At 37.6% G+C, this 280,821-nt stretch overlaps 14 protein-coding genes and 1 gene segment (V, D, J or C); 7 read left to right on the top strand and 8 right to left on the bottom strand.

Moving 5' to 3' along the window:
- Nucleotides 1-5,983: 5,983 nt before the first annotated feature.
- On the bottom strand, nucleotides 5,984-14,607 carry LOC113119226 (cyclin-dependent kinase 5 activator 1). Its single transcript, XM_026288527.1, has 2 exons — nucleotides 14,173-14,607; nucleotides 5,984-12,976 (listed from the first exon to the last, which is right to left on the bottom strand). Exon 2 carries the CDS (start codon nucleotides 12,848-12,850, stop codon nucleotides 11,891-11,893), a length of 960 nt encoding a protein of 319 aa, XP_026144312.1. The 5' UTR covers nucleotides 12,851-12,976; nucleotides 14,173-14,607; the 3' UTR covers nucleotides 5,984-11,890.
- A 2,003-nt stretch (nucleotides 14,608-16,610) lies between these two features.
- thbs3b (thrombospondin 3b) lies at nucleotides 16,611-27,581 on the bottom strand. 5 transcript variants are annotated; one of them, XM_026288525.1, is made up of 23 exons: nucleotides 27,204-27,575; nucleotides 25,528-25,734; nucleotides 25,166-25,419; nucleotides 23,984-24,086; nucleotides 23,239-23,265; nucleotides 23,062-23,144; nucleotides 22,806-22,857; nucleotides 22,573-22,721; nucleotides 21,714-21,851; nucleotides 21,555-21,629; nucleotides 21,282-21,434; nucleotides 20,976-21,086; nucleotides 20,565-20,672; nucleotides 20,240-20,399; nucleotides 20,038-20,156; nucleotides 19,337-19,389; nucleotides 18,934-19,127; nucleotides 18,477-18,655; nucleotides 18,326-18,374; nucleotides 18,018-18,214; nucleotides 17,197-17,369; nucleotides 16,935-17,074; nucleotides 16,611-16,829 (listed from the first exon to the last, which is right to left on the bottom strand). In XM_026288525.1, the coding sequence occupies exons 1-23, from the start codon at nucleotides 27,283-27,285 to the stop codon at nucleotides 16,774-16,776; spliced, it is 2,862 nt and encodes a 953-aa protein (XP_026144310.1). In that variant the 5' UTR covers nucleotides 27,286-27,575; the 3' UTR covers nucleotides 16,611-16,773. The 5 variants fall into 5 exon arrangements, with proteins under 5 accessions (XP_026144310.1, XP_026144308.1, XP_026144307.1 ...); XM_026288523.1 differs by having other exon boundaries at nucleotides 22,573-22,857; nucleotides 23,239-23,262; nucleotides 27,204-27,581; XM_026288522.1 differs by having other exon boundaries at nucleotides 22,573-22,857; nucleotides 27,204-27,580.
- A 2,443-nt stretch (nucleotides 27,582-30,024) lies between these two features.
- mtx1b (metaxin 1b) lies at nucleotides 30,025-39,259 on the bottom strand. Its single transcript, XM_026288521.1, has 8 exons — nucleotides 39,113-39,259; nucleotides 35,925-35,994; nucleotides 35,576-35,655; nucleotides 34,850-34,942; nucleotides 33,489-33,671; nucleotides 32,109-32,185; nucleotides 31,850-32,007; nucleotides 30,025-30,592 (listed from the first exon to the last, which is right to left on the bottom strand). The coding sequence occupies exons 1-8, from the start codon at nucleotides 39,191-39,193 to the stop codon at nucleotides 30,381-30,383; spliced, it is 954 nt and encodes a 317-aa protein (XP_026144306.1). The 5' UTR covers nucleotides 39,194-39,259; the 3' UTR covers nucleotides 30,025-30,380.
- Nucleotides 39,260-42,828: 3,569 nt separating this feature from the next.
- LOC113119223 (thioredoxin-interacting protein-like) lies at nucleotides 42,829-46,120 on the top strand. The gene is made up of 6 exons (XM_026288520.1): nucleotides 42,829-43,257; nucleotides 43,489-43,564; nucleotides 43,652-43,799; nucleotides 44,063-44,422; nucleotides 44,514-44,828; nucleotides 44,916-46,120. Exons 1-6 carry the CDS (start codon nucleotides 43,002-43,004, stop codon nucleotides 44,961-44,963), a joined length of 1,203 nt encoding a protein of 400 aa, XP_026144305.1. The 5' UTR covers nucleotides 42,829-43,001; the 3' UTR covers nucleotides 44,964-46,120.
- Nucleotides 46,121-69,899: 23,779 nt separating this feature from the next.
- polr3gla (RNA polymerase III subunit GL a) lies at nucleotides 69,900-72,819 on the bottom strand. Its single transcript, XM_026288518.1, has 8 exons — nucleotides 72,628-72,819; nucleotides 72,388-72,512; nucleotides 71,575-71,704; nucleotides 71,336-71,404; nucleotides 71,175-71,231; nucleotides 70,987-71,063; nucleotides 70,772-70,897; nucleotides 69,900-70,524 (listed from the first exon to the last, which is right to left on the bottom strand). The coding sequence occupies exons 2-8, from the start codon at nucleotides 72,502-72,504 to the stop codon at nucleotides 70,438-70,440; spliced, it is 663 nt and encodes a 220-aa protein (XP_026144303.1). The 5' UTR covers nucleotides 72,505-72,512; nucleotides 72,628-72,819; the 3' UTR covers nucleotides 69,900-70,437.
- Nucleotides 72,820-74,704: 1,885 nt separating this feature from the next.
- On the top strand, nucleotides 74,705-82,825 carry LOC113119221 (mucin-1-like). Its single transcript, XM_026288517.1, has 8 exons — nucleotides 74,705-75,219; nucleotides 76,499-76,680; nucleotides 76,836-76,909; nucleotides 78,260-78,402; nucleotides 78,637-78,776; nucleotides 78,868-79,014; nucleotides 80,261-80,348; nucleotides 81,314-82,825. Exons 1-7 carry the CDS (start codon nucleotides 75,156-75,158, stop codon nucleotides 80,321-80,323), a joined length of 813 nt encoding a protein of 270 aa, XP_026144302.1. The 5' UTR covers nucleotides 74,705-75,155; the 3' UTR covers nucleotides 80,324-80,348; nucleotides 81,314-82,825.
- Nucleotides 82,826-86,457: 3,632 nt separating this feature from the next.
- Nucleotides 86,458-97,574, bottom strand: LOC113119220 (high affinity immunoglobulin epsilon receptor subunit beta-like). 3 transcript variants are annotated; one of them, XM_026288516.1, is made up of 9 exons: nucleotides 97,380-97,574; nucleotides 96,064-96,186; nucleotides 95,621-95,737; nucleotides 95,465-95,521; nucleotides 94,063-94,200; nucleotides 92,445-92,495; nucleotides 91,780-91,893; nucleotides 89,102-89,167; nucleotides 86,458-88,933 (listed from the first exon to the last, which is right to left on the bottom strand). In XM_026288516.1, the coding sequence occupies exons 2-9, from the start codon at nucleotides 96,157-96,159 to the stop codon at nucleotides 88,799-88,801; spliced, it is 774 nt and encodes a 257-aa protein (XP_026144301.1). In that variant the 5' UTR covers nucleotides 96,160-96,186; nucleotides 97,380-97,574; the 3' UTR covers nucleotides 86,458-88,798. The 3 variants fall into 3 exon arrangements, with proteins under 3 accessions (XP_026144301.1, XP_026144299.1, XP_026144300.1); XM_026288514.1 differs by lacking the exon at nucleotides 97,380-97,574 and adding an exon at nucleotides 97,239-97,349; XM_026288515.1 differs by lacking the exons at nucleotides 92,445-92,495; nucleotides 97,380-97,574 and adding an exon at nucleotides 97,239-97,350.
- Nucleotides 97,575-98,706: 1,132 nt separating this feature from the next.
- Nucleotides 98,707-129,871, bottom strand: LOC113119219 (semaphorin-4A-like). Of its 4 annotated transcripts, none has more exons than XM_026288512.1 (16): nucleotides 129,600-129,871; nucleotides 128,187-128,290; nucleotides 120,923-121,150; nucleotides 108,179-108,339; nucleotides 107,558-107,617; nucleotides 107,338-107,436; nucleotides 106,363-106,468; nucleotides 104,816-104,938; nucleotides 104,557-104,684; nucleotides 104,246-104,427; nucleotides 103,994-104,138; nucleotides 103,433-103,622; nucleotides 103,231-103,346; nucleotides 102,855-103,015; nucleotides 102,623-102,711; nucleotides 98,707-101,208 (listed from the first exon to the last, which is right to left on the bottom strand). In XM_026288512.1, the coding sequence occupies exons 3-16, from the start codon at nucleotides 121,014-121,016 to the stop codon at nucleotides 100,355-100,357; spliced, it is 2,508 nt and encodes an 835-aa protein (XP_026144297.1). In that variant the 5' UTR covers nucleotides 121,017-121,150; nucleotides 128,187-128,290; nucleotides 129,600-129,871; the 3' UTR covers nucleotides 98,707-100,354. The 4 variants fall into 4 exon arrangements, with proteins under 4 accessions (XP_026144297.1, XP_026144296.1, XP_026144298.1 ...); XM_026288511.1 differs by having other exon boundaries at nucleotides 129,604-129,871; XM_026288513.1 differs by lacking the exon at nucleotides 128,187-128,290.
- Nucleotides 129,872-136,412: 6,541 nt separating this feature from the next.
- Nucleotides 136,413-143,235, top strand: LOC113119217 (uncharacterized). The gene is made up of 8 exons (XM_026288506.1): nucleotides 136,413-136,704; nucleotides 138,837-138,979; nucleotides 139,151-139,468; nucleotides 139,558-139,857; nucleotides 140,135-140,236; nucleotides 140,804-140,831; nucleotides 140,914-140,951; nucleotides 141,083-143,235. Exons 2-8 carry the CDS (start codon nucleotides 138,922-138,924, stop codon nucleotides 141,154-141,156), a joined length of 918 nt encoding a protein of 305 aa, XP_026144291.1. The 5' UTR covers nucleotides 136,413-136,704; nucleotides 138,837-138,921; the 3' UTR covers nucleotides 141,157-143,235.
- Nucleotides 143,236-146,233: 2,998 nt separating this feature from the next.
- Nucleotides 146,234-149,756, top strand: LOC113119218 (uncharacterized). The gene is made up of 6 exons (XM_026288507.1): nucleotides 146,234-146,407; nucleotides 146,516-146,833; nucleotides 146,924-147,223; nucleotides 147,895-147,987; nucleotides 148,507-148,547; nucleotides 148,776-149,756. The coding sequence occupies exons 1-6, from the start codon at nucleotides 146,359-146,361 to the stop codon at nucleotides 148,830-148,832; spliced, it is 858 nt and encodes a 285-aa protein (XP_026144292.1). The 5' UTR covers nucleotides 146,234-146,358; the 3' UTR covers nucleotides 148,833-149,756.
- Nucleotides 149,757-156,174: 6,418 nt separating this feature from the next.
- LOC113120256 (Ig heavy chain C region-like) lies at nucleotides 156,175-157,543 on the bottom strand. The segment is given in 4 exon segments: nucleotides 156,175-156,351; nucleotides 156,546-156,851; nucleotides 157,018-157,335; nucleotides 157,474-157,543. Coding segments are annotated over 4 exon segments (780 nt in total).
- A 7,199-nt stretch (nucleotides 157,544-164,742) lies between these two features.
- LOC113120255 (uncharacterized) lies at nucleotides 164,743-167,526 on the bottom strand. The gene is made up of 3 exons (XM_026290170.1): nucleotides 166,781-167,526; nucleotides 165,558-165,851; nucleotides 164,743-165,174 (listed from the first exon to the last, which is right to left on the bottom strand). The coding sequence occupies exons 1-3, from the start codon at nucleotides 167,052-167,054 to the stop codon at nucleotides 165,044-165,046; spliced, it is 699 nt and encodes a 232-aa protein (XP_026145955.1). The 5' UTR covers nucleotides 167,055-167,526; the 3' UTR covers nucleotides 164,743-165,043.
- A 3,217-nt stretch (nucleotides 167,527-170,743) lies between these two features.
- On the top strand, nucleotides 170,744-174,782 carry LOC113119215 (protein S100-A14). Its single transcript, XM_026288505.1, has 3 exons — nucleotides 170,744-171,058; nucleotides 172,619-172,750; nucleotides 174,057-174,782. The coding sequence occupies exons 1-3, from the start codon at nucleotides 171,047-171,049 to the stop codon at nucleotides 174,213-174,215; spliced, it is 303 nt and encodes a 100-aa protein (XP_026144290.1). The 5' UTR covers nucleotides 170,744-171,046; the 3' UTR covers nucleotides 174,216-174,782.
- A 45,689-nt stretch (nucleotides 174,783-220,471) lies between these two features.
- LOC113119210 (perforin-1-like) lies at nucleotides 220,472-222,758 on the top strand. Its single transcript, XM_026288500.1, has 3 exons — nucleotides 220,472-220,544; nucleotides 220,811-221,328; nucleotides 221,457-222,758. The coding sequence occupies exons 1-3, from the start codon at nucleotides 220,506-220,508 to the stop codon at nucleotides 222,652-222,654; spliced, it is 1,755 nt and encodes a 584-aa protein (XP_026144285.1). The 5' UTR covers nucleotides 220,472-220,505; the 3' UTR covers nucleotides 222,655-222,758.
- A 40,747-nt stretch (nucleotides 222,759-263,505) lies between these two features.
- Nucleotides 263,506-265,501, top strand: LOC113119211 (perforin-1-like). The gene is made up of 2 exons (XM_026288501.1): nucleotides 263,506-264,020; nucleotides 264,153-265,501. The coding sequence occupies exons 1-2, from the start codon at nucleotides 263,506-263,508 to the stop codon at nucleotides 265,357-265,359; spliced, it is 1,722 nt and encodes a 573-aa protein (XP_026144286.1). The 3' UTR covers nucleotides 265,360-265,501.
- Nucleotides 265,502-280,821: the final 15,320 nt, after the last annotated feature.

The following is a 280,821-nucleotide window of genomic DNA, read 5'->3' as shown; positions in this document are numbered from 1 at the left end:
CAGAAATACATTGTATTGTTCAAAATCATCTGAACAATATCTGTCTTTTGTTTTTACATTATTGAAAAAATAAAAACTATAATAAAATAGCACAATAGGGCAACAGTCTCTTCCAAATCTCTGTGTGCTGTTGGCTATCATACACAGCAGGTCACATGTAGCAGATAACTGCAGTTGGGAGGGTGTCGCATTCATGTTCACTTTGACTGAACAAGCCATTAGGACAAATGTTGACTTATCAGGAGCTGCACGGCAACACGGAAACATTTTACTGCATTTTCACATGAAGAGGGCAGTGCTCATTTATTTTAATGCCACCTCAGCTAATGTGTGCAAATTACTGGTTAACACAAAAGCAAAGAACGGGAGTACATACTACACTGATCAAAATTATAAACACAACACTTTTGTTTTTGCCCCCATTTTTCATGAACTGAACTCAAAGATTTAAGACTTTTTCTATGTACACAAAAGGCCTACTTCTCTAAAATATTGTTCACAAATCTGTCTAAATCTGTGTTAGTGAGCACTTCTCCTTTGCCCAAGATAATCCATCCACCTCAGAGGTGTGACATATCAAGATGCTGATTAGACAGGGATCCGAAAACCAGTCTGGTGTGACCACCATTTGCCTCACGCAGTGCTACACATCTCCTTCACATAGAATTTATCAGGTTGTTGATTGTGGCCTGTGGAATGTTGATTCACTCCTCTTCAATGGCTGCTGGACATTGGCAGGAGCTGGAACATGCTGTTTTATACGCCAATCCAGAGCATCCCAAACATGCCCAATGGGTGACATGTTCGGTGAGTATACTGGCCATGCAAGAACTGGGATGTTTTCAGCTTCCAGGAATTGTGTACAGATCCTTGCAACATAGGGTCGTGCATTATCATACTGCAACATGAGGTGACGGTCGTGGATGAATGGCACAACAATAGGCCTCAGGATCTCGTCACAGTATCTCTGTGCATTAACAAATGCCATCCATAAAATGCACCTGTGTTTATTGTCCACAATATACACCTCCCCATACTATAACCCAACCAATTTTGCACTTTTGTCACAGTTTTGCAGCAAGTCTGGGCACACTTGACTGCATGTTTCACATGAACCTAAAAACCTTTTGATCTAAAGACATATAATGTGTTGTCTTCATGTGGCAGACCCTATGCCTTCATTATCTGCTGAACAAAGTGAAAAATGAGAGACACATACATTTAATTAAAACAGTTTAGATTTGTTTATGAGTTATGCGTGGATTCGCATGCATAATGTGATCTATGCATGCACATTTTTTTGAGTAACTGATAAATCTGATAGATGCACTGATCAGTTATTCACAATAAGATTAGGAATGTCTATTCAAAAAGCTAACCGTCTATTTTGGTTTCACATTGACATGAAAATAATGTGTTTTTTAGAACGTCTTTGGGTTTAAAATTAATATGAAAAGTACTTCTCTAGTTTCTCACCTTCTGCGTTTTGTGAAAATACATAGAGTCATCATTTTCTTTCACAGCATCAAGTGCTCAAGCAAAACTTAAAACAAAACACAAAGACGTGTTAACAGATGCCTAGCAAAAGAGTATTGTCTGTTTAGAGGCCTCAGGGACTGTAAAAAGCTGGAAGATTTATCTGAGGGCGGGTCAAAAGTAAGATCAAAAGATGCAGAGTGTCCAGGCATCTATAGACCATCGCACAAAAGATGACACTGACATGGTATGACAGGGAGATTTGTGTCAGTAAAGGCAAAAGCAACCATCTGCACCAATTCCTTATTCCCTGTTTCAATTCCACCTCAGTCCTGTTCACATCACCACCCCCTCCTCTGCTGAGTCCTTTATGAACCCAGACAGAGCCATAAGCCTGTGTCCTGATCTCCCATTTGATGACCAGAGGAAGCAGGGTAATTTAGAAAACACAAACAACATTTCACAAAACCTAAAACCCATAAATAGAGTTCTCACAAAGCATTTTAGAATTATGCACACCCTCTAAAGTATCAGGAGTGACAACAGCATTTAAATACAGTAGTGAATCCTCTAATTACAGTCTAGTGAACAAAATTTGATTGACACCATGGTAACCATAGCAACGATTTGGTACCTTACATGTTTGGTATTCGCCATTTTGGAACTAAAATAATATTACAATAACTGCAGGCATGTTTCTTGCCTTTCATCAGAATCCACATCAAAAAAATTCATTCGTAACCTAGACGTTCCCTTTCAGTCGGTCACGTTCTACGTTACATCAGAAAGAGACTGACGAATGGGGTCCCTTACAAAACGCCACATGGCTGTCTTCCAGTGATCCGTGTGAGTAATAGCACCCTGTCGTGAGGCCAACACGAGTGAGGGCCTATAGCTGACACAGAATACACTGGGTATCATATTCCAGCTGGATGTATGCTAGCTGGCTGCCTGCTCGTAGGAGGACTTACAAAAGCAGGTAACAACCGAGAGGTTGTGATACACATGAACTATGAGGTACCAGCCCGCAAGGAGGAAGCTTCAATGACAGAGCTGGCAAGGTGCTTGCCAAGGGAAAGACACACACTACAAAGAGACTTCCTGTGGAAATACACATGTGGGATTGCCCAGAAAAGGGAAATCACAACACATGGAGGCACCTAGTCCCACACAGGGCTGACCGATAGGGCGTGCGCGCAAGTGCTGGACATCAACAGTGCTGGAGGAACCCAGGGTTCTTAACTGAGGAACTCACCTAAGGGGAATAGCACACCCATCCAGTCCGTGGAGTGAATGGCACAGCAAGTGGATTGACACCGAGCAGGTCCTTACTGGCCCGAAGAGGCGAGTACCCGGGAGGACATGGACACTACATGGAGATTATAAAATCTTGCAAATGTGTAAGGTGTCGCCCAGCTCACAGCTCTACAGATGTCTGTTAGCGAGCACAGCATGTGCCAGCGCCCAGGAGGAGATTACACTCCTAGTTGAGTGAGCTCTCACCCCTTGGAGGCATGGCAGGTCTTGAGCCTGATAAGCCAGGACAATAGCATCCACCATCCAGTAGGATAACCTCTGTTTGGAGACAGCCTTTCCCCTCTGCTAACCTCCGTAAAAAACAAAGAGCTGGTCTGAGGTCCTGGGTCTGCCTCCTCCAGGGACAACGCTTGCAAGTTCACCACCTGATCTCTAAAAGGAGTAGGGCACATACCCAGGCCGGGGTCTCAAAATAATGTGAGAGTTGGTTGGCCCGATTTCCAGGCACGCTTCGTCAACTGAAAATGCCTGCAGGTCCCCAACCTTTTTAACTGAAGCCAAAGACATCAGAAGCGCAGTTTTCAATGATAAAAACTTTAGCTCTACTGAGAGCAAGGGTTCAAAGGGAGCTCTTTGCAGTGCCAATAGAACCACTGTGAGGTCAAAATAGGGAATTTGCTGAGGGCAAGGCAGATTGAGCCTCCTGGCCCCTCTCAGGAACCTGATGATCTGATCAGATCATGCTTCCCAAGAGACTTACCATCAACAGTGTCCCAAATCAGCTGAACCGACTGGGGGTGAAGTCTCCATTAACCGGGGCGAGACTGCTGCCATGAGAGCTTGTCGGCTGCACGATTGAGCCTGCCCAGATGTGAATGGTACTAAGCAACCTCAGGTGCAAATTCCACAAGAGGAGATGGTGAGCAAATTGCGACATGCGGCGGGAGCGCAGACCGCAGTAACAGTTGATGTACACTACGGTCGCAATGTTGTCCGTACAGACCAGAACGTGCTTGTACTTCAGCAGGGCCCTGTTACTGCTAGCAACTCAAGGCAATTGACATGCCACTGAAGTCGGGGGCCTGTCCAGGAACCTGACACAGCTTGTCCGTTGCACATGGCACCCCAGCCCATGGCTGAATTATTTGTTGACACCACAACATGTCTGGACACTGATTCTAGGGGAACGCCAGCCCATACAAAAGAGAGATCCAACCGCGGGACTCAGTCGTCAAGCCAGTGCTGAAGTGGTCTCATATGGAGCAACCTGAGCAGTATGACTGCCACTGCGGATGCCATATGCCCAATGAGCCTCTGAAAGAGTTTCAGTGGAACTGCTCTCTTGCCCTCGAATTGTCCTTTAAATTGCAATTAAGCAGTGACTGCGCACGCTCGTTTCTTAAGCTGCGCGAACATGACAACTGAGTCTATTTCCATACCGAGAAAAGAGATCCTCTGCACAGGGGAGAGTTTGCTCTTTTCCCAGTTGACCCGAAGACCAAGACGGGCGAGGTGTCTGAGCACCAGATCCCTGTGCTCGCACATCCACGCTCGAGAGTTAGTCGAGGTAGTTGAGGATTTAATATTTAAATTTAATATCTAGTTCCCTCGATTTGCTAAATCATGCGCACGATTTAGCAAATCGAGGAAACGCAATGGTAAATTGAGGGAACCCAATAGTAATCGTGTGCACGTTTTAGTACATTGACGGAATGAATTAATAAAACGTGCGCACAATTTATTCATTTTTTCTTGCATGTCATGTGCGGGGCTCCGTACATACATATGTTTTTTGTTGGATTCTGTTTTGTTCAAATTCAAAATACCTCTTATTCTCAGAAGTGATGTAATAATTCTTAAATTACAAATACTTGATTACTTGAATTATTTTAATTTCATTACACTGATTCTTCTGGTATGTTAGGATCTTTATGAAAATAAAGCAATTAAATACATGGCCTTGTCTGTTTTGTGACCACCATAGACAAAGTTCTTATTAGTTATTAGTGCTGTAACCTCAACTTTGAATTGTGAATGCTTTTATTTGTTTAAAAATCAAGCACATAACTCATATATAATACTCATGAGTTAGAAATGGCTACATTAAAAAAGAGAGTCAAGTTAAAAGCCAAGTAGAACAAGACTCATGATTTGAGGATTACATCATGTGTGTATTGGAGTTTAATATTCAGAATCAGGGGTTTGTTCAAATGCACTACTCTGAATAAGCAGTAATAGACTGGACTAATGCTGCACTATGATGCTGTCCAGACACTTTCAGTCCCATCAGAAGGCAGTGGGCGACTCCAGCTTCACAGAAGTGAATATGTGAAGGAGTGGCTGATTGCTGCAAGACGTGATTTGATTTAGAACAGCTCTCTGTGACACTGGGCCAGCTGTGCTCCTGTGAACGGAGGGCGTTTCATTCTCAGACGAGATTTACGGCAGCACACGCTCACTGCACAGACGGCTGGGCTGGGCTCTGTATATCATATGTAGCAGGAGCACAATAGTAGTGGGTATCTCGCACATGCTGAGGACAGTGAAGTTAAAGACACAATAAACAAACCCAACAGGTGCACTGAATTGCGTTAATGTACCAACCAAAACAAGAGAAATGCTCATGTTCAAGCAAACTCTGTAAACATCAACAATGTCATCAAAATAAAATTACATTTTGCATGATGAAAACAGGGCATATATATGTTTATTTCATTAGTTAGTTAATGTTGTGACGTTTTCAGACGTTTTCATTAAAACCCTAGATTCTCATTACCACATTTATTTATTCATTTATTTATTTATCTATCTGTCTGTCTGTCTGTCTATATTTATTACTATAATAAAATTATTTTGTTATTTATTTGGTTATAGTGATTTATTTATATATAGAAGTAATTTAAATAAGCATACATTAATAAATATAAGCTATGCCAAGCTGTAAATATGCAAGCTATAAACACTATACAGATACGTTAGCCTTAATGTATAACATTTTATCTACTATTTAATATTTATAATTTATTATTTTAATATAATTATTTTTTTCACATGATGTGGTAATCAGAAAACTTTATTTTAATAACAATAATGTTCAAATAAGTTTTAAAAGTCCTAAAAATGGCTTAATATTCCTTTTACAAAATACAGTTTCTTTTGATAATTTTAATGATGAATCTTTATTTCATCAAAAAATAAATTAAAAATAAGATTAAAAAAAACATCTATTCAGTAACAAAGCACAGACATAATTTAAATACTTTATTAAATAATTATAATCAAACTAAAAAAGGAATTTCCACCTTCAAAAGTCACATTTACTTTTTTTTATATTTAAATGTTTCAAGTTTTGCTAACAACAACAGCATCACTATGTGAGCTACAATATATGCATGTGTATTATTTACTTCCAGAGGGAAAAGCTCAAAACTCCCCGAACCATGTTGTGCGCACAAGAGAACATGTGGTTTCAGAAGCTACACCAAGGCTGATGGTGATTTAAGAAGGAGAGATCAGGAGCCACAAGACCACAGTCGAGAGAGGTTTTGTGCCCAATTAATAAGCTCAGTCCAAAATAATCCAGATTGGCTTGCTCTCTGAAAGGCCTCCACCAAAGGCCTATGTGGCACAGCATATTGTTCATAAAGCTGATAAGAAAGTAGAAAAGAACTGGTGTCTAGTAAAACCTGAATACCATTTGTGCTGAATTAGAGTTATCATCTATCTGACAAATTGACTTATCTTAGTTTTTTCAGTGTTAAATGTCTCAAATTCAGGTTTAAGAGTTTGTTTGAACCTTCTTATAACACTGAATTTAATTTTGGTTTAACTAAATGCTGACCAATGGCAGAGTGTTTTGGAGATCCAGTTTGAAAATATTTGCAATTTCACAGGTGCAGATTGGTGCAGAAATCAAACACAACAGCTTTAAACGGTGTATGATGCCTTAACACTATCAAAACTCGGTTTTCATAAACACCGGTATTCAGAGCAAAGGTACCCAGTATAATTGCCAAAGTGCACAGAAGAAGCTGTCACTGAAACGTCAAAAACCACAATGCATTCAAACAGAAGTCTGAAATTATTCTAGATTTCCAGAACCAGGGATGAGCTGATAGAAACTTTTTCAGTACAAATAATAATAATAATTACAGTTAAAATGAAAACACAAACAAAACATTCTGGAATTTCCTTTTAACCTTAAACTGAAATACCAACTGGGAAAAAAAATATATATATACTATCAAGTTGACATGTACACCACAACAGTAGCAATTCCTGAACGATATACATGCATTTTTTTTTCAGTCATTTCACATTGATACAAGCAACTTATTTACATCACACTGGATATGTTTCTGAATCCAGACGCTACATGGCGTTCCTTTCGTATTCTACATACATTTAGCAGCATTTAAAACATTGATACATCTTAGTAGCTGTAACTCATAGAGTAACGCCAACTTGCAGTCTACAATAGAGTCTACTTAACATCCAGATCCTGAGTGTCCATCTTCATGCTGTAATGTCTTCATTTAGACTTGAACATCACATGCCAGTCACATGTCTTTTCGTTGGAAAATCCATAGGGATTTGAGGTCCCTGTGTGCTTGTTTTGTCAACATAAAAAAATCTCCACGTACAGCAATCGATCAAGCATTTGAGGTGTAACAAGGACATTTGTGCAAGCGCATCCTTCAAAGGTGTTTCGAGGTCCAGCTGATTGACCGGCAACAGAAGAAATGATCAGAAGAGTATCATCGATGGGAGTGGAGAATGGCTCATGATGAGTTGTGATTATTCTAGCCTGAGAAAATCAACGTCTCTATAATCAATCCCTTTCTGAGTCATGGCTTTCCTTAGTTTGCTGTCTTGGATTTAGGTGTGTGTCTTTGTTACCAAAGCAATATTCAATACATTAAGGGAGACAGTTTATATCCAGATCAAGGCACAAATGTTTCACATCTGAAATATTTATCACCATTCATCACAAAGTTCAGAGCAAGTATGGAACCTAGAATACTTGGTGCCTTCAAAATGTATGTTTATGAAATAAGCTCATGAATGCCACTACAATGTCATAATCATGAGTTTAAACCCTTGCTTTCTGAGTAGAAGCTGTGTCAATGTGTCAATGTCATTTATAATCTGTTTACAATTTAGTTTGTATGCATTTTGTATAAATTGATGGGGATTTGTGATAAAGCCGACAAGTTTCACACCTTCCCGTCATTTACATTGTCAGGAAGTAAAAAACAAGAAAATCGGCCAATGAAACACAACTTCATTCAAACTAAAATCGCTTGAATGTACAACATGTCATAATCACGATTTATAAACTCATAAATAGGAAGTTCCCATATGACTTGAAGGCAGCAGATATTCCAGAGAAATCCCACAGCTTCAGTGCACATGGGTGAGAAACAATGGAGGAACAGTTTGAGCAGCAGTGCACAATGGCGAGCCAGCCAGGAGGTACACACAGAAACACAGCAGGCTAGTTTACGTCGCACAAGACCACTGCTAAAGCTGCGCACACTGGCTATGCAACAACAGCACTCTGTCAGCGCTCTCTGTACACAAGGGCAAACTAAATCACTTTAACCGAGGCGAGGAAAACAAGTGATGTGTTTGTGAAAGGCGAGAGGGATGGGGGAATCACAGTGGACCAGGAGGGATATGTACACCCTATAGTATGCCAGTAGCCTGTCTGTGGCCACAAGTTCCTGTAAATAACATCCTCCCCTGAGGCTGAAATGGAAACGACTAGAGGCTGAAATGGAGATCTGTAGACACACCGACTCTCTTTATAGGTACTTCCTTTATGCCACTGTCTTTCCTGCTGTTTATCAAGGTAAAATAACTGAGTACAAATCAACCCATGCTTTGGTCAGAAATTAAACTGCTGCAAATTGAGAACAACTCATGGTAAAAGTGTTTGAGATCATATTTCTAATTGTGTTACTGATGTCTGTATCTTCCTGCATTACACAATTCAAATATGCTAAAGATCCCATAAAAGATTTAGACAATTGCAATTTTATTCTTTGTTTTGACATATCATGTTGAAACAGGAAGTTGGGGCAGTACATATCAAAGGGCTTGTTCTTTTTTTCTTTTTTTAATGGGGATGGCATTTGGTTTAAATCATAACTTTCTATTGCTGGTTGGGAAAAATAGAAAGTGAGTCATCAATATAATTTTTTTTTTTTTTTTTTTTTTGGTGGGGGGGAGCTGGATTTTAAAGTTGTATATTTGTTAAAATATATTTTGTCAGTTTATTAGAAACATTAGCATATAAATTCTTCAAACCTTAATTTTTTTATATTATATTATATTATATTATATTATATTATATTAATAAATAATAAAAAAACACATGAACCAAAAGCCATTCCAATTTGGATTTCATGGGGTCACTATCGACGTCAAAAGAAGTACACTTTATCATACTAAATTAAACTGTATACCAATATATATTTAAATACATGAGTTCGTAAATGCTTGTCAGCAGATTTTGCATTCCATTTACACTAACCATAATGCAAATTATATTGACAAGGTTATGAACATTTTATTTTATATATTTAAATTTAAATGTATATTTGTAATTTACACATTTGTGATGATGGAGTTGCAATTTAGTAAATTTACAATATTTTAACTTTAAATGTAATATTAAATAGACTACAGTTAGTTTAACTTATATTTAAAATCAAGTACTTTCCATGTGCTTTAGTATGTTAGTCAAACATGAAAAATAAGTGTACTTCAACACACAAAACACAATAAAAGTTAAGCATGATTAAAACGTTACTCGAAACTATTACAAAGTGGAACTTTTAAACATATACTTAAGTATATAAGGACACATAAGTACACTTAAGTGCCATTTTTATATGGTTTAAATGTTAAAAACATACTTTTAAGATTTGAATCACACTACATGTGCACATTCAATACAATTAAACACTTCTTTTTCACAAGGGTACTTGCTTTTAAAATAAGTGAAACCTTGTTTTTTTTCCTTCAATCCCTCACAGTTATTAATATAAAAATACATATTAGGCAAGTTCTTGTTTAAAGTTCACAGTTCTGTTTTCCTGTGTTTGTTATGTAACATCTGCGTTACGCATAGTCAGGACACAAGATGTGCCTTTTCTGCTTCTTTCAGCAAGAGAAATCTCATCTGATCTGAATGGCATTTGGTTATTGTGGCATTTTCAGCTCACTTTACTAAATTGCTGGCAAGGATCAAAAGCTGATTATCGCTTCAGTGTTGAAGAAGGTGCATGCATATGCACATGCATATCTGCGCATTTGCAATAACTAGTCTGAAAATGTATGTGTAGTTACAGATAATTTAAGCAAGCATGTGTGCTCATATACGAGAGTGTGTGTGGGCTGAAGTATGTGTTTAAAGTCGGCTTTTGCTGGGGAGCTGGAGTATGGCGCCCTATGGACCTGCCTTAAAACGCCACAATAAGATTAACGAGTGCTTGCTGTGCCACATGCTGCTGCTGTCCCTGCTCTTCTGTCTGAGCGCTGACACCTGAAACCCTGACCCAGAGAAGAGCGCATCTGTTGTATCTGCATGTGCTGCATCCGTGACTGACAGTATGCGTGTTTTATCTATTACTCGCGTTATCATTTCTGCAAGAGGCGGAGCAGGTTTTAATAGATGATTACATACTACAAACTTGGGAGCAATGTGTGCCGATAAAGTGCACAATATAACCAGCTGTGTTTTAGGAAAGATCAATTTTGGTTGACTTTAAGGGACATAAATATGACATTTATGTCAAATATGACTGAGTAACACGTAAACTGTGATATGAGAGCAATAAGATAATCAGGCCTCTTGGTTCATTTCCATCACACTCTAAAGGGAAAGGATGCAATCTTATAGACGGAAATATGACACATATTTTCAATGACACTATATTGTTATACAGACACCAAAATATGGCCAACATGTATAAGCCATTCAACCTAGAGCTGGATAGCAAGCAGAAGCATTGAGACCACTTGTGTGTGTGTGACACTAATCTGTTAATCTTGTTAATGCCATTGCAGCTGGTGCCCCAACGTCCAACACATGAAATAAAGGAAGGACAACATGATAACCAACAGCTGTTGATGTTCACTGTTTGTTGCCCATCACACACATGCACTCTCACTAAAATGCTCTTTGTCGGATGGTTTCTGTTGCAGTTTCTCTCCCACTAGATGTCAAAATGGTAGAGGAACTGAAATATTTAGTAAGGGAATCATAACTACTTTTGAAAAACAGTAGGTTGACAACAGAGTAAATACTAAACTTCTATGCAGATGGACAAGTTCTCCCTTCCTTTTGATGTTTATCCCTAAATTATGAATATATAAAAATTTTAAGATAGAGGAATTGAATGATAAAAGAAAAAAGTTGGAAATGCCCATTTTGAAAAAAAAAATACTTCCAAAAAGAGGGTTTTTGTAGTGACACTATAGAAGAATAATTTTGGGTTCAACCACGAGTTCAACAAAAAACCTTTTAGCGAACAGCTTAAAACTAAGAACCTTTTTTCTTAGTATGAAGAAATATTTTTTTTAATCCGAAGAACCTTTAGCCAGAAGGGAGTTTTTGCAGAAAAAACATTTTTTGTTGCTCAAACAACCTTTCAGCAAACAGTTCCTTAAAGAAACATTATTCTTTAGTATGAAGAACATTTTAAAAATCTAAAGAAGCTTACTTAACAATAAAGAACGTTTTGTGGAATGGAAAGATTCCATGGAAGTTAAAGGTTATTCATGGAATCATCAATACCCATAAAGAACATTTTAGGATCGTATTTTATGTTTCTGTATCTAAAAGCTCACTATACTTTCTTCTCCTGCATCACAGATGCTCATCAGCATGATTCTTAACTAACCACCAAAAAGACTGTGTAGTTCAACAGTTAGACCAGCACCAAACCAACATACACCTGGATATCCTCACAGGTCTGTGCAGGTCTTTTCACCAGGAATATGTTTCTTCTGTTTCTTGAAGAATGGTCAGTCGAAACAAGACTCATAATGTTAAGTGACAAGGCATGTGGGGGGCCAGAATCATGGAATGAATGTGCTAGATGTTGACAGCGTCACATTTACAGAGACAATCCGCCTCGTCCTCATTTCACTGATCCAGAACTCTAGCGTAGTCCTGCAAAGCGCAGCCTCCTTCGCTCTTCAGATCAGCGAAGACCTGCGTGAAGAAATGCGGGTCTGCGTTGATGCGCAGCATCTTGGCACTGGTGATGTCGATAATGGCCAGGCAACGGTCCCAGAATGCCTCTTTAGCCGCCTCCACCAGGAAGGGCTTGAGCGGGTACGAGATCTCGTTCCCCATGTAGGAGTACGACAGGTACAGGCAGGTAAGGAGAATTGCTTGGAGCTCATGCTCTGAAGACACCACGTCGCCATCCACCACGTCGCGACACAGCATGTACACAAACACCACATTGGCCGGCGTCACGAAGGCCTGGTCCTGCCAGCCCTGGAGCAAGAGTGAGCGGTCCACAGCGCGGAGCCACAAGACCGGATCGGCCGGGGAAAGGTGCTTGAGTCGATAGCAGCGGCCACACAGAAACTCACCCAGGCAGCGGAGCAGCTCGCTGGTCGAGGCCTGGACGATCACACGCTTGGGTGAGGAGGTGCACGTGGGCGCGATCTTCTTAACAGAGGAAATCTGCTGCGGTTTGCCGTATCCCACACCCAGCCCTACACCTAGGCCCAGACCCGCTGGACCATCATAGCTAGTGAGGTTGGCGCAGGAGAGAGACTTCTTCACATTTTCACGGTTGAGGTGCAAGACTGGATCCTTCTGGTAGATGTTATTGTTGTTGAGAGGAGCCCCGCCGGCCCCTTGACCTCCAGGATAGGCTTTTTTGGACTCGCCCCGCTTCTTGGTGGAGGCCACCAGGCGTTTCCAGGTGAGAGCGGGGAGGAAGATGGAGTGGCCACGTTTGTGGTTGGTGTCTTTTTGAGTGTTCAGCGAGCGGCTGCTCAGGCTCGGGTAATGGCTTAGAGAACCGGGCCGGTTGTCATAATAACCGGGTTTTCGAGGACCCGGGGAGAGGGACAGTATGGTACCCATGAGTCCACTGAGGTGCTGAAGACACCAGCTGTGTGGGTTAATGTGGCTCAGAAATAAAGTGCTTGTGCCTCACTGTTGGGAATCTAGAAGGTCAAGACTGGGCTGATGAGGGGCACGGATGAGTTCCTGGGAAGATTATATGTAAAGCATTATAATAAATAAATGACGACTTTAAATGATCTAGTAAACGATCATTAACGAACCATAACCATTTTACATAACCATAACCATTTTTTACAGTATTGTGAATCTATTTTAATGCCAGTTAATAAAAACATAATTGTTCCCTATTAGTTCATCTTAGCTTAGCTCCATTAAACAATATTAAAAGATTAAACTTTTAGATTTTAACAAAGCAGTACATTTTTTAATTAACAATAACTAAATTTAATATAAATGTTACAGAAGTATTTTTCCTTTTTAGTTCATGTTCACTATGCAGTTACCTAATGTTAACAAATGGAACCTTAAAATTATGTTTAAATGTAGACATTTAGAATCTTAAAGAAATGTCATTCTTGATACTTGTCCTTGATCTCCTCTGTGTTTTTATAACAGTTTACAGTAAAGTAATATTTGAGTTTTTTGAATGAATCAATCTTGAGATCAATCAGTTAATTCAGTGACCAGTTCTGAATGATTTGTTCACTAATCTAACGGATCCGTTCGACTCACTGATGACTCTCTGATCAAGTGGTAGCAAGAACAGCTCACTGAAGGTGAAAATTATCATTATATAATGACTTACATTTCTATCAGTTCTATCAAGTTGTATTATAAAATATATTTGTTAATGTTTGCTACTATATCATTTTTTGGTGTTTTAGTGTCAGTTTTGAATCCTGAAATCCTGGGAGTCCACATTCACTTTTTTTTTTTTTTTTAACTGCACATTCCTAAAATTTCTCCACATAAGAAAAGCATACGGTTTGGAGCAACCTGAGAGTGATAAACCAAATACTATGAAAAAATACTATCTTCACACTGAAATTGTGTCATTTGTAATGACATTTGCAATAAATTGTAACCCTGGACCACAAAACCAGTCATAAGTCACACGAGTATATTTGTAGCAATAGCCAACAATACAATGTATGGGTCAAAATTATCCTTAGGATATTAAGTGAAGATCATGTTCCATGAACATATTAAGTAAATTTCCTATTGTAAATATGTCAAAACTTAAGAATGTAATCTTAACGACTTTAAAGGAGATTTTCCTCAATATTTAGATTTTTATTTTTATTTTTATAATTACTGTAGCTACTCTTTGGGTTACCATGGTGGGACTTGTTTCCAATGAGGGGAGTGTTTTTGCTCACCTGTTCGTCCCGCACATCACACGCGCGCGCGCACTGCATTAATGTCTGCATTAAATCCTTCCAAAAACAGAATTCGCATAAGCGCATCCACTTCCTTGTGTTCAACAGCGGATCACTTCTCTGTATCTGCACGAGTTACAAACAAAGTCCTTGATGTCGTTCCTGTTTAAACACGGCCATCGTCCAGAAATGCTGCTCGTGAAGTGTCCTCATTTGCACGGGAGGATTTACACCAGATCAAACTTTCATGGCAGTGCAGTTCCGTTCCTCATGGTCCGCTTTATGCATATTGAACAAACGAGCATGTTTGGGCTAGTTCAAGAAAACCCGTCAAAAATAGTATATATGTATATATATATATAGGCTATGCACAGACGCACTTGAACACACAAGTCTCTAGCCTGTGTGCTGACAGCGAGAGGAGATTGTGCTCTGGTCCTCTGTGCTGCACATCACACTGTGTTCAGCTCAAGCTCCTCCTCAAGACATGTGACGTACTGCTAATCTCATCCTATTCCCTGCATACTCCAGCTCTGTACACAAACATCAGTAATACGTAATAATAATACATATTTCTTGAGTAGCAAACCAGCAAATTCAAATTATTTCTCAAGGATCATGTCACTATGAAGTCTGAAGTAGGCCTGTTTATTTCAAATTACAAAACAATTCTTTTTAATATTGTATTTTTGATTAAATAAATGCAGCGGAGTTAATCTGATCACACTAGCACCAGAACTGTTATTGATTTTCAAAATGGCTCAGCAAATGCAACAAGAAAAGAGTGATTTGGACGCATATGAGAGTGATGTTTTTGACGTAGTGAACATTTTCACCATTTAGGAAAGCAGTAATGCTGCGTGGTGGCAGACAGCACACATGCTCCCCTTCAGTGTAATAAGGATTTATGACCTGGGGATCAACACATAGAAATGAATATTTGTGCATGGGTGTTAAAAACTGAAATGTGCGATTTGCAATGATAAAGGGGCTGTGAATGAACCTGTCTCTCAACTGTCTTTTTTGGAACCAAAGTTCATGCTTAATTTCACCTCCTGATGGTGATGATAGACAGGATGGAAGGGAGACAAGAACACAAGTGAAGCTTGCATGCTGTCTCTATATTTTAAACAATACAACTTTTGTTGAAAAGAATTGTGGTTAAATTGATTAAATATGCACTTTTATTGTACTCCAGAGTCAATGATGTTCAGGGGGCCCGGAAACCATAGTGGCACCCCCGATGGTGGATATAAATAGTGACAGACTCTGCGATTTCGCAATCAGTTGTACGGTGCCCTCTAGTGATCAAATTCCAGAAGTCTAAAGATCTATAGGCTGTGACTTGGATTTGAACTGGCTGGAGTCAGGCATTGCTCTCTCTGCTCTGCAGAATGAGACAAATTACAGCTAACATCTTATAGCATGAGCTTCTTATTATTGAAACTGTTTGAGAAATCATTGAAGTTTATGTTCCTGAAAATCTGAAGTTTCAGGTTCAGGTTTCAGGTTCCCCTCGGTTTGAAATGTCCTTTTTTTGTTCTTCTGTTTTTGGCCCTTGCTCTTTGTCCAGTCATTTGGATTTCTTTCTCTTGGCAAATATGTGAAAGAAAAAGATTTCACCATTTAAAAAACCAATACAACAGAACTTGTATTTTCCATGGCACATAATTCTAGGGTGAATTAGTGCAGTAGACGCATCTTATTTGGTAATACGTTTATTTTGAAATCGGGAATACACTCATTTAGATGAGCTTCTATCACTGTGATTTATGCATTTGAAGCCTGTTTGAACAAAAGTTAAAGAGCGTGAATGAGTTAGAGAGGATATTAAAATGTCATTTTATCACCAAGGCCACTGTAGTATGTGTATTGCTATTGTAATGCCTCAGAATAATATAATAATAGGAAACACATAAGTAATATGAAACTTCATTTTTAGGAATGCTAGTACTGAATAATTATTTATGTATGAGACAACCTAGATGCTTATTTATTTGAATCATTTAGACGACAGTCTCAAAATAGCCAAAACGTGCTCTCCCACTTTTCGTTGAAATTGTATTTCATCATAGTCATACATACATACATAAACAGAAAAAAGAAACATTACATCCCTAACATTAACCTTATTATTTCTCTGGGGTCTCATTCTATTTTAGTTTGTTGTGGCTCTTAATAATCCCATACCATGTCTAACCACCAAATTGTTTGTGTCTGGATAAATACACCTGTTTTGCGTTATGCTAAACGCCCTTATTTATTTTCTTCAGTAAACATTTGTGCCACACTGCAGCTAATATGTAGTAAAGCACTGTCCATGGTACTGAAATGACCAAAACAACCTCACAATCATAGTTTCTTTAGATGAAAGAGGCCCTGGATGAGAAAACTATGAGACAATTGCTCAATTACTGAATCAAGACAACACGACTGTGCACATTTTACATGGTCAAATGTCTATGGACACTTTTTTATTAACATATTTGCAAATACTCTTCAGAATTTCAAAAGATAACAAAAATTATGAATCGTTATCTCATCCTAGCTCTCTGAACACACATATACATAAACACAAAGCTTCTTGAGATGAGGGGACGCTTATGTCCTCACATTCATCTGCTTCTGGTACAGCATGAAGTCATCTGGAATAGAATCTGTGCAATATACAAAAAGTGAGACACTCAAACACTGTATTAAACTGCATGTTCAAACAGCTGGCCCTCAGATGCTCAGAATGCATCCCTAATCATGCTGCTTACCATTGCATCTATAGCCGAGATTAGACCATATGACGTTCTCCTGAGAGAAGCAGAAGACGCCCAGCCGCCCTCCTCTCATAGTTGTGTCTATCAGGACTCCTGAATCTGCCACTAGGGCTGTACCTTCATACAATCTTAATCTACACCACAGATATAGAGAATCCGGTCAAACTCTACAAAATATTTCCAAGGTTTAGTGGTAACAGATATGCAGTAGTTGTTTTGACGGTTTCTTTAAGATTCATATTAGATTAGCTCTCACCGTATGTAGCCCACCTGTGGGCGGTGAGTGAGGTGCCAGCGATAGGACGTTCTGTCCTTCCAACCCACATTCCTCGGGTCCTTCCAGAGCAAAGTAACTTCCCCCGGTGTGTCTCCTGTGTGCCACAGGGCATTACGCAGATACTCACCAGGACCTGTCCGAGACTTCACTGCCTGGAAGAGTGAGGTAAGAAGAGAGTGTTAGTAAAACTTTTAAACATGAATATATACAAGTATACGCTACTTTTACATACTACACTTTTAGAAGGAGCAATATTTGTTTTTAAGGGGAATTAATACTTTCGTTCATCAAGGATGCTGAATAAATTAATAAAATGTGACAGTTAGGATTTTAAAATATTTTACATCAAAGAACCCCCCCCCCCCCCCCAAAAAAAAATGATCACGGTTTCCACAACAATATGAAGCAGCACAACTAGTTTCAACATTGATACTAACAATAAGAAATGTTTCTTGAACAGCAAACCAGCATATTTGAATGATTTCTGAAGGATCATGAGACATTGAAGACTGGATGCTGAATATTCAACTTTGATCACAGGAATAAATGACATCTTAAATACACTATGTCTTAATAGCATTTTCTTTTTCTCTAAGTTCCTGTCTCAAATTCTTAAAAATGTAGCACTTTTGACATTTCTGCAATCCAATGATTTATTTATCTGCCACAATGATATACTTTCCTTGCTTAGCTTTTCTCAGCATGTATTCACATTTAACTGAGATTACACTGCATATCATGTGCATAGTTCGATTACATATTTTAAACAATTTTAAGGTGTATTTTGCGTTTCCTCTCACCTTAAGCTGCAGTCCAGGCTGAGCTGAGGCTTTGAATGGTAAATTCTGCCAGTACGTCTGTTCTGTCTGTTTCCACATCACCACATAGAAGCTGGAAGAGTCCTGATAGCCAAAGATGAACCCCACGTAGTCATCATCAGTTGCTGTGTTCACATGGATTGTTCCCTCAAAATCAACACCATTAAATGCTGTGTAGCCTGAATAAAGAATAAAGAGGTTAATACAGCTGTTGAGACACAGAGCCATATATATCAACCTGAAATGTAAAAATCACAAAAGTCTCTATGAAAATGTGTTTGCATACGTACCCACAGCCAAACCAGGGTCACTGTTCATGGTCTGCACAATCTCCATTCCCTAAAAAAAAAACAGAAAAGCAGTTTTACAATACTTCACAGACTTTGTCAACAATGTGCACAACAGTGAAGTAAAATTTCAGAGACTGGCTTTAATGATCACCTTATTCAGTACCACCCAGCTGGGGTCGATCTGAGCATCTCCTTCCGGGTCGAGAATGACTGTCTGAAATGCCCTGAAATCTGTCATAGTGACCTCTGCACTTTCAGGGCATGCATCCAACAAGTCAGTCACCTTATCATTGTCAAAGTCTGTCTCACACATGTCACCAACCCCATTAGCTGATGAGAGATAAGATACAAAAAACAAACATGTTCATTTCTATTGGATCAGTAAGACATATACTGGTTACTGCATGCATACTTTTTTTTTTAATGAAAAGAATGATAAGCATGCATTATGTATTTTCCATATATCATCTCAGATTTTAAAAGCTTTCATTCGTTTTAATAAAATTTAGTTTGTTAACTCCAGTAATACTTAATTAACTCCAGAAGTCAGAGATACTTTTCGCAGTATGCTAGTATGCTTTTCCAAAATGCAGAATTAAGCAACAGACCATCAGTATCTTTTTGACTGGGGTTGGGAACAAGTCTGCAGTTATCTGGGCCAGGAGGAAGGATATCTGGAATCCCATCATTGTCATCATCATCATCACACTCGTCCCCAATGCCATCATTATCTGAGTCCAGCTGAGAACTGTTGGCTATTTCAGGGCAATTATCCCGTGTGTCCTGATATCCATCACCATCCCTACACACAGAGAATCATTTTCACTAGAGCTTTAAAGAATGTATGGCAAGCGGATTTTGCTGAGTAATGAATCTCACCACAGAAAGAACATTGAAACTGACATACAGCAAAAGCAAACTAACTTAAATCAAGTATAGCACTCTGAGAACAGTAAAAATCATTATACCTGTTCTTGGGTAAAATAAATATTTCTTTACATAGGTACTTACATGTCCTTGTTTGTATCACATACATCTCCCACCAAATCATTGTCCATATCTGACTGCAAAAACAGCAAAATATGGAAATTAATTATTGGATTTGAAAAGCAGGGTGGTGGGAGTACCTCTCCCTTTGACTTCACTGACTCAAGTGCCACTACTTATTCAAAATCCAACCAACTTTATTTTATTTATCCTTTATGTGCCTTTTAATAATAATTATGGAAGAAATGTTGTTCTTGGTACATATTACTTTATGTCATTTAAGTTCTCACCTCCTGTTAGCTGAAAAATAGCAGCTAACCCCAACATGAACTACTGCATCAGTAGTTATAAAATCAAACATTTCTGAACTAGTTTTGGGTCAATCATGAATGATTTGTCTTGAGAAATATGATCAAAGTTTGTTTGAGTAGATGACAACATCTAGATTATTGGGGTGCCACAAGGTTTAGTGCTAGGACCGCTGCTTTTCTCAGTATACACAACCTTACATTGCACTTTTTCATAAAAGCTTCTTCTACAATGACTCCTACGCTGATGACATAGTTTAACATCATTCCAAACTGATAACCCCACTACTTCAGCATGTATCTCTTCCTGCCTTTTTTAAACATCTCAACCTACATGATGGACCTTCTGCTTTGTCCTTAGAGGCACCCCTTTTCCCTTCCCTTTCCTTAAGCGTTAAGCAGTTCTCTTTTTCTAACCTGCAATGGATCGTTGACCTCAGGACAGCTGTCACATGCATCTCCCACACCATCTGCATCTCGGTCTGTCTGCATGGGGTTGGGTATCTTAGGACAGTTATCCAACACATTTGGGATGCCTGTAAAAAAAAAAGTGGTGAAAACAGATGATTAGGTACAATGCTGTAAAACCACAGAACAGATGAAAGTAAATGGGACTGACCATCTCCATCAATATCATTGTCACAGATGTCTCCCTTGCCATTGCCATCAGTATCAAGCTGATCTCCATTGGGAACGTTGGGGCAGTTATCACAAGCATCACCGTAGGAGTCTGTGTCAGAGTTCTGCTGGTCCTTATTGGGCACCAGGCGACAGTTGTCCTGCAAAATTAAAATAGCTACTGCTTAAGAATGTGTCAAATGAGGAACTTATTTCTAAATACATTTTAAAAAGACATTTTGAAGGACATCAGGCCAAGTGGAAACAGTTTGGTATCCCGTGATTGTTCTAATATTTTTACAATTCTTCGCAACTTGATCAGAAACCTGAACATTTTTAATTCCATCTCCATCTGCATCCTCGTCACATTGATCACCAATCCCATCTCTATCTGTGTCCTCTTGCCCAGAGTTTGGGGTATTTGCACAGTTGTCCTGCACAGGGATATTAAATGTATTATTGATATTTAAGGGATATTAAATTTGATATGCATATTATACCAACATTGTTAAGAAATCACAACAGAAATTAAATTATATGTGTTTTGCTGAAGGAAGTCTGTCATCAGTAAAGCAATTCATTGGACAAAATTCGATTCACATTCATGTTGCTTTTTCAACGCATAAAATCTACTTACAATCCTATTTAACAGGTGCTTTTTGGATTGTTATTATGCTGCAACATGTAATTTATTCTTAGTGAATCCCCTCCTAAAATCCCTGTGAAATGTAAAGTACCGCTCTGCAGTGTTTGTCGTTGTCAATGCATGGAAGAGGCCCATCAGGGTAACCATCAATGTCCGAGTCCGGACCACAGATGTTTCCATTACCTGCCCACCCAACGTTACACTGCAAGATACACAATGGAGAGCCATTATCAGCCATTTGGACATTTTGGGGATATTCTTTTTTTTATCTTTTTTAAAAGAAGCAGATAAGTAATGCAAAACATTACAGAATGTGTTGTCTCACTTAAGAGCTGCATGTACTTGTAGACAAATGAAAGATTTCGGATTCAACATTTCCAAGCTTTTCGATTCTTACCACACAGAAAATGTCACTGTTGCGGCCCATTACACAGTGTGCATTCACATCACACGGGTTATAGCCCAGAGTTTCACATGTCCTCCTTGCAAAACAGCCTGCAGTCTGATTACCCACAAATCCAGCTTTACACTGGCCACACTTGAACGATCCCTATGAAAAGAGAGCAGTGAGTTCGGTAGTAGTAGATTCACGTTTCATCACTTAAGGCTGCTCTGCTTGACTTGCTGATTCTAGTCCTTCTTAATGTATATGCAAATCCAGTTTACTCACCGCTGTATTTATACAGACTGAGTTGGGCACACAGGCACCAGAGTGCTCAGCGCACTCATCAATATCGACACATTCCTGAAAAAAAAAAACATTCACACAGTAAAAACCTATTCAATTAGGTGTATAATTCTGTTGTAACTGAACTCGGATACTTTTTACCTGCTTGTGGCTCTTGGCAAAGTCGAAACCAACCCCCTTGAGTGTTGGACCGGTGAATCCTACGGGACAGGACTCACAGGTGAAGCCTTTAGCTGTGTTCACACACAACTCTGCAGAGAAACAGGGCTGAGCAGTACACTAGCACAAACAGAGATATTGAGAGAGAAAAGAAAAGTGAATTTTTTTTGGTTTTGAATTGTAATGAATGTGCACTTGAAGTGTATTTCAAATCTTAAGAGTACATTAAAAATGTACTTAGATGATATGGTATTAATAAAATAAAAAGCCACTTACAAAGCACTTACAGAGAGGACACTTTTCTGTTTCTTAATTAACACACCTAAAAGTGCACTTTGTAATAATGTCAAATTAATTTTTACATTAAAATACATTTAAAATGTTTACTGAGGCACATGTTAAGTACTTGGTTATAACTTGTTCAGTATTACATTAAAAGTTAATATATTTTAAATTAACTAAAATAAAATGTACTTAATTTTTCCAAATGTGTAATTACTAACATTTAAATATATAATATACAATTTTCAATAGAAATTACTTTAAAGCATTTTTCAGTACATTCAGCAGTAGACTATGCCCATATTTCAAAGAAAATAGAAGTAATTATGAAATTACATATAAAGATGTATTTAAGTCCTATTTAAGAGGGTCAAAACTGAATTTAATATAATGTAACAGTATAATTTAATTGCAATTAACAGGCAATACGGTGTTGAAACACACACTTAATTTGCAAACAAGTATACTATACTGTCCACTAATTCTGTAAAAAATACTCTTTTTAAAAGTACTTTTTCACAGTTGCATGACTCAGGTAATAAAATGAATAATAATAAACCTCATCAATGTCCTGGCAGTGCGTTCCGTTTCCAGTCATGCCCTCCGGACAGGGACCACACTGATATCCTGGGTACATCGAGCTCTCCATGCAGCTCACAGCGTTATAGCAGGGGTTCGGATGACATCGAGACTGAGGCTCGTGGAATCCTGATAAACACAGAGAGAGAGATATATCACAACAACATTCAGACAGGTTTATCAAAACATGGTCTGCCAGCTCCAATCCCTTACCACACACTTGACATTCAAGAATGGTGTTTCTGATGAGAGACATCTCTTTTGTCTGAAAACACATCAAAGTAGAAAGTATGCAATTTGATTGAAACGCAATGTCCCAACAAAAGAAGTATGTAATAAAAAATACTATAGTTAACAACTATAGTTAAGTGATTCAAGAGAAGTATTCCTGTGAGCCACATATTCTCATATTCAGTTATAGGGCTGATGCAGACATCTAAGCCTGTTCGTATATTCATTTATTCCTAACCTGTTCTCTGATGTCCTCTCTCAGCTCTCCCATGATCTGGTTAAAGATGATCAGCTGTCCGATCAGAGCTTTGGTGTGATCACCTGGCCATATGAGAGGAGAAAAGCATTACAGGCATGAAAATAATTCAGCTGTAATAAGACATTCACATATGATCGAATCTTTGTTGATATTTACCGAGGATGGCATTAATGTCACTGCCTACTGAAAAGAAACAACAGTCACATTTTATCGAAAGTTTCTAGTTCAGAAACAAAGAAATATATTTATACTTCTGATCAAATGTTTGGGGTCGGTAAGATTTCTTTGAATGTTTTTGAAAGAAGCCTTTCACGTTCATGTTCAAGCTGGCATTTATTTTATCAAAAATACAGTAAAAACTGCTTTATTTTAAAATATTTCTACAATTTGAAAAAGCTGTTTTCTATGTGAATATAATGTAAAATGTAATTTATTTCTGTTTTGCTAAAGTCGAATTTTCAGCTCCAGTGTCACATGATCTTTCAGAAATCATTCTAATACGATTATCTGCTACTCAATAAAACATCATGCTTATTATGAATGTTAAAAGTTTAAAAAGAACATTATTTCTTTGAAATTGAAATATTTTGAACATAATAATTATTTTTACCAATTTTAAAGCATCCTTAATTAATAAAAGTATTTAAAAAATCGTACTGACCCCAAAATTTTGAACTTATTTTGTTTTTGTTTACATTTATCAACATTTTTCCTCATTTTCAAAATGTAAGAATCGTTTGTGGGAATAATATCTGTGGTTTTCCTGCATTGCCACAAGAGGGCAGTATGATGACATGACACTGTTTCGAGTGGACTATTATACTGAGCAGAATGTATTTTTAAATGCATTGTTTGGAAAAACATTGCAAGTTCTCCTGATAGCTGTCAGAATAGTGCTTACCTGCATTATTTACAGCTGAATCTCCTTGAAATGGACAGTCAATGAGAAGACCAGCTGTAGCCAGAGAACCTCCGAGAGCTAGTTTAACAGACTCTACTGAACCCTAAAATATATATACATATATGAAACATACAAGCACATTTACATGCTTCCTCACCCCTCTTCTTACACACTGCTTAATGCACTGACCTTCACATAGGCAAATTGACAGCTATCATTTAAACAGAGCAGAGTCAGGTGATGCCAAATCAGACATGCATGGTCTGTTACAACAACAGTTGTGCTAAACACATTTACTAGGATGTCTGGACAACTTTGCATATGTATATTGAAGACAACGCTGATTAGATATTTACATATCTCTATGCAAGGTTGTGAGTGGTGGCAAAGGGAAATGGATTTGATTTAAAAGAGTCCCCCTCTGAGTTTCTATGATATTTTGGTTTATATGGCGTGATATTGCTCTCTCTATTTAAGTCTATGAGACTTTTCTAACCAGTTTTATTGTCTGCCAGCTCAAATAATGAACTCACTTAAAAAGCACAATTTGAAATATAATTTACGAGGCGTGCAGTTACTGTAAAGCAATAGTTCGCCAACAAATAAAAATTCTGCCATTTACTAACCATCGTGCTGTTTCCAACCCCACTTTTTATCCATATTCAAAATAAAAAGTAAGATATTTTTAATAATTTGATAATTCTTAATGTCCATCCAACTGAAATTCCAGATAACCAAAATTGTCACACATGAAAAAAAGTACAAGAATATATTTTAGCGTACAGCATAATCGACGTAAAGCGTAATCCATATTAATAGCTTCTGAAGATGTATGAATAATAGTCTAAATTAGATCAGTTCTTTGAATAAAATAATCTCTTTAGATTTGGATCAAATTGCTACATTTTTATGGATTATGTTAACAATGTCTTTATAATATCAATGAACATTTTAAGTTTTAGTTGTGTGGACTTTCAATGGAAAGACAGAAATCTTCTTGAGGTTTCACAAAACATATCTTCATTCGTGTTTTTCGAAAAGATGAACAAAGTCTTGTAGGTTTCGAACATAATGTATCATGACACAAATGATCTCTTTAAATTTGCTGCACAGTTACTTTGACTCACATTGACTGCATGACAAAAAAAAAAAGATCATTAATTGTTGAGCTAAATAAATCACCTGCATCCTGGCGTAAGACTTCTGTCCGGTGCGAACATCCACAGATTCGGTCTTTGACGGAAGCCCTGCAAGTGAAGGGAGGCCCTGAGCAGAGTCCACCAGACGGCAGTTCACATAAAGCTCTAGGCTGATGTGACTGCGTCTCAGTCCACTCATTCTGAGGATAAGTGATTGGCTGCGTCCCTCAGCGAGGACAGGGTTTTGTAAATTGACAGCATGAGCTTTTCCATCAGAGCGCAAGTATCGCACCAGTACTGAGGAGAGAGAGGAGAAGTGATCTTTCCAGAGACATGAATCATAAACAAATGTTGACTTATCGAGCATCTAATGACATTCAGGGAGATGTTTGCAGAAGAGCTTACATTTGTTGATCTTGCCTACAGCAGCAATCTCCAGGTATTTCTTGTTGTCCTCTTTATGGTAGAGGCCGAACAAAACGCCGCCGAGTTTGGGTGGCAGCATGAAGGAGGAGGTGAGGTACAGATCTCCGACCGTCTGCAGAGCTCCAGACAGATCCTCTATAGCTGCAGCTGTCTGACGTGCATCATGGAGCTCCAGGACATTAATCACTGGAAGAAGGAGCTCAGGTTTTAAGGCTAAATCAATCACATGCACAGTAAGATAGAGGTAAGAGGGAAGAGAAACCTTTGGAGAAAGTGTTTTGGAAACAGACTTAAATGTTAATTAGCATATTCAGATTAGGAGATTTTATATGTAATAGTCTATTATTTTTTTCAAGTAACTAGTAAAGTAACACATTACTTTTTAATCTAGAAGAAAATATGAGTTACTTTTTCGAAGAAGTACTTTGTTTTCCCGTTTATTGGCTAACAGCTGTCCTGTCCCCATGCTGAGAGAAATCAGGAGGAAGTGAACAATGCAAACTCAGACTGACACAAACCTGCCATAACTAAACATGTTAAATAACACAAAGATCCTTTATGCATTGAATCCCATTTGTCTTTGCTTCAGACCTTCGAGTATCTAATAGTAATACATGAATAAGCAAAAAGTTTGGTTTTAAGACTTTACACAAACATAACATTTGTATTTCACTTTTTTTTATTGCTGAAGAGTGTTGAACATTCTTCTCTTGCGTCCTATTATTATAAAACATAACAAGGTGATTTTTGGCTTCTAAACTCTACAGAGTTGTTCACTTTTAAGCAAGTGACCTTTTTCAAGTTACGGGAAATAATAATTCGAAAAATATTTTATTTGATTATAGGCCTATTATATTCATGCAGCGATGCATTTTAGTATATTGTTAAATTTCAAATTCTTTGTTCGGAAACCTTTGACTGTTTGGGATAACTTCGGGGGATTCTGTTGGTGAAACATGGGGTCTTCTTGTGTAATTTCATGTTCTTAGTATTTATGACTTACAAGCTTCCCATAAACTGGAAAATATGTAGCTTCGTTACTTTTACAGTCCACGCCACAAACTAAACTCAAGCTGCTCTATCCCTCCAGATAAAGGACATTTAACCTAGCCCTTTATTTCTTGTCCCTATCTCTACTGATAGGCTTTATGCAAAGCTTGTTAATGGATAAATATTATATTAATATTTTTTAAATAAATATGTCTCTATATAAACGAAATTCTGTCAATTATTTCCATTTTCTTTTATTATATATAGCATTTTACATGTATATGCACTTTCATCCGAGGAAAAATGTGCAATAAAGAAATTAATCAGATAACAAACGCCCATTCCTACAATAAATGTCTGTATGGATAACAGCATGTTATTGTCTCATGGTTTGGGCGCATTGTCGAGCACCGACTGGGTCGATGGGGGAAGCATGAGACAATAAAGGACAATTTGGGTTAGGATTTAACGGTTTAACAGCACAACAACTAACCTGATGACCCCTTTGTCACCAAGAATGTGAGAGCAATGAATTTAGTCTACTCCATCACTTAACTGCCACAATGAACTTAAGAAATGCATCGTCACAGTCTAATGAAAACATTCAAATCATGTTCCATTTTAATAAGTAGCCTACTGTATAATTAAAAACAAAAGGCCTATACCTTTAAATTCCGACGATTTGGAGAAGTGTCCAAACGCAACACACAGGACAAGCAGATTTGGCACAATGTTCCTCAGCTCCATCCTCTTGAACCAAGTGCAGCAGATACTGTTTAATAACCCGATTAGAATATAATCCAGTTACATTCCCGTTTCCCAAAGACGCGCACAGCTTCCAAGAGCCTCATAACATCGCGTAACCCCGCTGGGTGTCTGTGACCTGAACGGCCCGGGGTTCAGAGTGTCTGGAGGCTCCTCCGAGGCTCTGCAGCGCTCCACACTTTCTGTCCTAAATGAGAAACAGAAGTCGAGCTGCAGAGACCGCAGGGGAGAGATAAAGAGCCCTGTCAATCAACCTCCAACTATTTACTGCGGCTCTCTCCCGCTGCGCCCTCATACCGCACTGAGATCCTCTCAGATTGAATTTCACCGCACTAATGAAAATATCTCTCAACGTTTTGGTTTTTGTGATTAAAAATAAATCTACTGACTTTGGGTTTTGTGAATGAAGCATTTGGACTACGCCCAGAGTACAAAATAAAGCTATGAGAAAGTCCTTGAGACAATTCGCTTGTCATACTTGCCCTATTAATTAACTATTTATAACGTGCTTCCTTGCTTGTGTTTTAAATTGGTAAATGACATTGAACTTATCTTAATATTTTGTCTAGCCTATGTTTTGTAGCGTCTGGTAAACGCTTACTGTTTGGCGCCAAAAAGACACGCTTTGACTTACTTTTTTTTTTTTTTTTAATTAGATTAATCTAACTGAACAGAAAAGCTAAATAAATTAGCTTTCCACTGATGTATGGTTTTGGGGTAGGACAACATAAGGCTGAGATATATTTTTTGATTGATTTTAAAATGATTTAATTTAACTTTTTAATGATATAATTAAACCCCCTTCAGTTCCTTCACAAACCCCAAGTTGGGAAACTATGACCTAATGTATTGTTTAATGCACTTAATGTTGTTAATAACAACAAATGGAACATATTTCCCCAATTTCTTTCTTATATCAATACAGTACAATATTTAAAACAATGTGATAAATGAGTTAGGTCAAAAGCAATCTAATTATATTACCTAAAATGTATAATAGTTACTAACTACAATTGTTTTCATGTAATTTGGAATCAGTAATGGATTAAGATTTGTCTACCCTGCTCTGGTGGTTAGCCGTCAATTAAAACGTTGTAGTATTTTAACAGGGATGTTTCTAGCTAGGAGGCCCAATGCAATAAACTGTACACATGGCCCAGAAAACCTAGCAACTGTATTTTAAGACCCTTTTTTTTCAGGATGGGGCAGAGACAAGTGTGTGTACATTCTTGACTTGACATATGTGGAAATGTCTAATTGTAATTAAATGCTGTATGAAAATATTTTCCTATCAGGCACCACAAGTCTAGTTCATCACATTAACTAACATCCACAAGCCAGAAAGTCACCAAATAGCCTACCTTTAACCACTTTTATCATCTCAAACCTATGAAACATGCTCTTTTGGGTGTTCTCTTTCTGTAAAACACATGCCACTTAGTTTTAGATTCAGCGTGACTTCATAATCATGATAAAAATAGTTTAGTAACATCTTCGCCATTGATTGGTTCAACCAAACTGAGAGTAACCTTGGTTGACCCATGAGTCTTTCTACACAGACGTTACATACAAAACACAGAAATCTCCACACTCAGAATGCAGAAGCAGCATAATCGGAAGAAGTCTACCAGAAAGAAATTTTTATCAAGATACATCCCAAGATTGTCGACCAATAATAAAGTTAAACACACGCAAGCTGTGTAAACAATTCTCTTATCCTCTGATATTGAACACACTGATGACCCGATTCTTCTTCGTAATGCTGAAAGAATGCAGAAAAAGACTTCAAACCGAGTACTTGGTTGTTATAACTGTTAAATACTGCTATGGTACAGTCACGCTGACTCCTTTTTATTATTTATCGACTAGCAAAATACAGAAGATGAACAGCATGTACCAAACCAAACATTGCGCAATACATGTGGAATCCCGTCATGATTTAACGGTTGCGCGACTGACAGTAAAAGTTGTTTTGAGGAAAGCTCTTTGAGAAGGTTCAACCCCAGTAAGAGATCCTTTAGGGCAGCTCTGGCCTCAGAGAATGGACGACCCCAGTGTGCCTTGGGTTTCCAGCGAGAGACTACAGCAGTATAAGCCACAGACTCGGACTTAACTGCAATGTTTGGCATGAAATAATAGAGTTCTTCTCAGGGGAGCTTTAAAATCTGTCTGATTTATGAGTCTTTGAGTCTTGAGTGGTCAGAGAGCTCATAGATGGTTGGTTTAAGATAAGAAGTCTGACAGGTTTACTCTGCGTGACTTCTGCAATGCGCTGGAAACGTTAATAGAGCTTGACAGCATGTTTAGTCTGCAGGACTGAATATCAGGTCACTGCACCAAATTAATATAATATTTACAGTTTGTCTAAAAGTGATAAAGTGCAATGGTGCAGCTGGTAATGTTTCTTCTGTATTCCTAGTTTTCAGCCTAAGTTTCCCATTGGTTTTACTACAAATAAAACCAAAAAACATGTTTGTTTTTTTGTATACCTACGATAAACTCAGATTAGCCATGGTTTTGCTATACTAACCATGATTTAAATATATAAAACTGAGGTTATACAAAAAGTAATATGGCTAAAAAACATGGCTACTACACTTTTACTAAAATAAAACTATGGTTCATTTTCATAAAGGCCGTGATGATGTATATACAGTATGATGTATACGAGCATGGATTGCTATGTGAAAACTAGTACTGTTAAAATAAAGCAAAGACCAGTTTTCTCATTTTAGTGTTTGTCGTTTTAATATGGAAGATAAATGTTACCCAGTTTACTTCAATGCTGACCAGAAGATAAAACATTTAAACTGTGATGATACACCTTTAAATGACCTGGAAAAATGACTGATCACAACTATTATAGTAACAATTATATTAACAATTATTAAAAGCACCATTATAGGCTCGCTTGAGGCTACAGCGAGTGAGTGGTTCTGTTGTAGCGCACAAATGCATGATGGGAGATTATAAAGAACTGAGGTAATGGTGTGTGCAGCTTCACTCTGAATGGCAGGTGAGTGATAGTGTGCACTTGTTGTCCCCTGTTGTCTCCCATCCCATGTTTTCTTCTTTATTTAGTCCTCATCTTCTTCATCTCCATCATCATGACCTGAGTTCTTCAGCTGTGGCCGCTCACGCTTGATCGAGACGATCCCGGTGAGGATGGCGTAACCCAGCATGGCTCCCACAGCGAACAGAACGGACAGCACCTGGTTACGCCGCTTGTGGGGCTCGTTGTCCAAGTCGCTGCTATCAGGCTGAGCATGAGTCTTGCGACCTGGTGCCTCTGAAAAAACAGAGAAGGTACATTTAATTTTGGTTCGTTTCAGGGAAAAGGTTTAGGGTTAGTTGAGTCCACTTTAAATGAACCAAGCTCAGACCAAAAAGTTTACAGAATGAAAGGAACCCTGTTATCTTTGCGTTCCCATTATACCAGGTCCAAAAATAAGATTCAGATATGATTTGTTACTTTTGTTTTACTTTCCATTCACAACAATGTTTTTTTTTTTTAGAACCATATTAAATTAAATGATCAATACTGTTAATTATAATAAACTAGTATTTAACAAAAATATAATCCATTTTTATTTTAGGTTTTGCATAAAGTTTTGTATCATTTATATTATATTCATAATATTTACTACTTCTAATACTACTACTAATAATAATACAAATATAAAATTATGACCTTAATTTAATAAGTTTAATTGATTATTATTGTAAAAAAAAAACTTGTATTAAAATATATTTGTATTATCATATTTATTAGAAGATATTATTATATAATTAGAAGAATATGAAGGTAGAAGAAAAACTTATTAAATTATAGCTAAGTTTAATTAAAGTAATATTACTTGTAATATTTATACTACTAGTGCTACTAATACTCCTATTATTTTATCATTGTTAATTGAATAAAACTTATCAAATTAATATTAATAGTAATATTAATAATGCATTAAATAAAGTCAATTATTTCTTATTTATCATTATATTATATTCATAATATTCATACAACAACTACTACTAATAATAATAATCATATTATTACTATTATTATGACTAGCCATGATCAGTTAAATTGTTGTCGTTGTAATTTCTTGGTATTACTATTTGTATTATATTCATCATATTTATACTTCTGCTACTACTACTACTACTACTACTAATAATAATAATAATAACAACACTAACATCAACAATAACAATAATACTTTTTATTAATAATATTACTATTAATATTATTTTAAACTAACCTTTATATACACACTTAAACTTTATTATTATTATTATTTCTAATATTATTATTGTTTTTAAATATTATTATTATTATTATTATTAATTAATTATTATTTTTAATTAACCAAATTATATTAAATAAAAATTAAGTTTAGTTTTTTTTTATCATATGTATTATATTAATATTATACTTTATATATTAATATATATATATATATATATATATATATATTAATAATAATATATTACTACTTCTACTACTAAAAATACTAGAGCCAAATGTTTTTAATGTGACGATCTGCACCTCGTGCATCGGAGGGGAAGTAGAGTGCCAGGATGTTGGTGCAGTACTGCTGCAGGTTGTTCAGAGAGGTGAGGTGCTGCTGGAGCTTTCCATTGGGCAGTTTGATCTTCAACAGAGGAGCCAGGTGTGCAAACACATACGCGTCCAGCGATGACGGACTGCGAGCACAGGAAACCTCACAGTCACAGATGCGCATGATTTCACACACTAACACATACATACACAGATTACAAAATAACACACAACTGGTGTTGCTTACGAGTCTCCGAAGAAGAACTTCTGTGACCCCAGTCTCTGTGATAGGAGGGTCATACATTCAAAAGCATCACGATAAAGCTACAAAGCAGAAACACAAACCCAAAAATTACATCTAATTTTCCAACACAAAACAACAATCTATCATAACTGCTGGCAGTATTTGTAAAAAGGAAATGTATATCTGTCTTCGCTCATAACTGTCTCTTCCTCTAAACCCACACAAAGCAGTGATAACACAAAAGACATCTGACCCAATTCTTTCTCTGTTGTGTAAACATATGACGGAGATCCAGCAGAACCATCCAGAAGTGTCTTTGAAACAAATGTAGACCACCAACAGACTATTAAAAACAGAGACTACATATGGAAATGGCCTTTCCAATTTGTTTTCATTGTTTGAATGTAACAGCTTTTGTTGAAATATACCAAAATAATCTACTGATGACAAGTTTGGATAAGCTAATAATGGGATACTGTTACAAATAATGTGCCGTTTCTTTCACAGACGGACTGTTTTGCTTCATAAGACCTCAATATGTCCTCAGTAGTTACAGGTATTCATTTTGTCTTGCCTGTAGTTGCTTTTTTTAACTCTCAAAGTGACAGTAGCCATTGCCTCGCATTTTATGAATCGCTATGGATCACCGTTTCAGCTAAAAATTGTCTTTACTGTTCTACTGGAGAAAAAAAAAGGTCACCTACAGTAGAGGTGTGCAATATTTATCTATAGTTTGAGTTACGAAAGCTAAAAATATCCCTGTATGGGTCTTTTGTTTTTTATAGTTATAAAGGTAAGCAATATCACAGAATCAAGAGTGCCGTGATTGTGTGTGTTGCATTGATTTTATACAACAGTTCAACTATAACTAGAAATTAATATTGACTGAGTTACATTATGGACACAAAATTGGCTGCTTTTTCTGTTTCGCCAATGAAAATGAGAACTGTTTTCATATATAGGGCGCACCGGATTATAAAGTTTTGTGTTATGCATCCACTAGATGCTGCTGTGCTAAAGGGAATGTCCACATTTTGACAGAGCGCCTTGATCCATATAGAAGACGCTCCGGATTAAAAGGCACACGTAAGGTCGTTTTTTTTAGAAAATTAAAGGCTTTCAATGGTCTACTCATAAAGTCTGTCACTTGCTTCATTTCTAAATGAATCGGCCGTTTTGAACAAATCATTTGAATGAATGAATCACTAAAGGCAGGGACTTGTCGCCACCTACTGGAGGCATTTATTTATTCATGAAATGTCTAAACCAGTTAAGTAAGGTACCACCACAAAAACACACTCAGCACATGTTTTTTTTTTTTTTTATGTACAGCAAATTTTCATTTTTTGGGTGAACGACTGAACTAAAACCTTCCGCTCTCACCTCTTTCTCCAGCTGTTCGCCGGGCTCCAGGACTGGGTCTCCCCTCACGAGCCTCAACTTCTCCAGCTGCTGGCAATGCATGCGGTTGGGCAGCAGGAAGTTGAGAGGGAAGGAGATGTTTTCTGCATACCAGCGCCGTGTAACATCCACATAGTTTTTAGAGTCTATCCACAGTGTGTAGATCTACACAAAAACAAGAGTTCAGAAACATATGGGTTTCTAAGAACTCCACTAAGACTGATAATGCCTCTGTTTTGCAGGTTAAAAGAGGAAAACGGGCTGTGCGACCGATGTCCTCAGGTGGACAGTGAAAGATCAAACATCATCTTTTGACTGTCATCATGCAGAGTCCAGCTCAAGGAAAAAAGAGCTTTGCAAGGAGCCATATGAACTGTAAAATTTTAAAAGGTGTGTGTATATTGGATACAGTATTAAGCCTATAAATATCTATTATTCAGTCAGAGGTACACTATTTGAACAAAACTACTGTGTATTACACCAACAAGGACATTGCATTCTAATTACACAGACATCTCTATGGATTTGATTCTTGCGTTTGCGGTTATAACAGCTTCCACTCTTCTGGCAAGGCTTTTCTCAAGGTTTTGGAGCATTTCTGTAGTCACTTTTGCTTGTTGATCCAGTAGAGTCTCTGTTCCAGTTCATCTCAAAAGTGTTTGATGGGCTTGAGGTCAGGTTTCTGTGTGGGCCAGAGAAGGTCTTCCACATCCAGCTCATCCAACCATGTCTTTACGGACCTGGATTTGAACACCGGGGCACTGTTACCACAGAGTTGAAATCAAGTTGGAAGTTGGAAGGGGCATATCCCAGACCCTAAAAACAAAGCCTGCTACCATTATCCCTCCTCCACCAAACTTTACACAGTGCAATCAGTCTGGTAACATTCTCCTGGCATCTGATAAACTCAGACTTGCATCAGACTGCCAAACAGTGAAGCGTGATTCATCCTTCCACAGAACAGGTTTCCAGGTTTTTTCTGCGTGCTTCACTCCCCTCAATCTGATCTTTGCATTGTTCTTGGTGAGGCTTGCATGCATCTGCTTGCCCACGAAAGCCCATTTCATGAAACTCCACGAAACTAGACTTATTGCAAAGGTGGCATCCCATAACAGAACCATGCTTGAATTCACTGAGCTCTATAGGGACGTGTTCCCCAAAAGCATCATGAGCCAACTTAAATATCTGAAGTCATTTTACTTTAAATTACTGTAAATTCCTGATTCAAGAACTAGAAATAATACTAGAAAACAAGACAAAATTACCAAGGAAGAAAATCATTTTTGCAGTGTATAAGAGGTGTGTCCCATATACAAGTGATGTATTTTATAAACGCTCCTCACCAGTGCAGGCAGCAGTTTCTCCTCCAGCAGAGAGACGAAGGCGAGCGTATCTGCGCCCTCCTTCGCTGATAGGTCATAGTCTGCATTGTACTTCTGAAACACGAGAGATAGTATTTAATGGCACTCATCACATTTCCACTGAATTGTACTATATTGTTAATCTACTGGAAAAGCAGCGACTAACAATCAAAGCAGCAGCTGCAGTATGACAACAGCTGTTAATCTAACCATGATGTGTTTATACATTTCTGGATGTCAAAGCCAAAATCCCTCTTAAGGATTAAATGGACACAACGACGGAAGATTTCAAGCAATAAAATCAGTCAATTTCTCTCTTAGTTCAGCACTAACAAGCTATAAAAGGTCATTTACCCACCGCCAGAAGCTGTGGGAAACCGCTCTCCCTACAACTAAAACAACTTCCATCACCAACAAAGTCACGAGGAATCGGAATTATTTTCTTCATTAAATAATACAAAAGTGACATAACCTGACAGGTACTCTTTTAAAAGGCACATTTGTCTCTCGGCGTATAATTTAAGTTAACTTTCTACATCATACGCGTTCGGTCTTTAAAAATGTGGCAGACTTTTCCATTAGGAATCATTTTACTGAGATCCCTGGATGAGGTGACTATTATTATTATTAGCATACAAATGTAATCAGCAGTGTAGAAAAATGGTTAAAACCAAAGCATGTCAGCGTGCTGGAGAGGGAGGTGTTCACCTGTTTCCTGAGATGAATGATGATCTTACTGGGTTGAGAGATGCTTCCTTCTTCCCTGGTCTTCAGAGCGGGCAGAGTCCCTTTCGGAGGAGAAAACATCTTGAGAACAATTCAACACACTCTCTTAAGCACAAGTGTATTCAATTCTCAAAGGGTTCTAGAAGTCAGTGGATGCTTGAGCCATTAACCGATGACCTTTTGAACTCTGACTCGAGCTGAAAGAGGGTGTAATGACCAGTCTAAGGTTCCCTGGTGCAGCAGTCATTCAGTCTTCGGCAGTAGCTCACTTTAACAGCTTCATGCATCAGATGAGCAGTGAATCCTGACCCGATTCTGCAGGGGAACTCACCTGTAGGGCTTCTCCATGGGTTGGTGATCTTGTGAACTTTAAGAGGAGCACCAGCAAACTTGGCATAGGCCTAAGAGAACAGAAACACAGAGAAAACAAAAGATTAACTCATTCATGCCAAGCTACAAATTAAAGAGCAACCAAGTGCAACAGTTGATTTCTGAGAGTAAAATCATTATTTTATTATACTATTCAAGTACAGTTAAAAACTATTCATAAATTTAAACACTATTTTCTTTTAAAATGCGCTCCATTAATAGGTTTAATTTTTGTATTTGTTTTATTTGAAAAATCATATTTTTAGTGTATATGAACCATTTGGAAATAATCAGGACCCAGCCTTTTTTTTTTTTTTTTGACTTTTTTTTTACAAGCTGTATTGAAATTGAAGTCATTGTGCATCAATGTTATTTTAGTATCACTGACAATATTCTAGCATTTATTTATTTTATTTTTCCTATTTTATTTTAGAATTTTCGTAAAAGTTGTATTAATTATTCATTTTGTGCACTTTTATTAGTTTTTATGTCTAGATAAATGTTTTTTTTCTGATGTAGCTTTAGTTATTTTCTGTAAAAATTAACATTTTTGCTTCGACAACTAGCTGCCTTTTTCTGTTACAATGTTCTAAACAATTAAATAATGTGCATTAAAATAAGTCATATAAATAAATCATGTCTTGAAATGAGTGTGTGTGTGTGTGTGTGTGTAAAAAAGGATAATCTGAGCATTGCTACACTGCTATATTGAGACATCGAGGGGCTCAATGGTTAAGTCACTAATTGTGCCGTCCAAAAATGTGCTGAGTTGAGTTAGTGTCTGGGAGGGTCTCAAGTTTGCCTCCGGGGGAATTTAATCCTGGACTCACTCCAAGCCCTGTTAGTAAACAACAGTTTCCAGTCAGCTGCATTAACTTGAGCATGGAGACGTCAATCATCTCTCACACTCACAGAGGAGTTTACGCAAGTCACATCTCTGAGCGATGACAAAGCTGGAGGAGGGAGAATCTGATCAGACCTGAGATAGCATCTAACTTCCAGCCGGTCTCGACGGCACCATTACAGAAGATCAAACGCTCTCTACATTCCAGTGTGGTCTGCGGTTTCTGGTTTCTGACTGCCGTGCTGAGAAGGCATTTAGCAGGAAAAGAATTCATCATCGTTTATCTTTCCTCTGTTTATGTAAAACTGAGAGAGCACAAGAGTAATAGCACGTCTGGAACAGAAATAAATCATGCATCCCGAAATTAAAGATGACATGGAACAATAAAGAACCGAAACCAGTAATAAAACAGACATAAACACAAGATGGTTAAGGTTGAGATGCAGGGCTTGATCTGGTAACCTGAAAAGGGCTTTAGAAAGAGTCTGGCTGCAGTTAAAGTAATGCTCACCTCGTTCAGTAAAGCCCACTGGCTTCATCTGCTACTGCTCTGAAACCTACAGACCATCTTAGAAAAACATGAATGAAGGTTTTATGTAACAGTCTGGCAAACTGTATTCAGCACCAGTTTTGTGACCGCACTGCATTAGTGAAATTACCTGATTTAATTCCCTGGTTAGAAGTGAAAACTAGATCTAGAATCTAGGTAGTTCTAACGTTACGCCAGCCGTTAAAATTAGACCACAGAATGATTCAATAACAGCAGGATGAGTGCATGGCCATTTATGATGAAAAGAAGTTTGAATTCAGTCATTCATCCTGAGGTTTCGTTTTCCTTCCCGTCACTGTCTGGAAACCTGAGAAGCTCTGGGTTACTGTTTGTTTGGACCTGGGCACTGCAGGACCCTTCACTCGCTCCCAGCACACGCAGACCGCTGGCTGTTTAGACAGCTGTGTGGGATGAGCAGACAACCCTGTCTTTCTCTACCATCACCCACACTACTAAGACGGGTGATAATAGACACACATGGCCTCTGCACACTAGTATTGATCAAATTAAAAATAGGAGTTTTATATTAGATGTGAACACTCATCATCTCGATTATTAAGGGGGTAGAGGGTCAGTGTAACTATAAGAAGTTTGCTTGTGCCATCCTTAAAACAGTAGTTCATCTGTTATTGTTGTTTCATCTGAACAGATTTTGAGAAATTTTGCATTATTTCACTTGCTCACCAGTGGACCCTCTGCAGTGAATGGGTGCCGTCAGAATGAGAGTCCAAATAGTTTTGTTTTTGTTTTGTTTTTAAGAAACAAATCCACCTCTAAGATGTTTTCAACTTCTTAGCCATCACTTTTCGCCAAAATATGAGTCCATAATCCATAATAATGCCTTCTCCAGTGGAAAATGCATCAAAATCCACCATTATATCGGTTTAGAACTGTTTTCACCTGTAAACATTGATTACTTTTTCACTGCAGAAAGCAATTTAGAGAACTCAAGAGAGAGGATTAGTATTTTAGTCTAAAGTTTAGATCATCTTGATGGATTTGTTCATGACAAACATGCAGTTTTTCAGGTTAACAGCTGTTCAGTTGCTTTGTTACAATCTATATTATTAAGAGCACTGTATAAAAAAAAAGGTGACTTGACTTGACAACTGATGGACTGAAGTGGATTACTTGTAGATTACTGTGATGTTTTTATGAGCTGTTTGGACTCTCATTCTGACGGCACCCATTCACTGCAGAGCATCCATCAGTGAGCATAATCTTAAGGATATCAGTCATTCGCAATAAAAATGACAAATAACTTCACAGTATTGTACATTTGAAGGTCGCACAAATGCAAATGATTGATCATATAATTTCTACTTTTTAATTTAAAATATATTATGAAATAAGAGTTCCATTGTTATATATTTTAACAAATTAAATATTATATATTTTAAACAATTAAATATTAGAAAATGTAAAAGTCTATATTATTACTAGTGACTGGAATAACACACACATATAGCAGTGTATCTGACCTAGTGTCATTCATTCATTTATCATCATTAAAGCTGCTGTTATTGCTGTAACCCATCCACTGAACCAATAAATCAATCAATCTATCGAATAAGAGTTTAAATCATGAGCGCATGCAGACTCGTGTGATTCTGAGCCGTCAGTCGCGCGCTGGAAGTCACCTCCCATCTCTGACCACCGACACACAACTACAACACAATTAACGCGAATCCCGAAAAACACACCACACAGACCAAACTACCGCGATAGACATCCAGCCGGCGAGTTTCTCTCTTACCAGCACCGTTAAACAGTCCACATCTACTGAAGGTAATCCATAATCGCCTTTCCAACAGAACAACTCCAAGGGGGCCGCCATATTTGAGAGACTTTTACGTGAATTTTCACCCGGAAGTACTGCGCTCTGTGGTTGCTACTAGTAACTGTCAGTTGTGTTGTTGTTGACTGTCTACTGAGAGCGTTCCCACTCAAGTCTTATTGTACCGAATTTTCCACTGGGGGCGATCGCCATGAGTGCAAAATGAATGGGAGTCTATGGGGCTAGACGGCTAAATGGGTCCCTTTCACCCGATTGCCGTTGACAAATCTCAGATCTGATTGTAGGTTTCGCAAGTTCAACATGGCTTATAGGTCGAAAGTTGAATGAACGAGTACTTATGTCCTTTCGATTTCTTACAGATTGTGTTGTTGTTGCCCATAACACGCTAGCATTCTGCTAATGACTGTGAATGTGTATGACGTCTTTGACATTTTAAAATACTTTTTAAAGCAAATAAGTGACTCTAAAAAATCTAACACCCAGCAATGTGTAATTTATTTGCATCTCCTTTCGAATACAACATTCAAATTACTAGACAAAAAATTATATCTTGAGAAAAGTGGATTTTGAGGGGTATACCGCCATTGACCTCCATTCATTCTGCATTCGTCCTGTGAGCGCCCTCATATGGAATCAGAGTGGAACTGCAACCAGTTCAGAAGCCGGAAGTGTAGAGAGTGAAACTTCTCGCCATATTAGACATTCTCTGCTATGGTCTTGACGACTGATCTATAATAGATAATAATATAATATAATAACAGTTGGATAATGACAATAAAGATATTCATTCATTCATTAAACGGCAATATAACACATAAATAAGAAGACGACGACGAAGAAAAAGAAAGCTGAAATAAAACGAAGTCAATGTTTTAATCTATTCAGAAATATTTGTATTTATTGATCAATTAATCAAATTGGTTTAATAAATAAAACTTTAAAAATGAAATAGTATAGGCTAGTCGTCTTATAGTACATCTCAAAGTCATTTAAATCGCACACAAGCAGTTTATATCACAATTTAAGTGATATGATATAGTAATATAGTAGCAGAATTATCTTTCACAGGTGTGAGAAGGAACAACGGACTTTCTAAGAAAATTGCTGCCTCTTACTGTTAGACTTAAAGAAGTCCTCCCCAAAAAAACCTTCTCAGTCATTATTATCATATGTGTCATGTACTTACGTTTAACATTTAGATGCCACAGGAGGTCAGATTCAGTCAAAGTGTCAGGGTGTCATTCAAGGCTTACAGTCCCAAAAAGAAATTACACATGACTTGATTTTTTTTATTTTTATTATTCAACGCGATATTTTAAAATAATTATATATACCTGTTTCATTCAATTTAATGAAATAAAATAAAATGTTTTTAAAATATAAGATATAAACTGATTTTTTTCCCCTTTCATAGTCGCAGTTGCGTTGATGTGCTGTTCGCGGATGTGACCAGCAGAAGGCGCCAGTGTCACAGTCAGCCGTTCATCTTTCGTCCAGTCGGTGGCGCTGTTGATCTCTGTTCGCGTTATTTTTGACGAGCCTGGTCTTTAATTGTTCACAAATTATCATCAGATTCACATCACTCACATTCATGTTAAATGGTCTCTTGTTTGAAGAGTTATACTCGCCAGTAAACAGTTCTTGTGTGGAGCAGAAACACTTTCCCCTGATATGATCTTTGTCAGAGTGAGCCAGAGAGGCATGCATTTTTTTCCCACAGCCTAAAAGAGCCATCTGGAGATGGTCGTAAAATAAATTATTATTTATTATTATTATTACATATTTATTGTGTAGACTGTTTAAGGTCCACTCAATAGCACAATATGAGTTTAGATACATTGTTCCTTGTGTTTTAGTATGATTTATTTGTGGGATTATGTTGCTCGTATATATACATATTTAGTTGAGTGTGTATCTGTGTGTGTGTGTGTTATCCCCTATTTTTTTATTAGATGCTATGTTTGCTTTTGTTAAGGTAAGGCTTGAGTCTACACATGAAATTAAAACTTAAACCAGATGCAACTATAAACCTGCGTTACTGTAGACAGACTGATAAGATATTGACAAAGTTTACTCAAGTGCAAATACACATTCTGGAGAAAAGGAGAAAAAAAAAGAATATTCGATATGCATTATTTGAGAAATAACTTAAAATAAAAAAAATAAAAATGGTTGTATTATTCTTGAAATATTAGATGGATTCAGAGCAATGCAAGTGTTTCTGGAGATCCGGACACCAAAAAAGACTATTCATATTCATATTTACATATTTTCCTTTTGTCATCCACATTTTTTATTATTATTCACAACAGTTTAGAGAAGCATATCTCCAGAAGTAAGTTTGTACAAGAGTAATAGTTCACACAAAATAACAATGCTGTCATAATTTCCCATCGGTTATTCCCAATATTATAGAAGTCAATGGTTATAAACAACTGTTTGGTCACACACATTCTTCAAAATATCTTCTATGTTCTCCAGAAGAACATGAGAGAGAGTCGATCATAACAGCACTTTCATTTTCTCTTTAAAGGCCACACGATGATAAAGATGTGTTCATATCATATCTCTATAGTATCAAATACCAGAATCCCCAAAATAACAAAAACACACTTTGCAAAAAGAGACCCAGCCACATGATTGTAAAGCGCTCTGGGTGTTCACCAATACACAGTGAAGCTCTATAGAAATACATAATTCACAAGTTCACTGTTATCCCACCAGTAACACTAATTTACTCATTCGATGACCTAACACAACAAAAATAATGTGTAGCAAAAATTTTGGTCATATCTTTATGTTGACATGATTTTAATTTTGAATTTTCAATTTCCTAAAGGTGCAAACAGGAATTAAACTGCTTTGTTTGTGTCACAATTGTGACAAATGTGAAGCTGTACATATTTAATTGAGACCCATTACTTTTTTTTCTTTTTACATATTTGAAGGAAGTGCACTAAAAAATCAGTAAGCTTTTTAAATGAAAGCATTGTTCGGTAAATTATCGTTTGGAAATGTAAACTTATATTTCATAGTGACACACTTCAGCAAAAGATAGAAATAACTGACTTAAACACATTTTTAGCTGGTGACTGAATATACTAGTGCTATAATAATTTTGGTCACGACGTGTATAGTGTGCGTTCCCGAGTTCAGCACCGATCTTGTAAACACAGTCAAGTGTGTCTCTTATTAGTCGGCGGATGTTGTTAACCCAGTTTGTTTCTTTTTATAAAGTCTGTGGTTTGTACAAGCAAACGCTCGAGTCTCCTACGGGGGAACACCGCCTCAGCTGTGCACGTAGCACACAACTGAAGTTTTCTGTTGAACTGGGTCTCTAAACTGTTGGGCATGCCTTCGCAACATCCCGCTCCAGACTTCATCAGCGGAACCACTACTCCCTCTTCAGCGCCTCCTCCCTTCTTCTTCTGCTTCTTCCTGCAGCAGCTGTGCACTCGCTCGGCGCTCTCAGCCACGAGGTGTGCACGCGTCGCTTCTGGCCGCTGATTGGCTGGTGGTGCCACGAACTGCGAATTTCGACCAATGGGAGCGCTGTGCATGCGCTGAGCCATGCTGTGCATACCGCTTCCACATGAACAGCTGAAATGGTAAACAAGCCTAGTGAGTCACTAAGCGTCGGGGTATAAAACCCTAGCCTAGCCCACCGTGCTCAAATCTCACAAACTGACCATGCGATAGACGGGTCTGTGAATTTACATATAAAGCACTGGTTTAGCTTCATTTCATACCAGGTCAAGCTTTTTTAGTTACTAAGTATCAGTTTGAATTAACTTTTAGACGCGTATCTTCATTTCGCTGCGGCTTTGGGAGTTTATCAAACAACACGATGGTGGCGATGACAAAAAGAGTCAAGGTCTTCGAGATCGTCTTCAGCGACCCATCCAAGAGCTTTTACTGCAGTGGAGATAAAGTGTCGGGGAAGATCCTGGTGGAGGTGTTGGAGGTGACCAGGGTGACGGCTGTGAAGGTCCTGGGCGTCGGATGCGCTAAAGTGGAGTACGCTAAAGGCAAACAGAGATGCCGTGAAGAGATCGACTATCTGAAGTATGAAGACCTTGTCCACCTGGATGACCATCCAGCAGGTGAGTTTAAACTGTATAAGCGTGTATTTAGAACTGTTAGGTGGGTTTGTTGAGATGGTGCTGATGCTGGAATGCGAAGAAGGAGTTCTAGTTTAAAAACATCTCAGATAAAGGTGTTAACTGATAGTTAAGTCATTTCGGGAGGTTCCTTTTTTAAAATGGGTTTTTATCATTTGTTTGTGTCATGATCTCTTAGAGCTCTTCTAAACTTGTATGTTTATCTTCTCACAGACACCGATGGCTCGGTCATCCTCCGTCCTGGAAACAAGTACGAATACACCTTTGGCTTTGAGCTTCCTCAACAAGGGTGAGCATTCCTGTTGACAAATTCCTGGCATGCATCTCCTTCCAAGTCATTTGTTGGTAGTTTAATACAAGTGTTATTTCTCAACAGACAACTGGTGTCTTCTTACAAGGGCAAGTTTGGGTTCGTGCAATACTTCGTGAAGGCTGTGATGGAAAGCCCCGCTCTGCCCGTCCTGGAGTGCAGGAAGCACTTCGAGGTTGAGGAGCCCTTGGATGTCAACACCCCAGACTTGCTGGTGAGTTCCTCATATCGCTAATTCACTTGAGCTGTAGGCCACAAATCATGTCTTCTGATTGGGCTTCTCATTGGTGACTCATTGAACATCACCTGTATTGTTCTACACTTGGAGCTGAGGCATAGCAACTTTGCTTTTACTGTTTGAAATGGTTTAGAACCCACATTGAGCTTTGGGGTTTGGTGAATGCGCACTTTGGTCGTTTCTTGTGCATTCATTAGCAATTAACTATATCCTCATCATTTCTGTTTTCCGTCCAACAGTCGCCTACTGGAGGCATGAAGGAGAAGAAGGTCACCTGCATGTTCATCCCAGACGGCCAGGTTTCTCTGAACGCCAAAATCGACAGGCGTGGCTTCTGCGAGGGTGAAGAGATCTGCATCGATGCCAAATTTGAGAACACCTGCTCTCGCATCGTGGTACCCAAAGCGGCCATCATCGCCAAGCACACCTACCAGGCCAACGGCCGCACCAAGCTCTTCAGGCAAAAACTCTCCTCAGTACGTGGCAACCACATCATCTCCGGCATGTGCGACGCCTGGCAGGGCAAGAGCATCCGTGTGCCCAAGATCAAGCCCTCCATATTGGGTTGCAACATCATCCGGGTGGAATATGCGCTGATGGTGAGTGCTGCCTTTCACAATTACTCTAGTATCATAGTGTTGCATCTACAAACTATTAGATGTTTACTTACAGCTCTTTTGTTTTCTACAGATTTACATGCACATCCCGGGCAGTGATAAGTTGGTTCTGGAGCTGCCTTTGGTCATTGGGACGGTACCCTACAATGGTTTTGGTAGCCGCACCAACAGCATGAGCAGCCAGGATGGTTCTGTCAGCAATGCATCGAATAGTTGGGTGTCCCTGCGGATGCCGTCGTCTGCTCCACCAAGCTACTGCGACATTACACGTGACTGCAGCCTGGACCAACCGCTGACGCCTCTGTTGGATGACTATGATGGCGGAGACAGTCCCATCTTCATGAATGCACCCCAATTCCAGTTCCCTCCACTCCCTGAGTATTCTGAGGTGAGTGTGAACTATATCCGTATGGTGTATGCTGATCACTGTATATCAGTAGAAATTCAATCTAATTTTTGTTCTTCTGTCGTTCAGGTGGAGGAGGAATACAACGGGAACGCCCGCATGCTTCCTGTCTGCTGAACAAAGCTGGCAGAGCACTAGAACTGAACTGTTGCCCGTCATAAAAGGGTGACTTTTCCACTCTGAGCACTCCAGGGTTTCAGCATGCGGATCGGAGCTGATTTGACAAGTGTCGTATGGATGTGTGGAAGTGAAGATCGAGCGGAGGTTTTGGGGCCCGGGTGGCCCCTCTGCAGGATGAGCTAGTCGAAGTTCAGAGGAAGAAGGAGTGAAGTTTGAGCTCTCTTGTGCTTGCATTGCTGACAGCCATCTTATATCATGCATCAGTCAAGTTAAACGTGTTTCTGTCATATTATTGATGCTGTTTCCGGACCTTAAAAAGAGGGCGCTCGGGCTGTTTGGCGTGCTGTATTTCATTGTGTTTGAGCTTCTCTTTCTTGAGATTACTGCTGAGGCGCAAACTGATTGTGTCACACTATAGCCATTTAAGCACACGCAGACTTTCCCAAATGGTGGTCACATACTTTCCAGTAATCCCCAATATAAAATTCATTAGCATTTAGCTCATTTTTTTCTGTGGGGATGGAAGATTTCATTTGTACAAACATTCAATACATTTGTTTGATTTTTATGTTGGCTAATGTGCTGTCCAGATATATATTATTCTAAGTTACTGAAATCTAAAGAAGAAATGTAGTATATTGAGTTACAAGGGAAAATCATGCAGTTTGAGTGTACGTAATGTTACCAGTGTTTTGTTTTTCATTCGAATGCACTTTTTATGGATGCAAGTTGCTGTATAACTACACGCAGGGCGATTTCCTATGTTTTCAATTTGTTTTCTCTTGTCTTCCAAAATTGTTAATTGAGGGATCAAGCATTGCACGTGACACTTAAGACCCATTACTGTGTTCCAAACCTTGTCCTGACAAAGGGCTCCACCGACGTTGCTTCTTCCACTGGGGACTTAAACATTAAGCCAAAAAGAACTCAATACTTCAAGTGCCAAAATTGGGGTCTGTTTGGACCACGTTCGTTTGCGAGACCAAAGCTGCACTGTGTGTGGACATATCCTAAAGACGTTTTGATGAACATTTCACATGTGGAGCTCTTCCTGAACATTGTGACTGTTGTTTTGTTTCTTATAGAATGTAAGATGACTGTTACTGCGAAGTATCATTTTGTATCTAAATTAAAGTGTTTTTTATGAGAATTCATTTTCATTGCATTTTTATGAATCACTATTGGGATTTTGATCAAGTGTTACAGTCTTCGGACATTACTCATACCTCAAATTATGCAACTTACGTCTAAGCAATCAGACTTACACCTTCTCTCATAAAATGAGCAACACATTCCCATATTCATTTGTTGAAGATATATTGGGCCAGTACATCCAAATATCCATTTGGCATTGGTGACAAGTTTTGCTCATGCAAGGATGCTCATATTTTCTTTTAAAATAATTCACAAATCTATTCAATACAGTAAGATCCGACTGTCAGATGGAGAGGAGTATAGCTAACGCATAACAAAACCATTTAAAAGTTCTCTTTTTCCGATACAACATGGTTGGAAAATCCATGGTTTCACAGGTTAAGTGTTTATTTTCAGTCATCGGCTACAGATAAGATTTAAAAGTGGAAACTGGAGACCAAAAGTGAGCTGCGAATCACTGCAAGATAAACAGACATGGATGTTCATATTTGCTGAAGACAAACACATTGATCTGTTCACTGGCAATGAAAAAAAGCTCTGTCAATAAATCCAGGTTTGTTGTTAGGTGTCAGTGTCCTGTTACTGGTAAAACAGATCTGGATTATCTTTTGGTCCAAATCTGAGAAATTTTCAATTTGATTCCAAACAGACATCCTATTCAAATGAATCTTAATTGCTCTTTTCCACTTTAGCAGTTTTCCCAACAGTAGAGTTGGATAGGGGTCAAGTCATTGACGTCATTTTTGGTCTGCTCACTTTCTTGTGCGCATGAAGTGTCTGTTGAGACGTGCTCTTCTCCTGCAGAGAAGTTACTGATAAAGAGCAAAACTGTTTATCTTGTCCAAAGCACTTGTTTCGTGAGCCCCTCTCTCTTCACTCGGTCTTGCCCTCGCATTCAAGCTCAGAAAAACCATCACATACTGCACAGTGTTTATGATTAGCCAAGAGAAAACTATTGTCTAGACACGGTTAGACTCACAAACCCAGTGTTTCTTGTGTTTTGGTTAAATCCAGAATGCACACAATGGCGTGTTTTTCTCCAGATTGTGTAACTGACGAAACTTACATGTGCTTGTGTGATGTGGAATCTTTAATTTTTTTTTTAAATTGCATAAAATAATCTTGTAAATTGTAGTTTTTTATGACAGAGTGAATGTCCCCAATAGACTTTTCACAGAAGTGTATTAGGAGCTGGTGTTCTTTAATAGAAAAATACAATGAGGAAGAAAGACTTTTTTTGAAGACTTTTGGGAACAAATCGATTATGGTTTTCTTGTTGGTTAAGTTAGATAATGTGGGGAAACCAGAATGATGTTCAAAACACATCAACGACCTATAATATAAGAAGATATCTAGGTAACACTTTACAATAAGGTTCCATTAGTTAATGTTAGTTAACTACTTTCGTTAACATGAACTAAGCAAGAACAATCCTTCTACAGCATTTATAAGTCTTAGTTCATGTTAATTTCAACATTTACTAATGCATTATTTAAATCAAAAGTTGTGCTTGTTAACATTAGTTAATGCACTGTGAATTACCATGAACTAACAATGAATAACTATATTTTCATTAACTAACATTAACGAAGATGAATAAATACAGTAATAAATGTATTATTCATTGTTTGTTCATGTTAATTAATACATTAACTAACATTAACTAATGGAACCTTATTCTAAAGTGTTACCGATATCTATGATATGTGACCCTGGACCACAAAACCAGTTTATCGATTTTTCCTTTATGCCAAAAATCATTAGGATATTAAGTAAAGATCATTTTTCATGAAGATATTTTGTAAATGTTATAGTGTAAATATATCAAAACAATTTTTGATTAGTAAAATGCACTGCTAAGGACTTCATTTGGTCAAAAAAAAAAATTAGCACCCTCAGATTCCAGATTTTTTAAATAGCTGTATCTCAGCCAAATATTGTCCTATCCTAACAAAAGTCACATATGTAAATTTCTGATATCAGAAGTCAGAGTCAAGAGCCTAAAATTGGTTTAGTGTTTTATTGTACATAGTGTTTATGTGGCCTTTTAGTTTATAACCTGCAAGTGTACATTCAATACAAATATGCTGCACTTTCAAAAAGATGAATTGTTTGATGACTATAATCTAGTTCAGTGAGAATATTTAGACAGACAGGTCAGACAGTCTCGACCTCTGGCTTCAAACTTATATTTTCTTGACCACTGAGAGGAAACAAGCCCTTTCTTGCCTTTTAAAGCAAATCCAGCATGTTCATATCCTGAAATCTGTAAATACAAAACGTATTGGTGTTGCATGGAAATTTTATGTATGGTTTATTTATTTATTTATTTTTTTAGATTAACATTATCAGCATGTATGATTGAATTTTACTTTCAAACTGAAAGTAAATAGAAAAAGTTTAATGAAACTGTTGTGCCATAACCCAATTTCAGTACAGGATTACAGGTGTGCTTACTATATGGAATAATATATTACACACTGCCTAAGGCGTACAGTTTAACTAGACATGTCAAAACACTACAACAACACTGGGATTCAGCCTAAGGTTATAGAAATCACAAGGGGACACAGTGTCAATTACAACTCACTTTGGGCTCAAGCTGTAGCAATAATAAACTTTTCTTTTCTTTTTTTTCTTTTCTTTTTTTGACAGAAGAAAAAGAAGAAGAAGAAGAAGAAAAGGGGAAAACACTGTTTAGTTTGATATATTTTTAAAATCAAAATGATCTGTTAAAATTATTTATTGCATGTTGAACTGACATAAAAACTACCATTGACGAAGGTTAATAAATGCTATGCTCATTAGTAGTTCATAGTAGTTAAAGCATTAATTAATGTCAACAAATGAGACCTTACTGTAAAGTGTTTATTCTCCGTGTATATATATATGATTTATTTATTTATTTGTATTCCATAAATGTAAATTAAATTATTACTATTATGCAATAATAATATTATTAATATTTATCATTATTATTATTATTATTATTATTATTTTAATTTATTTAGAACTGATTATATGCATAAATTGTATAAAATACATTTCAGAGAAACCTGACCACACTCCTTTGGCTCTATCTTGGGTAGATAAGGGCCTTTAGCACCTCAGGAACCTTTTCATAGTAGCACAGGGAGTAGGTGTGATTTTAGTACCAGACTGTCTTTTTCCAGAACCAAATTAGCTCCTACTCCGGAGCAGGGTCTAACCAGCACAACTGGTCCTAACCGTGACGTAAGAACACATTGATTGGCCAGATGCGATCGAATAAAACACAGTGTAACATACTGTAAACAAACTTATTATGATGAACAGTGATAAATATACGGATGCTGAAGTGCAGGCACTTGGGTCCCACTTTATATTAGGTGGCCTTAACTACTATGTACTTACATAAAAAAAATAAGTACAATGTACTTATTGTGTTCATATTGTATTGTAAAACACTTTTGCTGCTATTGAGGTGGGATAGGGGTAAGGTTAGGGACAGGGTTGGAGGTATGGGTAAGTTTAAGGGTGGGTTAAGGTGTAAAGTATGGGTCAACAGTGTAATTATAAATGTAAATACAGAAATTAAATACAGATGTAATTACATGTCGTTTTTTTTTTTAAATATAAGTACAATGTAAAAACATGTATGTACACAATAAGGACATTGTACTAAATTATTAATTAAAATGTAAGTACATAGTAGTTAAGGCCACTTAATATAAAGTGGGTCCGGCACTTGTAGCAAATGTACACTGTAAAAATTTTAAAGCTACAGTTAAAACCTGTTAACTGGTTAAATGACACTCCCAGAATTCCCTGCATGACACTTCACACGTATCGTATTAGTTTTTTTTTTACAAGTTGTGTACATTAGGATTTTATCTAGCATCTTATGTTGTTAAATGAGTTTTTATTGCTTTGATTCATCATGTGACAAAACAGATATTAGTACTTCAATATGTTTGTTTAATAACATTACATAATTTAATGAAATACAGTATTTTATTGTGAATTAAGTTAAGTCTGTAAAATCTAAAATGTTGCTACTATACTTTTTACGGTGAAATTCTGGCAAACACAGCTGCCAGTATTTTACTGTAAATGTAAAGGTTTTTATTTTACAGTGTAGCACTGATAGTTGTTCGATGGAGATTCTTAATCCTCCTTTCTGTTCTTTCAATCGCTTTATTTATACATCCATATTCCATGTCCATTATTGTGATTTGTGAAACCCATGAGACACAACAAAAACACAGCTCTGATCACAGCGTCCTCCATCCTCCTGTTGCTGTCAACTGGTTTACACCACGTCCTACACATGCAACAGATGCAACCCTTTAAATGGTGCTGGGAAATAGTTTGCGCAAAATTGTCCCAGTACTTTAGTACTGTTAGTTGTGGAACTAAAGCGGTGTGAAAGGCCCTATTTGATGTTCTTTAGTCAGGAGGAGTAAACCTCATCGATATCCACATGGAGGGACCTTCTCCTGTGTCATGGTCAATTCTTGAAAATCAGGCAATCTGTGATGATTTGTTAATCAACTGGATGTTTTTTTCTGACTTTATGACTGTCAAATGAGCTGCAGATTCAAGGAACTATCTTTGTCATGAAAACTAATCATCTTGAATGTTTTGTAAACACACATTCTCCCTCCATTAATTTTCTTTTTTTTTTTTTACCAACGTCACTGTTGCTTCATGAATTTCCCATCATGGACATGCTATTCATGGAGCCATTAAGCCAAAACGAGCATGGAAACTAGTTCAGCCCTTCCTCAAAACGCCAAGGCCAGCACACAAACAACCTACACACACACACAAGTAATAAATCATGCAAATTGTTGAGAAGAGGTTTACGTGATTGGATTTATGGTTTTCACGTGGAGAACAGGGAATGGGCTCAAGTGATTGATTAATAACCACCCATAACACACCTAAAGCATCAAGGCACCTAAAACATCTTAATAACTGCATGGCTTGGCAAGATTGTGCCACTGTGTCAGTGAGTTTGCATGAGCAGGCATCACTCAAATTAAAATGGATCATAAAGCCATAGTGTGATTGCAACCTCAAAATTACTCGATTCTGTCCATCATGAGAAACCAGAGCAATTGCCATTTCTAAAAACAGGAAGTCGCATGCCTCAAAAGCTCTTTTCCTGTGACCTTTCCCCTTATACTTAATGCCTCTTAGCCAGTCCTTAATCTGCCATTTACAGATGAGTGGAAAAATCAAGATGAGGCCAAGTCATTCCTTTCACAGTCCTGCAACAGCACCGCACTTGACTTTATGTCTTCCCTTATTAGTACACAATCTCTTCAATCATTTCATGCAAAGCACTTCCATTAATGTAGATATATATAGCCAATGTTGTATGTGTTTGTTTTTCAGTGCCAAACGGCATCCCTATTTGAACCTGTTTGCACTTGTTCAAAGTTTCAACAGAGAGCTCAAAAACTAATTGTGCAATGAACAGCTCACAAGATTCGTCAGATATTGTTCAGTACGTCTTGCTGATACAGCATGGGTACAATGTTTGTTTCGTTTGTTTCCGTCATTAGTCTCTGAGTCATCCCAGTCAGTCGGCACAAGTGCTGTTTGTGTGTTCTCTCTATATTGATGATTTTTCTCATTGTGGCAGAACCTCTTTTCATCCACGGCCTGAAACTCTGTGTTTTTCCTGTCTCTATAAAGCCAGACTTCCTGAAAAGCCCAGGGCCTTTATATATATATATATATATATATATATATATAGGATGGTGTCTAATGGCAGGAGCATAAAATGTGGCATTGCGTTTTTCTGTCAGAGAATTTGTAGTGAGATTTTGTGCTTTGTAATTTTGATCATTTACATAAATCTGTATTATTCACTAAAGGATTGGGGAAATCGACATTTTATGGTGCCCTTTAACATTAGTGTTTTTTTTTTCATTAGATTATCAGGCAATTTGTCCCTACTCATCACAATTAGATTTTAACGATTCGTGATTTTTACATTTGTTCATTTCAAAATGTGCTTTTTTTGTGTCTAGTCAAACAACGTGATTATTACGTACAACATTAAAAGGCCTGTAAGGTGTCTATTTAGAAAAAAAAAAAGACAAAAAAAAAAATCTTCCATAAGAATAAAGCAACAACATATCTGATGTAGAGGCAGATGCCCAGCGGTAGCCTCTTATCTCTGGGTATCTCTGTCTTGATGTCACATTATGTAAGGTTGGCATCAAGCCATGTGGAGCAAAGGTGCATCTCAATTGTCCCACTGTAATGGAAACTCGTCTCTTATTCCAGTTTAGTAATGGTACATCGGCTGTTGCTTTTCTTCTGCCTACTTGTCTGGCTCCTCATCTATTTTGTTTGGGAACCTCTTCATACAAGCATGTGATACACATCATCTGAGCGGCAAATACCACTGACCTTGCGTGTGAATACATTCTGCCACAATTTCACTGTAAGGCAGACCATCACAAAAACATGTCCCGGTCACATAAAGACAGTACAACTAAAACTATCATTAAAATGCCAATTTCTCTCACAAAATTTACCATACCGCCCCTTTATGAGCACAGTGGAGCAGTCATGATATTTACACTCTTCACTTTTTGTCACTATAGGTCTATGTTGTTGCATTTTCTTTTCTGTGTCGCAGGGAAAAAATACTACAGTTCACCCCCCAAAACAAATTAGATTTCTGTTATGTAAAATACTTGTATACTTGATTGGAGGCAACTTACCTGACTAGTTTTACTGCGGTTGGTTCTTTTAGGATCACTGAAGGTGAAACATATCAAGTTCAGTGAGTGTTTAACCTGTTTCTGCAGCTCAGCTGGTCGAGCATGACACTAAACTGAAGTTCATGGATTCTGTCCCCAGGAAAACACAAAAACACACACGTACACAGTCAGTTTAGATGTATGCTTTAAAATGCACTGTAACATGTTTGAATAAATTAATTTGGTAAAAGCATAACGCAACATGTTTGAAACTACCTAACGTGTTAAAAACACATTTACATGCTTTTTTTAATTGTGCATTTAATATGCAAGCTTAGGATATTTAAAGAGTTATTATGAGTTAAGGTTTTAAACTATTGCTATACAAGTAATGAAGGTAACACTTTAGTATAGGGACCGATTCTCAATATTAACTAGGTGCTTATTAGCATGCCTATTAATAACATTGCCTGTTTAGTAGTATTTATAAAGCACATATTCTGCATGAACATATTCTACATCCCTAACCAATACATAAACATAAACAGGAAAAGGAGTTTACTGAGGCAAAGGTCGTAGTTAATGGTTTGTTGATGGCAAGAATCGGACCTTAGTGTGATTGAAATGAGAGGTAACTAGCTGTATTTATTAAAGTCTTTCTAAATCCTGTCCACAAGTGCTGTGGTTTTTAACTAGAATTGGTATTATTTGCTTAGCAAAGTGGTGGACCTATGATGTCACTTTGCTAAGCAGAAACCCAGAAGTGAGTTAGCATTTTAGCACTTCTGGTTACATCTGTGTCAATGTTTTTTAGCGGGAATTTGGTTAAATCCCCTAAAATAATTATGTTCACACAAGCTCAAGATACTTTCGCGATTTATTCTACGACATAAAACACCAGTTGCAACCCACTCGTGATTTTTAAAAACTGTTCCGCTTCTTTAAAAAGACAGTTGCTAACAAGTTGCTAAATGGGACTACATGCGCCGTCTGAGACATTAAACGTCATCACGCTGAGCAGTTTATCAATTTACAGTATTTTCTGATCGTAGTATAATTTATAGTACAGTTCATTGTAGAATGTAGGTAGAGATACGTTTTGAATTAAAATATTCATATTAATCAAGGATTTATTAACTTTTAATGCACCTTATTTTGAAATGTACAGAAATACATGCTTTCTAATGTCCATAGTTATGATTATTTCATTGATTCACTATACTATTTATAACTAATTTAATGTCTCTTTTCAGTTTTAGTTTATCTTTTTCCAGTTTATATGGAAAGATTCATGTAGCGTGGATTAAAAATTCATCCACAGAGTAAATCAAAGGGATGGCTGGTACATTAGTTTTTCAGTGCATTCAAATTTTCAGAGATGAAACCTGCTTGAGAAAGTTTAGCTCCTAAAATGGACTAATACTGATTTAATTTTAGTCATACAGTTCTGATTAAAGCCTCTTTTTTAGACTAATGAATTTGTCTAATAATTAGATGAAGAGATGATAGAGCATTCAATTTCAAATCATTAAATTACATCTGTAGCTTCATCTTAATACCTTCTTTTCATAGTAGGCTATTTGCAGTTTCACCGTGTGCTTGTGCGTCACATGTAACGTCACACTCCTGAAAGAGCGTCCTCTTACCTGAGCTTCTGACTAAACCTGACCACTGTGTTCATAATTCATCACCAGTAAGTGTGAACTGGAACTAAATATGCAAGTAGAGAGCGACCAGCCATGTGCAGACTAACTAATGAGTAAATGAATGCTTGAGCCCTCCATCAGGAAGAAATTCATCAGCATTGCTAAATGAGAACCACTCAGTACAGAACTAAAGGAAATGGGTAGTTTCTCTGAAACAATAAAAACGTTATTACATTAGTCATTCTTAAATTGATAATAATATCAGAGGAGGTAATCTTATATTCACTGAGCTAGTTTAAAGACGGTTAAAGAAAACTGAGAATGTGGTGGTTACCATCATATTCTATTCACTATACCATTTACTCCACATAGAATATGGAGTTTTCATCGTATATTTTGTATCTCTTAGACCTCAGTTTTATGTTTTTGAAAAGTGGTTTAATGTGGAACAGGTAATTGTAATAAAGTTATCCAGACCAAACGTTCACAGGTATTTGGGAAAGAAGGGAGAATTTGATTAGTTGTTGTCATTTGGTGAATTATGTTGTCCAAATGGTAAATTAAGAACTGAAAAATCTTTCCTTAAACAATCAGTGTTCGTTTCGGCAGCCTAGCTAGGCCAAATATGGCTTTCCCTGCAGATTCCTGACTCTGGTATGCTTGAACCCTGGCCTTACTTGGCAGAATCACAGGCAGAAAATAAAACTAACTACACAGTTCAAATGAAAGAACGGTTTTGAGAAACAGTTTTAGTGGCAGCTCAATATGCGCTATCAGGCACACTTTCAGTTTCATCTTCTGGCTCCAGTCTGTCTCAGTGGATGACAGAACTTGAGTGGGAACTCTTAGTAGTCTTCAAAGGCAACTCATTTTCACTTTACGCTTGGTGTGAACAAAAAGTCCCTCTCTGTTTAACAATGTAAGTATTCAACTTTAAAATCCCCACAACATGGTAAGCTCTCAATGCAACTTTCTTGGCGTGCTGCCTAGCATAACTGTGCCTTCCTTTGATTGTCTGAAACACGTAATCAAGCGTATTCTCATTGGTTGAGCCCAGTGTTCAGCTGGTTTTCATTCACCTGATGCATGCTCATGACTCCCTTCACTTCTCTTCCTTCTTTCTCTTTTGGTTTCTCTCACACCACCCTTTTTTTTCCATTTGGTTACCTGTTTGTTCTATTAAACAGAGTAGCACAGTTAGGTCAGATTTTAACATGAATCTCGTTCTAAAGAACGAATCCCTTGGAAGGAATATTCTGCCTTTTTCAACACAATTATGTGTGAGAAAATGATAACAGTTACAGAGCTTTATATATATATATATATATATATATATATATATATATATATATATATATATATATATATATATATATATATATATATATGTGTGTGTATATATATATATATATATATATATATATATATATATATATATGTATATATACATATATACACATATATACACATATATATACACACACACATATATATATATATATATATATATATATATATATATATATACACACACACATATATATATATATATATATATATATATATATATATATATATATATATATATATATATACACACATATATATACACACATATATATATTTATATATATACACACACACACACATATATATATATATATATATATATATATATATATATATATATATATATATTGGCAAGAAAGTGTATATATCTTTGCGATGTGGTTATCCTGATAGTTCTCGTCTATTACTGGGTAATAGAAACTTGAGGATTATTGCCTTGCCAGAATGAAATTTAAAATAAATCAATTCAAACATATTAAATTAATTAATTAAAATACAATATATTAATTGAAAGTATTATATATAATATTATTATTATTATTATTATTATTCCTGGCATGCCATAATTCCAGAAATGTACAGAGCAGGCATAATTTATGAGGCCACACTTCTGACCTTAGCACATTTGGAAAACCCCACAGATTCAACTAAATGTTCCATTTCCCCGCTAGCATACTTTCGGTGTTCTGCCAAATGTCAGTTTTTTTCCCCCCGCCCACGTCATCCTTCCCTGGCCTGAGGCTGAGAACAGTACTTCCTCAACATTTATGTACACTCATACAGTCACAACAGCAGCCTAATGTCTCTGGCTTCTGATTGGTGGCTGGCTCTGATCACGCTCCGTCTGATTGGCTGGATGCTCTGAGCATGCTGTGATCACGCTGTGAGTGTGTGGCATCTCCTGTCTGACTCTGGCCTGTTGTGTGTACAACGCGGGTGTCAGCCTTTTAAGGAGCCATGGCACTATCTTATAGACATAAACATGGGAAGATTATTTTTCTTTCTTTCTTTTAGTTAGAACATAATATTTAAAATGGTAAAAACATTTCCCGGTTTTGCTGTATTTTCGATCTAATAAATGCAGCCTTGGTGAGCAGACGAGACTTCTTTTTTAAAAACATCTTACAGACTCCAAACTAATGAACGGAAGTGTTTGTGTGTTCTAAGTTTTATATCTGTAGCTTTGTGTTTTATACAGTATAAAGTCTTAAAAAGTATTTCAGTTATTTGTGTTAAAACCAACAGCTACCTTAAGAACTTATTAAATGTTTTAAATGGGGAAGTGAAGGTCACGTTACTTGTTGTTAAATATAAATAGCTGTCTCAACACATTCAGGAACAGAGAACTGAAACAAAGGCATAGAAACGGATAAAGGACAGGGAAATGGGTATTTGTCCAGATCAGCAGTTAGTGCTATTACTTTGCAAAACACTGTATGCTGACAAAAGACATTGTATCCTAACATACTTGTTACATAAAACCTACTAAAGTTCCATAAAAGTCACAAAAAATGTACAAAATGTTATGAACAGCTAGACAAACTTTGACGTCTGCACAGAAGCTCATTATTACATCATTGCAGGCCATCCACTGACACAATGAGCCAGAATACATGTGTGAAATGATCAAAACAACTGCAGAAATGAACATGTTTTGTGATTGCATACATGTGTTGCTGTGCAGAAGTGAGACACACTCCTCCCATGAGATCGGAATGTTCTGTTTACCGTCAGTCAAGCAACAACACTTTGAGAAAGAGGAAATATCAGCTTTTCAGGTAACCTTGACCTGTGCATGGAGATACAGCCATGCACCGTAACAGAAACAGCATCGGTGCATGAAGGTAGACATCGAAGTGAGCCCATAATACTAGTTTATGTATAAAGTTTAAAATGGAACAGTAGCAGTTTTTTATTATTGCTATTTGATTGAAAGTAACTAACAATTCCAAAGACAGTCATCTTTGAAAATATAGATGAGGGATTCCAAGCTGAAGGTTTGTGATTTAGAACCTTTGTGATGGAACCGCAGGGAGTTTGTGGAATTTTGATAGAAAGCCATTGTTCTTTAAATTAAATAACACAAAAAAAACACACAAGCAAAGCATTACAAAGAACACTAGTCTTCACTTAGGAAAATCAGCAAAAAAAAAATATACATATGAAAATGACAAGAAGTTACAGTAAATACATGTATAATCTTATAAATCATCACTGAATAATATATATATATATTTATATATATTACTTTATACTTGTCTAAAAGTTTTGGAAAAAAATAAAGAAAATCCGACTATAGTTTGGCTCACACAGCCTTGTTCAGGTGCATCCTGGGACACTTTTAAACATCACCAAAGTTATGATATGTAATTTCTTTCAGTGTATCTTGGTCAGGTCAGGACGTTAGGGTGTTTAATATCCCATGGCCTGCATCTGTCACGAGCCACAGGGATTCAGCAGATGCTGGGGAAGTCCTTGGCACAGAATATGTGGCTGAAGTCAGCAACGGTGAGAGCAAGTGATATCACATAACTCTCCAGTTTCTGGGTCACTCTGCCTATGACTAGAGAACTACCTTTCTATTAATTGCACATGATCGTATCCAGAAAGGATCCGGAGTGTAGAAACAGTCACATCATGTCCCTGTTTTCCCTGTGATTCACTAACATGGCTCCACTCTTAAAGAAACAGTTCACACACAAAAATGAAAATTTGCTGAAACTGTAATCATCCTCAGGTCATCCAAGATGTAGATCAGTTTGTTTCGTCACTGGAACAGCTTTTGAGAAATGTAGCATTACATCACTTGCTCACCAATGGATCCTCTGCAGTGAATGGGTGCCGTCAGAATGAGTCCAAACAGCTGATAAAAACATCACAATGATCCACAAGTATCCACACCACTCCAGTCCAACAATTAACATCTTGTTCAGCAAAAATGTGCATGTTCGTAATAAAATGTTTTTGCTTCTGGCTAAAATATGGGTTCGCTATTTAAAATATTACTTTCCCTAGTGAAAAAGTTGTTTGGCCTTTGTCAATACACATTGACAGAAATATGCATTGATCAAGCACCGTTTACAAGCCAAAAGAGTCCAAAACACTCCTAAACTAATATAATAATGTGAGATGACAACAGGAGATGGACTTTTTCACTGGAAGAAGCGTTATTATAGATTATGTCCAGAAAAAAAAAACAGTTTGAAATTAAGATGACTTAAGGATGAATTGGTTTCTTACAAACATGCAGATTTTCACTTTCGCAAGACATTAATTGTGGAGTGGTGTGGTGTGGATTATTGTCATGGTTTTATCAGCTGTTTGGACTCTCATTCTGACGGCACCCATTCGCTAAAGAGGATACATTGGTGAACAGGTAATGTAATGCTACATTTCTCCAAATCTGTTCCGGTGAAAAAACAAACTTGGATGGCCTGAGTCTGAAAACATTTCCAGCAAATTTTCATTCTTTATAACATTGTGTCAAAACAGATCTGAGACCCATATCTGGGAAACAATGCACCAGTTTAGAAACCTTGTCATTGGGTATCTGCATTCATTTCTATAATTTAAAGACATAAATCAGTGATGTTCAAGTCAGGTCAAAAGTCCAACAGTCACCTCTGCTGCTGAATAAGCTGTGACTCAGTCCTTCAAGCCAATATTAGAAACAGCAAAAACAAGTGCCAGCACTTGTGGCTTTATTTAGGTGATACCTCACGAACTGACGAGCTGCTGACAAGCCCTGGTGTGAGGACACTGTCATGATATATCACAACCCTAACTGTCAGCAAGAACTAAGCTGACAGTGACACAACGAGGAAGTGAAAGCACTGAAACATTTGCTTTTTACTGAATGTGTTGATATGTTTGGCACTGTTATTATAGGCAGTGTGTCATTTTCTCCTGGAGTCAGCATGTACATATGTCAACATTTCAGCAGTGCAGCTTTAATTAGGATTGTTGAAGGACAATGACATGAGTGAGAAAGCCAGAGATAATGTGCTGCGTAAAGCCCTTGATTACTTCTATCCTGGTGCTTGTTTAGTCTAAAGTCTGCTGATTCCCCTTCAGTGCCCTAATCAGAGAGCTCGACGCAAACAATCACCACATCTCCCTGCCTTCACATGGTTTCCCCTAAGTAATATTATTGTTGTGCTTTTCGAACATGAGAATTTGGAGATATGAGAGTCGTGCTGCACAACTGTCATGTCACGAGTCTGATACTGCGATCAGGGATCATTAGAAGTGACTGCATGCAGGGTACATTACACTATGGGTCACAACTGTTTCTACCTCATCTTAGATATATTTCAGTTCATCATAAATGCTTGTCAGTACATTCAGCAGTACACTTTAACTATATATATATATATAAACAAAATAAGTCATGAAATTACATATAAAGGTTTAGGTTGCACTTTATTTTACAGTACGTGTACTAACATGTACTTATAGTGTACTTACAGTGTATTTATCTAAGAAAGTTCTGGTAACACAAGGTAACTACATGGTGTAGGGTTAGGTTTAGGGGTAGGATCAGGGTTAGTGCCTAGTTATTACATAGTTATTGTAATTACTATAATAAGTACATTGTATGTACATAAGGAACAGGACTGTAAAATAAAGTGCTACCAAGGTTTACTTAAGTCCTACTTAAGATTAATTACTGCATACTTGTTAAAGGCAACCCTTTAGTATAGGGACCAGTTCTCACTATTAACAATTATGCCTATTATTAAGATATTGGCTGTTTATTAGTAGTTTATTCTACATCCCTAATCCTATCCAAGACCAAACATTAACAACTACCTTACTAACTTTTAATAAGTAGCAATGTCGTAGTTAATTGGTTGTTAATAGCAAGAATTGAAACTTAAAATAAAGTGTGTCATTATTAAATGAATATAATACTTAATAATCCCCTGCAATTAAATCTCCAGAAATATTATATTTAAATAACACTTAAATTCATTCTTTCAAAGTATAACATGTCTATAATGGGTACTTTCTTTTTAAATAAGAGATGCTCCATATGGGAATTCAGTGAAATAGTGAATCATTTGGTAAATATGAGTTCATAGTACAAAAAGTGCAGGACAAGTTATGCACTAAGGTTCAATACTTAGGATTGGGGACTTCTCAAATATATCTTATTGCTCGTTATTAGTGGTGCTTTACAAAGTTTCTGTGACTAATTGATATGTCATGACTTTCAGTCAGTACTAAATTGCATGTTAACACTGCCAACAAGTAATGAAGAAGGAATGCTGGCAGAGCTTTACTCACGCTGGGACTGTTTATTGCTTTACTTCAGTTTCATTAACTGGACTGTTTATTGCAGTAACAAGAATATTGTGTCACAGAACAGAATCAATATCAGACCCCAACTGAGGAGGAAGTGAGAGCTGTTAACTAAGCAAACGGAGGAAGCACATTGCAGTACTTCACCTTCCCTCCGAACACAATAGAAGGGCTGATCCTGGACCTGAAGAAGCAGGAAAAGGGTGGCGCTGACTCAGCTCTCCCATGGGAGTCAGGAGTTACAGCTGCTTACGGAGAATCAGCAAATACATGTAGATAAGCGATTGCTACAAAAACATACAACGTTTGTGGTTTGGTGGAGTCCTTGGAATGTAGGTTTACTTGTTTCTAGTAAAGTCAATTCAGATGATCACTGTGGTAATGAAATGAAGCAGCACATGACTAACATGTGATCAGAGTCAGAGTTAGAACAAGGGAGGATTTCATAGCTGAGAAAGCTTTGCAAAACCTGTCACACACAACTGTATTTAATGTCACTTGTAGCGCCAACTATGTGTACTTAAAGAGACACTTTCATATAGGTTCTACATTTTACAAAGTGCACTTCATAATGTTAAATAAAAAATATAACTTTAACGTGCATTTTACGTATTTATTTATCTATTTATTTCTTTATTGTTGTGCTTTAAAGCAGTGCATGTATTTTGATGTGTCAACTAATAAAAAAAGTACTTGATTAAAAGTGAAACTGAAATGCAGTGGTTGACTGGTTGATACTAGCTCATTTGGAGCAGGAGGCGGTTCAGCACTGAGATGCCATTTTTGCTCACATGAAAGAGCTTAGGTTAAGGCTAAAGTTCAAGAAAAGTATGTTTTGTCCTGTACTGAGAACCACTCATCTGGGCTTGGTGTGGGACTGGACCAGGATGCAGGCACGTCTGTCTCCTGCTCAAATCAAGTCGATCATCACTGCTGTTGTCAGAGTAAGAGTAAGAGAAGGCCGGTAACTCACTGTAAAGCAGTTTCAAAACCTGCTGGGTCTGAGAGACTTAGGTCTCTGCAGAACAAAAGTGGGCGTTTATCACCATGTGGGTGTTTTGAAACTGCTGGGTGTTTCTGAATCATGCAGTCTAAGTGATCCACCTTACCCAACCCCACCCCTAAACCTAACGTCACTATTACATCAACCAATCAGGTCTCATAGTGTAAAAACACCTTGATCTCGTAACTCCCATTACTTTCCTGCAGAGACCTATAGTTGGGGGTCTGATGCCAGCTGTGTCAAATGAGATATGTTTGGGCCTGCTGTAATGTGACGTAGTGTGATGTGAACTTTGGGCCTGCTGTGCATGAGACCCCTAGTGGTGGCTCAAGACTAAGGAATTCGTGCTTCCTGTTTACTATGTCACTCAGCTTATGATGTCTCGCCCATCCATTACACATGTGATTTTAGAGCATGGTCACGCTGAACATGTTCTTATAGCATTTTGACACAGCATCTCATTCTCTTGAGGAACTATGGTTACATGCGTAACCTAGAGACATTATCCCTGTGAGCTGCTGTAGAATGTTGGCCGCCCCATTGAGTAAATATATTTACTCAATTCTTAGTGTAGCGGCTCAAAAGCGTTCGTCGAAGTCAAAATACTTTGAAATTGCAGATCAAATCGTAGAAGGCTTTCTTCTGTAATTTCACGTCTAAGAAAATTTTGCAAGCTTTTTTGCAAAACTTGCAGCTTCATTACCAATGTGTAATTACAAATACATTTAAGTATATGACATACAAGTTGCAATAGAAATTGCATTAAGTAATGAATTATTCATTATCATTAAAATATTTTAATTATATTTATGGTGCTAGTCAGTGCATTCAAAAGTACATTTTAACCGACATAAATACATTTACATTTAGTCATTTTGCAGACACTTTTATCCAAAGTGACATACTATTGGGGAATACTTAAAGCAATTCTTATTACAGAAGTAAACAGACACAGGAAGTGCTTGTAATACCAAGTTTTGGGCATTGTTTAAATAAGCACAAGCTAGAAAGAGAAGGAATAAATAAAGGTGAAGGTTTTTTATGATGAAGTCAAGTAGCTTAGAGAGAGATTAGTTTTCAGCTGTCATTTGAAAATTGCCAGAGATTCAGCATTCAGGATTGGGGTGGGAACATCATTCCACCAGCCAGGATTGGTGAAGGAGAATGTTCTGGAAAGTGATTTTGAGCCTCTCTGTGATGGTACCATGAAGCGTTTCTCAATAGCAGATCTCAGACTTCTGGAGGGGATACTGAGCCTGTAGCTGTTCTATAAGCAAGCATCAAAGCATGTCTTGAACTTGATGTGAGCCGCAACCGGAAGCCAGTTCAAGGAGAAAAAGAGAGGTGTAACATGGGCTCTTTTGGGCTTGTTGAAGATCAGTTGTGCCACTGCATTCTGAATCATTTGTAGAGTTTTGATTGATGGAAATCCAGCCAGAAGAGCACTGCAGTAGTCCAGCCTAGAAATGACAAGGTCCTGGACAAGAAGTTGTGCAGCATGCTCCATTAGAAAGGACCTTTCTGATGTTGTGCAATGCAAAATCGAGCAGTCTTTGCAGCGTGGTCTTTGGTCAGTTGGTCATCAAAGGTTAAACAAAGATCTCTGACCAAAGTAGATGAGGAAATTGTAGAAGAACCTAGCTGGATGTTTAAATCATGCTGTAGAGTGGGGTGGCAGCGAAGACAAGAAGCTCAGTCTTTGCCAGGTTGGGCTGTAGGTGATATTCTTTCATCCATGGTGACATATCTGCCAGACAGCCTGAGATCCGTCAAGCTACCATTGGATCATCTGGTTGAAATGAGAGATAGAGCTGTGTGTAATCAGCATAGCAATGGTAGGAGAGGCCATGTGACTGTATGAAGGGACCCAGTGATGTAGTGTATACGGAGAAGAGTATGGGTCCAAGAACTGATCCCTGAGGAACCACAGTGACCAGTTGATGTGCTTTGGATACCTCCCCTCCCCAGGCCACACTGAAAGACCTATCAGTAAGATAGGATTCAAACCAGTGAAGTGGAATCCCTGTGATGCCCAGTGATGAGAGGGTGGACAGAAGGATCTGATGACTGAGAGTGTCAAAACACTAGATAGATCCAGCAGAGAAAAGAGCACCTGCTTGGAGGAGGTGAGAGGGGATTGGGTCTAGAGGGAATGTTGTAGGATGGCTGAGGAGGAGAAGTTTTGATATTTCTGCCTCAGTGAAGGGACAGAAGGCGAGGATGGGAGTTTTAGAAGTGGGTGTGGTTGGTTTGAAGTCAGTCCTGTGTGTGGAGGGGTGAGAATTGATTACTAATTGTTCTGGTTTTGTCTGTGATGAATGTGGCAAAATCATCAGAGGTTACATTAATCATATGTATATATGATTAAAATAGATTAGTATGCAAAACAGAAGAGTTCGATTCCCACCTTTCACTACTCACACCCTTGCATAACAACCCAGATTTCCCCCCGGGGATGAATAATGGCCTTATACATTTGAAAGACAAAGGGATACATGTCATAGGAGATATGATGGAGAATAAACAGCTTCAATAAGACCCTCTTTTTGTTTTACCACCAAATACGCAGCTACATAACAAAAAATCTCAGAGTCTATTCAAATAGTTTCTGCGTATCCCCAATTGAGGAACAATTAAATAAACTTACATCATCTCGATCTGCATCCAAAATGTTCTATTCTATTTTAATAAGAGCAAACACAGACAACTCAGATAAAACCAGGGTGTTATGGGAAAAGCACTTTGGTGAAGAAAGTCAGACAACTGATTGGGAGGCTGTATGTGAGATGCCCTCTGCAATAAATGTAAAAGACTATAAGGAACCCTCTTCCACTGCTTCTGGAGCTGTTCAACAATAAAACAATTCTGGATGGGCGTCCTAAGGGAACTTGAAAGCATATTTCGCTGTTCATTACAATTGGGACCAAAGACATTTTTGGGGGGTATTTTTTTTGCTTGGTATGAGTCAGGAACTCCTGTCCAAATTCCAAGGGGCCCACCTTCTTCAAATCCTACTCCACTGTGCCCACAAATGCATACTTGTTTGTTGGATAACAGACCAAGCCCCATCAATGGCACAGTGGATTTACACAGCCAAAGGCCTTATTCCATGTGAAGCTTTTTCAACAGCATTAAAAGATAAACCTTTTAAATTTTATAAAATATGGGGCCCCTTCTACACTTATCTTGGGGCGGGAGAGACACATCTCAGTGCGCACGATTTACTAATTTGTTCCCTCACTGTACTAAAACATTTACTATTACTAAACGATTAATAAACGATTACTATTGCGTTCCCTCGATAACTATAGCGTTCCCTTGATTTGCTAAATTGTGTGCACGATTTATAAATCGAGTGTGTTTAAACCATGTCAATGTCAAAAGCTTTTTTTTTTTTTTTTTTAAAAGGGGAAAAAAAGAATGCATACTCCTAATGCAACACAAGTATGCAGTGCATTTTTATTGTTACCCACACAGCGTACATAAACATAAACTATTTTCTTCTACAGTAAAAATTATATTATTTTGAATCTAGCTGAACAAAATCTGCAGCATGCTTCTCTCTTTAGTCTTTACAGGGTCAAATTCAGGCCAGATGTAACAACAGACAAGGAGATCTGATCTTGTCAATTACCATAAAGTACATTTAAAGTATATTAAAGTACGTTAAAGTTTAATCTGAGCACAAGCCTGTGCAGACGTTCACACTGCTGTAAGAGGCCCGTTTCCCAGGCCTTTCTCTTTCTCACCACAGCAGAATCCTCTCTCTTAGTTTAGCGAACAGGATTGACGCAGCACAGCATGATGGCCTAAATCTGCTCATCCTGACCTCATTCTGGCGTTCTGCCAAGAAGCTGACTGCGTGTAATACCTTGAAGTTCACCAGACGTGGCCTTGGGCCGAGAACGTCAGGTGATGACAAGAGTGACAAAGCAAACATCCAAGCGACTAATCATTTTACCTCACTTCCCTTTTCAACAAGGACATTTTTACATCATTTTAAAGACATTTTAATTTTCACATCAAAAGATTTTGGTGGTGTCGCCATAATTTACATTCATGAAAATGAGCAGCAACAATGATGCGCCGACAACCAATGGGAGCGCAGACAGTTCTGCCAACACAAATCCTTCAATTATACACCTATGATAACAAAGAGGTTACAACGGTGTTACAGTGCCGCCCTGGGAACTTGATCAAGGTTTGGTGGCAATCTGTCATGTTGAAATGAGTAACGCTGTGGAGTGAACTGGGAGTTAATGCAGGGCAGGTCACATATATGTGGGGTTTGTTATCTTTAGCATTAGCATTTAGCTTGATACTGACCTACAGAACATGTTGTTTGAGTTCACTTCACTTTTATGTTCATCCTGCTTGTCATTTTTGACGTTCAAAGCACTGGTTTTATGGACCACATGAATATCAGTCAGCATCTGGTTGGTTGACCTCGGGTAAGTGAGATGAACACAGCAAAAATGACGTGTTCAAATGTGAAAGGCATACGTTTTGTGGATGTACACCGTGTTCTCTCTGTCTCACCACAAAAGCACACTGAGTACACAGCAGCGCTTCTGCGGAGGAGGAAGTCCCACAATCACACGTACATGTTCACACATTTTGTCAAAAAGCAGTTTCACATATATTTACGTAATCATAGCCAAGAAAAATAATTGAGTACCATGAGTCTTACAAATGGAGAAACTCTACAACTAAAAGCTAACAGTAAGGCCGCAAAAAGTGTCAGCCAAACATTAGTTTCATACATTTCATTGATAAAAAGATGAGGGCTATATTTAATGAAAGCATTATAATACACATTTAATGGCATAGACATTATGTAAAAGTTTGAACATTGAAAACAACCAACCCATGCTAAGCTTAACGATATAAAGCCTACTATTTCAGGCAAAGGTCTCTAAATTATTAACAGAATTGAAACTTTACTGTTGTACACAATGAACTACAGGCTTTCTTTTGTCTGACTGATAATTCATACTTAACAAAAAAAGTAAAATGCGTTTTAGCATAACTGTCATGGTTCATGTGTCTTTTTTTCTTTCTGTGAAATCTTTACAGATTTTAGAAAGTAAATGCAAGAATATCTTTTAGATTAAGTTATTAATAAGTTATTAATATTTGGAGATAAACACTTACTGGACTGAAGGAAGAACACTTACTGAAATTTTGTTTTGTGTAACTAAAGAGATTTAATTATAAAATTAAGCATATAAAAATATTACAGTACAAGCTATGATAAATTCATTTTACTCTTTGCCCATATTAATATTAGCATATGCACTGAATTATATATTTTGCATGTTTGCAAAATTCTCATTATCATACATGTTTGCATATGCAAAAAAAAAAGAAGAAAATTTTTTTTTAAAAAGATTTTGTCCAAAAAACAAAAAGATCACAGTACCAGTACAGTAAAATGGTTTATGTTTAGTGTGCATTTATCACCTCCAGGCATTTATCTTTGCTATAAGCAGTGCTCCCTACTGTTTATTCAACACAGTCACATGCTGGTACAAAGGCATTCAATAAGTAAACCAGATCTCCCACGTCTCTAGACTGGTGTTAGTTTATGTCTCAGTTGTGCTTTAGGTCACAGCACAGAGAAGCGTGGGTGTTTGTGCAGGCGACTCGTCTAAATATGTTTCAGTTTGTTATACTTCCCACCCCTGTCCTCCACGGCGTGTGACATACATTAAATAACATGTTTTTCTCAGGCCTTGACGGAAACTGCTGCATTAATATTCTGCACGCTGTAACTGTGTGTAGGGCCAATGTACGTGATGCAATGCATGCACAGTCTATAAGAGCTACAGAGGTCGGTACATGGAAAAAAAAGGATCTGTTTGAGTCAGAGGTTTCAAACAAACGCATGTGCCTTAGTTTCTATGATTTTAACCCCATGCAGCATGTCAGCCGTTTTCTTCTTCATTTCACTCCACTGATTTAACACTTACTTTGTGAAACCTCAAACCTCAAAGACCATCACTATACACACATTCCACTTTTTTCTTCATTTTCCCTTGACAAGTGTCTGATTGATGTAAGTGTGTACAGGTGCATCTCAATAAATTTGAATTTCATGGAAAAGTTTATTTCAGTAATTCAACTCAAACTGTAAAACTTGTGTAATAAATTAAATGCACGTAGACTGAAGTATTACTAAAAGTAATTGTAATTGTGATGATTTTGGCTCACATATAACACAATCTTGACAAATTAGAATATAGTGACATGCCAATCAACTCAAAACACCTGCAAAGGTTTCCTGAGGCTTAAAATGGTCTCACAGTTTGGCTCACTTGGCTACACAATCATGGGGAAGACTGCAGATCTGACACCCTTCACAAAGAGGGTAAGCCACAAACATTCATTGCCAAAGAAACTGGCTGTTCACAAAGTGCTGTATCCAAGCATGTTAACAGAAAGTTGAGTGGAAGGAAAAAGTGTGGAAGAAAGCCTTACGAGGATTGTCAAGCAATGTCAATTCAAGAATTTGAGTGAACGTAACAAGGAATGGACTGAGGCTGGGGTCAAGGCATCAAGAGTCACCACACACAGATGTGCCGAAGAATTTGATGAACCACAGACAACCTCAGAGGCATCTTACCTGGGCTAAGAGAAGAAGAACTGGACAGTTGCCCAGTGGTCCAAAGTCCTCTTTTCAGATGAGAGCAAGTTTTGTAATTCATTTGGTCTTAAGAGTCTGGAGGAAGTTGCTTGTCCAGTGTTAAGTCTGTGATGATTTGGGGTGCAATGTCATCTGCTGGTGTTGGTCCATTGTATTTTTCTTTTTAAAATCAAAGTCACTGCATCTGTTTACCAAGAAATCTTGGAGCACTTCATGCTTCCTTCAGCTGACCAGCTTTTTGAAGATGCTGATTTCATTTTCCAGCATGATTTTGCTCCTGCCAAAAGCACCAAAAGTTGGTTAAATGACCATGGTGTCGGTGTGCTTGACTGTCCAGCAAACTCACCAGACCTGAACCACAGTGAGAATCTGTGAGGTATTATCAAGAGGACGTTGAGAAACAAGAGACCAAACAAAGCAGATTGGCTGAAGGCCACTGTCAAAGAAACCTGGGCTTCCAGACCACCTCAGCAGTGCCACAAACTGATCACCTGCATGCCACGCTGAATTGAGACAGTAATTAAAGCGAAAGGAGCCCCTACCAAGTATTGAGTACATGTACAGTAAATGAACATACTTTTCAGAAGGAGAACAATTTACTTTTTTTTTTTTTTTTTGGTCTTATGAAGTATTCTAATTTATTGAGATGCACCTGCATACATGAATCAGATTTTTATTATTATTCCATTACTAGACTGACTGATATTGCACATTTCCTTTTTCTTGTCATTACTTATAGTAATGTGTATAGTATAGCACGTGAACACAGTCATGCCAATAAAGTACTTCAAAATGATTGGATATGAATTAAGCTTATTGTTAGAGGGGAGCTGATATCTTTATAACAAAACTTTTAGCTTGGCAAAATGCTGCTGCACAAACAGCATAAATCTGTCACTGAGGAATGCTCCAGTACAATAAAATCAAATGAATACCACTGCACTCTTTAGCATGCATTTCAAATGATAAAACAAAAGGGCTTAGAGACAAATATTTCATAAAATAGCATAAAAAAGATGTAACAAGTTGACGTTTTGTAAAGTCCAGCATGTGCAGTTCTGAACTCAAAGCACTAAAGCTTATGCTACTTTGATATTACTTTGTGAAATCATGCGTGGACTGTAAAAGCGTTTTAACCATGTGATTTATTGTAAAAGCTCATTGTAGTTATAGTTCATACACTGCAGATAAACATTGCCACCTGCCGGCTGTCTGATGATACAACTCCAGCTCACATTAAAATTGTGACACACACACACACACACACACACACACACACAGCTTAAAACAGATGGAGTCACACTTTTGCATCTGTAATTCACAATTCAAGGCATTATCAGGTGTAAACATGAGATGCATTAAAATACAGTAAAAACGGTCTGTAGTTTCCTCCCCTGTCTGACAAAAATGAATAACGGCTTCTGTGCACTGCCTTTTTAAACAGCTTTCCAATCACTGTAATAACACAAATCTTTGGGTTACATCCCAGCACTGTTGGAATAGCAGCAGAATCTGTATCGATCATGATCTGTTTATGTGAAGCAGCTTAGAAATCAGTCACAATCAGATTCAGTGCCACATGAATTAAGACGCTCCTTCCTGAAATATATACTTTCACTCAGACATCTTCCCTGACTTTAAATAAAGCGTCTCTTAAAACACATTAGTAGACAGCCTCATCCATATTGTCATCACTGTCTGCTCCGAAATCCTCTCCGTTGTCAAAGTAAGACATGATGTAGTCCGTCTCCTGAAACACAGCACACACGTTCTGCTGTTAAACCAGCTTTGATAAGTTGATATTTAGAAATGACATTTCAGCCATCACACTTGATTTGCTCTGAAGAACACAGACGGAGATATTTTGTAATAAGGCTAAGACACTTTGTCCATGTAGCCAAAAACTAACACAGATTTCCTTTCGTGTTCGAGAAAGACATATATTACATACACATGACAACACCACAGAGACTGTATGTTATCTATTAAATTCTTACATCTTCAATCTCCTCTTCGTCGTACTCTTCATCCGCATCCGGCTCCTCCTCCTCCTCATTCTGTTTCTTCTTCTCTTCATCCTCCTCTTCCTCAGAATGCTGCTCTTCTTCTCTTTTCTCAAGCGTCTAAATGCCATTCAGACGATATTAACATTAGTAATGTGCTGCATACACAATAAACAGCAAGAACACTGTTTGTTTCCTGTGACTTGTACCTCTAGTTTTTGGAGAACCTCTTCTTTACCAGCAGCTACTTTTGGTTTTCGTGTGAGTTGTGGCTTGGCACCTATGACTTAAAACGGAGCAGACGTATTGAAAAACACGGTTTACTTATATTATATCATGCATTAGAATTAATATCAAGACTGTGGAGCAACACACATAAAAACACAGTCTCTTTCACCTGTTTTCCGTGGCTTCCGTACTTTAATGCAAAGCTCTTTTGGCATTCGGCTCCAGTCTGGAATGAAATTGAATATTTGGGGGGGGCAAAAACTTGCTTTTTAAAGCATTTGAATATAAAACTATTCGGCTGTAGCGCAAAAACTAAAGAATAGTACTCACCTGGGCTCCATTCAATGCAGTTGTTCTTCGGCTCTCCGTTTTGATATTTATCAGAGTAACGCGCCACATCTAAAAAAAGAAAACAATACAAACCTGATCTTCAACAATCAATGCAGTCGACAGTTCAAATGCAAATCAAGAGACTGCAGGACCTCGTTCTCTAAGTCAAGCTGCATCTTCAGAACTGGCCACTCTTTATACACCAGTGTATCAGCACACGTTGCCTCGCCCCGTCTTACCTGTCTTTGTCCTGGCTGCCTTTATGTGGAACGGCAGGTTCTTGCTGGAGGCTCTCAGCTCCTGCTTCAGAGCGAGCATGTAGTCCACCTCTTCTCCTGCGTGCAGGGGCACTGGCCTAAACTGCATAGGCTGAATGAACAATAATATGATTATTTATATTAAATAATATTAAATCATCATTGTTAGAAAGACAGTCATAAAGGTAAATGAAAATAAAATAATTATATAAAAAGTTATTTAAGTTATTCTACAAATAATAAATAAGAAAAGAGTTTAATAATAAAAAAATATGAAAACTTCAATTAAAAAAATATATAAAATAAAAATCATTACTCCCAAACGCAAAAAAGAAGCAAAAACAGCTTGTGTTTAAAAAAAGAAAGAAAGTCATACAAGTAGATGGCCAAAATAACATAGACTAAAGGAAAAAGAGTATAAAATATAAATTTTAAAGTAAAAAAAGTAATTAGATATCAATGTAAGTACATTAAATAATTAATTTTTTACTGCCAAACGCAAAAAGGAACAAAACAACATACACCAAATATATATTTTTTTTAAAAAGAAAGAAAGGAAAAACAAGCTTTTAAGATGTAAATAATAATCAGAAATAAAATGATAATAAAAAATAAAAAAACGTTACATACAGCAAACCCCATGCAATATGTTTTGGACAGTTAAAAAAAGTATTCTCAGAATAATCCGGTTTTATAAACCAATAATAAGACATTAATAGCACCACATCTGTGTAATAACAACCTATGAAGTTACACTACCATGTAAAGACACTGGGTTTGTGATTGAACACTTACAGGGAAGAGTGGAGAGGGTGTGTGTGCAGTAGAGGGTAAGGAGTCCCCTCTCCCAAACCCCAGCGCGTCCACACTGAAGGAGAACTGAGTGCGTCCTCGACCTCTGCTGCCTGCCATCACTGCACCTGGACAATCATCACATGACTGAGACCACATCACCAAACTGGAGATACCACATCCACAGCCACGGAGGACATTACTTAAAGCATTCATTGTTAGATCAGTCACTAAACGGCTTACCTCAAAATGTGTCTCGTGTTCAGTGGATCGCATTCATAGAGTGGTCCTTCCGAAACAGCCTCTTATGAGTCCAATAAACACGCGCACAGGTCACCAGCAGCCTGCTGAGAGTGAGGCCACGTGCACCCGAACACGTGGTAGTTGTGTTTACATCCGGCACGTGTGCACATGTCTTCCGCCTCAGATAAAAGTCCAGACAGAAACACTGCTCGCTACGAAGTTCCTATTACAAATTATCGTTATTACGAGGTTATTAACGATTGTTAATAGGATTCAAAATTAAGATTTATCTTTGGATGCAGCAGATAAAACATCCCTACATGAGCTGAAATAAGTAAATGATGGGAAAATGAGAATATCTGATCTGTTACTGTAAGATACTCCTTCCGTGTGATTCCAGGGCTGCGCGTCATCGGGGGGCGGGGTCTAGCGTTAATATAATAAGAGTCTTTTTAACTGAGACATATAGATATACTATGCTGAATATCAAATGTAAATAATATATAAATAACCGTTATCCCATTTTAAAGCTGTTGCCACAAGAAGATTTTCCCCAATTGCTCAACACTGATCAGGATGCGCCAATAAGATTACAATATAAAACTATTATAACAGTTAAAAGAATAACTTAAGCATTTTTATAAAGATTGTGCGGATTTTTATGAAAAAGTCCAGTATTAATCCTGAAAAATGTAAGGGTCATAATAGATTTAAACGATTGCAAAGTCTTGAGATTTGAAGATTTTCTGAGTATCACGCGCCCCCTGAAGGAGAAGAACTATACATGTGCTAGATTGCAAAAGGGTGATCATTTTAGATATATCTAGAGATTATTTTCTTTATTATTTTGTAATTATTATTAACAGTTATTCAGCAACATATTTAACAAACCCAAAACATATATGAGTTAAGTTCAAAAGTTCACTCAATTCATGTGTTTAACTCAAAACAACTCTGAGAATATTTACTAAAATAAACTGTACCACATATTAGAAATGTGACTTGAACATGTTATAACAAATAGGTGAACCAAAAGACTTAATAAAAGGAACAATTAATATATGGTAAAAAAAAAAAAAAAAAAAAAAATCCTGTCTATATTTACTCTAAACACTAAACACATTTTTTGAGAACTTAAAAATAATAATAATAAAATAATGCCTTCAATTTCATGCTTCCCCTTCAATCCTTTCCCCCCATAAGGTTTATCTGAAGTAACAAATAATACAAGTGCCATCACAATAATATTTGTTTATTTAGTTAACAAACAAGAAAATCTTAATGTGCTTACTATAGTAATAAGAAAGTCCTCCTTTGTAGCCACCAGTGTCATACTGTACTGGCCAAACTGTTTGGTGTCCCTTTAATTAAAGACCATTATTATTCTCTCAAAGTGAAAACAAAGAAGCGTGAAGAGCCACTTCACCCTAATGTGTTTCCAGCAGGTGACACGATTGTGCTTTTTTTGCACACCTTTTGTTAGCTGTGTGGGATAAATGTATTTTGCCTATTGCTTAAGTCAAATATTAGTGTGGACACCTGAGTCACAGAATGTAATTTCAGCCTGACACAAGAGTAATATTTAACCAATGAACCATTGAATAAAAAAAAGACAATTAAATAACCATTAAACATCATTAATCAAACCATGTGCAGTTGAGATTGCAAAGAATTCAGTTCATTTAAACCACACACACACACACACACACACACACACACACACACACACACACACACACACACACACAGTTTATTAAGTACATCTAATTAAAATAAAATAAAATTTGCAGTTACACTATTTTAAGGTGTCCTTGTTACAGTGTAAATATATATTTAAGTGCTGAGTAATATTAATAAGATACACATACATGTATATGGTTAGGCTTAAGATTAGGTTTTGTCTTAGGTTTACTTGCATTTAATCATGCATAATTTATTGTTATTATAATAATAAGTAAATGCAGCACATGACAAGGACACCTTAACTACAGTAACCGTCATACACAAATTCTCATGTCTCCCAACCAGATTTTTTATTATGCCAGATTGTGATCATAAGGAGGTCATCAAAATCCCTGAAAAGTAGTTTCTCATTGTTGGAAGGGTGTTTGCATGGCACCACATCCTGTGCAGTGAGGTGAGCTGTGCCCCTCTGGTGAGTCAGTCACATTAACCCTGGTTAAACACAGTGAGCACGCAGCGTTTGACGTAAGCACATGTCACAGCAGTGCAGAGCGAGCAGGACAAACAGAACGGCTTTGACAGCAGTCCACAGGTCTCAGTGGAAAACAATAGAAAAAGAGGGTATTGGGTTAAACAAAAGAGTGAGTATGATTCAACATCCGTTACTAAGCCCCGCCTCCATCCACGACTGATTGACAGCTGACATTGTGTCTCTGGATGAAAGCTGTGCGAATAAAGGCTCCCGCTTCAGTTACCATCAGTACCTCTCTAAAGACCGTCACAGAAGCTCTTCAGCCAGAGGAACACCTCTCAGTCAATTCAGTTCCCATTTCTCTTTCTTCAGCATGAGGCACATCACATTATACTACACTGGGGCTGCATTCCTCTTCTTGCTGTTCTCTGCAACAGGTAACTTATGACTTTTGCATTTAATCAAACACCTTGAGGATGTCACTATAGAAATTACAAACTGAGTTCATATGAACAAACTGTTTTGATAACTCACGCTCTCTTTTTGTTATTTCATTCAGTAACTCATAATCGTGTAGAAATGCATATTAGTTTAATGGTTGAAACATTCAGATCTGTTCTTTTTTGTTAATGATAAAGTAGGCTATATGATTTACTTGGATAAAAACAATAAATTAATCAAGAACTCAAATCTAGAAAAAAGTAAGAGAAGAAATGTGCTAAAATAGCAACACTTTACAAAAAGGGGCCATTTGTTCACATAAACTAACAATACAAATACTTCTAAAGCATTCAGTCATCTTACTTAATTTAGATTTTTTATCTTGAACATTTATGGTCCATTATTAATTAATGTTTGTTAATAGTACTGAGCTAACATGAACTAACAATAAACAGTGGTATTTATATTAACTTACGTTTACAAATATGAATAAATACTGTAACAAATACATTTTGTAACAGATTCACTGTAACAAATAAATTGTTAGTTAATGTTAATGCATTAAATATAGTTAAGCAATGGAACCTTATTGTAAAGTGTTTTGTGTGCTAGCAAAGTTGGAAAATCAATAATGTGTGTATTATAAAATAACAAGATTTTTTTGAATGAAAAAAAAAACTGATAGTATATAACATTATAAGCTATTTGTATTTACAAAATGTCTGATATCAATGCATTTTAGACTTATAAATACTTATAAATAAATAAATAAATAAAATTCAGCATTATACTGTGGATACTGTTTTTTTATTAAATTTGAAACTAGTGCCAGTAGTCTTGAATAGTAAAAAAAAACTCCTTTTAAAGAAAACAATTTTAATTTAGATGTCAAAGGTCATGATCTGACATTGACATGAGCTGAATATGGGGAAAATGTCCAAAAAATGTCCTCATAAGGTCAAATTATATTAGTATCCATGTGCACTCTCAGAAAAAAGGTACAAAAGCTGTCACTGGGGCAGTACCTTTTCAAAAGGAACACTTTTGTACCTTTCTTGTACTAATAAGTAACCTTTAGGTATTTATATGTATCTTTAAGGTACCAACATGGACCCTTTAGGTACAAAGGTGTGCCTTTACAAAAGATACCGCACCAGTGACAGCTTTTGTAATTTTTTTTCTGACAGCGGGGATATTGGTCCCTGGAATGTAGGGAACGCCAGGACACACACACACACACACACACAGCAATGAATAATCATTTAATGTTTCCAGGTGCTGAGCCCTACACTATTGTAAGGATTTTGGAGGGCCTCCAGGCAGAGCCCCAGACCTCCCCTTCACCCCTGAACTCATTCTCCCTCTGCATGGAGATCAAGAACCGCGTCTTCAGCGACGCTCTCCTCAACTCAACCTCACAGCAGTACAAGCAGATGTATGCTGAGGTCGCTGGAGTTGTAAGTGTTTCCAGAGATTAATGAATGAAGTAATGTCAGGGCCAGTTTTACTGAATAGAGCAGACATTTAACACATAACACCAGCATCAACATACTCAACAGATGTAAGTTGTTGAACCTACGAGAGATCATGTGAACATGTTTCATTTCCACAGCTGGACATCGCCTTTAACTGCTCTGACTGTGACACAAGAGACACCTACAGAGGAGTGACAAACATACAGTTCAGGTCAGTCTCATCTCATTCTTCTGTGAATTAGTCCTAAATGACTGTAGAAATGAATAATAATCAGTTGTGATGGAGAAGTGCACTTAGTCAGTACTAAACACACTTATAATATAATGTTAATAATGTTAAGATGAATCATGTTAGGATAATATAATGTTATTGAAATAAAAGCTCATTTAAGTATTGTTAGAGTTTCTTAACACACTTAAGTAGCCTTTTTGTTTTTTTAAATAGCACACTTTGTAAAACAAATTAAAATTGTACTTTAAAGAAAACACATGTAAAGTATACTTACTAAAACACATGTAAAGTATACTTACTAAAACACATGTAAAGTGTACTTACTAAAACACATGTAAAGTATACTTACTAAAACACATGTAAAGTATACTTACTAAAACACATGTAAAGTATACTTACTAAAACACATGTAAAGTATACAAAGTATACTTACTAAAACACATGTAAAGTGTACTTACTAAAACACATGTAAAGTATACTTACTAAAACACATGTAAAGTATACTTACTAAAACACATGTAAAGTGTACTTACTAAAACACATGTAAAGTATACTTACTAAAACACATGTAAAGTATACTTACTAAAACACATGTAAAGTGTACTTACTAAAACACATGTAAAGTGTACTTACTAAAACACATGTAAAGTGTACTTACTAAAACACATGTAAAGTATACTTACTAAAACACATGTAAAGTGTACTTACTAAAACACATGTAAAGTATACTTACTAAAACACATGTAAAGTATACTTACTAAAACACATGTAAAGTGTACTTACTAAAACACATGTAAAGTATACTTACTAAAACACATGTAAAGTATACTTACTAAAACACATGTAAAGTGTACTTACTAAAACACATGTAAAGTATACTTACTAAAACACATATAAAGTATACTTGATAAAAATTTTAACTGTAGTGCGTTGTTTTATGTAAAATGTAAGTGAATATATTTTATATTTAGCTACTAAATTGTAGCTTCATCATTACAAATGTGTAATTACAAAAATATTTTTAAATACATGAGGTTTTTAATAGAAATTATATTAAAGTATTACCATAGTTTAGTTTACTATAAAGCCTCGTCAGTATTCAACAACTTTATCTCAAAGGCAACAGAAATTATTTTTAAATTATATGTAAAGAAATACTTAAGCCCTACTTGAGTTGGTCAAAAAAGCTCAGAATTCACTCCAAAAAGATATACTATTAAACAAAATTTCAATATTAAGTACTTTTTTTAAAGCATGCTTAAGTGTACTGAAGTGTTACTGCATTAAATATTTCAATCAATCAACTTTTTTTTTCTCATTTGATTACAGTAACGGGTCTGTGATCGCAAACTGTACCATCCAGTTCCAGACTATTTTCATCAACCATGTTATGCTCAAGCATTTGTTCCTGAGGGCCATAGATAATAAGACTTTCGTCAACGGTCTTGCAGTCAACAGACAGTACACAGCTGGTGAGTATTCATCATCAGACTCATGAATGTGTGAATTTGCTCCAAATTATGTAAATTTGAAAGATATTGGCCACACCAACATTCAACAAACACAGGTACAGCATGGGGAAGTTTAGTAGTTCAACACACTTAGGTTTATGTCTTGTAAGACATAAGACACCTGCTTCATGGTGTTTGGAAACCTAATGGTTTTTTACATAAATGAATTATAAAATGTATATATTTTTCATGCAGAAATAGTCGCACCTGCCTGGCTTTTTTCAAAGTCAACCACTTTTGCAGAATCTAGTGCTGAGGGTCTTCCTGGGTGGGCCATTGCATTGCTAGTGCTAGCATGCATCATCATACTGCTTATGTTCCTCGTCTTACTACTGGTAAACACTTTACATTTACAATTTACAAACAAAGAGAAAAATGGTCAACACTCCAATGTGATATTATCTAATCTCATTTCCATCTCTCCAGTTATGCTTTTGGTGCTGTAGGAGAAAAGCTAAAAAGGAAGAAACACAAACCATTGCTCCGTATGAGAGAACGTCTTACAAAGAACATCTTTCTGATCCCACATATCTGTCACACACACCTGAGAAGAGGCCCAACTACCAGAGCATGGTGAGAACGACTTCATTTCCTATGACTGTGACATAAATTGAACTAAAGACCTACCGAGAAATACCATTTCATTTCATTTTATTTCACATCAGCATTGTGATTTAGATGATCAAACATGAATTAATGGACCCTGTTCACAGTCACTGATGATGCTTTTCCATAGTAATTAACATTGTAAACATAGCAATGCTTTTTATATGTTCATTTTAGACTTAATATTAAGAAATGTGCATTTTGCACAAGAAGTACTCCAATTAAAGTTATGCTTTTAATTTTAATATCAGTAAGTCTTGCATTAATTGTCAGTAAATACATGAATACACTGTAAATTATTGTGATTTTAACCGTGAAAATGCTACAATACAAACCTGTTAAATGGTTAAAGGTAAGTTCCTGTAAACTTTACAAGGAAAAACCGTGAACTGACATTCCCAGAATTATTTGCGTTACATTTCAAATTTTGTTTGAATCTGGTGTTTTTTTTTCTTTGAAATAACAGTTTTTCTTATTTTTTTTCTCATCTGTTATGTTTATTAGAGATGTATGTTACATATTATGTTGTTACATTAATGTTTATTGCACATTTCAGTTTAATGTGTCTCACCATGATGGTCTTTAGTTCTTGTGTTTAGTGCAATGTATGTTATTTTTATTTGGTGTTTATCAGTGTATTACAATGATAAAAAACAGATTTCAGTACTTCAATAGGTTGGTATATTAACATTATATCAGTTAATGATATTATGGTATTTAACTGTAAATTTAAAATTTAAAATTTAAAATTTAAAATTTAAAATTTAAAATTTAAAATTTAAAATTTAAAATTTAAAATTTTAATATTTACATTTAAAATTTAAATTTTAAATGTAAATATTAAAATTTTACATTTTAAATTTTAAATTTTTAAATGTAAATATTTAAATGTAAATATTTAAATTTTAAAAGTTAAAAACATAAAATCTAAAATGTTGCCATATTTTTACGGTAGAATTCCGTAAAAAATTATATATATATATATATATATATATATATATATATATATATATATATATATATATATATATTTTTTTTTTTACAGTGTCAGTTTGAACTATAGTATGAACTTAATGTATTTTTAATATTTTACTCTTTTACTAAGGTATTCAATAACTTAATTGTGTAGATCTTATTTATCCATTATACATATTAGATGTTTTTTAATGATTCTGTTATCAGACGTGATCTCTGATAAATGTTTCTTCTACAGGGAGAACCAGAAGCACAACATGACAACCGAGCCGGGATCTACATGATGAATCCTCAGAGATGAAAACCACAACACTGCTATAAGAGAGGTAGAAATAAACCCTGTATCAATGAACACTTCTACAGATAACCATTATAGGTGTCCATAATTATATGTTTATTATATGGGCATCTATAGACATAATGCCTGCATTTATCAACAAAATAAGAATTATAATTGTAATGAATATTTCCTGAAGCTGACCTCAGAAACCAAGGTATAGGACTGACAGGTTTGTCTATGATGGAGGCTTACAGGTGAATGTGTTGTTGCTGGTGGAGCAGATCTATTCAACATGAACAAAGAAACACCAGTGACACAGTCAGATTAAATTCATAAACTGGGTTAGATAACATGAGGTGAAGCCCTTCATTCAGTGAAGGGTTTACCATCGTGACCACAATGCTTGCTCAATATGGCAACACAAACATGGGATTTACATTTCATAAACCTAACATTGAATTAGGATTCAACACAATACGTTTGGTTCTTTCACACACGATTAATGCGCTGTCAGATATAAATGGAAATGATTTATAGCTATCGCTGGGAAAGGCTTTATGCCGGTCCTTGCTTTAAACTCTGTTTACTAATGAGTTTTTTAACTGTTTGAAATTATTTAGCTTTGAATTAAAAAATCCTACTGATTCTGAAACAATTATGATTTCTAATATTATGTGGCTGCCAGCTATTTGAGCGGTAAATACATCCATCAATGTTCTCCTAATTGGTGTAAATGAATGAATAAAACTGAATGAGTCAGATTTCATACCTGGGTGCATTTAAAGTTCAGGGAGTGGTTTAATCTATTAAAACTGAGTCTTCACGGGTCATTTACTGTGCAATATTTCATGTAGTTTACAATACAAAACTTACTACATGTGTAGGGTTTCTCTGACATGATAATCATCTGAAACTGAAAACTGTCAACACTGACAACTTTTCAGGAAAAGTGACACTGCACTTGTTGATATCTGTCTTGTACTAATATAAATGATATGATCTTTGTTTCAGAGGCGTGGAGGAACCCATGCTATGAAGGTCAGGATGGTAAAGTGGCTTCTCTCATAGAAGATGCTGTTTTTCTAAAAATGTGGACTTGTCAACATTACTATGTGTAATCTAAGTATTATACACAACTGGACTGAACTATTTCTGTGCTTTTTCTGAAGCACAAATATGGGCATTTGGGTCTGTGAACTTTTGCATCTCTTACTCTATTTCTGTTTTACTTTGCTCACGGCGCATACTCTTCAACAGTACGCAGATATGTTGTGCACGCTCTATATCACTTCATCATTAATAACCCGCACAAGAAATATGAGCATACATACCCAGTTCTGTCGTCAGTCATGCAATCTCCAAAAAGATGATTAAAGCTGCAAACTTTGCATGCAAGAACGTCGCTCAAATGCATGTACTAAAACATATTCTATAATTCGAGAATAACTGTGTATTTTTATTTGTAATTTAACGCATAGATAAATGTGAGCACAGTGCACTTATACTAGTATAAGTGTACTGTGTTCACATTTAATTGTGCATTAAATTACACATTTTACAAATCTAGTAGAATATATATGATAATGGAAATTGAAATGCATAAAATAACAAATTTTATATCCTGGCATTTATGTCTAATGTTGACTTCCATTTCCCCATCTTTCTTGCGTGTCTTATCCATTAGTATGCAATATTGGAGAGCAAGCATTTGGGAGTTTTGAGAAGTTGAATGAGCAATAAAGCTATAGTGGGCCCCTTTATAAAATACCTGGAGGTGGGGAATAATACAAAAATTGTCATATTCACTGAGTATGACTTGATCTAATTCACTATTATCTCAATTACAGCTTATTAGAAATTAATTGTACTTAGTTGTGTTTTTGGAAAGAAAACATTTCAGTACATTATAGTCAAACACATTTTTATATTGAAATAATGAAGATTTCTGTGCCACCCCAGACTGGTTGCTGGCCCCTCCCTGGCCACCCCGATGAAAACATCCTGGCTCCGCCACTGCATAAGACCGGGGCTAGTTGTCACATTCTATACTTCACTAAATAGGTTAGGTTTATATTTTCAAGAAAGCCTTTGAACATTTGCACTGTTTCAAAAATATTTCATTTAAAGTGTACTTTATTTTGATATTCAGTGGTGTGACTGAAATTTCAGACAGTAAAACAATTATAAAACAGAATAATTTTTTGACTGAAGGATTTGCATATGTGACATTTTGCCCCGGTCTCTTTTACTGTATATCGAAGGCTACTGTAGAAGAGTAGGTCTCCTAAATTGAAATATTTTATTTTTGATACTGCATGTGATGGGGTCTGGTGTCTCCAGATTACAAGTCTATCAATTCATAAATGCCTTTTGATTTGTCATTTGCATTTGTGTTAATTGTATGGTCATTTACACTTATTAATACACTTTCTGGGGGTAGAGCTGTTGTATTCGATGCACAATACTTCAGCAAAACAATATTGTACCAGGTACATTATAAATAAATAAACTGTATCCAATGTATACAACTGTGTGTGTGTGTGTGTGTGTGTGTTTTATTTATTTGTGTGTTTATTTTATTTTTTTAATATATTCTTGTTTGATGAATGGCTGTCCTCTTCTCAATTTAGTCATTTCATCTGAATATCAACGGTAATGGGATTTAGTCAGTTAAAACAGGTTAAGTGATCAAATTTTCTGTCTTTGGAATAATTTTTGGATTTATGGAGTAAAACACAGTTTTTTTTTTTTTTTTTTAAGTGAACAGATGAACCGAAGTACTTATTCCATTAATCACTGAATAATAAGAATAAAGTAAAAATCATTAATAAAGGAATTAGTTGATAGTTTATTAGCTTTTACTGAAGTCCTGTAAAATAGGCTGTATTTAAACAGTGCATTGTAAAAAATTTCTTGTTGTTTTTACAAAAACTTTTTGGCAGCTGTGGTTGCCAGAATAATTTTGTAAAAATACAGAAAAAACTGTAAACACATTTAAGTCAAAAACTGTTAATTTTACAATATAAAGCTGTAATTTACAAACAAGAAAATGTGAATATAAACCAGTAAATTCAACAACACACAAAATTAAATCTGTTTTGTACCTTGAAAATACTGACAACCACCATAATAATAAAGATGGTACTGTATAAGAGAAAGCCACATGAAGTATCAAAGCTCATCACAAGTAGCTTCACCACAAGCAGAAGTATATATTAACATATAGAAGGTGCACATTTATGGAAACACAAAACACCATCATGGTAACACACGTGATACTTAAATAATGCAAAAAACTTTCATTAAGCAACAGAAGATGTAACATAAAGCTCAAATGTACATAACTGATAACAAGAACTATTTAAAAACATGATTATTTAAACAAAATACTTTCAAACGTGGAGTGTCACGCAGGGAATTCTGGGAATATCAGTTTACAGTTTTAGACTGTAAATTATACATTGATTTGTTCTTTTTTTACTTCTAAAAGCTGTATAATTAACAGAATTTTACTGTAAATTTACATTAAATGCTTTGTTAGATCTTTTACAGTTTTTCCCTGTATATAGTACGGGAACTTACTGTTAACCTATTATCAGTTTTTTTCCGTAGCGTTTTTACAAAATTTTACAGTTAAAATTACACTTATTTTTTACAGTGTGAGTTTTTCATTCAGTGTCACTGTAATTCACACAATTATTATTTTTTAATTATGTCTTAGTAAAGGAATTGTTAATTTGCAGGAATGCATTTTTTTTTTACTTCAGATTGGGTCACGGAAAATGCTAAAATGTATTTAACAAACATAGAGAGAGAGAGAGAGAGAGAGCCATAGAATAAGTTTCTGTTACAGTTATCCTACAATTTAAAAGTAAAGGTCACTTTTTAATTTGTGGACCAATTCTCACTATAACTAATTATTAAGTATAAAAATTCCCTCAATAAACTCTTAATGAGCTACTTATTAATAATTAGGTCCCACTTTATATTAGGTGTCCTAAAACTATTGTATGTACTTACTTCAGAAAATATGTACATTGTACTTACTGTGTTTATATTGTGTTGTATAACAGTTTTGCTGCTATGGGTGTGGGATACAGGAGAGGTTAGAAGGTGTTTTGGGTAATGAGTTTATGAAGCAATCTCAGTTGCGTATGTCTCAATGTTTAAAGTTCGTCTGATGAATTCAAATACAATAAGTAATGATAAATCAAACTGAACCACAACACATCCCATAAACCTTGGGTTTCCATTAATATTCCCTCTTATCTATCTCTTATTCATACAGACAAAACAGTTCATGAAACCCCACAAGCATGAGACCGAACAACAATGGAAATGCATAAGCAAGAAAAATTATAGGAAATATAAAATATAGTGATAGAAAGCAGAAAGAAATCAACTGCAATCTCTGAAAAAAAAACCTGGATACACTGCTTTCAGCAGTTGTTTCATATACAGTGTATTTTATAACAAGTCAAATATTGTTTGTGTGATTTCCTGGCTGAAAGTCAGAGGTGCGGCGCCTTTTCTATCTTTAGTAACAGTTTTGCGTCACAAGGTGTTCAGAGAAAGTAAAGTCATTATTTGTGGATTATTAATCAGAGAGGATTTTAAACAGAGATGTTTATACAGTCTATTTATAAAACACTTATTGGATCAGGGAGTTGTTCATTTCCGATTCACACACTTGTGAAAAAGAAGTGTCCTTAATTTTAATAAATATACATTTCAAATTTTATAAGCACAGTATATATATATATATATATATATATATATATATATATATATATATATATATATATATATATATATATATATATATATATATATATATATATATATATATATATATATATATATATATATATATATATATGAAGAGTTCAGATGCAAAAACCTCTAAATGCCATCTGAAATTTTCATCTAAAATTAGGATTTTTATCGGGCTCATATATTTATATTCAGTTATTTCACTTTAATAGCCTGGAAAAGGACCTGCACATCACAATTAAAGTAAAATGACTCAACCTAAGCATAGGACCTTGATAAAAATCCTAATTTTAGATGAAAATTTCAGATGGCATTTAGAGGTTTTTGCATCTGAACTCTTCATATATATATATATATATATATATATATATATATATATATATATATATATATATATATATATATATATATATATATACTGTATATATACTGTTCATGCATATGATATAATAAAATGAGGGGCTACTAAAGTGTACATAAATAAAGCTTATTTTTATGTCTGATAACAGACTTTTAAAAAGTGCACTTTGTAATAATGGCAAATTCAAAGTTTTGCTTTACAGGATGTTTTAATTCCTCATTTTTTCTTTTTTTTATCATGGTTGAAAGTATTATTTTATGCAAAAAAAACAAAAACAAATATATATATATATATATATATATATATATATATATATATATATATATATATATATATATATATAAAAGTAACTATATTTTAAAGGTACTTCATTGCAAATGTGTAATTGCTAATATTTTAAATACATTACATACATTACAGAATTAATGACATTTAAGTATATTTTAGTTCATCATAACTCCACATCATGATTTTCTCCATGAGTGTTTTTTTTTTGTTTGTTTGTTTTTTTCATGACCAGATAATTTGAGTAAGATAAATCATGGCAACTATTAACACAACCCTACACAATCATAAGAAGAGAGTGAATAACAGTATTAAAAACTGAGATTCTATTACAACATTCACATTTTAAAGCAATAGTTCATCCCCTAAAAAATGATAATTTTTTTTTTTTTTTTTTTTTTTTTGAATTTGTTTCTTCATCTGAACAGATTTGGATAAATGCAGCATTACATCACTTGCTCTCCAATGGATCCTCTGCAGTGAATGGGTACCGTCAGAATAAGAATCCAAACCGCTTATTAAAAAAAAAAAACATCTCAATAATTTAAACAAACAATATTAACTTGCTAAAATTATCCTGTAAGACAAAAGTGTCAAATTAACAATAGAATATAATAGAAAATTTGCATGACAGCAGCATGAAAAACACCAATTTACTGCTATAAGATTCTTTTTATACACTAAAAAGTTGAAAATGTGAAATAAGAAATAATTACAACTCACATTGTTGGTGCATAAAAGTGGTTTAATAAGTCCATTCAGCACCTAAAATACACTGCACTCCAAACACTATGAGAATGTGCTACAATGTGAATAGTGGAAACTCACAGCAGCATGCTCAAAATCACAATTAAACAAGAAGTGACGTGTGCACAGGGCAGGAAATACACAGATGTTGTGTAAAAGAGGTACAGAAGTAAATAAACAGTTTAAGAGAAACAAAATACTTTGGTTTTTAGATCTCTAATAAAATGTTCCTTGGATTAGGACTGTATTGTACCAAATTCAGATCATTAAGAGATGCTAAACAATACAATCTGTGAGTCTGGTGAGTGAGTAACACACAACAATAATAACTCTTAGCTGAACTATTACAGTAAGCTTTGTGAAACAACAATGACAAGCAACCAAAGGGTTAAAGATGACACATAAAAGCTCTGTTCGAACTCTCTCCAATTAAACCTGGTTATCCTATCTCTCTCTCACTCATCTATTGATAATTGAAAGCATGGTTTCTCACACACAAAACCTCATCCTGCACTGAAATGTATTTATTTATTTAGATGAACTAGTGTACTAGCACCAATGACATTAATCAGGAATATACATCATATCTACAGGGAACTAACTCATGCCACTGTTTGATATTAACAGTGAACACAACATGTTTTCTCTCTAATGGGATGTAAGAGATCAAGCCCAACTTTTATGCATATTACTCTAAGATACTGGTACTATTTATTCATTCTCTTGTGAGCATGGAGATATATAGATATTGTGTTATCAGATTACACACATTACTAACACTCAAGAGGCCAAATGAACAGTGGGAATATTTTACATTATGTAACATATGTTAACATAAAGAGAATTTTGTTCGTCAGTAAGTTAGCTCAGTGGAAGTATTTATTATTGCAGATTCAATTAACATGATATTACCCGCACTATAGTTTGTTGGTTGTAGATGACAGCTGACAATCATTTAAAGCTGTTCTGCATTAAATGCATCCAACTATGCATGCTTGCATTGTTCACATACATTTTTTCTCCCTGCAAGACATGCAGCATTTACACCAATCATCCTATGATCTTTCTGCATTCGTTAATGTTATTTTTTTTTACCATGTACTTTATTCTGATAGACCCTGCAAAAACAGCAGAGTTTGCAAGGCAGCAAATTAATTGTCAAGCATCCCACGCACTTTGATCCCCCGCAACTAATTTAAATGATTTTTTTTTATTGCTACTACATAAAAGAGCCATTTTATAGAGACTGCACCTTGAATATTTCTAGATTTGTGCATTATTATAAAAAAAAAAAATCTATGACCTTTCCAGGCCTGGAAATCACAATGTTCAAATTCAACTCATTTTTTTTAACATTGGTTTGATTCAGTGCAAATAAAATGCTACACATTAGAGCTGTTTTGCCATTTCAAGCATCAATATACACTGCACAGTGTAATTGATTAATACATGCACAGCGTGAATGATTAAGTGCAAGGAAGAATGCAAGCATGCACCAATCACAATTCATTATTCAAACAGATGCAAGAAAGAAAACCAGTCATCATTCAATATGCAACTTAAATGACGACATCTGTGCTGTCAGTCAACGTTTAAGTTACTTTTTTAAGGATTAAAGTTGACAATAACAGATAAAACCAGCAAGGTGAAATTAGTGGTTCGGGTTAAATTAATTTGTTTCAAATTTAGGGTTAAGTTTTGACCCTGAATATTTGAAGACGATCAGTGTGCTTCTTTGCAAACACTGTAAGTCTTCAGCTGTCAGACAAGAAGAAACTCTGCAGGTAATACAATGTTAAAAATGAAAAATCACTCTGATGTCTTTTGAAACCCACAGCTTTTAAAAATGTTTCTTTAAAGGTGTGGAATACAAAACGCTTACATAATAGTAGGATGTCTAAATGTATCTTTTTTATAACATGAACAGGTGATCACAGAAGTCAAGCAATATTTGTAATGCATGACATAAATGTATGACTTCAAAAGACTTGAAATAGACCACAAGATATAGGAACCACTGTCGTTTTTCGCTTTTATGGAGATTTTTTGTCCTGGTCCCTATTCATTTTCATTGTATCAAAGAAAGTCAGGTTACATTCAAAGACACTTAAAAATAATGTGTAATCGAAAGTCATGGGTTTGGAACAACATGAGGGAGCAAAATGCATTTCTATTTTTGGATGAACCTTCTTTTTTAAGTATGATGATAATGGCCTATTTTACAAAACCCTATCATGTTGATTTCATACATCACTATAATTAAAAAACCCTTGCTGCTTAAATCTCACTCATCTCTACAATATACATACAGATTACATGAGCAGAAAGCATCAAACGTCTGTTAAAGAGTCAATGGGTGCCACTTGAGGCTCAGTGGGAGGGCTGGGGATTTCTTCTATCGGTTCAGATTTGGGTTCAGGTTCAAGCTTAGGCATTGGCTCCACCTCTGACACCATCACTTCCACCTGTACAGTTTGAATGAGAAGGAAAAAATTGATGTTTTATTGGAAGAACTAGCAGAGAGTTATATATGAGAAAGCAATGGATTGACTAGCTCTAACTTCACGTTACATGTTATCCAAAACCAAGCAAGGTTGAATGGCAACTGAAATCTAAAAGTGTTCCTGGTGTACCTGAGGTTGGCTAGGGGTGACGGCCTCGGGCTCAGATGGGGCAGCACGCTGTCTAAAGCTAGGAAGCTGTGGAAAAACATAGGGATCACTGTATTATAATAGTTCATCGTGAAGATTGTGAAGAGGAGATCACAAAATACAAACAAAAATATTTCTGAACACCACTCTAGTCATTTTAAATTATTTTTTTTTTTATCCAAAGCGACTTACAGTGCATTCAGGCTATCAATTTTCACCTATCATGTGTTCCCGGGGAATCGAACCCCCAACACTGCGCTTTATAAGGCAATGCTCTACCGATTGAACTACAGGAACACTTTTTATTTAAAAAAATTATTTATACTAGATTTATACAGATTTATACTAGAAGTTTATCAGATTTATTCCACTTATTATCATGTAATAAATACAATACAGGGTTGGAATCTAATGGGGGCAAAAATGGCACCAAAATGAACAAAAACACCCCTCAGATTTAACAAATGTGGCAAAAAACATGGCTGTGATTAAAGTGAAATGCAAATTACATGGAAAGTGTTGATTTCGGCATTACATTTAGCTCTACTTGTGTTGCATCAAATATTTAGTTGTACGTGTTGTTTTTCTGCAGTATTATTGCCAGTCACAGATGTTTACTAGTGCAAGAATGCCCAATCAAAACCACTTAGATTAAGTGCTTAAAATGAGTTTTGTTGAGTGTGCACATTCACCGACTGAATTATGAACTACTGTGAATACTGTCAGTGGACAATATGAGGATGCACGGTTTCTTTCCCTCTCAGGGAAATATGATTACATGTGTAACCCAAGACGTTCCCCTTCTAGGGAACTCATGCTGCATCCTCTAGCGGACACTATGAGGAAGCATGGTCTCTTTCACTCTCAGGGAAATATGGTTATATTCATAACCCAAGACGTTCCCCTTCTAGGGAACTCATGCTGAATCCTCTAGCGGACACTATGAGGATGCATGGTCTCTTTCACTCTCAGGGAAACATGGTTATATGCATAACCCAAGACATTCCCCTTCTAGGGAACTCACTCTGCGTCCTCTAGCAGACACTATGAGGATGGATGGTCTCTTTAAATCTCAGGGACCATGGTTACATGCATAACCGGAGACGTTCCCCTTTTAGGGAACTCACGCTGTGTCCTCTAGTGGACAATATGAGGATGCACACTTTCTTTCCGCTTTCAGAGAAACATGATTACATGTGTAACCCAAGATGTTCCCGTTCTAAGGAACTCACGCTGTGTCCTCTAGTGGACAATATGAGGATGCACAGTTTCATTCCCCTTTCAGAGAAACATGATTGCATGTGTAACCCAAGACATTCCCCTTCTAGGCAACTCACGCTGCATGCTATAGAGGACACTATTAGGATGCATGGTCTTTTTCCCTCTCAGGGAAACATGGTTACATGTGTAACCCAAGTTCCCCTTCTAGGGAGCTCACGCTGTGTCCTCTAGAGGACACTATGAGGATGCATGGTCTCATTCATTCTCAGGGAACCATGGTTATATGCGTAACCCAAGACGTTCTCCTTCTAGGGAACTCACTCTGCATCCTCTAGGGGACATAATGAGGATGCATGGTCTCTTTCCCTCCCTGGGAAACATGGTTACATGTGTAACCCAAGATGTTCCCCTTCTAGGGAACTCACTCTGCATCCTCTAGAGGACACTATGTGGATGCATGGTCTCATTCACTCTTAGAGAAACATGGTTTCATGTGTAACCCAAGATGTTCCCCTTCTAGGGAACTCACTTTGCGTCAGTATTAGGACAGTATGGCAGGGTCTCGTTTCCTTCCTGGGGAAACATTGTTACATGCATAACCCAAAACTTTTTAGCAAGAGTACATAACTCAAGCTACACTCTTAAAATAAAGGTACTGAAATGGGGTTATTGCAGTGATGCCACTGAAGAACACTTTCAGGTTTCCCAAAGAGCCTTTCAGTGAAATGTTCTAAAAATAACCTAATCCCAGTGCAAAAACAATATAAAGAGCTGCAGCTGTCAAGAACCTTTTGTGTAATATAAAGGTTCTATGGATGTTACTGGAATCATCAGTGCTAATAAATTAAGTTTATTTTAAGTTTAGTATATTTCCCACATTCATTCAGATAGGACTGGGTCTTAGATGCATGAAATCCAAGCTTTCCTGAGGCATTTCAAATATGGCTGATGAGTGAACAGACTGTCCTAGAAAGGGACTTTCTATAAAATGTATTACTAGTGTGAAAATCCATTTTATTTTTCATTTTATTCAAATGTGAAATCTTTATTATTTTATATGTAAAAACAAAATCTATAAATTATATTTATCCAACTTTAATAATCATTGTTAAAATATCAACAGCAATAACCAACTAATTCTGATTTTTTTTCAAAATTTTGTTCCTGTATTTACATTTTATAATTTATATACTTTGTGTAGGCTATTTGAAATATTAATTAAGCTCATATCATTATCCAACTATGTACATACCAATAAAATGTAATTGGTAACAATTGATAGTATTCTGATTGATTCTGATTCAACTATTTGACACAAACAAAGACAACACAGATACAATTATTAAAAAATAATTAAATTCTGACTCTGCCATACAATAACCAAAATCAACATACTCTCTCAACCCTACTATTTCATTGTGCATGTGTGTTTAACTGACCTGCACACCACCTTTAGCCAGAGCACTGAGTCCAAACAAGATGGTTACAATGCAGATCACCAACTCCACCACCAGAAACAGAACCAGCGTGGCCAAGAAGCCGTCGATCAAGAGCTGAGAGCAGCCGAAAGAGACAGAAAAACGTCAAAACAATCTAAGGCATAATAAAAGACACAACCATCAATGATGACATGCTTGTCCACATGTTTGTAATTTGCCAAAGAGATTTCCTCTTTTAGTAAGTTACAAACATGGACAAGCACATCACTAGGCTAAAGCAGATATTGTTAAAATATGAAAAAAGACTAGCAAGAATGACCATCTGAGTTTTCATACCACATCTTGAAAATAATTAAAGGTATGTTTTATTGTGAAACATTTTCAGATAACTGGCCCAAAGTGCAAAACTGACAAAATCTTTAAAATAACCCACACCCTGCTACCACATGCATTCACTCTCCTTCGAATATACACACAGCTTCTGGTCAATATATATAAAATCCTGAACTGTAGAGTGAATTCAGGCAAACTGAACCAATTTTTGTGATGCCAGTTTACCTGAATTAATACACTTTCAATTTACCTGTTTTTTTTCTTGCATTATCAACATATTATTAAGCACATTCATGTAAAGAAAGGCAAATGTGAAGGTAAGAATTACTTACTTTACAATTTCTCTCGACAGTATAAGTGCACTTCCTGTAACAATATTGTTGCTTTGGAAAAGCAGACACAAAAGACAAAATTATGTTGAATTTTTTAAATGCAGCTATAAAGGTCGCACTACATATACAAATGTAGCTGCAAGCACACCCAATTAGCCAATTTAGAAAAACTGTTACAGTTTTTTGGCTTCCTTGACAAACGACAATGCCCTCAAAAAGGTTTTGGACTTCTGAGATTGGAACAAGCCCCATTGGATATACAGTAGACATAATTGGACAGCTTATGTTAAATATGTTTTTTACTGAAATAAATTATTCACTTTTTTCCAGATACCTTTTTAGTTTTTAGTTAGTGTCAGATGAAGGACCAGGTTTACTAAACAGGGCAAACTAGCACGAGAGTGTAATCCCATAAAAGTGCCTAATGGGAGTGGGAGGTAAACTGACTGGCGCATACATTACTAAATGACCTTGCATTTTTCTTATATATTCTCTACGTTTTTAATGTTTTTAATGCCAAAAGAGTGTTAGTGCTGGTGCAAGCTGTTAGTAAATCTTGCCCAAAGAATGTTAATGTGGCTGGCCATCACTGGGATCAAAACATAGAAAAGAAAGCAATTACAAACATGAGCATCAGTCAAAAATGAACAGGAAAAAACCCACCAAAGAAATAACTTTAGACCAAGAAAACAGCAATATTCCATCTTATCAAGACCATTATGGACAATCATTTAATTTTACATTTTAGATTTAAAATAATTTGTAACATCTTTTCACTTTACTGTCCAAATACCTTGAAAGGGCACTGATTTTTTTTCATTCACTCCTTCACTGGAGAAAAAGTCTGTACCAAGTGCAAAGTGTCTGTATCCTTATGATTATTAATCTACTATGTTATTAATATGTTATAAGAAAAATGTAAAATTACAAAGAAGTAACAAATTAATAGGAGAGATGTGAAACTATCAATGTGATTATGCCAAAAACTCAATTGTGCAATAACAATTTAATAAAGTATAAGTTGCATATAGACAATCCCACATCAAATCAGAAGTCAGTACACCAAGTAACAATATCACCTTTCTTTTTCTTTTTTTATTCATTCCAACATAATCTTTCCATTCATTAAGCTCCTAAAAGATAAACAGAAGGTTTAATCAAATGGTAGGTATAATTTTAATGTAAGGTTTAAGCAAACCAAAATTGTACTATAAAACAGCTTCCAACTTTGAAAGCACTTTTTGAGCACAATTTGAAGATTCACTAAAATTCTTCATCTGTGTGAAGTATATGAACCTGACTTTTTGACAACCACACATTATTACTGAAACTTCTGAAGATGCTATGTTTTGCACTTCGGTACAGTCCTTTGAAAAGGCATCAAGGAAATTGCTTAAAGAAAAAAAACTGTAACAAGAAAGCTGATGTGGTCAGTTCATCACATCATCACCCGCTTACAGTGTTTTATCCTTCCCACTGCACCCAAAACTCACCCACATGCATTCATAATCAATATACTGCATGCATATATATCTACAGTTTAAATGTGCAAACCCATCTTCCCATAGTGCACGGTGCTCAGCGGTGCAGTGAGAGAGTAGCAGATGTGTGAGCTCACCACAGCGTAGATCTCCAGTCTCCTGCAGTGCTCACAGTGGTACGTGTCCTGACGGTACGGCAGGTGACGGGACAGCAGCCCAAGAACAGCAGTGGAGAACGCTGCACTGACCAGGTGAGACACCAGTGTGGCTTTCACCTTCACATGGTGGGACAGAAGTCACTGAGCAGCTCATATTACTGTCATTTGATAAAACACTGAAAAATGAAAGCCAATGCGGTACACTGAGAAGAAACATAAAAAATAATGCTAGTCAACAGTCTGGACACATGCATTTTATGATTAATAAGTAAAATTCATAAAATGAGAGCGGTTTTAGCTTTGTAACGGATCGAGGTGATCAGGATGTCTATGCAGTGTTGAATTTGTTTTTTCATTTCTTTTAGCGTGTATGTTGTTTGACATCGCAACGTGCTGATGAGTATCGCTCTTCGGTTAATAAAGAGGTAAGTCATTTTCAAGTCTATTTATCACATTGATGTCTGTCAAGTTGTAGTGCAACATAATTTTTGTGTTTTGTTCTCTATAGGCAGCAAAAACCTGAGATCTGCATTGGCCCTGTCAAGTCTGGAGAGTATTTTACCGTTTAATGAATTAAATTATAAAAGTTTTTAAATGGACTTCTGAGTGTTATAATAATCAGTAATATAACTGTGTGAATTTTTTTTTTGCATACAAGCCTTTATATTTCATTATTTTTTTAAGCATGTAACAGATTGTAGTTAATTATATGTTGTGTATATGTGAATATAAAAACTACCGTAATCAATTATACTGCATAGTAATTTACAGTATTTTAAAATACAGTGCAAAAACATGAACTGTATTTAATTTTACAGTATAAATATACTGTAAGTTATTATACAGTATGCTGTGAACTACTGTAGTCAGATTTACAGTAATATTACCGTGGAACAAATTACTGAAGCTTGCTGGCTATTTGTTGCCAGTAAGTTACTGTTGATTTTACGTAAACAATTTTACAGTGTATTTTTCTGCAGAACTAAATTCTATCAATGATGTATAAGCATAAGCATTAACTATCTGCTCCAAAAAAATAAAAATAAAAATAATAATAATAATAATACAACAACGAAACCAAACAACAACTTTTAAGAAAATCGTAACTTTGTAAAAATTTCAATCATTTATGCATAACATCAAACAATCACTATCTGCTCCAATACCAAAAGAAACAAAAGCAACTTTTAAGAAAAAGGAATAATTTGTATTTTCTACAAAACTAATTTCAATCAAATCCATAAGCATTTCAAAATAAGAGTAAGATAAATTTAGTCAAGACTCAAGAGTGTCCAAAATGTTGATTAGTAGTGAGGGTTCAGGCTGGGTAGGTGAGTTAGTATAGTTTCATTAACTCTGCAAACCTTGAACTTGTACTCACCCAGAACAGAGACGGGAACCGTCCAGCATGGATTAAAATGGATCCAGATACAAGCAACTGATAACAAGAGACTTCTTGAAGTTTGCAACATCCTTAGTAACACCTGGATTGATAACAGATTAAACACCCTGCTTTTCAACTTCCATTAGCACTTACCTGAACAACGATCACTACCACAACAATGACATCAGGAGAGAAGTGAACCTCTTCATAGAGCTGGAGAATGGTGATGCTCAGACACAAGCACAAGACTGCGATGATGATCTGAATGGACTGAAACAACAAAACAACAAACTCAGTGAATCAACTTAAAGATGCCAAACAGGCAATTTCAATAGTTTTATAACAGAAAAACCATTATACTTTTATTTGATGTCAATGATTCGGTTTTAAGAAATATGTTTTGACACTCTAAATACCTTCAAACATTTGCATAGTCAAATGATTACAAAGCCATTCATGCAATCATACTGAATGAAATGTGCAACACAGTGGTTTACAGTATGAGAAATAGCAGGAACTCTGGTGTATGGAAGATTTTCCTGTGCACTTTTTTCTGTATTTGGTATGAGATTTGTTGTCGTGAATGTGGCACTCACCCCCAGCGCTTTGGGCTCCACCTTCTGAAATGTCTTGACCTGCTTTGGCGTCAGGTTTCCTGCAGGGCGCAGGGGGCCCTGACTCTCAATGCCCATGCTGAAGTCAGTCAGTTTGAGGCCTGGCTGTGCTCAAATCAGAGAATCAGTGGGAGATAAGAAGCGTAAGAATAGCTGGTTTTTTTAAGAAGTACCTGAACTTAATAGGGAAACACTGAGAAATAAAAACGAAGACAGATAAGGACAAAAACATGGATGACTGAGCATTTAACACTCAAAAAGGTTACTCTCATGGTGTCATTTGTGCCTGAAAGCCTAATAAAAGGTTATTGATAAATAAATAAAAAATAGCATATTTTTTCCATGCTATCTCTGGTCCAGAGGTCCATCATACAACTAGACCGTATAGACATATTTTGAATAATTTAACTAGATTTGAATTGAAGTTTTTGTTTCCAATGAGTTCCATCCTACTTTTGTCAGTATAATGGAAGTCAATGGGAACTAAACTGTTTGGTTACCAACATTACATATAATATTTTGCATTCTGCAAAAAAAAAAAAAGAAAAAAAAAGAAAAAAAGAGAAAAAAAGAAAAGGTAATTTGGTGAAGAAAGTCATTAAGGTTTTGAATGATATGAGGGTTAATTAATGATGACAGAATGTTAATTTATGAATGGACTATCCTTTTAATATTTTGTAAAGATGCATCACATGACAAGATTATTTTATTTTATTTTTGTCAAAAAACAAGTAATGTATACTTCCAACACGGTCCAAACCCCATTCTAAACAGTATACATCCCTCTTTTCTCTCAGAAGCTTCTTCAGAGTGTGTCTAGACACCTTTTCAAATAAGCAGCTTCTCTGGCAGCTGCACACAGTATTGCATATTTCATCAGCACTGGACCAATTTAAAACTATACAAGAATAATGACATTTTAAGAGCGTGTCTTTACACATTTTTATCATATACAACCGTTTCCCATTTCGCATGTTCAACGGATGAGATATTAAATGGTTTCTTGGCCTCGAAGGCAAGAGGAGCAGCCAAAAATAGACGCAGGGCAAACCGTGCAGCCTCATCAGTCTCCTCACATCCGCAGTGTCCCGCACTATGACAGCATGCACCTTTATTTCTGAGCATTACTGCGCCACGGATAACGCAGAGCGACTCACCCCAGTGCTGTAATGAGCTTCCCAAATCCCAAATCCTAAAGACATGTAACCTTCAGCGCTATCAAATATAGGTGGGGCCGCGCGCGCGTTCGTGCTGTCCCAAATCGAGATTCCTTCAAACACAAGTGTGATGTCACTTACCTCTGCAGCTCCAACTAAACGCGTTGATTCTGCTTTTCTTTTTAAAAGGCGAAAGTGAAGCCTCCAGTTATTGCATCCGTGTTGCGGCTGAAGGGAAATAACTAGTTAACTGTGAGGTGTGTGACACGCGGCTCACGCGCAGCACCGCAGTGAGGAGGCAGATGAAGTGATGCGGCGCTATGGCAACTTCCAGCATCATCATCAACCAAGCGCGGGATATATGGATCACTTCTCTATCATATATATATATCAATTATTATTTTAATCAATTCCCGCAGTAGAACCACTGCAAGTGTGATATTGCTATTATTAAAGCAGTTACTGTAAAAATAAACAATTTAAGAAAAAATATGCGTTTCAGACAAAAATAACTAAGTTAGGTTGTTACTTTTTTGTTACACTTTTGATGAGAGACTAACCTTCAGTCTAAAAACTACTATTCTGAGGACAAGTCAATTCATTTACAGTGCTTGTCGAAAGATTAGAATTTCTTTATTTTATAAAAAAAAAAAAAAAAAAAAAAAAAAAAAAAAATTTGAAGAAAGTGTTTTATATGATCACCAAACCAGCAGTAGTCGGATTAAAATACAGTAAAACAATAATATTGTGAAATATTATTATAATTTAAAATAGCTGATTTGGATTTATTTTAAAATGTAATTTATTCCTGTGATGTAAAGCTGAATTTTCAGCATCATTACTAGTCTTCAGCGTCACGTTATTCTAATATTCTGATTTGTTGTTCAAGAAACAATTTTGATATTATTATTATCAATGATGAAAAATTGTGCTGCTTTACTTTTCTGTGGAAAAGTGCAGCATACTTTGATGAATCGAAAGATCACAGAACAGCATTTTCTTGAAATAGCCTAGAATTCTTTTGCAGCATTATACATTTCTTTACTGTCACGTTTGATTAAGTTTGCTGATCACAAGGTTTTTATTTTTATTTATGCTACACTACTATTCATAAGTTTGGAGTTAGGTTTAAAAAAGGGGACAAATGTATACCTGTATGTGTTCATGAAGGACAAAATTATAATATTGCAAATGTTTTCTATTAAAAAATGCTGTTCAGTGAACTTTGAATCAAAGAATCATGAACCCTTCCACAAAAATATGAAAGCAGCATAACACTATAATAACACTAATAACACTATTGCAGAATCATTATAAACAATTAAACAGAAGTCAAATTTAAGCAGTTAATAAGCATATTCGAATGATTTCTGAATGTTCATTGACGCTTAAAATGATGCTGAAACTTCGTCGTTTGCTGCCACCTAGTGGATTTATTGTCTTTATTTGAAAGAAAACTTTCCAACACTTTAAATCAGCATCTTTTATTTTCAAAACAGCCTGCATCATAGGCTATAAAAAAATAAACACAATCTTTCAAAAACAGTGACGTGCAGGAGAATGCATCTAGTCCTGTGCCAGGCTTCACATACTGGGCTTCGACTGGACTCCGTTATCCAACTACTCTCTCAGTCACTAGACAGAACAATTTCTCCGTCATTTGATTATAAAACACATTTGGCAGTATCACAATTTACAAGGGATTTCCCCAGAATGAAGACTTCAAATCAGTACCATTCAGTGACAAACCACAGGCTGGGAAAGAATAAAAAACAGGTGCAGGTGCAGGTCACTCCCAATTTAGTGGATGTAGCTACAATCAGCCCCAATATACTGCTGTGCAAACGCAAAACACAACTGCTATTTTTCTTTCATTACATTTAAACACAAAATCAAGTTTCTTTGACTATGATTTTTCTTGTAACAGCTTGGCTCAATGATCTCCCAGTGCTTCGAATATAAAAACAGAACAACATTCAACCCCAAAATCCTTTGAAGTCCTTTTCTCAATTCCAGGGTGAAGTGGTCAATACTGAACGAGGTAACCTAGCTACATAGTTCTGTAACAGTCCCAAAATAACACATATGACTATTATATTTATATTGAGATATTGTTACGCTGAAATATGGATGATAGAGAAACATCTACCCGTACCTGCACATTACTGATAAGCACAACTGTATGCATTACAAAATACTTATTTAAATTAAACCACTTGAAAAGCATCTCTGAAAGCTTCATTTTTTTTGCAGTCAAGAGATAATTCACCCAAAAATGAAGATTCGGATGTTTACTCACCTTCGTGTTATTCTAAACCTGTACCAAGATTCTCCAGTGGAACACAACAGAAGATATTTTATAAAAACAGTGAACCACAACGTTTCTATTCCCATTTCTGACATCAAGGTTTTTTTTTTTTTTTTAACAAAAGTCACAGGGAACCAAACTGTTTCCAACAATCTGAGGACGAATAAATATGAAAAATGTAATTTTTGGGTGAATAAAAAACAAACAAACAAAAAAAAAAACATAACATACCTTGTCTTAACATTCAAAAATTGCAAATAGATAAGAATAGGGAACAAAGGCAGAGACTAAATGCAGATCAGAATGGTAAATATAAAAGTCTCTGAAGTTGAAAGAAGCCGATGATCAGCCGTCTCTCTTGGGAAAACTTTATTATCTTTTAATTTTAAGGTCCATCAAAATTTGTACTGTAATATTCTTTTAAAAAGTGTATTTTAAACTGAGCTGACTTGAACAATTGATGTCAATTAAAACGGTCGAAGAGATCAATACAAATCTTAATCTGAGCATCTTGTATACATGTGATTTCAGAGAGGCATAAATCTGATACACTTTAGACTGAAACGAGCAGTTGTCACATAAATTACATAAATATGAACAAACTTGAAAAATGTACACTACTGTAGTACCAACAGTTGGAGATCTTTGAGTCTCAGAGCTCAAAAAAAAAAAGGTCCGATGTGCCGTTTTTACCAGTTTTTTCCTCTTTGGAAAGCGAAGCGGTTCAGCGACAGGGCTCGATGCAGCAGAAGCCCAGTTTGGCTCAGAAACAAAGTTTACAGTGAACCCAGAGAAGCAGACGGGTGTGTCAGATGGGTGTGTTGGGCAGGTGACCGTTTGAGCTGTTCAGCATGCTGTTGCTCGGCATGATGGGAGATGTGCCGTTATGTGCCTGACCGGCATGGGACTGTCCGTTCGGAGCTTGCCCGTTCCGCTTTTCCAACCGAGACGAGTGTCCTCTGAGAGACTCTCTCTCCTGGGGCGTCGCACTTCCGCCCTTCTCCGCGTCCCTGCGAGAGGAAGGAGTTTGCGGGACAGTCCTGCTATGACAAAAATGACCGAATCTGTGAAAAGCGATGGTTAGCAAGGCGCTGATGCACAGAGCTAACAGAACGGACACCACTACTAGCTCCTGAAAGTAGCTGGGCTTGTCCGTTAGCGGGTGGGTTTCACCAAGCTCGGTCTTTCGGGAGTCTTGCTTTTCCGTCCCAAGCGAGGGAGTAAAGCTCCTGCTGTGAGTGGAGGCGGCTGGTGAATCTTCGGGTGAGTCTGTAGGATCCACTTCTGCGTCTGGTTCAGTCCTGGGCTCTGTTGGTGTAGGTGTGATGAGTCTGGTAGTGAAGATGGAGGTTTTAATTCCCGCTTCGGTGGACGGGGTGCTGTGTGGGCGGTTCCGGGTGGCTGGTGGGACGGTGGGGCTGCTCTTCTGCTTGACGTGGTAGATGCCCAGTGTTTGGGTGTAGCCGTTCTCCTCAGACTGGCACAGGTAAGGTCCCAGGGTGGATGGGGTCGCCACGAAGCTGAGGCCGCCGTCGTCTGACTGAATGTAGATTTTGGGCGAGAGCTGGCTGTTGAGACGCTCCCAGTGGCGTTTGGCGAGGTGTGATGCTCCCGGACACTGCAGGTGCACTACTTCGTTTAGAGACACGGACACCACTTCACCTGGAGGAGACACGGTCGAGGAGGTCAGGGGTCAGGGGTCAGCATACACAACCACACCACCACAGCAACACAGGCATGCAGTTAAACCAGCACTTTGTTCAGCACATCAATAGGAACTAAAGGCTTTTTATTTTATAAATTTTCCAAAATAAAAGTCTGCACAGGAGGTGCTAATCTTTCTGAAAATATTTCAAGTTATTTTGGCAACTGTTACATCCCTGTTACCTTTACCTGAGACGTGACTAAACAGTATTAACATTTATAAGCACAACAGAATGGGCAACAAACAGTGTGGGGGGAAATGCATTTGAGTTATGAATCAGACTGCCTTCTTAAGTAACTAGTAAAGTAACATTACTTTTATGACAAAATATCAACTAAGTTTTTCCAAATGAGTAATGCCAGTCACTCTGTTTTCCCATTTATTCACCGACAGCTCTCCTGTCCCCATGTTTCAAGAAATCGGGAATAAGTGCAGAGACGCTTCCTTCAAACTGTGGATTATTCATTTCACTTTTGGTGCGAAAGGGCCTTTACAGTTGCCAAAAATATAACCTTTGGGTTCTTTCTTATTAAAAACAAATGAGCAAACCAAGCCCAGCTGACAAAAAGTAACGCACCAAATTACTTTCTATAAAAAGTGAGTTTTTAAATGGAGTACACAATTATTGTAATGCATTACTTTTAAAAGTAACTTCATATCTTCATTTATCTTAAATTATGCTATCACTCAGTATGGGCTGGCTAGTTTGGGACAAAATGTTTGTTTGCAGTTTCTGATACATTTTATTTACAATAATTGTTTTTTAAATAATTTTAACGGTTAAACACTATAAAATCTGCTTGAAAATTAAAATAATTCTTTGGATGTCACAAGGTCATGAAATTATTTTTTTTTAAATAAAGGAAAAATTATGAAGCAACAGGGTTCTGTTTCAAATGTGTGTTGTTGCAAAATATTACGGTTTTTGGTTATTACATTATTATTATTATTTATTTATTTTTATGAAGGTAATATTTAAACAGATTGTGCCAACAATTTTGCCATTTCTGTATGGTGTTAATGTTGTTGTTAATAACTGAATGCAGTATGGGAGGTGGGAAAGGTCACGTTTGTACAAAGTGCTACAAACAGTACTGAAAACACTCAAAAGATCTAGTAAAAAATTGACAAATAATAGTATGTCAGGAACTTCTACTGAACTAGCCAAGAATAAGATTGCAAATGCAATTAATTATGTGTCATATATGATTATTTTAATTATACATGATTAAAAACTATCACTATATAGTACATAGATTATTAACCATGAGACTTGTGGATCAGAAATCATTTATATATAGATGCCTAAACATTACATACTCCTATTTATTTTATTATATATTAAACATTATATGCATGAACTGCACTCACCTGAAAGGGTTCGGGACTGGGCTGAACGTGACCTGGGGGTCACATATGTGCACTGTGCTGACACATTTCCCCCATCTACATCCTGGACACTGTGAAGAGGAGAGAAAAAAGACATTAAAAACAGTTCTGAACGCACAGTGTTTTCTGATGTATCCTAATGAGTGCAAATGCTGAGATCTTAGGTATGAAATCTTATTTGGGTATGAATATGTTTGGCTGTGGTGATGCTTACAGATGGTCGTGAGTGTGTATGTCTGTGCAGAGCTTCATCACAGGGTCCCAGCCGCAGAAGGGGTCTCTGGCTAACACACACTCAGCACAGCTCCAGTAGTATGAACAGTTGGACATGGGCACTGAAATGACTCCCTCTGAAGAGCCTATCATCACTGCACCCTGGGACAGAGACAAACACTCACACTCAACTCTTCACACTCCTTCTTGCACAGTACCAGACGTTAACATTAGCACCAAAGGCACATAACCAAGGAACCTGATTTAATGTCTCGGAGTAAGATAATGTGAGTGCAGTGACTTTGTGATTGTGTCAGAGTCTGAAATGGATTAAATACAGACACACACACAGATGTTGTTCTCTGAAGTGATGGTACCTTTGAGACTGACAGTAGGAGGTTTTTGACCGCCTGAGGTTGATCAAACACTTGGATCTCCTCAATGATGTGTGCTCCGTTCTTCAAGAGCACAGCTTTGTGCAGGAAGCCCGACTCTACAGGGAACACAGTAAAGGTGATATAAGGGGAAAACACCCATGAGGGGATAACTCTAAGAAACAGTACAAAAAAAAGTATTTACCCGTGAGCAGGTAAAGCAGAGTGTAATCTCTGCCGCGTGCTCCACGGACTCTCTGAGCTGCGATGTTACTGTAGCTCTTATCAGGTGACACCAGTGTCAGGCCCTGAGTGACCGGTTGAACACTTTTATCAGCCAGGAAGTTGTCCTTAACAAAGCGCAGCGTGTTGTCCGACGCATTATGGAGGCCACACTGCAAAGATAAACAGCAGTGATTTGAACAGTTAGGTTTAAGTGCATAAGAAAACAGAGAATATCATGTTAATACAACATGAACAGTAATAATCTTTAAATCCTGACATCTTAAAATGTTTATTACTTTTTTTAATGTAATTTATTCCTGTGATGCAAAGACTGATTTTTCTGAATTATTTCTATATTACCTTCAGAAATCGTTCTAATAAGATAATTTGCTTTTATATCTGAAATACATTATAAAATGTCTTAGTGTCACTTTTGATCAATTGAATGCATCCTTGTTGAATAAATGTATTCATTTCTGACTTTTGAGCAGAATATAATATAAGATCGTAAGGGTCCTCTCTTGACACTCGTGACACTAACCTCTCCAGGACTGGCTATTTGCTCCTGTACCCGTGTGCTCCATTTTAAAGTGTCCCGATTCAGAACCTTGTAATGTCCAGTGAACACCTTTTTAATGTCTTTGAGGCTGAAAGCACACACGGCTGAGCGACCCAAGTTAACTTGCCTAAAAAAGAAAAAAGAAAAAGACATTTATAAAATAAATCCACACCCGTTTCAAATATGGAAAAAACAACATCTTTCAGGGTAATTATTTAAAGCATGTTTCCTCACCACTGAGAAGTGAAAATCCCATAGAACAGCGTTTCGTCCTCAGACGAGCCCTCTGGTGGTGAAAGGGTGACAATGTCCTGCAGGATGTTGTATGGCAGCTCTTGGCCAGCTTGACATAGCAGCTGAGCCTTGGCAAAGGTGGTCCAGCGTTTCTGCAGAGTACGCTGGCCTCCCACATCACTCTAAAAACAGATTAACACCTCCTTTAGAATTATATTTTAATAAAAACAATGAATCTTTCATTTGAACTTGATGACTGCAAACATGCTTGCAACAACAAGTTGAACAATACAATCTAAAACAATACTTACGGTGCAAACTTGGGCAATACGAGACACTGTTAACTTGTCAATGAAGTCATATTCTCTTCCAGTCTCACTGAAGAAGAAATAAACCTTCTCCTCACTGGGAACATATGTGGAGCGGATGAATGTAGGATCTGGAATAGTGTAGTGAATATAAAACCGTGTACGTTAGGAGTAGACAGTAAAGAAAAATCAGAACTAGTAAAATCTAACTCTCTTTGCCTTTGTGGCAGCATAAACACAAACTAAAAAAAACGTTTCTTACCTTCTAACCAGCCAAGCGTATCATCCAGTTTCACATCTACATGGCTGCCTTCGCTCAAGTGGCGTGAAATCACAGGCCGAGTTCCCCTGTAGTCTGCCACTGTTCCGGTGTACAGTTCTCCATCTGAAACACACAAAGAAACATTACATTGAGCTAAATCACATACAAACATCCTTCATTAATAATCTTAGTCACTAGAATCTAGCAAAATGTATTAACCATTTGTGGTTTTGAATATTCATATTTGCTAGATTTTGGATACTAATACACTTCCAGTCTCACATTTTTGCCTCACAAAGTCAGTGACAAACATCACTCACACACACACACGTTTCAAATTCCACATATCAAGGGTTTTAGGTAATATTAGGTCAAAATGTGTGGACATTTTGATAATCGGATCAACTGAGGTTCATGCATGGCTGTAGTTCTGTCTGATGGAGAGGTAAATGTGAAGTGAACCTTCTCAGACCTCATGTCTAGAGTCATATGTCGGCAATCCAAAGATAAGTAGATCAACACTAGGATTTAAGAGCAAGAGGATTAATGGTGTCTGTTCACTGGGGGAAATCTGCACCCCCCCCCCCCTCTCTCTCTTTCACTCTTCTCTTCTTTGTGGCAAGGCCTTTTTCACACCACACATAACTAACCTGTGAGAGCAGCATCAGCAAGACTGCAACACCTGGGTTGTGATGCACTACAACAGTGACACTTACACTTAATGACACTTACATTTTTCCTGTTGGTGGGTAGTTTCACTCTCCAATTCTGTACTAAAATTATTTAAATGTTAATTAAATTAAATTTGCTGTGGAATTTGTTGTGATTACCCAGCATGCATCATAAAGCCTGATTTTATTATTTAATTCTGAGGTGTTAAGTTGATGAAATGTCAAATCAAAAACACGTCAAGTATGGCGTTCCACAGGGCTCAGTATTTGGTCCTTTACTTTTCTCTCTGTATATGTTTCCCTTGGACAGAGATAATCAGGAAAAATGGCAATAGTTACCACTGTTACGTATGTAATACTCTGCATTATATTTTCAAACCTGAGCCAAGTTAACATATTATATTTGTGTATTCAAAGACTAGTAATTTCCATCTTTCCAAGACTGCCAAAAAAAGATATTTGTTATTGGACCAAAAATCCCTGAACATAAGACATTAGAATATAAACAAAGCTCCATTCATTTATAATGCAAGTCTATTGCATAAGTCTGTTGTATAAATATCTAATTCAGTTATGAAATTCTAGATGTCATTTAATAGATGATTCACAGGCAATCTGCTAGCAATAGCACTACACATCACAAGCTGATTGCTCTCTACTTATTCTGTAGCTTATATACAGCATATATAGTCTGCCAAAACCAAATACATTAACACGGTGATATCCAGTAACATGCTAAAACTGATAGAAATTTGTTTATAGTGATGTGTTTTCACAGGCTCAGCACTGAAACCTAACTTCCAGCAATGCTTCTCCTACACAACACTAACGCTGCTCATGTGAGCAGTGTGAATGCTGACTGAAACAGGCTCTTACCCACAGTTATGGCAGTGTTCCTCTGGTACGGGTCATAAGGACAGCGGCTTCTGCCTTCTTCTGGCTTACCACTGGGGCCTGTAGCCATGGATAATGTCTTCGAATTCTGTAGAGGTGAGCACATAAAGCATATGTGCATTAAAACACTGATCACAACCTGAATTAGACTAGGAGAAGGTTCACAACACATTTTCAGCACCACTGATCGTTCAGATTAGTTTTGAAGACACAATGAGAAAATTAAATCAAATCCTTCACAGGCTGTGGTGGTTTCATTCAGAAAGCATTCTATTCAGCATGCACATCTCCCACGAGACATGCACACACACAGATCTTCTTCCTCTCACACTCATGAAAGCACAGAATGAGGAACAGGCACTAAGACAGTGTTCGCATGACAGGATCGCAAAATGCTCTGTGGCATGTGAAGGACAGTTACGCAAGTTTCCAACTTGAAAGTGAACTGAAAACCACCTAAGTCGTAAAACTAATCAAATCTTACTTTAAAAAGTTGTGCAAGGGGACACTACGTGAACTTGGGCCCTAAGACAGTATAGCAGCCTTCCACTATCTCAAATAGATTGTTGCTATTTGCCCCCTATCGGCAAACACACAGAACTGATTTTTAAGTTCATCATTTTGAAATAAATAAATAAATAATGAATGCATCAAAACAATACTGCTTTTTTTTTTTTTTTTACTTCGTACTCAAAAGTCTTGATAAGAGCACATCATATGCGGTCTGGTGGTTGCATACAGTTTTGCCGCAAGTTTAAATATTTTTACACAATGGAAGCTCTAATGTAAATATGAAAATCCTGCATATAATTAGAACTCTATGCAGCTTTTGTACCCCTGGAAATGGAAATGCATGACTTTCGGTCTATCATTTGTTGCAAACCAAGAAAAGGTGGTTTAACAGGAGTAAACCAAGGACAAAAATAACAGTGGAAAGATGGACTCTGTCTGTCTTACGATGTAGATGCAGCGGGGGCTGAAGGCAAACGTTCCACAGGCGTACATGTGGGTGGAGTTCAGCACTTGCAAAACCCTCACGAAGTTATGACAATCCATCTGAGGGTGGAAAGAGGGTTCGGTTAAACACCAGCTAAAGAAGACCGATATTCCGTTAAGTTAAACATAAGGGTCAAAAAGGTCAGATCGTTTAGCAGTGAGAGCGGTTGGTTTCCCATACCTTCATTTTGCCTTTCATGGCACAGTCAGCGAGATCTTTCTCTGACGGAGACCAGTCCAGCTGAAATTTGGGTGTGAAAAATGGATAAGATTCATCACATGTGTCTATCAAAGCTGATATTTAGTTTTTTAAAATCTTATTAAAATGCTGCAAGAAAACATAAACATTAACTACACAATATATACATATACATAAGTGCAAACTCATATGCATATATTAAATCACTTTCATTTTCAGATAACACTGATTACTAAAAAACAAATAAGTTAACAAATAAAACTTGTATAATACATAATATATTTATTTCAGTGAGAAAAAAGCTAATATTTAGACAAAATTATTTTTAGCTTAATCTATTCAAGCGATAATGAAAATTTTTAAGTCACATGTACACGTACATGTGTTTTATTGTTAATATAAAATATTATATAAATTAAAACACAGGGTTTTTATGCAACACAAATAATAATAAGCTGTGAAAGCTGTTACTATATTGTAAAATAGGAGACCGCTTGAATGCTGCATTGACCAAACAGCATGTTTATGTTCAATCATGTTGGTTTCCATTACACTGATTTGGTTATTGGTTATAACCTAGTCCTAAATCAGAACACCACTGACCTTCTCCTTCATGGTCATTGCATCACTCTGACTGACGTCGATTGAAAGAACGGCATCACGAGCGCCGATGAATAAAGTGCCCTCGTCGCTGCTAAGCAACAGCGTGGTGGTGTTGTAAACATCAGGGTTTTTGAAGACATTGAGGGAGCGACCTGGACTACCTGTGACGCAGCAGAAAAGAAAATTAACTATTAAAGAGCAGAAACATAATTGGAAACAAAATGGCAAATTACAGTCTTATTGTATAGTTACCACTAATTACCAATGCAAGAGTTGTATTTCCCAGAATAACAAAAGATAAAATCATATTTAGTAATTGACAAAGACATTTAAGTGGATATTTGGGATCATTAAAGTGATTGTTCACCCAAAAAGTAAAATTCTGTCATTAATTACTCACCGTCACATCATTCCAAACCTGTAAGGCTTTCTTTCATCAATAATTTATAAAACTAAGGTTGTCACATGGACTATTTTAACAATGTCGTTACTAACTTTCTGGATCTTGAATGTAGTTGTTTTGTTGCGGTCTGAGCAGGGTCAGAAAGCTCTCGAATTTCATCAAAAAAATTTTAATTTGAGTTCTGAAGATCTTAAGGGTTTGGAACGACATGAGGGTGAGTAATTAATGACAGAGTTTTTGGGGGAGATATCCCTTTAAGATGTGGCGTTATTTTCATATTACATTAATGAGAGTTAAGCGATGGAGTGCATATGATGTGAATACTTTAACAATTAAAATATTTTTTTTTTTTTCCTATTTAACCATCCATCATAAAGCCTGATTTTTCCAAAAGCCATTATTATTTTATTCTGAGGTGTTAAGTTGATGAAATGTCAAATCAAAAATATGTCAAGTGTGGAGTTCCACAGGGCTCAGTATTTGGACCTTTACTTTTCTCTTTTCCCTTTAAGTTTCCCTTGGGCAGAGATAATCAGGAAACATGGCAATAGTTACCACTGTTTTTAACACTCTGCTTTATATTTTCAAACCTGAGCCAAGTTAACAGATTATATTTGTGCTTTCAAAGACTATTAATTTCCTTCTAAAACCCAGATAATTCTTCATCATGATGTGAACAAATCACAAGTGTACTGAGTTGAATCTCTAGTACTGCAGCTATGACTACAGGAGTCAATAACAGCAGTAGCACCATTACAGCATTGCAAGCAAAACAGCTATGTTTGGTACATATACAATGATTTTACTCCTGGATTAAGACATTTTCCCAAGCATATTAAATACCATTTGATGTAAACTATGACAAGAGTCACATGAAATTTGTCAAAACTGCTGGTTTCTTAAGAAGCAGCCATCAGATTCTCCTATGTACTATAAACAAACACTGAGCTGCTCAGCAGTAATGAGACACAGGAATCAAATCATTGACAGCAGGGGGCAGTCATGCCTCCACAGCATCAACTGATTATTAATCGTGGCAAAAGACAAAAACGCAGTTCTCATGATAATGACGCAATGCTTCGGTGAGAATTTGAGTCTGCAGGTTTTCTGATGAAGAGATTAGTTTATAAAGCACATATTACACAACTTGATGCGTCAATTACAAGCTGATGTTTACATTTCACGGTTTGAGGTTTGTGCTATGAGAAAGAATATTAGTGGTAGACTACTTATGAAATGTGAAAAAAAATAAATCTTGATTATGGTTTTGTTTCAGCATAGTTACTGTTTTGGATGCACCTAATCAATAATAATAATAAAACAATAATAATAATAATAATAAAAATCTTGCTTTAAACCTCAAGTTATAATTCAACAGGAAGTCTATCTCCCCAGATGAAAGTCAATTTCGTGAAGCGTGCAAAGACAACTACAACTTCCTGTTCATTCTTTATAGACAACAGTGTGTGAGTGTGTCATAAACGTATGGTGTACTTTTGCTTGACTTTTATTAGACTTACACTGCTGCAGTGGGTTTTTTTCCCCCAGGTGGCTGGTTCACCTCAAGTTTGATGTTTGTAAATTTAAATGTGGTTTGCACTGTTTTCTCGAGCCTCAAACCTGCCATAGCAGCCAATAACTGGTTTCTATAACGTGATCTTCCCCTGAAAACCACATCTCAGTTCAATCAGGTTCAGTCTAGACTAAGATAAGATGGCTAAAGCTGAAATGCCTCAGCAGACGTGTGACTGTAACCACATGCAAAAACAAGCATGCATGCAGGCAGTGATGCTATGGGTTGAACAAGAAGGATTGAAAAGTTTGATCGTGGAATTTGCTAAATTTTTTAGATTTTTGATAGAAGTCTCTTATATTAACCAAGGCTGCGTTTATTTGAAGAAAATACAGTAAATCAGTAATATTGTGAAATATTATTACCATTTAAGATAACTTTGAATATTTTTCTTCAGTGTCACATTATCTTTCAGAAATCATTCTAATATGCTGAAGTGATGCTCAAGAAACATTTCTCATCAATGTTGAACATCATTTGTGCTACTTTTTATATTTTTTCTCCAGATTCTTTGATGAATAGAACGTTTATTAAAATGTTCCTTGTGAAACATGTTTTCATGCAAAACAGTAACGCCAACTCTCAAGTTAGTTTCATTTGAACTGTTCACATGGAACTTTGTTCATATAGAAATCAAGATAATCATATGTTGTTAAGTAGACAAAATAAATACGCGGCGGTTCGTGAGGACGATGTACAGACCTCAGAATAAACAGCTATGTGTTATGTAATTCTCAAGAAGTGAAACTGTAAGCGGTTTAGTAAACAATGACAACCTAAATATCATATCTATAAATGATGTCTTAAAAGATAAGTGGGTAAAATCTACATCAACAAAAAAAAGTGACTGCTTCTCTGTTAGCATCCGTAAATATGTCAGCTCTTGAACAGGAAACGTGCTCGGGTCAAATATGAGCATAGTTCAATACCTAAACTGAAAACAAAAAACCACAGAGTTCGAGAGGAGAAAATAACCACTAACAGCTTTAGAAGATGTTGCTTTCCCATGTATTAATACATATGCGTTAAATTAATGAATAAATAACAAATGTAAAATTTGATTCCATCTTTTATGAAATGGCTGAAGAATGTTTTAATAAAATCTTATCCACATTTATATTATATTATCCACATATATACATATATTTTTATAATATTTATTCCTTAAATGTAACTTCAACTTTCAAGCTACACATCCATCTGAAAATACTGTACATATTATTAATGTAATTGGTCATTTCAATACATTTCACACCAATTAATTCTGATTTGATTAAAGGTCTGCTGTCTTCAGCAGCAAAAACTATAAAATAAATGGATCCAATAAACTCATTTCACTCACAAGCTGGGAAAGAAGGGGGGTGAAGTGGTGTTATGCAACTATTTCAGATCTGAAAAGCTCCTGCCAATGTTTGGAGAAACACACAGTGCTATCCGGGCCTTCGCAGAGCGGTCAGAAAAAGCGCCGACAGCAAGGATAGTGAGGTCATACAGGAAACAAGCAAGCTTATTAACTTCTAAGTCACATTAAAATCAACACATTCCTGCCCTAGCCGCAGCTCTTATTCTGCCGAGGACATGTGAACGCCTTCCCCGCTCGCTGTCGTGACCCTGAGATGAAAACCCTGGGCTCTGTGGGGAGGCTAATCCTAAAGCTGAGCTGCAGCATACCAGCTGTCTTCTCCAAACAGAGCTCGGAGCGAGGAGAAGAACGTCAGCACTGCTTGACCTCCTCCACCCAACCAGTATCCACACGACACATGACGACTTCTGTGGAACTGGAGCTCCACAGAAATCTCCTCAGAATCCACACCTCCTGACCCAGTGTCAAAAGCTTGATCAGCTTCACTGATTTTCAGGAAATGACAATCTGCTTTTATTACATTAGAAGGGTAATAAAAAAAGAGAGATACGGTCTTCTAAACTGTTTAATGTTCTTGTCGCAAAAGGGGGGAGAGGAAGAGGAATTTCTAAGAAAATCTTGGCTCAATGGCAGCACGTGATGGCGAATTACACTGAACTAAAGTCCTGTAATTCCTCGTATCAGCTGCTCTCTTGTTTGTAAGGGTTGTGAAGAAATGTGGATGTGACAGTCAGCACACGGCTGAGGAATGATGCAACTCCAGCATTCGCTCAGTGCAGACCAGTTCATTCATAATGACCCAAAACATTAAAACCTCCTTGACCCAGTTTAATGCAGAAGTACTTTGTCTTGACTCTTAAAAATGTCAATGTGACCAAGCAGAGGTTGCAGGATTGGAAGTGTGCTTGACTACCCACTGTGTCCGTATCTTTCTTATGCAAAACTTACTTTGTCTTTTAAGATACATTTATTTTACTATAAATTATTTGTTCAAGCTTTACCAAAAGTCCAACTTTTGCCATGGTAAACTCCTAATTTGTAGCTCATTAATAGTTAGTAAGGTAGTTGAGTTTAGGTATGGGGTCGGGTTCAGGGATCTAATAGTCATGCAGAATAGGACATTAGATTGTATTAATATACAGCCAATATGCTAGTAATATGTATGCTAATAAGATAGTGAGAATCGGTCACTAAACTAAATGTTACCAATTATTTTTAAACTTTCAGTTCAGAACTTTTAGATCACTTTCGTCACAATAAAAACAAAAAAGACCATTTATTACAAAAAAGTATTCAAAATGACTTCCACCAACATACAAAGAGAGCATGAAAAACACACACACAAAAAATAATAATAATAATTATCAGTTATAAATAACACGAATCTTCATCAAAAATGAATCCAATCTGAATTCAGATTCTAAAAGTGGCATATATGAACCCTAAACGTTGCAATTTAATTTCTGCTGATTATGTATGAGTTCAGAACCAAAGACACGGCGATGATTAAATCGGAGCTACATCAGCATTATCCTCATTTCTTGATGACTTATCTAAAAAGAAAGCTGGCATACGTCAGAAGAGGTTTTTTATTCCTCCACTGAACAGTTTGTTAGACATATACAGTTCCGTCCATAAGCATTGAAACAGTAAAGACAAAAAATTGCTTTCTCTGCTGTGGAGTCAAGACATTTGCAAATATGATTAAAAGATGAATGTGTGACAAAACTACAGAATGTGACATTTTATTATTAGGTCTTTCGACACATACATGTTTTACCAAATAAAAAGGACAGTTCATCCCACTATTTGATGTGAGCTTAAGTATTGGAACAGTTGATTTTAAGGCAGATGTGAAAGATTAAAAGCGAATATTTAGTTGCAGATTATTTGCTTCCTCATCTTCATCCTGGTTTGTGGGTTTCATCATCAAATGCAAGACTTGGAATGCAGAAGCAATGAATATAACTAACAAGACACATTCCCTGCTTTTAATATCTGAGGAATTAATGCATCAGGACACCGCTGAACACTTAGAAAGACCTGTGAGGCAACTGTTTCAATACTTAAACTCACATCAGATAGAGAGATGAAACGCTAAAAGTGCTGATCTTCTTAGCTGGTAAAACATCTTTGTGTTGAAACACATTGATATATAGTTTTGTCTCATATTGATCTTTTAATCATATTTACAGATTTCTTGACTCCGTAGCGAACAGAAGAATATTGTCTTTACTGTTCCAATACTTATGGAGGGCACTGTAAATATGACAAACCCACATAAGCATCTTTGTGAGACATTAAGAAGGCACTGCAAATGTGCCCAAGATATTGGCATGCTAATTTTTTTTCCCCTGTTGATCATATTATCAAATCTACACCACAACCTTCAATTAAATCAGAATTTTATTCGGATCGAAGGAAGAAAAAAAACACACACAAAGACTTTTTTACATCCAGTCGAGCCATTAATCGGTTTATAAACTGATTATCTGGGTGCACTTAAATGCAGCTACATGAACAAAATCTTACTTGTAATAAACACAGATAAATTCATAAATACAGAAAATAATGATATGCCCCCTTAAAATGTCAACAACCTATTGAAATTACTGATGCAAATATCCCTGAAATAATTTACAAATCATACTGCAAAAAATAAAAGAACACAAAAGGCATGTATTGAGGCAGGCTACTGCTTATTTGATCAAGTCTGGTGTTCATGTTTCTGCAGCTTCATCATCATCACATCAGACTCGATCACCTGTGTGAGTGTGATCTGACTCAGTCTTACACAGCTGTATCTGTACTGCTGGGAAACAATCTTCACACTCACGTCTGGTCATTTACATGACGAGTAAGCAAACACACACAGGTCAAATGACTGATCCTGAATCAACGAAACCGATCTATCTGCATGTCTAAGCAACTGTATACGCATCATTCAGTTGTTCAGATAAACAAGGAGAAGCTGTTTTGGACGGATCCGTGTGACTTCTGCCAGGTCAGCCTGATTCTGCCCTGCTTCCCCAGCTCAGACTGGCCTCCTCTGATCTAAAACTGTGGTTCAGAGAACAAGGGCCTCCATTCAATAAGAAGAAACTAAATAACCACTTTTAACTACATCAGCAAATTCATTTGATTACTTTCTTGTTTCTCAAAAGTAGGCAGTTTCAACTTCCTTGTCTGTGACCCAAATCTATTACTCAAAAAACACAGAGTATTATTTAACGTTAGCTGGTAAATTTATTTGTACCAAAGAAATTAAAATGCAGTATAAAATCAGTATAACAATGCTTATACTTTGTTTTATTGAATTTTATATTTTATTTTGCAATTATTATTCTTAAGACATTATTTAAGTAACTGATCATTTATATTTAGCAAGGATGCATTAAATTGTAACATTTAAAATGTGCTTTTATTCATCAAATGATCATTTAAAAATATATTTTTACGTAAAAATATTATGTAGCACACCTGAAATATTTCTTAAGCAGCAAATCATCATATAGAATGATTTCTGAAGATCATGTGACACTGAAGACTGCAGTAATGATGCTGAAAATACAGCTTTGATCACAGGAATAAATTACATTTTACAACATATTGCAATAGAAAACCATTATTTTGAATTGCAATAATATTTTATAATATTACTGTTTTAACTTTGTGCTTGATTAAATAAATGCAGCTTTAGTAAGCACTCCAATTCTTTGCATTGATACTGTAGCAACACTGTTTGTTAAGCAATCAAAGCAATAAAAACTCTGAACATATAATCGTTTAACTTCTATTCAAATGTGTCAAATCAATGACAGCAACTACAAGTTCCTAGATTTTATTAACCTGAGAGAAGGACCTTGTTTAAGTTAGTGTGAGGCACTGAGGCCACAGGAGAAATGAAACCTTAACTAGAAGTTTCAGAAATATATCCAGAGGCCATTTCAGGATGTCTGCATCACACTGAGGAGAAGGCAAGGTCTTTCATTCCTCGTACGTCCAATGCTTTCTAATCAGAGCAGTAAGTACGTTCTACATGGAACGATATTTATTGTAATGAGCTCTCTTAGGCTTTTTGCATGTTATCATTTCTTGTTAGTGAAAAACTAAAACAATGTCCAAGAGAAAGCTTTTTAATGTACTAACATTTGTAAACCAGTTGGATTTTAAAAGATACACAAATTATAAAAGTGGATAAACGTTTTGTGCAACATTTTGTGGACAATTTCTTAATAAAGACAATTACATTATTCATTTAGCAGACGCTTTTATACACAGCGTTTCTGCAGGATTTAAGCTCAATTAAGCTCAAATTTAAGACCTGACCACATAATGAGCGGTGTAGGGCAATGTCTATAGTACCATATAAAGTACCATAAAATTACTGTAAAAAGCATAATTTACAGGTCAGAAGTAAAACAAAAAAAGTTTTATAAAATGATAAACTTTACATTTCAGCCTTTAAAAGTCAAAAGTATTAATTATAATATTAATTTAAACAATTATGATCAATAAAATGTAATTATATCAATTAACATAAATTAGGGGTGTGCGATATTGATAAAAAAAAAAGTATTAAATATTCTGGGATTTTATTGATAACGATAATTAGATTCACATTTTGCTATTGAGTGTGTTATTGTGCCGATATCTTAAGGATTACCGTGGACAGCTGTTCATATTATGTGTGATCAGTTCACAGCAGTAGTATAAATGATGATGAATGGTTTTATGGGAATTTTTAACTTCAAGTCATTTTTTTCTAAAAGTGTGAGCCGTCTTTTAAGGCAGATTCTTGCATTTGGGTTGTTATTAGGCAAATTAAATCAGCTTCAACAGAATTTATCTTTGCAATGCAGAGGAAACACAGACGTTTACATTACATTTACATTTACACACTGTTTAATGCAGCTCAAAGGGACAAGGGATACCTTACCCTGCAGTTACAAATGCATGGATAATGTTTTGATATTTTAAACATAAAATATTGAAAACTGATGTTTGAAATTATTTAAAAAAAAGGGATACATTAAATGTGAAATTAAAACCACCTGTAAACAGCAGTAAGTCACTGTTAATAAGTGAGTCATAACGATTGAACGGAATCATTTAAATTAATTCCTTTGAGAACAAAACAGCGTCCTGTAGCTCAGAGACGCAAAACAGCTGTGTGGCTGTGTTTGAAATGATTTTTTTGTTGTTGGAGAAACAGAGCAAAAACAGGAAATATGGTGTTTAAATGTAAATTCTTAAAGGTGCTGTAGGTAACTTTTGTAAAAATATATTTTTTACATATTTATTAAACCTGTCATTATGTCCTGACAGTAGAATATGAGACAGATAATCTGTGAAAAAAGTCAAGCTCCTCTGGCTCCTCCCAGTGGTGCTATTGGGTTTGGTTTTGGGCTGGGTTATTGCAGAAATACATCGCTCCCGGTAAGAAACAACCAATCAGAGCTGCGGTCCGTAACTTTGTTTGTGTACAAAATGTAGAAAAATGTATATAATAAGCGAGTAAACCATGAATCCATTTTCCAAACCGTGTTTTTAGCTTGTCCTGAATCACTAGGGTGCACCTATAATAAGTGTTTATATTCAGACTATTTTAGATTGCTTCGGGGGTACCGCGGCGGAGTAACCCAGTACCTTTGTGATTCTTCATAGACATAAACAGAGAGAAGTAGTTCTGTTTATTAACCGCTAGAGCGTCAAAAGTTCCCTACCGCAGCTTTAATATTAACTACTTGTTTATTTTGTATAGGATCATGCTTGCTTTTGGAGTAAAAAAAAAATATATAATTATAAAAAGATAATTTTGACGACGATTTAAAATGTGAAAATATCGGGAATATTGAATATTTCAAAATTCAAGCATACTTTCCCAAAAGAACACACAAAACGTCCAAAAAGGAACATGTAGCTGCGGACTGCTCTACGTGCCTCTACTACAAGAGCTTTCATGATCGCAGTTGTAATACAAGAGTATAAATCCTCGAATCAGAGCTTCGCTGTTACAAGGATACATTTTCTGTCCGGTGTTTGCTTATTTTAAGCAATCTGGCAACCATGCGCACATACTTTCTCCTCACTGCTGAAGCGCCGCTGAAGATGATCTGAAAACACTAAGAAGCTGGAGTTTAGCATCTGATGAAAGCGTCGTTCAGCCGATCTGTGTTCTGTCATGAGGTCTCAACTGTATTGTTTGTAATTGTGATCGCTGAATAAATGCACTTACTCGACCGCTGATGTTTGAATAGAGAAACATAGACTATGGCCATTTGGAATTACTAATAGGCAATTTCACTGTTATATTTACCAGTTTTCATAAGATAGAATGAGAGAGTGCAAAAAGCTTTGGTATTGGTATATATATATATATATATATATATATATATATATATATATATATATATATAAAAGAAATAGCTATGTGCTTCGGCAACGAGTTCCCCATCTGAGAGGTTTTTTAGTGTCAGTAGGAACATAGTTTACAGCCACAGAGCTCCTCTTAAAACCACAGACAGTTGACAGACTTGTGTTCTTTGCTAAAAAGCTTTAAAAAAACGAAAAAAGCTAAAACGTTGACGAAGTACTTTCTGTACTTGTTTTGCACTGCTTCAGTTACATATAGGCCTACATGTGTTCATTTAATAAAAAGCAGTAAGTGATTTTTTTTAACGGCTTAAATTAGCTGTTTAATCGAAATTGTTTTTGTTGCTTTTTTTTTTTTTTTTTTATTGGCAAAGGTAAACCATGTTTTTTTTTATTATTATTTCAATGCAAACGCAAACATATTGAGATATATATCGGATATCGTAAAAATTTTGACCATATTGAGAAATATGTTTTTTATATATCGCCCAGCCCTACTCTTCATATAATATTAACTATATGAAATTGCATAAATATACACTTTCTGCACATACATTAATATTAAATTATGTGAATTAAAGGGGTCATATGATGTGATTTCAAGTTTTCCTGTCAGGGAGATGCTGTGTGTATCTAGGAGAAAGCAAAAGCACTTTATTTGGCCTTCTGAAAGCAGATGCATTCAGGAATCTTTAAGATCACTAACTTTAGCCTTTTCAAGTTTAATCATCACATTCAGCCATATCACAATTCTGGTCTTTCCCTCCCCAAGTTTAAGACCTCTTGAAATCATAATTAAGACTTTCTTGTACACTTTAAGACTTTTTAAGGCCTTAAATTTGATACAACTGAATTTAAGACTTTTTAAGACCCTGTGGAAAACCTGATCCAAAGTGTCTTACAAATGAGGACAACTGAAGCAATCAAAAAGAGCAATGATACGCAAGTGCTATAAAAAGTCTCAGTCAGCTTAAGTAATGACACTTAGTGAGGCTTTTTTACCATATAATAAATACAAAGAAAACCGATACAAATAGAAAAAGAATAGAGCAAGTTAGTGTTAGATGCCTTTTTTGCTTTTGTTAATTGTATAATAAGTGAAAAGAAAAGAGACTGAATACAAAATTATTAGAAACCCTACTGTTAGTTTTTTAGGCAAACAAGCAGTCAATGAATAGTGTGCGAGTCTATAAGGAGCACGGTTTCATATAAGAATAGAATTAGAATAAAGAGTGCTAGAGTTAGAAGGTCAAATAAAGACGGAAGAGATGTGTTTTAGACGTTTCTTGAAGATGGCTATTGCATTTTTTGTGAGCAGCTATTGGTAGCCAGTGCAAATTGATAAACAGAGGTGTGACGTGTATTCTTTTTGGCTCATTAAACATTAATCTTGCTGCCGCGTTCTGGATTAATTGTAAAGGTTTGATAGAATTGGCTGGAAGTCCTGCCGAGAGGGCATTGCAATAGTCCAGCCGGGACAGAACAAGAGCTTGAACAAGGAGTTGTGCAGCATGTTCCCAAAGAAAGGGCTTGATCTTCTTGATGTTGATAAATAATAATTTAATGGTCAATATTTTATATTACAAACTCATAATAATTAACTTGTTGCTCTAATGTTACTCCAAATGTAATGGACAATAATGATTAATATGACATTCTACATATAACTTGCACATTGTATATAGGTGAAACATAAAAATACTAGCCAGGTTTCTGCGGGTCTTGCTGGCATAATCACAGCTAAGCATCTCATCTAATCCAAGTCTTACTTTCAGTAAGCACCTGTCCCAGTCACTGCAGTGCACGGCTAAACCAAGTGCACCAGGGTCATTTTATAGCCTGCAGGCCATTATCAAGCTGTCTTCATTTCATTTGAAACAAGTTTCTGATATGAATATCAAAATGAAAATATCTAAAAATTAAAAGCAGTAACAATACTGACAGTGACACATTTAATTTTAAAATCATAGAGTACATATAAAAAAACTAAAGCTAGTATTCAGATAGCAAGAAATTAGAATATTGATTCAAAATATAGTATTTTATTATATTATTGTTTTTGTATATATTATTATAATTTGATTATGACACTAAGGCCCTTAAGTGAGTTCTAAAGAAATTGCAGCATGTTGACCTCACCATTTGGTGGTCCATGTTTTGAAAATATTAATACAGAATTAATTCAAAATGTTGGTACATTTAAAAAAATAAAATAAGTAAAAGATAAAATAAAATACTTATTTAGGCTGCAGTAAAAAAAAAAAAAAAGCTTCAAAACAATTTGAAAGAGGGTTGACACTGTTAATTAAAACTAATGCCTTAAAAATAGTTGAAACTACAATATAAATATTAGATAAAATCTATTTCAGTTAATTGGCAAGGCAAGGCAAGATATATATTTATTTTTCATTAAGCTGAAGTACTAAAATTACTAAAACTGAAGCAAAACAAAAAATGTAAGGTAAATATATATATATATAAATATATATATATAAATATAAAAAATACAAATATTTTAAAACAATGCTCATAATAAAAATATTCAAACCTAAATTAAAAGTCCATAAATTTATATAAAAAAGATAGTTAAATAAAATTAATAAATATTATGATCAAATGAAAAAGTAATAAAAATATACACATGTAGCAAATTCAAAATATGAATACATTCTATAAAAAGAAAATCAAAAGAAGATCAAAATGCATAATTCTAAAAGAACACTGATCCAAAGGTGTCACATTCATGTTATTAAAAGATACATTCAATGCTGATATGAGGATGTGAAGCATCCTAAGGGTATGTTTATGAGTGTTTAACTCAGGTGGCACAGAGGTCTTTAGGTCTTGTTAAACGCTGTACTTAAGAAAGTCACCTTCTGAACACCTTCAAAACAACAGCGGCTCACAAGATCCACAAGTCATTCAAATATCTAACAGCATTTAAAAAAAAATTAAATAATAATAATAATAATAATAGTTAATGACTAAATGATAGTTCAAAATCTTTAGAAGTTTGAAAATAAGCCTTACCCTTGGGAAAAGAGAGTCGGGGGAGGACACGAGAATGACAGCTGAGGACGGTCAGAAGAGACAGACAGGCGCAGAGTGTCACTGAATGCACCATCCTGAGAACAACAGATGAGCTGAAGCAAAGACCGGTCTATCTGTCGCTGTTGGGTTCTGCTTCTGTTCTTTCAGCACTTAGAAGCCCACAGGGACACCACTTCAAACAGCCAAAGCAGTCTGCCGTCATCTCATCTGAGCAGAAAAATAAAGAGCGGGTTAGAAATTAGTAGGCGATTCTTTTAAGTCTTCACTTCCTTCTCAAGTCGCTTCTTCCTCTTTCAGAAGTTCAAAGCTTAAGAAACAGTCAAGAGATTACATACATCAGCACATGACTGTCTTCATCCATGAGCAGGGCATGAAATAAGTTACTTTTAAACATTCATGCTATTGAAAAAGAGACTGACCACCATCCAGAGAAAGTCAGCGCAATGAGAAAATGTAAAATGACCATGAGCAGTGTAGAGCAGAGACATCGCAATATGCGAATATTTACATATCTATCCATGTTCACATTGTATAATAAAAACATTACAATAACTTTACAGTGGATGGGTTTCTTGCATCGGAGAGTGTGGAGCAGGAATTGGAAAACTCTGAGGTGAATGGTTTTCAGGATAAATCATGAATCACGTTTGATCTAATGACTGTCTGATGGAAATCCCTGTGAGGCAAGAACAGAAACATGGTGACTAGTGTCTTGTGCTCGTGGAAACCATATTTACTAAACACTTGTTGATGTGAAATGCACTCTTGACCATCACGCATTCATACAGGAACCAATGATCCGGATCAGTAGTTTATACAATAACACAATAACTTATTTCAGGAAAATCCTTTACATTCATTAAAAATAATTGAGTGTAACATTCCTTTTCTTTATCCTGGACACTTTTATTTGTCATTGACCCAGACAATAATAATAAATAAAAAAACTTTAGTAAAACAATGACTTGCATTAAGCTCACATGTGATGGGATTATATACGCTCACCTAAAGGATCATTAGTTACACCTGTTCAATTTCTCATTAAAGGAATTATCTAATCAACCAATCACAAGGCAGTTGCTTCAATGCATTTAGGGGTGTGGTCCTGGTCAAGACAATCTCTTGAACTCCAAACTGAATGTCAGAATGGGAAAGAAAGATGATTTAAGCAATTTTGAGCATGGCCAAAGTCCTTTTAGGCAAGTCGTTCCACTCGGCAGCCATCTTGGCAGCGCTTCCGGGCAGCTATTTCAGAATAACAAGACCAGGCTCCTATCTAAATGAACAGGCATAGAGTCAGAACTGCACTTTCACTGGTTACCGGGACATAAAAACTGCATGTATAGAAACAGCAGTAAAATATAATAAAAAAATAAAAAATAAAAAGAAAACGTTGGAAAATTTTGATGACTTTACCCCCAAAATAAGGTTAAAAATGCCTTTTTCCCCACAAGTTATACTTTTACTATGCATGCGCAAGGGTTCCAGAACTGTGCGCATGGTTTAGTGGAACCAGACGAAAGGCTTAAATATTTCCCGGTTCGACTGTTAAAAGCAGATGATTGGCTTTCCAGCGGGAGGGGTGGGACATGTGGATCAAACCGCCATCTTTGCTGTTACGGATTTTCCTTATATAGTTGTATTGAGGATTGAGGAAGTGGCATGTCTCTTATAAACCGTCTTTGGCGTGGCATGGTTGTTGGTGCCAAACGGGCCGGTCTGAGTATTTCACAATCTGCTCAGTTACACAGATTTTCACGCACAACCATTTCTAGGGTTTACAAAGAATGGTGTGAAAAGGGAAAAACATCCAGTATGCAGCAGTCCTGTGGGCGACAATGCCTTGTTGATGCTAGAGGTCAGAGGAGAATGGGCGACTGATTCAAGCTGATAGAAGAGCAACTTTGACTTAAATAACCACTCTTTACAACAGAGGTATGCAGCAATGCATTTGTGAAGCCACAACACACACAACCTTGAGGCGGATGTGCTACAACAGCAGAAGACCCCACCGGGTACCACTCATCTCCACTACAAACAGGAAAAAGAGGATACAATTTGGCGTAAACAGAATGAGAACATGGATCCATCATGCCTTGTTACCACTGTTCAGGCTGGTGGTGGTGTAATGGTGTGGGGGGTGTTTTCTTGGCACACTTTAGGCCCCTTAGTGCCAATTGGGCATTGTTTAAATGCCACGACCTACCTGAGCATTGTTTCTGACCATGTCCATCCCTTTATGACCACCATGTGCCCACCCTCTAATGGCTACTTCCAGCAGGACAATGCACCATGTCACAAAGCTCGAATCATTTCAAATTGGTTTCTTGAACATGACAATGAGTGCACTGTAATAAAATGGCCCCCACAGTCACCAGATCTCAACCCAATAGAGCATCTTTGGGATGTTGTGGAACGGGAGCTTCGTGCCCTGAATGAGTATCCCACAAATCTCCTTCAACTGCAAGATGCTATCCTATCAATATGGGCCAACATTTCTAAAGAATGCTTTCAGCACCTTGTTGAATCAATGCCACGTAGAATTAAGGAAGTTTTGAAGGCGAAAGGGGGTCAAACACAGTATTAGTATGGTGTTCCTAATAATCCTTTAGGTGAGTGTATATTAAACCTGATTTCTGAAGAAAACATATGCAGTGTTTACCAAAGTGATGCCAGGCATTTCTATGTGGTATTCTTTGTGTCTTTTATCATGTTGCTATGAGGTTATTCGGGTGTTTTGTTCAAGTCACGTCACCTTCATTTATAAAAGCACTTTAAATCAAGAGACTGTTTTGAAGCAGCTTCTTAGACATTACAGTAACTGAATCAGTAGCTGCGCTTGCATTACCCTTCACATTGCAAATTCTGATATTTCTTTCTTTAGGTCTTTAATGATGTTTAACTTTTTGTCTCTCTTTTTGGATCAGTGCTTTTTCAGGTTGGGTCATGTGATCTCCGAAAACATTATGTGATTTCGAAAATCAAGATTGCTCCCAGTTGCTTAAACGGTTATATACAGACAAGTTTATGTTGAGAAGACACGGGAGTTACAAAACTAGTCGATTATGTCTGTGAAGGTAAACAGCTGGGAAAGAAATGGTGTGTTTATATTAGATTTATGTGGCAGCCGCTCAATATACAGGAAATAAATCCCCTGCTCTCTAGTCTCCTCTGAGGAACCATTAGCATGCTTTACTGGAACTTCATTATGGCGTTAATAAAACTGGAACAGACTTAAGGTTGGTAAAATATCCCCTTTCTACATCACAGGGGGAACAAAATCAATTATTAATATCCAGCTACTGATTCATAATCCAGTGGAATCAATTCATTTGCTAGTGTATTTTAAACCACAGCTAAGCAAACCAAGAGTTGACGGCACCAAGAACCCACAACTGGTCTTTGTAATTTTCTGATTTCTAGATAGAGATCAGGTACGTCCAATGTACATTTAAAAAATATATAACATATATATATAATATTGTAATACGTATTAATATTTTTTTTAAAAATCCCCAACTTTTAGATTAAAGTCACAAGTCTGTACATGTAGTCTAACTTGAGTCACTTATATAATGACACACCCCTCCGGAACGATCTAAGGAATCATTCATGTGTGTGTAACAAATGACAAGTAACATTAAAAAAGATGAATACAAGCAGAGAGAATGGGCCTTTGCAGAAGTGAAGATCATCTTAGCAAGAGCCCTTCACTATTCTTGGGTGTTGCTAAACACTACATAGGTTTAAAATATACACAGCACATGCAACAAGATAATAAACGGTAACTTGTTTCGACTGAACAGCATGCACTTCTTACACACTACTCTGTCAGTCGTTACCAAAAAAACTCAAATTACTCATTCATCATTTGGGTAGTGTGTTGAGCAAAGATTTGATTTCCTTTTTCCTTTTATGCTGGCCAGTGGCATTAAACGGAACAGCCATATAAGTATTACACAATCATTAGTTCCCTAAAAGTTTGATCAAGAATTAGTCACCGGCGGTTTCAGTTAGTCACTTCCAACAGGATTCATGTCGCAGCAGCAGTTCATAAGAAAACATGACAGTAACAGACAGGGCTTTTAAAACTATTTGGTTGCAAAGGACCCAAAAACGTTGCGTGAGATCCCCTTCATAAAATGTAAAAAGTCCTGATATATTTTGAATATGTATAGTGTGTGAAAGAAATATTAAGCAAAATATTAGCATTTCCAAGAGAAATTGGCTTTTATGTTAGTCGCTATATTGGCGATAAAGCAAATTATTTAAATATTATCTAGAAAATGGTATGTACTTTGAAATCTGTTAACACAATGATTCTTCCTTTCAAATCTTAATGTGATGTATATAAAATGAAATATACAACTTTTAATGCAAATTTTAGCACTTTTCACATAGTTTATAGGAGTTTTACATGAAAATATCACACTATTACATATTATAATAGTATTAATAATTACAAACATATTTAATTCACCTCTATTTTTTTCTTCTATATTCTTCTATAAAACATCCAATCCAAAGTCTATTCTCTTTAAACAATAGCACATTAAAACCCTGATGCTATAAAGCAGACTAGATTTTCAACATAAGACTTTTCCAGTCTGATGGACATCTAAAACCAAAAGAAGTGCTGGATACTCCAAACTTTATCCACTGCATGACACTCAGCTGCCAGCAATTGGTCATATCTTGACTTCAATCATATGACAGCAGACGCTGAATGTTACAACAGAGTCATTCACATCTGATTAAGCATCACGGCACGTTGAGCCAGACAACAGTCCTGTGTGTGTAAACAGGTCTGATGAGTGCCTCGAAATCTACTGAAGAGTGTGAAATAACACAGACCGTCTAAAAAGAGATCTTGTGTGACGGCATTACAACGGAGCTCTGGGGTTTCCTGTCTTGACCAAAGAGGTTTATAATATTTGGAGAGATCTATCTGGTCAAATTCATCTCAACGGCTGTTGCTTGGTTGGCACATTCTGAAATTCGGCCAGTTTTGCCCAGTTTTCTTTTTTTAAACCAATCACCTGAGCCATAAAGTAACATGTCAATTCAAAATCATGAAATATTCATTTTCACCACTTCTTTTTATACATAAAGCACACTGTTAAAATTTGCTCACAATCGACTCACTAACATCTCTCTCTTTCTATATGGATCATTCTATGGATCGGTGTTTCTGCCATTGCGCACTCTTTCGAATTAACACACCCTTCCAATTCACGTATAATCAAAGACTCAGAGGTTCCCACTTGTAAAAAAACATTGCTGGGATTTCAGAATTACCATATTTCCAACTCCACCTGAAGGGCACCTTCACTTTGATTCGGTTTGTAAATTAACATATCTCTAAAATACCATTTTAAAAAGACAGTCCTGAAGATTGCTGTCAGAGTGCGCTTTAGCAAATCCCTTAAAATCTCTGTAATTGTCCATTCCTGGACAAGTCTCTGTAATTGGTTTACACACAGAGCCAGAAGCAGGATCAAACTAGTACAAAAATATCCACACCACAGTCAAATTAGGAACAGTCGTGACATACTTTTCTTCCCGCTAACAAAACAGAATTGTAGGAATGTCCTTAAACCAGTACATTTTCCAAGTTTGCTTTACTCCCTAACTTTAACCTCTGAATTTGCCAATAAATTACATAGAGCATATCTCTATAAATCTGACACGCTATTCTGTTGCCGTCTATAAACTCACAAGGCCTCGTTTTGAAACGCTCGAGCACCATTTGTAAGAAAATCGCACTGAAACAGAGGAAGCCACAGTCATTCTAATATAAAACACTAAAATATTGACTGAAGTCAGTAACGCATGCAAAAATGCCCTCAGCCACTTGGTAAATAATACACAAGCCTGCGTCAATGTTCGTGTCAGGACTGCTTGAGAGGTGACATCTCTAGTGTATTAAGTCACGCAAGCCTGATGGACACAACAAACATTACATATCAACCCGCATACTCCAGGCCTTTCACATCAACAGCTCATTTAACTGAGATCTAAGCCTATACAGAATCACACACAAGCCCTGTACAAGCACTATTTGATTCACAATGGAAGCGACACAGGGTCAAAGAGAGTCTAGAGATAAAACAACAGCTCATTTAACTGTGAGGGTTCCTCTTCTAGTTTACCGTAAGATCGTTTGACACTTTTCACATCCATATGCGTTTCCAAAAAAGAGATGTAAACTGCAGCCTCTCACCCATTACATGAAGATGTTGTTTCACATTTTGCAAGCTTCCCATACGTAGGTCCTTTTTAGGACAAGGTTTTGAGAACCACGGATGATGAATTGAAATCTTTGAAGTACAAAGAAAAAAAAGATATCCTTATATTATACTTTAGGAACTGTTGCACTATTTTACATTTAGAATTGACAGATCTATCCAATCGGGGACATTTTCCATTGGACATTTTTTCCAGGGAAATAAATATGAGAGGGGAAAACCAGCAATAATCAAAGCAGGTCTGACTGAGAATCTGACCTTTGAAGAAGAGGCTAAAAACCAGTGTCAGAAACATGATGAAGCTCAGACTTCTGAAGACTGGGGTCCCAAAGGGGATAAATGTTTCCCTTTACAACAGTTTGCACACCGACAGATGAAAGAAAGGTGAAAGAGAAAATTCGAACTGAAAGGAGGGAAAAGAAAACAATCTCAATATCTCCATTGCACACCATTGTATGAAGTTCATATTGATTATTAGCTTTTCATCAACTCTTGATTCTCAGTTTAGGAAACCCTGGATATAACCTGATTAATAAAAAAGTATGTACATAAGAAAATATGCAAGGAAAGTCTAGGTCCCATTTAATCAATAGGAAAATAATAAGCACATTTTATCTCCAATTTATTATTCTCATAACCTTAATGCATCCTCAAGTTTACTTTCACTGCTCCAGTTACTGTCACTTTTTATTCCCGTAACTGTAATACAGTCAATTTACTGAGAAAAAAAAAGCTTAGCCTATATAATGTTGAAATCGCATAGCATAACAACAAATAATACCATGACGTATCAATATATTTAAAAATACTGTTTGAATATGAAAACCTATACACAAAGAATATGAGTTTTTCTCCACATCACGACAATGAGAACTGAAGGGAAATGATGCATAACTGACATTGAGGATCCTGCCGCAGAGCAAAAACTATTAACGGGTTTAAAATAAAACAGCATGACAGGAAAAAACAGCCACTGGCATCGACAGAAGCCTTACGTGAAGATGAAGCGGAAAAACCTGCCTCCGGAAGAGCATTCAGTGATACCCTGAGGAAAAACCAGCGGTGGCATTTGCGTGCAAGCAGGTGACATGTAGCTGGTCTGTGGAGGAAAAGCAATGAGTCAGTGAAGGAGAAGAAACCTGCTCTCCCAGTGGAAGCTGTCGTTCCCATGTGCAGTTGCCATGACTACAGCTGATGTGATTATTACCATGATGCAGCAGTGATGTTATGAAGTGTGCTGCGGATGCACTATAGTCTAATGATAAAATAGTCATGTTAGAAAGACACATATTCATACATGCATTCAATTAACAAAATAGACAGTGATACTGTGCCATTCAGTCTCTGATGAGTTTAGAGCGAGGAATGAAGAAAGCAAGGAGTGAAGAAAGGGTCTAAAAACAACACAGGTGGCACAGTACAGGTGATGTGTGACTCTAGATAATATTCAGAGTGAGGACAGACTGTTTGATTTAATAGTAAATCTGATTAGTTTCACCGGATGACAAATACGCAGCCGGAGCTTCTTCAGAATTAACTTGAGAAACGACACTTTTCTGAATCATTTTGCAATGACTTTTACCAAACTGATCTCAAGATAGCGGACGCATGAACTCAGATCTCCTCAAGTTCACACAGTTCATCGCATAATAATAATCATAAACTTGATTATTCTCACTACATTACTGTTTTGTATTTTGTAAGCTTCTGTATTAAAATGATCGCTGACTGGTTATTCAGCACTGCCAGGTCAGGTATGTCCCATAGCAGTATAACTATAAACTGAATTGAAATAGTGAACAAAGAGCATTACTGCATGAACAAGAAACAATATGCATGAAAACATCAGCCAGAACCAGCTCCTGACACGTGGTGGTTTTATAAAGGAAATGTGAATTTATACAGAAGCTAGGCCTATGTATTTCAGAAACATACTTCATGTGCTCCTGCACCTTCATGATTTATCTACTGTCTAACGTTACAGGACCAGAATAATTGTTAGTTTGAGGCACAAAAACTGCAAACTAGACTCTGCAAGCGAGCACACGTTACAACATGACAAGAGACTGACAAACACATCCTACATGCACAGACATACAGAAAAACACGTGTTCTCACCTTGTTTTCAGGTTTTATTTATTTATGGTCAAAGTTTCTACGCTGTTAACTGAACACACACTCATTAACCCACCGCGGTCAATGTTTGTTTGACAAGTTTGCATTGCACAACCCAGCTCAGTCTGAAATTACTTGGATAACAGTCCACGCTCTCCACAAACACACTTTTCTATCAGTTACTGACCCACTACAGTACTTTTTGGATTTGCCAAATCTTTTGTTAAATACACAGAAGTGTCCGTTTGTTTCACTTCGTGAGGCAGTGCAACGATGTAACGCTAGTAACTTACTCACATCAGAAACGAGCTCCTCCGGGATCTGTTGTTATCCTGCGCTCCGGTGTTGTTATGATAGTCCTCCGTCTGTTTCTGAAACCCAATCAGACGCTATTACACGAAGAAATAGAAAATCTGAAGCACAGAGTTTGTGTTTTGGTGAGAGAGCGCTCTTTCTTTCAAACGTAGCTCGTCGTCATGTAAACGCACGTCTCTTTCTCTGTTGTGTCCACGCTGGTGGTAAGTAAAGGCTGTTTTGTCCACGAGAAGAGCGACAGGTCAGCGGTACTGCACCGCTACACTGAACACTGTACAACAGCGCCATCCAGCCGTCACACAGGGAACTACACATTAAAGGGATAGTTCACTCTCCAATTAAATTTTGAAACGTTTTAGCTTACCTCGAGGACATCCAACATGTAGGTTTCTTTGTTTCCTCAGTATTTCCCATTTTGATATTTTTAGGTCCAACCGTTCTTGTCTGTGACTCACATAATGGATGTCTATGGTCATTACCTCAAAGAGCATGCACAGAGGAGTCAAAATTAAACAATTCCCCATCGTAAGTACACATTGATGACCTAAGACACGAAACGAGCGGTTTGTGTAAGAAAACGAACAGTATTTATATCGTTTTTACCTCTTGTACACAACCACATCCAACTGATCTGAGTGCACGAGTGCTTCCTGATGTGACGTGCGCGCGCTCTGGCTTTAGTCTGCGCAAGCGCGGAAAGCGCCGGATGTGATCTCTCGCGCACGCACATCACTCATTGTTTACCACACGCTACGCCACCAATCTGCACTGTCTGAAATATAATGCAGTAATTGTAATTGATTAATTTGTTTATAATGCACCCTATAATAGTTGCGTTTATAATAAAAATACAAAACATTACTCACTCTATTGACAGCGTGCCATTGGGTCCCTTTGGCATTGGACGTCGCCTCCAGTTTATACGTGGCAAACTAAACACATCGTGCAAAACGCTGGGTCTCAACAGCGGAGAAAACTAAGGATCTTCAGTCAGGCAGGTGTGTGAGGCGATACTGTCAATGTCCTCATCGTCGTCTTGTAGTTGTTCCATTCGCGACAACATATGCTCTCCACTTCTGTTGGCATCTCACAACACTTGCTACTAAAACACCACCAATTTTGAAGAGATCTCTGTCTCTGAGGCTTGAAGACGTGCTGCTGCAGCGGATCGCTCCTGAGTACTTGGTCTGTGTATTCTGGTTCAAATAAATATGGTTGTGAAAAAAATTCAACGTTGTCTATGGATATATTGAAATCGTCTTCCATTGCAATTTCCTGTACGTCTAAATATGTTTAGATCTTCACAGTGAAAGGTAAAACTTCCGAAATCTGTGTAAACCATAGGCAGTAAGTGTAAACAATGAGTGATGTACACATGCGAGAGATGGCTTCCGGTGCTTTCCGCGCTTGCACAGACTAAAGCCAGAGCGCGTGCGCACGTCACATCAGGAAGCACTCGTGCACTCAGATCAGTTGGACGTGGTTGTGTACAAGAGGTAAAAACTATATAAATACTGTTCGTTTTCGTACACAAACCACTCTTTTCGTGTCTTAGGTCATCAATGTGTACTTACGATGGGGAATTGTTTAATTTTGACTCCTCTGTGCCTGCTCTTTGAGGTGGCGACCATAGACATCCATTATGTGAGTCACAGACAAGAACAGTTGGACCTAAAAATATCAAAATGGGAAATACAGAGGAAACAGAGAAACCTACATCTTGGATGTCCTTGAGGTAAGCTAAAAAATACCAAAATTTAATTTGAGAGTGAACTATCCCTTTAAATTCAAAAAAGAAATCTAAAAAATGTCTATATTTTAGTTTTTGGGAGACCCCAACAACATGTTGGCATGCATACAACTCCCAAACGATTTGCTCAACGATTAATTTTTCTAAACCCTTACTTTGCATGACGCTAGTCTGAGCTGATTGGTCTCATTTTCATGTCATCATGAGGCTGTGATGTCTGATAAAGCAGCGTTTGTGAACGCAGTGCTGCTTTGTGTACAGTGTTACCAGGGAAATCTCTGTTTTGACTGACACCCAATGGCAGAGAATTAATTATCATTTCCATTCAAACCAATACCAAAGACCAACACGTGGGCGGGCAATATACTAAAATTTCATGTTGATGTCAACACGAGACTGCTTGGGATTGGTTTTAAAAACGACTAATTTCTGTGATTCTGTGCTTTCTTTTGAGGGACAATGACTTTATACACGGTGCACTTTCAGATTTAAAACTTCAGAGGATAGTTTCATTCACTTGGAGCTGTGTTACACACTACATGAAAGGTAATTTAGAAAAATCCATAATAGGGACACTTAAAAAAAAAATTCACCCCAAAATAAAAACGTGTGGAACTACAATTACTCGCACTCAGGTGATACATGATGATTTTGTTTCTTCAAAGGAACAGATTTGGAGAAATGTACCATTATATCACTTGCTCTGGGATGTAGCCTATCGTCTGCCGTGAATGGGTGCCGTCAGAATGAGAGACCAGCTGAATAGCTGATAAAAACATCACAATAATCCACAAGTAACCCACACTAAGTCTATCAAGTAATATCTTGTGAAGCAAATAGCTATGTTACAAGTTTACAAAAAAACAAATCCATCATTAAAGGGGGGGTGAAATGCTATTTCATGCATACTGAGTTTTTTACACTGTTAAAGAGTTGGATTCCCATGCTAAACATGGACAAAGTTTCAAAAATTAAGTTGTACGTTTGAAGTTTCGGAAAGTTTTTTTCGAGTATGGCTCTGTGTGACGTTAGATGGAACGGAATTTCCTTATATGGGTCCTAAGGCACTTCTGCTGGAAGAGCACGCGCTCCCGTATAGCAGAGCACTGAGCACAACAGACTTCACTGATCAGAGCGAGAGCGTCGCGAAATGTCACAAAAGAAGTGTGTTTTTGGTTGCCAGGGCAAGACAACCCTGCACAGATTACCAAAAGAGAAACAGCATTAAGGGACCAGTGGATGGAGTTTATTTTTACAGAGCATCAACGGAGTTGTGCAAGTGTTTTTGTTTGTTCCCTGCATTTCGAAGATGCTTGTTTTACAAACAAGGCCCAGTTTGACGCCGGATTTGCACATCGTTTATTTCTTAAGGATAATGCAGTCCCAACGAAAAAGGGTCACGATCGTGTGTTGGAACCACAGGCGGTGAGTAAAACTGCTTCAAATATCTCTGTGTTGTTAACTCAGCTATCGGCGCATAAGCACATCAACAACAACATGCGATGTTGTCATCAAACTGCACTTGCCACATGTACAGCTTAAAAAAAAAAAAAGACGACATAAAGTTGAACTTAGTCATTTTCCAAAACTGCTAAGCAAATATATACAGTTTCAGTACATACCACATAGAGACGTCGTTGCTGATGCTGCTCTTGTTAAATTTCAGCCTCTGGATCTGATTCTGGATAATAAATAAATGGCTGAATCTGACTGTAAGCCATGGTTTGTTTTGGATAATGTTTTTTTCATCAAGGTAATGTCACAGCTTCCAAACGCTCTCAATGCAAAAGCCTACTCACGCTTGTGATTCTTTAGCTCCGCCCACACGTCAAGCCTCCAGCCGGTTGTGTTTTTCCGGGAAAAATCGATACAGACTATCTTTCTCTTATGAATATAATAAAACTAAAGACTTTTTGGAGTTATGAAGGATGCAGTACTACTCTATAGGTACTCAAGATTAACAGGATATTGAGTGAAAACGAGCATTTCACCCCCTTTAAGACATTTTTAACAAACTTCTTTCTGGCTAAAAGTGCTTTATCCATAATAATGCCTTTGTCTGTGAAAAAGACATCTGAAACAGGAGAGATATAAGCTCAAATCAAGCTCCATTTACAAGCAAAAACAGCCCAAAACAGTTCAAAACAAATATGCTGGTCGATTTTGAGAGAGAACAAAAGGGGGCAGACTTTTTCACTGGACGAAGCGTTATTATGGATCCATATTTTGTTTCTTACAAACATGCAACTTTTGCCTCACAAGACATCAATTTTTGGACTGGAGTCATGTGCATTGTGATGTGTCTATCAGCTGTTTGGACTCTCATTCTGACGGCACCCATTCAGTGCAGAGGACCCGTTGTATAATTATATAGGCTACAATACTGTATAATTATATTAAGTTATACTGAATTTTATAAAACTTTGAGGTAGCATACTTTAAAAAGCCTTTAATAATTATTTTAGAACCTTCCATCTCTTTTGGCTAACATATTGGAATCCAATCAGTGTTATTCTGTGCTCCACACACTAAGAATGAACTTTGAAGAGCTGTTAACATCCGGATGATGATTGTATCCCATAGGCAAGTGTACATGGTGCCAACATGAGGGAGGGGTTTGCAGTCACTTGTGGGGAGTCAACAGTTTTTCGTTCTTGTTGTTGACTCAAACACTAGAGGTGTGCGATACCGCTAGATTTGGTATCGATCCGATACCAAGTAAATACAGGGCCAGTATCGCCGATACCGATACCAATATCGATACTTTTTAATAATTAAGGTGGATGTGTCTTCAACCTAAATCTAAATTAATTTTCATGACTTTTAATTTGTTTTTGTGATTTGCATTTTGGGTTATTAATCAGTACTACAAAAGCTTTTGTTCAGAAACAACTTTTGGTTACTTCTGATTTATTTAAATAAACAAAGTTACAAAATGATTACTTCACAAATATAAAAAATGTAAAAACAAATTCTCTTTTCAAGTAGCATGTTAATAAAAAAAAAATTGCTCCTCTTTAGTGCACTTCTTTTCAGTATTTTTTTCTTAAAGTCACAAAGTTTTACTTCACAATATAAAACAAATTCTCCTTATACAAAATTCCTGAAGCCGACATCTTCCACTATGGAAAGAGGCTGCAGGTCCTTCACAATAATTTCTGATAGGCGCCTTGTAATATCCACTGCTCTTGGAGAATCAGCTATTGAAAAATAATAAAAATAATTAAGTCTGGTACACATCTAGGTGAAGTTTAAATATAGAAACTAGTATCCCTTTCACAGCTAACACAAAAAGGGTAGATCGGCCTGAAAATAAGGCCATACAACGCTCCTCTTTCTCTGCCTCTGACCGACTGCTGTTAGAAATGCGCGGCTGAGCGGTGCGCGCGCCTGACTGCTGGTGGTAGCGCTAGTGGTGAGTCACGTGACGGTACAACACAGGAGAGGGGGCGGAGAGCAGTGTCGAGCACGAGCAGCACTCTTGAGAGCTTGCTCTGCTCTGTGACAGCAGCAGCATTTTGACAAACACGGCCAGGTCGCAAAACGAGAGAAACTGAAACTTAAGTATCGATATTTTCCCGTTGGTATCGATCAATACCGATACCAACGTTGGTATCGATATTATCGATATAAGTATCGATCTGCCCACCTCTATCAAACACGGTAGACTGTCACAGTTTGACCATATCTGATCATCCTGGACAGGAATATGTCACGTATTAGACAAACCAGTAAGATCTACGTGACAAGCTAGTTTAAAAAGGCTTTGATAATACAAATGCTGTGAATCATTTCCCAAGGCATTTTGCGAACCTGTCAACTATAAAACATGCTTCTGGATGCATGAACTACTTAAAGGGAGAAGAATAATGCATACGGCTATACTGTATTCCATTAATTAGTTTAGGATACTAATAAACGGCATATAAACTATAAAACCATAAAACTTACCTGATTGACAGCAATTTTGTTCGTTGAATTTCTTTGAATTATTATTATTATTTATTATTATTATTATTATTATTATTATTATTTTTTTTTTGCATATATCAAAATGAATCCAAAGGGTTGAAACGTCAATTTAGTGTTCACTCGAACCTATAAGAGCTCAAAGGCACATTTGTTATCTTGGGGCAACACTAACCCACACCAAACCCGTGATAACTAATTCTTATTATCAAATTTGGCCACCACAATGCAGCACTATTCGTCCCTCAGAGGATCAGAGAGAGAGAGAGAGAGCTGTCCTCTCATCACACCTGTTCCGTCTGCGCGCGCGCGCGTTCCGCGTTAGCTGCCTAAATGTAGGTCTCATTATTCACTTGAAAACCAGGTTTTACAGCACTCCACTTTTGCAGCTTTCTAAAATACTGTCACGACTTGTATCCTAATTGAACAAAAATTGCTGAGCCATTTATTCAATTTGTAGTCTGTGTTGAATAATCACAGACTGTCGTCTCAGGCTTTCACTGGTTCAATATGTAGGTCATGAGAACACGCAAGGAGCGGGTATAAGATTAGTCATAAGCGCAAAGAAGATTTGAGGCTTAAGCGCCGGCCTCAAACTAGCTTTTGCGCGCAAATGGTTTCTGGTGCACTTCTCTTATATCGCTATCCACTAACGCGCAAGTGTAGAAATGTGAAGATTTTAGCTGGTTTGTAATGTTTTGATGTGTATGGCTTGCAATTAATGAATGACTGACATTAAGCGCGTTGTTGCATTATTTAGCCTATTTTTCTACATTTAGCCTATATTTCTTTTTTTCAGCCGACTCTTGTTGTAACTCGGTTGATTTAGTCATAGCTACAGCAAATTATTTGATTATAATTTTAATAAAAAAAAAAAAATATGCTGTATATTTGCTTAATTCCTCTTCATGTTTGGTGATGGGAGTAGTTCAGGTTGTTTTGGATGATCGTAGTACAGCGTGCTCTGGTTGTCAAGTGGCAAATCAATTCTTTGGTATTCACAGCGGTAACTGTGAGTTTAGTAGGCAATCCGAGCTAGTCTAATGGTCCTTTCATTCGCGTCTTTGCACACTTTATAGTTTAGGATCAAATTCAGCTTATGCACCAGGGATTCAGAAATCGGCAGGCTCTGGAGATGCTGTGACCATATCGCTTTTGGTTATTTTTATTTATCTATTTGTATGATTTTCAGAAATAATTTGGTTGATTTTTTTTCCTCTTTGGAGGAAATCTCATATCACAGCTGCTATGTTTATGGAATATTTTGATTGGACACGAGAATATTCCAAAATATTGTTCATAAACGCTGAATGACTTAGGTTTTTACTGCAGATATGAGTGAACAGAAGTTTAGTTTGAAAAAGGTACGTGAGTCATTCTACAATTTCAACATTTTCTTGGTAGAAATGTATATATTTGACAATAACATTTATTATAGAATAGAACTGTCCATGAATTGATTTATATTTTATGAATTTTATGTGTATATACGTGTTTAATGTTTATATTTGACATATTACATTCAACAAGCTGTAAGCTACTTGTTGTAGATTCCTGCAACACGGAACGAAACGACAGAATGGCCAGAATTAGATGATTTTGAAAACAAACGTAGCCTAAAAGGTTTAGCATGCATTTCGCACTCTTACATTTACATTACATTTAATCATTCTTAAAGAAGATTGAGAGAAAAAATAAGTAATATATGCTATTTGTTTGTTGTCTTTGAATGTTGACTAGAAAGTGAAATAAAATAAATAAATAAAAATGAATAGAATTATTGCCAATATCAAATACTTGTGAAGCAGAGAGTCAATATGAACTTCAAATATATATATATATATATATATATATATATATATATATATATATATATATATATATATATATATATATATATATATATATATATATATATATATATATATATAAACTGGGCTCCATAAAAGTTTTTACAATAATCCCAGAACACATAGTCTTTCTTTCTTGGTTATCTATTTTTATTTTTTTAAATAGCTGTTAAACACATTTATAGGTAAGATTTGTAAAATGTGAGAATTTGTGAATATGTAGGCTATATTTTTTGTGATGGGTTGAAAAACCACAGTTCATGCCTTGAAGACAATGCGTGGGCATCTTGCTGACACCCCTCTGCTGTCATCTGAACCCCGTGTGGTTAGACCAAAGTCAAGAAATGCACTGACAGCAGGATGTTAGAGATGAGGGTCTCATGAAACAGACTCAACATTTACTGCTGTGACACAATGCATCCAACACTGATATAAAATCATCACTCAAATGATGCAAATTATTTACACAAATAAAATGGAGCATTCATAAATATGTATTATGTGGCTGCACATTGACATACACATTGTCCCCTTCCCTACGGATCCTAAATAGACAAATACGTTATGATTTTTTTAAAAACACATCGGAATTCCAGTTACATACATGTTTTGTAATTACCGTTCTATTTTCGTTTATTTCATTAATTTGTAAGAAAATCTAAAATCCCTGGCACAAAAAAAGCAGTTCACAACACAAAACTCTTTACACCGGACATATCTTTTAATGATTCATTTATTTATTGATTGATTTAAAGGAGTACATAGATTTGATGTATTTATAGAATGACATTTTAACATGACATTGCAGATGTGGGTATTTGAAGTGCATGGTGGGGAAATGTCTCAGACTCAAGCGGGTGAATGTGTGGGCGTTGAGCACTGGCTGTTCTCCTCTCACCATGCTGCTCTTTTCATCTCACACCCGTGTGGTTAGATCAAAAACATGCAACTGCATTCAGAATTACAGCAGATTTTCTGACACAGTAGAGTCAACCGGCAAGAAGAACACCTGCTCAGTCTGCAGTGACCTTTCTAAATATCTGTAGATCTGTGTGCAACAAAGAAAAAAAACTGTGCAATACAGAGCAACAGTGTCTTTGTGGATGATATATGAAGTAAATAAACCTGAGGGATCAAACCTATATCACTTAGGAGGCTTGTTTATGTTAGCAATAGCACACTAACACAATTTCCTATAGACTCTGAGAGTTCGTAAGCTCAGGTTATGTCATGACAATCACAATATGTATGGAATAAATAAAAGTGACGCATTGCCTGGCTATGTATTTCCATGGTAATGAAACTATAATGAAGTAACAGAGAAGTGCATTAAGCAGTCAGTATGGGAGGTATGGAATTCATGCATTATGGCTCTTTGACCCCATTTCCGGAAAGATCATTAAACATAAATGTTTTTTTCTATCTATTCTGGACAACATCCTTACCTGAAAGCATCATGAAACTAATTAGCACCTTCAAGAGCCCCTGACCACTGTGCGACTGTAATGCACAATCTGAACAGAGTGGAACTTTAATCCACAGCAGGTGCAGGCCTAGCTTTTGCACAAGTGATTTATATAGGCAATTAAGGTCCACCCACTGGAGACATGTAAGTTTTTACTTTCTTGATTTGTTTCTCCTTGCAGGCCGCTTTCAGTCAAACTGCATGGGAGGCGATTCACTGATTGCCTTATTTAAGTTAAAAGTTGTACATCAGATATTCTTCTAGACATGGCTATATGGACACATTGTTTGATACTGTTATGTTCCTGTTTTCTAGCTTCGAACAGTAAGTTGTTGTTCTTTTACATTTTGCCCTACATTTTTATTTAAGTACGTTATAAAAACTGTATTTTTATTAGTTCCAAAGGCTTTTAATTGTTTGATCTAATAATCTGGTCATAATATTTAAAAAATTAGAACCATTTTGAGCTTGTTTCTATCATATTTTTGTTTGCAGCTACTCACTCATTCCTCTTGACTCAGTCTCCAGGACTCACACTCGTCTCAGTCGGTGGTTCTGTAGAGTTAAGATGTATATTTGAGCAGACCCTAAGGTACTGCTATACCTCTGCTGCATGGAAAAAGATGAATCTACGGACTGGAAAACTCACGACAGTGAATAGTAGCTATGAGAATAATGTCCTTCAGCCTGATGATAAAACCTGTGTTTTGACTCTCAAACACGTAACCAAGACAGATTCAGGCTTGTATTATTGCATGACCAGATTTAATGACATGGCTGTCGTCGGCAATGGGAGCAGGGTGATCGTTAAAGGTAAATTTGAAGTGAAATCTCCTCCACATCTTCTCTGTGGTCACAGTTCATAAAAAAAAAATATTTTGTCCTTATTGTCCCTGCTGTAGATCGATCTGAACAAAAACTCTCCATCTTATACACACCACATGAACCTGATTCACCATCAGTATCACTGCAGTGTCTCGTGACTGGACTTGTCCCGTCTCAGGTGCGTGTGTTCTGGATGATTGGACAGAATGTGTATTCTGGATGGACCGAGTCCGGCTGGACAGACAACACTGATTCAGCCACAGAATTCACTCGAGCTCATCTCTCTGTTTCTGAAGAGGAGTGGAAAGAAGCCAGTAAAATTCAGTGTTTTGCTGAATATGATGGCAAGAACATCTCCAAAACTCTGAACCGAAGCGGTGCGTAAATGATGAAAGTCTCAGAGACACGACATGACAGAAATGTCAGGTTTCCTCCTGATATTTTCCATTCAGTTTTTTTTACACTGTAAAAATATCAGTCCAGTAAAAAATTCAATGTAATCACTGTAGAAAAATGACATTAAAAAACTATGAAATCGGTAGATATATAGCCTGTAATGATGAAAACACTTTGTTAAAGCATTACACAAAGTAATTAATGAACTTATACCTATATCTCCAGATAAATCCTATAATGCTCATTGCTATATTTCAGGAGCTGAACCTGCAATCATCTCGTGGCTTGTGTACTCTGGCTGTGTGGCAGCGCTCCTGACCATACTTCTAACTCTGATTATGTCTGTGGGATTATACAGAGGTAAGAATTTAATGCCACTCATTTAACAAATACTAATACGTATAATTTTTTTTTTTTAAGTTTGAACTTATATTGATTAAGCTTTATACAGTTCACAGTTTCCTCTTTGTCAGGTTTGTTTGATTGGATGAGTAAACTTGTCTGGCAAACAGACCATAGCCTACAACTTTCACAATGCTGAGTAACACGACAGGAAAGAGGAAAAAACATTGGAATACAAATAGCTTGAGCTTATTTATTTATTTATTTATTTATTTAAATTTTTTTGTATTTAAATACATCAGCCTTTTAGGAGATCATTCAGAATATTCATATGTTGGTTTAACTATTCTGAAGGAAATATATAGGCTATGTAATGTGCACAATTCATAAACTAATGCGGAACCTAAAATCATTTGGATATACATTTTAAAACTCTAGTTACATCAAGCAATAACTTTTCACAAATTAAAATACAAAAGTGCATACTTTGGTGAAATTTTCCAGCTGGTGAGAGTTTTATAATATAATAATTTCTTCATAATATATTCAGTAAAACATTTCATTTTCTCTATAACATTTTCTCAGATATGTTGATGACCAAAAAATCCAAACGGTCAGTATTTCAAAATATACTTTATAAACTGTACTATTAATGTAATACAAAGTATCTGAACCAAATATGTATTTCATTTTAGGCTCATGAGAAAAGATGCCCACCGCAAAATTTCATATGGTAAAATGACCTTTCAAAGCAAAAACTGTATAGTCTAATGCACCTAATATTTGCAGTAATAGCAATATTACATGAAACAATGGGAAGGAAACAGCAAACAAATTAATGTTTATTTATTTGTTCCTTATCAGGTAAACAGAACACACTTCGAGAAGAGAGTCCATCTGTTATGGTAGGAGGCAGAAATGAAGATGATGAACATTGAAGTGAATCACAAAAAAAAAAAAAAAAAACAGTTTCTGCTGTTTCAGAAGAAATATTATTTAAATAATAAACAGATTTTAAATATCTATCATACAATATGAACATGGATTGATGTAGCAATATTTAATTTATTTACAAAAACTACATGATAAATGCAATCTACCAGTATGTTTAAGCCAAATAATCTGTGCATATATAATATGGGTATGTTACAGTACTTTTATTGGTGATATTGGTAAAGGTTTTAGCATTTGATCAGTACCTAAACAGAACTACCTAAAAAAGTTTTTTTTACATTTATTTATTTACAATTATTTAAAATGATTTCCTAAATCTTCTGAAGTTATATGATAGTCCTGTGCGAGGAACAAAGTGAGACTGAAAATCTTTGGGACTGTTCTCCTGTACATTTTAATTGAATGCAGACAACCATGTTCAAATGTGTAGAATAGAAAATTAAAGATTTTCAGTAATGACGGCTTAAACTTTGGTCTGGTCCTCACAGTTTTTGTCTTGGACATTTTGTATCACTTTAATTAATTGTGTTAAATTTTGTCCTCTTTGGAGCTTGACAGAGGAGGTCATGAATGTTGTGAAATAATAATAATAATAATAATAATAATAAAAATGTAGATTCTTTAAAAGTGTTCCTTTTTATTACATGGCTCTCTGGATCTCTTGATTGTTGCATTGAGCTGTCAATATTTGTCATTATTCATAATTCACTATATTTCTTAATTGGCAAATAATAGAAATAATGGAGCAAACCATTCCTTCAAGCAAACACACAACAGATAAACAAATCTTTAGAGTGTGAAAAATTGCAAATATTTGATCGGGGGAAATAATACTTTGCAAACTTTTAATTAAACAAATCTTTTGGTCATTTCATATACTTCAGCTTGCATTTTATAATGTAAATATTTTGTCCTGTGTTTCTCTGGGATCTTATCGGTCATGGACAGGATGTTGGTCCATCAAGAGAATAAAGGTAATACAAAAGCATAATTTGTAATGATATGAATTACATGAAACAGCAAAGTTCCCTTGCAAACTTATATAACTTGTAAATACACTTGTTAGGATCATTTTTGCATGGACTTGAGTTTTTCTTTCTTTGTTTTTCAGCGGGGAAGAGGAAATGTTGGAGTATGCTAAAACATTTAATTCCTGAAATCATATATATTGTTAACTCATATATCTTAAAATAACACGATTGCCTGTTCTGGTTTTATTATGTCCATGTTAATGAATATTTCTTAGGAACTGTTTCATTTATTTGTTTGTTTTTATAATTATCTTCTTTTGTTGTTTTTTTTTTATTGTCCTCTTGAAAATTTGTTTAATAATGCTCCTCATAAGCTACATCATAAAAGTAAATGTTTCCTGAGCAGCAAATCAGCTAGTACAATTATTTCTGAAATCTCTGAAACAATTTTAATATGAAAATTTGGCAATCGTTCAAATACATTTTAATTTAAAAGTGATAATAAAGAAAAAACTTAATTTTTAAATTACAATAATATTTAGTATTATTGTTTTTACATCACATAAATTCACTAAATGGTAGCATTGTTAACTATCATGAGATCTCTTTTCCTACATTTCTGATATGTGCAGGACTGAACAGCAAAGCTACAGTTCAACTTTTCTTCCCTGGTGGCCCATCAAATTAAAATTAATCTTAATGTTACTTTTCATTTTACTTTTTTTTTTTTTTTTCCGAGAGGGTTAAAAACTCACAGTGAATGAAACAGGAAAGTGTATGGCCTCTTGCTGTAGTCTTCACACTCTCATTTAACAGCTTGTGGTTAGACAGAAGCGGCATAACAGGATGTTAGAAGAGACAAAGGTCTCATGAAACAGAGATGCAAAACTACTTTCACTGTCCATTGTTGCAGCGACTCCACTGGCATTACTTAAGCCTTGATATAAAACTATCTGAATTTTGCCTAATATTGTCATCTAATGTTCTCCATCCCTACAGTATGTCAATATCCACACTGAGAGTTATGAAATACTCAGATGATCAATTAAACTAGTCTGCACATCTTTATTAACAAAGCATTCAAAATAAAACATTATATAGGCTAATGAAAAATAGGTTAGTGTTGACATATTGACACATAACGTTGAATTAGAGCAGAATTGTGAACAGCTATTACATTGACTAGTTTTCCTCTTTTATATTATGCAGATTTACAGATCTTAGAGTTTTCTGAATTAAGAAAGTAACATAATTTTAGTATTTCTAATTGTATGTTGTGTATTAAAGGTGGATTTTTTTAAATTACTTAAATTAAGAGTTTTGTGTGTCCTGTTTTGACATGCAGTTATAATATATTTACTATCTTGACCCTGGAAACAGATGTTTCTGTCTGAGGTGCAGGTGGAGGAACAGTACTCTCAGTTTGAGAGTGAGGGTGTGGGTGTTGAGCATTGGCCGTTCTTACACCATGCTGCTCTTTTCATCTCACACCCGTGTGGTTAGATCTGAACAAGTGACTGCAAACAAATTGTACAAAGATTTTCAGAAAGCAGAGAGTTAAACGGCTAGAAGAACAGCTTCTTAACCTGTAGCGGAAAACACAAAGAAATCCATTAAAATAATAATAAATGTTTGTTCAAATCCTTAATACTGTGAGCAATATTTGCTATTTTGCTGTTCTTGCCCTATAGCAAACACCATTAATCAATAAATTGTATTAAACTTAATAAATAGATAATTGTATTCTCTATGTATGTTTTTTTTTTTCATTTATTTGTATTCCATAAATGTAAATTAATTTATATTCATAAATAAAATGAAATAATTACTATTATTTATAATAATAATATTGTTTATAATTATTATTATTCTTTTAATTTATTTAGAATTTATTGTATGCATAAATTGTATAAAATACATTTCAGAGAAACCTGACCACACTCCTTTGGCTCTATCTTGGGTAGATAAGGGCCTTTTGCACCGCAGGAACCTTTTCATAGTACCGCAGGGAGTAGGTGTGATTTTAGTACCAGACTGTCTTTTTCCAGAACCAAATTAGCTCCTACTCCGGAGCAGGGTTTAACCAGCACAACTGGTCCTAACCGTGATGTAAGTACACATTGATTGGCCAGATGCAATCGAATAAAACACAGTGTAACATACTGTAAACAAACTTATTATGATGAACAGTGATAAATATACGGATGCTGAAGTGCAGGCACTTGTAGCAAATGTACACTGTAAAAAAATATTGTGATTTTAACATTAAAAGACTGTAAAAATACTACAATAAAAACCTCTTAACTGGTTAACTGGTTAAGTTTCCATACTGTATTCGGTGAATAAATGTAATTACATTTTAGTGTAATTTTACATTATAATACTCATTATAATTATAAATATATATAAATATATATACATTATAAATATGCATTTTGGAAGGAATTTTAAAATTTCTTTTTATAATTTACAGTGAAAAAGCTTAATTTGACACTCCCAGAATTCCCCGCATGACATTTCACATGTTTCTTATTAGTTTTTTTTACCAGTTGTGTACATTAGGATTTCATCTTACACCTAATCTGTTCAATTAATGTTTATTGCATTATTTCAGTACAATATGTGTCACCATGATGGTGTTTAGTGTTTGTGTGAATGAGACTGTGCACCTTCTATATATAAGTATTGCATTTCTCAGCTCGTAGAAAAACTGTTTTTGATTCATCATGTGACTTTCGCACCACCACCAGTTTTTGGTGGTTATCAGTGCATTACAGTAGTTTAAAACAGATATTAGTACTTCAATATGTTGGTTTAATAACATTACATCATTTAATGAAACACGGTATTTTATTGTGAATTAAGTTAAGTCTGTAAAACCTATAATGTTGCTACTATACTTTTTACGGTGAAATTCTGGCAACCGTAGCTGCCAGTATTTTACTGTAAATGTAAAGGTTTTTATTTTACAGTGTAGCACTGATAGTTGTCGATGGAGATTCTTAATCCTCCTTTCTGTTCTTTCAATCACTTTATTTATACATCCATATTCCATGTCCATTATTGTGAAACCCATGAGACACAACAAAAACACAGCTCTGATCACAGCGTCCTCCATCCTCCTGTCGCTGTCAACCGGTTTACACCACGTCCTACACATGCAACAGATGCAACCCTTTAAATGGTGCTGGGAAGTAGTTTGCGCAAAATCATCCCAGTACTTTAGTACTGTTAGTTGTGGAACTAAAGCGGTGTGAAAGGCCCTATTTTATGTTCTTTAGTCAGGAGGAGTAAACCTCATCGATATCCACATGGAGGGATCTTCTCCTGTGTCATGGTCAATTCTTGAAAATCAACTTTGCAGCGGAAAACACAAAGAAATCCATTAAAATAATTGAAAAAAAAAAAACTGAAAAAATAAGGCACAATGTGTATTAATTTGAATGAGTTTTGTTCAGTTCATTTTTGTTTATCTGTTTTTTGAAATTTCGCACTTCATTGCTTGTACATGTCTGTAAAATAAAGGATTAATGTCCTGGCATAAAAGTACCAGAATATATTTTATAACAGTGTAGATTACTTAAATATACTATTTGTGATAAATGACCATTATTCTGCAGCTCTTGTCTCTGTAACAGGATTGTGTGTCATTCAGAATTGAATTTAGGATGACTTTGATACTCCAGTTCTGGCGTAGTGGATAAGACACATGCCTTTGGTGTGAGTGACCCGGGTTGAATCCACTGTGAGACACCAATGTGTCCCTGAGCAAGACACTTAACCCCTAGTTGATTCAGAGGTGTGTTACGTCTGACATATATAGCAATTGTAAGTCGCTTTGCATAAAAACGACAACTAAATGTAATGTAAATGTAAAGAACAACAGTACATCAAACAGTATTAAATGTGAGATCAAACCATAACCACTTCTACAGTATATGAAACAGGAAACAGTTTGTAAGTGCTACTTTGCAGCCTGTTTGCTAAAATGAATATTACCATCAAAGTAAGTTACTTTAACTTTGTACAGAGTCCGTGATTTGCAGCATAAATATATGTTTCTCTCGCTGTTGCTACAGGAAGGGCCACCCTTTGGTGAGCTTTTTTTTCTCCCTTGTGGTTTCAGTCAAACTCTTGTGTACTAACACCATGTTGCATTAAGATTGTGACTGGTGGTAATGTTAAACGGTGCATTAGAGGCTTCAAACTGTTAATATGGGTGCCTGGATGTGCTGTTGGATTTTATGCCTTTCTTCTGTACTAAGTAAGCCTATGCCAGTTATCAATATCATTACATCTTAATTCCTCATTAACAATATTTAATCAATTAGAATATTCTCTGTGAACCTGATTTTTATTCTCTCATTTGCAGCTACTCACTCATTCGTCTTGACTCAGTCTCCAGGACTCACACTCGTCTCAGTCGGTGGTTCTGTAGAGTTAAGATGTATATCTGAGCAGCTTGTTAGATACTGCTTTACCTCTGCTGCATGGAAAAAGATGAATCTACGGACTGGAAAACTCACGACAGTGAATAGTAGCTATGAGAATAATGTCCTTCAGCCTGATGGTAAAACCTGTGTTTTGACTCTCAAACACGTAACCAAGACAGATTCAGGCTTGTACTATTGCATGAGCAGATTTAATGACATGGCTGTCGTCGGCAATGGGAGCAGGGTGATCGTTAAAGGTAAATTTGATGTGAAATCTCCACCACATCTTCTCTGTGGTCACAGTTCCTAAAACAAATAATATTTTGTCCTTATTGTCCCTGCTGTAGATCGATCTGAACCAAAACTCTCCATCTTATACACACCACATGAACCTGATTCTCCATCGGTATCACTGCAGTGTCTCGTGACTGAACTTGTCCCGTCTCAGGTGCGTGTGTTCTGGATGATTGGACAGAAGGAGCGAGCTGGATGGACCGAGTCCGGCTGGACAGACAACACTGATTCAGCCACAGAATTCACTCGAGCTCATCTCTCTGTTTCTGAAGAGGAGTGGAATAAAGCCGGTGAAATTCAGTGTTTTGCTGAAAATGAGGGAAAGAACCTCTCCAAAACTCTGAACCGAAGCGGTGCGTAAATGATGAAAACTGCAGAGAAACATCAGAAAAATTTTACACATTATTGCCCTCTTTCATTTTCTTTATTTTCAGAATTCTTAAAACAGAGCAGCTGTCGCTCAAATTGTCAAAGTTACTATAAAGTTTTAATTTAAAAGGCAAATTAATGGATTTTCATCTTTAGTTTTTTTTTCTTCTTCTTTTTAGTTTTCAGCCAGTGTTTTTTTTATTACAAACACCTGTCAAAACTCTGATTAAATAGCAAAAATGTATTTGAAAGTACAAATTATAAAAAAAAAATTAGTCACACTTTATTTTAAGGCTCAATTAACAAACCATTAACTTAACTTAATTTGCTGTTTTTAATAGTTAATAATAGTTAATAAATAGTTAGTAAGGTAGTTGTTATGTTTATGTACTGGTTAGGATTAGGGATGTAGAATATTGTCATGCAGAAAATGTGCTGTAGAAGTACTCATAAACAGCCAGTATGTTAATTATAGGAATGATAAAAAGCACATAGAATTGATCCCTATACTAAAGAGTTAACCCTAAATTGAAATGTAATATCTGTTGTATAAATATAAAAGACAAAGTCCTTGTGTTAACTATAAAACTATGTACATGCTAAAACATTGGTGTATTAATTATTGATCATACTCTGATGATGGTTAATCTTTCAGGACTGACTCAAAGACCTCTGTGGATTGTGTACTGTGGCTGCGGGGCAGTATTGCTGATTGTAGCCGTGGTCTTCTCTGTTTGTTTATGCCAAGGTAAGCATTTAAATTAATCTGGGAAACTGGTTAATTGCTATCGAGTCCACTAAGGAATTTTAACAAACTAATAACTAAGTAACAAAAATATGTAAATATATGAAATGCATAATTATTTCCGTTATAAACATTCTGATTTAAAAAGCCTGTTGGTGATATGGTGTAAAACTGTGTAATTCTCAGGATAATAAATAGTAAAAGTAAACAAACGAAAAAATACATGGTTCATTTACAAAAGTACTTTTACAATTATTATTTTTTTAATTGTAAAAATGATACAATTCCATTTAACTTTCTCTATTACAAAACTTAGATATGCATATGATAAAACACTTACAGGATCAATATATCAAGCAAAATTATGTCTGAAACTTTTTCCGAATTCTACTGTAAACTGAGGCTGTTTCTATTCTGTGTGTATTGTAGATATGTATTCACTAAATCTGCCTGTAGCTACATCCTAACACATAACCTGAATCTTTTATTAAATAAAGTCATGTTGTGTTTTCCCTTTAACAGGCAAACAGAGTACAGGGAATGAAGACATTTCATCTGTAAAGGTAAGCATGGTATAGTCTAATAATTATATGTAAATATATTTATTGTTTGTTAAATGTTCATTCTAAATAGTTATTGGTGAATTTGTATAAAAAAATAAATAAATAAAAAACATTCTGAAAATTTGTTTAGATTTATCGATACAAGGGAAGTCAAAAATTATGTCATATGACTGTCATGTGTAGTTTTGGTGTGAATGCTATATTAACTAATTCATTAATTTTGTCTAGTTTTACCCTGTGGATCCAATCAGTTTAGGGGTGAATTTAAGTCCAGCAAAACAATAAAGGTAAAATTTAAATTTGTAAATGCTTTTTAATTATATTTGATATGAGAAACAGTCAATCGTTAAGAACACTCTGATGTTTCCTTCAGATATTGTTTCCTTTATTTCAGGGCACCACTGGAGATCAGTGTTATTAAAATGAATGTTATACTCTGTCTAACAATTACTAAAAATGACAATATATTACATTAAAATTAGCATCCTCCATGTTTATGATGATGATGGTACACCAATTAATGTACTCTCTGATCTGACTTTCTTTAAGCTCTGTGGATGAACAAACATCTTTCATACTTAATATAGAGTTGTTCTTGAGTCAAAATTATATGAATAATCTATATTATTGTATGATTATGTCTTCTCTTATTCCCAAATAAAGTGTATTTTTTCTTCTTTTTTATTATTCCTTTACTCGTTTGGAATGGAAATTACTTTGTTAGGAAGCAAAAGGGATTGAACTTTTATTCTGGTGCAGTTTAGAGGCGTTACGTTTGATTATGAGCATGCACAAATGAGATATGGGATTGGGAGCTATAGATTTGAGCAGAATTTTCAGTAAATAACAACTTATTTCACTCTGTTCAGTAGCTTATATAACACTTTAGATCAGGGAACATTATTAACTAGTTGCTTTGCATTCATTTTACTAGCATGTTGGCTGCAAGAGGAAAATTAGAATTTTATTGAGGGAAAATGCTTAATAGTGAAAATGTGCTTCGTAATCTAAAGTGTTAACATTTATTCTTGACATATACAGTATACAGCCTATAGAAAACAAGATTTAGTTTTTGTTTTTCTCATAATTTCCAAATGTGGAAAGAAACATGTCAGCAAAACTTGAGGAGTGATCCTTAGCAGGGCCGTGCAGAGACCTTTGGAGGGGCAGGTGCTCAAAGTATAAAAGGGGCACATGGAACAAGGTTTTAAATGGCGCTGTTCAAAATATCAATACAGCAATATATTGTGATGCATTCCTTGCGGATTCACGTATCGATATGGATGGTTATGTATTGATACAGCAGCAAATGCTTTGAAGCAAAGAAACAATAGAGAAGACAATTTTAAGTTTAAAATAATAATAGCTCTGGGATTAGAAACTGAAATGTCTTAAATTGTCCCAACCTGATGGTTTTTTCTTCTCTGTTTCAGCATTAATCTATTATTTTAACCATCACTACTACTCTTGCACCTAATCAATAAGTCCACCTTAAATATTGATACAAAACATAAAAAAAATGATCTACTGGAATATAGTGATTAATATTATTATTACTGTTGTAGTTGTTATTGTCTAAAATTGAACACCTTTGCAATGTAAACAAATGACAGGCCACATTTGATATTCATCTCCTTCACACTGCACTTTGATGTCAGGTATATTATGCATTTTTTATTGACACTGATATTTTTACATTTATTTCCAGAGAGATATTATTGAGTTTACAGGCTAAAGTGGTCTTGCTGTTGAAAGCACTGTTGCTATTGTAGAAAAAATATATATTTGCGTCACATTTAAAATATAATTATATAATTAATTCCTGAATTGTTTTTATTTTTATAATGATAATTCAGAGAATGAGAAAACCTGAATAAGCCTAACCAGTATTGTGATAATTATTTTTAAGGCACTCGACGTGTTAAAAAATAAATAAGTACTGTAATATAATAAAAGTTTAGTCAAATAACATAAAAAAGACCAGACCCTTCGATGCCTGTGAAACTTTTCTCCCTCAAACAGCACGCTACTGTTACTTCTACACTACAAGCTACACACAGTAACATATCTGCATGTTCTCACATCACATCGTTCTTGTAAAATAATAATAACATCAAAATCACTTCGCTGAGAATGAAACACCACTTACCAGCTGCCACGGTTCTGAAAATATCTTTGAGCAATTAAAAATGCGCGTGCGGCCTGAGGAATTTTCCCGGTCAGGTGAAAGGTCAACATATTGGTCATTTTATTTACGACTAAATTTTTGGGGCAAAGGAGCAGGTGCTCAAGTGAACCGGTTCTTTCGGACAATTCGATCAAATAAACCAGTTGAAAAAAAAAAAACGGTTCACCGGTTCTTTTGCGCTCGATGTAATGTCATTCGCGACGACTGCCCTTCTTTCAAGCCTTCGATTTACCCGCGCTCCTAACACTACCACAGAATCAGTTCAGAATCAATCACCAAAAGAACCAGTTCGTTTCAGACGAGCTGTGAGTCAGTCTGCTTCACAATGAATCACACATGCGCAGTATCATCAGCTCAATGAGCGCTTCAGAACTCCTGACCTGATATTTAGATATACTATTCTTCAATAAATATATTTGATTGACAGGGAAGCTGTGCGCAAACAGGAATATATATAATTTTTTCGAAAGAAAAAAAAAGGCACCCCAGAAAAAAGGGCACTTTCTCTCCAGGAATAAAAAGGTCAGGTGCTCAAGCCCTCTTTGATGTCTATGTGTGCACGTGCCTGATCCTTAGAGCTGATGACCACAGACTTTTAAACTCCTTTATTCCACCAGCGTCTAGTGATTTATTAGTTTTTATAAATGGAGAGTTTAAGTCCTTGATTCTGATTGGTTGAACCAAGTTCGAAGCTGTTGTAAAATACTCTACAAACATACACCTTTGTTTACTTCTGTGTGCTGCTTGGAAACCACTTTGTTGGAATAACAGCCGTTTTTGAGGAACTACATTGTTTGGTGTTTATTAATATCATTACACTTTATTTGTTCTGTTTTATTTTGTGATTATATAAGGAATAACTGTTTTCTAACAGCAATAAGCCCTGTGAAGCTGTGGTTTACAGTGAATTTATAAGAGCTAAGGGGGGGTTTCAGCTTCTTGTCGTGCCTAACAATGCCCCTTAACCGTTATAAATTCACTGTAAACCACGGCTTCTCTGGTCTTATTGCTTTATAATACACTCTAATATAGTGTAGCACCCAAGGCAGTAAAAAACTGTATACATTTGCCACTGATGCCCCAGAGAGAAAATAGTCAGCCTCCCTTTCCTCTCAAACTTCTAAAATAAATATTATTCAGTGGTATTTAAAATAACACACTCTAACCCAAGTTTTGGGTTAAAATTTTTATTACAAAATTTAACCCAACAGCTGGGTTAGTCCATATATGACCCAGAGTTGGGTTGAAACAACCCAGCATTTTTTAGAGTGTAAGGCTCCGAATCAGTTGAATAAAAATCCTCCTTGTCTCCTCCTTTCACACTGTGAATGAACAGCAGTCCGAACAGATTTCTGAGGCTTTCGAGCAGCAATGAATGATTTTGCAAAGCTGTAGCTTTCTAATCAAATATCTCACCACAGACCATGCAAGCATTTAACAATAACGTTTGCAAAATAGAATTCCTAATTTTATTTAGGATCCCACCTGTATCATGGGAAGACATGGCTAATTATAGGCTTAAATAATCTTTAATTATGGAGTAGCACCTAAGATAGCCCTTATCTAATCAAATTTAATTCAGAGGAAGTTTGTCTACACAGTTTTCCAAATAATAATAATAAATAATAATAAAAATTAAATTCAATAAGAAATAGTTACAATCAAAATCCCATAAAACATATGAAATTTGTTAACACCACTGTTTTTGAAATCATAATGTTTGTGTGTCTCGCGTTAGTAGTTGTCCCTGCATGGGTTTGCCAGTATAACGCCTTTTTGCATTCTTACTGAATGACGCCATGTGAGGGTGCGCCCAAAATAGCATTAGATGTCAGTGTTGTGTACCACAGGAGGGCGCTTCACGAGCTCTGAGCTCATGGTTTCAGCCACAGCCCAGTTCTAGTCTATAATCCTGCTATATTATCCAATGTTCCCTGCTTCTGTCATTTTGGATTTGTAAAAACAGTTATAACAAACTTTACACTGTTTAAACACAGTTTGTCTCTGAATTAAAAAATAATAAAAAATTTAATAAAAATATTAAAGTGACATGACATACAGTCAAGGATAGTGACCCATATTCAGAATTTGTGCTCTTTATTTAACCCATCCAAAGTGCACACACACAGCAGTGGACACACACACACACACTGTGAACACACACCCGGAGCAGTGGACATCATTTATGCTGCGGCAACCGGGGAGCAGTTGGGGGTTCGGTGCCTTGCTCAAGGGCACCTAAGTCGTGTTATTTAAGATGGACCTGATGGCGGTCGTACTTATATGACCGCCATCAGTTCGTAGCAGTGAATGAAGATGTATCATATCGATCACAAGTGCAGTATGGAGTACCTCAAGGCTCAGTTCTAGGGCCGCTACTCTTCACGCTTTATATGTTACCCTTGGGAGATATCATCAGGAAACATGGTGTTAGCTTTCACTGTTATGCTGATGATACGCAGCTCTATATTTCCTCGCAGCCCGGTGAAACACACCAATTTGAAAAACTAATGGAATGCATAGTCGATATAAAAAATTGGATGACGAGTAATTTCTTACTGCTAAATTCAGAAAAAACAGAGGTGTTAATCATAGGGCCTAAAAACTCTACTTGTAATAACCTAGAACACTGTCTAAGACTTGATGGTTGCTCTGTCAATTCTTCGTCATCAGTTAGGAACCTAGGTGTGCTACTTGATCGCAATCTTTCCTTAGAAAGCCACGTTTCTAGCATTTGTAAAACTGCATTTTTCCATCTCAAAAATATATCTAAATTACGGCCTATGCTCTCAATGTCAAATGCAGAAATGTTAATCCATGCATTTATGACTTCAAGGTTAGACTATTGTAATGCTTTATTGGGTGGTTGTTCTGCACGCTTGGTAAACAAACTACAGCTAGTCCAAAATGCAGCAGCAAGAGTTCTTACTAGAACCAGGAAGTATGACCATATTAGCCCGGTCCTGTCCACACTGCACTGGCTCCCTATCAAACATCGTATAGATTTTAAAATATTGCTTATTACTTATAAAGCCCTGAATGGTTTAGCACCTCAGTATTTGAATGAGCTCCTTTTACATTATACTCCTCTACGTCCGCTACGTTCTCAAAACTCAGGCAATTTGATAATACCTAGAATATCAAAATCAACTGCGGGCGGCAGATCCTTTTCCTATTTGGCGCCTAAACTCTGGAATAACCTACCTAACATTGTTCGGGAGGCAGACACACTCTTGCAGTTTAAATCTAGATTAAAGACCCATCTCTTTAACCTGGCATACACATAACATACTAATATGCTTTTAATATCCAAATCCGTTAAAGGATTTTTAGGCTGCATTAATTAGGTAAACTGGAACCGGAACACTTCACATAACACCGTACTTTCTACATCATTAGAAGAATGGCATCTACGCTAATATTTGTCTGTTTCTCTCTTGTTCCGAGGTCACCGTGGCCACCAGATCCAGTCTGTGTCCAGATCAGAGGGTCACTGCAGTCACCCGGATCCAGTACACATCCAGACCAGATGGTGGATCAGCACCTAGAAAGGACCTCTACTGCCCTGAAAGACAGCGGAGACCAGGACAACTAGAGCCCCAGATACAGATCCCCTGTAAAGACCTTGTCTCAGAGGACCACCAGGACAAGACCACAGGAAACAGAGGATTCTTCTGCACAATCTGACTTTGCTGCAGCCTGGAATTGAACTACTGGTTTCGTCTGGTCAGAGGAGAACTGGCCCCCCAACTGAGCCTGGTTTCTCCCAAGGTTTTTTTCTCCATTCTGTCACCGATGGAGTTTCGGTTCCTTGCCGCTGTCGCCTCTGGCTTGCTTAGTTGGGGTCACTTCATCTACAGCGATATCATTGACTTGATTGCAAATTAAAACGGACACTATTTCAACTGAACAGAGATGACATAACTAAATTCAATGATGAACTGCCTTTAACTATCATTTTGCATTATTGAGACACTGTTTTCCAAATGAATGTTGTTCAGTGCTTTGGCGCAATGTATTTTGTTTAAAGCACTATATAAATAAAGGTGATTGATGGAGAGAGAGCGCTGTACATTAACTCCACCTAACTACAATTCCTGCCAGCCCGAAACTCAAACCCACAACCCTTGGATTGCAAGTCCAACACTCTAACCATTAAGCCACAACTTCCCCCTTAAAAGTAGGGATTTTTAAAATACTTTGAAAAAGAGTAATGAGACACAGGTCTGCCTAACTTTTCTTCTACATTCATCACAATAGTAGAATCTGGATAAAATGTGAAATATTTTTGTAAATATTTATGTAAAATCTGTCTGCTTATAGATTCCATATTAAGGAACAGATGACTGAGATATTTATTTTATTATTGGCCTTGTGTCATATGTGTGTGTACTTTGTGCCTTTGTTACTTTTTTCATAATGGACAAGCATTCAGAAAGTACATTATTTTTCACCTTTTAAGTAATACAGAAGCTATTCTAACTTCACCTTAAAAACACAAATGACTTATTGGATGTCCTTCAGGAATATATATAAGCTGTGTGCATATTTGGCAATAAATTAAAATAATTAAATGCAAATAAATAAATAAATAAGCAAGCAATAGGATGGCAGTCATGACTTGTTGATATGTGCCATCTATGCTTTTATTCAGACTTAATCTCTCATATATTGAGAAACTGCTTACACATTTACTACTTTTACATTTTTATATATTTTATAAAGTTGAAGTTAAAAGTATAAATACACTTGCAGAATCAGCCAAATGTAAATTATTTACCAAATAAGAGGATCATACAAAATGCATATTATTTTTTATTTAGTACTGACCTGAATAAGATATTTCACATAAAAGATGTATACATCCATTCAACAAGAGAAAATTATAGTTTAATTTATAAAAATGACCCTGTTCAAAAGTTTATATACCCCTGATTCCTAATATTTTGTTAACTGAATAAGCTGGGTTTTTGTTTTTTTAATCATAGTCCCAAACAAGGGACATGAGTCCTGAACAGTTAAACTGCCTGATGTTCTTCAAAAATAAATAAATAAATAATTAAATCCTTCAGGTCCCACAAATTCTTTGGGCTTCCAGCATTTTTACAGTATATATTTGAACTCTTTCCAACAATGACTGTATGATCTTAATTTTTTTCACACTGAAGAAAATCGAGGGATTTTCAGCTAGGGTGTGAAAACTTTTTGCATTTGTAGGGTAAATCAGGGTAAATTTAACTTATTTTGTAAGTATCTTAGCTTCTGAAAGGTAAAATTTTAAAAAAAATCTGAAAAAGCTTAAAGCATTTTGTATGATCTTTCTTATTTTGGTCAAATAATTAACATTTAGCAGATTCTTCAAGCTGTATGTAAACTTTTGACTTCAACTGTATACAGAAAGAGAAAGCAAGTAAGAGAGAAACTGTATGCACATTTACATTTATTTGTAACAAATCAACATTTGTTTGATGTTTTCCTGTCATAGGATCAAATACATAATTTCTGAGGTTTAGAAGCGTCTTGCTAAAATTAATGAGGTCGTTAAAAAGAGCAGAGCAGTGGCAAGTGCAAAATGTCTGGTTACACTGACAAAAGGATAGCAAGTGTCCTGGAAATCTGAGGAAAAGAATAAAAGAGAAGGATTGTGAGAAAAGATTCAAAAACATTTCTTCTTAAAAATGGACAAAACATCCAAATTAATATACATATAAGATCCGTCAAAAAATCCCACTGATCCCGTTTTTGGACAGGTAATATTAAAACATTTGATTTTCTATCCTGATGAAGAGATATTATGAAAAGTTATTTACCATAATAATGCAGAGTTTTGTTGAACACCCATCCACCAAACTTCACAATGCAGGTGCACGCTCCTCCTGTCCTCCACTCCTCAGCCGATACTGATACATAATTATGTATTTTCACAGATTTCTCTTCACCATCTTCCCAAACAAACAAAGTTTTTCCATTGTCCTTTCTACTCCCCATGAGCCAGTGCACATAGACCTTTGAGGAAGCAAATCCTCCGACTGTACACTGAAGAGTGACTGTAGAGTCGCGTTTGTTACTGCTGGTAAATGCCATGATATCAATAGACGGCATCACAGCACTCTCAGCTGAAAGAAGACAGATAAACAACACTTTACTGAGATAAAAGAGCAAAAAAAGGACCGACACATAAATGTATAATAAAAACATGAGCTTTCCTATCAACACAAACCTCGAGAACCATCATGTTAGGTGGTAATTCAGAAACTTTTGAAACTGTTTGTGATACAGTACCTTGTACAGTGACAACTGTGCCATTCCCAAGGTACATTTGCTCACGGTCTGTAGCGATGCAGTAATACGTCCCAGAATCCTGCACTGTTGCTCTGTAGATGGAAGCCTGACACACTTTGGTTTCCTCCTGCTCTTTAGTCTGACGAGGGATGTTTGAGTCCTGCAGAATGTCTATTGTTCCACTGACGGGGTGTACTCTGACCCAGGCCACTGTGTGACAGAATGACTGCACCTCACTCAGCTGGCAGTGCATTGTCACTCTTTCACCCGATATCACCTTCACTGATGGGGGAAACTGATAAACTGTTCGCGCCATCGCTGCAAACGGATTCAGACCACACAATTTTAGTAATTCAACAGTATCAGAAATACTACTTTGCTAGTCTTACCAGTTACACTAGTTTCGGCTACAAACTTACCGATATGCATAATCAAATAAACCTAGTAGTAGCTTACCCTTTGGCAAAATTAAACAGAACAAGACAAGAAAAAGGAGGTCAAACATGCTGTCTGAAAGCTTCACCGGCCTAAGAAACTGAGAGAAATGTGCTGAGTGTGACAAATCACACACCTTTTCCTGCCCATTTTCACATCCGTTTCTTCAGCTGTTAAAAATGTTAGGCTTAGAATCTAAACTGAGAAACTACTTTATTCCTGACACATTATATAACTCACTACCTATTACAAAACTGACTGAACCACAATCCCACTATAGCTATTGTTATTAAGGCAGCACTTTAAAACTGATTAAATTAAGCAGCTGTGGTTGCCAGAACTCTGCCGTAAAATTATGGTAGCAACATTTGAGATTTTACAGAATTAACTATATTTTATGAAATAATGTTAAATGTGTCATATGATGGGATGTTGCAAGCTCTTGGTACTTGAGGAAGATCTGTAAAGTTGCAAAGTCTCAAATCAAAAGAGATATTTTTTTATCAAAGTTAAGACTCTGCCACGACCCCTAAAACGGCTCGTTCTAACATGCCACATATCACTATGTGAAAATATTTGCATAATCGCATAATGCAAAGGCTGGTTTCAGTAACACCGTTAGTGTTGAATAGGGCTTACATAGACTAGACGATTAGTTGAGTAATCGACTACTTCAACCCCTAATCGACCCTATTGGAAACAATCAACTACTCAAGCATGCATTAACCATAATCCATGCACAGGGTTTGAAGTACAACGTGTCCTAAAAATTTAGGATTACAAAATTGCGTGTAGCTGTTACTTTCTATGACTTTATCTATGTTGCATGTAAAATTAAAATATGTAATGTAATAATTAGGATTGTGCCCGAAGCAGAATACCTTATTCGGAATGGCATGGATAATGGCTTCAAAAATGAATAACGGACAAGGAATAATTCTACCTGAATTATCGGCTAAAGCTGGCAAAGTCCACAGTTTGCTAGATGACAGACGAACAGGGGATCACCGCAATATTATATACAGACCCATAAAGTCACGCAATAGAGTGTGAAGTGAATTAATGTAAACTTTCTCTCAGAAATCTGAGCTTTTCAAGAGTAATACCATCTATAATAATACATCATACACATGATATTATTTATACATATTTAAAAGGCAATGATTTAAACTGTAGGCTATGATATGATACAAATTAATGGAATAAACACAGCGCGCTCATCAATCAAACAGCCACATTGAGCTTCGCGGTATCTCAAAAACAAAACCAGTTCTCTCTCAAGAGTGGGCTAATTATCAGCTTAGATACAGATACTTTTTCTACTTGTTTACATCTTTATCTTTTGCTGGTTTGCATGGCACATATGTTTAGAGATGTTCAAGCTTAAAGAGTTCTGCAAAGTGAAAATATGCGCATTGAATTGATTCAGTCATGTTCAAATGATCACTACACGTTTGTGATGACATCACTCTGCTTGCATAAATATATTTGTAAAAAATTATAATTATTTTAGTTTAACACAGCATACATGTTCAGTGATAACTATGAATTGGTTTATCCATATCATTATCTCACAAATAATTTTGTGATTGTTACAGATACAAATACAGATACAAATACTGGCTGTTACATGAAAATTTAAATAAGTAATGCCATAATTATACAATTTTGACAATTCACATATGTAATTGTTGCATTAGGCTATGGATTAATGAGAGGTTTTTTTGGCCTTCTGAAAGTAGATGCATTTAGGAATCTTTAAGGTTACTTACAACAGAACAGTAACGCATTTTATGGACGACCGTTTCATGAACCTAGAAGAGGAGGTAATTCTGACTTTGTTACAACAATCTTGCACTTCTGAATCAGCTACTGAAAGTATGTTTTGTAAATAGTTGTAATTAATTTGTTAGTGATTCGTATTCTGTTACACAAAATACACAAAATAATGATCCTTAAAAAAACATAATTTGTGTAACGATCGGGACACAGGAGACGAGAGATCCAAGAGCAGTGTGTGTTTATTGGGTATTCCAAAATTCAGAATCAAACCAAGCAGGGGGTCATAACAAAAAATCAGTCCAGAAACAAACAAACAAACAGGAACGAGAAATTCGAAACACAAGGAACACGAGGAAACCAGGTGATGGAAAATAAGGACTCCATGACACAGAGAGAATACCACCACAGCCGTACGATCTAGAGAGAAGCCCACCAGGGCGGCGCAGAAGACCACCACAGCCGTGCAGTTGGGACAGGTGACCTGACTTTGCTCATGAAGACCAACGGTGAACTGACTTTGCTCATGAAGATCATTGGTGACCTGACTTTGCTCATGAAGATCAATGGTGACTTGCCTTAGCTCATGAAGATCAATGGTGACTTGCCTTTGCCCATGAAGATCAACGGTGACTTGACTTGACTCCTGAGGTCTAATTGTGGTTGTGCTTAACTCATGAGTGTAAACGGTGACCTGACCCGACTCTGGAGTGTAAACGGTGACCTGACCCGACTCTGAAGTGTAAACGGTGACCTGACCCGACTCTGGAGTGTAAACGGTGACCTGACCCGACTCTGGAGTGTAAACGGTGACCTTACCCGACTCTGGAGTGTAAACGGTGACCTGACCCGACTCTGGAGTGTAAACGGTGACCTGACCCGACTCTGGAGGTAAACGGTGACCTGACCTGACTCTGTAGTGTAAACGGTGACCTTACCCGACTCTGGAGTGTAAACGGTGACCTGACCCGACTCTGGAGTGTAAACGGTGACCTCACCCGACCCAACTCTGGAATGTAAACGGTGACCTGACCCGACTCTGGAGTGTAAACGGTGACCTCACCCGACCCAACTCTGGAATGTAAACGGTGACCTAACCCGACCCGACTCTGGAGGTAAACAGTGACCTGACCCGACTCTGAAGTGTAAACGGTGACCTGACCCGACTCTGGAGTGTAAACGGTGACCTGACCCGACTCTGGAGTGTAAACGGTGACCTGACCCGACTCTGGAGTGTAAACGGTGACCTGACCCGACTCTGGAGTGTAAACGGTGACCTGACCCGACTAGACTCTGGAGTGTAAACGGTTACCTGACCCGACCCGACCCGACTCTGGAGTGTAAACGGTGACCTGACCTGACTCTGGAGTGTAAACGGTGACCTGACCCGACTCTGGATTGTAAACGGTGACCTGACCCGACTCTGGATTGTAAACGGTGACCTGACCCGACTCTGAAGGTAAACGGTGACCTGACCCGACCCGACTCTGGAGTGTAAACGGTGACCTGACCTGACCCGACTCTGGAGTGTAAACGTTGACCGGACCCAACTCTGTATTGTAAATGTTGACCTGACCTGACTCTGTAGTGTAAACGTTGACCTGACCTGACTCTGGAGTGTAAACGGTGACCTGACCCGACTCTGGAGTGTAAACGGTGACCTGACCCGACTCTGTAGTGTAAACTTTGACCTGACCCGACTCTGTAGTGTAAACTTTGACCTGACCCGACTCTGTAGTGTAAACTTTGACCTGACCGGACTCTGGAGTGTAAACGGTGACCTGACCCGACTCTGGAGGTAAACGGTGACCTGACCCGACTCTGGAGGTAAACGGTGACCTGACCCGAATCTGGAGTGTAAACGGTGACCTGACCCGACTCTGGAGGTAAACGGTGACCTGACCCGACCCGACTCTGGAGTGTAAACGGTGACCTGACCCGACTCTGGAGTGTAAATGGTGACCTGACCCAGGGCCGTGCACAGACCTTTTGAGGGGCATGTGCTGAAACTGAAAAAGGGCACCCCCCTCCCTTTTTTATATCAATTATATATATTCTCTTTTTTAGCTATTCTGTTTGGTTTTATAAGCTTATTTGTATTATTTGGTTAACATGATTATGAATGACATTGAGAAGAGGGGAAGGTGAGCAATGAGTCAAGTATTTTTGACAAACTTTTTTGAAATATAATTTAAGTAATTTTGTCCAACTCAATTCCAGATTATAAGAAACTATAGCCATACCGTTAGTTACTATAACATATCCAACATGTATCCGCCTACCTGGCAAACATTTAATACTGTGGTGGACCAGGGATGTTGGTCTCTTAAAGGTCTCTTATTCACTACACTTTCCCTAAAATAAGCCAGCAATGAAAAAATAAATAAAAATAGTGTGAAAAGTACAGTTGCAGTGAAAAGCATTTCTGAAGAATCACGTGACACTGAAGAGTACTGAACTGGAGTAATGATGCTGAAAATTCAGCTTTGATCACAAAAATAAATTAAATTTTAAAATATATTCAAATAGAAAACAGCTATTTAAAATTTTAAAAATATTACACTATATTACTGTTTTTGCTGTATTTTGGATCAAATAAATGAAGCCTTGGAATGAATCTGCATGATAAAATATAAAGATTTCACAGTGATCTTCTGTAATTTTATTTTAGTTACTACTACATTACTGTAGTAAAACCATGTTATACTACATTTTATACATTTGAGGACGAGCGGAGAGTATACCATAACATGATTAGCCTAAATGTTAATAAATTAAGTGTATCAGCAATCATAAATCAAAGAAGAAAGTTCTTCGAAATATATGTTATGTAGGTGACGAGGATCACTCGTCGCTTTGTGTAAGTTCCAGTACGAAACAGCGGAGGCGCACCTGTTATGATTTCCCGATGGTAAAAACAAATTATATTGTTGTTGTATTACTTATCAATATATAGTTTTTGACCAGCGAATGTGTGCAAATGTGAATTTTTTTTGTCCGTCATTAAAACTGCGACGGCGCCTGCCGCTGCCGGCATCACATTACATTTTCATCTACAGGTTACAAACTAGTTTTATAGACGGATCGCTCAGTTTTTCCTGTGGTAAAATGCATTTGGCCAAAACGCATTTTATAAAAGATGAAATGCTACTGTATGCACAGGCTATATAAGTGTTGACTATGTATTGGCCATGACTAGATGGCAAATGCTAGCCCTCTCTCTCAGGCGATGTCCCACATGTCTCAGTCAGTGAGTTAGTCAGACATCCAATAAATAAAATATGAGCCTTTATAGACAGTGTTTAGTAGTACTTATTCAAACAACAAGATATTTATTTACCCTTCGCAAAACTTTGTTCAGCTCCGCTGTTATCTACTGTACTGCGTATTGAATCTGTTGATTCAATGAATATAAAGGGGGCGGAGTTATCAGCTTACTGACAGCTTGAGGATCGAATAAGATTTACACAGCTCGTTTTAAGCACTTTCATTTGCTAAATATTTGTAAAACAGACAGACAGACGTAAAGGGTGACCAATAGCATTGATAAAAAAAAAAAAACTACACCAAAAAAAGGGCACTTCGGAGTGTAAGGGCAAAAAGGGCATGTGCTCTGCACAGGTTGAGCCCTACCTGTGCACGTGCCTGACCTGACCCGACCCGACTCTGGAGTGTAAACTTTGACCTGACCCAACTCTGGGGGGTCACCCTTGGCCTAATAGCATTATGAAATGCATTAAGTGATTTTAAAAGGATCAACTCCATACAGGCAAGCAGACGAGTACAGAATTGTACATTAAACTTTTTCCTCCTATAGAAAATCATCATAAATAAAACACATAATGTATCATAATGGACAAAGACGGAGTTGTAGACAGTTTATTCTATATGGAAAAATGCTCAACCCGAAACTTTACGTGTTGCATTTAGTCTGGGCTCACCTGCTTGCCTGTACATATTAGTTATGTATTTTAATAATGTAGAGAAGCATATTGAGTTTGACCTTTATTATCCATTATGCCACATTTTTCGGTATGTGAGGAAAATACTATATGTGTCAATACGACAATGTGTATATTGTGTCGATTGCAAAAAGTGCAAGCAGCGATTGCAAGTGATATTGTAATTTCGATTATTTTTTCTTGTCTTCACCACCTGGCTACTGTTATAAAGTGTTGGGAAATTCAAACAAAAAGTTATAAAAAATTCAACTTAATAAAAAATAAAGACTGCAAGTGATGTTACTAGAGGAAGTGCAAGTGTCTGAGAGTGCAAGTTGGAGAATGCAAGTCTGACAAGTGCAAGTGCACGTCTGCAGCCAGACCCTCTTGGATTTTTCTGTGAAATTTTCTAAAGATTATTGTTTTCGCTAGTAAATGGTGACTCATGGCTGTCCTAACAGCGAGTCACTGAATGATCCATTCAACCAATTAATTTCCTTTCATTTAAACACTGATTCATTCATGAAAGGAACAAGTGAAAGACATTACGTGTCATTGAATCATTCACTCATCTTATTAGTTCAAAACAGATTAATTTATGACTGAGACACTTTACTGTGGGTTGCTCACACAACTGCTGATTAAGCTCTGGCTTTTTTGTTTTGTTAGTGGAGAAAAAACAAAGGAACTGGCATTATTACAAAATGTGCATTACTCAATATTAACTTATATTCTAGTGAACAACTCTGTATGTTGATCTGAATAACAGCACCACTGTGAATCGGTGTTCTTGTGCATACAGCTGGAAGGACAGCACTCTTGCTCATGTGATATTGCTTAAATAAGAAATTTAATTAGTATGACTCTATGGTTTTTCAAGGTGTATTGAAACTTGAAAGAATTTAAAATGAGAACTGCATAAATTCTGTGTGGGATGAGTAAAGCGGCAAAATCACATCATCTTTGTTGCACTCTTGATGCATTACAACAAAAACTGTCTTATATTTAACATAAAACATTACTAACTAAACTAATGAACATGATCTAAGACTGAAGTGATGTGGCATATGGTTGTGTCCTATTTCAATTGAACAAAATCAGCAATTTTTTTTCTTCCACCAAAGAATTTTTGGGTCGGAATTATGCATCTTTGAGGTTCCACTGTGGTACATTTGAGACTGAAGTTTTTTCCGCTGACAAAGTAAAGAGAGGACATTAACCAATGTGAGGTGAAGTCCACATCACCATTTTGCGTGTATGATACATGAAACCACACAATAAAGAGGACACAGAGATACAACAATACTGAGAAAATGAAAAAAAAAAAAAAAATCACTTCCTGACCCTGCCACACATAACAGAAGCCACATAAGGCATAATATCTAATAATTGTTGTTGTTGTACTTTACAATTATCAAACTGACACTTTTATAGGCTATAGGTAATCACAAATAACATAATATATGAAAATAATATGTTTATATATGTAGTTATTTTATTTTCTCTGGTTTTAGATTCGTGTAAATTAAAGAAAAAGTTAGTCAAACGATATGTTTCTTTTATTCAGGTGTTTTTATTCAGTCTATTGGAATAAACAGAGTTCAGAACATATTGGATGAAAGTATAAATTGACCATTTCAATTCACAATATAAACAACACTATTCAAAACATCAAAGATCCATAACGATCTGAACATAAATATCAGAATTACTTATGCTTTTTGGGAAGAGATGTCAAAATATTTGTAAATGTTGCCTTCTTTCATCTGATGTACAGCAATGCCAAATACCAAAATAAGTTTGATAAATAAAAATGGGTTAGAGCAAAATACTGGACATAAACTGAAAGCTCTTTGAAACTATATGTGTTTTCATAGAGACATCATCAAAAAGGTTTTCCGTCCCAGCCTATAAATAACCACTGTTGCCAGAAGCAGGAGAGCAAATATTAAGCAGACAGACAAATATATGTATTTTGCTGCATAACACACATCTGGTGCATCTGTGGAGACAGAAAATATGAAAAAGTTCATTTAGAGAAAGAAAGAAAAAATCATAGAATATTCAATACATAGATGATAATTAGAAAATAAAAACAATGAACAAAGTAACCTAAGGTAAGGTAACCCAGTAAGATCTTTTAAGTATCTTATGCTCACCAAAGCAAGCTGCATTTATCTGATCGAAAATAAAGTAAAACTGTAATAATGTGAAATATTGTTAGAATTTAAAAAAAGCTGCTATTTGAATATAATTAAAAATGTAATGTATTCCTGTGATCAAAGCTGAATTTCAGCATCACTACTCCAGTCTTCAGCATCACATGATCCTTCAGAAATCATCTAAAATGCTAATCCATATGTTAGATTTATAGTTTTACTGTACCATGTGGCTGAAGGGTCTTGTTATAGAGCTGTCCTCCAAACTGCACTACACACACACACTGCACCTTCCTTTCCCACTCCTCAGCAGTCATCAGGATCTGGCTCCTAGTGATCTGGATGACACCATCGTTCCCATGTGTCAAAACTGGCTGTCCTTTCTCCTTTTTCCCCTCCACAGTCCAGAACACATGAACTTGAGAAGCCTCGACCCCCTTCACAACACACTGAAGAGGGACCGAAGGACCGTTTGTGATCAGCGGAGTAAGAATATCAATAACAGGAAACACAGTGTGTTCTGGAACGAGATTAGGGGAAATATTTGGTTACAATGGAAAGAGATACTTAACCTAATAAAGCGTTTGAACTGTTTGTGGCAGTCATTATGCTGCTGTTATATGGGTTTACTCTAAATCAGTCCATAATGAAGATGTGAGGCACATACACACTTAAAAATAAGGGTTCTTTATTAGAATCAGAATCAGGAAGAGCTTTATTGCCAAATATGCTTGTGCATACAAGGAATTTTTTTAAGTGACATAAGCTTCCAGTAGACAAAGACAACAAAACACAGAGAAAGAAAGAAAAAATAATAAAAATTAGCACTGATGATTTCATTAAGAACCTTTAACATCCATGGGAACTTTCCTTTCCACAAAATGTTCTTTATAGTGGAAAAATGTTCTTTAGATTAGCCAAATGTTCTTCTCCACACTAAAAAAGAAATGGGTTCGTTTATGAACTAAACTTAGAAGATTCTTTGGGGAACCAGATACTTCAGCTGCATTGCTTTAAAACCCAACTTTTTAAAACTTCAGTAGACAAACCTCAGAATTAAGGCCATTTCAAACTGCAAAGTTTGTCTAATCAGTGTGTTATTCCAGTCGGCATCTGCTGACTTTGGTCCCTATTTGTTTTTGTCCTTTTTGGGATGTCTGAGAAGTGACTCCGAAAATTAATGGCAATAATAATAAAGTGGCAAAAGTTGACAAAATTATTATTTTATTTTGATTGAGAAAATGAATAGAAATGTGCAATTCATTATTTTTGTAAAGAAGACACTCCTAAAAGTTATTTGTGGTGTTTTGCATATCCATTTTAGCCAGTGCATTGTCTAATAATTCAAAACATCTTTAAGTTGACCTTTAGCTTGGTGCCAGCATTATTATCTTTAAACTTCCATATACATTAATTCACATTAAAGAGATTATTATTATTATATCTCACCTTTCACAATGACTCTGGATCCATTACCGATGTGAGCAAAGCGGCTGTGCACAGCTGCGCAGTAGTACATACTGGAGTCATGCACTGTTGTATTGGTGATGACAGCAGTACAAATACTGGTCCACTGGTTGGACGAGTAATGAGGATGGATCTGAAGTCTGTCGGTCAGGCTGATCGTTGCGTTCTCGGGAATGACTTTCAGCCAAGCCACTGTTGAACACGAGGAGTACAGCTCTACAATGTTGCAGTTTAAAATGACATCTTCTCCAGCCATCACCTCAGCCACTGTCGGCCACTGTGTTACAATGAAGGGCTTCGTCCCTAGGTGAAAAGATTGCAATGTTTGTTATTGTGTTGTTATTATCTCTTTTCTATAGTGCCTTCTTATAGAACTCAATTTCAAAATAAAGAAGCATTCAATTTTTATAACTACAAAATTCCTGCCCATCAATGTATCTAGTCCATCCATTATCATCTACCTTCTGCATATTAAATGTTTGCTAAATGAAAAAAAGAGTAAAAACTGTTTACCTGTTCCCACAGTGTGAGTGACCCAGATCATCATCAGCCAGATGCTCATCTTTAAAGTCTGACGGTCACAACAGAATCTAGCCTTCATCTGACTACTTCAGCAAAACCTGGTCTTCCTTTCAGGCGTCTGGTAGGGTCGTTTTGCAGTAGATAATGACTACAGAAAACACAGGACTGAACCTATGGCCCGAAATTGCACTTGTTTTGATATCTGTAGGAGTTGAAAACCTGTGCGATGTTAAGTATGAACTGTCTAAATATTTCCTGTGACATCCCCAACATAGCTTTCTCATGGGTTGTCTCCAGTACCAATCACCTATTTGTTTGTTTTATTTGTAATCACTCTGAGGCTAGAGAAACTTTTTTTTTTTTTTTACTTTTCATATTTTATTATTCTTAATAATAATAACAAATTTAAAAATAAAAAATAAAAACAACAACAAACATCTGTAGTGGTAAAGCTAAAACAATTCACCTTTAATTGGCACTAAAACAACAAACATTCAGCAGTTATTCTTCTTTATGCTTCTTTTTGGAGATAAAATCAATGTAACAAACAAAGCATAACTTTTGCTGCTCCTTTTTTCAATAGGGCACGAGCCAAGGTTTTTTTTTTTTTTTTTTTTTCTCTAGGCAGCAGGATTTCCACTCTTTAACAGAAAAATCTTATTTTCAGTCATACTGAGGCCCCGCTGACAGTTTGTTGAGACCCCTAGTGGGCCCCAGGCCTCTGACTAAGATCTCAAATATGGAGAAATATGGAAACTGTGCTCCAGTACTGATGAAAGGATCAAAACGGATACAGGGAGAGTCATGCCTCGTAGATTCACTTTAGCACAGGTTTGAACAGGACAGGGTATTGTGACATAGGCATCAGAATAGGCAGAGTAAATACATATTTTATCAGTCATATTTCAACCCTTCTTAGGATGACAGGGAACTAAACCTTATGTGCTCAGGTTTCCTGTTTTTCTCTCTTTCTCTCTCTCTCTCTCTCTCTCTATATATATATATATATATATATATATATATATTTACTGTATGTATGTCAGTGCTGTCAAACTATTAATTGCATCCAAAATAAATAAAAAATTGTTTACATAATATATGTATGTATGCTGTTTATATTTATATAAATACACATGCATGTATATATTTCAGAAAAATGTTTATATATTAATATATTTATTTATAGTATACATTTTCTGTATATAAACATAGACATGTATATAAATGTAAATGTTTTCAAAATATATACTGTATGCATGTGTGTACTAATATATACATAATAAATAAACACAGAACACACACATAGTGTATGCAAAAAAAAAAAAAAAAAAAAACTTGTATTTTGAATACGACTAACCTGGACTAATTGTTTGACTGTACTAATATATATATATATATATATATATATATATAGTAAAAGTCCCCCATAGTATTTTTACTGTAGTACTTAGTATTTTCTAATGGTTTTGCCAAAATAAACATCCCATGATCAATTTAACTGTATATTCCAGTGCTCTCTCTCTCTCTTTAGTCATCCTCAAAAGTGTGGCATTTATTGAACCAGGTAGATGATGACACACTCATGAGCAAATACTTGACACTGAAACTCTGAAGTATGCGTAATCTGTGCATCACACCCATACAAGTGTGAACACGAGTCTGTATGTACAAAGCACATTTGTTCTCTTATTAAGTATGTAACATTTGCAGTGGACTGCAGGTAAAACAGGCAGTCTGCTAATGGCAGCTTGCCATCAGAAAACTGTGTGGTATGTGAAGAATTTCAGCTCACTTGCATTGAGCTAACTAAACTAACATCTGCAGTGAGAAATACACCATACACTCAAACTAAATGAAAATGTGTAGCAAGAAAAAAAAAAGAGACCATCTACAATATATTTTAAGTTGGTGCTAAACAACAATTATTTATAATTGACACAGGAACAAACAGCAGAGTAACAAACCAGAATCAACATGCAGTAAAGAAACCGACAACAACACTTCGTAAGCCAGTCACAAAGGGCCATTGTACTCCTGTGTGAAAAAAAGAAGTCTACTTAATTGTATTGAATACGCTATTGTAGTGTACTTCAAACCATAAAAGCAAACTTTTAAAAAACTGTACCTTCAGATAATGTAATAAAAGACACCTTTAGTTCACTTAAAAGAGAGGTCATGTTTTTAACACAGGTAAGTACACTTTTATAAAGTGCACTTTGTACTAATGTCAAATGAATACATTTTTAAGCAGTCCACTTATTTTCAAATATTGACTAGCACACTAAAACACAAATGTCAAAGTAATGTGTTATTCACTATTAAAGTTAATATATTTAAAATGAAATTGCATATTCATTATAACAAATGTGTAAATAAAAAGATATTTAAATGCATAGATGAGTATAGATGACATTCAATTATATTTTAGTTTACCCTAAATGCTTGTCAATACACTTAGCAGTAAACTTATTTACCTTTTTTAACCAAAACAACAGAAGTATGAAATACCATATAAAGACATAATAAAGTCTTACATAACTGTCAGAAAAGCACTTCAACTAACTGCATTTAATATTAATTTAAACTATTATTCATTTTCATTCAATTGTAAATAACGCGTAATTAAGTGTATATGCTAAAGTGTACTTCTTTTTAAAAAGGGTTCATATGTGTACATGGCAAAATGAAAAACACTTGAAATATTCCTATGATTATAGTGTGCATGTGTAATTCTTCTTGTGTAAACGAGTTAGTTATACAAAGCCCACTAGGTATCAATTACCATTTTTCAACTTGCACAAGATGGGGGTGCAACTGTTTGAAGATGAGGACAGACTGACTAATTCAGTGCTCAGTATGTTTATGAGTAAATATGCATGATTATACACACTTGTGCATTGCTGTCCTATATTCTGTACAAGTAATGCACTCATGTAATGCTGTCAAAGGTGTGTCATGTTGTACTCTCAATGCACCCACCCAAAATGCTGAGCATGCCCTTGCCTGTGCGTTATACCAGAACTGTTCAGAAAACAGGCAGAGAAAGAAAGCCAAAGCCAGTGAATTCTGGTCTGACCAGGGACACGCCTTGCTCAATGGGAATCCCGCCATACAGTATTTCTGAAGGATTCCTGGAAAGAATATCATAAAAAACAGTACCCACAGTTCTGTTGACTAAAGCATTATACAGGAGCAGTGAACACCTGGCAGAACTTCTCAGTTCTTTAAAACAAAAACGTTTCCTAAATAGCCTAAAAACGAACCCAATGCAATGCAAACCCAACCACACGTTCAGAACTAGGGCCCTGTTGTTGTGCAAAAGATTTTTTATCCTGAGAGCTTCCAGATGTGTTCCCAGAGGATCAGTAAGTCTGTTTTCCAATCAACAAAAATGTGTCATACGGAAACCTGGGTTTCCAGAGTTTTTTTTTTTTTTTTTTTTTTTTTTCAGCGTTCAAAGTCCATGAAACCCGATCGTCTCCGCCCCGTTAGGTTCACTGTCCTGAAGAATCAAGTTACAGGAGGCATTTTTCCCATAGCAGTCACTGGCAAGGAAGGTGGGTTTAGTTTTTAGTTTTTTTTTTTTCCTCCTTTGTGGGAGGATTCAGGATGTCAGCCAAGATGTGACAGAAGCGATGGGACGCTGAGAGTGTAGAGTAACGAGCAGTGCACGACGAGAACAGTTAAGTTTATCTAGAGCCAAGAAAATAAAACAAATCACGTCAAATGGCGGCACAGGTATGTGGTTTACTTTATATTATATATCAGTGATTGCTCGTTTGCATTTCATTTGGGTTTTACGTAGTTATGGGTTTATAATTTTTTTACGTAAACTGCGCTTCGTCGGATTGTTCTCTTAAAACTTCGCGTTTGTCCGTCAATCTTCCGCACTTGACCGAAACGGTGTCCAGATGCTGTAGTTTATTGTTGTTAAAGGAACTATTTTTTTTTCTCCCAGTTTTCTTTCTTCTTCTTTTTTCGAAAAGTCAATCAACTTCAAGTGCCAATGACGCATTTTTTGCCTCGCCTGTTTTCTGATTGACAGACGTCTTCGACTGTTGTGACGTGTCTCGTTGTTTTTCACGTCTTGTAGCCTGTACCACAATCACTGCGTTTTAAAGGGCATGCAAACTGTAATTCAACTCTCAAAGACACTAAGTTTGTTCACATTCCGCTGCTCTGTTTCTGAACGCAGGAACGCGTCCTGTGTTAACGTTCCCTAACAGAGAAGAAATATGGCCAGCGTCAAGATAATTAAAGCCATATGAGCCGAGAGCTTCGCTGCAATGAAACGTTTGCAATTCTATCTATGCGAACGATACAACGGCTGTGTGTCTAAACATAGCCCCAACCACCCCCATCTGGTCTATGATACCTAAAAATGCTGTCTAAGGAGGCAGCTGACTAGGATTTGACATACAGCCATTGTGTAGAAATGGAAAGCACGGGGAATCAATCAGAGTCTTTGCGTGGTTGCTCTCTGGGAGAAGCCTCAAGAGGAAGATTGCCTATGTGGACTTAAAGAAAGAGGGGGAAAGTGTAATTGGGGTTACATATTACACTTTTTATAATCGTAGCTTCACATTTTTATGCATTTCAACACCATAGAGTAAATGTAATTTAGGTCAAAGCAGTGGAAGTCTTAACAAAGCAGGGAAATGGTTTCCATCATACATGCACAGCTTAAGTAAATAATGTTCAGAGGGCGGCTGTCTTGGCCTGATATGCCGGTATTTCAGGTACTGTACTGGATAATTGTCTGAGAGCAACAAGGTTTGAATAGACAGTTTACAAAGACCATTCATTGATAGTGCTCTGATAGTCTTGGAGGGAGGAAAACACAAACTTTTTAAAAGATTTTTTAGAGTTAAATGACCAGTATGGAAACAGGTGCATATAACTGATTTAGTCCTAATGTTCATTGCCTAATTAATTATAAAAGACAAAAAGAAGAGCTATTAACACTCCAGACTGGAATAAGTATGGATCACCATAGCATTTTTCAGCTTCATGCATTACATTTTCCAGTTTAATTATTGACAGACATTGAGCAAAAATATCATTGCAAGATCTCCAGATCAGTGTATTTGCTACTAGGCTCTTGAAAGTTCCAATACTTGAGTGCTTTTCTAAAGAACTAGAGAATAAAAACTTCTTTGTGAGACTTAAACAGGTTCTCCTAGCAGAGTAAAACCATTTTGGTTTTAACTAAAATGTGTTTACCATACTAGTAAAACCCCCACCTATATTATTCTTCTAAACATGTGTCCATCTGTCTGTACTCTCTTAATTCTGCAGTATTCTGACCTTGAGAAGGCCATTAACACCTTGGTCACAAACTTCCATGCTGCTTCTCCTGATAATCGGCCTACGCTGAAGGCAGATGAGTTCAAGAACCTCCTCTCCTCCCAGCTGCCAACTTTAGTCAAGGTAACCCTCCTGCTTCATTCCAGCAGAGACCAATGACTCAAAACTGTTATTACTCATTTCCTGTGATTGTACGTTGTGTACTTATAGTGTAACAGTTGTTCATAATTTTACATTTTTGAAAATGCTACAGCGGAACCCAGTTAATTGATTACATTATGTTAACAATGATATTTGGATATTAAAACGTTTCTGCATAGTTTTAAGCCCTGTGTGTTACTCGTAGTCTTTTGTCTTTGTGTAGGAAACACAGTGCACTCTCTTTGTTATTATTGGCTCCATGTGCTGGAAAAACCAGTTTTGTTAAACTTTTAAGCCAGCATGCAGGTCTTAATTATTATCATCTGTATGTATAACCTATTTTGGTAGCAAAAAATGGGTTTTTATGTCATATACATACAGGTGTAAAATATATATAATCCCCAAATGTCTGTGACGTTGTTCCCATATTTGTTAAGGAAAGGTTTTGGCAACCACAACTCCCCTTTAAAAAAAAAAAACTAGTTGAACTTTTTTTCAGGCTGAGGGATTGGCTGGTTTCACAGAGAATGTTTCCCAGAGTTTGTTGCCTTAGAAAGAGGTGTGGACTGATTACATGGATCAGTTTGACCTCAGGTTGAGCCAAGAAGGACACTGGGTGTGGCTCTATTGAGAGAGCAAAATGGTGACTGCCGTTGATCGGAAAGATAAATAATTTCTCCTGCAGTCAAACTGACGCTGCTCTTCAGTTACAGTCAGTATCAGGTCATGTTTTGGCAGGCCTTCTACAGCTTAAGGGAGAGCCTCTGACATAGTAGATTTTGTGGTTCTTTCAGCTGAATGAAGAGCTAATGCTCTGAGGAATATGGTACTGTAACATTTGAACAATACTTCAGTGATTCTGTTCTTCAGTGCCGATGTTATTCTGCTCACAGTTCATGTTGTGATGTGTTTGTAACAGAAGAGTGAAAAACGGTACAGAATGGAATGATTTAGAGAAAAAGTATCTTAAGCATAGAATTAATATAAACCTTGTATATGATTATGTACGTAAGTGTTGCCAAGTTTAATAATTTGCTTATATTTAAACGATTCCAATTGAAAGTTTGAATATGTTAGCATTTGTTGTACTCACTGTATTTGCAGAGTAACTGTTAAAGCTGTTAAAAAATCTTTCCGAAACCTAAAAAGATGAAAAAGAATATTTATTATGAAGCCGTAAAGAAAGCCACATGAGGGCGACAAAATGTCAGTTTTCAAAAAAAAAAAAAAAAAAAAAAAAAAGCCAGTGAACACCAGTGAGTTTCTCTCTCTCTCTTTCTTTCTCCAGTCGGATAATTTTGGAGAGGTGCTGAAGCAAATGGGAGTAAAGGATGGGGAAGGCATCAGCTTCAAGCACTTCTGGAGCCTGATCCAGAATTTGGCCACAACCCAGCATGGTCTGCTGAGCAACGAGAAGTTGTCCAAATGCACCTGCCTTTTACTATGAGCCGTGGGCTTCAACCGCATCTGCCACTAAGATCTGGTCTCTCATCGCTGCATTTATCTAGAACCACTCATCTCCAAACAAAACACTAACTTTCTTTCCTAAGCATTCCAGTACATAAACACAATTTGTACATCAAGATGTCTTCACATACTTTTTTTTTTTTATAATGTGTCAAGCACTACAGCAGCCGTCATCTCTCCTCATATCAAGTGTCAGGTTAATTTTAATTTACAGACCAGTTAAATACTTCATATACCATAGTTGAACTGGAGACCCATTCATTTTTCACTTCCAACTGGATTTACTGCTTTCCATATGTGCATTTAACAAGTGTTTCTCAGTAACATAAATAAAAAAAATATTTCCTTTTTCTGTGAGAACACTACGTATTAACTTAGTGCCATAATAGTCTAAAGTATGTGTATGTCAAGACAAAGATATGTACTGAGAGGTATATGCAAACAAAAACAATAATACAATTTTTTTATTTATATTTTGTAATACTGTTTTTAAGGCCAAAAATCAATAACACCCTGAATTATTGTCTAATAAAATTCATATAAAAAATGTTGCTTGTTGATTTTTATTTTTTACAAAATGTATAATTCTCAATGTTTAAATAAGCTTATTTAGAATCAACTGGAATCTTATTTAGAATATGCTGTCATTGTGCAACAGAAATGTTACTGAATCTGCCAGTGTAAAGAGTGAAGTAATTTCTGACAAAAAAATTATAATAAACAAACTCAGTAGCAACAGAAATATTATATCTTTATTGTTATATCTATTAAAATAGTGTATTAGTCTTAGGCCTTAGAACTGTGCTGAATAATGTTTTATTTTAACACCACACCACCAGAAAGATCTGGTAACCACAGACAATTTACACCAAGTGTGAATGCATTTCCTATCCTCTTGCATTCTCCCTTTATGCTGTAAAGGCAGTTCCACACTTGTCCATATAGACCTGAAAATTAATTGTATTGGAAGTCTTTTTTTGCAACTCTTGCAAACGCTAATTTGCACCTAGACATTAAGCTAAGAAAGTCACAGGTTAAAAAATATTTCTTCTGTGTTGTCACAACAAATTTTCACACTTGGCGTAGGCACTCACCACCGTTCTGTCAAAACAACCCCACAGAATTAGTACGTTTTTGTGAACCATTTCTTTGTTGAAGTTTGTGCATTTTTTTTAATTCCTTAAAATGCAATGAAAATTAGCCCTATATGCTCTTAAATATGCTCTTAAATTTAATGCATTTTTAAGGTAAACACCCTACAATATATACTTTGCCCAACAACCATTATTCTGACTGAACAATAAATCAATAATTTTAGGCGAATATACGAGTAATTATTGCCAGTTTCATACGTGCATTCATTCATAATCTTTGACATTTAAAATGGGGGAAGCTCTACATCATGACTATGCTCCAGAAATATCAAAATCTGTTGAATGAGATAAAAAGACATAATGTTGAAGGTACTGCCCTAATGACGAGCTGTTGTACCTCTAAAGGTACAGTTTTTGAAAAACTTTGCCATATGTTCTTGGAAAAATTTGAGTCTGAGTTCCTGTTTTGTTTCTTTAGCTCAAGCAACATGATCCCAATCCAATAGAATGCATAAACCAGTTAAAATCAGTTATGTATTCCCCTGGAATTAAACACAATGGGTGAACTATCCCTTTAAGAAACAAATGCTGTTGATGTTAACATATATGTGAGGCTTTTCACAACTGATATGAATATCACAACTTTATACAGCTAAGAACGTTTATTTACACCAGCGGTTAAAATATCACAGGTTCAGTTTGAGACTGAAGACATTGAAGACTATATTACTATTTTTGTACATGCAATGTACAGCTGATGGTGAGTCATAGCGACAAAGAGCTTGCAAAACAAGAGGCTGAAAAAAGAATGAGAAGAGAAAAAAAGAAGAGTTTTGATGACTACTTTATTATATATATATTTTATATGTTGGTATTTAATGATATGTTGTATATATTTTCCACTTGTCCTGACCATCAGCTGTTAAGCAGCAGACCAAACAAAGACATTTAGGTATTAAAATGCCTAAAAATATATAACAACAACTTAAAAAAGGAGGCCAAAAAGTATAGTGTTCCTCGTTTAATGCTACCCAGGAAGTACTGTATGTGGGCTGATGGTGAGAATGCCATTAACAATGATGAGCCTAAAAAACATCCAGCTTAGGTTAGCATTATCATATTTCATATTGAATTACCATTTTGTACGAAATGTGCTATATAAATAAACTTGCCTTGCCTTCCACTTGTATTATTGTTAGTTGTATTATATATGTTCAATATGAGACTTTGTATTATGGTTATTGTGAAATATATTCTCTGTCCATGTAAATGGTTTGACCCATTTTCGCCAAGAAAAAGAACTTTAAATATACGTGCAAACAGCAATTAAGGGGCCAAGCACAAAGGCAAAATGAAGAGATAAGCAAGCATGATGGGGTCTGGCCCCTCGTACTCATACAGTCTTTAGAAGTGTGAAGGACTCTGTCTTCAGTCTCTGTCAACTGACTGAACTTTAAATTTGACTCATAGCCTTTATTTAGCATACTGATCTCACTATGGGTTTTAACTGCTTAACGTACTAAGGATGGAGAGATCAAGGAGTTATTACTAGGCACTGCTAAGTGGTTTTGAAATTATTTAGTCAAATTAATTCTGTTGATGTCAAGTCTCTGCAGAACTGATAATAAAGGCCATAGCAGGCCTTCATTTTGGACTGGGCTGACCCATTTGAGGTTTTATCAAAAGTAAGTCAGAGAAGGACTTCATCCTTTTGAGCATGGGTGACCACAGAAGTACGAAACACTTAAGGGGAATTCTCAACCACATCACCAACAATGATAATACCCTTCACAAAAAAAAAAAAAAAAAAATGTACATTTAGGCCACAGTCACACAGCAACAGAATACAGTTTCCCGTCCTTAATATGGTTACGTTCATACAAAATATGGTTATTGATGAGAGTAACAATTGCAATTTTACAAAATTCACACTTGTCATTTTTCAGGGCTCACATGTGGATGAAGTTCTTGAAAGAAAAACTTAAGTAAAAGTACAGATATCTCACAAGAACATGACTTTGGTAAAACTGAAGTCACTGTAGAGTAAAAAAAGTATTTGATAGTTACTGTACTTAAGTATGAAAAGCATTTTAATAACAATATAATACGTATTGAAAGTAAAAGTACAAGTAAATGCAAATTGGAAAGGGAGCAAATAGATATATATAAAAAAATGTTTATACATATTTTCAGCAGCAAGATTGTGTTCAGTTTTAACTCTTTCTTTCATTTCGTATCTTTGGGTAAACATAAAAAAAGCTTACCCATAAGAAGCTTACTTACTCTCTCTTATTCCAACATAAGAAAACATTCCAGGAATTTGTTTCTAAAGTGGCATTGGCATTTAGATGTATTCACACAGTTTAATGTATAGCTCAGAGGGGACATGGATGCATTTAACCTGCAGTTACAAATGCATAAATAATGCCTTGTTTTAAATATACAGTTTTGAAGACAGATATTTGTAATGATTTAAAACATGAAAAAATTGTTTAAATGTTCAATTAAAATTGCTAGTAGATAGCAGCTAGTGACTATTAACTATTGAGTAAATTCAGCCGATTCTTTCAAACTACTGATTAACTCAGGAACAAAGCATTAGACTGCGTTAATTGTGGCTGACCTTTTTTTCTTTGTTTTTTTTTTCTTTGTAAATGCTGTTGCTTATGTTAGCTTTTAATATACGTTTTTATCTTGATTAAAGCTGTAATACAGCAGAATACATGAGTGCATTGTAGCATTTTTGTAAAGTAATTGTTTACTTTGTAACAATAAGAAGTTTTTGCCAGCAAGTATTGATCCCTACCATGGTAACCACATGCACATCCATGTTCAACACTTCTTCTAGCTACGTGACAAATATTTATCCATACAATTGGAACACAGTTAATTTATGGAGATGTGTTGAGCTGATGATCTGAATGAGAGAGAGAGAGAGAGAGAGAGAGAGAGAGAGAGAGAGAGATGCAGAGTTTGTGCAGAGCAGGGGGACGAGAGGAACAGGATTAAGAACTGCTGCTTTAGAACATCGATTTAAAAACTTGCGAATCCAGTGGAATTGGAAAAAGACAGAATTGCAATTAATATATGATTAGATTTTTTTGTTCACCCCTAGTTTGAAGGCATGGGAACAACACTTCCTCTTCTCTAAAGTAGTGCATCATGGCCTTCCCCCCTTTGTTGTATGTTTCCAGGGACGGGGTTTATGTAAATTTCAGGGTTTGTGATGTCACTAACCCAGGAACTAGCTCGTTGTAGTACCTACGAGACGTTTTTGTAGACATTCGTTTATCAATCTACCGTAGAAGCGAGCGCAGATCCGTGGGCACAAATCAACTCATGAAAGAGTTATCGTGATTCGTGAAACATTTTTATGTCACCAATCTCTCCGTACGAATGATCACATGTTGATAAATGAAGGAGCAGAAAACAAACATCATAGAAGCCTTTCTAATGGCAACAAAATGGCATCACCCACCTTCACCACGTATTTGAAAATCATAAATATATGTCATTCCCCTCAATTGTCCAGAAATTCGGGATTGGGAGAGACCAATTTCTCCACTACCAACAGCTTAAATTTTTTATTCAAAGTAAAATAACTCTAACTAACACCCTACAGCCTTCTAAAATAAGTTATAAGTTATTAGAGATTTATATCTAAAAAAAACTTATATCTAAACTCTACAGCCTCATTACTTCATCTAACCCCACAATAAACCCTGCCCAAGGGGAAGTGGGAAAGTGACCTCATGCTATCCTCCGACCCGGATTTCTGGACGCAGATCTGCAGGAACACCTTTTCTATGACCACCAACACCAATTTACAACTCATACAATATAAAACTATCCACAGAATCCACATCACTCAGAGTAAACTATTTAAAATGAAATTATCTGACACAGACATTTGCTCACAGTGTACCTCTGGGAGCACAGACACCTATCTCCACAGACACCTATCAACCTGGCTCTGCCAGCCTGTTCACTCTCTTTGGAACACATTAACCAACACATTATCTTCGATCCTGGACTGCAGAGTCCCACTGTCTCCTGCACTCTGTCTCCTGGAAGACACTTCAGAAACCTCTATCCCTTCCAAATACAAAACCCCAGTTCTTGTCTCTCTAGCAATCGCAAAAAAAATAATCTTTCTAAACTGGAAATCAAAATCTTCTTGTCATTTTTCCCTTTGGACTAACTTAATCACAGAATTCATTTTGACAGAAGAAACCATAGCTCATAAAAAGAACAATATATCTGCCTTTAAAAAAACTGGAATCCTCTCATAACCTTCCTACAAATTCAACAGCTGATGTAAATCACATACTTTCCCATTCACCCCCTCTCCACCCCTCCCCTTCAACCATCCTTACCCCCCCTCCCCAATATACCTGCCTTAATAACACCTAACAGTCACACACTTACAGACATACCAATCTCACACTTATAACTATTCTCTGTCTGTCTGTCTGTCTGTCTGTCTATCTGTCTGACTGTTTATCTGTCTGTCTGTCTATCTGGCCGTGTGTCTGTCTGACCGTCTGTCTGTGTACCTCCCTGTCTTCCTGTTACGGCTTGTCACTCTTTATTATTTACAAATATATGATCTGTCTTATTTTGTTATATGAATAAAAATAAAGTTTTTATTCATAAATAAAAGGCAAAAAAAATAAAGGCAAAAAAATAAAGGCAAAAAAAAAAAACAAGCCTTTCCCCTAGAGATTATGGCACACAGAAATGAAACACGCCTAAAAAGAGAAGGTATCTCATAAAAGACAAATGGATCTTACTCCAAAAACACCTGTTAACCTTTAAAAACAATTAGGGCTCAAGAGCCTGTGTCATTCCACAAGAATCCAAATGTTACCATTTTTGCCATATTTGTAACATAATGTTTCTAAACTATTATACATTATGTAGCCTAAACAATGCTTTAAGCCAAAGTCTACTCAGGACATGCCTGCTGTGATGAAGCGAGCACCACTACTCGCTTTAGGGGGGAGGGAAAAAGTTGTGGGAGTCCGTGAGGAAAAAAAAAAATGGCTAACTCGCACAGCACTTCCGTGCAGGGTGTATTTTATTTACAGTGCCAATAAACAAGACAGTCCACAGTGAAGAATATTTACAAGCATGAAACCCTAAAAAAATACTAAAGTATCAAAGAAACAACAAAACAAGAAAACAAAATGAAAACTGTATCCACAATATACAATATCTCCACAATACGTTGGTGTTCGGCTCGAGGTTCCACTGTAACTCTTTCGCTGACTTGGTTAACAAGTCCTGAATGGAGTCTTGCCTCCCGTTTTATATTCCAGACTCCGCCCCTTTTCGGCATAATTAATTCAAGGGTAAGTAATTAAAACAGGTTTCCACCCTTTTGATCTTCCACACATTTCTAGACACCTTAAAAACAACATTAAGTAATTTCCAGCAATTATTCAAAAGGGCACCTATTCATTACCCATATTACATAGAAGTAAAAATATTTGACACATTTGTTAAATATAATTCCCCCCCTCACACACAAGACAATGGTTTCGCCTGCTTTCAGCGGTGCTGCGCCGACGCGACTAATCAGTACGTCATAAAAGGGCGCCCTCCGTGTGCTCTGTTTGGCCGACGCAACATTTACCCACTGGAAGACAGTCAACTCTCCTCGAACAAACATTTAATCGACTATAGATACAACAAGACAAAGACAAGGACAGTGTATGAGTGTGTGTGTGTGAGTGAGTGTGTGTGTGTGTGTGAGAAATAATCGGCAAGAGACGGGTTTAAAGGCAAACGCTGGGTGGAGAAATGTCCGTGTGCCATCGGCCTGGAGTGTGCACCCGCTTTGCCATCAGCAGAACTAGCAGGTAAGGAGAGAGGAATGAAAAGTGAATGGGGTATGTATGCAGGTGTGTGTATGTGTACGTGCGTGCCCAGCGAGGTGTCTACTTCACAACACCTGCCAAGCCAAAGCCTTTTCAAGTCAAGTCTGCAAAGCCAGAGCCTCTTCCCATCAGGTCAGCCGTTCCAGTGTCTCATCCCTTCATGTCTACCACGTCAGTCCAAGGCTTTCGAGACTGGCATCCATAGTGTAAGATCCACCGCTGGTGTCTGTATGAGCTGCAGGTTACACCGCAAATTCTATGCTCACGTACCATGCTGACTGTACTCTCCTGAGCCACACAGACTAAGTGTTCTCAAGTGACACTGTCTACTTAAAAGCGAAAGATAGTTTATTTGAATTCTGGCTCTCTCTCGTGATGGCTTGTGACAAGGCAATAACAAGGCAAGTGATCCTGCTGGAGTTAACCGTTCCCTGTGAAGACCGGATGGAAGAGGCTTTTGAGAGGAAGAGGGCCAAGTACGAGGAGCTGGCAGGCGAATGCTGAAGCAGGGGGTGGAGGACCCAATGCAATCCCATCGAGAATGGGTGTAGAAGATTCATCAGCCAGTCACTTATCAGGGCCCTTAAGATGCTTGGAGTGAAGGGACTGCACATCAGGAAAGCTGTCAAGAACATCATGGATGCCGCTGAAAAGGCATCAAGGGGGCTGTGGATCAAGCGGGGTGATCTGTGGATCTCACAAGCTACTCAGACACAAGTTTGGTTTGTTCCATCTTGATTTGTTTATGTTCATACCATGTGTTCAGATATATGTTTGTCCATATGAATGCACTACTTGTGTCTCCTTTGTTGGGTATGTATGTGCAGCAGAAACAGACAACATGTCTGTGAATGTATTGGCAGTCACAAGTCTCAGTACTTGCTCTGCAGCAGCAGCACCATTAATAGTCATAAGAAGCAACAGTAATAAAAATATACAAAGTTCTGTCATGAAACTCCTGGAGCGGTGTTGGCAGATAGGTCCTAACCTTTATTTGCTAGTAATGACACCTTTATATACACCTTTTAAAAACTCTTTCCTGAATTTTCTTTCCTCTTTCCCCAATTTTCCTGAACCTGCCTACACGTACTCTGAATCTTCCAGGTGTACAGTGAGTAGTGATGGAGCATGAAATCATCATCATGTCCTCTTCTCATTCTGTTAAAACAAAACAATTAACTTGACTTTGATCATTTAGGAGGGCCAGCATTGATTTTCTACTTAATGACAAGTCTCTTCCTGGCCCAAAGTATTTTTGACTGCGTAGGGTGGCCATATGTGCTAGGATTTTAATATTGCCTAAAATATCCAGGTTTTGGCTGTTTGCACTGTGCAGGTCAATGGTGTGTGATTGGTCAAACTGCTTTGGATGTTTTAGTCAATATTAAAATCCTGGCCGGGACGTGGCCTGCATGAACATTGCATATTGGCCACCCTATGACTGTACCCAGCTTACAGATGTTGCCAGGCATGTTGTTCTGAATGCTTTGCCAGCACAGGCCCTTGAACTTTTGGAGTTTGTGTATGGTTCCATAGAAGATCAAGTTGAGATGCAAGTGAAGTTCAAGGGCTCTGCAAAACCAGGAAAAAACAAAACATCAATCTGCTTGCATCATCTCCATGTGATTTCTAGTGCCACATTCAGATGAGGTGTTGCTACAGAAGCTAAACAGAATTATTGTCTTCTGTAGTGTATCAGACCTGAACCAAACATATCAAAGATTTGACCAGGACCATGGTTGAAACATGAGGAGCTGAATTCCTCAGAAAGTCAACAGGATGTTGTAAATCTATTCCTAGTGCCACAAGTCAGAAGCAAGTCCACTAACCAACCAACTCTTTCACAGAACAGCTTTCAACATTAACACCAATAGAACAATTATGGACAATTTCAATTCTTCTCTTCAGAGAAGAGATTGTCAAATTTGGCCGAAGTAATCAAGATTGATGGTCAAAGAGATGCACAGCCTGACACACATCACATGTAAACCCATGAGAGTAGACAAGATTGTTGGATTGACTTCCCCCCCATCTAGAAGAACCACTAGAAGAGATTGAAATTCCTAAGGGGACCTTTTAACTTCTGGTCTCCACAGAACATCCTTATGTCAGAGAAACTGTCTTGTACAGATGTAGAGGCACTAAAATTAGGAAAATCAGTCCATTGCTTAACTCCATATCATTTATGAAACCCACACATTTGACTATCATGTTTGTAATCATTTATTGTATATGTCCTTTTAATAACTATTGAATAGCTTAATGTCCCTATAGCTTAAGGATTCATATTCATGTTTAGTATATATGTGTTTCAATTTGGTTGCTTGAAACGTTTCTGACCAGCATTTATTTGTCAAATGTATCATATTCTTGTTAAAGGAATTCATGTCCAAAATTATAACCCAAATAAATGAGTTCCATGTTCTGAGTTAAGTTTTGTAATGCCACGTCTCTGAGTCTGAACTTGAGTACCTGTTCAACTTCAACCAGCCCACAACTCCGCGTCTTCAGCCAACACCCAACCACAGGCTTCCCAAGATGTCACTCCGACGACTGTGTGAGTGTGTGTGCTTATGTTAGATTAGTTTATGTCTTAGATTTATCTAATAAAGCCTTATTCATATTGAAAAGAGAAGTATCTTGTGTTTTGTGCTTACAAGTCAATGTCTTAAACTGCCAATCTTGTTACTGTGCCAACTGATAGTCTTTTCACTATACTTTGGAAATTAATATCCATTGTAGATTTGATGTTTAATGGCTCATTCAATGAATCACTGGATGTCTCAGTGATCAGCCGTGAAACAGTGATTCTGTTCAAATTCCCTTTAAAATCTTAAAGTATTCCCTTTGAGCTAATTGAACTGTTTCCCTTACACTTCTCAAACTATTATGCCATAGTTGCTGGGACTATAGCTTGATTTCAGACCTGCAGGTGGAAGGAAGGACAATCTGTACACCTTTCTTTTGCTGCACTTGTAGCACTCATCCACAATGCATGCAGAAGACAGGCAGTCTCTAAAAGAGGAAAGGACGAAGAAACATCTTGGATTAAATGAGCATGATTCTGTCCCAGTTAAGTTCTGAACAATGACTCATCAACAGCCTGTTTACTGTGGTGATGTGTCTGATGAACCCAAGAAAAAAGTACAAAAACTCCTAATATCAAAAGCCCTATTTTTCTAAACTACATTTGAGTTTTGATTCTTATCACCCGACATCTGTTATTTTCATGTTACAATTTGTGCGGACTAACATGTTTATTACAGATGTGGGAGGGTCTGTTTTTTACATCTGAGTGTGGCAGAGATCATGCGCTCTGTATGCATGCATTGCATATATTGCACCTTTTGAGCTCCCCGCAAGATGTTGACAACATCAGTACGGCACATGACAGAGAGCATGGATTCCAAACATAGCCACACACTTGACATGCCGCACCGCACTGTCACATTGTGAATCATGGAAACTAGCATAATCTGAAGGGAGAATAGCAGTCCCAGCAACATGATGAACAGAGACCGGAAAGTGATTTGGAGTAGACAAGAAAGTGCTTGCAGAAAATCCCCCCTTCACAGCTTCTCAAATGCCTGTGCACTTGGTTTACTGGCAGTGAACATAGGCCTTCTGTGATGACTGAATAATATATGGACCAAAATGCTTCAGGGCAGCAGCTATAGCTAGGGCCTCAATCTCACACGGAAGCCAATTGTTCTGATTTTTGCGGAGCTTAGCGCTAAAGAGTACAGCGATCAACATCACCCCCCCCCCCCATAACATAAATTGTCATGCCTAGCCCTAGATCCCTAAGAGTACCGTTGGTGACAATCCAAAGTTGATCATCAGCATGTGGTATTGTCACAAAGCAATTAGAAGATAACACCTGCTGACCCCTGTAAAAACTATGGAGGAGCTCATCGGACCACACAACCGCAGCAGTCGACTCACCACAAGCGACCATGTTGTCGAGGGTGTCACGGTGCAGGGTGCCATCTCAGCTTCCCATGTGGTCTGTGTTGTCCTGTCTGTTCAGTAGCTCGTGGTCTGGGCAATCAGCGCTAATCATGGCGGAGTTGTGCAGATCACGAGCTGATTCTTCCCCACCTGTCGCTCATTACCCCACTCCCTTTATATGTCTCTGCTTTTCTGTCTGTGGTCGTGAGTAGCTCCGAGATCTGTGTGCGCCAGAGCTTTTCATTATTGTTTATGTTTTTTTGTGTTTTGTGGCGAGAATAAAGATTCTCCTTTTTCTAACTCTGCATCTGAGTCCTCTGTCCAGTACGCACCCCTGACAGAGGGGAGACAACATGGATATGAGCTACAACTTTATTGGCACCAATAAAGGACTGTAGACCACCAGCAGTCGTGGGAGGAGTGCATGAGGCCAATGTTGAAGTGCGTTATGAACTGGCATGAATAATGCCCTGATTCCAGACCTACCCGAAAATGTTGGTCTGAAATGGGACAATGATTGTCTTACTAGGAGATAAGCACAGATTTCATGCCTGGAGGACCACTAAGACCTTTTTCCACACTGCACAGTACAGGTCATTAGCAATCTTGGCCGCCTGTCCCTGTTTAAGGAGGTCACAAAGCACACAACAGGTTAACTCCTCCAATGCAGTTTCTGAAAAAAGTGGTATCTGTGCATCCCGGCATAAATGCGCATGTTTTCTAATGCCCTGTGGTGCATCAGTAAGATTGGGAATTCTGATTTTTCCAGATACTGCTATAAACAAAGATGGAGCGAATCAGTGTGTACAGTCCCCGTGCGGCTTGACAGTGAGCTCCTTGGTAACCATGGCAAGTTCTGCTGGAAGTTCAAGTTCAACAAAGTTCCCAGACCACACAGTATGTGATGAGGTAGCACAAAGCAAATGAGCTCGCCGAATAGCATGTCTGTCTCCATAGATCCGATTGGCGCCATACTCATATGTGTCTGATGCCAAACAGACCTGGTGTCTAGCGGGGCTGATTGAAATGTCATTACATTCCATAAAGGGGATACCTGCGAGAATGTCCAAATCAAAATTTTCTACCACAGGTCCAATTAAAAAAAGATCATGTGCCTGTATAATTAAAAATGTGTGCGTATTTCTCCAACCACCTTCAATGGTGAGGAGCCATCTGCGTTATGAGCTGACTCCGTACTGCTGGTGACTTTAAGGCCAGTTTAATGGCACATGTTGCTCTTTTCATGTTTCCAGTAGCACCACTGTCGATGGTCAGCCTAAATGGGACATGACCTTGGAAAGTTTTGAGGCAGGGTTACTGCATGATTTTAATGCACTGTACTGCCTAAGTATTGTCCTCACTGTCATCCTGTGATTTGCCCTCAGAGTGAAATGCAGAGACAGCAACTTGCCATGCCCTGGTGGCATGAAAGGGCACTTACTGAGGAAGTGGTTGTCTGTTCTGCGAGCCTCCTTACAGAGTGGGCAGAACTTCCTAGATCAACCCAATGTCTTGGAGGGTTAGAAACAGCTGAGCACATTGCTCTGGCGTCCTCTGATGCCTATAGTTCATTCAGTATTGAACACAGGGCCTGAGATATCTTTGGTTTGATGGATGCCAGAGTGCATGACCGTAACTCTGTGCCATACCTCTGCTTTACGAGCTGTGATAAATCGCTGTGTATAAGACGAAGCCAAGTTAGAACAATAAAGTTTTCGATTGTGGGAGAGAGTTCCTCATCTAGTATGACTTCTTCTATGTGTATTAAACTGTCCTCAACAAAAGCCATTAATCTCTGATACATATCCTCTGGCCCTTCATAAGACTTAACCCTTTAGGTGCCAGAGGTTTTTTCCTAAAACGTTCTATTTTGACATCTTAATTTCAAAAGGCTATATCTTAAAAGTGATAAAAGATAGAGACTTTCTGTCAATTATAAAGATATTAAGGATGACCCAATGTTTATGTAGGGATTACATTTCCCCATCTAATTTGCATATTATGACATCATATGGTGGTGGTCATCTTGAATTATAGAATTTTCATGAAAAGTCACGTGTTTAAATGATAAAATGCAGCACTTCTTTCCCCCCAAAATGTCCCTCACCTTCTGTGTGCTATATTGCAAAATACTGAATGCTCAGGTAAATAGGAAGTAGTAAACAAACTGTGTAAATCATTATAAATGGTAGAAACAAACTGAATGCATGTAGCGTAGATGAGGAACTCTCTCCCACAATCGAAAACTTTATTGTTGTAGCTTGGCTTCGTCTTATACACAGCGATTTATCAAAGCTCGTAAAGCTGACGTTGACAATATTGGTCTGATAAAATGGCTCCCTCTCACACTGTGGTAAGAATATTTCATCAAGCACAGTGAGTAATGGCAACAGAGCCCCTGCAGCAGGGCAACTGGGTGACAGTGAGGCAGCATAGTCGTGGGTCAAAACACCACTCTTCTGTTCCAATCAAAACATTAAACAGGTTCTCCCCACTCAGCGATGCTCCCACTGAGAAACCTGATGAAAGTGCTCTAATTATTGGCGATTCTATTGAATGTGAATATAGAGACACCAGCCAGCATAGTAAAATGTTTACTAGGAGCCGGAGTGCCTGACATCTTGGCAAATTTAAAAATACTGCCTAATGCTAAATGTAAATACAGTAAGATTGTTATTCATACCGGCACTAATGATGTTCGACTTCGCCAGTCGGCGATCAATAAAAATACAATTAAAGAGGTTTGTGAACTTGCAAGCATGATGTCAGACACTGTAAAATGCTCTGGGCCCCTCCCTGCTTAGCGTGGTGACGAGATGCATAGCAGATTGTCATCACTCAATGGCTGGATGTCTAAGTGGTGCCAACAGAATAACATAGGTTTCATAGACAATTGGACTTTCAAAAGTTTTTGGGGCAGACCTGACCTGTTGAAAAGAGATGGTCTTCATCCCTCCTGGGGTGGCACCGCTCTTCTCTCTAGAAATATGGCAAATAGTCTTAAAGTTTATACTTGACTAACTGGGGCCCAGGTCAGGAAGCAGACAGACTGGCTAAACCGACTGTCTGCTAGGCTGCTTCACGCCACAGAGGTCAGTTAATTTTCATAACTATTTCACCTAGATATCACACTATAGAGAATGTGTCTGTTCCCCAACTAGAAAATACAAAAAAAAAAAACATCCAAACCAAGTTAAGATTAACAATTTAATTGAGGTTCAACAAATAAAAAACAGATGCAATACGGATAAACAAATGATAAAGCTTGGCTTATTGAATATCAGATCCCTTTCTACGAAAATTTTTTGTAAATAATATGATCACTGATAATAATCTGATGTGCTATGTTTGACAGAAATATGGCTAAAACCTCATGATTGCATTATTTTAGATGAGTCCACCCCCCAAGATTACTGTTATAAACATAAGCCACGTCTAAAAGGCAAAGGGGGAGATGTTCATTCAATTTATAACAACGTTTTCAGGATTTCTCAGAGGGCAGGCTGTAACAGAAACTATGGAATCTCTCTTTTCTAGCATTTTAAATACAGTTGCTCCTTTACACTTTAGGAAGGTTAAGGAAACCAGTATAACACCATGGTATAATGAGCATACTCGCACCCTAAAGAGAACAGCCCGAAAAATGGAGCGCAGCTGGAAGAAAACAAAACTAGAGGTATTTTGTATTGCTTGGCAGGAAAGTAACCTATCCTACAGAAAATCATTAAAAACTGCTTGATCTGATTACTTTTCTTATCTTTTTGAAGAAAACAAACATAACCCCAGGTGTTTATTCAAGACAGTTGCTAAACTTATGAACAATAAAGCCTCAACAAGTTTTGACATTTCACAACATCACAGCGGTAATGACTTTATGAACTACTTTACTTCTAAAATCGATACTATTAGAGATAAAATTGTAACCATTCAGCTGTCAGCTACAGTATCACACCAGACAGTGCACTATAGACCTCCTGAGGAACATTTCCACTCATTCTCTACCATAGGAGAGGAAGAATTGTATAAACTTGTTAAATCATCTAAACCAACAACATGTATGTTTAACAGAAATGTTAATCCATGCATTTATGACCTCAAGGTTAGATTATTTTAATGCTTTATTGGGTGGTTGTTCTGCACGCTTAGTAAACAAACTACAGCTAGTCCAAAATGCAGCAAGAGTTGTTACTAGAACCAGGAAGTATGACCATATTAGCCTGGTCCTGTCAACACTGCACTGGCTCCCTATCAAATATCATATAGATTTTAAAATATTCCTTATTACGTATAAAGCCCTGAATGGTTTAGCACCTCAGTATTTGAATGAGCTCCTTTTACATTATAATCCTCTATGTCCGCTACGTTCTCAAAACTCAGGCAATTTGATAATACCTAGAATATCAAAATCAACTGCGGGCGGCAGATCCATTTCCTATTTGGCGCCTAAACTCTGGAATAACCTACCTAACATTGTTCGGGAGGCAGACACACTCTTGCAGTTTAAATCTAGATTAAAGACCCATCTCTTTAGCCTGGTTTACACATAACATACTAATATGCTTTTAATATCCAAATCCGTTTAAGGGTTTTTAGGCTGTATTAATTAGGTAAACCGGAACCGGGAACACTTCCCATTACACCCAATGTACTTGCTACATCATTAGAAGAATGGAATCTACATTAATATTTGTCTGTTTCTCTCTTGTTCCGAGGTCACCATAGCCCCCAGGTCCAGTCTGTATCCAGATCAGAGGGTCACTGCAGTCACCCAGATCCAGTACATATCCAGACCAGATGGTGGATCGGCACCTAGAAAAGACTTCTACAGCCCTGAAAGACAGCAGAGACCAGGACAACCAGATACAGATCCCTTGTAAAGACCTTGTCTCAGACGACCACCAGGACAAGACCACAAGAAACAGATGATGCTTCTGCACAGTCTGACTTTGCTGCATCCTGGAATTGAACAGCTGGTTTCATCTGGTCAGAGGAAAACTGGGCCCCCAAATGAGCCTGGTTTCTCCCAAGGTTTTTTTCTCCATTCTGTCACCAATGGAATTTCGTTCTTTGCTGCCGTCACCTCTGGCTTGCTTAGTTGGGGTCACTTCATCCACAGCGATATCACTGACTTGATTGCAAATAAATGCACAGACACTATTTAAACTGAACAGAGATGACATGACTGAATTCAATGATGAACTGCCTTTAACTGTCATTTTTATATTATTGACACACTGTTTTTCTAATGATTGTTGTTCAGTTGCTTTGACGCAATATATTTTGTTTAAAGCGCTATATTAATAAAGGTGACTTGACTTGACTTTGGTAATAGATCATCACCCACTTTCGTCAGTTTTACCATGGCATATCCTCAGTCACTGCATATAGGATCCAGAGGTGGATCCATCAAATACCAAAGAATCGTAACTGACCAACTGCATCAGTAAGCCCCTCCCAGCAAATGCAGATGAGCCAAAGGCAGTTCATTATCAGTTGAATGAGGATGGGAATTCCTTTTAGGTTTCAGCACCATAGAGAATCATTGTACACAGCAAATTTTAAAGAGTGGATTTAACTCCCTCAGAGTTAAAATTAACACTTGCCCATAGTATATATGGGAATCACTGGTAAAGTGTTAAATTAACACTTTTGAAAGAGTTAACATTATTAACACTCTGACAGTGTTAACCAACTTACTCTTAAGGTGTAAAATATTAACACCAGAATGGATGATGAGAACACCAAAGTTGGTGTTAAAAATTAACACTCATGGATTAACTGGTCAACACTGCCCCAGTGTTCAGGTGAAAATATATATATATATATAAATAAACCCACAAAACAATAAAATGTTTACATATATTTATTTTATTAAAACATTGTAATTTCAATTCAAAACAATTTAAAATTAAAAAAATTTAAAGAACATGGTCTTAAAACAATTAAACATCCTAATGTCAAAACAAAGACACAAAAAACATTCTTATTTGGTCCATATGTACTCTCAATGTCATAAGATTTATATTGCTGACATTTATCAGTTTAAACAACAGCATACCATTTATTACCACAAATGCAGAATACATGTTAATTCTCACTAATCAAAGTCTGTGTACCATAAATGCAGAATACATGTTAATTCTCACTAATCAAAGTCTGTGATGGTGTTTGGACCTCCTTGGAGAGAATAGTCTTTTTGTCTTCTCTAAACTTCTTTTTTTTTTCAGCACGACAAGATGTGATTCTCAGCAGTTTTCAGCCTAGCAAGATCCACTCCTATTTACAGCATCATACACCTTCCCCTGTAAAATTGAAAAAGAACAACAATAAAATTAATAAATAAAAACACACAAAAAAAATACAAAATCATTTCAAATCCATTTATCAAAACTATTATCAGGTGAAATGTCAAATAGTATGAATTTCAATAAAACAATAGTTCACCCAAAACTGAAGATTCTGTCATGTGTTTATCCTCATGTGGTTCTAAACCTGTATGACCTTCTGTCTTCTGAGGAACACCAAATGTTATTATTATTTTTTTTAATCTACAGAAGAAATACATGTGACCACTCCCAACCCAGACAGTGTTTTATTAAAAATGTCCTGGCTCTTCCAAGCTTTATATTTGCAGTGGGTGGGTGTTTCTGTTGAACAGTCCAAAAAAAGTTAAATAAAGTGCATCCTTCCATAATAAAATGTTTTTCTAGCTTGCACTAAGTGTTGTACGCAGAAGCCCTTCTGGGCGGATGACGTAAGGATGTCGACGAAGCACATGCATGGTGAGAAGTGACGAACACTGAAGAGCAGAGGAGGGAGCAAAACAAAAACGTAAATACCACGTCTGAGATGCCCTTGAGCAAGGCACCAAACCCGGGCGCCGCAGCGTAATTGATGCCCACTGCTCCGGGTGTGTGTTCACAGTGTGTGTGTGCACTTTGGATGGGTTAAATGCAGAGCACAAATTCTAAGTATGGGACATCATACTTGGCTGAATGTCATGTCACGTCATTAGGGATGGATCGTGAGTGAAGGAAAATATCTCTGAGAAAAAGTTTAGGAGTGTAACGTTACAGCAGATACGTTAGATATCACTATAAATAACATGATGTTATAAAACACATTTTAAATTAGGTAACGTTTAAAACGGTTAACTTACTTCTGGTGTTTCCCAGTGACCTCCGCATCTGTGCACTGCAGAGCAATTCAAATCTGTGAGAAACGGTTAAGTTAGGCTTGTTCAGGTGTGCGCAGCAAATAAATATCGTCATAAAGAAATATTATCTTATAAAAAACATATTGTAAATGAGGTAAAACACTTTCGGTGTTTTCCTTGTTAAAACCAACTTCCCTGTCTACTTCGCATCGTTGGTGAAAGGAAATATCACTCTGAGAAAAGGTTTAGGAGTGTATACCACATAAATATCACCTTAAATCAATGTGATGCCATAAAAAATACATTTTAAATGGGATAAAAACACTTACTTTCGGGATTTCCCGTTTTGAAAAATGTCCTCATCTGTTCCGCTTCGCGAGTGAAAGGAAATGTCTCTGAGAAACATTTAGGCGCATACAGTACATAAATATCGTTATAAAACGATATGATATTACAAAACATATTTGTAAGTAAGACTAAACACTTTATTTCGCTGTTTTACTTCCTTATGCACTTCGCATTGCGAGCAAAGAAAATGGCGTCTTTGAAAAATATTTCAGACAGGTCAAGCTGGCACACGAGAAAATGTCCCGGATGTGTCTAATAACACTCAACAGTGTTAATAAGGGTTACGCTTCGTTTTTACACCACAAGAGGGGGCTGTTTACACCAGCTAGTGTTAATCGTTTGAAGTTCAACACCACACCTTTAACCCTTTACTCTGAAAGTCCTTAACACTGGGATTTCAACACTGGAGATTTTGCTGTGTAAGATTTCGATTTGATGGTGTTTGTGCAACATGATGTTAAAATGATGTGCCTGGGGTACTTTTAACATGGATTCCAGATATTCTGAAAGGATGGGTGTAACCCCTCGGTCCGTGTACTTGTTGGCCAACAGATTTTCGTTTTAAAAGGAAAAAAACAAAAACGAAAAACGGCTGGTTTCCCAATTTCCATTAGTAAATAGGAAAACAAAAAACGGAAAAAAAAAAAAAAATTATTTTGATATTAAAAGACGGAAAACGGAAAACAATCTCGTTATCCGATTGTATTTATAGATGGAAATCGGAAATCAAAATACGTATGTATGAACTAATCCTGCATTCTGCATTGGTACTTTTTCGTGAACCGGAAGTTACTCCCGCCCAGACCTCCCGCCACACCAAGAAGACCCGCCCTTCACCCAAGGTAATGTAAAACACGTTATTGATGTCCGAGCTACTGCGACAATGGAAACAACAAGTTATGTTCTCTTTTGAGAAGGCAAACGTGTCACAGTAAGAGATGATGACATGTCTGTTGACAAAATATGCAGGATATTTCAGGTACTGAAATAATACACAACAATAACAACATAAGTAACGTTTGTTATAATTTACAATTTTGCACGCAAAGATATAACGCAGTATCCTGCACAACCGGAGGCTGCAGTTTCAGGACCTCAGATCTATTACCCTGTTGGTTTAGTTTGCAGTCACGTTACTTTGTATATAGCATCAATATATTAATCTCAGTAGTATTTGTTTTTAAATGTGATTTTTGATTCAAAATGCAGCAGAGGTTAATTACTAAGTGAGCTTTGAGTCACAATTTTAAATTTAAACATGAATTTACACAAAATATAAATGAAATATAAATTTTGTGAAATTGATGTATATCAATTTTAAAACAATTGTAAAAAAGGAAGAACCTTAAAAGTCTTAGTCTCTTGAATTATACACTATATTTATTAACCTCCTTAAGGTGATTTAGCTCATTATCAGGTAAGTTAAAGTTGGAATCAGCGTATGGAGTCACTAAATTACAGCCGAGAGTTTAAAAGTTGTTGAGAGGCAAGACAAGACACAAGAATGATTCAAGAATGTTTAAATATATATATGTCATTTTTGCAAAAAGTGAACCCCTTTTCCATCAGTTGCTGCGTGGACAGAATGGCGGTAGGCTTCAACTCTAGACAGAGAGAGATAAATAAGAAATTTGTCTAACATATTCAACTGGTGTGTGTGATAAATAAGAAATGTGTCTAACATATTCAACTGGTGTGTGTGTGTGTATGTATGTATATATATATATATATATATATATATATATATCGTGGAGAACTTTTAACATGGATTCCAGATATCCTGAAAGGATGGGTATAACCCCTCTCTCCCAGATCCTCTCCTCACACTCACTCCAAGTGGGGCTCAAACCCGTGTCTCCGGCATGAGAGGCAGACGCACTAACAATGAGGCTAAATGGCTACAGCCACTAGTGCCAGTCGCTACTGCGTTTCTTGATATCGGGGAGTGAGGTTTTACCTGCACAGCACTACTTGCTGGCCTCCGTTACATGGGCAATGGAATTTGGAATTAATAGTATAATTCAATGTAATTTTCTGGCTGTCATACTATCATTAAGTTACATTTTTCATCTGCTGAAACAGAACGTTAATGTCATGTGCTTAAGCAAGGTATCTCTGGCTAAAACTAGCTAACTTTAAAGTTAGTGAGTCCATGCTAATGTAAAAACCTTAATAGTTAACTGTTCTCATGTCATGTACAGAATAAGTCAAAAACATAAAAAAAAAGTCTATATTTCTGTGTATCCATATTACGCTTATTAAATGTAAATTAAATGTAAATTGCATTGCAATGCAGACAGACTGTTCAGACTGGGAGTATCTCTAACAGGATAAAAGTCAAACCTGTGGTTGATATTTTCTATTTCACACATTTGCCCAGTTCTGTGAACTTGTGCTATTCAGGGACATGAAAAACATGATGTCAAAGATGAGAATAATGACTAGGATGTGAAATCATACCTCTCTTGAGGTCATGAAGTTTCAGTGCAGTAGGGGTGTGCCATTCTAAATGTAATCCCTATCCCCTTGTACAGTGAGCAGAGTACGTGGAGATGGACTTTGCAAAAGGAGCAACATCATTTCCTCATTATCTTCAGGTGGGATGTGTCCGTCAGCAGAGGTGCTTTTTTACATTTACATTTAGTCATTTAGCAGATGCTTTTATCCAAAACAACTTACAAATGAGGACAATGGAAGCAATCAAAATCAACAAAGGAGCAATGATATACAAGTGCTAAAACAAGCCTCAGTTAGCTTAAACACAGTACATGTAGCAAGGGATTTAAAATAATATAATAAATAAAAAGAAGCTAGTGTTAGGTTTCTTTTTATTGATTTTGTTTTCTTTTGTTATTAGTATAATAAATGAAAAGAAAACTGATAGAATACAAAAGGATCAGAAAGCTAGTTAGATGTCTTTTAAAGAATATAATTAGCATAGTAAGTGCTAAAGTTACAGGTTCAAATAAATATGTAAGATATGGGTTTTACTTTCATAAATGTCTTTTTATTGTTGTTAGCATACCGGTAACTGTTGCAAATAAACATACAGTGCCCTCCATAAGTATTGGAACAGTAAATACACAATTGATTTCTCTGCTGTGGAGTCATGACATTTGCAAATATGATTAAAATATGAATATGCGACAAAACTACAGAATGTCACATTTTATTATTAGGTCTTTTGATACATACATGTTTTACCAAATAAAAAGGACAGCACTAATAAAGTTCATCCCACTATCTGATGTGAGGATAAGTATTCGAACAGTTGAATTTAAGGCAGATGTGAAAGATTAAAAGCTAATATTTAGTTGCAGATCCCTTGCATGTAATCAGAGCAGTGAGTCTACAATCCAAAGACATCACCAGACTGTTGGTCCTATGCTTTGAAATGCTTTTCTCCAGCCTTTAATACAGCCAATTCCAGCGGTTGCTGGTGAAATTAATGTTCAGTCTAATTTAAATCTGGAGACTGATTTGGGCAATCTAAGACTTTACATTTCTTTGCCCTTATAAATCCCTTGACTGAACTGGCAGGGTCTTTTGGGGCCATTGTCCTGATCCAATATGAAGTGCTTTCTAATGAGTTGGTGGCATTTATTTGAAAATGTTTTGTCAAGATGATTTTGTACCCTTATAAATTCATTCTGCTACTGCCATCATATATTAAGTCATCATTAAAATGAAGAGTTCCTGTTCTAGAGACAGCCATGCATGCCAATGTCATGACACCACCTCCACCAAGCTGTACAAATGAGGTTGTATGCTTAGGATCATTTGCAGTTCCCTTTTTTCTCTACACTTTTGCTTTCCAATCACTTAGATAAAGGTTAATCTTTGTCTCATCAGTCCATCAACTCAGTTCCAAGACTCTACTGGCTCACATTTATGAAGAATCTTGCCTTTCTGTTTTTGGTGCTGATCAGATGTTTGCATCTTGTTGTGTAGCTTCTGTAATTCTGTGTCAAATTCTCCTGCGGACAGTAGATTGACAAAGTATCACACCAGCTTTCTGGAGGTTGTTGGTGATTTTACAGACATGTATTTTATGGTTAATTTTCACAGCTTTTATTATTTGTCTGTCATCAACTACTGTTGTTTTTCTCAGCCGATCAGGTTGTCTTTGGTTGCTGATGTCACCGGTAGTTTCCAAACTTGATGTCTCCATGCCCTTTGTTTTTACTGTAGTTCTAATTGACTTCCTTTTGTTCTTTTAGCATCCAAATTGCTTGCTTTTCTTTCAGTCAGATTCCTCATCTTAATCCTGGTTTGTGTGTCACAGCACCAAGTGGTCGCCAGCCCAGTACCACAACACAAGATGTCCGCCAGCCCCGCGCCGCAGCACAGGATGACCGCCAACCCAGCGCCGCTGCGGTGCATGGCCACCAACCCCGCACCACAGGGCAAGATGGAGGCCAGCCTCACACCACAGTACCAGATGGCCACCAGCTGAGAGCCTACGCCCAAGATGGCCACCAATCCAGCACCACAGCACAAGAGGGCCGCTAACCCAGCGCCAATACCCAAATTGGCCACCGGTCCAGCGCCACAACCCAAGATGGTCGCCAGCTTAGAGCCACAGCACAAGATGGCCGACTCAACGTCTGAGTCGCCAGTCAAGGTGCCACTCACTCGCCATCGTAGAGGGCGGAGGACGAGAAGACAGGCTTCTACCATTCCTCAAAGCCTGGAGAACGTTCCCGAGCGGGCCGCTGCCGTCCAGGGGGACGTTCCCGAGCGGGCCGCTGCCGTCCAGGGGGAAGTTCCCGAGTGGGCCGCTGCCGTCCCCGAGGCGGTGCCCGAGGTCGTTCCTGATGCAGTTACCGAGGCGGTGCCCGAGGCTGTTCCGGAGGTTGAGGCGGTGCCCGATGCTGTTCCGGAGGCCGACGTGGTACCCGATGCTGAGGCAGTGCCACAGGTTCCGGTGGACTCTCAGGAGTCGAGTCAGGTTCCGGTGGACTCTCCGGAGTCGAGTCAGGTTCCGGTGGACTCTCCGGAGTCAAGGCTAGTCACCGCTGACCCTCCTGAGTCAGGGCTAGTCACTGCTGACCCTCCTGAGTCAGGGCTAGTAACTGCTGACCCTCCTGAGTCAGGGCTAGTAACTGCTGACCCTCCTGAGTCAGGGCTAGTCACCGCTCTGCTGGAGTCCAATAAAGACACCAGGGGATTACCGGAGTTTCGTAGTTCCGTTGGTCCGGCCGCACAGAGGTCAGCTCCGCCTTGGGGGGCTCTCGTCCTGACCACATGGCTGTGGTGGTCTTCTGCTTGGACCTTGGGGGTCCCTCGCCCTGACCACATGGCTGTGGTGTTCTTCCGCTCCGTCCTGGAGGACTCCGGCCTTGACCACAAAGACGTGGTGGTCATCCGCTCCGCCCTGGGGGACTCTGGCGGTGACCACGAGGACGTGGTGGTCTTCTGCTCTGCCCTGGGGGGCTTCCGCCCTGACCACACAGTTGTGGTGGTCTTCCGCTCCGCCCTGGTGGACTCCGGCCTTGACCACAAAGATGTGGTGGTCATCCGCTCCACCCTTGGGGACTCTGGCGGTGACCACGAGGACGTGGTGGTCTTCTGCTCCGCCCTGGGGGGCTTCCGCCCTGACCACACAGTTGTGGTGGTCTTTCGCTCCACCCTGGAGGGCTCTGGCTTCGACCACATGGCTGTGGTGGTCTTCGGCTCCGCCCTGGTGGGTGCCACATTATGTCCTTCATGGATTTCGGTTTTGTGTTTTGGTTTTTGTTATGTTTCTGCCTGTTCCCCTCAGTTAGTCTGGCCCTCCGTCCCTCCCCCTGAACCTCCTCCGGTCCTCCTCCCTCCTGGTCTCCCTGTTTTATGTTTACATTTCTGGTGTTTGTTCCCCATGTTTTTCTTTTCCGTCCCTCCCCCTGAGCCTCCACCTGTCCGCCTCCCTCCTGGTCTCTGTGTTGTGTCTTGTCATGGAGCGTCTGGGAGCCGCTCCGTAGTGGGGGGGTACTGTCACAGTGTCTGGGTTGTTGTTCCCTGGGGTTCAACTAGATGTCCTCCTTTCTCACAGTGTCTGTCTGGAATGTGCTGGATGTGAGGGGTCCAGAGTGATTTTGCCAGCCCTTTTGCTCACTCTGGATAAGTACAGTTCTTTAATAGAAGGGAGGGTTGTACCGATGATTCAGTCAGCAGTCCGGACTACCCTCTGTACTCTTCTGAGGTCAGATTTAGAAGCTGAGCTGAACCAGACAGTTACTAAAGTGCAGAGGAAGGATTCAATGATGGTGGAGTAGAACTGTTTCAGCAGCTCCTGTGGCAGGTTGAATTTCCTCAGCTGGTGAAGGAAGTACAACCTCTGCTGGGCCTTTTTCACAGTGGAGTCAATGTGGATGTCTCACTTCAGGTCCTAAGATATAGTGGCGCCCAGGAACCTGAATGACTCCACTGTAGTCACAGTGCTGTTCACGATGGTGAGTGGGGGGAGAGCAGGGGGGTTTCTTCTGAAGTCCACGATCATCTCCACTCTTTTGAGTGTGTTAAGCTCCAGGTTGTTGAGACTGCGCCAGACTTCCAGCTCTTTAACCTCTTGTCTGTAAACAGACTCGTCACCGTCTTGAATGAGGCAGATGGGTGTGGTGTCGTCTGCAAATTTCAGGAGCTTGACAGAGGGGTCCTTAGACGTGCAGTCGTTAGTGTACAGGGAGAAGAGCAGTGGGGAGAGAACACAGCCCTGGGGAGCTCCGATACTGATTGTACAGGTGCTGGATGTGTATTTTCTCAGCCTCACTAGCTGCTTAACTGTCTGTCAGGAAGCTGTTGATCCACTGACAGATGGAGGTGGGCACGGAGAGCTGAGTTAGTTTGGGCAGGAGGAGGTTTTGAATGATAGTGTTAAAGGCCGAGCTGAAGTCCACAAACAGGATCCTCACATAAGTCCCCGGTCTGTCTAGGTGTTGCAGAACATATTTCAGGACAATGTTTACTGCATCGTCCACAGACCTGTTTGCTCTGTAGGCCAACTGAAGATGATCCAGCAAGGTACCAGTAATGTCCTTCAGGTGATGTTCCCTTCCTGTAAGCATATTCTTTGGCTTGATGGAGCTGTCTGAGTTTTACAGTGAACCACGGTTTGTCATTGTTGTAGGTTAGATGAGTCCTGGTTGGAATACACATATCCTCACAGAAACTAATATAATATGTTACAGTCTCTGTGAGCTCATCCAGATACTTGGCAGCAGCTTCAAAAACACACCAGTCAGTGAGGTCAAAACCAGATTGTAAATCCTGCTCTGCTTCATTAGTCCATCTTTTTATAGTCCTTAATACAGGTTTAGCTGATTTTAGTTTCTGCCTGTAGGTCGGTATAAAATGAACCAAACAGTTATCAGAATGCCCAAAGCTACTCATGGAACAGAGTGATATGCATCCTTTATTGTGGTGTAACAGTGATCCAATATATTACTGTCTCTGGTGGGACATGTAACATGCTGTCTGTATTTTGGCAGTTCACAGGAGAGATTGCCTTTATTAAAGTCCTCAAGAATGATTAAAACAGAGTCCGGGTGTTGTTGTTCTGTCTCTGTGATCTGATCAGCGAGTTTCTGTAAAGCCAGGCAGGAAGATCCCAGCTGAAGATAATAGGAAATTATGTCACTCCTTTTTCCAAATGCATTCCTAACAACTGCATAATGGCACACACGTGTCATACACACTCCAAAGTCCCAATTCCAAGGGTATAAGGATGATCACCTTCATTTGGAATTTGCAGAAGAACTGTTCAGTACAGATACTAGTAGTGGCACACCCCTACAGTGCATTCAGGCTGTTTGCTGTGGTGTGAAATAAGTTCTTTAAATAAAAGTTACATACAGGACAGCAAGGAGGTATCTGCATGAAAGAGCTAACCCAGAATTATTTTTCTTGGCCAGGAATGGATGGAAAGTTGAGGAAAAATGTCAGAGCATACTGTAAACTTGCAATAAATGGAACATACCATACCATACCAACTTTATTTGTTAAGCACCTTACAACAACCAAAGTTGACCAAAGTGCTCTACAGAAAAATAAATAAATAAAATAAACAAATGTACCATTAATAACCACACAATAAATGCATTCAAAGTAACAAATTAAATCAAGTAAATAAAGTCTACATCTTACTAGGTGTCAAAAGCCAAAGAGAAAAGATGGGTTTTAAGAACAGATAAAGAAGAGGCAGATCATTCCATAGTTTAGGGGCAGAAACAGCAAAGGCACAAACATGCCTTGAAAGCTTTGCTATGACAGAACACACTTCATTAACTTAGACTTACAGTGTCTTTCTGAGCTTTTATAGTATGCTTCATGCAAGCGTTTTTCACCAGCTTACCCACTGTTCAGTTGGAAAATGAGGACAACATTTTGAGTTGCTTAAGCCAGAAAAGATCAAAAGTAACTGGAGGCTCACAAGTGTGAGCACAGAACTAATGTGGATTAACAAACGGGCCCATTTTTGTACAGAGTTTAAACTGCTGGAAATTTTACATTGAGGAAGCACTCCTATGAGTTTCTTTGAGGGAGGTTATGTTCCTGGAAGCTGCTTTTATAATTTATTATTATTATTATTATTTGTATAAGTTACAATTGTAATGGGCTTGTACCTGCATTGCTGTTTTCATTCTGGCCTGCGGGGATCACTCTCCTTGAGTACTTTGTAATGTTACCTCCATAACTGCAGATGGCTCTTGCCCTATGAACTCCTTTGATCTTGAGCCTATGCTTCCTGTGTATCCAGTTGCCAAGTTATGTTTGATTGTGCTTGTATTTTTGGACCCTTATGTATTTTATTTTTTTATTTTTTTTGATGGTAGCTAAGTTTGCTATGTTTATTTTGTTCTTTGTTTTCTGTAGTAAAGATTATTTTACCTTTTGAAATTTCAAGACCCTTGGCTCAGTAAGTAAATTCACACTCTTACAGTGCCAGAGACCTGGGTTCAATCCCTGCTTAAGGCAGCCTCTTTACAGCAAGACTGAACCATGGAAGCAAACCCAGCGGACTTGTCTTCACCACGTTCCAATGTGGAATGGATCCTAGCTGCACTCTCTGAGCAAGCCACTACCATTCAACGACATGATCAAACTCTGTCTCAGATTGTCCAAATTTTGAGCATTCAGTGCCAGGCCTCTTCACCCCAAGAAACCCAACAGTCCCCTAATCCTCAACCTAGATACATGGTGACACTTCCTTCTGAGCCCAGATTACCTGCCCCAGGAAGGTTTGATGGAAGCCCTGAGAGGTGCAAATAATTTATTACCCAGTGTACTCTGGACTTACCACTACAACCCAGTTGTTTTCCCACTGAGATCAGTAAGGTGGCCTACATCAGTACTCTCCTCGAATGGGCCTCAGCTTTGTGGGACCAGAAATCTCCACTGACCACAAACAGTGAACAGTTCATCATGGAGTTGAAGAGAGTTTTCCAACATCCAGCCAGTGGAGGTGATGTCAATCGTCACCTGCTGAATCTCTCTCAAGGTACCCGGAGTGCAGCTGAGTTCACCATAGAGTTTTGTACTCGCTGCGGAGAGTAAATGGGATCAAAGAGCCCTAAGAGCGACCTTCCACCATGCTTTGTCATCAGAGCTCAAAGATGAGTTAGCATTCCGAGACCCTGCCCCTGATCTCGAGTCCCTCATCGATGTAGCTATCCGGGTTGACCATCACCTCAGACAATGCCAGCTAGAGCGGCAGCGGGAGACCAGCTTACTTGAGGCCACCAGTCCTGTTAAATTATCTCTTCCTCCTTTTGTGGACAAGAATGAACCCATGCATTTGGGGGGAACACTGATATCCCAGGCCGAACGTAGTAGGAGGATGAGAGAGAGAAATGCTGCCTCTACTGTGGCAAGCCAGGTCACTTTCGTGCCAACTGTCCTGGGCTTTCGGGAAAAGCCAAGTCTTTTCCTGGAGTAGGGAGGCCTGGATGAGAATAGGAACCATCCCCTGTTCAGCAACCTTAGGTTTGAAGATCCAGGCCACAATCACCATGGGCCAGCAACACCATCAAGTATGCGCCTTTGTAGACTGGGGGCCGCCGGGAGTTTTATGGACTATAAAATGGGCCAAAGTCTTGCAATTCATCCCGTGACTCTCCAAGAACCCCTTAACATTACTGCAGTTGATGGATTGGGTCAGGTCAGTCAGTGCATGCCACCTCTTCAGTTAAAAATGGGGAACCACCAAGAATTTATTCATTTTTTCTTAATTCATACTCCTAAACTCCCTATAATCCTCAGCGCTCCATGGTTGACTGTTCATAACCCCAATACTGATTCGTCCAGAAGAGTCGTCACAGTGTAGGGAACACACTGCCAACTTTCAAATACAGCTTTCTGCTGTTCCCCAGTGCTGAAGCCTGTCCAAGGACCAATGTCCGACAATCCCAAGAACAATTCCATCTTTAGGCTCAAAGCCCCATCCATGGAAGTCACGGCTATTCCCGGGATTGAACCAGTCATTAGCAAGTGCCCTCTTTACCCTCCCAAGTATCCTGAGTTCCCCCAGAATACATGGACCTCCTCAAAGTCTCCAGTAAGGTCCAAGCTGCTACACTGCACAGCCCCCCCCCCCCACACACACACAGATCATACGACTGCGCTATTAAGCACTCCGTGGTAGGGCCTTTGCCCACTCTGGTACTGAGAGATTAGCGAAGGACATGAATCTGAAGGAAGCTATTTATAATAGATTCATCCATCCATTCACATCACCGGCAGGAGCCGGTTTCTTGTTTATTGAACAGAAGGATGGTAATCTCAAACCTTTTATTGATTATCAAGGATAAAATACCATCACAATCAAGAATTGTTACTCCTCCCACTTATGACCACAACCTTTGAGATCCTGCAGGGGACTACCATCTTTACCAAACTGGACCTTCGAAATGCATACCATCTTGTCAGGATCCGGGAGGGGGACGAATGGAAGACTACATTTAATACCCCAACAAGCCACTACGAGTACCAGGTGATGCGATTCAAGCTGGTTAATGCTCCTGCTGTCTTTCTGCCCTTTATTAATGATGTTCTTAGAGAGATTCTTAATATATTTGTGTTTGTTTACTTGGATGATATTCTGATATTCTCCCGCAACCCCCAAGAACACAATCTGCATGTCTATGGGATTTAAATCCTGTCAGGATTCAAAACTGAAAATAAAGTTCTGATAGGTTGAAACTAAGTGTTTGAAAACTCAAAATCGTACAAAAAAAGTTTTGCAAGATCTAAAAATAAGATTTGCAAGCTTGCAAAATGTAAAAAAATAAAAATATCTCTGCAAACATTATGTTGTTTTCGAGATTTCCTTCTTCAGAACAGCAACATTCTTTTTACGATGTTGCGCAAAGAATTTTTCAGAGTTTCACATTTGTCAGTGTTCTCCCACTCTATTAGATTGTTTTCCAGGTTTGAAACCTTGTAAATGGTGATCTAAAAACTGGTGTGTGAATGTGTGCAAACATTTTTTGAAACTCAGAAAACAGAGCTTTGCAGGCTTGCAAAGTGGTAAAAAAATGTAATCTCTTCAAACTTAATTTTGTTTTTGAGTTTTCCTTCTTCAGAAGTGCAACACTCTTTTTAATGGTGTTGTGCAATCATTTTTTCAGTTTCAAATTTGTCACTGTTCTCCCAGTGTATAGTTTGCTTTCAACATTGAAACCTTGTAAATGGTGATCTGAAAACTGGTGTGCGAATAGGTGAAAAAAAGTTTTGAAACTATGAAAACTGAGGTTCGGAGCGAAAATTATTACATTACATTTGCACTCCTTTTGCAGACAATTTTTCAGAGCTGAGTTTACAACACCCACTTTGCGGAGATACGCCCACACAGTTGCGAGCTTGCGACTCACATGATTTGTGGCAGCGCTGTCACGTAGCTCTGCTCTCAAACTCAGAAACTTAGACCGAGCGAAAATGAAGCTTCTCAACCTCGCAACAACAAAAAAAAGCCTGGAGGGAGGGCCTTCTGCTCTTGGCCAATTATTTGCTGTCTGCTGACATACAGTCCAATCACAAGTCGTATTTACAGGAAAGGTGGGATTGACAAAAGCGCACAGGATATGCAAAATAAACGGTCCTAAAATTTTAAAAAGGTTACCGACTTGCCGCAGGAATTCACCATACAATTGCCAGTAGCCACTGAGTTTACCACTGATAGGCCGAAGGTGCATCAGTACACACACTCACCTCCTGATGCAAACTACTCACTTTCCTCAACTCAGTTTCTTTTTCGGGGGGGGGGGGGGGGGGGGGGAGGGGGGGGGGTTGGTCCTGTAGCTAATTTCACATAATGATTACAAATTACAAAATCATAATTTTTAAAAAGGTTTTATTGAAAAATGTGTCTTATTAAATGAACTGTTATTTATAAGCTTTTTTCCTTCTGGGGCCTGAAATTGATGAATTTTGGTAAATATTTAGCTAGATGTGTTTTTGTTTTGTGCTGGTAGCAGGCTAGTTCTGGCACCTTGTCTGGATAAATAATGATGACAATAAAACCGCCAGTAGGTGACAGCAAAACCATGGTTTAAGTATTTATTGAATCATTCAAATCAAACTTTTCGTTCAAAACGGCTGATTCTATTAGAAAAGAAACAAGAGAGTCCATGGAATGTTGAATCACTGGCTCACTTAATTCGTTGAAAATCTGATGAATTCAAGGAACAAAACACAGTGTTAAGGGCCGTTCACATGTCGCGCCTAAAAACGCTCCTAAGAGGTCTGCTGTTGCTAAGCAACCATGACCCACTCTCTCCATGAAGACGCGGAAATTTCAGCAAAGGATACGTGAAATTACAGCACTAAAAATCGCTTGCAGTAGCCCTGCTGTTAAATTTATTTAAAAATTCCTTCATCTTGGCTGAGCTTTCAACGTTGTTACGGGAAAGGATGAAGCTGATTGGTTGGTTCTTGTCACATGACCTGCGGTGCACTTGAGGCTCTCTGAAAAGTTTAAATGTTTCTAACTCGATACGATGCGGACGCGCCTGGAAAAAATCGTTTCCATTATAAGCGCGCATACCAGGCGCCTACATTGGAAATAACGAGCTTGAGCGTGCAAAAGATGCGATATGTGAACGGCCCCTTACTATGCACTGTTGTAGCTACAAAAATAATAGCACATTTGTGCTCGCGCACATGTGCTGATAGTCAATAATTGCTTAATGTTCAATGAATATAAAAACGTAAAAAAAGTTTTTTCATGGCTTAAATTATAAGGACATTCTAACTGTATTTATTAATTCTAACAAGCTTCATTGCACAGTGAATGGTTTTGGACTCTTAGGATGTGTTTTTGTTGGGTTTTTGCAAAGTCGGTGACTCGAAATGTCAGCTCTATCCTCTCTCAATCCGTCACAAACAGACAATGGAAGCAATAAAAAACAACAATAGAGCAATGATATACAAGTGCTATAACAAGTCTCAGTTAGCTTACACGTAACAAGGCTTTTAAATGATATAATAAAGAAAAAAGAAAACAGATAGAACTACAAAATATCCTCAATGCAGAAAGCACTCTCTTTCACAAACACACACACACACACACACACACACACACACACAGACAGATGTTTAGATTATAATTCAGGTTTATTTTTTATTATTTTTACAAAATATAGATTTTAAAATGTCTCAATACATATAGCCTATAGTGATTGCAGAAAAAAGTTAACCATACATTCATAAATTTGTAATAGGCAATTATTTATAATTTTACTGAAATATTTTAATGAAAGTAAAAAATACACTGTACACCTTTCTGAATATTTAAATATAATATCTAAATATTCTTTAAGATGCACTATAGAAGTCACTTTAATTGTAATATTTGGTCTCTACATGAAGAGAGAGTCAGTGGTCCACTGCGTGAGGAAAGTGAGTCGCCAGCTGAGGAAAGTGAGTTGTTCGCTGCTTGAGGAAAGTGAGGTGAGTGTGTATACTGATGCACCTCCGGCCTATCAGTGGTAAACTCAGTGGCTACTGGCAATTGTATGGTGAATTCCAGTGACAAGTCGGTAACCTTATTTTAGAACAAGACCGCACGCCATCCTAGACGGGACCACCTTGTGGCCAGAAATCTGTGCATCTTCTCTTTGCGTATCCTGTGCGCTTTTGTCATTGACGGAGCAGTCGTTCAATGCCACCTTTCCAATAAATATGACTTGTGATTGGACTGTACGTCAGCAGACAGCAAACATTGGCCAAGAGCAGAAGGCCCTCCCTCCAGGCTTTTTTTTAAGTTGTGAGGTTGTGAAGCAGTGTTGTTTGTCAAGCAACAGACTGAATTGATATTAGCAAGCTCTTGATATAGATACTAAGCACGCGATTCATCATCAGAGTGTACTAATACAACTGACTCACTACTTTACACGAGATCTGCTCCCCGCTGGAACAAGATATGTATTCAACAAAATCAAAGCATCCAAAAACAACTGGAAATTCAACTTTAATTCATCTCTGGACTTCACGAAGCTAAGCTCTGAAAAAATTATTGCACAACACCATTACAAAGAGTGTTGCACTTCTGAAGAAGGAAAACTCAAAAACAAAATTATGTTTGAAGAGATTAATTTTTTTTGTCCACTTTGCAAGCCTTGAAAGCTCTGTTTTCTGAGTTTCAAAAAAAAGTTCACACATTCGCACACCAGTTTTCAGATCACCATTTACAAGGTTTCAAACCTGGAAAACAATCTAATAGAGTGGGAGAACACTGACAAATTTGAAACTCTGAAAAATTCTTTGTGCAACATTGTAAAAAGAATGTTGCAGTTCTGAAGAAGGAAATCTCAAAAACAACACAATGTTTGCAGAGATATATATATATTTTTTTTTTACATTTTTCGATCTTGCAAAACCTTTTTTTTAAGATTTTGAGTTTTCGAACACTTAGTTTCAACCTTTCAGAACTTTATTTTCAGTTTTGAATCATGGCAGGATTTAAATCCCATACATGTCAGACAGGTCCTGGCCCAGCTGTTGAAGCACAAGCTCTTTGCCAGTTGGGCCCTATTTTTTTATAGGTTTAATTTCATTTTCTCTTATCGCCCAGGTTCCAAAAATCTCAAGCCAGATGCACTCTGGAGGCATTCTGATCCACCTGAGAGGGAGTTATGCCCAGAACCCATCCTCCCCACATCCAGGGTGATAGCCCCCATCCAGTGGGTTATTGAGATTGCTGTCAGGAGAGCCCAACAGCAACAGCCTGGTTCAGGTAATGGCCCTGTAGGGTGTCTCTTTGTCCCAAATTGTATACGCTCTGAAGTCCTGCAATGGGCACATGCATCCCTCCCCTCTGGACACCCAGGAACCACTAGAACCTGCCAGCTGATTCAGAGGAAATTTTGGTGGCCCAAGTTTCAGAGACGCTCAGGCCTTTGTTTCTGCCTGTCCAGTGTATGCCCAGTGCAAGGAGTCAAGAACTCACCATCATGGTTTTCTGCACCCCCTGCCTATCGGAAGACGTCCATGGTCTCACATCTCCCTGGATTCCGTCACAGGCTTGCCCCCATCTCAGGAAAACACAGTAATTCTGGTGGTGGTATATAGATTTTCTAAGACTTGTCACCTCTTGCCCATGCCCAAACTCCCCACAGCTAACCAAACTGCATAACTTCTGATGAAACATCTTCAGAATCCACGGCTTTCCCCAGTAAATTGTTTCTGATCAAGGGCCACAGTTCACGTCCTGGTTTTGGAAGGCATTTGGTCGGCTCGTACAGTAATGGGCTTGTACCTGCATTGCGGTTTTCATCCTGGCCTGCAGGGGTCACTCTTCTTGATTACTTTGTCATGTTCCCTCCAGAACTGCAGCTGGCTCTTGCCCTTGCCTCTGGTCTCTCCGCTCCTCCAGGAGGGCGCCATCATGTACCATGTTCAGTGTTCTGCTCATCAGCTTTGATTCCTCACACCTGTGTTTGACCCTTTATAAGTCTGTTTGTTTCCTGGTATTGTGTTCAGTCTTGAGCCTGTGCTCCCTGTGTATCCATTTGCCAAGTTTGATTTGTGCTTGTATTTTTGTACCCTTGTGTCTCAATGGCTCGCAAGGCTCAAACTGCTCACGAGAGCCATTGCTCGCTCAGGAACTATCAGACGGCGAATTTATCTCCAAAGGAAGCGTTAAATCAGGTTTTGGCAGGATTCCCACAGAGTATCTCACCAGATTTCAGTCCTGAACTTAAGCAAATTCGCTGTGTTGTTTGTCAAGCAACAGACTGAATTGATATTAGCAAGCTCTTGATATAGATACTTCGCTCACGATTCATCGTTAGAGTGTACTAATACAACTGACTCACTACTTTACATGATATCTGCTCCCCGCTGGAAGAAGCTATGTATTCAACAAAATCAAAGCATCCAAAAATAACTGGAAATTCAACTTTAATTCATCTCTGGACTTCACGAAGCTAAGCAAAGTTATTTAATTTTACTGCCTAGTATTATTTGGCGAACGTGCTTCAGACATTGCTTATTGTGAAAGCTATTGTTCAGTTATGTTGCGAGGCATGCTATCATATTACCACACCGGTAACACAGTTAAATATACCCACGAGCCTTGTTACTCTGTGGTCAAGTCTGTCGATATTAACTAATGTCTCTTCAGGCTCATCTATTGGGGATGCTTTCATCAAACTTATCTGCCAACTCCAACACACGGGGTTTAATCAGTGATCACGATCAAGTGCTCAATACAGATTGAAATTTTGCTCGTATAAATGCTAAAACGTATCCGACAAGGGCTTATGCTGTTCCCTAAATTAAAGTCTGACCATGTGATATATACATTAAATAAATAAATAAATACAATGGGTACTGCTTTACAGGTATACGCTGATCTTCAGCTATTTAAAGAGCACCCTTCTCTACTCCCGCCCCACTCCACACACTAAGAAAGTCTTTGCTTAAAGCTTTCAAGATATGGGACTGCTTGCTTGTGAGGTTTATATATTGTCCAGCATCATGTGCTAGTCCTGTCGTGCATAGGAGGGATTCATGCTTTTGTCGCCTCCACTGCGAGCCTCCGCTAACCGAGCGTGCACCTGATCAAACGGTCAAGGCTTCATACGTGTCACATTCGCCGTCATACAGGGTAATAGTATTGGTGTTCGAATCCTCGAAATGCTGGGATTTAATGTTGCGTTTTCAGGGTTAATTATATAAACGCTTGGATTTAAATAATTGCCTGGAAATGCGCGCATTGGGTCAATATTTACTTCTTACTGAATGGGTAACCATGGTTCATTTTATAAGCACCTCTGCTCGAGTCTGCGCCTGTGGCTGCAGAGTGCTCTATTAACGCGAGACCTCCAATAAAGAGAAGTCTGCTTGGTTTGTTTTCCATGGGAGAGCGTGCATTTGAGTTAAAAAAAAAAAAATTCCCTGCTCATTTAAACTACATTCTAAGACCGCAATGCATACAATCATATGCAGATCATGTGTCACTGGACTGGATTCTCTAGAACATCGTCTTCACAACAGCAGAACGATGTAAACGAGAATTAATTTGTGGCATAGTCCGCGAAATGCAGTGGAATCATCAGTCATCAATCAGGGTTATGTTGCACGTTCTGTAAATTAAATCCTGAATGGATTAACCATTTGTTATGCTACAAAAATCATGTATTGAAGGATGTATGAACATGATGTGTCATTCTCCCACAAACATTAATCGTTATCGTGACAAAATCTAAGAACATTTATACAAACCGTTGTACCGGTCTAAATGCACCGCCTGTTGGCATTTTGATGATTTGTCTAGAACAATGCAATTGCTAGTACGTTTTACAAGTAAGGTTGTACGTGGGGTATCTGTGCATGTGATTAACTAAGGTAAGAGTATTCATGCAGAGAGAGAAAAAAAAAGGGGGGGGGGGTAATTTAACCAGTCTAAAGTGCTGGAAAATTAAATGTCTTTGGAAGTGCTTGGATTTACTCTAGGGCGTAAGAACCCTGGTGTACACTCTCTGAACAACAGAGGGCAAAAAAGACCATCCTCTGAAGCCATTGGCTATCACTAGTGAGAAGTACTGACTGCATCCGATCTTAGGCAGCTAACGCGCTGAGCATCAGAAGTGTTCGATTCACCAGCACTGTGCAAACCAATCGCAATCTGTCTGAAGCAGTGAATATCGGGTAGAATATTGTCCGACTGAGACTGTGCAGACACACAAGAACGTCACGTGTGGCATCAAGTATTGCGAGAGTGTTCGAGAGCAGCCGGCTGATTCAGCCTGCAGTTTCTCGAGAGTGACAGTTAGAACGCTGATGATGACACAGCTGTTCACGATTGGCCAGCCCACCACATGACTATGATCACGTGTTTCAGGGTTATTCAACATTTGAGTCCAATAATGGACAAAAATCTGCGTTTAGAACGGTAAAAGCTTAATGTAGTAAGCCGTTATATTGAGTCACGTCATCATCCTACGCCGATCAAAGCATATATACCCCTCTGTATTAGCATACATTTCTTTTTAAGAATTAAAAACCTTTTGATCATGTGAACTTTATTCTTGAAATATATGGCACCGTATTAAGCAGTGTAGAGTGTCTGTGCTCACGAAACGCCTGCATATTTGACAATACTGCATTTTAATTACTTCATAGTGATACTTATGTGACATAGCTGTTTCTCCTCAAGAACCGATTTGAGACAGGCTTCTGAAGCAGAGTAATGATCTATAGCTGATCTACAGCTATAAATATATAAACGTTGGGTATAACCAGTGGATATTGCATTATATGTACATTTAATAATAATAAAATATGACACTGACCGCAAGGAAAAGAGGAGAATGGGGAGGAGGATGAGAAGAATGAGGAGGAGGATGAGAAGAAGGAAATGGAGAATGAGGAGGAGGATAAGAAGAATGAGGAGGATAAAAAGAATGAGGATGAGGCTGAGAACGATATGGAGAAGGAGATGGAAAATGAGGAGGAGGATGAGAAGGATAAGGAGGGGGATGAGAAGAATGAGGAAGAGGATGAGAAGAAGGAAATGGAGAAGAAGAAGAATGAGGAGAAGAATCAGGAGAAGCATGAGGAGGATAAGGAGGAGGATGAGAAGAATTCAATGGAGAAGGAGATGGAGGATGAGAAGAATAAGGAGGCGAATGAGAAGGAGATGGAAAATGAGAAGAACGAGGAAGGAACTGCTGTTTTCTCCAGCTGGAGAGAACACCCCTTGCTGCTTTGGCTGCAGGGGACTGCTGTTCATCCTTCAGCAGAGGATGAACACCCCTGCTACTTAAATGGAGAAGGCAAAGTTGAATGAGAAAGAGAATGAAAAAAGAGATCACCCCTTGCTGTGATACCAGAGGGGGCCGCTGTATATCCCTCAAGTGAGGGACGAACTCTCCCTCAGAAGAAAGGGACCTGCTGTTCTCTCCAGCTGGAGAGAACACCCTTTGCTGCTTTGGCTGCAGGGGACTGCTGTTCATTCTTCAGCAGAGGATGAACACCCCTGCTACTTAAAGGAGATGGAGAAGTTGAATATGGTGGAGAAAGAATTTAGAAAAAAATTAAAAGGGTCTGCTGTTTTCTCTCACTGGGAGATCACCCCTTGCCGCGATACCTGAGGGGGCCGCTGTTATCCCTCAAGCGAGGGACCTGCTGTTCTCTCCAGCTGGAGAGAACACCCTTTGCTGCTTTGGCTGCAGGGGACTGCTGTTCATCCTTCAGCAGAGGATGAACACCTCCTCTACTTAAAATAAGAGGGGACTTGCTATTCTCTCCCTCGCTTCTAAAGGGGAGAACACCCCTCTCCTACCATAGGCTGCATTAAGGACATCTCTATAACATTATCTTTCTCTTTTGCAGGAAGGAAACAAGGAAACGCTACTCTCCTACCACTCATATCAAGCTCAGGGACATGCTCGTTTGCAGTTCCAAAGGCATACCCTTCGCTGCTATTACCAGCTACCTTAATTATAGAGAGGCCCGCTATTATCTGCCTCATTAGAAGGGAGAATACCCATTCGCTAGCCAGTAGGCTACATTAAGGATATCTCAATAACACTGTCTTTTCTCTTTGCAGGATTGGAACAAGGTTGGTTTTGGGGGTTCTTCTTCAGGCTGTTATACCTCTTATTATGTTTTGGGGGGTAATGTTAAAGCTCTTGTATGTTCATTTATTCTGGGAGCAAGAACCCCCATAAGGAACCATACCGCCAACGATAAATTGTGTTCAATAAACTCAAGTAAACATTCCAAAGTGGTACCTGTCTGAAATCGAGTGTAGCATTAGTTCAGTCAGGCCACGGAGGCAAGGCTGTGAACAGCTGATGCGGTCAGCTGTCAAATCGCTACAATCACTACCACTCTCCTATTAGACATGGGACATATATATATATATATATATATATATATATATATATATATATATATATATATATATATATATATATATATATATATATATGTGGCACTACTGCTCGTTAAGTATACTCAAAGGCTCGCAACCCTCCCTCCCCATTATAAGCATGAGCACACTACTGCACACCTTCTGGCTGTTTGTTCCAGATCACTAAGGCTTCCAAAAATCTTAGCTGGCATGGACCTCACTGCTGAGATACCCCATCTTCATAACCAGGCTACAGGATAGACGGCCCACTATCACTTCTACATGATTATCACTGTTTGCTTTAAAGACTTAAAAAAATGACGTCTTAATTGTTATGTATTTCTAAATTCATGGTTCCATGGGGGTTAATGTTAAAGCTCTTGTATGTTAATTTATTCTGGGAGCAAGAACCCCCATAAGGAACCATACCACCAAAGATAAATTGTGTTCAATAAACTCAAGTAAACTTGCCAAAGTGATTCCTGTCTGAAATACAAAATGGGCTCATATTGGTTAGCTGGCCCTGTGTTCTGTGATTGTGAAGGTTCAGAATGTTTTTTTTTTCTTATACTTTTAGATATGCTCTTATTTGTAAATGCTACTGCTTATTTTAGATTTTAATATACAGTTTTATTTTGATCTTTAATAAAGCAGAATACATGATTGCGTTGTAGGATTTTTGTAACAGTAAGAAGTGTTTGCCAGTTAGTATTGCTCACTACCACGGCAACCGTTTGCACATCCATGTTCAATGCTTCTCATAGCTGCATGAAAATTTCTTGTCTGTCTATACACATAAAGTGCATAATTCGAATACAGTTCATTGATGAATCAGGTGAGAGAGAGAGAGAGAGAGTAGAGCTGTAGTCAAGTCCGGCTTTGTCGAGTCCAAGTCAAGTCCAAGTCCAGGACTAGTCGAGACCGAGTCAAGACCGAGTCCAAAGAGGTTCGAGTCCAAGTCAAGTCCAAGTCCAAAAGTTTCGAGTCCAAGTCCAAGACCGAGTCCAAATGAAAGAAAAAAGGGTCCTCTTCAAGACCACATACTTAACTACTGATAATGTTTGTGATGCAAGAGACAGCATATCTCCTATTCTAAGAAAATCATTTTACATTATTATTTGTAATGATCAAAAAGCATGTGCAAAGTAACAACTCTGTAGGACAGGGGTCTCCAAACTACATCCTGGATGGCCAATGTCCTGAAAAGTTTAGCTCCAACTGGCCTTAAAACACCTGGAAGATTAGTGTGTCTAGTAAGAGCTTGATTAGCTGGTTCAAGTGTGTATAATTAGGGTTAAAGCTAACAGGGGCGTTAAACAAGATCCTGGGCCCTATGCATAGGCAGCCCTGATGGGACCCCATGGCCCCCACCCATGAAAATATCCAGGTAAAAAATATATATTTCAGATTCATACTTTTCAAGGGCCCTCTCTTCCTTTGGGGCCTTGCTAATGAGTACTGGTTTTACCCCCAGTCCGACCCTGGGAGCTAAACTTGGATAAACAAACAAAGTTTGGAACTGTAAGGTCAAATAATTTTTATGTACTTTATTTTTTGTTGACATTATATCTGTGGTCAAAAATGTATATGACTATGCCTAATTGGCACAGTGCACAGACACACGCAAAGCTCGGGATATGACAAATGCGCGCAGCAAGGCTAGAATGGATACGTTTGGCTCTACTGGACATGCGCACATAAATACAGCGAAATTTTTGTCATACTGTGCTAGTGCTTGCATAGACTAGTCGAGCTCTGTCGGAAACAATCGACTACTCCAGCATGCATTAACCATAATGCATACAAAGTGTTTGCAAGTACGACGTGAATTTTAGAATTACATTATTGCGTGGAGCTGTTACTATATGACCTTATCTATGTTGCATGTAAAAATAAAATATGTAATGTAATAATTAGGGTTGTGCCTGAAGCCGAATACCTTATTCGGAATGGCACGGATAATGGCTTAAAAAACGAATAACGCTCAAGGAATTATTCTGCCTGAATACTCGGCTGAAGCTGACAGAGTCTGGTGTTTGCTAGATAACAGGTGAGCCAGGGCATCAGCGCCAGAAGTGAATGAATGTAAACTTTATGAGTGAAAAGAGAGCAAATCAAACACCGCATTGTTGTCGCCTCTCTGTTTATCTCTCAGAAATCAGAGCGTTGCAAGAGTAATTTTACCTATAATAATACATCATAGCTACACGTTATATTATTTGTATATATTTAAAAGGCAATGATTTAATGCTTAGGTTACGATATGATATGAATGAATGGAATAAGCACAGTGCGTTCACTGTGTTCGCGCTGCACGTCTCAGTCTCTCAAAAACCAAATCAGTTCTCTCTCAAGAGTAGGCTAATAATCAGCTTCGATACGGATACATTGTCTACTTGTCCTACATGTTTGCATATTTACCTTTTGCTGGTTTGCGCGGAACACACACATCTGTTTAGTGAAGTTCATTAACATTAAGACTCGCTTAAAGTGTTCTTTAAAACAGATGATCATAGTTGTACAAGGATAGCCATTTTTTAAATGAATCTATTAGCAGAGCTACTGCAAGTGATTTTAAGTGCTGGAATTCCATTTATTCTTTGCTGAAACTTCTGCGTCATCATGGAGAGCGGGTTGCCATCATGGTTGCCCAGCAATAGCAGACGCCACTGGAGCGCAAACGCAGATTACAGAGTGCTTTGGAAATAAGGAGAGCGGCGCGCCTAGCGTTTTCCACACGTTTTCAGTCGCGACATCATGCAAATGTGGTTTTGTTTTGAAGGAGAAATTTTTTATTTTATTTTTTTGCTGGACTCGGTCGAGACCAACTAGAAGACTTGGCGAGTCCAATGGCCAAGTCCGAGACAAGTCCGAGTGCAAATGCAAAGAGTCCGAGACAAGTCCGAGACGACAGAAAAATGTCTCGAGTCCGGACTCGAGTCCAAGACCGGACTCGAGTACTACAGCCCTAAGAGAGAGAGAGAGAGAGTGACGATCGTGCACCAGGGAAACACAAGGAGAGGGAGAGATCCAATTGTAGGTAAACTTTATTAACAAAAAAGGTAATCCAAAAATAAACAGTCCAAAGAGACAAACAGAACAAAAGAGGAAACCGGAAGGAATGGAACGCGAACTCTGAGGACGAGAAGGCAAGGGTAAGTCTCGGGAGACGAGAACATAGAAGGGTAAGGACTCCATACAAATAACAGGGAAAGAAAGGTATTTATAAGGAGGCTAATGACAATAGATTGTCTGCACCTGGTGCAATTAACTGGAGTGCAATTACTGTGAAGACAGGACCAGACTAGAGGAATTATAGTGCCTATGGTGAAGTGCCTAAGGGGAAGTGAGCTCACTAGTGAACACCCAGGGAAACAGAGAGTAGACAGCGTGACAGATAGAGAGAGAGCATAAAAAGCATGTGCAGATCAGGGGGTGGCAAGGAACAGGATAAAGAACTGCTGCTTTACATTTATGCATACGTCGTATGTCTTTAACCTAGAACAGCTTGCACACATGACAGTCAGCGAAAGTGAGAAAAGACTATTTAACCTTTTTCAATGGAAGGTTTATAAAGCCCGTATTTGCTACACATCCACAGCTGTAAATCCTGGTTTAGTTAGAAAGGTAAGGGTCCACTGAATGACATCTCATGAAGCACGTTTAGTCCAACTAAGCAATAACGTTGTTATATGGATCATAATTCCTTTGTTTACGTTTCAGTTCTTCAGCGACAGAACTGTTTGTGTCCGTTATGGAATAACTCACGGTCAGAAAATGCATCTTTGTAGTAAAAAAAAATGGCATGGTTTTGCAGCGTACAGTGTCACAAACAGAATGAGACGATCCACCGGAAAAAAGAATGAATGAAAGATAGTATATTTGAATTTTGCCGCTCCCTCGTGATGCGCTCTGATGCACCTGTCAGCTGATGGAGGCGGAACTTATAGCGATGGCCTTTTTCTTTGTTTCTTTTATTTTCCAACCGTTTTTCTATATGCGAGAGTGTGTTTTATGTTGAATGTGAATGTATCTGCATGATTACCATGTGTGTGAGTGCAAATCAGCCCAAATCAGCTCACTATTACTGTATGATCACGGCTATCAAAATCAGTGTTGGGCAAGTTACTTTTAAAAATTAATTAGTTACAGTTACTAGCTACTTCTTCCAAAAAGTAACTAAATTAGTTACTCAGTTACAAATTTTAAAAGTAACTAGTTACTTAAGAATGTAACTTTTGCGTTACTTTCAAGTAAAATTAAATTTTAAATGCTCAAATGTGACCCCACCTCTACCCCTCTTTAACTGAACTTAAAATACATGTGCAAGTTCAATTATTTATGATAAATCTGAATATTATAATGAAATGGACACTTGATACGATACATTATTAACAGAAACATGAAACATTGTAATAAAAAAATTAAAATTATTCGATTCGCGAATGAGCCGACTCTAAGAGCCGGCTCTTTTAGGTGAACGTCGGGAGCTGGCTCGCATATCTGAAGAGCCGACTCTATTTTTACAAATTTAGCCTATAGAAATTAAATAATTATGTAATAAAAATTTAAATATTATAGTAAAAGTCATTTAAAGAGCCGTTTGTGAGCCAAAAGAGCCGGCTCTTTTCAGTGAGCTGAGTCAAAAGTCATCACTACTATGCGTGCTTTCGAACACTCGCCCAACTCTACCTCTGATTGGCATACAATGAAATTTTACTCTATCTCAGCCAATTGTCAGCATTTATGCGCTTATCTCGTGCTCTGCCCACTAACCAAGGAAGAACAGTAAAAAAAAGCCTCTCGCTCAGAGATCTAGTTGGTCTGATGAAAAAAAAAAAAAACGCTTCATCAGTTATAGTAACGCGCCGCATTTTTTGGCAGTAACAGTAACGGCGTTATTAAGATGAGAAGAGTAATCAATTAGATTACTTGTTACTGAAAAAAGTAATGCCGTTAGTAACGGCGTTATTTATAACTTTATTCCCATCACTGATCAAAATGAACGTGTCTATATGAATAGATAGACTGGATTATTTACTATATGGTGCATTTGTGTTATTACCATCTGTAAAAGTGGCCATCAGCACTTATTTGCACTGTAATTCATTGTAAATGCTGAATTTCAAACAATCTCATGATTTTCTGTAATTGGCAAACAAAGTTAAATCTTTTTTTATTTTTCTTATTATTCTTATTTTTCTTACTCAAATGATTCTTATTGTATTTCTCTAGTGCTCAAATAAATCACTCATATGATGTCTAAGTTTCTGTTGTGTGTTTTATTATTGAAAAAACTATGCAGTGGTATGTTTACTGACTAAATAGTTTGTATAAGCCTTCAATACTATTTGGAAATATATTTTTGTATATTTGGGGGGTGGGGGGTCTAGACAATTGTCTCATAAAAATATTTGCAGGAGTCTCATTTTTCATGATATCTTATTCAGATTTGAAACAGAAACTCATGTGACATGTGGCTTTCAACCCATTACTTTTATAGATTGCTCCAGGACTCATTTCATGTATTTTTATATCAAATAAAAAAAAGATTTAAGTCTGGTAAAAAAATAATAATAATAATATTTTTGAGCATTATCAAATCTGGTTGATAAAAAGTAAAGCCCAAAGGGTCTTCTTTCCAAACTGTTACAATTATAAGTTATGTAGAGCACTTGCAGCTGTGAGTCCCATAATGGGGGGTGCTGGCTAACAGGTTAATACATTTTAAATACTCTATGTAATGATTTGATTAATGATTTTCAATGATTCGCTACAGGCCTTTATTCAGCCCCCCCCCCCCGCCCCCCCCCCCCCCAATGCAGAATTACACACATTTAAAGATTAACACACGCTAATAAATTGCAGATAGTACCAATTTATATGGGAAACATCTCAATGCACCAACAAAAATAATACTATATACATTTAGACTACATCTGAGTACATTTTACCATAGTCTTTGTAAGAGTTAGCCTTCCTGTCCTGTTTCCCAGTTGGATCATAAAGTTTTACGACCTGGTCAGGAGTGGGGTTACAAAAACATGACTCTATTTGAGAACATTAAGATTAGGAGACACATTTCCAATTTATAAGTCAACAACTTTAACCATTTACACATGATTAACCATTTTTATGCAATACACAAACATTCAAAATACATATTAATAAAATGACGAAGGTACAGAACCTTAAGAAAGGTTTGTTTGTGTGGAATGTTGGGGGTTTTGTGTCTCCTTTGAGGCTCGCACGGGTATCGTAAATAATTTAAGTCCAGCCAGGCTGGCGCCAGGCCAGGCATTTAGTGTAAAAAGGTTTCATGTTATATGCCTGAATTTAACCCATGAATCGATGAACTGCATGTGTGTTACAACAGACAAAGCATTATTAAATTAATTTACTTATAGTTTGCGATGCAAATACAGTCAGATCCAACATCTTTCAACAAATGTTTCTGTGCAAACTTTCCATTACACTATACCATATTTACAAAACAGAATACTTTGAATTAATGAATAATCCTCTGATCCACTTGTTTCTGATGCTGGGATCCTGGGAACCAAACATGTCAAAGCAAATGTTCTTTCACTTTTCCGTTTGTCCTGTTGTCGATAACTATGTCAGAAAGTGAACATGTATCTGTATACTGTATAAAGTGTAGACAAGATATTGGCAGTTATTATAATGGGTTTTATTTGGATTTGACACAATGCTTGCATCAAGTTTAAGGCACATGCAAGCCGTTAAGCAACTGCAAGTGGACAGGACCTGTGATGAAATGATGACTATTCATCAATGTCTAGGTCTGGAAGTGGTGTTTAAGCAAATGTTTATGCCCTTGTGACGTCACATTCCCCCTCAGATCCAAACAAGTCATTTTTGGAGCTTGATTAAATAAATGCTTTGTTTATAACGAGAAGGACAAAATATGAAGGCAAATTTGATTTATCATGTCATGACCCCTTTTATATAGGAATAGTAAAATTGGTACAGGTTAATTGTGTCCCTTATGCCCATGTCATTTGGGGCACAAGAGTAAGAAGGGGGGGAATGTTGTGTATTGCATTAATGCTGTTATAACATGATTCTTCTGCCTTCAAAGGACATGATATAATTCAATTCAATACAAGTTTATTTGTATAAAAGCAAGTTTCTACAATATTTAGTAGTAGCTTATCGATGGGGACTGTCAGTTTATGTACAAATGGCAGAAATATTCAGAAAAACTAATTCAACACATAGTCAACCAGACGATGAACACTCTTAACAGCAATTATTATATGATGCAATCATACTTGTAGCAATATTTGTTAGTTCTGTATGTTGTTTCAGGGTAAACTTCTTCTGAGGTCCTCTGAGGGGTAGGCATCTGTGCATGCTATCAATTTGTTGATGTAACACATCTATGAACCTGAAAATAAATGTTCTTTTTTGTTCCCACACAATCTATTAGTCATCGGACGAATTGTCATAGCCACATCATAGCATATATATCACAAACATGAAAACCAAAACCACTCATCCACCAACAAGGACACAGGTTAGCAAGACAACATATTTCATGATGCATTTACTAACTCTTCAATTCAACTACTTTATGAATTTAAGGAAAATCATCAAATTAATAGTATATATATGAAATATAAAAATAGTAATTATATGATGTATTAGAATGTTGGTCATTTAAAAGTAACAGTATTGTTAATTTTAAAACAATGTTAAAGTTACAATTCTGTGTCGCTGTTCATTTGATGTTAGTTTTTACATACATAATGATTTGACATAAATGTTTCTATCTCACAACAGATCATGGGGCAGTTGAAGGTTTACCTTGTTTTCTGGGCATTGCTTCTCATGACCATTTCTGGAGAGGATGATAGAAGTTCATCAAAGGAGTGTAAGGATGCTCCCTTTGTTCCAGGATATAATCTTGCAGGAGAGGGATTTGATGTTGTGACCATGAAGCGAAAAGGTTCCTACGTGATCAACTTGGAAAAATGGGATTTAGGAAATGGCACTTGCAAATTGGCACAAAATGACTACTTAAATGGAATGAAACAGAAGCTACCAGCTGCAGTTGAAGACTGGAGGGCCTTGCCAAAGTGTTCAAAGAAAGTCTCGAGTCAGATCTTTGAATCAAGTGAAGCACTGGTCAATGATTCATCATCAGCACTCTCAGTCAGCTGGAAAGTTGGTTTATATGTGAATGCTGTTGGAGCTGCAGTTGGAAGCACTCATTCCAGGGAAGCAAAATTTGCAATGGCTAAATCAAAAGAAGACAAATACAGTTTCACCAAACATGAAGTTGGGTGCCGTTTTTACAGGTGAGACAACTGGGGTGTTTTTATTCACTCGTATTGTTAAAACTGCTATGAAAAGAAACTAAATCTTTAATTGCAAATCACTCCCTTTATTACCATACTGAATTCAAACATGGTTACTGTTTTTACAGATATCGTGTAGCTGAAAAGCCTCCTCTTCAAGCTGAGTTTCTTGAATCAATCAAATCACTCCCTAAATCCTACGATCCAGACGCCTACCGCAACCTGATCTCAACCTATGGCACTCACTATATCACAGAAGTTGAGTTAGGAGGGCAAATGAAAGCTATAACAGCCATCAAAACCTGTCAGGCAGCAGTGGATGGACTTACAGACACTGCAGTGAAGGACTGTTTGGATGTAGAAGCCTCTGGTTCATACTATGGTGTAACTGTGAAGACAGAGGCACATTTTTGTAAAGGACTGAAGAAAAAGATGGGCACAAATGAAAAGTTCAGCTCCATGTTCAGTGAACGTCAGACAGAGATTATCGGAGGGAACATAAATGGAGAAGATCTACTTTTTTCTGGTTCATCACACCCAAATTCCCTCAAAAACTGGCACGAGTCTTTGAAGAGTCTCCCTGACATTGTGCATTACTCTCTGAAACCCCTTCATTTCTTACTGAGTAATCAACACCCTGCCAGGAAAGGACTGAAGAAAGCTGTTGAAAAATACATAATTGAAAATGCCCTTATGAAGGTTTGCTCTGAGCCTTGCCAGATTGGTAGGAAGTGCAGTGCAAGAGACAGATGTGTTTGTGTTTGTGAAAGTAGTCAAATGATAAAGTCTAACTGCTGTCCAACTGCAAAAGGACTAGCCACCCTGAAAGTCTACAGTCTCAGTGCCAAAGGTCTGTATGGAGATAGAGTTTCACAAACGGATGGCACTGTAACAGTTGAATATGACAACCAAATTAAGCGCACTGAGACCATTGATGATAATGATAATCCGCAGTGGCCAGAAACATTTGAGTTTGGTCCTATTGAGATCAAAACGTCCAAAAAACTTACTTTTACAGTGTATGATGCAGACAGCTACTGGAACAGTGATCTGCTTGGTTCATGCTCTTTTGACCTTAGAAGTGGAGTTGTGACTGATGCCTGTGTTTTTACATATGGCACCTTCTATTTTACCTATGAAGTGAAATGTGCACCCAGTCTACAGGGCACTCGGTGTGATGAATACAGACCTTCTCCAATGGCTGCCCCTCTGGCTGATATTTTCAGCTCAAGAAATGGTGTTCTGGTTAAAGACCTGCCAAGGCTTGAATTAGCTCGCAATAAGTTAAACTCCAAGAGTACTTATGAAAGGCTGATCATGCTGTGACCTGCATCTCAAATCCATCTTTTATGCATGAAAAATTACCCCATTGTACTCCAACAGCACTTTTATCTGCTAGAAAAAAAAATATATATGTAAGCTTTGCTCATTTTCTTCCCATTGCTTTTATGTTTTTGCATTAATAAAGCATTCTTAAAGAAAGATATATGTTTCATTCTTTATTTTTAATTCTTTCATTTTTCATACTTAATGCAAAAGCAACTAACTACAGGGAGTGCTGCTCCTGCCTCATTTGACATCATAAATGAGAAACGAGAAACTCAACTTTATCATCAGTTATGCAAATGTACACTTTTTTTGAAATTTTTATTTATTTATTTTTTATAAGAAACAGTCATATTTCATTCTCTACGATATTATTGTTGCAGACTGCAGCTTCACTTGACATAGCTAATATCTGTATTTCTGTAAATTACTAAAACTACACATGAACACCTGAAACATGTAGTTGTTACCAATAATAAAGAAAAATAGAAAGAAATGATTAGTCATCAAAATATATTATATATTAAAATATATAAAGTGAATTTTGTTAATGCAGACCTTGTATGGTCTTTGTGAATATTTGCTATTTATATTTCTTGCTGAGAGTGTTACATACTATTGATTATTTGACAACTGTCTTGGGACGTGTTAACCTGCTGGTGGAAGGGAGGGGGGGCAGTGCTCAGACAATTCACAGACTCAGAAGGAGAAGCAGCAGTGGTGTGTCCTGTGTCTTTATTGACATTAATATCTTCCATCGCCATGTATGAGATGTATAAATTGTCATGGAAATGCATTTTATATATGTCAAAGTTGTGAAAATGGCAAATTTTGTACTCTAAAGTGTGTAAATAGTCCATAAATAGATGTTTAAAAGTTTGGTTCAACTATCTGAATACCATGTGTGCTACACATGAATGTAGCTAATTGCCAGTACTATGGGATAGCAGGAATGTGGACATAGAGTGAATTTATGGATATATAATGTGTTTTGATTGGTAATGTAACATTAGAGAGTCATAAGTTAAATAAGTGACAGTGTAAATAAAAAAAGAAAGAGAAACTTTTTGTTTTATGAAAATAAGGGTAATAAATGTGTTCATGCAAGGACTATATTAAGAGATTAAGAGCTGAAAACATAGAACATGGTTCATAAGTTCAAAAGTAAGACAAAGTATCCTATGTGAATACTCTAAGCTATATATTAGAATGCATATTGTATTTCAAGTGTTCAGTGAAATTATAAGCCTAATTGGTGGAAACAGCACCTGACGAGAAGCTTTATGTGAGCAACTGTTTCTGTATATTGTGACTTTGACTGAAGAGATGGTTATGGGATCAGAATCCCGCCTAAAGAATTGCTGTCATGGATAAAAACAAAAAAACAAAAAACAAGTGTGAAAACAAAAATTTAAAACGCAAGTAAAAATATATTGCACAAGATTTATAAATGAAAGCAAAGTTTTCATAATTGCAAACAATGGTCACAGATTGAAAAATAATAAGCGTAGATCAAAAATGCATTTAAAATGTATAATAAGCATGAATAAAAACTTTAAACATGTTCGCCTATGGCCACATTGCGAAAGGGAGCATCCACAATGAGCACCGGCCTCGCCAAGACATTGATGTGCCTGGCTTGCCAAAACCTGACTAATAATAATTATTATACTTATTGTTATTACTGTTAGGAGAGGATAATATGAGTAAGAGTAATACATCCCAGTCACAACTGATTAGTTTGCTGTATATTGATCATTATTGTTAACTGTATGTAGGCAATATTTTGCCATTTTTTGTCATGTATTGTTTTTTTTTTGCCAACAGCTTTGCAGCTTTTTCTTTCACGTACAGTATATCATTGATAAGGTTGATGGTCTTGTGAGATACAGTATATGTGTCACACCTGGACTCATTTAGTGTGTTTTTGCCCGTGACCCAGTTTCTGTCTTTCCGTGTTTGGTTTGATTAGTTCCCAGGTGTGTCTATTCTATTCCTCATGTGTTCCATGTCCCTGTTAATTTAGTCATGCCATCCACCTGTGTTTCCCCAATTATCTTTTGTTCATAAGCCTTGTCCTTTCAGTTCTGTTTTGTCGGGTCTCCTCACTTGTGACTAAATCACTCACTTACGTGTGTCTATCGCTGTGCTCCATGAATGGTATATATTAAAGGCCTTATTCCATTTATCCTCGACTCCGTATTCCTTCAGGCAGCGTAAACTGTGACAGAAGACCCGACCTAAAAAAGAAAGTTTAAAACTGCGTGTTTTTCCCTCCGTTTTGCTTTAGTTTTTTCACAGTCTTTTCTTTTCTTAGTTTCTATGGATCCCCTCTATCGTCCCGAATTCCTCATCCTCCTGCTGAAGCAGGAAGGACGTTCTCTCGAGGACCATACCAGACAGTTTCTTCTATTAGCTAATGCCACCAGCTACCCGGACGACGCGCTCTGCACCTTCTACAACACCAGCCTGAACTCCAAATGCAGAGCGTTGTCGTCCGAAGATGGTCCTCGGGAGGATTTCGCCGCATTCGTGGAGTGGACTCTGGCGAGAAATGGCTCACCTTTCACCGTCTGCCCGATAGTGGATCTCGCCAGTCCCACTCCCGACCCAGAGACCAGCCAGCCACCATCTCGCTACACGGAGCTAGAGCCCACCGCAGCCGCAGAGCCCGAGCCATTCACCGACAGGGAGCCGGAACTCGAGAGCGCGACTGACCCGGTGTGTGAGCCGGCAACACCGTGCATCGTGGGAGTCCTCGTGGAGATCGAGGGCGTGGAGGAAAGCCCTGCCCACACTCCTGCGACTGAGGGTGAGCTATATGCAGTCTCTGAAGATCATATGGAGCAAGTTCTGGATCTGATGGACTGGTCTATGGAGGTAATCCCTAATATTCCTGTTTCTCCGCTGGTTCCGTCCAGCCCTGACTCCCCTGTATACCCTCTCAGTCTCCCACTCCTACCTCCTCCAGTCATTTCCTCTGCTCCATTTCCGCTGGTTCCATCCAGCCATGAATTTTCTGTTTCTCCGCTGGTTCCGCCCAGTCCTGAGTTTTCTGTTTCTCCGCTGGTTCCGCCCAGCCCTGAGTTTCCTGTTTCTCCGCTGGTTCCGCCCAGCCCTGAGTTTCCTGTTTCTCCGCTGGTTCCGCCCAGCCCTGAATCTTCTGTGTCTCCGCTGGTTCCGCCCAGCTCTGAATCTTCTGTGTCTCCGCTGGTTCCGCCCAGCTCTGAATCTTCTGTGTCTCCGCTGGTTCCGCCCAGCTCTGAATCTTCTGTGTCTCCGCTGGTTCCGCCCAGCTCTGAATCTTCTGTGTCTCCGCTGGTTCTGCCCAGCCCTGAATCTTCTGTGTCTCCGCTGGTTCCGCCCAGCCCTGAATCTTCTGTGTGTCCGCTGGTTCCGCCCAGCTCTGAATCTTCTGTATCTCCTGTGTTCCCTCCCGGCCTCCCTCTCCCACCTCCTCCAGGACCTGCTGGTCCCTCTGCTCCACTTTCGCTGGTTCCGTCCAGTCCTGATCCTCCTGTCCTTCCTCCCATCCTTCTCCTCTCTCCTCCTCCTAGACCAGCCAGTTCCTCGTCATCCCTGCCGGTGCCAGTCAGTCCTGCAGCTCACCCTCAGTCCGCGCCATCGGGGCGCGACGGTTCGCCACTGGACTGCCAGTCTCCAGCTCCGCCTTGGCGTGTTAAGGCCCTGTCTCCGCCTCCAGCCTCCGAGCCCTGGACTCCTCCTCGGTCCTTCGACCCAGCGGCTCCGCCTTGGCTCTTAGCTCCCTCGTCTCCACCGTGGCCTGTCATCCCACCTGCTCCACCGGGCTCCCTCGTCCCTCCGGCTCCACCTTGGTCAGTCGTCGACCATCCGCCGCCTCGGGACTCCACTCCTCTGGTTCCACCTCGTCACTCCATCCCTCCGGCTCTGTCAGGCTCCTCCTTCCCTCCGGTTCCACCTCCATCCTCGGTCGCTCCGGCTCCACAGCGGTCTGCCAGGACCCCGCCTCCGCCTTGGTCGCCTGAGCCTTCTGCTCCACCTAGGCCCTCCGGAACCTCGACGTCCCCCTGGCTCTGCGGCTGTGCTGCTCCATCTTGGGCTCATCACCCACCGGTGCAGTCTCCGCCTGTCGGCCCCCTGGTGTCGTCGACCCCTCCTTCACCATGGCTCCTCCCTCCGTCGACTCCACCTTGGATCTCCGTCCTGGCTGGTCTCTGGTGGACCATCTGGCTCCTCCTGCTCCTGTCTCCTCCCTGGCTCCTCCCTCCGTCGTCTCCTCCCTGGCTCCTTCCTCCGTGGTCCCTGTCTGCTGGCCCCCTCCTGGGAGTCCGTCCTCCACCGGAACCTCCTCCCAAGTTCCCACCCACGCCTCCCTCGGTTGTTTCTACGGTGCGAGGACGCACCTACCAGGAGGGGGGAGTACTGTCACACCTGGACTCATTTAGTGTGTTTTTGCCCGTGACCCAGTTTCTGTCTTTCCGTGTTTGGTTTGATTAGTTCCCAGGTGTGTCTATTCTATTCCTCATGTGTTCCATGTCCCTGTTAATTTAGTCATGCCATCCACCTGTGTTTCCCCAATTATCTTTTGTTCATAAGCCTTGTCCTTTCAGTTCTGTTTTGTCGGGTCTCCTCACTTGTGACTAAATCACTCACTTACGTGTGTCTATCGCTGTGCTCCATGAATGGTATATATTAAAGGCCTTATTCCGTTTATCCTCGACTCCGTATTCCTTCAGGCAGCGTAAACTGTGACAATATGATATTTTGCATGTGGTCAAGCAGTACCACAAGAGGAAGAGTGTTTTCCCCTGAATATCAGCTCCATTGAAAATCTTTATTGAACTGTTGTGTAAAATCAATATAACAAGAAGTACATTTTGAGTGAGTTTAAAATTGTACCTATTTTCTAATTTTCCTTGATGGACAGTCCAAACAAAGCAACAAGAGAAGATTTTCCTACAAGCAACACACATTTTACGTTAATGGATCGCTACTGCATCACCATCATTTTCACCTGTACAAGCGAATAACACTGAGCAGCTAATGAGGTGCGTTGGAGTGATGTCACCGCCCTTCTTCATATGATTGGCTAGAAGAGGAGCTGTCAATCTAGAACTAGTGGACCAATGATGTCGCTTAAACCCGCCCTGATTTACATGAAACTCTAACACAACATTTAGAAAAGCAAGCATAGAACATGGAAACAAGAGCGAAGGGAAAAACAGCATAAGCATACCAAAATTTAATATATGAGCACAAAATGTCTGAAAGCAGAAAAAAAAACTGAAATATAACAAAGGAAAAGATGATTTAGTCAGACAATATTTGCATTAATATTTCGATTTTGTGCAATAATTTTAAATGTTTAAAGTTTCGATTCATGCTTATTATTTTTTAAAATGCACTATTAATTTTTTTATTTACACTTATTATTTTCAAATCCGTAACTTTGTTTCAAATCCTGAAAACTTTGCTTTCATTTATAAATCTTCTACGATATATTTTTACTTTTGCTTTTAAATATTGTTTTCACGCTTGATATATTTGTATATATATATATATATATATATATCTCTGTGACTGCAATACTATAGGTGGGATTCTGATCCCATATTATGGTCTCATGTTATACATTAACCGATATATGAGAATCCAGAAATATTAGCAAAATTCTCTGACAATACAAAGACTCAGAAGGTGAAGCAGCAGTGTTGTGTCCTGTGTCTTTATTGACTTTAACATCTTGCCTCACCAGTGTTGAGGGTGCAAAAGAACACTATCTGCCGAGATAGCATGCAGATGTCGGCCACTTAAGGCAATGATACGGCACTGCTTGCCTTCTTATGGCCCGTACAAAATGGATGTCTGAACACCAAAAATGGCTGAAATGTATCAAATACACACGTGGGCCTTTGTAGGTAAAGATGTGGTGTTCACGGCAATGTGTAATCTCAATGTGACCCTAATATTGCCCATGTGGTAAAAAGTGAATATGGCCCAAATAATGCAAACCAAATATATATCTGGGGCAGTTTTGGCAAAGACATGGCAAAATGAACACTGGCTAATGTGGATTGCTTAACTTAGCCTTTCTTAAATTTTTCAATGTGTCAAGTTTCCACCAAATATTTGGCTGTTAATGTAACAGGTCTTTTCCCAATTTCAGATTCGTTTTCAAAATTAGGTAAGCATTGATTTGACTCAGTAACCCCTTCAGCTGTTATACACTTTCATTTTCCATTTTACAACCATTTGTGAACAAATATTCATACACATAAGTAAAGTCAGTCAGAATGTCCCTGGCAACCAATGCATTGGAATTACGCTTGACCTGATTGTGTGCACACGTAATATCATATGGCCATTTTGATGTTGCACGACAGAAACAACAAATGTATCAAAGCATGTATTATTACAGAGTGGAAACAATCTTGTAAAATCTGCAACTAGACGGATGTACTGTTACTTCCTCTACAGTCAGAAATCTAGTTGTTATATTAGACAGCAATTTTTCTTTTGAAAATCATATTTCCAATGTTACAAAAACTGCATTCTTCTATCTTAGAAACATTGCCAAGCTACGAAACATGTTATCTGTTTCTGATGCAGAAAAGCTAGTTCATGCATTCATGACCTCTAGACTGGACTATTGTAATGCACTTCTAGGTGGTTGTCCTGCTTCGTCAATAAACAAGCTACAGGTAGTCCAAAATGCAGCAGCTAGAGTCCTTACGAGGTCAAGAAAATATGATCATATTACCCCAATTTTACAGTCTCTGCACTGGCTACCTATTAAGTTCCGTATCAGTTACAAATTATCATTACTTACCTATAAGACCCTAATTGGTTTAGCTCCTGCATACCTAACTAGCCATATACAACCCATCACACACCCTAAGGTCACAAAATGCTGGACTTTTGGTAGTTCCTAGGATAGCAAAGTCCACTAAAGGAGGTAGAGCTTTTTCACATTTGGCTCCCAAACTCTGGAATAGCCTTCCTGATAATGTTCGGGGTTCAGACACACTCTCTCTGTTTAAATCTAGATTAAAAACACATCTCTTTCGCCAAGCATTCGAATAATGTATCTTTTAAATTGTGAGTGTAGTTGCATCTGATCAAAGGTGCTTTTTTATTCATTAGCTTGGGTTAAACTAATTTTACTTTGTTGGATCAGCAGCTATGCTAATTATGTCTCTATTTTGTTTCTCTGTTTCGCCACGGGATTTACATCCCGTGGTTACTAGGATTTACATCCCGTGGTTACTAGGATTTACACAAGCTCCAGTCTGGATCCAGAACACCTGAGAAGAGATGATGCTGACCCTCAGAGGACCCCAGATGATGCTAACCCTGAATTAACAAACAGAACTAACAATTATTGCTAAATGTGTGACTGCATCATATAATAACTTAATTAATAATATTGATAGTTCATCGTCTAGCTGACTACGTCTTGTATTATTAATAATTTATTTTTCTAAAATCCTGTCAAATGTGCAAAAACTACTAACTACTACTAAATATTGTAGAAACATAATTTTCTGTAAAGTTGCTTTGTAACGATTTGTTTTGTAAAAAGCGCTATACAAATAAACTTGAATTGAATTGATAAAGAGAATGTAGTTGTTATTATTATTATTATTATTATTATTATTATTATTATTATTATGAAGTGGGAATGCTTTGGTCCACATTCCAACAGAGCAGGTGATGAATAATGCACCTTAGCATTATAGCTACCCACCCTTAAACAAAAAAGAAAAAGAAAAGAACAACAAATGTACCTATAATCCAGTCAACCAGGGTGTATTCCATAAAAAAAGTTACACAAAAAAGTTAAAACTTGAAATCTGAGTTGACTTACCCTGAGATGAGAAACTCTTTTTGGGTTCAGAGTTAGTTCAATCCACTCTGAGTAGGTTAACTCTGAGTTTAGTACGTGCACCACGACTATGAAAAGCCATGATCAAAGGACCATGGCAACAGCTCCTGCCAAAAAGACTTCCCCATACTACAGAATACATAACTTTAAAAACACAATATGTAAGATTTTTTTCCATAAAATATAAAAAAAACTGCTAGAACAGTGTTATATATTTTGTGTACATACAGTCAAGTCCATAAATATTGGGACATCGACACAGTTCTAATCTTTTTGGCTCTATACACCACCACAATGGATTTGAAATGAAACGAACAAGATGTGCTTTAACTGCAGACTTTCAGCTTTAATTTGAGGGTATTTACATCCAAATCAGGTGAACTGTGTAGGAATTACAACAGTTTGTATATGTACATCCCACTTTTTAAGGGACCAAAAGTAATGGGACAGATTAACAATCATAAATCAAACTTTCATTTTTTAATACTTGGTTGCAAATCCTTTGCAGTCAAGTACAGCCTGAAATCTGGAGATCAATTAGACATCTGCGTACGCTGGGTTTCATCCCCGGTGATGCTCTGCCAGGCCTCTACTGCAACTGTCTTCAGTTCCTGCTTGTTCTTGGGGCATTTTCCCTTCAGTTTTGTCTTCAGCAAGTGAAATGCACGCTCAATCGGATTTAGCTCAGGTGATTGACTTGGCCATTGCATAACAATCCACTTCTTTCCCTTAAAAATCTCTTTGGTTGCTTTCCAAACACCAAACTACCCGGAAGACCATGGAAAACAACTGTGGTGGATGATCGAAGAATTCTTTCCCTGGTGAAGAAAACCCCGTAGGATGAATTCTGAAGTGTTTCGGGCAATATTATCTGCTCATATTCAGCCAAATGCTTCAGAAATCATTGGTCAGCTCTTCACAGTGCAGATGGACAATGACCCGAAGCATACTGTGAAAGCAACCAAAGAGATTTTTAAGGGAAAGAAGTGGAATGTTATGCAATGGCCAAGTCAATCACCTGACCTAAATCCGATTGAGCATGCATTTCACTTGCTGAAGACAAAACTGAAGGGAAAATGCCCCAAGAACAAGCAGGAACTGAAGACAGTTGCAGTAGAGGCCTGGCAGAGCATCACCGGGGATGAAACCCAGCGTGCCTGATGTCTAATTGATCTCCAGACTTCAGGCTGTAATTGACTGCAAAGGATTTGCAACCAAGTATTAAAAAATGAAAGTTTGATTTATGATTGTTAATCTGTCCCATTACTTTTGGTCCCTTAAAAAGTGGGATGTACATATACAAACTGTTGTAATTCCTACACCGTTCACCTGGTTTGGATGTAAATACCCTCAAATTAAAGCTGAAAGTCTGCCGTTAAAGCACATCTTGTTCGTTTCATTTCAAATCCATTGTGGTGGTGTATAGAGCCAAAAAGATTAGAATTGTGTCGATGTCCCAATATTTATGGACCTGACTGTACATTATCCCAAATGTTTCGAAGAATGTTTAAATCCAGAGAATTTTAACTAGTGACACGGACCGTGTCCATAGTGTCATTGTGTCGCAATGACGTCGTACACCATCGATTTCCGTAACATGGAAACAACAAAGACACTTTAATAAGTTATGCATTTTATTAGACATGTGACCTCCCCACAGAGTAGCCTTATAACAGAACATTTGACTTCTATTCAGAATTCAACATCAAGAAGGCAGAGACTCGTAAAATGTGGGGAGAATATACACCACAATGTGAATCCAACAAGTCAAATCCAATGATTAAATCCAGAAGGAAGAAATTATCCTCAAATGCACCAATAAAAAGTATTTATCCAAACACACAACATCCTTTTGTCCAGAAACAAATGTGTTGACTTTAATCCAGTGATGAATCAAACACTGTCCCAGCATAAAACATTCCCAAGGAAATCCAACATGAACAACTAAGTAAATCCACAAACAATCACATTTCCACAGTGAAATACAACATCCACGGAATGAATCAGTGTTCAACAAAGCCTATATCTCAAAGAAGTGGAGTCTACATGCAGCACACACGCACAGGCCCACAGATCACTTTATGGTGAAAATATCTTTATTAATATCTGCTAGTAGCCAACTGCAGCTTACCACATTTTTTCTTGCTGCTTTTGACATAACAAACATAGTTACATCAAACATCAAACCAAACTATTACTTTCAAACATACATCAACATCTAAACCTCTGTTAATCTCAATAAGAACATTTGTAAATATTTGACAGAAATAAAGTCTGTTTTGTAAGTGATGATGGTAATGCTGTATTTGGAGTTATTTATTTACTCTGGAACTTGACATTAAACAAAGGTTGGGTTTTTACTTTCAACTAAAACCTGACTTCTGAGTAATGTAAAAATAAATTCTTCTGTGATAACACTTTTTTTTACAGAGCCCCGCACATGACACGCAGGAAAAAATATAAGGCTAAATTGTTTATAAACTTGATTTATAAATTGTGCGCACGATTTAGCAAATTGAGGGAACAAATTAGTAAATCGTGCACACCATTTATAAATCGAGTGAACGCAATAGTAAATCGAGTGAACGCAATAGTAATCGCGTGCACGTTTGAGTAAATTGAGGAAACTAATTAGTAAATCGTGCCCGCAATTTATTTATTTTTTCTTGTATGTTATGTGCGGGGATCCCTACTTTTTAGATTAACAAAGAAGATTTACGATTTCACCCTTACATCTAATCTGAAAGCAAATAGTAGCCATATTTTGGCATGCTGTCCTGGGGGAGGGGTCCGGGCCCGGAGATAAGCTCCAACCCAAAGAACTCCCCCATCCCTAATTTGGGATAAATAGATTAGAAGTGAGGAGTTGGGGTGGAGAAGGGATGTCGAAAAACTTTTATGGGACAGGAGGTAGGAAGACTTAATATATATACTTTTGTGTGCTAGTTTAGATTATTAGCTAAACGAGATGCACCTGTGCCAAATTGGATGATTATCTGATTGTGCTCCTCCCGAACTTTGTTAATAAAACCCTACTTTGTTAATAAAAACTGCTTAATTTATATACATATATATATATATATATATATATGTATATAAATTAAGCAGTTTTTTTTACATGGGGTTTTATTAACAATCTAGTCTATTGGAACCAATAATTTTGTCAGTAAGCAAGCTGTTTGAGGTTGAAAATAACAACCCTGTGGCCCTTTATATGGAGCCAAAAGAGTCTCAATAAAGATAAATGCACACACTACATTCACATATGCACACATAGGATTCATACATGCACACACATAATTCATAAATACACACACAGGATACACAAATGCACACAAAATTCAGAAATGCACACACAAAATTTAAAAAGCACAGAAGATTCACAAATGCATACAAAATTCAGAAATGCACACACAAAATTTAAAAAGCACAGAAGATTCACAAATGCATACAAAATTCAGAAATGCACACACAATTCAGAAATGCACAGGACAAGATTCAGAAATGTATTTCTGATGCACACACACATATATCTTGATTTACAAACTGCTTGCGGTCTGTGAACTTCACTGCATTTGTGTGTGAATTTTGAGACTCCTCTGACTTGGCTCGATACACAAATGCCTTTTTTTAAACAGGGAATGATCAGCAACCAATCAGATATCTCCCTTGTTTGTGCCAATCACAAGAATGCACCCCACGTGGGGGATAGTTTACCTATAAGCCAATCAGCGAACAACTCACTTTCCTCAGCGAACAACTCACTTTCCTCAATCAGCGAATGACTCACTTTCCTCAGCGAACGATTCACTTTCCTCACGAGTCACGCAGCGAACGACTCACATTCCTCACGCAGCCAGCGACCAGTGTTGGGCAGTAGCGTCGCTACAGGTAGCGAAGCTACTAGTTTAACTACATTTCTCAGTAGCTTGATCGTAGCTTCGCTACTTTCTGAATCAAATAACTTTTCAGTAGCGAAGCTCTTTTTTTTTTTACCAAGTAGTGCGGTAGCTTCCACACAAGCTACATTTTCGCAAGCATTTCTGATGCTCAAACTCAAATCGGCAAATACAACTGCTAAGATCACTGATCATGGATCAGTAGTGACGCGACGGCGCCACTTCATCTTGTTCATGTTTATGGTGGATAGCAACCAACCATCTTTAAGATGCATTACCGCCACCTTCTGCTCCGGATGGTACCACTCCTTGGCCAGTCACGCAAAAAAATATTTGATGAAATGATGGCATAGCATGAAGTCGGACAACAGTTAATCCTGAGGAGTGAGTCGCCGTGGCCGTACCTCGACAAGTACATGACACTGACCGAGATAACAGAGAGAAAATATGTTTTCAGATGCTGCTTGTAAAAATGATCAGGGTCATTATATATGATCAGGGTCACCAATATATTTCTTAAAATATATTGTGATATATTGTAATATATTATTTTCCTTTTTATTTCTAATATTTTATATATTTGAATACATTTAATAATATATTGATGACACATATATTATATAATATATTGCAAAATATACAAATTATTGCCGCTTTCAATATATTGCAATATATTGGAAAAAATAAATATATTAATAAATATATTTATTTTAAAGAATATATGCCTAATATATTACATTATATTTTCCAATATACTGCAATATATTTTTGTTTCATAAGGGCCAGCCTGGCCATTTATTTTGTACTGTTTGGTGGTCTTGCATTTTGTTCTGCAAAGTCCTACAGTATATTAAGCATGGCCATGCAACAGGTTTTTGTTGCCAAATTGATAAGGAACACAAAAAACTATTAAACTAAACAATTACACCTGCCTATCTGTTTGACTGACACTTTTAAGCACTGAGATAGCATTGACTTGTAATAAAACGTGTTCAACATAAAAATGTAATTTTAAAAGTAGCTTAGATGTAGCAAGCTACTGTTGATGTAGCTTAGCTTGCTACATTTCCCAGGGGGTAGCGTCAGTGTAGTGAAGCTTCATTTACTGTAGAGTAACTGGTAGCTTAGCTCACTACATTTTCCAAGTAGCTTGCCCAACACTGCCGGCGACTCACTTTGCGCAGCCGGAGAGTCACTTTCCTCTCGCAGCGGACCACTGACTCTCTCTTCATGTAGGGACCGAATATTATAATTAAAGTGACTTCTATATTGCATCCAAAAGAATATTTAAATATATTTAAATATTTCAAAAGGTTACTTTTTTTTTTTTTTTTACTTTCATTAAAATATTTCAATAAAATGAAATAATTGCCTATTGCAAATTTATGAATCCATGGTTAACTTTTTTTCTGCAGTCACAGTCTGGGCTATATGTATTGAGACATTTTTAAATTTATATTTTGTAAAAAATAATAAAAAATGAACCTGAATTGTAATCTAAATATCTGTATTTTCATACAGTTTCATAAATAAGTAGGCTAAAATATGCCGCACCACAGGCATATCGCGCTGTGTGAACGCGTTCATGTGATTGGCTTATAAGTAAACAATCCCCCACATGGAGTGCGTTCTTGTGATTGGCTAAAAGAAGGGAGATATCTGATCATTCCATGCATTTGTGTGTCGAGCCAAGTCAGAGGAGTCTCAAAATTCACACACAAATGCAGTGAAGTTCACAGACTGCAAGCAGTTTGTAAATCAAGATATGTGTGTGTGTGTGTGCATCAGAAATACATTTCTGAAGCTTGTCCTGTGCATTTGTGAATCTTGAGTGCATTTGTAAATGTTGTTTGCATTTCTGAATTGTGTGTGTATTTCTGAATTTTGTGTGCATTTCTGAATTTTGTATGCATTTGTGAATCTTCTGTGCTTTTTACATTTTGTGTGTGCATTTGTAAATTTCGTGCACATTTGTGTATCCTGTGTGTGTATTTATGAATTATGTGTGTGCATTTATGAATCCTGTGTGTGCATATGTGAATGTAGTGTGTGCATTTATCTTTATTGAGACTCTTTTGGCTCCATAATATATTACTTCCTCATCACTGGAGAAATCAAGCAGTGTCAGGAATACTGCTCCTTGAGATAACAAACTGGACAGTGTTTGAAGTTTCATCCCTGCCTGCTCCAGCCTTCTCAAAATTGTGCTAGTATGATGCCCTGCTGCTTTTGCTATACTGTCAAACCTCCAGGAACCCCTTTTTTTACTGGTGGACTGGTGGTCACCAGAATGTGGGCCAAGACAGAAATATTGTTGACAAAGGACTTCCATTTTATTACACTCTTTGTCGTTGTCAATAGTTTCATTTACTGTTTTCAAGCACTCCCAGCCAGTGTCATACCGGGTGCTTTCATAGATAAGTGTCCAAAATGATTACAACTATTATGTGAAGTAATAGTAAATACACAGCTACCTTGCATCTGCTTTCATTTACTGAGACTTTTAGAACTGAACCAAAGTATCTTTTGAGTCTCTTGTCTTGAGCATAACGGTTATTCCGCTTAGTAACAGTACTGTGAATTTGCAGAGCTTATTGACACATTCAAGACATTTTCATCACTGAAAGTATTTATAGCATTGCTCATATTTGGCCCCCTCAATGTGTTAAACATCTGAACATTTGTCTAAAACACATGATGCCATATCACTTGCAAAACAAACCGTTGACACCCATTACCACACAATCATCATGCGAAAAGACAGGTTAGAGAAACAACATATTTCACGCTATTATTTCTTGCTTTTGATGTTTAAAAATTAGCAATAAAAATAACAATATTGTACATTTTTAAAGACATTATAGTTACAGTTTTTGGCTGATGTTTTTGTTAAATGCTAAATTAAATTTTACACCAAAAATGAACTGACAGAAATATTATCATTTTCTTATGTCACTATAGATCATGAGGCAGTTCCAGATTTACCGTTGTTTTCCTGGCATTGCTTTTCATGACCATTTATGGACAGGATGATACAGGTATATCAGAAAAGTGTGAGGATGCTCCTTATGTTCCAGGACACAATCTTGCTGGAGAAGGATTTGATGTTGTGATCAAGGAGTGAAAGGTTCTTATGTGATCCACACTGAAAAATGGGATTTGGGAAACAGCACTTGTAAACTGCACAAAAAACAAGTACACAGATGGAATAAAACAGAAACAACTGCAGTTTTGTCCTGGAGCACATTACCAAAGTGTTCAATGAGAGTTTCCGGTCAGATCTTTGAATCAGTTGAAGCACGGGTCATGATTCATCATTCATCAGGATTCAATGATTGATCATCAACTCGGCTGTCACTCGGCTGTCTCGGCTGTCTGGAAAGTTGGTTTATATGTGAATGCTGTTTGAGCTGCAGTTGGAAGCACTCATTCCAGGGAAGCAAAATTTGCAATGACCAAAAATGAAGTTTTTACAGGTGAGAGAGCTGGGTTATTTAGCCATATACTGTTAAAAGATTAATGACTATGCACAGAAATGAAAATATTCATTGGAAACGGTTTCTTTTATGATCCCACTTAATTTAAATGTTTATTGTTTCTTTACAGATATCACATAGGTACAAAACCTCCATTGAATTAACTCTAGATAACTCAAAAAGTTCAATTTAAAAAGTACTTAAATCTAATGACTGGGACCTGTGAACTTTCCCCAACACGGCTCATCACAAATTGAGCCACTTTCTTAACATACTACAGATTCATATTTCATTTCAGGCTAACATTTGCATGCTGGAACTTCGGATGACACACAGCTCATATCTGCATTCATGTGTGGTTAAGATACCTAAACTACACATTAAAAGTGGATTATGCTAGTCATGTTTGTGCAGCACAGAGTGGCTACCTTACACTTTATAATATGACAGACAATTAGGTGTCCAGTATGGTTCTATTCAAACAGCAGGACTTTGCTAAAAATACATTTATAAGTCCTGAAAATGTACAGGGAGAGGTTGGTTATAGAACACCTCTCAAGTGATGGCTCAAAAAATTTAATATAACGACCAGTTTGTGTACCTCTGTTGCTCTGTACCACCCAAGCAACTGTTAGGATGCAATAGGAAAGCTAATAAATGGCTGTCATGGGTTCATCAGTCATGTTCACCAGATTGAGCAAATAGTAAGTATATTTTGTGTGCTGTCCTGAGGGAGGGATCCAAGCTCGAAATACAGCCCGAACCCGGAGGACTCCTCCATCCCTAATCGGGGATGAGAACAGTTAAGTGTGAGTGAGAGTGAAAACTTTTGTGGGACAGAGGTGAGTTGGGATGTATATATATCAGGGGCATTTCCCATCCAAGGGGGGCAGTCTCTCTGCAAAAGCAATAAATAAATAAAATATTTATGAGAAAATAATCAATATCAACAAAATACAACAATGCAAATATTATGAAATATGACATTAAAAGTATAAAAGTCACTAATTTGTATATATAAACACTGTCCAACAGTTACACTCGCGGTTAAAGTTACAGCAGAAGCTGGCTTCCCCTCAGCCTATAGACTTTTATAAGAGATCTCATAGTGTGCTGTGACTTTACTGGGTTGTAATTGAGAATGGATTGGCGAAAGTCACATGAGAGGATGAGATGCTTCCATCAAGCTACAGTATAATAGGATATGATCGGTTATGATTGGATGTGACTGGTTCATGCAATAAATCCTGCCTCTTGTTTTCATGCAAGCTCTCAGATTGCGTTATTGACTATTTAGGAAAGTAAACATGTTTTGTGTCACATCAAATAAGTCTTGAAATTATGGAGCCAGAAGAGTCTCAATAAAGATAAATGCACACACTACAGTCACATATGCACACACAGGATTCATACATGCACACACATAATTCATAAATACACACACAGGATACACAAATGCACACAAAATTCACAAATGCACACACAAAATTTAAAAAGCACAGAAGATTCACAAATGCATACAAAATTCAGAAATGCACACAAAATTCAGAAATACACACACAATTTAGAAATGCAAACAACATTTACAAATGCACTCAAGATTCACAAATGCACAGGACAAGATTCAGAAATGTATTTCTGATGCACACACACATATATCTTGATTTACAAACTGCTTGCGGTCTGTGAACTTCACTGCATTTGTGTGTGAATTTTGAGACTCCCTTGACTTGGCTCGACACACAAATGCCTTTTTTTAAACAGGGAATGATCTGCAACCAATCAGATATCTCCCTTGTTTTAGCCAATCACAAGAATGCACCCCACGTGGGGGATTGTTTACTTATAAGCCAATCAGCGAACGACTCACTTTCCTCACGCAGCAAACGACTCACTTTCCTCAGCGAACGACTCACTTACCTCACACAGCCGGCGACTCACTTTGCGCAGCGAACGACTCACTTTCCTCACGAGTCACGCAGCGAACGACTCCCTTTTCTCACCCAGCGAGCGACTCACTTTCCTCACGAGTCACGCAGCGAACGACTCACTTTCCTCACCCAGCGAGCGACTCACTTTCCTTAGCGAACGATTCACTTTCCTCACGAGTCACGCAGCGAACGACTCACTTTCCTCACCCAGCGAGCGACTCACTTTCCTTAGCGAACGATTCACTTTCCTCACGAGTCACGCAGCGAACGACTCACTTTCCTCACCCAGCGAGCGACTCACTTTCCTCAGCGAACGATTCACTTTCCTCAAGCAGCGAAGTTTAGCGAACGATTCACTTTCCTCACGCAGCGATCAACTCACTTTCCTAAGCGAACGACAGCCGGAGACCCACTTTTCGCAGTCAGAGAGCCACTTTCCTCTCGCAGCGGACCACTGACTCTCTCTTCATGTAGGGACTGAATATTATAATTAAAGTGACTTCTATATTGCATCCAAAAGAATATTTAGATATATTTAAATATTCAAAAAGGTTTAAACATTTTTTTTTTTTACTTTCATTAAAATATTTCAATAAAATGAAATAATTGCCTATTGCAAATTTATGAATCCATGGTTAACTTTTTTTCTGCAGTCACTGGGCTATATGTATTGAGACATTTTTAAATTTATATTTAATAAAAAATAATAAAAAATAAACCTGAATTGTAATCTAAAAATCTGTATTTTCATACAATTTAATACAATTGCTGTGTGAACACATTCATGTGATTGGCTTATAAGTAAACAATCCCCCCACATGGGGTGCATTCTTGTGATTGGCTAAAACAAGGGAGATATCTGATTGGTTGCAGATCATTCCCTTTTTAAAAAAAGGCATTTGTGTGTCGAGCCAAGTCAAGGGAGTCTCAAAATTCACACACAAATGCAGTGAAGTTCACAGACCGCAAGCAGTTTGTAAATCAAGATATATGTGTGTGTGCATCAGAAATACATTTCTGAATCTTGTCCTGTGCATTTGTGAATCTTGTCCTGTGCATTTGTGAATCTTGAGTGCATTTGTAAATGTTGTTTGCATTTCTGAATTGTGTGTGTATTTCTGATTTTTGTGTGCATTTCTGAATTTTGTATGCATTTGTGAATCTTCTGTGCTTTTTAAATTTTGTGTGTGCATTTGTGAATTTTGTGCGCATTTGTGCATCTTGTGTGTGTATTTATGAATCATGTGTGTGCATCTATGAATCCTGTGTGTGCATATGTGAATGTAGTGTGTGCATTTATCTTTATTGAGACTCTTCTGGCTCCATATGAAATGGTCTAAAGATCTGATGAATATGTCCGTTTAAGTGAACATTCTGCTTGATGAAATGAAATCTCTATCTTTGTGTCTGTGCCACAGTGTTTACAGAGCTGTATGCCACCAGAACAGAATTAAAAATTATAAAAATCACAATGAAATGGAAGTTTAGACTTTTAGCTTTAATTAAAGGGGTTGAAATAAGTACCACTATTCAAAAGCACATGGAGCCATCTGCTCTCGTACTGTATGTCATACATGGATCGGTCTGCTCGGCACCACGTAAAATCAAGCACACTGAATGCTTGAGAGTTGGCAGCCCTGACAATAAACATATTTCAAAGCATTTAAAATATAGGCCTACAGTAAGACAAAAAAAATATTTTGGCAATATTTAAAATAAATATTTCAAACTCAATAAAAAAATAAACCGATTCATTTAAATACTTAGCTAAAATAAATTTGCAATTGCATTTGCATTTACATTCTTTCCAACTGATCTGCAAGCCCATGTGCTCAAAAGTGTCTTTTTAAGGGGTAGTCCTGAACCCTGCATAAAGTTAAAAAACACATAAATTTAGATTTAATTTAATGGTCTTTGAGAGAGTCTCTTGGCTTTTGGTTTGCCCCTTCTGTCATCCCTCTTGGTTTGTTGTTATTTATTTCTTTTTTTCTTCATTATTCCTTTTGGATAATAATTGGTTTTGGTTTATTTCTAATTGTACTTTACTGTACATTATGTTGAAAGTTGACTTTATTATTTAGTGTTTGTGTTAATTATTCTTTATTCATGCTTATATTATTATGTCTTTTAAAATATATTTTCATTAATATGTTTTTGCTATGCTATAGTTCTTGTTGCATACCTCATTTGTCACAGTTGTGAGTCAACTGTGACAAATGTTATGAGTCTAATTAAGAGATAAATGGCAAAAAAGCCATACATACATATCCAAGTGTGAGAACTAAATAGGTTTATTAAGATACAACAAACAGTGAAAATAGTTGGAAGATGATTGCATATGTAACTTCATAATACAGTCCAACCTGCTCAAGATGCTGTTATTCTCTAACCCAGTGCAGGTGAGTCAGAGTTGGGTGAGGAAACCAAATACAGACTGGCCGAGATCTGGAACTAACCAAACTAGATAAAGAGACAGGAAAAGAATTAATGAAACCAACAACACAACCAGAAATGCCAGCCAAATATATAGGCAGCACAAAAGAGTTGCACCTGGGACTCTAATAGACCACAGCTGTGGTGCTAGTTCATGAGTTCACACTTATATATAATTAGCTGAAGAACTGTAATGCATATTTGGCGTGCTGTCCGGGGAAGGGCTCGAATGGCCTGAACCTAGAGTACCCCTCCATGTATAAAAGTGTAAAATGAACTGAGTGTGTGAAAGTGGAGGAGATGGGGTGGAAGGGGGATGCTGATAAACGTCAATGGAGACAGGTAAGTCAGCTGTATTTATATCCTAGTGTTGATTATCTTAAGTGTGCTCCACCTGTGCTAATTAGGCTAAGTATCTGACATGCTCCTCCTGAACCTTGTTAATGAAACTTCATTTAACAGATGCACACAAACCAGACAGAGACGCAAGATGAAGGCATAGACCCATGAAACGTGACAGTGCTCCCTCCCCTAGGAACACCTCCTGGCGTTCTCAGAAGAACCTACCTGGTGATTGAATTCATTCGATAAGGGAGTTGTGCAAGGTCTCTAGCAGGAGCCCAACTCCTCTCCTCCTGACTGGAACCTTCCCAGTCCACCAAGTATCGAAATCCTTGTCCCCTTCTTACTGAATAAGCTGGTTCCCCATCTATGAGACACGGCAGGGGGACCGGAACCAGCAGATTAATGGGTGAATGAAAAAATGGGTTTTAATTTTTATACATGAAGCTCTTGATGAATTCTCCTGTACGCCGGAGGGAGTTTGAGGCGGATGTTCTATGAACCTTTCTTGTGCTTAATGTTGAAGTTATATTTCTGCAGACAAAGTGACCAGCGCATCAAACGCTGATTGAAGTTGCACATGCAGGAGAGAAAAACTAGAGGGTTGTGGTCAGTATAAACAACAAGAGGCATACAACTACCACCAACGTGAACTTCAAAATGTTTAAGTGCCATCCCCAGGGCGATAGCTTCCTTCTCGATGGTACTGTAGTTTTGTTGACAATTAGAGAACTTCTTAGAGAAGTAACAGACTGGATGTTCTACTCCTGCACCATCCTCCTGCAGCAGGAAAGCCCCCACTCCCACAGCACTTGTTTCCACAGGAGCAGTGGGAATGTCAGTCAACAGAAAGTCAACCCCTCTCCCTGTGTCTCTGCTTCTCCTACTGTGAAAGAACCGACCTTCCCATCTGCATGGGCTTAGGATCTGGGAAAGTGAACACATTCTCGCCAGTGACTGATGGAATGTGACCCTGATGAGTGACTAGGATTCCCTGGAGTGTCTGCTGGCCAGGCCACCTCAATCTGGCATCCACACGAATGGCCAGATCTATGAGCTTATCCACCCACGCGGGTAAATCCAAGGAATAGATCTCATCTTTGATGGTGTCTGAAAGCACGTAATAATTGGGGTTCCCCAGAGTAAAAAGCTATTGGTGGTAGACGGGGCTCAGTGGAACAGGCGATTTGATCCACAGCAACAGGTGGGTTGGTCGCAGGTAGTTGCTGAGCCGAAACGGTCTCCAACTTTAACCGCTGTAACTGAGTGTTTAGCTCAGAAACCTGAGTGATCAGGGCCTGGACAGCACAACCCGTGGCCATCATCTGTTCTTCCTGATGCTCCATGCATGCTTTACTACTGGACAAAAAGTCTCTAAATTCTGCAGTGCTCACTGGATCCATCTTAGTCAGTTCGTTCTGTCACAATGATCGAGTCTCAAGATCCAAGTGCGAGAACTAAATAGGTTTATTAAGATACAAGAGTGAGGAGGTGAGTCCGAGGTGGGTGAGGAATACAAATACAGACTGGACAAGATCTGGAGCTAACGAAACTAGACTAAGAGACAGGACAAGAATTAACAAACCGACAACACAACCAGAAATGCCAGCCAAATATATACGCAGCGCAAATGAGCACTAGTTAACAGAGGCACACAAACCAGACAGAGATGCAAGATGAACACACAGACCCATGAACCGTAACACATGCATGCATGAAGCATAGTGGTGATTTTGTATTCTTAGTTTTTTTATTTTTTATTATTTTATTTTTTTATGTGGAATGTTTTTGAAAATGATTAAACCTAGCCCTTAGCCCCTTAATATATTGATTATCTTTCTAATATGTTGTGAGAATGATTTTAACAAACAAATTGCATTCTGTAAAAGCGTATGAACAGTTTTTATTGTAGTATTATCACAAAAATATTAATCTTAATATTAATCTTAATATTTTTAGACCAATCATCAAGATCAAATAATATGCATGAACTTTGTTCCCTCAATGTTTTGTGCTTACATTCTAAAAACATTCAACAAAATGACTATTGATGATGATTTTTTCGGTTAATAAGTTAATGTTCATAAAGTACAAATAGCATAATAAGAATGTTGTTCATTATGCTAGTACTCTGAAAACATTCAGCAAATATTAATAACATTTTAAAGATATATTATATGAATTTTCACCAAGTACAAATAACATTGTAAGAACATTCTACAAACTTTACTCTCACAACATTTTACAATTAGTAAAATTAGTAAAAAGAAATTTCAAATGTGACATTTTATTTGTTTTAAGAACATTCTCTTTTACAGATACTATTTAAACTGAACTGAGGTGGACGCTGACGTCACTGAATTCAATGATGAGAAAATTGAGTGTTTACTATTGTCCTTCTGCATGATCGATTATTGATACTGTAAAGCTGTTACAGTGAAATCTTTATTGTTAAAAAAAAAATCTTAATTGTTAAAAGCGTTATGTAAATAAAGGTGACGTGAATTTCAGTATTGTATGAAAGTTTGTTTGTTTATTTAAATAGCATAGTTTCATACAAATCTAGCGCAGCGTTAGTTCAGTCAGGCCACGGAGGCAAGGCTGCTAACAGCTGATGCGGTCAGCTGTCAAATCGATCTAATTACCACCTCTTTCCTATTAGACACGGGACATATATATATATAAAGCAAGGCTTAAACTGCTAGATAGGCTTTTACTCCACACAGATCTGTGTCAGTCTCTCTTCTCCCTAGCGTGCCAACATGCTGCACACTGCAGACCCCATTGCCCATGGGTAAGATGTGAACACTTGGCTGAGAGGCATGACAGACAGCCTCACCCCCAAGTCTTTTGAACTGTTATTATTTTTAATAATGATCCTAATCCTGAGAAGATTCCTGACACAAGATTATAGCCAGAACAACAACCACGAGAAGCTAGTCAAGCAGCTCCCTAAGCTATGCCTTCACAACCCAGCTGAAACTGAGCGACAAGCACATCACCCACCTTTAAGAGGAGCTGACACATGCTCAACGTCGCATAGACAAGCTGGAAGTTAAAGTTCAAGATCAACTCAAAGCACCCAGTGAGAGGGAGCAGGAAACAACGGAACAAGTTATGAAGCGCCTAACAGCCCTGGCAGCAGCCCAGCTTGACCAGCAACATGCAACGGCTGCTCAGAAAGACCTGGTAAACAGACTCCAGTATGCCGAACAGCTACTAGAGAAAGCCAAGCTAGACATCAGAAACAAGAATTCTGAAACCAGTGCTTTGAAAGACCACCTTGAACTGAAACGGACATTCTGACTCAACAACTAGACGATACCGACGATGAGCTCTACATGGTCAGAAAAGAACTACAATATGCTTACAAGCACAAACAAGAGCCAAGGAAAGAGAAACCTCTCTTAGCCTCGTCACTGCTGAGCAGAGCAGAGTCCCACGTCCAAGAACTACCATATGATGAAAGGAGTGAAGGGCCACAACCCAAGACCTCACCTGCCTTCACCACACAACCCTTTCCTGCCAACGAAAGAAAACCTCCCGTCCAAGACATTGGAGCTGCACACGGGATGACCATCAAAGACCTCAACAAGCTGTCTAAAAACATCAGAAGGCTCAACTCGGACTCCACAGAAAGCCCTGACATCCAGTCTTACCTGCGAGATATCAAATTTCATCTGGAAATGAGACCTCATGTGACTGAGAGAGACTGGTTATACCTCCTTGGAGCCACATCCAGTCCAGAGGTACAAAACTTTCTAGATCGAAAGCACAGTCAAACAAAGGCAAACTACCAGCGACTTTGTGAGGTCCTGATTAAAGAGTTTACAGACCCAGAGTCTGAACATGAATTGTTAACTGCCTTGGAAATCAAACAAGGTGGACAAGAGACTCCACAAGCTTACTACAACCGACTCCAACAAGCTTACTTTGGTGCACGCAACCAACCTGACCTTGAAGAGGATGTGAACTTCAAAAGCCTCTTCCTAAAGAATCTGCTACCTAGAGTCAGTCACCATCTAGGTGTCATGGCCTGTCCGAACTCCATGACTATCCAACAGTTGCGTGACCTAACACAGAAGGCCTATAACAAACAGAAGAAGCTGTTGTTAACTGAGAAGATGCGCAAATCCATGTTTTTTATTAGTGTTTATTTGCACATTTTCTCAGTTAACAACGGTCCTGTCTAGTAATAGCTGCTCTATGTGAAATGACGCACCTGATGGAATTTACCGCTGATTAGAGAACCGGCTTTACTGAGGAGATGCGCATTAATGATCGGCCGATAGTGATCAGAGCAACCCAATCTGACTGTCTGCTAAAGAACTTCCTGCCTTGCTGGACTGACCCCGAGTAGACCACAGTAACTGTAACTCATGGAGGTGTTGTCTTGTTGTTTGCTGTGTTTGTCTGCTTCTTCTGCCTTTGTTTCTCCAGCGATCGACGATGTCTTCAGCTAAACACCTCGCCGATCGAAAGGGGGATATGTAGAGGATCTGACCCCGAATCAGACAAATAAAAGAGTCGATCAGGACTTTGTTTTAAACATGAGTTCCCAAAGCCTGTATATGTTCCCCAAGTTTCTAGAAATTTGAATCGGTGTAAATCGAGATTTTGCTATCTTTCTCTCAACCGGGCTGATCTTGAATCTCCTCGTTGTGACATTGTAAGGAGAATTGTTACCTCCCTTTTCTCTGCTTTGCCCGCCCAAATATTTAAATATAATTCAGTCGCAATGTCAGCACAGGCGTTACAAACAGACTTTTATGATATGGATTCGACAGCACCGGCACAAACAGTCAGTAACAGTGTTCATTAATGCCTAATCTGTGATCAGTGATTTCTGAGCTAATCATTCAAGTTCACACAGACTTTCTTTCTAAGTCTTGTGTTTTTTGTTTATGCATGAGTGAATCAAGCCAGTGACTAAACGATCAACTTCACGTTGTTTCCCTTAGTAGCATGAAACAGATCTGTTATTTAAATTGTCATTTAACTACAGAGAGCGACCAAAGAAAGCTCCCTTTTTTTCCGGAGCTGTTACACATCTCGAGTATATCTGCACTCTTGCCTAAACTGCCGTTACATTGAATGACGCTGTTATGCTGCACAACGAAGCTCTTACTGTATTATTGTGGTGCATTCATGTGTTTGCTGTTAGTTGTGGTGAAAGCATTTTGTGAGAGAAAATGTGTTGCAATAATGACGAGATCACTGCATTCACACGATAAACAGACACTGTCTACTCATTGCTCATCACTGCAGCCTTTCATGTGATGGGAAAAGATCGAAAAAATAATTATATAATCAACAAATCCACGATTTGTTAATCTCAACAGCTGTAATAGTACATTTATATATATATATATATATATATATATATATATATATATATATATATATATATATATATATATATATATATATATTTGAGAGGGGTTCCACATGTAATATGCATTTAGAATGCAAAGACGTCAGCCAATCACAACAGTTGTCGTTTACTCTGAGTCTCACCGCAGACACGCCCCTTCAAACAGAGCATTCAAGCCAGAGGGCTAATATCAGGATCTAAAAATGATTTTTATTTCTAAATTTTAAATGTAAAAATCATACTAACAATAGAAATACACCTAAGGAAACATTAAAAAGCATTTAAAGAAAATGAAATAATCCATGTAATGGGGCCTTTAACACCACTAGAACAATTATTGACAATTTCAATTTGGAGAAGAGATTGTCAAATTTGGGGCAAGTGAGATGCAACGTCGGACATAACATGTAAACCCATGAGAGTTATACACAATATCCTTAAACACTTCCCCCATCTAGCAGAACCAGACTAAAATTCTTAGAAATTATTAGTTTTTAGCTATGCTTCTGCTATTAGTCATGCCTGCTTTTAGTTTTAGCTTTGCTTTTGCTATCAGTGATGCCAGCTTTTACTATCCTTTTAGTTTGCTTTTAGCTTTGCTTCTTAGCTTTAGCATTTAGCCACGCTGTTAGTCATCACTGTTCTTTGAGCGTGGTTCTAGCATGCTTCGGCCTGCACGCCTGCTGCTACTTAGCCACGATGAGAAGAATCCCCACCTAATCTCGTCAAACTTTACTTCTTTTCTTTTCCGTTTGAGAGTTTCGTGTTCTGAGTTAAGTTTTGTAATGCCGTGTCTGACCTCGACTGCCCGTTCAACCAGTCCACACAACTCTGCATCATCAGCCAGCGCCCAACCACGGACTTCCCAACACGTCACTTCAACGACTACTGAACTTCCAGCCAATCAGCGACATCTGGAAACCCCTTTCAACAACAACTTTACACAGGCAATGTATCTCCAGACTGTGACCTTTACCGGTGTATCTAATATAATTTTAACCTCATTGAGGAACTCAGTGTGAGGGTAAATTAAGTGATTGATGGTTGTTCATGTCTATGCAATTTCACGTATTGCTGTAAACTTGGGATTCCACATTTCCATTCTCTTAAGCTCATCTTTCCCTAACTCTCGATCTTCCTGCAACTTGTGTGAATGTGTGAGTTTGTGTGTTTATTTGTTAGATTAGTTTATATGTCTTAGATTTATCTAATAAAGCCTTATTCATATTGAAAAGAGAATCTTGTTACTGTGCTAATTGATAGGGTTTCACTATACTTTGGATATTAATATCCAGCGCAGATTTGATGTTTAACGGCTTGTTCAGTGAATCGCAGGGCGTCTCTGTGATCACCCGTGAAACAGTGATTCTGTTCAAATACCCTTTAAAATCTTTGAGCTAAATTGACCTGTTTCCCTTACATGGGTAAAAATTTTATAAAAGCTTGGTATAAAAGGTTGTCAACAGATTTAAACACTCACCACCTTGATAAGGAAGTAAACATGGGAAAACTGAATCGCTAATTTATCAAGGTTCAGAATGTCAATGGTACAGTGGTCTGTTCTTATCTGTGAATCTGAAATGAGTAATCTGGAGCTCTCACTGCCTTTGGTTATGTGAAGCACTCAGAATGCTGATGTTGTCTTTCTTGTTTACAGCCTAGGGAGTGTGTATGAGTCAGCAGTCAGTAGCAGTGGTACGAAAGGATACCTGGAGGGCCTGGAAGCCATTGCCTAAGCTAGTGGGTAGTCTCTGCAAGACGTTCTGCAAACTGAGCAGCAAAAGATCTCTGCTTTGAATGTATGAAGCAAAAACCTGAAAACCCTGCCAAGGGGAGGACACCTTTGTAGTCACCTTATCAAATAAAAAGTGATACAATTAAAAAAATCTTGATACAATTGTTGCTAAAGCAATGTTCCTGACCCTGCCTACACGTTCTTTGAATCTTACTGGTGTACAGTGAGTAGTGATGGAGCATGTAGTGAAATCATCATCATGTCCTCTTCTCATGCTGATAAAAACAAACAAGTGCATTGCAATGCAGACAGACTGTTCAGACTGGCATGATCTCTGACAAGATAAAAGTCACACCTGTGGTTGATATTTTCTATTTCTATCTATCACTTCCACTTTTCCAAATGGAAGTGATCATCCCTATCCCCTTAGAATGAGCAGGGTACATGGGAATGCACTTTGCAAAAGGAGCAACATAGTATCCTCATTATCTTTAACACAGACAACACAGAATGTGTCTGTCAGCAGATGTGCTGTTTTACATTACATTTAGTCATTTAGCAGATGCTTTTTATCTAAAGCGACTTACAAATGAGGACAATAGAAGCAATCAAAAACAACAAAAGAGCAATGATATATAAGTGCTAAAACAAGTCTCAGTTAGCTTAAGCACAGTACACGTATGTCACGGTTGGTAAACCGTGATCTCGGGTTGTTTACACTTTGTAGTGAATTCTGTGTGTTCTGCGTCTTCACTGATTAGTTGTGGGCGTCTCCGTTAATTGTATCAGCAACAGCTGACACTCATTACTCATCCACTATATAATGGCTTGTTTCACGTCCTGTGTTTGTGAGATCGTTGTTCTATGTCGTTGTGTTTAGCCCCTGTCTGGCTTCAGTGTTGTTTTTTTGCATTTGGATGTCTGTGTTTTCCCAGAACCTCATCCACTCTTCGCATGTTCACTCAGCCACGGACACTTACCTTCGGCTCTATTCCCTGCAGTTCCGGTGCCACTCTCTCCTGCTGCCTCACGCTGTCAACATCTGGATTCCTCACCTTCTCTCCACCACCGTCTGGACTTTTCACCGCTACACCATCCCCTCGAAGTATCGCGGTCTCATCGTCATTGTCTGTTTATGTACCATTGCCATATCTTCTCATTAAAACCTTTAACTCGCTATTGTTTCCAGACTGTCCTTTCACCAGCCGTCACAACGTAGCAAGCGCTTTAAAATAATAAAATAAAAAGAAAACATAGAATAGAAAATAATAGAGCAAGCTAGTGTTAGGACTTGCTTTTGTTAATTGTATAAAAAATGAAAAGAAAACAGATAGAATACAAAAATATTAGAAAGGTAGTTAGATTTGTTTTAAACGTGCAGTATGGAATTTTTGGCCACCAGGGGTCACCGAATCAAAATAATAACACTTACTTTGATGACATCGGGAAAGAGCGTAAGGCTCATGGGAGTTGTTGTTCATTGGAACACGCGCTCTGTCTCTCCCAGTCATTCCTCACTCATTTTAACTTCGTATTTTGACAATCACGTCTTTTCGAAAGGAAAGATATAGACTGTTTCAACGGCAACAACATAAACGTTACTGCGCATGAGCGCTTTTGTGGACCTAACTTAACTTCCAAATAGAATCAATAACAACAGCCAAGTCCCTCTAGAGTAGATATTTTTTGATAACAAACAAAATGTTTGCTGTGTGGATCAGGCGGACTTAATGAAAATGCAATTCATTATTTGCCAACAGTAGATGTTTTAAAGCATAGACATAAAGCGCGAGATATAGAGGTTTCCCCAGTAACAGCTGTAAACAAAGCAGAGCTGGTACGCTCACACGGTGCTATCAGGCATATAACATGCAAGTCTTCCTTCAGAAATACAGCGATATAAAAACACTTGTGCCTCGCTTTGATATTTAAACATATAAATGTAAGGAATTATTATTATTAAACGTGCAGTACTTAACGTTACTCAGTGAAGCCTTTTGGAAAAAAAAAATCAGTTTTAAAATTGTGGTGAGTCTCCAAAAATAAATAAATGTATGGGAAACACATCCCACAGCACAACCACCTGAGCCCAACTTCAGTCTACTCATCACCTTGCCTTTAACTGCGTTTGTAGAAGGCACTGCAGCCAGACCGATATAAACAACACAGACCGGAAGTTAACTTAGGTTCAGGCGCGTGCACCTGATGAAACCGTCTATATGAATTATGAGACCCCTATCAAATCAATATTCCATCTAGCTAGTAGTAATATATGTTAGAAAACACGTCCGCCTTTCGTTAATAATTATAATTACGTTATACTATGATATCGAACAAGTTAGAGAACTGCATTTGAAGCTACTTTATTCAGCTAGATATAGAACAAATGTAGATTTACATGAGAGCTAGTCCGTCTTGCGTTTTACACAAGACATCATTTCGTTTCACAAAATATATGTATAGATACAGTTAGCTGAATGGATGCATACCTGTTCATCAGAATGCAAGCGAGTTCGGCATCTCTCTGTAGTTTCAGCTTGTAACAAAGCTCTCTCTATCTTGGAAATGCAACTCCAATATTTACCCGTGTCTTGTAGCTTCTCTTTTCCCAAAACCATCTCGGGTCATTTATTTCACCCGTACGTTTGCACTTCACAGAACGTGATCCATAACTAACTTATTGATTGAGGTTTAAATACGAATATAAACAATATAAATATAAAATATAATAGTCTCGATCAAGGCTACTACTTTTTCTTCTTCGTCTCGTCTTTGTTTCTGTTTACCTTTGTATTTGGCGGTTCCGCAGGAAGTTAGATAAACTAGAGGGGTCAAAGTTTATATGACGCCATAGACGGGCGACAAAACGGAAATAAAGAAACGTGCCGTGTCTTCTAATTAAACTATAATTTTCTCCGGATTTGAAAGTTCGTGGAAACTGTCGGGATGATGTAAGTACACAACTAAAAAATATATATAACATAGTGATTTCTGCTATTTTTAAAGCAGAAAAATTATATATTGCGCCTTTAATAATAGAATTTCAATAGCAAGTGTAGCCCTGTACAAAATTTCTATAAGTTACAGAGTATAAAAGATCATTAACAGTGTAACCCACCCACACAAAGAAAAGTTTATAAATAGAGTTCATGTTAGTTAAAATTGGGTAAAAGGTGTGCTGGTTAAAAGTATAAATATAATATGTAGAGTTTAATAAATAAGACTATTTACAGTTAAGGTTAAATTCATTATAAAAAGTTTTTTTGTTTCATTTGAGAGAAAAGTAGAAAAGAAGAAGCTGTGTTTATCTGTGTAACCAAATCTGTTACCTGTTACCTGTCAATCATTTAATTCCAGTTTTGCTTTTGGTTGTGTTAGTACTTCAGCCAATCAGAGTAACATCACTGTGTAAGGGACGGGACTAGTGGGACAGGTTTGTGTGAGAAGAAGTGAGCACGTATGAGAAACGGAGAACAGACGCTATGATTGAGCGCTAATGAAGGAGGCATCGTGGTGTGGGAAGTATTAATGTTTTGTAATGATGGTCGACTACTCGTGGTCCTGCAAGAGGTGAATATGATTGTGTATGCCTGTAATTTTGTGCTATATCGAACTGTTATAGTTAAGAGACTGGATGTATAATGTGGTTAGCGACATGCTAATTAAAGCTGCGGTAGGGAACTTTTGACGCTCTAGCGGTTAATAAACAGAACTGCTTGCGTCTTGCGGAAGAACATCGTAGCCGGAACTACTTCTCTCTGTTTATGTCTATGAAGAATCACAAAGGTACTGGGTTACTCCGCCGCCGTATCCCCGCAGCAATCTAAAATAGTCCGAATATAAACACTTATTATAGGTGCACCCTAGTGATTCAGGACAAGCCAAAAACACAGTTTGGAAAATGGATTCATGGTGTACTCGCTTATTATGTTAATTTTTCTACATTTTGAACACAAACAAAGTTACGGACCGCAGCTCTGATTGGTTATTTTTTACCTGGAGCGATGGAGTTTCTGCGAATGGCAATAGGACCACTGGGAGCAGCCAGAGGAGCTTGATTTTTTTCACAGATTATCTGTCTCATATTCTACTGTCAGGACATAATGACAGGTTTAATAAATATGTAAAAAATATTTTTTTACAAAAGTTCCCTACAGCACCTTTAACGGTAGCATTCTGTGCCACTTGTGCTCATGTTTTAGTAGTAGTTTTAGCATTGTGATATCTCTAAAGCTAAAGCAAAGCTAACGCTAATTCAATAATAAATAGTGTTTGATAATGTGGCTCAATTCAGATAATATGCTCTAAGGAGATGGACGTTGGTGAAAGAGAGACTGGTTTTCCAACCGAAGGCCCTGCTGTTTCTGCTCTGCTGTTTCTGTGTGCCCTGCCGTGATCGTCTGTGCTGTGCTTCTTCCTTTGCCATTACCATCGCCATTACCATTGCCTTTGCTGTACTAACTTATCCTGGAATCGTGAGTACTAACATTCACATGCACGTGCTTTTTTTGTTTATGCTCAGTTTATGAGTGAAGCGGCCATTCCAGTTTTTAGGCCTCACCGCACACAAAGTGTCATCGAACAGTACTGCAATGGGGTTGGACATTTTTTCAGAGGGAATGTGATTTGTTTTATTTTATTCTAAGATACATTTATCTTTTATTTAATGTTGTAAATAAATATTTGTGAATATTTTTGCAATCAAAATACAGTTGTGGTGGTCTTTATAAGAATAGCCAATAGTATTACAAATATATATTTATTAAGTAACATATAAAACAAGTTGTATTTCCCTACAACGAGCCCAGGCCCAGTCTCATTGTATTTACTATTCTAGCTTTATTTTCTAACTACATGAGACCTGGGTTAGATAAGTACTACAATTCAAATATACAGTGCCCTTCACATCTATTGGAACAGTAAAGACAAAATAGCTTTCTCTGCTGTGGAGTCAAGACATTTGCAAATATGATTAAAAGATGAAGATGCATACAATGTCACATTTTATTATAAGGTCTTTCAACACATACATGTTTTACCAAATAAAAAGGTAAGGCACTTTTAGAGTTTATCCCACTATCTGATGTGATCATAACTATTGGAACAGTTGAATTTAAGGCAGATGTAAAAGATTAAAAAATAATATTTAGTTCCCTTGCATGCAATCAGAGCAGCTAGTCTGCAACCGGTAGACATCACCAGACTCATATCCAGGTCTTAGGATCAGTTTTCTTTTTTCTTTCCACACTTTTGCTTTGCAATCACTTAGATAAAGGTTAATCTTTGTCTCAACGGTCCATCAACTCAGTTCCAAAACTCTACTGGCACGTATTTGTGTAGAATCTTGCCTTTCTATTTTTGGTGCTGATCAGAGGTTTGTATCTTGCTGTGTAGCTTCTGTAATTCTGTGTCAAATTCTCCAGCTGACTGTAGATTGACAGAGCATCATCCCAGCTTTCTGGAGGTTGTTGGTGATTTTACAGACATGCATTTTAGGGTTCATTTTCACAGCTTTTATGATTTGCCTGTCATCAACTACCGTTGTTTTTCTCAGATGATTTGGTCGTCATTGCTGGTTAGTTTCTCCATGCCCTTTGTTTTATCTATAGTTCCAATTGACTTCCTCTTTTCTTTTAGCATCCAAATTGGTTGCTTTTTTATTTTAGAGTCGGCTTCCTCCATCCTGGTTTGTGTGTGTCATCATTTAATACTTCGAGAGATGAGGATATGGTCCAGCGCTTTCCTGGTTCTGCCATCTGGGCTTTACCATGTCTAGTGATTGATAAGCTTCTGGGGAAACCAGGTATCTGCAACGCAAAGGTTGTTGTGGTGGCAGAAAAGGAGTAGGTGGTTTCCGTTGTCATTTGTGGACCTGTCAGCAAAGGTTGAGCCGACATGTGAGCCTGTTGACCGATCACTGCTAGATAGAGTGACATTGGCATCTGTGAGGATGATGGTGATATCGTGTGGTAAGGCTTGGCCAACAGCCTGATGGAGTTGGTCAAAGAATTCATCCTTTGTATCCTCATCAGCGACTTCGGTGGGGGCATAAGCAACGATTACTGTCATCTTGCTGTTTTGGTGGAGAAAGCGGGCCGACAGTAATCTGTCGCTCCGGGGTGTCCAGCTGATGAGGGACTTGCGGAGGGCCTTTGGGATGGCAGGTGCCATGCCATAAAGGCCTGTCCATCTCTCTGGGCCACTCCAGAAGTAGCATTGGTCACCTGCTGTTGTTTCGCCATTGCCATGCCATCGAACTTCACAGAGCCCTGCCAAGGAGATGTTATAGTGGCAGAGCTCTCAGGACAGCAGGGTGGCAGCTTCGGGGTGAAGGAGTGTCTGGACATTTCATGTGGCGACTTGGGTCCTACTACAAAGGTTGATCTGTACTCGTTGGTCAGGGCAGGTTTGGGTCTGTTACCATGTTGGGCAGTCTGACTACTTCCTCTGATCGGTTTCGTAACAAATGGTTTCTCCTGGGTGGGTTTTTAACCCTCTGCAGGATAGTCGGTTGGTGGGGCTGCCACCTCACAGCGTACCGACTTACTGGGGTCTTTGTCTGGAACCTACCCTGGAGACCAGCCCGCCTAGGGTAACCCCTACGCCACTTCAAGGCCAGATCTCTCGATGCTGGAAGCCATTTGTCACCAGCTGCAGTGTGTACCGAGGAGCAAAGCTTGTCAACACAGACCATCGCCTGCTAGTGGCCCGGCTCAAGTTAAAGTTGCGAGCCAACCAGCACACCAAGACTCAGCATCACCTGGACTCCTCCCTACTCAGTGATCCAAACACCACCACAGACTTCAGCTGCACCATCCGCCACACCTTTGATAACCTGGCTACCGACAAGGTGAAAGACTGTCATCAAGTCAGCTCACAATGTCTTCGGATGCTTTCGACCTTCCCCGAAAAAGCCTTGGATATCGGAGAGGACACTCAACATCATCGACCTGTGGCGTGAGGCCCAGCTCTGTGGTTACCTGACAGAGTATCAGCGACTGAACTGCCAGCGCAATGTGGCTATAGCTGAGGATAGGGAAAAGTTTTGGCAAGCAGAAGCTAAACACCTAGACTGTGGCCAATAACAACAATACGAGCCATGTCTTTAGTCTGCTGCACTAAGCCCGTAATGGCCCACGCATCAAGTCAGCCCTGGTGAAAGATTCTGATGGCAACCTTATAGCAACTGAAGCGAACTGCAACGCTGGAAAGAGCGCTTCAGCCTCCTTTTGCAGTTCCGCCACCTCATCGGCCATTAACGCTGCAGCCTCTAGTGCTGTCTGCAGTACAGACCCTGTCACACCTGAGGAAGTCAGAGCCGCTTTAGAAAAACTTAAGAACAGGAAATCCCTCGGCATCTGTGCAATAACCGCTGAGATGCTAAAATCAGGTGGTGAAAGCATCGTTAAGTGGCTTACCCAAATATTCAATGGGGTGTGGGAGACAGAGATGCTTCCCAGCAACTGGACCAGAGGAGTCATCTTGCCCTTCTGGAAACGTAAGGGTGACAGGCTAGTCTACAGCAACTACAGAGGCATTACCCTTCTCTCCATCCCCGGAAAGCTCTTTACCAGGATCTTGCTCACTCGTGCTCTCCCAGCCATCAGAAGCAGCCACCGTCCCCAGCAGGCTGGCTTCATGCCTAATAGCTCCACAACAGACCAAATCTTCACCGTTCGCATGCTGATAGAGAAGACCTATGAAATCCATAAAGATCGCCATCTTTACATTGAGTTCATAGATCTGAAGGCTGCCTTTGATACTGTCTGCCACACTTCACTGTGCAGTATCCTACACGCCCTTGGAGCAGCACCCAAGATCACTGGCCTGTTCAAGTTGCTTTATAGCAATGCAGAGAGCTTTGTCCACATCAACGGCAGAGACTCAGACTGGTTTCCCATCTCCAGTGCCATTCACCAGGGCTGTGTGGCTGCTCCTGACCTCTTCAACTGTATCATTGACCATCTGATGTCCAGGGTTTGTGAGCTGGTCCCTGGAGTGTCCTTCCTCTTGAGCCAAATTGATAAAATAGATCATCAAATGCAAGACTTAGAATGCAGAAGCAATGGATCTAACTGATAATATACAATCCCTGCTTTTAGTATCTGAAGAATTAATGCAACAGGACACAGCTGAACACTTAGAAAGACATTCTGTAGTTTTGTCTCATATTCATTTTATAATCATATTTACAGATTTCTTGACCATAGCAAGCAATTTTGTCTTTACTGTTCCAATACGTATGGAGGGCACTGTACATTTTATATTTTAATGTTTTAAAAATATGCTATATAATATATAAAAACTAAATATAAAACTTTTTAAAATATAAAATGTCTATTGTTTTTTGTGTCAGTGTCTATCAGCGAATCTCCTGATGAACACATGCTGCGTTGTCATGGGGCCATCCCAGCTGAAGATAATGAGGAAATTATGTCACTCTTCTTGCCAAGTGCATTCCTAACAACTTGATAATGACAGTTGACAGGATTGCACTCCAAAGTTTCCACTCCAAGGGGATAAGGATGATCAGGAATTTGCCCAAGAACGGTTTGGTACCGATACTAGAACAAGCACACCCCTACAGTGCAGTATGGCTGTTTGTTGTGGTGTGTAAATAAGTTCTTTAAAAAAAAAAAAAAAGTTACACACAGGACAGCTTGGAGGTGTCTGCATGAAAGAGATCACCTGGAGTTATTTTTGGTGGCCAGGAATGGATGGACAAATTGAGGGCAAATGTCAGAGAATACTGTATGCAGTGTACTAACTTGCAATACAAGGAACATGCCTTGAAAGCCTTGGTATGACAGAACACATTTCATTAACTTAAAACTACAGCTTCTTACTGAGTTTCTATAGTATGCTACATGGAACAGACTGTTTTTCACCAGCTTACTCGCCGGTTCAGTTGGAAAATGAGGACAACATTTTGATTTGCTCAGGGGCGAATCTATTTTTAGTTGGGAATGTAGGTGTTTGTATTTTTTTTTTTTTTTTTACCCTTTGACGATACCACTGCTTTTTTTTTATGAAATGTATGTGGAGATTGGCAGACAATTAAAGTATCATAAGGGTTCAATGACTGCAATGAATCTTGGGAACACAGTGGTATTGTGTGTGAGAGGCTTGTGAGACACATTACAGTAAGCAAAGGTGAGAAAAAACTATTTAATACATTTTAAAAACTCAAAAAAAAAAAAAAATCAACACATTGATTCGCTGATGGAGGCCTTATTCACCCCATGGAGCCGTGTGAGGAATATTTAAGTTGGCTTGAGAAAGCCAACTTACTGAAACCGTATTTAAAATTTAAGTTGGCTTGAGAAAGCCAACTTACTGAAACCCTATTTAAACTTCTTCTTCTTCTTCTTCATCTTCTTCTTCTTCGTCTTCGAAAATTTTTGGACACCTTTAAGCTACATACTCCAAACTCGGGTCAGACCTTCATACTGTTCTGGCTCGGTTTGCTATATCTTTTCAGAATGGTTTGAGTTACGGTTTTCTTAAAAATTAATATTAAAAATCGTAAAAAATGCCCATAGACTTTCATTGACTGGATGTTCAGATGACCCAAGCTCCAAATCCCATTAGACTCAATCAAGCTTTGATGCTTATTAATTTAAACTCATTCAAACTCATCTTATCTATCTATCTATTTCTATCTATCTAATTATCATAGATCATAAATCATGGTAAACTATGATAAATCATGCTAGAATCAGTAAATCATACTTGAACATGGTAAATCGTGGTATACTATAGTAAATCATGGTAAACTATGGTAAATCGTGGTAAATAATGGTAAACTATGGTAAATTGTGGTAAATAATGGTAAACTATGGTAAATCATGCTAGAATCATAGTAAATCATACTTGAACATGGTAAATCATGGTATACTATAGTAAATAATGGTAAACTATGGTAAATCATGGTAAATCATGGTATACTATAGTAAATAATGGTAAACTATGGTAACTCATGGTAAACTATGGTAAATCATGCTAAACTATGGTAAATCATGCTAGAATCAGTAAATTATACTTGAACATGGCAAATCGTGGTATACTATAGTAAATCATGGTAAACTATAGTAAATCTTGGTAAATCATGGTAAACAATGGTAAATCATGGTAAATCATGGTAAATCATGGTAAACTATGCTAAATCAGGCTAGAATCAGTAAATCATACTTGAACATGGTAAATCATGGTATACTATAGTAAATCATGGTAAACTATGGTAAATCGTGGTAAACTATGGTAAATCGTGGTAAACTATGATAAATCATGCTAGAATCAGTAAATCATACTTGAACATGGTAAATTTTGGTATACTATAGTAAATCATGGTAAACCCTGGTAAATAATGGTAAACTATGGTAAATCATGGTAAACTATGGTAAATCGTGGTAAACTATGGTAAATCATGCTAGAAACATACTAGTCGCATGCTAGTCATGCTAGAAACATGCTACCAACATGCTAATCATTCTAAAATCATGCTAACAACATGCTAGTCATGCTAGAAATATCCTAGCAACATATTAATCTTGTTAGAAACATGCTAACAACATGCTAATCATGGTAAAATCATGCTAGCAACATGATAGTCCCACGCTAATCATGTTAAAAACATGCTAACAACATGCTAATCATGCTAGCAACAAGCTAGTCGCATGTTAATGATGCTAGCAACATGCTAATCATGCTAGAAACATGCTAGCGACATGCTAGCAATATGCTAATCATGCTAGGAAAATGCTAGCAACAATGCTAATCATGGTAAAATCATGCTAGCAACATGCATGCTAGAAAAATGCTAGCAACATGCTAATTATGCTAAAATCATGCTAGCAACATGCTAGTAGCATGCTTGTCATGCTAGAAACATGTTAACAACATGCTAATCATGCTAGCAACATGCTTGTCGCATGCTAGTCATGCTAGAAACATGCTAGCGACATGCTAGCAAACATTCTAATCATGCTAGAAACATGCTAATCATGCAAGAAACATGCTAGTCACATGATAATCATGCTAGAAACATTCTAACAACATGCTAAAATCATGCTAATCATGTTAGCAAAATGTTAGTCGCATACTAATCATGCTAGAAACATGCTAGAAACATGCTAGCAACATGTTAATAATGCTAGAAAAATGTTAACGATATGCTAACAACATGTTAATCGTGCTAGAAACATGTTAGCAAACATGCTAATCATGCTAGAATCATGCTAGCAACATGATAGTTGCATGCTAATCATGCTAGAAACATGTTAACAACATGAAAATCATGTTAGAAACATGTTAGCAACGTGCTAGTCAAATGCTAATCATGCTAGAAATATACTAGCAACATGTTAGTCATGATAACAATATGTTAGCAAAATGCTATTAACATGCTAATCATGTTAGAAACATGCTAGTCATGGTAGAAAAATGCTAGCAACATGCTAGTCATTCTAAAAAATGGTAGTAACTTGCTAATAACACTAGAAACAATCTAGCTACATGCTAGCAGCATGTTAATCATGCTAGAAACATGCTAGAAACATGGTAGCGACATGCTAGTCATGCTAACAACATGCTAGTAACTTGCTAATCATGCTAGAAACATGTTAGTCGCATGCATTCTTTCTGTCAAACTAATCTATCTATCATTTTTTCTTTTGAACTAATCTATATCATTCTTTCTAACTAATCTATCTGTCATTCTTTCTAACTAATATATCTTTCTTTCTTTCAACTAATCTATCAATCTAACTTTAAACTATAAACTTCTAACTTCTTTAAACTTCTTCAAACTTTCTGGTCAGGCTTTCTCAAGCCAACTTAAAGTTTTTTTAGTTTATTATGGATTGCTTATTATTTGAGGCCTACTCCCATTGTAAAGCTTGGAAGATCAAGGAAAAGTTTTAGTATAACTCCAATTGGATTAAACTGAAAGATTCTTGTTCTTTCGAAACATTATCCATCTTGTTCTTTTTGAAAACATTATCCATATAAAACCATAATTAAGAGAAAAAGCATTATTAAATTACTTTACTTACAGTTTGTGATGCAACTACAGTCAGATCCAACTTCTTTCAACAAATGTTTCTTTGCAAACTTTCCATTACGACAGACAGTCGACAGACTATGTCAGAAAGTGAACATGTATCTGTATACTGTATCCAGTGTTGACAAGACAGTGGCAATTATTATAATGGATTCTATTTGGATTTGACACAATGCGATGCTTGCATCCAGTGTAAGGCACATGCAAGCCGTTAAGCAACTGCCAGTGGACAGGACCTGTGATGAAATGATGACTATTCATCAACATCTAGGTCTGGAAGTGGTGTTTTGTCAAAGTGTCTGGTCTGTGTTTCCCTGGGTGTCCACTAGTGATCTCACTTCCTCATAGTCACCCCACTGCAGGCATTACATTTTCCAAAAGCCTTTGTCCCATTCATCACTGTTAATCACACACCTTTTATTGCACTCAGCTATCTCCACTTTCATCGTTTTCACCTGTCCATATAAACCAGCCTGTCTCATTGTGTTTCATGGAGTCACCCGGCTTTCTCATGTTCCCTTGTGTTTTTCTTGTTTCTTGTTTTGGACTAATTTTGTGGTTATGACCTCTTGCCTGTTTTTTGGATTTTGATTTTGGATCACCCCATTAAAATACTGTGATTGGATCTCTCATTTCATGTGTGCATTCGTTACATGTTTATGCAAATGTTTATGCCCTTGTGATGTCACATTCCCCCTCGGATCCAAACAAGCCATTTTTGGAGCTTGATTAAATAAATGCTTTGTTTATAATGAGGAGGCCATTTTAAGCTATGAAAAATGCAGGATAATTTAATAGTACAAAAACCACTTACATGACAAAAGATAATGGCAAATTTGATTTCTTATGTCATGACCCCTTTAATATAGGAATAGTCAAATTTCGTACAGGTTAACTGTGTTCCTTATGCCCATGTCATTTGGGGCACAAGAGTAAGAAGGGGGGAAATGTTGTGCATTGCATTTATGCTGTTCGTACATAATTCTTCCCCCTTCAAATAACATGATATAATTCAATTCAAATTTATTTGTATAAAAGCAACTTTCCCGAAAATTAAGTTTCTACAATATTTAGTAGTAGCTCATCAGTGGTGACTGTCAGTTTATGTAAACATATGGCATACATTTTCAGAAAAAATAATTCAAGACGTAGTCAACCAGATGATGAACACAATGAACGAATTAAGAGCAATTATTATATGATGCAATCACACTTGTAGCAATATTTGTTAGTTCTGTATGTTGTATTAGGGTTAGACTCATCTGAGATCCTCTGAGGGGTTGGCATCTGTGCATGTGTTAACACTACAATCCATTTGTTGATGTAATTGACACATCACCTGAAAATAAATGCTCTTCTTTGTTCTCACAAAATGAATAAGTCATTTGACGAATTGTCATTATGTCACCAGTATATATATCACAAACCTGAAAACCAAAACCACTCATCCATCATTCAAGGAGACGGGTTAGCAAGACAACATTTCATGATACATTTCTTAACTGTTCAATTTAACACTTTTGTGAATTTAAGGAAAATCTTTAAATTAATAGTTATGATTTTAAAGAAACAAATGTAGTTATATGATGTATTAGAATGTTGATAATTTAGAAGTAACAGTATTGTTACTTTTATAACAATGTTAAAGTTAAAATTCTGTGTCATTGTTCCTTTGATGTTAGTTTTTACATCCATAATGATTTGACGTAAATGTTTCTATCTCACAACAGATCATGGGGCAGTTGAAGGTTTACATTGTTTTCTTGGCATTCCTTCTCATGACCATTTCTGGAGAGTATGATATAAGTTCATCAAAGGAGTGTAAGGATGCTCCCTTTGTTCCAGGACACAATCTTGCTGGAGAGGGATTTGATATTGTGACCATGAAGCGAAAAGGCTCTTACGTGATCAACTTGGAAAAATGGGATTTGGGAAATGGCACTTGTAAATTGGCAAAAAATAATTACTTAAGAGGAAGAAAACAGAAGCTACCAGCTGCAGTTGTAGACTGGAGGACCTTGCCAAAGTGTTCAATGAAAGTCTCGAGTCAGATCTTTGAATCAAGTGAAGCACTGGTCAATGATTCATCATCAGCAGTCTCAGTCGGCTGGAAAGTTGGTTTAGATGTGAAAGCTGTTGGAGCTGCAGTTGGAAGCACTCATTCCAGGGAAGCAAAATTTGCAATGGCTAAATCAAAAGAAGACAAATACAGTTTTACCAAACATGAAGTTGGGTGCAGTTTTTACAGGTGAGAAAAGTAGGGTGTTTTTCCATCACTCATACTGTTATAAAGATGACTATGAAAAGAAACTAAATCTTTAATTGCAAATCACTCCCTTTATTACCATACTGAATTCAAACATGGTTACTGTTTTTACAGATATCGTGTAGCTGCAAAGCCTCCTCTTCAAGCAGAGTTTCTTGAATCAATCAAATCACTCCCTAAATCCTACGATCCAGACGCCTACCGCAACCTGATCTCAACCTATGGCACTCACTATATCACAGAAGTCGAGTTAGGAGGGCAAATGAAAGCTATAACAGCCATCAAAACCTGTCAGGCAGCAGTGGATGGACTTACAGACACTGCAGTGAAGGACTGTTTGGATGTAGAAGCCTCTGGTTCATACTATGTAGTAACTGTAAAGACACAGGCACATTTTTGTAAAGAACTGAAGAAAAAGATGGGCACAAATGAAAAGTTCAGCTCCATGTTCAGTGAGCGTCAGACAGAGATTATCGGGGGAAACATAAATGGAGAAGATCTACTTTTTTCTGGTTCATCACACCCAAATTCCCTCAAAAACTGGCACACGTCTTTGAAGAGACTCCCTGACATTGTGCATTACTCTCTGAAACCCCTTCATTTATTACTGAGTAATCAACACCCTGCCAGGAAAGGACTGAAGAAAGCTGTTGAAAAATACATAATTGAAAATGCCCTTATGAAGATTTGCTCTGAGCCTTGCAAGATTGGTAGGAAGTGCAGTGCAAGAGACAGATGTGTTTGTGTTTGTGAAAGTAGTCAAATGATAAAGTCTAACTGCTGTCCAACTGCAAAAGGACTAGCCACCCTGAAAGTCTACAGTCTCAGTGCCAAAGGTCTGTATGGAGATACATTTACACAAACAGATAGTTTTGTCTTAGTTAAATATGATGAACAAAAAAAGAGCACTCAGACCATTGATAATAATAACAATCCATGCTGGCCAGAAACATTTGAGTTTGGTCCTATTAAGATCAGAATGGCCAATAAACTAACTTTTGAACTATATGATATAGACACCCCCTGGAACAGAGATTTCCTTGGTTCATGCTCTTTTGACCTTAGAAGTGGAGTTGTGACTGATGCCTGTGTTTTTAATCATGGCACCTTCTATTTTACCTATGAAGTGAAATGTGCACCCAGTCTACAGGGCCCTCGGTGTGATGAACACATACCTTCTCCAATGGCTGCCCCTCTGGCTGATATTTTCAGCTCAAGAAATGGTGTTCTGGTTAAAGACCTGCCAAGGCTTGAATTAGCTCGCAATAACTCAGATAAGTTAAACTCCAAGAGTACTTATGGAAAGCTGATCATGCTGTGACCTGCATCACAAATTCTTTTATGCATGAAAAATTACCGCATTGTACTCTAACAGCACTTTTATCTGTTAGAAAAAAATATGTATCTGTAAGCTTTGCTTATTTCCTTCGCATTACTTTTCTGTTTTTGCATTAATAAAGCATTTTTAAAGACAGATATACGTTACATTCTTTATTTTTATATTCTTTCATTTTTCATACTTTTATCATCAATTACCGTATTTTCCGGACTATAAGTCACACTTTTTTTCATAGTTTGGCTGGTCCTGCGACTTATAGTCAGGTGTGACTTATTTATCAAAATTACTTTGACATGAACCTAGAGAAATGAACCAAGAGATATGAACCAATAGAAAACATTACCGTCTCCAGCCGCCAGAGGACGCTCTATGTTGCTCTGTGCTCCTGTAGTCTACACTGAAGACATATAGTGCCCTCTTGCGGCTGTAGATGGTAATGTTTTCTCTTGGTTCTTGGTTCAAAATAAATGTGACTTAGGCCTGGTTCACACCAGACGGCAAAGCAAAGCGGCGCAGAATGGAAAATCACGCGCGGTCCGGCACCTGCCTGTTCACACCAGACGCGTATTGTCCGCAACGGTCGACAAGCGCTTCTCCTCCCACCTGCCCTGTAGTCTGCCCACTCCCATTGCTCTGTATGTGCATGTGGGTGCGTGTGTTGTTTTTTTGTTTTTCTAGTCTGTTTAGATACACAAATATGATCGCATTTGTCACTCGCTGTATTTTAATTTGAAAATTGCTTATATTTTGACAATTCACCAGATTGTCTCGTGTTTCTTGGTGTGACTTCCTTCCGGAATTGACGCGGATCGCTCGCAGCTCGCGCAAAAAATAGACCAGACGCCGAAACTGGCGCTTCACGGCGCGGGCCGGGCTCCACGTCTTGTGTGACCGACACCATAGGTTAACATGGGCGCCGAAAGGACGCGGCCTCCGTTCCACGCCGCTTCCGCGTCGCTTCGCCGTCCAGTGTGAACCAGGCTTTATAGTCCAGTGTGACTTATATATGTTTTTTTCCTCAACATGACATATTTTTGGACTGATGCGACTTATACTCGTGTGCGACTTATAGTCCGAAAAATACGGCATGCAAATGTACAGTTTTTTTTTTTTTTTAAATCATATCATTAAATCATATCATCAAATCATCATATTTCATTCTTTAGGATACTATTTGCAGGCTGCAACTTCAGATGACATAGCTCATATCTGTTTTTTCTGTAAACTAAAACCACACATGAACACCTGGGACATGTAGTTACAAATAATAAATAAAAATCGCTGCTCAGACAATTCACAGACATAGAAGAAGGAGCAGTGGTGTGTCCTGTGAATGAAGCTAATGGCCAGTACTTTGTGAAAGCAGGAACGTGAAAGTAGAGTGAATTTATGGATATATAATGTGTTTTGATCGGTAATGTAACATTAGAGAGTCATAAGTTACATAAGTGACAGTGGAAAAAAAAGGAACAAAAACCTTGTTGTTTTATGAAAATAAGGGTAATACATGTGTTCATGCAAGGAATATATTAAGAAATATAATATTTTTTGCTACCATGTGCTTTAATTCCAGAGCTCAGTTGAGTACTTTAAGGCAGCTGAAAACATTGAACACAGTTCATAAGTTCAAATGTTAGACAAAGTATTCTATGTGAATACTCTAAGCTATATATTAGTATGTGCATTGTATTTCAAGTGTTCATTGAAATTATATAGTTGAATTGGTGGAAACAGCAATTGACGAGAAGCTGTATGTGAGTAACTGTTTTTGTATATTGTGACTTTGACTAAAGAGATGGTTATGGGATCAGAATCCCGCCTAAAATATTGCAGTCATGGATAAAATAATAATAAGCGTGAAACTAAATTTTAAAACGCAATGTTATTACTGTTAGGAGAGGATAATATGAGTAAGAGTAATACATCCCAGTCACAACTGATTAGTTTGCTGTATATTGTTCATAATTGTTAACTGTACGAAGGCAATATTTTGCCTTTTTTTTTTTGTCATGTATTGTTTTTTTCCAAACAGCTTTGCAGCTTTTCTTTCATGTACAGTATATCATTGATAAGGTTGATGGTCTTGTGAGCTGTATGATATTTTGCATGCAGTTAAGCAGTACCACAAGAGGAAGAGTGTTTTCCCCTGAATATCAGCTCCATTGAAAATATTTATTGAACTGTTTTATAAAATCAATATAACAAGAAGTACATTTTGAGTGAATAATATTTAATATTGTATCTATTTTCTCATTTTGCTTGATGAAGAGTCCAAACAAAGCAACAACAGAACATTTTCCTACAAGCAACACACATTTTACGTTAATGGATCGCTACTGCATCACCATCATTTTCACCTGTACAAGCGAACAATACTGAGCAGCTAATGAGGTGCGTTGGAGTGATGTCATCGCCCCTCTTCATCTGATTGGCTAGAAGAGGAGCTGTCAATCTAGAACTAGCCAATGATGTCGCTTAAACTCGCCCTGATTTACATGAAACTCTAACCGCAACATTTGGAAAAACAAGCATAGAACATGGAAACAAGAGCGAAGGGAAAAACAGCATAAGCATACCAAAATAAAAAATATGAGCAGAAAAAGTCTAAGAGCAGAAAAAACAGAAATATAACAAAGGAAAACACGATTTTGTGTGCAAGTCAGACAACATTTGCATTGATATTTCAATTTTGTGCAATATGATTTTAAATGTGTTTAAAGTTTTGATTAATGCTTATTATAAAAAAAAAAAAAAATATATATATATATATATATATATATATATATATATATATATATATATATATATATATATATATATTAGGGGTGTAACGGTTCACAAAATTCACGGTTCGGTTCGATACGATACACTGATGTCACGGTTCGGTTCGGTTCGATACGTTTTAGATACAGCAAAATGTAAAAACATCTCAACTTTTCAGAATGCCGCAAGCGCACCGCGGGTCATGTGACAAGAACCAACCAATCAGCTTCATCCTTTCCCGTAACAACGTTGAGAGCTCAGCCAAGATGAAGGAACAGCTGATCATAGTTGTATATGGATTGCAATTTTGAAATAAATTTAGTAGCAGAGCTACTGCAAGCGATTTTTAGAGCTGCAAATCCATTTATCCTTCGCTGAAATTTCCGCGTCTCATGGAGAGAGCACGTCATTGTTGCTTAGCAAAGACAGACGCCTCATGAGCGCTTCTGCCCGAGCGCTTTGGAAAGGAGGAGAAAGACGCGCTTAGCATTTTCCATGCGTTTTTAGGCACGATATGTGAACGGCCCCTAAGGCGCTCGCTCACTCAGCACGCGCTGAAGGCTCGTTGCAAAATGTCTAATGCATTTAACAGACCAGAAATATAAGATCCTAAAATAACCAACAGGTCTGGTGTTTGGGTTGGATTCCCTGTAAGCTATAGTGTATAAATGCTGCAGGGATAGTTTGCTGCGTGCATGTTTCTCCTTTTTTTCGTCTTTTCCCAGATAGTACTGACGCATATATCCCAGATATTCCCGCTGTTTTTTTTTTTTTTTTTTTTTTGTAATCCCGCTGGTGTACCCTGTCATGTTGCAGATGCGACATACCGTTGTTTTTTTTATCCACCACTCTCTTGCCATCACCATTATAGCTTAAAGGGAATCCAAAGTGCACCCAAACACCAGACCTGTTGGTTATTGGAGGATCTTCTCATTTCTAGTCTGTTAAACGCATTGGCTATTTTGCAACGAGCCTTCAGCGCGTACTGAAGTATATATATATATATATATATATATATAATTTTTTTTTTTTTTTTTTTTTTTTTTTTTAATTTACCCTTATTATTTTTCAGTCCATGACCATTGTTTGCTATTCTGATAACTTTGCTTTCATTTATAAATCTTGTACAATATATTTTTACCTATGCTTTTAAATATTGTTTTCACCCTTGTTATTTTTTTTTATCCGTTACTGCAGTACTATAGGTGGGATTCTGATCCCATATTATGGTCTCATGTTATACGTTAACTGATATATAAGAATGCAGAAATATTAGCAAAATTCTTTGACAATACAAAGACTCAGAAAGTGAAGCAGCAGCGGTGTGTCCTGTGTCTTTATTGACTTTAACATCTTGCCTCACCAGTGTTGAGGGTGCAAAAGAACACTATCTGCCGAGATAGCATGCAGATGTCGGCCACTTAAGGCAATGATCCAGCACTGCTGGCCTTCTTATGGCCCATACAAAATAGATGTAAGCCTGAAGCCTGAAGTAAAATACCAAAAATGGCCCAAATGTATCAAATACACATGTGGGCCTCTGTAGGTAAAGATGTGGTGTTCATGGCAATGTGTAATCTGAATGTGACCCTAATGTTGCCCATGTGGTAAAAAGTGAATATGGCTCAAATAGTGCCAACCAAATGTGGTCCACATTTGTCAAAAATGTGGCACAATCGACAAAGGCTAATCAGGGTGTAAATCAAATGTGCTCCACATATGTTTCAGCAAAGGTATTTAAAAAATTTATCTGGGGCAGTTTTGGCAAAGATATGGCACAATGAACACTGGCTAATGTGGCTATGTGCATAAAGTGACCCGCACATGATGCCACAAATGTGACACAGTTATCCTACACCGTATCTGGGCCAGTTTTGGCAAATATATGGCACAGTAAGAACTCGGTAATGTGGCTGTGAGCTTAACTTAGCCTTTATTAACTTTTGCAATGAGTCAAGTTTTTCCACCAAAGATTTGGCTGTTAATGTAACAGGTCTATTCCCACTTTTAGACTTGTTTTCAACATTAGGAAAGTGTCATGATTCAGTCACCACTTCCTGTTAGACTTTTATTTTGTCAACTAGCATCCAGCTTCCTGTTCCTGGCCTCGTAACTCCTCTTTAATTTCCCTCATTGGTTTCACCTGTCTCCCTAACTGTATAAGCCAGCCTTGATCTTACCTCCTTGCCAGATTTTCTCATCAGCTCATTGGTGAACATTCTAGCCAGTTCCTGAATCAGATCCTTGAAGCCTGTGTGAACTCTACCCTGCCTGGAACCTGAATTTTCTCTCTCTGCCTGAACCTTTATCAAGAGGTAGTAATTTTGACTAGTAAATTTGTTGTCTGGATTGTGTCAAGATCAAGGATCAAGTCAATGATATCGTTGTAGAAACTCCATCGGTGACAGAATGGAGAAAAAACCTGGGGATAAACTATGCTCCGTTGGGGGGCCAGTTCTTCTCTGACCAGACAAAACCAACAGTAAAATTCCAGGCTGCAGCAAAGTCAGTTTGTGCAGAAGTATCATCTTTCTTGTGGTTTTGTCCTGGTGGTTGTCTGAGACAAGGTCTTTACAGGGGATCTGTATCTGGGGGTCTAGCTGTCCTGGTCTCCGCTGTCTTTCAGGGAAGTAGAGGTCCTTTCTAGGTGCTGATCCACCATCTGGTCTGGATGTGTACTGGATCCGGGTGACTGCAGTGACCCTCTGATCTGGATACAGACTGGATCTGGTGGCTACGGTGACCTCGGAATAAGAGAGAAACAGACTAATATTAGCGAACATGCCATTCTTCTAATGATGTAGCAAGTACATAGGGTGTTATGGGAAGTGTTCCCGGTTTCGGTTAACCTGACTAATGCAGCCTAAAAATCCTTTAACGGATTTGGATATTAAAAGCATACTAGTATGTTATGTGTAAGCCAGGTTAAAGAGATGGGTCTTTAATCTAGATTTAAACTGCAAGAGTGTGTCTGCCTCCCGAACAATGTTAGGTAGGTTATTCCAGAGTTTAGGCGCCAAATAGGAAAAGGATCTGCCGCCCGCAGTTGATTTCTGATATTCTAGGTATTATCAAATTGCATGAGTTTTGAGAACATAGCAAACGTAGAGGATTATAATGTAAAAAGAGCTCATTCAAATACTGAGGTGCTAAACCATCCAGGGCTTTATAAGTAATAAGCAATATTTTAAAATCTATACGATGTTTGATAGGGAGCCAGGGCAGTGTTGACAGGACCAGGCTAATATGGTCATACTTCCTGGTTCTAGTAAGAACTCTTGCTGCAGCATTTTGGACTAGCTCTAGTTTATTAAGTGTGCAAAACAAGCACCCAATAAAGCATTATAATAATCTAACCTTGAGGTCATAACAGCATGGATTAACATTTCTGCATTTGACATTGAGAGCATAGGCCGTAATTTAGATATATTTTTGAGATGGGAAAAATGCAGTTTTACAAATGCTAGAAACATGACTTTCTAAGGAAAGATTGCAATCAAATAGCACACCTAGGTTCCTAACTGATGACGAAGAATTGACAGAGCAGCCATCAAGTCTTAGACAGCATTCTAGGTTATTACATGCAGAGTTTTTAGGTTTTTAGGTCGAACTCTTCTGCAATCAAAACACTAACCCATAGTTTTCACCATGGCAGTCCTAAGGCCTCCAAAGCAGAAGTAGGGTAACTTATTTTCCGGTGAAAGCGCTAGCGTTCATTCGTTTGCCGAAAAATTGCGGAGACCAGAAGTAATCAGATGTGTAGTGTGCCTTTGTGTTCAAATTCAATTAAATTGCAGCCTTATTTATCATTTCATAGTTTTCCCACCGACGAAAATTTTAAAAAAGCATTGAAATTGGGCTATAAGGAGAGAGGAGGGGTGATCTTTACTGTGAGGAAAGGTAGGACTTTAGTCTGTGCTAAGCACTACACGGAGGATGAGGTCTGTGTCCAACCGGAGTCCGGTCGTAAAGATCCTTTTACTGTCTATGTAAAGATCTCGCACCACGAGCTGTGACTTCCAGGTTTGCGTGGAAAAGTTGCGTAGATGTTAAATCACGCGTCAAAACGGGATGTTTGTGGTGCAGAGCAGTAAATGTCGAGATGGTACAGGAGCACGATTACAACAGCCGCCCTGTCCCAGGTGAGTGTAATGTGTTAACTAAAACAATAACTTATATTAAAAGCTTATCAGCAACTATAGACATTAATAAAATATAGTATGTTTTATTTGTATTGTTAGATGTAACGTTATACATTTAATGTAGCACATGGTAGCAGTTATGCTAACAGTCGAGCAGGTTAGTGAAGCAGTGTTTTTATACTTTTGCCCATCACCCTTTTATACTGCTCTCTTTCTGGCTTAAGTTTAACAAAATTAACAAGGACAATTCAAGTCATCAATAAAATCCACAACAATGTAGGAAATACGAGCAGTTGAACAAACACCTGTTGTACAAGCAGCATTAAAATTATTTTATAATGGTTTGTAGGTTATTTAACTTTGAATTGATGTTCTAAGCAACTGGTATATTGCATAAATGTGATAGTTTTTTATTAAAGTGTTAAGTGTTTAACACAAAATAATACATGTATTGTTGTTTGCTTTACTTTAATTAGGTTCTCTTGCTGAGGCATAGGGGGGGGGGGGAAGAGCTGGAAAAAACACCTGCTAATGACATCAGCAGCATCTACACACCTGCTAATAACATCACTCTCCTCCTCACCTGCTAGTGACATCAGCATCATCTACACACCTGCTAATAACATCACTCTCCTCCTCACCTGCTAGTGACATCACTCTCCTCCTCACCTGCTAGTGACATCAGCATCATCTACACACCTGCTAATAACATCACTCTCCTCCTCACCTGCTAGTGACATCAGCATCATCTACACACCTGCTAATAACATCACTCTCCTCCTCACCTGCTAGTAACATCACTCTCCTCCTCACCTGCTAGTGACACCATGCTTCTCTTCACCTGCTAGTAACTTGCCTGGTTTGTGATAAGAATTTTGCTTAGTTGTCTTCTAGTAAGTTTAAGCTTTTGTTACCTTCTCAGCCAGGGTTTTAACCAACATTATACATATAATCTTTCACATACTTCTTAGTGTACTTTTTTTTTTTTTTGCTGAATTTAATGCTTAGGTTTTAGTGGAAAAATTTAAGTCATAAAATTGGAATAAAAATCTAACTATACTTATGATCTGCAATATCGTTTCAGATTCTGAACACATCAGAAAACACAAACTCCTGACATATCTTTCCAGTTTGGGGTAGGTATGTTGCAACAATATGACATTAATAACAATAAAATGTAATTAATTGAAGCATGAATTATTGGGGTAACTGCTTTTTCTTGTAATAGAACACTATAGAACTACATTTACTATAAAACAGGAACATCATTTGTTGGTCGATTTTTCTTGCCTATTTTCTTCCTAGCAAAAAATATGTATGTGCCAAAGTAGAATTCATCAACTTTAGCTGTGATCTCTCTCCACATGGAAGTCACCTCTTGTACTTGTCACAAGATCACACCAGGTTAACTAAGCCAGTAACCATCAGCTTACCGTGGAATGCCAATTGCCAAAGTGTTTCTTTCTCAGTTTTGCATGGCCCCCAACGAATACAATGTGGGATGCCTCTCTGCTTTCTTTCAAACCAGGCCACTTAACCTCTACCAGGCCACAGAGAGGTTCTTCATTTGGGTCCACCACTTTGCCATCTGCACCAAGGTGTGGAGCATCAGGGTGGATGATGAGACCAGATGGAAGAATGTAAACGTCAAAGGTCTCCTCATAGCAGTGAAGAACCTCTGGCTCAAGTTTCAATCCTCTACACATCGCTCTCTAGAGACCCAGACAGATGTTTACACAAATTTTTTAATTCAAGAAATAAATGCATTTAACCTGCAATTACAAATGCATAATGTTTTGATGTTTTAATCCCAAAATGTTGAATACTGATATTTGAAATGATAAAAAAAAAAGTGCTTTAAGATGTGAAATTAAAAACACAGATATCTAGACAATCATGAATTGTAACATCACTTATTTTAATGTTTTTACTATACAGCTGATATGGAATTTGTTTAAATTGTGTTAAATTTTTGTGAAAAAAAAATTATTACATGCATGAAATGCTTATACAAAATAAATATGTAGTTAATTTTAAAGTATATCTACATTTCTTGCTTTCATACACGGTCTTATGAAAAATCTGCCTGGTAGATTTCTGCCATTTCCTGGAAAACATTTAAAATTACAATTTTAAACAAAAGCACTATATGAACATTGAGTGATTTTATTACACTAATATACAATCAGACATCCCAATTTCTGTTTTGGTAAAGTCATTAAGTGTCATGTCATTTAGAAAAAGGGAACACTTTGTTTTTTTTTTTTGTTTTTTTTGGGGGGGGGGGTCCTGAAATACCCTGAACACTGCACAAAGGTTAAGATGACCATTGCTACATAAATAAAATAAAAACTGAAACTCATCCTATTTTGTTTTAATTCTTCCTTACTAAATTATACAGTTACTGATGCTATGGACTGTGGGATTACTAACAGGCTACATTGGAAACCATGCAAACTTCACGCTTTCTTAACCTATGGCCCTAATTACCACTTTCCCTGCAATAATATTTGAGTCTGAAGTGTGTCCAAACACACATAGTTAACAAGAAGTTAGATTTTATTAAACCACTTTGAAAATAATCCATAAAAGTAAATTAATTCAAAAATCATTATCATTGCAGTTGGCTTATTATACATAACGTTACCTTGATAATCAAACGTAAATTGTTCCAAAAATAATTTGTAGCCTTCGTCCAACATGGATCTATTCACATCTCCCTGAAAATCATCAAAAAAAAACTAACAACATATGCAATTCAGCGTTTTGGCAGATAATTTAACGATTGGGAGAAAACAAGCTGTTCGCAATCCATTATCCTAATGAGTAGCGATCGTAGCACTGGCGCTACCCTACTTCCGGTCTCAGTCGCCATCTTGTGAAATAGGCCTATAGTGCACTGTCTGATGTGATACTGTAGCTGACGGCTGAATGGTTACAATTTTATCTCTAATAGTATCGATTTTAGAAGTATAGTAGTTCATTACTGTCATTACTGCTGTGATGTTGGGAGTGTGGATCCTAATAGATAAATACATAAATAGATAAATAGTGTCAAGGAGACAAATCACACTTGAGATGAGCTCCAGATAAATTGCAAGAAAAATAAGATTTATTTGCTAACAAGCTAATGAAAAAAGAGGATTCAACATACAACATCATCTAGACAACATCTAGACAAAGATTTTGTTGAATCTGGACAGTTTGTTTTTGTTTTGTGTTTTTTTACACTGTCACACCTTAATTTGAGGAAAAGTTCAAGAGAAGCTGATCACAGGATAACCTCTGCAGAAGAGGATACTCATGTTGGAAAAGGATAACATCAAGCAAAACAACAACAGCCATTATAAGAAAACTTGGAGGATAAGAGAGGTAAAAACATTTTGAATAGACAGTGCTATTTATCTCTCTTTGGACTTTAGCTTGATTCCTGTTTGAAAGAACAACAAAGGAAAAACATTCTTGTACATTTTGGACACAACTGGAATTTTAAAGAAATCAGTGAAAGTCATATTTTCCCCATTTTTGGCTTATTTACTCATTTTTACAGTGGCAGTTATTTCAGTTGATTGTTTACATTCCAAATCAATGATGGCCAAAGCATCATCCTGGCCACGCCCCTTCATCTACCCTCAGAAGAGCTCTGAGACCTCCAGGCTGATGCTCAGACACAAGCAGATGAAGGAGACGCCCGACACACTGTTTGCGGATCTACAAGAACACAGTGCCATGAACAACCTGCTCTTTTACACCGAACACAGCCCTTTATGGCACACTGCCTTCTGTCAACATCTCACCTTTAACAAGAAAAGAGGCATCTGTAAAGGCAGACAGATCTTAGCATTTGAAGATGCTGAAAAAAATTATGAAACAAGATTTTTGACCCTGAACTTGTACCAAAATGGCACTGTCATGGCCCAGGGATCAGAGTCTGCTCTCAAGATCTTCATTAAAGATTTTGAATCAATAAAAAAGCTGGCACTGTCTGATGAAGTGTACAAGAATATGAACATTGTTCCCTCTCCTGAAAAAATCACTCCTAAAGACGACAGTGACTTCAGCAACTACCATTCCATCTCCAAAGTCGAGAATGAAAGACAACTTTTCACTTCTGGAAGTAGAAGTCATGGAGATAAAAGAATTAATACTATCCCACCTGAAAGACAACAATATGGAACAAGTGACAATTGACATAAAGAACTTAAAACAAGAAGTTGAATCTCTGCAGAGACACAGAGAAGAAATGACAGAAGAACTTCAGAAAACCAAAGATGAACTAAGGGAAGTAAATCAACTTTAGGAAGACAACTAACGGAAGTTAGAAAAGAAATCCAGGAGGAGTTATCGGCCTTGAAGTCAGTACTCCACACCAAAGATGAACTCATCACAGATCTGAAAGAAAGACTCAACTCTGTTTCAGCACCTAAAGAGTCTTCTGCCAAACCCTTGACTCGTCCAGAGATGCTCATGGAAAACCCTCAACCTGAACAGCAGCCAGTGGAAGAAGAGCCTCACTGCTCGACTGATCCACAGCTCCTCTGCACAGGACCCGGGAGAAACACGTGCTCTTATCCTGACAGACTCTTACGGGAAATATGTCAATGAGAGACTTCTGCTACCAAACATGAGAGCCAAGAAAATCTGGTGCCCAAACACAAGAAGTGCTTTTCAGATCCTGTCTGAGAGTAAACATGAAAACTACAAGCACATCGTAATCCACACAGGGACGAATGATTTAAGGGCCATGAAGGGCCGTGTGGCTCCTATAATGAGAGAGGTGGCGATCAGAGCCACACAACGCTTCCCAGAGGCTAGAGTAACTCTGTCCACACCAGAGATGGGGACTCGAGTTTGAGACTCGGACTCGAGTGCGACTTAAGTCGCACAAACAGAGACTTCAGACTCGACTTCAGACTCGTCCTCGAAAGACTTCAGACTCGACTCGGACTCGAGCTCCGGGACTCGTGAACAATGTTAATTTTTAGTAAACGTCAGATGAGCTCGCTGTTAGAGTTGTGACGTTCGCGAACGAACCTATTCTTTTGAACGGCTCATAAACATGAACGATGGGAGCCGAGTCACGGCTGGAGGGGAGCCGTTCTTTCTGTCGCTCTTTTTTCCTATGCGTGTTTCAGAGCGCGTGTTTCACACAGATGCACACAAATGAGCTCGTCCGCGAGACAGAACAGTTATAGGGGGAGGGGCGCACCCAGCGCAGGCCAACCCTTTATAGCGTGATGATATTAGTTATTAGTTGTGCACGCATCCTTCACGTGAGTACTCCAGTGGAAAAAAACCTGCGTGCCTCTGTCATTGGGTAGGAGCGGAGCCATGACGTTTTGCACAGATATTCATTGCAGCCCACTTTGTTATTGTTCATTGACTTGAAGGGGCTGATGTCCTATTTGCAAAGTTTACAGTAGTAATAGTATGTAGACATTTCCATTTTATTTATTCTAATTTTATCTACTTTAAATATTTTTGGTTCTCTATCAACATGTTCTTGTGTGATAACAATGTTCTTGTGTGGAAGTGTTTGTAGTAAAAGCTGTTTTGCACAGTAATTCATTGCAGCCGGCTTTGTTTTTGATGTTTATTTGTGAGTAGGTATTGTATGAATAACATAAGTCAGCGTAGCTTTGTTCATTCTTAAGCCAGACAAGAGGTGTGCGGCTATACAGCCAGGACAGACAGAAGGCCATTACTGAATCCATAAATGCAAAATACAGATATTAACTTAAAAGTAAAGCATTCTTGGTGTTTTTGTCATGTTGCAATAGCCTGTTTACACTGATTATATACCAAAATCAAAGTTGATATTGTATGCTAATAAATAGAGTTGTCATAATAACATATTACATGCTTTGAATTCCTTATATATAGCTATGCAGTGTTCTAAGCAGCTTGGATGGGTCGCTGTACGTGATGCAACATTTATTATAACCAGAGACTTAATATAATAAAGAGACTTGAGACTTGACTTGGACTCTAGCTCAGAGACTTGAGACTTGACTTGGACTCTAGCTCAGAGACTTGAGACTTGACTTGGACTCTAGCTCAGAGACTTGAGACTTGACTTGGACTCTAGCTCAGAGACTTGTGAGCATCTCTGGTCCACACTGCTGCCACGCACCGATGTGCCTTTCCACATCATCCACGGGAATAATGTGGAACTCTCCAGAAGCTGCGCACTCATTCCTAATGTTCATCTCGCCCATCACAAAGACATACAGCCTCATCATATGTATGACCACATACAGTTTTGTTCAAAATAATAGCAGTACAATGTGACTAACCAGAATAATCAAGGTTTTTCGTATATTTTTTTATTGCTACGTGGCAAACAAGTTACCAGTAGGTTCAGTAGATTGTCAGAAAACAAATGAGACCCAGCATTCATGATATGCACGCTCTTAAGGCTGTGCAATTGGGCAATTAGTTGAATTAGTTGAAAGGGGTGTGTTCAAAAAAATAGCAGTGTGGCATTCAATCACTGAGGTCATCAATTTTGTGAAGAAACAGGTGTGAATCAGGTGGCCCCTATTTAAGGATGAAGCCAACACTTGTTGAACATGCATTTGAAAGAGGAAAATGGGTCGTTCCAGATATTGTTCAGAAGAACAGCGTACTTTGATTAAAAAGTTGATTAGAGAGGGGAAAACCTATAAAGAGGTGCAAAAAAATGATAGGCTGTTCAGCTAAAATGATCTCCAATGCCTTAAAATGGAGAGCAAAACCAGAGAGACGTGGAAGAAAACGGAAGACAACCATCAAAATGGATAGAAGAATAACCAGAATGGCAAAGGCTCAGCCAATGATCACCTCCAGGATGATCAAAGACAGTCTGGAGTTACCTGTAAGTACTGTGACAGTTAGAAGACGTCTGTGTGAAGCTAATCTATTTTCAAGAATCCCCCGCAAAGTCCCTCTGTTAAAAAAAAGGCATGTGCAGAAGAGGTTACAATTTGCCAAAGAACACATCAACTGGCCTAAAGAGAAATGGAGGAACATTTTGTGGACTGATGAGAGTAAAATTGTTCTTTTTGGGTCCAAGGGCCACAGGCAGTTTGTGAGACGACCCCCAAACTCTGAATTCAAGCCACAGTACACAGTGAAGACAGTGAAGCATGGAGGTGCAAGCATCATGATATGGGCATGTTTCTCCTACTATGGTGTTGGGCCTATTTATCGCATACCAGGGATCATGGATCAGTTTGCATATGTTAAAATACTTGAAGAGGTCATGTTGCCCTATGCTGAAGAGGACATGCCCTTGAAATGGTTGTTTCAACAAGACAATGACCCAAAACACACTAGTAAACGGGCAAAGTCTTGGTTCCAAACCAACAAAATTAATGTTATGGAGTGGCCAGCCCAATCTCCAGACCTTAATCCAATTGAGAACTTGTGGGGTGATATCAAAAATGCTGTTTCTGAAGCAAAACCAAGAAATGTGAATGAATTGTGGAATGTTGTTAAAGAATCATGGAGTGGAATAACAGCTGAGAGGTGCCACAAGTTGGTTGACTCCATGCCACACAGATGTCAAGCAGTTTTAAAAAACTGTGGTCATACAACTAAATATTAGTTTAGTGATTCACAGGATTGCTAAATCCCAGAAAAAAAAAATGTTTGTACAAAATAGTTTTGAGTTTGTACAGTCAAAGGTAGACACTGCTATTTTTTTGAACACACCCCTTTCAACTAATTGCCCAATTGCACAGCCTTAAGAGCGTGCATATCATGAATGCTGGGTCTTGTTTGTTTTCTGACAATCTACTGAACCTACTGGTAACTTGTTTGCCACGTAGCAATAAAAAATATACTAAAAACCTTGATTATTCTGGTTAGTCACATTGTACTGCTATTATTTTGAACAATACTGTACATCTCAATAAGCAAGGAGTGAAAGTCTTCGCCAGAGTGCTGAAAAGCACAGCCCTTGGAAACACAGCAAGAAACAACAGAAACTCCAATAACAGGCAAAGCCCTCGTCCTCCAGCAGAGCCAACACGGACCACCGGACCTCCATCCCAACACAAGAGCTACGCAGCAGCCGCTCAACAACCACAGAACCCTGCAGCCGCTGAACTCAACCAGATCCGACATCTGCTGAACGTCATCTGCTCCAGGCTGAGGACATAACCTGCATAGCACACACACACACACACACACACACACACCTATTCATGAAATCATTTAAAATCAGTTGTTGGAATATACAAGGTCTGCACTCTTCTACTTTTGGTAATAAGACTGCAGACCAAGACTTACTCAGCAGTGTAACAGACATGGACATCTGTATCTTTCATGAGACGTGGTGTCGTAGTAATGAGACCTTACATTGTCCAATAGGATACAAGGAAATTATGGTTCCTTCATCAAGAAATTCTAAAATTAAATGTGGCCGAGACTCAGGTGGAATACTTATATGGCACAAAGATGATTTAAAACATTCGATTAAAGTTGCTAAAAGTGGAAAATCATCCATTTGGCTTGAAGTGAAATCCATCATATATCAGTCTAATCTTTATCTCTG

The sequence above is a fragment of the Carassius auratus genome, chromosome 19, assembly GCF_003368295.1.
Source record: "Carassius auratus strain Wakin chromosome 19, ASM336829v1, whole genome shotgun sequence".
In the NCBI taxonomy this organism is placed as follows: domain Eukaryota; kingdom Metazoa; phylum Chordata; class Actinopteri; order Cypriniformes; family Cyprinidae; genus Carassius; species Carassius auratus.
The sequence above is the reverse complement of the archived record's forward strand: the minus strand, read 5'-3'. Positions and strand labels throughout refer to the sequence as shown.

Excerpts from the sequence above, each read along its gene's own strand:
- thbs3b (XM_026288522.1), bottom strand. The coding sequence starts at position 27,285 with ATGGAGCTGAGGAACATTGTGCCAAATCTGCTTGTCCTGTGTGTTGCG. Across the intron at positions 25,735-27,203 it reads CAAATCGTCGGAATTTAAAG|TGATTAATGTCCTGGAGCTC; the intron begins GTATAGGCCTTT and ends TCCTTCTTCCAG. Across the intron at positions 21,852-22,572 it reads ACTGCCAGGACATTGATGAG|TGTACTGCTCAGCCCTGTTT; the intron begins GTTTATTATTAT and ends TGTTTGTGCTAG.
- mtx1b (XM_026288521.1), bottom strand. The coding sequence starts at position 39,193 with ATGGCGGCCCCCTTGGAGTTGTTCTGTTGGAAAGGCGATTATGGATTA. Across the intron at positions 32,186-33,488 it reads GCGAACAGCTGGAGAAAGAG|CTTTATCGTGATGCTTTTGA; the intron begins GTGAGAGCGGAA and ends TCTGCTTTGTAG. Across the intron at positions 30,593-31,849 it reads CTTCCCCTCCGATGCACGAG|AGGCACCAGGTCGCAAGACT; the intron begins GTGCAGATCGTC and ends CTGTTTTTTCAG.
- LOC113119210 (XM_026288500.1), top strand. The coding sequence starts at position 220,506 with ATGAAAACCAAAACCACTCATCCACCAACAAGGACACAG. Across the intron at positions 220,545-220,810 it reads ATCCACCAACAAGGACACAG|ATCATGGGGCAGTTGAAGGT; the intron begins GTTAGCAAGACA and ends ATCTCACAACAG. Across the intron at positions 221,329-221,456 it reads GTTGGGTGCCGTTTTTACAG|ATATCGTGTAGCTGAAAAGC; the intron begins GTGAGACAACTG and ends CTGTTTTTACAG.
- LOC113119211 (XM_026288501.1), top strand. The coding sequence starts at position 263,506 with ATGGGGCAGTTGAAGGTTTACATTGTTTTCTTGGCATTCCTTCTCATG. Across the intron at positions 264,021-264,152 it reads GTTGGGTGCAGTTTTTACAG|ATATCGTGTAGCTGCAAAGC; the intron begins GTGAGAAAAGTA and ends CTGTTTTTACAG.
- LOC113119218 (XM_026288507.1), top strand. The coding sequence starts at position 146,359 with ATGGGTGCCTGGATGTGCTGTTGGATTTTATGCCTTTCTTCTGTACTA. Across the intron at positions 146,834-146,923 it reads GAGCAGGGTGATCGTTAAAG|ATCGATCTGAACCAAAACTC; the intron begins GTAAATTTGATG and ends TCCCTGCTGTAG. Across the intron at positions 147,988-148,506 it reads CTCTGTTTGTTTATGCCAAG|GCAAACAGAGTACAGGGAAT; the intron begins GTAAGCATTTAA and ends TCCCTTTAACAG.
- LOC113119221 (XM_026288517.1), top strand. The coding sequence starts at position 75,156 with ATGAGGCACATCACATTATACTACACTGGGGCTGCATTCCTCTTCTTG. Across the intron at positions 76,910-78,259 it reads GTGACAAACATACAGTTCAG|TAACGGGTCTGTGATCGCAA; the intron begins GTCAGTCTCATC and ends ATTTGATTACAG. Across the intron at positions 79,015-80,260 it reads GGCCCAACTACCAGAGCATG|GGAGAACCAGAAGCACAACA; the intron begins GTGAGAACGACT and ends TTTCTTCTACAG.
- LOC113119217 (XM_026288506.1), top strand. The coding sequence starts at position 138,922 with ATGGCTATATGGACACATTGTTTGATACTGTTATGTTCCTGTTTTCTA. Across the intron at positions 138,980-139,150 it reads CTGTTTTCTAGCTTCGAACA|CTACTCACTCATTCCTCTTG; the intron begins GTAAGTTGTTGT and ends TTTTGTTTGCAG. Across the intron at positions 139,469-139,557 it reads GAGCAGGGTGATCGTTAAAG|ATCGATCTGAACAAAAACTC; the intron begins GTAAATTTGAAG and ends TCCCTGCTGTAG.
- LOC113119223 (XM_026288520.1), top strand. The coding sequence starts at position 43,002 with ATGGTGGCGATGACAAAAAGAGTCAAGGTCTTCGAGATCGTCTTCAGC. Across the intron at positions 43,258-43,488 it reads CCTGGATGACCATCCAGCAG|ACACCGATGGCTCGGTCATC; the intron begins GTGAGTTTAAAC and ends ATCTTCTCACAG. Across the intron at positions 44,423-44,513 it reads GGGTGGAATATGCGCTGATG|ATTTACATGCACATCCCGGG; the intron begins GTGAGTGCTGCC and ends TGTTTTCTACAG.
- polr3gla (XM_026288518.1), bottom strand. The coding sequence starts at position 72,504 with ATGGCAGGCAGCAGAGGTCGAGGACGCACTCAGTTCTCCTTCAGTGTG. Across the intron at positions 71,405-71,574 it reads GGCAGCCAGGACAAAGACAG|ATGTGGCGCGTTACTCTGAT; the intron begins GTAAGACGGGGC and ends TTCTTTTTTTAG. Across the intron at positions 71,064-71,174 it reads ACGGAAGCCACGGAAAACAG|TCATAGGTGCCAAGCCACAA; the intron begins GTGAAAGAGACT and ends CTCCGTTTTAAG.
- LOC113119226 (XM_026288527.1), bottom strand. The coding sequence starts at position 12,850 with ATGGGTACCATACTGTCCCTCTCCCCGGGTCCTCGAAAACCCGGTTAT.
- LOC113119219 (XM_026288512.1), bottom strand. The coding sequence starts at position 121,016 with ATGGTGCATTCAGTGACACTCTGCGCCTGTCTGTCTCTTCTGACCGTC. Across the intron at positions 106,469-107,337 it reads GCCCCCGCTGCATCTACATC|AATTCGAAGACATTATCCAT; the intron begins GTAAGACAGACA and ends TCACCTCTACAG. Across the intron at positions 101,209-102,622 it reads CCAGTCCCGAACCCTTTCAG|GTGAAGTGGTGTCCGTGTCT; the intron begins GTGAGTGCAGTT and ends TGTCTCCTCCAG.
- LOC113119215 (XM_026288505.1), top strand. Across the intron at positions 172,751-174,056 it reads AGCTGCCAACTTTAGTCAAG|TCGGATAATTTTGGAGAGGT; the intron begins GTAACCCTCCTG and ends TTCTTTCTCCAG.
- LOC113120255 (XM_026290170.1), bottom strand. The coding sequence starts at position 167,054 with ATGGCTGGAGAAGATGTCATTTTAAACTGCAACATTGTAGAGCTGTAC. Across the intron at positions 165,852-166,780 it reads ATCCAGAGTCATTGTGAAAG|AACACACTGTGTTTCCTGTT; the intron begins GTGAGATATAAT and ends ATCTCGTTCCAG. Across the intron at positions 165,175-165,557 it reads CAAGACCCTTCAGCCACATG|ATGCACCAGATGTGTGTTAT; the intron begins GTACAGTAAAAC and ends CTGTCTCCACAG.
- LOC113119220 (XM_026288514.1), bottom strand. The coding sequence starts at position 97,283 with ATGTCTTTAGGATTTGGGATTTGGGAAGCTCATTACAGCACTGGG. Across the intron at positions 94,201-95,464 it reads GGTTCCCGTCTCTGTTCTGG|GTGAAAGCCACACTGGTGTC; the intron begins GTGAGTACAAGT and ends CACCATGTGAAG. Across the intron at positions 92,496-94,062 it reads GACTGGAGATCTACGCTGTG|CAACAATATTGTTACAGGAA; the intron begins GTGAGCTCACAC and ends GCTTTTCCAAAG.